General features: G+C 37.7%; 1 protein-coding gene and 1 long non-coding RNA gene across 5 annotated transcripts; one reads left to right on the top strand and one right to left on the bottom strand.

The window, feature by feature from the left end:
- Positions 1 to 49,648: 49,648 nt before the first annotated feature.
- DLC1 (DLC1 Rho GTPase activating protein) lies at positions 49,649 to 280,399 on the top strand. 4 transcript variants are annotated; one of them, XM_005433612.4, is made up of 18 exons: positions 49,649 to 50,116; positions 65,268 to 66,429; positions 108,066 to 108,215; positions 110,860 to 111,000; positions 147,459 to 147,492; positions 253,939 to 254,010; positions 256,873 to 256,954; positions 264,246 to 264,309; positions 267,174 to 268,600; positions 269,768 to 269,944; positions 271,866 to 272,025; positions 272,274 to 272,472; positions 274,816 to 275,029; positions 275,422 to 275,536; positions 276,438 to 276,659; positions 277,341 to 277,558; positions 277,735 to 277,908; positions 278,444 to 280,399. In XM_005433612.4, the coding sequence occupies exons 2-18, from the start codon at positions 65,380 to 65,382 to the stop codon at positions 278,562 to 278,564; spliced, it is 4,620 nt and encodes a 1,539-aa protein (XP_005433669.1). In that variant the 5' UTR covers positions 49,649 to 50,116; positions 65,268 to 65,379; the 3' UTR covers positions 278,565 to 280,399. The 4 variants fall into 4 exon arrangements, with proteins under 4 accessions (XP_005433669.1, XP_014142441.1, XP_055558754.1 ...); XM_014286966.3 differs by lacking the exons at positions 49,649 to 50,116; positions 65,268 to 66,429; positions 108,066 to 108,215; positions 110,860 to 111,000; positions 147,459 to 147,492 and adding an exon at positions 178,863 to 179,151; XM_055702779.1 differs by lacking the exons at positions 49,649 to 50,116; positions 65,268 to 66,429; positions 108,066 to 108,215; positions 110,860 to 111,000; positions 147,459 to 147,492 and adding an exon at positions 241,079 to 241,173.
- Positions 126,765 to 150,848, bottom strand: LOC114014260 (uncharacterized). Its single transcript, XR_003557690.2, has 7 exons — positions 150,635 to 150,848; positions 149,675 to 149,744; positions 149,325 to 149,426; positions 140,969 to 141,050; positions 139,571 to 139,696; positions 129,755 to 130,792; positions 126,765 to 127,959 (listed from the first exon to the last, which is right to left on the bottom strand). It is a non-coding gene; the product is annotated as an uncharacterized LOC114014260 (long non-coding RNA).
- Positions 280,400 to 288,358: the final 7,959 nt, after the last annotated feature.

Genomic DNA, 288,358 nt, shown 5'->3' with positions numbered 1-288,358 from the left:
TGGAATCTTCATAAAGGCATGGCTTAACTGGGAACGTATTTCCCTTCAGATATTTAATTTCTGCTCAGACTACTTTCTTCTTTTTTCCTGATCTGGAGCATTTAGTTTGCAATTTACTAGTTAGACAAAAATATTTCTTGTTGGTGTTTTGTTATTTTTCTAATCCAGTACTTAATATAAGTGGGAATGCCTCAGACTGCCACTGTGTCCTGGACAGTGTATAATAAGCATGTGGTCTGACACTTATGGGAAGTGAGCCTAGAAAGATTTGAAAGGTGATAGTTAACCTTTTAACAACAGATGGGAATAAATACTCCAGTTATTTAGTTACAACTTTTATTTCCAGGGTGACTTACTGAAAGAGTAGGAAGAAGGTCAGCAAGGAAGAAAATGCAATAAAAACTGTGTTTCCAGCTACTTGCCCACCTCTGTCGGTATGTAATGATCAAAGCTCTAGGAGACAAGAAATGCCGTTCCAGTTTAAGATGAATATATCTTGAATAACAAACCCATATTGCCATAACAGCCAACCTGGTTTTACATGGAGGAACTAATCTTTACCTACTGCTCTAGCAGGGAGACGTGTCGTTATGAGATGATTAATCAATACATGAACAGTGTCTTGTATCATAAAAGCATTAGGGCTAACCAAACTGTAAGTTTGTACTGATAAGTTATAAGCAACTTTGCATGTTACATAAAAACAAAAAGTGTGTTCAGATCAACAGCAAAATTTTGAATTCAAGTAGTAAACAAACGTGATTTTGTTACATCCTTTGGCAGCTGAGACAAAGTAATATAGTCAGTTCTGCCTTACATGCCCCAAGTCACATGTTTTGTGACTCATTTCATTTCTACAACTGACACTATTGTTCTGCAATAACACAACAGTATAAAGGGATGTCAACTGAAAGGGAAGAAACAAGTATTGCATTGTTAGAAGGAAAAAAATAATCCATTTTTAAGTCATTCATGGCTTAGACTTTCATCATATCTAAAGACTATGAAACCGTTCTTGGTAAAAGCTACTTCTCTTGTTTCTGCTGTAGATGAAAAATAAAAGACTATATTTCAACTTTGGTTGTAACTGTTCCCATTTTAACTTGATCTTCAGTTAGTGGCAGCTGCAGGTAGAGAGTTTTTAGAGGCAGCAAGGTGGGCCATGATTGCATCTGTATGATTAGCAGCTTTTGTCTTCCCATGAAAGCACCACTAATAGAATGAAAGAATAAAGTAATTATGTGAAAGAGGACTTTCTTGCTAGTAGTTATGGTACTTCAGTATGGTGCTGAAGGGGAAGAATCTTGTCTCTGCTTTGACTTCCACTAGGTGTTCTACAGTGTTGGCCAAAACCAAGAAGCTTGCAGAGGTGGTGCAGGTGCTGAGCACTTATTTTAGGCATTCCTTCAGAATTTATCAAATATGTATTTTTTCTAAAGAATTTGCCAGAACAGTAGTAATTTCTTGCTTATCTGTTATCTATCACTTTCAGAACTGCTGATTTTTGGTTGAACGTGACCGGTGGTAGTTGGCTGGCAAAGGATGGTTAGGTTGGTGTTAAAATAACAAACCTGCCTAGCCAATATCAAAAGATTAACAGGATTAGAGCATGCTGTGCATTGTTAATACTAACACATAAAAGATGTTAAGCTGTGATAGCTTTTGCAACGGTGATTGTTTTCAATAGCTGTAGATAAATGTTTTAAGAAAAGGAAGTGGTAAAAATGAGTGGTTAAAAGTAACACTACTCACACAAGCATTACAGCTGGAGCATCAGGTACTGTCTAACACTTATTCCAGTTATTGTTATCTGTCAGGTGTCAGTAGGTGTCTTGGAAATTCTCTTCGAGTCCTGACACAACCAAACACTAATTGCAGAATGCTGGCTAAGCGCTAGGTAGAATTTTTGGTTTCCATTACAAGCAGGACTAGAAGATTTAAACTCTTCTATGGAAATGCAGATAAGGAGACACAGTGGGGCTGGCATAAGGGTAAAGTCATCTTTGTTTGATTCTTAAACCTTGTCTTAACATTATAAGGGTGCATTGTAATGTCTCAGCCTAATTTCTTTTCTTTACACTGCTGGAGCCTGTCACGCTGTTTAATGCTTATTGTTATTGCCTGTACAGATGACTTTTTATCCAGCTTTCTTGAGTGGCTTTTGTTTAATAACTTTATATTAAAGTAGTTAATGTTTTGATTGCTTTCTCATAACGTACTGGTAGATACATATATTTAAAACTCCACTAGAAAATAGCACTATCCAACTGGAATTTAACAGATATCAGTAAAACAACATGCTATTTCTTATATCTTGCATGACTGACACTTGAGAAAGAAGCTGATTGGATGAAAGAAGTGCTAACATCAAAATGAAGTATAAAATTATTTTATGTTGGAATAGTCTTACTAAGACCTGAAGATCTGGGACCTATTAAATTGCATGCCAATGCGCATGTTCTTAATATTCAATGTAACTATAAATTTATATCCTTGAATCGCTACATGGAAGTCATGCAAGATATTTGGCAGGATGTGTAGAACAAGGTTTAAAACTAATAAAAAACAAATAAATACCAACAACTGAATCTTCTCAAAAATTATTGCTGAAAATGCTTTTTTGCATTTCTTCTGAACAAGCTCCTCTCCTCCAGGGCTACATTTTTACTGTAGCTATATGCTTCTAAGGATTCAGAATAGCTATCTTAAAAAATATTTACCTTAAATCTTGCTGGTAAGGAACCTAAACTTTAAGACATGTTAACAGCATGAATTAGTATTCTAATCTGTTGTGACTTTTCTAAGACTTCAGAAAAAACACTGATTCTTTCAGGCTATCTGGCAAGGTGTTTAGTCTCAAAAGAAACATTGTATGCTTGATGATCTCCTTAGTCTTAGGATCACAGATGGTACAGTCTGATTAGATTGCACGATCTTTCCTGGCAAGAACAGATAGTATACAGTGTCCTGGAATAAAGGCTAAAAAGACCTGGAAGTGTCATCACGAGGGACATATTAAACATTAGAAAATTCCTCTCCACTCCAGCATCTAATCATAGTTATTTTTCTTATTTGAAAACTGTGTGATAACTTCATATTTCCCCTTCAGCTTCAGAAACCTGTAATATGGACAGAACTGCATGTAGTGATATGTTTAAACTCTGTTTCTAACAGTTGAAAACAGAGTTGCAGAAAAACTACCAAAATCTAGGCATGAGGTGGACACATAAATACCATCTGGTAGGAACGTGTCCCTTGGGAAGAGGAACCACTGTATAGAGGTATGTGAAAATAAACTTGGAATAAGCAGCAGAGCAAGTAATGATGCAGCTGGGTGGACAAAGCCCAGATGTGCATTTGCAACACAAATTAGAGTAAATTATAATTAGAATATATAGGCCAAATACACGCAGAGAAAAACTTACTACAGTCTTTGTCATTGAATAAAAAATGTTTCTTTTTTTCCTACACATCCATTTACATTCTTTATCTTGCTTTACTTTTTATCTTGGTCTTGCAAGCTCTGAAGTTACAAGATGTCATGTTATGGAATTCACCATAGGGCACCTGAAATTTTACCTTTTGAAAAATAAATAGATGATAATTCTTTTGTCCACTGTTGTAAAATGACTGAATTCTGGGGTCAATAAATAAGGGGGGAGGGGCAAGGGAGAAAGCACCAGACCTGATATTTCTAGCCCTAAGCCTGGTTTCTCTAGTATGTGAAAGAAATCTAAACTCTGTTTCGGTATTTTTTTTTTAAATTGAAATCCTTAATTATCTATTTAACCAACAATGAGAATAATATGGATAACACGTGAGTCCTATGTGAGTATCTACTTGCAATGAGCTGTAGCTAATATGGGACCATGGCCTTAGACATGTTGTAGCCCTGATTATTTCCCCCCACAGATAAGCATGGATAAACATCAAATGAAGAAACCCTGTGCTGTTTCCTATCTGCAATGTGCTACTGCATCTTCTGCCCCATGTGCACTTTGCAGCTCTGGCACTGGAGCAAATCTGCCTGGATCTTTCATATTCCTCCCTGTGGAGGCACAGAGCCTCTCTGGCCTCTCGCCACAGCTTCCCTGGCAGTGGATTTATCTAGATAAATGGTTTGAACTTCAGGGCTTGTTAATTTCCGCTTAGTGTTGTGCTCCTGGAATCGGGAGACTTCAGGACTTTACTTAAAAACAGACAAACAAAAGAAAACCGCCTACCCAAACTCAAAACCTCAGCACAAGCAGCTCCTTTGATACTTTGTTGACAAAAGAAGTATAAGAGCAAAAAAACTGATCCCAAATGTAAGTCTAGTGCTTAAATTATTTTCTTCATGTTTTGTTTATTTTAGTGTCAAAACAAAGTAACAGGTTTTTTGATTGACTCTATTATATAAAATGCCTAGGACAATTTTAAAAACAATAAACAAAATAATAAAATTCCCATGCTTGCAAGGAAGTGGGGGTGGAAGGGAGAACAGGGAAAATAAAAACAATAAAAGAATGCTCAGTTTATGGTAATTCTTGTTTGAGATGCAAGCTTTCATAATGTAACCTCTCTTTGTGGGTGTATTCCCCCTCCCCTATTTTTTTCCTCTGGTTTTTCCTCTGAAAGACCAAGTTAATATTTCAGTTTGAAAATAAATAGATTTTTTTTGCTGACAATAGACCTAAATGTATTATAAACTTCTGACACTTCCCCCCAATATTGAAGAGGTGATAGCTTACCACATGTATTTTTCAGAATAATATGGTCTCTCACTACTTATTAAGGTAATTACCTTCTGGAATATTTGTTTGCTTTAACTTTAAAAGAAAATGTGATGAAAACCCATTGACACATTCTGTCTTGACTGGTGAGAGTGTGCTGTGTGAAGAACTTCTAAGGCTTGATTTGCAGTCTTGTAATCTATGTAGGGAATAAATTAGGTCCCAGTCTTTCATTTTCTTCTTGTAAGGGTAATTTGTAAATTCTACCTACTGCATGTTTGTTAGTTTCAAAATAGTTATACCACTCTAGCCTTGAATGCCTATATTGATTTGATGGCAATACTTAAAAAGGAAAACTCTGTATTGTAATTAGCTGTGACAAATAGCTGAACAAAATAGTATTTTACACCTTCAAAACTTCTGTACAAACTATTTCAACCATTCTTCAATCATCCCTCCCTTCTGGAGAAGGGAGTGTTATTCCGGTGTTACCACAGAAGCTGCTGGAAGTGATCTGCCCATGTGAACCAATACCATTCTGTGTCCTAAACCTCACCTTGATTTTAAGTAATTACTGGATTTTTTTGTTCTACCACACCCACTTCAAAATAGATGTGAACCCTACAACTTAAGGATACTTTTCTGTGTTCACTGGTTTCTATCAACATGATAGCTTTTTTTCCAGTCTTCATCAGGTACCTTTAAGAACACTGTCTTGGCATATTTCTAAGAAATAATGAATAGTCTGCAGATGCAATTGTCTAGTGGTTCATAACTCTCCCTAATCTATGCTTAGCTTTAAAGAAAGATAGTTACTATTTCTGAAAAGCCTCAGCCTACTCACTCCTGTTATTTTGGCTTCAGTTCTAACCCTTTGTATAGTAGGTGGGAGACTGTATAGTGAAAATGTATTTTGCGAAAATTGTAAGGCAGTTTTGAAAGTTACAGAGATGGGTCTCCTTAACATAGGCCATGTACTTAGGAGCAGTGTTCATTGGCACAGCCCCAGTATTTAGGTTGCAGTTTGTGTCTAACAAACAGGTGATGTTTGCTACTAAATCAAGTGGTAAATCTGACAGCATTTTTTGGTGAATCTTCTGTAGTTACATTAGCAGCTTAGGCAGGGGGGAAACCTGAAGTGTTCTCTGTGCTGTTGTAGTAAGGCAGTTCTGAAGTACAGCCTTGGAATCTTAGGAAAAGTTAGGTTGGAAGTGACTTCCGGAGCTATCAACTACAAGCTCCTTCTCAAAGTTTAATTTTAAAGGTAGATCAGGTTGTCTTGCAAATCTTCAGGGATGGAGAATCCATAGCTTCGCTAGACCCTTACTTCAGTGCTTAACTGCTTTCGTTATTTGGGCATTTTTTCTTTATATCCAAATCCATTTCTCTTGCTGCTACTCATGACTGTCACCTTGACCTTTTGTTCTGCTTGTCTGGGAGTCTTGCAATGTCCTCTATATCTCCTCTTTTAGATAGTCACACTGGTTCTAACCTAATCAAGCTCAGTTCCCTCAACCTCTCCTCATGCATCATGTGCCCTAGCCCCTGTCTTAGTGACCCATCACAGCACTCTCCCATTTGCCAGTACTGTGGACAAACTGTTTCTCCTGTGAGCAAGCCAAAAAGGAGCAGAGTATATTCAGATACAACCAGTTCCCGATGGAGAAGAACAAACCATTCCCTTGGTCCATTGGCAGCCCAGTAAGCACACAGCTACCACTGCAGCAGAGGCTCACGACAGATTCTTGTTCAGCTTGTTTTCCACCAGGACCCTTGGGTCCTTTTTGGATACCAAACCAGTCTGTGCCTGGCCTTTTATTTGCGCTGCAAGGGGTTGTTCTTTGCCAGGGGCCAGGTTTCTCATTTGTCTTTGAATCTTATGGCATTTCTTTCAGTCTGGTAGTCCAGTGTACCCATCTTCCTCTAAGCAGCAGTTGTACTCTCCTCCAGTGTATCAGCAACCTCCTCACACTGAATGTGATGGGAGTGCATCTTCTGCTTTCTGTCTAGCTTTATGATACAAACACTTCTAAGCCCAGCACCATCTCCAGTGAGCACCACTTGTAAACAGCTACTAACCCAAACTGCTGGCTGCTCATGCGAGTCATTTGGGCTGTTTCCAACAGACAGATAAACCCTAAAAGTTAGTTTCTTTCTGCAGAGTGTCATGCCACCAAGTTGTACTTCTGAAAAGTCTACTTTTACTAGAGTCATTATACTAACAACCCAGTTCAGTTACTCTGTGAGGCCTGGTTCTTTTTCTAGTCTATTTCTTTGCATGTTGTCTCTTAGATAAGGTCCACAGTGTATGTGTGGGCTATTATAAAAAAACCAACCAAACAAAAAAAACCAAACACTACCAGGACCACTTAAACCTTAAAACAAACAAACCGAAAAAAACCAAACAACCACACTGCCATCTGTTACAACTTTGTCAGTCTTTACATTGTCTGCTTATTGTGTAAGTTTTTGTATTTTCTTCTTATCTTACTGCTGTTTGGAAGATGGCTATAGCATATTGCAAAAAATATTGTTTTACTTAATAAAATTAGTTTTAATCCATCATTTAATTTAAAGGATGTAATATTCTGTGTTAACCTGTGGTTTCGTTCAATTGGTTCCCCCAGCCTTCAGTATAACTATGGAACAAGTGTTTTTAAGATATTTAAAAAAAAAAATATGCACTCAAAACAAAACCTGCCAGCATAATGGCTGAAGAGGTGAAAACTGAAAGCAAGTGAATTAGGTTATAATAATTTACAAATATTTGGAGAACTTCATAGAAACATTATGAAACCCAGACTTCTAAGCAAGACAAAGAAGTGCATCAGAATATGACCAAAAGAAGATAGATAAGCACAGGAAGAAAAGGGGGGTGGGGGTGGATATTGGTCTTAATTCTGGTTTCGGCTACATTCACTTTCACAGAAACTAGGAGAGAAAAATATCTCCTTCTGAAAGGTCACTGAGAAAGATTTGAGATGGAAGTCATGGGAAACAGGAAACTCGGGGAACGTTACAGTATTTTGGTATCAGTCTATGAATATCAAAGTGAAAGTATTTATAATCTGTTTAGTTATTCATGAGAAACGCAGTAAATTCTGCAGTATCAAGAGTTATGAGGAATGCTTTCCAGTTGTTTTGAAGCAAGATAGCAAAGCTGTTGTCCATTCTTTCTTCTGCGATGTGGCCAGCTGTTTGGATTTATTGAATGAGAAAATTACTCAATTTACCTGTTTCTCAGGTTGTTTTGTTTGTTGGAGTTTGTGGGTTCAATTTTTTTTTAGTTTTGGGGTCGGTTGATTGGTTGGGGTTTTTTTGCAGGGAGGTGTGCAGGTGGGTGGGGATGGCTTGTTGGTTTTGGTGGGGTATTTTTTTGAGTTTCTTTAAGTACAAGTACTCTATAACATGACATAATGGCTGAAAACCTGGACTGATTCAAATCAGTGTTAAATCCCTCAGCATCATGGGGTCACTCTTTATCCAATAATTAGAGTTCTTCATCCTCAGTTATGCTGCCCATAGGCATATGAAAACTGGAGCTTCATTTTAGGGAGGAAGATGGGCTCTCCTGTGTTTAATCTCAATCTTTCTGTGTCTCTACAAAATCTTGTCTTTCTTCCCACCGCTGTCTAATCTATCACCTCAACAGGTGACCTGGACTTCAGTCTGTATTCTGCAACATGATGTATATCTAAAAACTTTGCCATGCTACCCAGGTTTCCAGTGATAGTCCCTTAGGAAATGTAAACTGGGAAAACAATAGTCTGAGGATAATTTCTCTTTTCCTCCACAAAGGTGTTTTTACAACTGGACCAACTCTATAGCTCTTTCTGAGCAGGGGCAATCTTTGAAATGGATTTTCTACATTCATTTGAGTTAAAAGCTACATGAATGAAGCTACATATAAGATCAGACAACAAAAGAAAAAATTTTTCAACGTGCTGCTTGAAATTGAGCAGTAGATTCTGAATTTGTCCTGTAAAGTCTTAAAATCTTCAAGGATGGAGACTGTGCGATCTCCCTGGGTAATTTGCTCCAGTGTTTCATTACCCTCTTGAAGGAATTTTAAATTCTGGCTTGAACCTCCCAAACTTCTATTTTTGACTATGACAGATAATTTTTACTACATTCGGTGTCTCACCTACAAAAATTCTTAATGTCTATTTCAGCCAGCAGTGGTGAGGGAAAAACAAGAAACCTAGGTTCTGATATGTATGCAAACCAGGTCTTTTGAACTTGGGTCTCTTCTACCAAATGTTTTAATATCCAGACTTGTAAACATTATGAAATAAGTTTGTTCTTTCTAATAACATTGGAGTTCTATGTGAAATAATTACATAATAATTTGATATGTATAAATTATTTCTTCTTACATGGACCTGGCAGTTTTCAGTTGGGTTCCGGTTCATGTCCCAGTGATTAAATGACTTCAAAAAAGAAAAGAAAAAAGAAGTCAAGATAAGAGACTTAGAACTCCCCCATATTTTTTCCTTTACTACCTTATTTGCCAGTATGTACTGGGTGGAATAAGGTAGCAAGGATGCTTTCCTTGAAGTTGCTTTAGCAGCATTTGAGTGTGATGGTTGTCCTCCTTAGTACCATGAGAAGTGAAGCAGTTCTCTGGGTTGAAATGTTAAGTTATATAATCAAAAGGAACACATCTGGTATAACTAAACGTCACCTTTGCGCAAATAACGTAGGTAACTTAACTAGCCAAATTCAGACTTCTGAATAAGTGACTGAAGATATTTTCACTCGAGTATTTTATCTAAATCTTTATTGCTTAGTGGTACTTAAGATACAGCAGTGTTTCCCTTATTTCTCTACCAGGCTGAAACCTAACATGCTTCCCCTTGGGTTGGTAAGAAAGGAAAATTTCCAAGGTAATTTATGATTAAAAGGCAAAAAGCTGTCCTCTTCATTTTATTAAATGCTAAACAATACTACACCTTTTAATTAAACACAGGGAAAGCTGTTTCGAATTTCCTGTAATGACACAGGAGGCTAAACTCCTTTGTAGAAAGAAGTCTCATTAAAATGTTTTGGGTTCATTCCATTTCAGTGCCTAGTTTTCAGAAGATAAGAGATACAGTTATTTTGCTTGCAGTATAAATAGGACGCCAGCGCAGTGTTCTCAGTGCTGGCAAGAACTTGATGCTGCCATTGAAGTCCCGCATGTGATCAGAAGGGAGGAAGCGCTGCCCACGCACAAAGGGCAAGGAGGTTAGATGTAACTATTCAGTCAATGCAAAAACAGGGGATCCTCAGAAAAATGTATGAGGATTACTTCATCCACAAGCTGTAAACAAACTTAGCCTAGCAACAGGAATGCATTAAGAACTGTATTGCCAAAACCACTGTAACACTTGGGCTTAACAACTGCCTGCTTAGTAAAACCTTGGAAAGTAGTTTGATCAATGGCTTAGTAATACGCTCATGCAGCGATGCATCTCCAGAAGACCTGTAGAAAGAAAGCAGGTTCTTTTTCCTTGAACTTTCTAAGAAACTTAGACTGGTGTTAACTAATAATCACACACAATGTCAGTTATGTAGGTCAACTGGAAAATGCATAAGCTTTTGTTAGCCTTCTCTTCAGCAGCTTTTAGAACTTTTTCTCAGTGCAGCCTTATATTTCATAGATTAAGCCCATCACAGCAGCAGGAAAGGAGTATAATTAAAAAAAAAAAAGGCCAAAAAAACCCCTTTTTCAAAAGACTGCAACCCCTTAATGGAACAAATATGCATAGGGTTATTTATTAACTGTTTCAGAGTGTAATACTGTTTGATTTATTCTAGACTACTTGTAGTGTATAGATCACTCTTGTACTTTTTTCCATTATATTCTTCCCTACAATTATATGAATTTCTGAAAGTGTTTTTTTTTTATGCAAAGTTTATTTTCGGTAAACGTGTTAATCTAGCCTCTTCAGACTGTATTGGTGAGTCCAGATATTTTGTATAGCCAAACCTCTGCAATGAAAATATGTTTTCAAGTTATTTATGTTATGGTACAGGATGACGATATTTTAATAGGCTTTCTCAAAACCACTTTTAAATACAATGATCTGCAGTCTCTTTAGTTAGGTGCACTAAGGTGCCTCTGCAGAAGGCTGTCCCCAGTGCTCTTTTGACAGCCCCTGTCACAATAAAATCTGAAGTAGGCTCCTGGCAAATAATAGTGGTGTTTACTACCCTGGCAAGGTGGTGAGAGCTCTGCTATGCTCCTACTGATCAGAACTGACTCCACACAGAAGCCTATATATCGCCAGAGCAAAAAGTGATAGACACCACATTTCGTCAATATTTTATTGAAATACAGAATTAATGAGAGCTCCATGTGAGTTGTCCACGTGATCTGTACTTTAGCATGGAAAAGTAAGGAAAATTATCAGAGATCTGGTATGTTTTCTAGACACTCATATTAAGCTCTTCTATTGGGAAGGGAAAAGGATAGAAAACACTGCTGTGAGAAGATATATATCTTATTTGTGTTAAATGGCAGTGAACTATGATTCTGCTTTGATTCTCATAGCTGGAGTCTGTTTACAGCCTGTAAGATGAAATGCACTTTCCAATAACTACAGTGCTTTGTGCCTTTCACTGAAGCGTTAATTGGTTTGATGTGCAGGTATTGCTAAACTTTGGTTACAGTTCTCCAACATAATACCCGTAAATCAAATCAGTGTTCACAGAAAGATGGCATTTTATGGAATTTAATTTCCTTTATCAAATGACACTTGCCACTTACAAAATGCTACAATTTGAAGTCATTAAAGAACAGTTGTATAGAGGACTTGTATCCATTATCAACTAGTAACAGCTATGAAATAGCAGAAATGTAACTGCAGTTTTGGTATCTAACAGTAGCAAAGGGGGCTGCATGTAATTTATTGACTTAAAAGACAATACCTTTTTTGTCTGGCATCACGTTTCCACAAGGTAATCTTTAAAGTAGACGAAAATGAGTTAGACAGTAATTTAATACAAGCACTGCACAAGCCAGAAGGTGAAACAACATTTCAACTGTTAGATCAATAAAAGAGGGTTTTAAGTAAAATTAGTCTGTTAGGTCAGATTAATTAAGTTCTGAGATCTACCAGGGTGTAATTACTTCATACAAAGAGCAGAACCAAAGTCTTTGGAGAAGCCTAGTACACCTGAAGCATAGGTTTTGTTCTTACCACTAAGAAAAGAAGTCTTAAATGCTCCAATTTTTTATATCGAGAAAGGAACTAGATTAATTTAGATAAATAGCCTATATTCTTTCAGTTCTTTTAAAGTGAAGGTAAAGGCTTTTGAATGAATGAAGCAAGCATACATTTAAAATTAAATTGAAATGATAAATTAGTGTTATATTGCTTTGTAGCCTCTCATTAGGAGGATGACATTCATACTTCTGTGACACAGATAATTTCTACCAAAATAATTCTTTTGAACTTTTTTGCAAGTTGAAAAATATTGAGTACTTGTGCTTTGGATAAAATTATTTCTGATGGCAACATGCTTCACTCCTGCATGCTCAATATGCAAAACTTGTCTTCACAAGGTTTCCAGCACATGTACAGATCACCTCACTCAGTCAATATAAATACAACTTTTCCTAGATTATTTATGATACTTTTTTTTAACCTGTTTTTAAAGACTCCCAGGCAAGCTGGAAGACTGCAGAATCTCCCTCTTTACTGGTAGATCCATGTTACACATTGGAAAACTTTTCTTCCTGCAATTTAAACTCATTGTTCCTTATACTGTCTCCTATAAAGACAGGGAACATCTCTATTCTTGGTTTTGTCATAGTTAAATAACACCATTCTCTTCCCCCACTGCTCTTTCTTCACCTTTTGCCCTCTGTGTTAAGCAACTGTAAATTCTTTTCATTTCTGTTGAAATAAAATCCTCAAAACTCTACTCTAGGTAAGGTCGTTGCTTGCTTATCAGGTTATGCTCATGTTTGAACTATCTAAGATGATGTTTATTCTTTTGGATTGTCTTTAAAGCAGCTCATATTCTTGAGTGTTGTACCCCTGCTGGGACAGTTTCAAAAGAAGGTGTGGCAAACACACAGACCACCTCATGGTTTGCTGGTTAGGGCACTTGCAGGGAGCTGGGAAATGCAGGTTGCATTTGAAGGAAAGGGAGTTGAACTTTTCATCCATACTCTGGATGAACACTGGAATTTACACAGAAGAAAGGTTAGCTACCTCACAATGGGTACAAACAATCACACAAGAAAGCTATAAGAATGCCAGAATAATAGTGTCCCTTGCAGGATTTAGGGAAAGGTACATCTATTTTTCTGGCCCGCTTTCTCACCCTGAAAGCACTAGCTGGCAAAATTCTCAACTTTGCAATCAATTGAACACCTAATGAGTATGTACAGAATGTACAGAGGTATGTAGAGAACTTCATTTTTATTTATTCTGTTGATTCCTTCAGAGATTTTTCCTAATTTAGGCATTAGCTAAGGCTTGGGAGTGGTGCTTTTAGTTTGGATGTCTAAAATGTATCAGTCTTACTCTTAACTTGCTGGTTTTGCATTGTTTTTAGACCTAGACATAAATTTTTCTTTGTTTTGCTTTTTATTTGTAAATGAGACCAGAGAAGTGCTGGATAAATTAACAAAGGCTGATATGCTCACTTAGTCTGGTAATGGGGTTGTATGACCATCCTTCTTACGGCTCCACTAAAGTGGCTGGTTGAATGCTGGCACACTTCTTCACCCTTGGCCACGTTCACTGCCGTAACCTTGCCTCTTTTTCAGCAGATGTATCAATTTGCTCTCGCATTTGTTGTCTATTGTTTGAAGTGACCACACATATACTCTCTAAGGAATTTTTGCTCATAAATCTTAATAATAATGGCTATAAACATCACCGCTCTTTGTCAGGAGCTTGTAGGAAGCTCTTTTTGGTGTTATTGGGTTAACATATTACAGAGCTTCATTAGACCTCTGCTGCCACTGTACAGGGGAAATTAATGATTGCCAGTGGGGTGGATGTGCATCTGCTTTTTATGCAGCTTATCATTTAGGAATAAGAAACACTTAAATATTATATATATATTTTTAGGTAAGGATTGGCATGCTTGACTTTGAGTTTCTGTTTCTCAGATTAAATGGTTAGAATCACTAACAGACGTACCCACGCTATTTTGCCACACCCATATAGACTAATAAGTCATTTTCTCATGCTTACCTTTTGTGACTCTCCTTTTTGATGTATATAAAGTGTATATATGCACCTATACACACATACACTTTCCCTGTAAAGCATACTGCAGTTTTCAACCTATTTGTCAAAGCTTTAGCATATAGGAAATATTTGAATCTATATCACAGTATGTATGTACATGCACTTTCTGTGTCTTAACCTAATCATCCAAAAGCTTGTGACAGTAAATGCAGAGTGGCTTCCTTGTCTGCAGCAACATTCTTTGAAAGGGAAAATTCCCTGGTGAATTCATTATTACACAGAAGTCCCACCCCCAAGAAACTGCTGTAGACACATAACAGGATTACTGCTCAGGAGTTTACTAGGATGCGAATAAAATTGTTCCAGTCAGTCAGAAGCAAGCATCTTTGACTAAGGTAGGAGTATGCTCTCTTTTACACACCTCATGAGAAAATAAGGGAGCATTTCAAATTTATTTTATGTAAATAAAATTCCTTTAGATATTGTAGTATCAGTTCAATTTATATGGAAAAATAAAGTGATCTTTTAAATACTCTAATCCTGGCTCTGTAGAATTATCTTGTTAGAGTTAGTGCATTCTCATGTTTTGAGAGGGAATATAGTTCAAAAACATTTTAAAATAGTATTTTTTGTGGTTTTGTATACTTAATTACATTACTTATGATTCTGAGAGATTATATTTAGGATTTGTTTGCTTAACATTGTTTCCTTGTATCTTGTAATTTTATAGCAGCAAAGAAATTATAATTTTAGTTTCAAAATAGTCTGTTATATGTTATATCTTGGAAAAGGATACGTTTTTTGTTTCTGAATCAGTGTTTTGATAATAGTCATTCACTATACTTATAGAAAGGGTTTGATATGAATCTTCTAACTTCCTTAATTAGCTAATGTGTCAAATGTATTCATGTAATTCTAGGAAAACAAATTAGCTGGATCTAATAACCTAATGGCATTGAAGTGCTCTCAAAATGTAGACCTGCCTAATCGATGTGGTGACAAATGAAATGATCTGTGGCCTTCAAGGTTAGGAGTTAATTGAATGAATGGACGATATTTTTTTCCTTTTTTAAAACAGCTGCTCATATATTCCTAATGGAGAGCTTGGTTTTATTCTTCCTTAAAGTAATTGCACCTTCATCCTTAATTGAAATTCCCTGGTTTTATCCAGCAAGTTGCTTTTAGGCAGGGCAAGGGTCTTTGACATTTATACTTCGGAGATTTAAGTTGTCAATATGATGTATAGAGCACCTACTTGTAAATATAAGTGTCTAAAAATCATTTTAACCTGCACTTAAAGTGTTCCTCTACTCTCAGGTTCTAAAAGCATGAGTAAGTGCTGAGAAATATCTCAATTTATGAAATGTTTCAGATACCGTTTGCTCTCCACATTCCCGTAAGAGGAAATATAACATGGTTTAATTTTCTTGGAAAAGTAGGTGTTGGTTTTTTTTATTATTTGCATAACCAATTAGATACAGCATAAATTACTTCATTGAAAGCTAGGTTAAGAAGACTATGTAACAAGATATAGACTCTTACTAGAGTCCTAGTCTGAATCTTGGTAAGTTCTCATGCTAGGATTCAGACATCAGGAATGTCACAATTACTAAATATTCAAGTGATCATTCATTATTTTTGAACCCCTCTACTGACCAAAAAGCATTCTCACTTTATAATGAAGATAAGTTCCATACCTTAAAAATCCATGGAGGTATGCAAGATGCAAAAATAACATGTAGGGAAAGAGGGAGGGAGAAATCATTTCACCCTGTCGTGCCTAGCAAGGAAAGAACCTGTGTTACCACTTTTGTTTGCTCCCAAGTAAAATGTTATCCTGTCCCTACTACACAAGTTTTAGAATCAGGTGAAGAGAAAGTTTGTCAAAAGTGACATCTCCATGATGAAATCATCTTCAGCAATCCATTATATTACACCTTTAATACTAAATAAGAAACCAGAACATACTACAGACTGCAGTTGGTGCGGAGAATGGAGAGTTTTGTTTTCTTTTTTTGTTTGGGTTTGTTATTTTTTTTTTAATCCAGAGTCCAGTAAAAAGCTGCTTCAGCTATGCTGTCAGTAGGTAAAAGGAGAATTAATGACAGAAAGGTTGACACACTGTTGGTCATATTATCTTCCTAAGCACTTCAACCACTTTTTAAAGCTGCTTCTTTGATGAAACTCTTAAGATTCCTGCATGCTGGGTTTCTCAAACAAGTTCATGCTGACTGGAAAATTGCCACACAGGCAAGGCTTGGTGCATGATGAACTGATATTCTTTTCTCTACTTCTGTCTGCTGAAATCTGGTGAAAAGTGGAAAAATGTTTACAGGAATACAGATTTTACTGATAATCTCGTGTAACTGGTGTGCAGAGCCCTGAGGGCAAGCAGCAATCACAGAGTATATTGACAGTGTCGTCTTAATAACTCACCTATATCTGCTCATACCAAACTGGCTAGTAACTAAAGGCTAATAAAGCTGTTAACTTGATGGCTTTGATGAAGGCACCTTTGAATGAATGGGGGAATTCTCATGCTGGTAATTGGCCTTATAAATGCTTTCTACAGACCACCAGAAAAAATATCCCTTTATTCTGCTGAATATTTTGAGTTCAGTTTGTATTTCCAAAATTATATGGTCCTTTCCTAGGAATGAATTGTATAGAAATTCAGGTGCATAGCAGAAAGAAACCTTTTTGGAGCATCTCTTGCTCCACTTTGTTGTTTTCCATCTTATTTCTGTCCTTCATTTGATTTACCTTTAGGGAGAAAAGAATGCAATTGTAAATGTTAGAGCTGAAATTACTTAATGCAGTGATTGCCCTGGAAATCTCCAGCCACCCAGTAGCTAATGGCAAGTAGATGTGGACAAGCTGCATTTGCTGTTACTTGTTTCAGTGTGGGACTTTTTTTTTTTTTTTTTTTCCCCATGCCTGGTTGTCTCTTAAGTGTTGGAGATGAGCTACCTTTGAAATCTAATGGCTGTTCTCACATAGGAAACCACTCCATAATGCTAAAATACTAGTAGCTATGCAGAAGAGCATGGAATACTAGTACAGCATATAGCTAAAACATATTTTGGGGAATCTTCCTCTTTTGAAAGTAGTAATTTGCAATAAAATAGAAGTGAGATGTTCCTGTAGTTGAATACTGCAAGTAGAGCCATAACAGGGAAAGAGACAGCAGTGGAAAGAAAACAAATGGCGCTTGATCAAATTTCCTCTTTCATACCTACTGTCTATACAGCAGGCACCACCTTCCAATATACGATCTTTGTTCTGGAGTAAGATAATTTAACGTCAATTAGTTTAAAGTCACAATAATGAAGTATTTATCTTTTATGTAAATCTTGTGTGATAAAATCATTGATATAGTACAAATATGCTCAGCTCATAGGTATCAAGAGACTGTATGTGCTACTTGAGCTCTAGCAATTTTAACCAAAGAAAGACTGTTCTTGACTTGAGATTGAAAGACTTAATTTTCTATTATATATGGATGCGTGAAAGACTTAATTTTCTATTATATATGGATGCATATTCACCAAAAATCAAATGAGTGGGCAACTTTACAAGATTTCAGACTTGTTTTCTGAATAATCATCTGTAAGCTAATGAGCTACTTGCAACCCAAACTTGATATGGTGTGTAATAGATAGATGTATAAATCAATGTGCTTTGCCAGATGTAGAACAAATTGGGTGCTGTTCAAAGCACACATGAATATACAAACATATTTAGATATCTAGTTTGCTTTCACAATGCAGACATTAGCATAACAAAGTATGAAGCTATAAATTCAGATATCAATACATATATTTCCAGCGAAAATTCTCAGATTAACTTCTGTTATGTAGATGACAATTCTAATACATATGTTTATACAAGGTGAGACTCATTCTTTAGTTTTTGAAACATGAAGACATATTTGAAATGCAGTATGGTTCATGTACCACTGAAGATATGCTTTTGAAAGGATGGTTAGACAATGTATCATAATCTGTATTAAAGCATACAGGAGCAATGAGGTAGCTATTTATTATCCATGTAATAATGCATTTAATATACTTGTAGTTTTATGCCGCTTTATTTACTTTACATCTAGCTTCCTTGTATTAAAGTCCTGTCAAGACTTCTAACAGATTTAGCAACCAGTTTTACAGAACCAGTCTGCATAACTTATCTGCAGTGTTAATTCTACTTAGACTACCCTAATACTAAAACTGAGTTATACAACTTTATTTGACCTTATATTCACTTAGTTGAGAGCTCTATTGAAATCAGCAAATGTTACATACATATAATCATGTATAACCTGTTAGAAACTGGTATAAACTAGGGTAATATTTTATTTCATCCAGCTCTCTGATACTCTGCTTGGTCTTTGACTTCATACCAGTGAAGCAGCTTGATCTCGGGCATATACTGGGAGGTACCAAGGGCATTGTGCTAGCCCAGAAGGGTTGCTGCTCCAGAAGGGCCAAAAGTAATCTTTTTTACAGTTTCAGAGACTGGCATTGAAAGAGCAGTAGAAACCTAGGTGTAAGTAATTGAATCTTGAGTTCCTTTATTCAGAGATTTTCATTAAACAAACACAGGTGCCAGGACAACTGCTTTGTTCATAAATCTAGTGTGAGGTGGTTCTGTACCTCAACTTCACTTTCCTATTTTAATTCGAGCTTTTAAAAAGGGAAGTCTCCATGAGTACTAGTAAACATGATATAGACACTCTCCATTCCCTCTATAACAACTGTTGACAACAGAACAGCACTGAATGCTGTAAAGGATACAGCTATGTATAAGATTAAGAATTAGAAGTGTGAAGCTATTAAATATAATGCTGTAATTTGCTGGACTTCATGCAGTTGCCAGTCATGTTATTTATGCATCCTAGCAAACACACATTTAATGGACTCTAAGTTTGACAGAGCTGTAGTGCAGTATGGGCTTAGTCCTGGCACTTAATTTTGTTGACATTTCATTACTCAAGTCTTCCCTCAAAATTTTTCTGCTGACTCAGCTTGGTTCTGGACTTTGGTCAGCCTTGCAGGTGATCCTTTAGACAGGTTGCTGTCAAATGTGATGAAGGCATTTCCCACCTTTAGTTAGAAGGTACTTGGGGTAGACTGTCAGCTTTTTCTGCTTCTGTTTTCACTCTCTCTCTCTCTGGGTGGGTTCTGAGTGCTCTAGCCAGGTTAAAACTGACAAGCCAGAGAGGGACACATATCGTGATAGGTGTTTGTAGACTGGGCTACCAACTAGCACTGACCTACACTTCTGTAGTGTCTTGGGCTGAGAAAGGCATATGGCTATCAACTTTGTAAAAAAAGAAATTAATGAAAATAATAAAATAAAAAATCCAGAAGTCAAAAGCTGATTTCAGCCTTTACAAGAAGGAGGGCAGCTATGTTGTACTTGAACAAGGGATCTAGAGCATGTGCAGACATTGATTAAGATACTGTAAAGCAAAATACTTGGGAGAAACGTCTATAGTTATTTTCTTAAATGCTATCTTACTTTGCTAATCTGAGTTGTCTTTGTCAAAGATGGGAAAAGGATTGTGAGGAGAGTAAGAATGACAACTTTGGTTCTTGAAATAAATAAGGAAGAAAAATAATATAACATTAAGGTACTGGGTGCATCTTTTTTTTTCTAATTCCTTTTGATGTCAGGACACAGATATGTCACTAACAAAAAAAAAAAAAGATTTTTTTTTTCTTTCTGATGCCAAGAGTCATCAAGTAAATCTGTCAGGTGAATCTAATGTTTTCAGAAAAGCAGCTCCTGTAAGAAGCATCCAATTAGCCTACTTATGTCACTTAGTGCTCTCTGCTTTAGTGTTCTCTGACTATAGATTAGTTTCTGTGCTCTAATTCCTGCAATTAATATTCACCCACCATAAGCTTGTTTTGCTATGCATTATTTATCAAGTTTAAAAAGTGTTATAGCAAGTTTTAACTAGGAATCAGGCAAAAATGTTGTCCAAAAAGTGTTTTTAACCTAAACAGCTCACATACTGAAGAAGAAATGTGAAATGTGCTGTTAAAAATAAGGTAACTTTACAGATACTATTGTCACTCTGCTTGCTTGCTTTTTTTCACCTGTCTGTATAGCCACTTGTTTCTTTAAATGTTAAGAATGGTGCTAAGATTCTCTACACTTTAATTTAGAAAATTGGAAAAAACCCTCAAAATTATACCAGAGACTGTTTGCTACTAGGAGAGGAATCAAGTAATTAACAGTTAAAGGGGCTCTTATAGATACTTCTGTAGTTTGTTGCGCAGAATATAATTGGATCCTCTAACTGATGAATGTAAATCACTAATGCAAATCTGTTAGTAAGTCTATGCTATTATTTGCTAAATAGTTTTTAAAATTTCTTTTTGCTATAAATTTTTTTCAAGTATATTATCAAAACTATAAATACTATTTTTATGAAGGTCAATTGGATGGGATAAAGGAACAGAGCTATACAGAATCCTGTTAGGGAATACAAGGTTTTATGAGGGCATTGAATCAGGTCAGTCACTAATTTTGGAGAGAATCCATGAAAACTGTGTTCGGTGTGTTTTGGGGCTTGTTTAAACTCAAACCTTAACATAGTAATAATGTAAACATTAGGAAACAAACATGCGAGTTACGTTCTTATTAATATAATGTAACTGCTGTGGAAAGGGAGACAGACACCTTCTGAAAACAGGGTAGAAGCCTGGGCAGTCAGTTAAATGAAAGTTTAATATAAATAAATTGCTGCTTTCATAAATGTGATTTAAGTTATCTATTCATTTGAGTATTCAACTAAAAGTGAACAGGAATACCACTGGGCTTCTTGCATCAAGTATCCATTAGATATTACATTAAGAGGAAGTTAGCTGTCTGAATGTGTAAAAGCAGTTCTTTAGCAAAATAATTTGTATAAATACTTATTTGTATTTAGATGGGTGATATGGCTGTACATATGAATATGAAATACAAGTAGAGGCACAAAAAGAAGTAACCTGCAGGTATCTAGGTAGAATTCAAGATCTTATTTTAGCTATCCAAAGAAAGAGATAGTTAAACATTTGAGAAAGGAATTCACTCAGGAGGAGTTGTCAAAGCTGTGTTTAAGGTATCCTTCAAAAATAGCCTAATGATTAGAGCAAGAAAGTGACGAATTGGATATTTGTGCTATGTTCCATTCTCTGTCTCACTTCAGGCAACATATTAAATATCTACAACAGTTACGCTTTTAGTACCCCTCAGTATTTATGTGGCTTTTTGGGTTTTTTTCTCCCTAATTTACATGGTTGTTCATTCTACTGATTAACACCACTGTGAAGGCTTAACCTCAGCCTCCATATTCTTAGTGTTCAAATCTCCATCGAAATCTCAAAGGTCCTTACCAACGCAAATGATTCCATGATTCTATGAACAGGTTTGAGCTGAAGGTACTGTGGGAAGCTGGACCCACACTACCTCTAACTTTAATATATTCGCTTTGACTGAAAAATAGTTTTGTCATTCAGAATATCTGGCATTTGGGATTTGAGAAAAATATGTAATTTGGAGAAAGTGAATAAATTTTTCTGGTCATTACTCAAACTCTAAACTCGTATAGGAATATCTTAGAGCTGATGTAATGCATGAGTTGAGGGAAATTACAAATTGCTGGAGGATATTATCATAGATTTATCCACACTTGTGGTTTAGGAATACATCTAATGTTGAGTTTGTAAGGCTGGTTGGTTTCTGTGAGTCACTTTTAAGGCACTACATAATCCTATGAAAGTGAATTTGAATTTTATTGATTGATTTCTCTGCTTTCTTTAGCAAATAAGTTATTTACTGTTACATATGATGATATAATATGTAGCTCCAGAACACCTCATTTTGAAACTATACAATTAGAAAGGCAGGATTTCTATGTATGTGATAGCCAATTACCCTCCAAATAAAGTAAGACATAATGATGATAAACAGTCACATTTTAAAACCAGTCAAGGAATTAAAAGGCTCATGTTATTTCATTTACAAAGATGCAAGCATGTTTTGTGCAGAAACCCACTTTATTCTACTTCTACCATGAAACATCTGCTTTAAAGGCATGTGAACCTTCTCTGAATACAGTATTTAATGCTACAGCTGTTCAAAATCCAAAGCTTTTAAAGATTTGGATATCTAATCATGGAGCATAAATGAAAGCAAATTGGTGATGCCTGAAAATGAAAGAAAGGCTTTGTGCTTCTCCTGTGTCCTGCAGTTCATCCTGTGTATCTTTCATTTTGCAAGCATCAGCCTTTTTTTTTTTTTTAAATATATCTTTTTACTGTGGTTTTATTTGTTTTAAATTAAAACAGCAAAAAACATACTTTGTTTTTCCTGCAACACTGCCATAACTAATGTCAATGCTAGAATTAAAATGGGAGGAGGGACTCTGTGCCTGGACAGGACTCTGTAAGTGAGTCCTACTGGCTGAACGTATTTTATTTCAGAGGTATGTCTGTAATTCTTCCCATAATCTCCAAACCTGTCACAGTAGGTGACCGTGATACATACTGAGGGGGGATGGGGAGGTGGGGGTGGGGGAGATGTGTATAAGGGACACAATTCTGCTTTCTCTTGGCAGCTCCGTAAGACCTCATACAGCAGGATATTTCTGTCTCTGTTCATAATTGGTAACTTCAAAATGATGAAATTCTAAGGTTTTTTTTTTCCATGGGACATCTAAATAACCCTGTCACCCCAATGGTGAGGCAGCCTTGTTTGGTTCAGCACTAAGGAAAAAATCTTTTGCTTTCCAAAGGATTGCACCTTCATGTGCAATGTTCAACACTGTTCTGGATGCAGAAGGGTTAAGCAGCATGCCTGAGAAGATGGTAAGTGTTGCTTTCAATGCTGTTTCCAATTAGGTTTGATAAAGAATTGTATACAAGAGCAACAGTCAAGGGCAATGGGGAGCTGCTTTAGAAGAAAGAGCAGATGGTGAAGACAGATTTATGCTCCAGGTGATTGGTATAATAAGCTAGAGGAAATAATGCAGGAGAAAGCAAAATGTTTTCAACAATGTTCCATGCATATTTTTGCTGTGCTTTTTTGCGTGGGCTGCATTATTCTGTGGAACATCTGACACGTTACAGTTCTGAATGTACCTGCACACGTCCTGGGAGAGAAGCTGTGGCTGACCTGAGTCACTTAAGCATTAGCACATGTTACTTATCAAAATATGGAATGTATTTCTTACGCTATTAGTGCTTTGCTATTTATGTGGAACTTAAAGGCCAACTTGAAAATTCAAGGAATTATTTTTTTAAGCTATTTTGCATCTTCTAAGGTCCCTCCAAAAGCACAGAAGCAATTATACCAAAAGGATTTAAAATTTGCTTCCCAAAGCTGACAAGAATTATTTACGTGATTGAGAGTCTACATTTCCCTACCCTTGAATTTGAAAATCCCTACTTTCTGTTCCTGATGTGGTGAAAGGTATTCCTACCATCTACCTCTGCTATGCTAAAAGCCATCCAACACAGCAGGACTGGATAGATGCAAGGGGACAGTGGGGATCATCTAATTAGCAATGAGCTAAAGGCTGCAGATTAGATATTGTCCACATAGTTATGTCTTTTTACTATGTACTTGTGGTTGAGTTCTCATGACACGTCCTCTACATTAAGTGTTCAGCATCATCTGAGCAATCTTGTGCTTCTCTGTCCTGTTTCAGGACTAGGGGTCTGACATTGCTACACTTTGGGATATATCTTAAAAGGCAGTCAGACCTGACTGCCACCTCCAGCCTCTGCAGCCATACTGAAACCTCCACGGTTCCTCTCTCACCATCCCACATAATCTTTTGCGAAAGCCTACACACCATTTTCAATGGGGTAAAGCAACAATATGCATTTGGTGACTGTAAATATACGGTGTGAGAAGATGTATTTGACAGCTCACTACTCTCTGGCATCAGCTTTGCAAACTAAGGCACTGCTAGAGAATCAGTTTTGACAGTATGGTGGGCAATCGATCTACCATTGGAGAAGAGAATAATGATACAGAACACTTTCTCTGGGAAGGTGGTTGGTTTGTTAATGCTTTAGAGTCCTTTCCTCTGAGCTTGTGAGACAAACAGATGGGTAGGAAGTTGCCCTGCCACACTGCTGGGGTGACCAGAAGCAGCTGCAAAAATTCAGGATAACAATGTCCTTTGAACACCCGCACAGACCTCACCTCAGAATTGCAGAGCAATGTGAAATCTTTCCAAGCAATTCAGAAATACCCATCTCTCAGTGTACAGAAGGTCACAGTCTGATGGCAGACAACGTCAAAAATTTTAGTATAAACATCTCCTGAGGCAGTAGATATGCGACTTAATTTTAAGGCAGTACTGCCATCACATGGCTTATCAGTCCTCAATCCAGTTTTAGTAACCTGTGCTACTTTTAACAGAAGAAAAAGCAAGACATTCAAACTTCTGAAACGTGAACAGCACCATGAGTCCTCCTTGTTTAGAATGGCAGCAGACAGCCTTCCAGGACAACGCACTAAACAAAAATAAGAAATTTATTCACTGCTTCCCATCAGCGGGCAGATGTTTGACCACCTCCTGCACAGCAGGGCTCCAGCACGCATAATGGTTACTTTGGAAGGCAAACACCATAACCATGAATGTCCTCCTTTCCCTGAGTTATTTCTGAGCATGATGTCATATGTCACATAGCTATTTCCCAGTGTTGCAAGAGACCAACAGCAACTCATTACCTTCCATATGCTTTTTGATCTTTGATGTAGTAATTATGTACATAACTCCTAGAAGGCTGAGTTCTGACTATCTCTTATGGGTTATCATTATAGTATAGGTCAGATCGTCTTCAAGTCCTAAGAGCTCCTTGGCAAGAATTTTGAGGAAGGAAGAACAGGGACTGAATTTTGAACACTCATAGGCAAACTCAGATTAAAAGAATATTGCAAGTTCAACATGACTTTAAGACAGAAGTCTTCAAGAGTTGATGACAAGATATTTGAAAATTTAAGACACATGGAAGGCTGATCAGAGTTTAACAATCTACTGATGTTTTCTAGGTCCTACTGATGTTTTCTAGGTTTTAGGGAGGGTATCATACTGTATTCTTGAATAATTAAAAAAAACCCTTAATCCTATAACATGCTTATTACACCTTATGCACCTACACATCTGATTTTATATCCCTCAGGAAATCTGTAAAGTTACAACAGTAAAATCGGAGAGCAACAGGTGCTTTCTTTGGGCCATTTGGAGCTCAGTGCAATCAGACCTCACTGTTCTACACAAGTTTCTTAACCAGAGTTCTATTAGTAACGTAATGCAAGTTCTATACTTGGGGTGCAATTAAAACATGTCACGAAAATACTATTTAAAAAGATTCCATGCTATGCCTTTCGTGTATTATAAAACATTAATCCCCAACCCAACTTCATAAAATTGGTTTGGACTTTGCTCAAAGAAGATCTTGTTTTGAGTAGATGCAGGAAAAAGACAGTGCCAACAGTGATCTGCTTGATGATAAAGAGAAAAGGATGGTTAGGATGTACAAATTTATAGTAAAACATTACTGTGAAGCCAGTCGGTCTGAGAAAGGAGAGCAGCACTGAGTTGCTATAAAAGGAATGACAGGAAAACAGGTAAGAACAGATGAGAGTACTATATGAATCTGTTGCTTAGTTTCCAGCAGAGAACTTAGTGTGCATGGGGAGAACACGATTCTACATAAATCCCACAGTCTAGTTGCTATTCTTACCACTTACCACGTGGAATCTGCTGTGGTAGTCTTCAGAGTGCAATCTGGAAAAATAAATGAGACTTATTCACTTAGCAGAAGACCACTTACTTATAATAAAGTCTATTAAATCAAAAGATAAATAGTTACCAGCTGACACATCTGGGGAAGTGGGTAGTCATGTCCACTTTGGGCTCTATGGTACAGCCTTTGCATAGCAGGGAAGTCTTGGCCCTCAGTCAATTTTTCCTTTTCAGAGTCAGCAGAAGCTGTCTTCGTCTTTTCTTCCTTTGCCTAAATTGGTCATATCTGCCCGAACTTCAACCTGCAGTGTGTCTCGCAGCAAAATCTTAACGTGGGTGGATTGTGTGAACATTTTTAATGCTAGATTCTCATCCTTGTTAAAATCATTGCTTTTGATTTGACAATAAATTATATCCTGGTTATGACCCCATCCTTTTAGCAGTTCTTTCAAATCTGTTCTGGTGGTTCTGTTTCATTTCAAAAGCTTGTGGAATCTGACTGTTCTTAGACCGTGTGTGTACATTTATATATGCAGTTAAGGTTACAAAGTCTAGTTGCAGAGTAATCTGAAGCCTAATGTTTGCTTTTAGAGCAGGTGCCCCTCGTAGTCTAGTCTGTAGACCAACATGTAAAGAGGCAGGTAGCATCCAGTTACTATGATTCCCAAAGAGCAAAGACTACACTGCTGCATTTATACCACTTCACAGGGGTATAAAGAACTATTGGACGACCGCTGTAGGATGCACAAACATCTGTACCTACCTATTCATACACTATGAGCTTCCTCCACTTTCAGATGCAGAATAAACCTGTTAAGTGATATTAGAACTGAGAGTAATCTGGGTTGCACACACATGACTATTTCTGTCTTCATGTCAATTTAAAATAACTCAAGTATTTTTTATGTTGGGTTTGCTGTGTGATTTCATATATGCCTGCGAGATGTAGTGGCAGAGCAACTGAAGTGTTACGTAGTACATGTGGGGAATCAGTTTGAGCTTTCTGCTGATCTCAAGATAGCTTTAAATGTCAACTGCATCATTCCAACACTATTGAGTGTGACATCATAATGATGGGTTATCTAGGTTCAGGATTGTTCCTTAATATTTTATTGTGGGGTTTTAAACTATATATTGTAGGTGTCTCTCTTTCTATTCTGGATTTTCTTGAGTTCCTAATCCTCCTTAATAAATTATTGATGCCTTATCAATATCTAAATCATTTTGAATTAATCTGCTTATGTTATTCTCTCTTAGCTTTTTGTATCTAATATTTTTAGAACACAACATTATTCACGCATTTGTCACATAGCAAAGATACATGCTTAACTCTAACTTTCTCTTAACATTTCCAGTCTCGGTTGCAACTTCTGCCTTTTTGCTTTGACTTCCCTTCAATTTGCTAACAATCTTGTGACAACAATGCACTAAAATAGTTCTGCTTTCCATTATTTTGGCTGTATGACTTTGAGAAAAAAGGTTATCAAGAGTAAGCTATGTAGGAACATGCTTAAAATCCAATGATTTGGTTTGATGTATTTTTTTGTGGTTTCGACTTTTTCCATACTGACCACATGGACTCTGACCGGTCAGACTGAAGTCTGTTTGAAGCAGCTAGAAAGTGCCTGTATCTTAGTCATCCTGACTGGCCACCCAGAAATCCTCAACAAAATTCTTTAAACTTCATCTACTGTTTTTATTGTCTTGGGTCCAACAAATGGAAAGATCTGGATATTAGTCACAGATGTATGTGCTACTTCATAGTGAGTGTGGGCACTGCCCACACATTGCTTGTCTGTGAGTTTTTTGGACTTCTGTAGTCCAAATGGGGAGGGGGAGAAGGGGGATGGAGAAATACATACATATATATATAGACACACACATATATACATAAGGTATACATGTATACATATATATTTAAAGTTCACTTGTGAGTGAGCTCATCATCTAGTATTTTTTGATCATGGGTTTTGGAAAGATTTACTGAAGCAGTTATATTTAGGCATATTTAACTTTTTGTGGGCATACAGACAAATATTTGCTATAGCTCTATTTCACCTTTCACATACTATAGTATATTAAACCATAAAACCACACTGGCATAGTTAAAGGGTGGATATTTAACATTATGGTCAACTTGGAATAGATGTGTTTGGGGAGGGGGCTTCTGTGTGTGGTTTTTTGTTTTGTATGTTTTGGGATATTTTTCCCTGCAACTGTGCATGCCTGGTAGTAACTATTTTTCATCATTAAAATCTGATCGCTGATCACACAACACAACTCAGATGTTGAATTTTAATGGAAAATAGCATTCTAATGTTATGGTGGCTTTAAAGGTGGCAATGTATCACAATACTTTCTCATTCAATATAGGAGCTTAATGCAAAAAAAAAAAAAAAATTAGATATACCATTCTGTGATTACTTGGGAAAATATTGGATGTGAATGTTATTCATATTGAATTCTTAGGAAAAATCCAAAAAAATAACAAGATTCAGTACCAGTAGCCTACATGACTGGTACTCCATTGGCACTGATCAGTACCAATATTAGTTTATTTGGAGTTGCCCCAGAGGTTGCTTCAGTTAGGAAACAAGAATGGAGCAAAGTATTTCTTTGTTATATTGCTGTTGCTTTGAAATCTCTGTCTTTGGCTCCTGTTTCTTAAGTCAGGTGTCATTGATTACCAGGGTAATCCAAGAGAGACGACAAGTTTATATTTAGTAGAAAAGTCCTTTTTTAGCCAGCTATCTTTCCTGAAAAACTTCTGCTTTTACCTGAGGAGCAAACACTGTCAGCAACAGTTCGCTGGGTTTTGCTTTTGCATGAATTACAGCTTTCAATCTTGTGATAGCTTGTGTTGTTTCTTCTGCTTTCTTCTGGCACCCTCACACCCATCAAATAGTTTCCTCATTAAATTCTTGTGCCCCCTTAAAATGCAGCAGTATCTACCAGCACTGTCCAAATGTTCACTTAGGATCAGTCACAGAGTTCTGCTGTCACAGATCTTAGTCAGCAAAACTTATTTTCTTTGCCAGGAAACTCACCAAAAACTAAATTCTAACTCAGGAGGAAGAGACACAGAAACTTACTCTGTATGTTGTGCCCATTTGCTATACAAATTGTTCTTGTGTAATAAAAGATGTAGGTCGTGGAGGTAAGTTTGTGAAGGCACATGAATCTGGACGTAATTTGAATGTGCATGCCCTTTTATATTTCTTCTTATAATTAATTTGTATCCCTGAGTGACACAGGAGCATACTGCCCATAGACAATTTCAGTTAAATAGGAAAGTGCATGAAACGTTTGCAGTATATCTTCAATGTTGTTAAGCTTTTTAATAGGAAAACATTTCCTTTGAAATCATTTTATTAGGACTGACTTATTGCTACTGGCGTAGGAGGCTACAGGCTTACTTTTCTTACCTCTCTTAAGGGCTCCAGTAATACAGTGAACTATGAAGCTAGACGTGACACTGAATATTGTGCTATCACTGAACTCCGTAGTTTTTGTTTATTTCCTAAATTGGTAATAGTACCTTATTCTCGAAACTAACTTACATTCCTAACCTTGTGTTTTGAACAATACTGAAGGCTTTGTGCAAATGTTATGAAAGTACATTTTAAGATATGATGTGTGCAATCTATGTGTTAAACATAAATATTACACTTCCATTGTTGCTTTGACTAAACCCCTTTTTGAAAATTCTGTAGTTTCATTCATATTGAGTTTTACCTAGTCACATCATCTTTGCTGCGTATGTGTACTGAACTGGCAAATGCTTTCCAGAAAATTTCATAAACCTCACTGCCAATGTATGATTGATGTCACTGAATCACTCTGAACTAGAGTATCTTTTGCCATGCAGAAGAGATCCCATAAGAAGGATATTTATGAATCTTAATTCATAACTCTAAAGGAATTATTATTTTTTTCACCAATAATAGCAGGTAGTAGGTGCTAAGGAGGGGGGCGTGCTAGTGTGTGATGGTCATTCCTCCTGATGAGAAACCTCTGCACAGCTCCTGCTTATATACTTTTTTGCACCTTAACAGTGATTTCTAGAGTAAAACTGAGTGGGCTGTACTATACCAAACTATGCCTTGAGTTGTAGCTGAAAGCCTAGGCCCAAGATTACAATTCATATGATTTTTTTTTTTCTTTTTTCAAAAAAGGGGGCAAAAAAAACTAACAAAAAAGAATCCCTGGGAATCTGAATTTATTATTGGGTATAATTTAACATAGCTCAATATACTCTGGGCATCTGTTAAGTTTGTTGGGTTGTTACAGCACCGAGCCTTTAGGATGTGTGAACATTGCACAGTGTACCAATATGCGTTTTGGAGCTTGGAATAAATGAGAAATTCCAAAGCATGGCTGTATTGAATTGGTAAAAGGATTATGGTAAGGTGAGCTAGGTCTAGTATCTGTTGCCACTAATTACGGTCTGACATGTTTAGACTTTTCTTCTTTTCTCTTTCCCCAATCTAAGTTTGCAGAATAAAGTAAATGGTAGAAAATGATGACTAGAAGAAACTTATTTCAAACTCATCTGACAGGTGATTGACCCTATGCTTTACATTCTACAGCATGTTTCATAAATCCTTGGAAAGTCTGAAAAAAACCAAAGCTTCTGTCCCTGCTCAATTAATCTTGAAGATTGGAGAAGCTTCCTTACTGTTGCTGTACTGTTCCCTTATTATGCTTGATCTTTACACTGACTCAGCTTCTCCCTTTTAGCCAGACTCCAAAAGTTAGGCCACTGATGGAGAATGAAGATCTCCATCTATTCTGGACTCACATGGCCTGTGTATGCAGGTTGCACAGCAAGAAGTGGTAGCCTGTGCGGGGTCCTTTAACAACCTGCTGAAACTCTTGTGACAGGTAGCAAAGCTTAAGGCATTCTTTGAACTAGGTAAAGTACTCAAATTACAAAGTATTTCTTTAATAAACCAATTCTTTGAAGAAGCAGAGACTAAATCTTCTGAGTTGTGAATAGCGGTACCTGGAACCTACAAAAAAGAGAGATCAAGGTGGGAAAGAGACCTTTCAGGATGGAAGCTCTCCCCCAGAAAATGCCATTTTTCAAAGGAAAGTATTGGAAGTTCATTTAGTTTGTTATATCTGTCAGGGTGAATCTTCAAATCTTCCAGAAGTTTCCCATTATAAATAGGCTGAATTCCAACTTGAATTCTGCTGGAATGGGCAAATCCTACTGCAGTGTGAGTAAAACCTCATGAGCAGAGAAACTGTTGGACTTGAACACTGAGCTTGTAACAAATCAGTTGTTCTCAAGATTTTTCATCCTGCAGACCAGCTCATTTTCCTAGTTGCCTCAGACCACATATGATATATGATTGTTTCCATCTGTTTATGAGGTTAACATTCTGAACTGCGAGTAAGTGTGGAAGGAGAAATTCAGTTATGCATGTTGCTAACTGAATAGGTCTGCTTAACAGAGAAAAAGGTTTTTGTAACTTCTATTTTCTTGAGCTGTAGTCACTGTAAATCACTTACTGCAATAATTTATAACTGACATAAATCAATTACAGTATAAAATTACATTCCTCTTTCTAGATTTTAATAATATCTGTCGTGTCCTCAGAAATGGTTATGGAATTACACCTGTCTGAGGAGAGTCATCCAGGCACCGCAGTCCTTGATGACAGCTGCTAAGCTGCCTCTTAAGAGGGTTTGTCTCTTACTGAGGAATGTAGCTTAAAGACCTGAGATTCACAAACCTTAGGATTTGTGGTACTTGGAATACTTACCTCTCCAAAATGAAAAGTATTACAGATTTGTCAGTTTTCTCTGAACTTTTCCACCTAATAATATTTTTTAAAATCACATTTATTCCAATGATTTAAGGAGTTGAGCTTTTGATTATAAAATTGGAATTGGTGACAAAGGGAAATGTCAAACATTAAATATAGATTGCATTTAACAACAAGGCTGTTACTGAGACACGGCAATATTTCAAACGGTACAGCTCTAGCTTAGTTGGAGTGGACCTGATTTTGGATCACCGTACTTTCTTTTCGGAAGGAACTTGTCTGTATTTCCTTCACATGCCATTCTTCAGTACATTTTTGGAGTTGCACTCCATTAGGAACCCTGTTTCAGTAACAGGTCTCTGTGTCAGACCGGGCTATAATGATTCGCAGATCTTCCCTTTAGTCCTTTGGAATTAAGATTTTCTTCCCTTGTTCCTTGAGGTTCAGCTAGGAAGCATGGGAATATAGGAAATACACCCAAGAAGGTAGTGCTGACTAAGGGAATGGTTCTTTATTCTCAGCCTTTCAGGTTGATAAAATGCATATGTCATTTGCAAGACCAATTACTTTATAGATCGTATCAGAATTGTATCAGTTTTACAAACATATTTAGCATTTCTACTTCATCACACTGTATTCAGTTAATCTGATCACACAGACTAAATTCAGCATTTTTCTGTTTTCCTCTGTTTCTCCTTTTTCCTCTTCCTCTCTTCAAGTTTGACAGTTCTTTGGTGTAATTCACAGCTAGCACACTGATGAAGAATTTGTCTTCATGAGTTTTCTCAAACTACTTTAGTCACAAGGGTCACCGTGTATCCAGAACACCTTCACTCCAAAAGATGAAGTTTTGTGAGAAGGTTAGTAAAAACGGTGGATTCTTTCTAACTACAAGATGAAAAAAGTATTTAGAAAATCCCTTTGATCTTTGCAAATTATACCTAATGCACTCTGTGGGTTATCCTAGATATGAAGAAAAACATATATCAGCATTTCCATTCTTACTCTGAACCTCCCTTAGATTAGCATAACAACTTTGCATTACCCCTGTTAAGCGCTTTACTTTTTTGCTTTTAGGTATCTTCTAGGTCAGCGGTCCTCAAACTATGGCCCACGGGCCAGATACAGCCCCTCAGGGTCCTCAATCCGGCCCCCGGTATTTACAGAACCTCCCCGCTCTGCGCCCCCCCCCCCCCTCCCTGCTGGGGGTTGGGGGGGGAACCAAGCAGCCGCAGATGGCTGCCTGCCACTTCATCCGCGCACCGGCCCCCTGGTTAAAAAGTTTGAGGACCCCTGTTCTACGTAATTATGGCAGACAGTGCTGAATCCCTAATTACTATCTCGAATGGTAAGGAAGGAAAAGAAGTAGTGTTTCTCCTTAACACACAAAGGGAACTGAGTCACTGGGAATTTGCCATAATACCTTCTTTAAAACCATGTTGAGTATAGAAAGGGTGAAATCACTGAAAACAGGGTGCCTATCAGTCTAGCCAAGAAAAATAATTCAGCCATTGATCTTGGTTAGGCAGACAAGAGTTCATGTCTAGTATACAAACACTGGCCTTTTCTAATGCAAAATTTGATTTATTAAAGATAACAGCAACAACAACAACCAAAAAAAGCAGCATTGTGGAATTCAGTGGATATGAAAGCATTTTAAATACCTCACTTCGATATATAATTTACATGTGTATGTGACTAAACATGTGAATAGAGGAAATAACTTGCAATAAAAACTTCATGCAAAAGCGTACAATACATGCTTTTGCCATATTTATGACTTTGAACAAATAGAAGTTTTGTTGGAGAAATTTGTATGATGTTTGGAAAACATTCCAGATGTCTCCCTCGCTCTCAGAAAATCTGTTTTTAACCTCTCCTTTCTCTAGTTTGTAAACTAGTCTTAAAGATCTATTATGGGGTGAAAGGCATGGAAGTTGGGCTCCTATCAAACATTGACAATCTTGCATTATTCTTCTTTACTCAGATGACAAAAACCTGTTATCCAAAATTCTCCTTTGGCTTAACTTCGACCTCTTGGTAAAGCATATCTCATTTCTCTCACGTTTCCTTTAAACCTCAGTTTCTCATGGAGGGCAGAGCAAAAACAGTTCCTTTTGAATATGTCATCAGCTGAATCTTCAGGTCTGATTTAGACCAGTTTTAGGTAAGCAGAACTCCTTTGGAATCTTCAGATCTTAACACAGCATATACTATTTTTCCCCCCCTTCCTTTCTATTTTACCATTTTCTAGCTTCTTCTTAAAAACATACAACCTGTATCTTTTCCCCTTATGTGTTACTGCTTTTTGATCTTCCCCAAAAATACTTGCTATGTATAGTTTGTCACCATTTCTCAGCTATCTTTTAATTACCTTCTCTCAAGTCACCTGAAAAAAAAAATCCTTTTTTTTTTCCTTACTTTCATATCATAATGCATTTTCCTCTTCTATTCTCCTTACTCCTTTGTCCTTTAGATAAATCTAATTAGTAAATCAGGTAATTATAAGCTATATAAAATAAAATACAACTTTACAAGCAACGTTGAGATGCACCATGTGCCAATGTTTACTTTATTCTGAATCTGGATTATTTTATCAGTATAAACTTCTGTTCAAAAGACCAAGTTCTACAGTTATCTAATTAGCTCAGTGGAGGATGTTTCCTTACAACTTAAAATTTATGTTTATATAGAAACACTAATTGGAGTTGCTCATATAAATGATGCAGTATAGGAATAAAGCAGTTTGTTTCTGTTTATCTTAAGTTTCTATTGCCTTCAAATCTTTGACTAGTCTCACTCTCACAATGAGAAATAAATTGGATACAATATTACTTACTATGGTGTGTTTTATTTATTTTGTCCCTTGTACTTTGAAATCAGTCCCCTCTGAGGAACAATCATTGTTTCTCAAATATTGCATAAACTCAAAGCCTACTGTTGTGCTTATCGTGGTTTTGATCAAGTTAAATATACAGTCTTGAAAAAAGCTGTGAAAACAGTCTTTATCATTGTCAGTTTTGCCATTTCTAGAAGGACAAGCAGCTGGGAAGCTCTGAACAATCATGGCAGTCAGACTAAGAAAAGTAGGAAATCTGAGAGAGAGGAAAAAAATGTCTTACTAAGCTAAAATTGGAGAAAAGTACTCTATTTTAAAATACCATGCAAGAACCAAATATTGCCAATGAAAATATCAAGAATGGAAAGAGGAAGAAAGCATCAGCAAGGGATGAATGGAATATTTATTCTACAAAAAGGGACATGGAAACCCTTCAAGATGAAAGCTGCATGTGATCTTATTTTCTACTGAAAATCAGCAATGCATTTTTAGTGAAAAAATATCATAATGGTAATTATAATAAATTTAAGAAATTTCATCTTTAAAGACAGATCAACAAATCACCCTAATGTCTAATCAAGATGAGAAAGGGCTAAGCTCCCTTCTCCCATCCACCCACCCCCAACAAACCCAACAAATCTCCCCTTGAGACAGGTTGTTTCAGAAACTCCCTTACTGAAGTTTCTTGTTTTTTCCAGGCTCCTAATACATTTGAATTAGCAAGGCAGTTCAAATCAGGAGCATATCTTGAGGCAAATCTCCCATTCCTTCCTACTCATGCTTTGTGTCGTGGAGCAGGTTCAGGGGCATCCTGCTTTGGGGATGAAACTAAACTGTGTCACATGGAGCACAAATAATACATCCAGCTCAGGGCACCCAACTAGGACTAGTTCGAAGAAACAAAACCTCTGAAATCCACATAATGTAGATCTCACTTCCTCAGCTCTTTCCCTCTACAGATTTACTTACCAATGTAGACATAAGCACCGTGGTCCAAGACCAGACTTAACAGACCACAAGGTCATGTAGACACTGGTACAGCAAATGCTACGTGAAAAGCTCTGTGAATAGCTGATAGTGTTGGCTCACTGGCATTTTTGCAACAATGGAAGAAGTCTTGTCTGGACATAAAATTTTATATGAACAGAATCAAAACATGTCCCCCTAGTTTTTCACAGTACTAGCTGTTAAAGACCAGTAATAAGGAAGGATGTTTTAAAAATAAATCTGTTTGGACTAAAGGAACTTAACATTTCCATTTTAGAAAAGTGTGAATGAAATTTTGTCTTTCAGATGTTTTTTCCTGGGTTTGTGGGGTTTTTTTTTCTAACAGACTTGATATATTTTTGTTATTTGATCTTTGTTTTTCAAAAACATTGTTTGGGCCCAGCTTTTTCTTCAAACTCCATTTGTTTCAAGGTTGATTTCTCAAATAAGTGAGATGTATGCAATTGTGAGTATATCTGCCTTGTCTTTAACTTTTGAATCCATTGGCTAGTTGCTGCAAGTTTGCAAATACTAGGCTTGAAGAGAGTTGGAGACTAAAAACCACTGGGAGTGAATATTTGGTGAGAGCTTAAATCTTTTTAGGCATTGAGAATCTACGTGTAAGAGAGAATACCATAAGAAATCAGACTTACTTATCCCTGCAGTTCACAGAGCAACTTGTCATTTGTGTGAAATACTGAACTAGCTAAAACCTGTTCAGAAATGATACATTTAACCCTTAATCAACATCTTTTTCTTGAACAGTTACATATCAGTTATTTCATTTTATGTCATGGAGACATTACTTGCATTTTACTTCCCTTCTGGATTCTGGGGGCATATTAATGTGAAAAAAAAAAAAAAACCCAAACAAATCCTTCAGTTTAAATTAAAATGTTGACAAGGTTTATGTTTTGTTGGGTTTGGAATTTTTGGTGGGTTGTTGGTTTTTTTTTCCTTTGAAAATAAAGCTTTTTTAAGAAATATATAATTCAGCATAAGTTGAGATGTATGCAGTGTGGTTGCACTGGTATGTAACGTATGGCTGTGATCTCCCAACCCACTTAGTGTTCATGTTGCAGATATGTTTTAGCTCATATTTATAAAAAAGGTGAGCATATGCCCTGATCTGTTAACAAAATCTACATTAAGTGATTGCACTGTCCCCATAGAGTCGTAGCCTATTTCTGGACGGAAGCCACACCTGAAAAACCTGCTGCAGCTATTGATGGCCTCCTTGCTTTCATCACTGCAACCTTTTAATTGCCATCTGGAAACTAGAAGGAATAGATCAAAAATATTTTAACATTAGTGTCATTGCTTTGTATACTTTTGACTTAATACATGCACACCTGTGTTTTGAAATTGCTTTTAGCCGTCTATAACAGGTTGTCTCAAACTGTGCTGTAGGGAGGCAGTGGGGTCTAAAGAACAAACAGGGTTTGATGTCTGTCATTCTGAGGCTTCAGTGTTAGCAGCCAATGGAGATGAATAGGAGACAATATCTCTAGTTTAGCTGCAATTTTAATACTTGCTGAAATTAGGGGAAGGAGAGGGAGGGGGAAAAACAGGCCAGATATTTTTCTCCCAGCATCATCTAGCTCTGTGTTCCACGGATCACATGCTGCCCTTCGTACAGGAGAGCAGACAGGAGGAGGGCTTCCCCTGGAAAGTATAATGAATTCTTTGGAGGGGATGAACAATTTTCTTCTCCTTACAGAAAGAGTCAGGAGGGATTGCCTTTACCATGCGTCTGTGGTGAGTCAAGCCATCTGATTTGGTTCACAGTAACAGGGAGTCTTCTTAACGCCAGCCCAGATGCTGGAATGGCCAAACACACTCCTACCACTGAAACCTCATCCACAGCTCGTTACACAGTGTGCACATTTGCCTGGTAAAACAGACCCAGACCTTAACTGTATTCAAGTTTTCAGAAAGATCAATTAAAAAAAAAAAAAAAAAAAAAGCTTGTTCATAAAAAAATTAGTCTTTTCAGTTTTTAATAAATTAGTAAGTCAACAAATAGACACTCAACTAAAAAGTTAACAAATATTTTAATTTTTTAATTTTCAGCCTTTTCTTCTATCTCTCCAAGGGGAAATAAAAAACAGGCAAAGGATGGTCCGAAATGTTGAATCATCTTGAAGTTGTAATTGGATGTTTTGTACAAGGAGGCGGCAGTCATAAGAAAACATGACATAAGAATAGTAGTACTGTGTAGCAAGACTAGGTCAACCAAAAGTACACTTCACCCAATATTCAGTCTGTCACAGTGGCCAGGAGCAGATTCCTAGTAGCTGCAAGATTTCCCTGGTAGTTCTCTTCAGCTCTCTGGTTTCCTCAGAAGTGTTCAGTTTAGCTCAGAAACTCAAGCTAGAGCTTATATCTTAGTTTAATAACCCTTGATACATCTAACTAAAAATGGAGAAAAGGTTGTCCTAATTGTGTTGCCTTAGATAATGTGAATCACGAATTTGGACCTTCCTTAATTCATAGGAATCCAGAATAAAATTATAGGAAGATTAAAGAAGAGTAACATGTAATTTCATATACACATTTGTATGAACATTTATATAATGTTTAAGTGCCTATCTTGGCACCCTGGAGGCTTTTTATATCTGTAACATTAGTAAAGTCTTATACTGAAGTGGTTTTCTCCCACAAAATCCCATTTATCTTTATGGTTACTATTTCCTATTTTTAAAAACTGTACCTATGGAATTCCTAATAAAAATTAAAAACATGCATCTACACCACACTTAGTTTTTCAGTAATTCTTTCTCAGCAGACATCCCAGATCCTATTTCCTGTCTGAAATCTAGCCAACGTCTTGTAGCATGTCATTCTTTCTTCATCTTTTGTAAATGGTATGATCTCAACACTGAGTATGGTACTAATGGAAATTTTATACACAACTGGGAACATCTAGTCTATAAATAAAACAATTCTTGGAACCAAACCTGTGCTGATTTATATAGTTGTTGATTTGGGGTTTCTTTTTTTGGAAAACATAAGTAGTAAGTTTTTGAATACTGCAAAAATGTTCATAAAATCATATATAAAATTAATCAATAGGGAATTACATGGTATTTCTGAGATTATTCTGTGTATCATCTGGAATTTATATGTTTATCAGAGTTTCACGTTAAAGCAAATTCCAAAACAAAATTCTTCTTCTGCCTCTCTTTAAGTAAAAACTGTAAATTAAAAACTTCAAAAATCAGTATTAGAAGGGAAGGGATGGTCTGTCATCACAGTCATAGTTGAGAGCAGCTTAAAGATTAGAAAACATACACATTGTAGAGTATAAAATACTCTCCAGATTTATGCCTGAAACATTTAAGTTATTTTTGTTTGCTGCTGTTAACAGACAGTTCACTGACTAGATTCCTTCATATTCTCATCTAGGTTAAATTTTCCAAAAGCAAATCAAGTTGCAGGGGGACTTAAAACTGTTTTCTCAGGTCTGTCTAGGAAGCGATGGACCACAGGGACCAGGGCAGGGTGAGACAACAAGCCTTCACTTAGTCATTGTGCAGGGGGGGTGTGCCTCCATACAGAGTGGGGATGGGGACAGCTGGCAAAAGATTCCTTTTTGTTTTCTACTAAAACCCGGCCTGAGGCAATGCTCAACACTATATACACCTGAAGTAACACAATTACAACCTTGGTGTTAACACTAGAATTAATTTACATGTTTTTCAGCTCTGTGGATTGGCATGCATTGTGACTGTACTGATACACATGGGCGAATTTCATCCACATCCCATATACCCCGTTATTTCAAGCTTAAAGGCAGGTTCTGGTCCATGAGTTAGTGTCAATATACTCTTGTTATTAAAAGGATATTTAATTTGTTTACGAATTATGTGTAGCCGTTATATTTTCCAATTGATAATTTAGTGACTATTTCTTTATTTAGTAGAGATTTAAAAGTTGGGGCTTTTTAATTGAGATAGCGAATAACCTTATATCTAAAGGTATTATGCTGTGAAGTGATTTGCATGCTGGCTGCACATCTGCTTTAGTTGCTATAATATTACAATTTTTTTATTTTTCTGAGAAACTTCCATTATAGTTAAAATATCTTAAAAGCATTTCATATAAACATCTTCTCCTCTAGCACTAAGGGCTAGCATGTTCTATACAATTTTTTGAAAGTTTTTGAGATTGGATGGATGTGAGAGCTTTTCATTCTTACCAGTTTTCAGAGCTTATATGGCTACTGACAAAACCACTAGAAACAGACCACTATTCTTCTGTTGTGTAAAACCCTAATAACATGTATATTCATTCAGACTCCAGTTTTCTTGTATCAAACTCATATTAAATTTCAGTAATATTGATGTAACAGAGATTTTCATATTGTGGTGTTTTGTTGAGAAGCTGCTGCCTTTGATTAATGAATAATATATTTCCTAAAATCAAGGAAGTAAAAAAAAAAGATACTTTAATACCTATTTGTTAGGGAAGTGTGGCATCTTAGCTTTTTTTCAGAGCTTTTTTGCTGGCATGAAGAAGACTGTCCACATGATACTAGAAAAATTCAGTACTGATGTGAGCTTGTACTTCACACAAATGGGAATGACTCCATCTTTGTCAAACACACCTTATGTCTGTAGAGAGACAACTTTACAAATTCTAAGCTTACTACTGTAGGTACTTCATTGTTCTGAAGATCCTTTACTTTGTAGTGTTGTTTCCAATGGAAAAGGAATGCTAGCTTAAACTTTCTTACTTTATCTGGTTAGGATTTATCAGTTGCCACTCATAAATGTAGTGTTTGGTACATGCTTCAGTATCCAAATATATCTAAATATATCTAGCTGCTACAAACCTTATAAGAAATGTAATTTATATTTATTTGCATGCCGTTACCTGTACTCTGAAGTTATAAGCCTATTCTCATTTCCTACCTAAATAGTATGTCTCCAATGCCTAATCCTTTTTGTGAAAATACCCCTTTTGCTCCTTTTGTTGAAAGGTTCCTCCTAAGTAAAAATAGAAATTATAGAAGGATTTTTCTCTGCTAAAAAAATATATTTAATTTCTTTTTTTTCTTTTTCTCCTGGTCTTTGTCTGAAAAACTCAGAAATCTTCATCTTTGAGGCAGTAACTCCTAGATTTGATTCCATAATGACGGCATCAAAAGCTATAAGTATATTAAAGCTATAAATCTGGACCAAATTAAATGTATTTCTGGAATGTATGTTTATCCTTTTAGAAATCTGGACCTCTCATTGGATGTATCTATGCAGTTCCCTCTGTATTCAAAACGTACAATTTTGAGCTGAATGAATCCTGTGTTTTAATAGATTGATCATTCCAATCATCATATATGATAACTTATATTGTCATGTAAATGAACACCTATTAAATAATATATTTCTCCTGATGATTATGCAACTCCTTGAAGGCAGCTCAGCACAGCCAAGGTTAATGACATTAAATAAAATGACACCAGGAAGGAATCAGTCTGAAGTAATCCAATAATTCCCTATTGTTTGGGAAGTCTGAATTTATTTTGAGTAATTGGTGGCTTCCACAAGAAAACAGTGATTATTATATTTAAATATCCTAAGTATTTTCTCAGGAAACAGACAAACAGCCTTGCTTAGTTTGTTTTAAGATCAAACACAATACCACTATGAGTATTTTCTTGTTGACTCTGAAGATGAAACAGATTACTAATGGAATGAAATGTGATACTGTAAGAGCAAATTTTTAGGGTATTTTGCAAAAAAAAAAAAAAGAAAACAAAGGCAGGATTTCATAAACTTTATAGATTTTTTAGAAATTTTAAATTGTGTACATATCCAAATGCAAAACAAACAGGGTCTTGTCATTTTACGCTGTACAGAATGAAAACCGGCAATAGCACCACATATTCAGCCAGGGTGTGCATCTTAAAATCATGAGCTTCAGTGGACTGAGAACCAATCTGGAAAGCAGTGTAGCATTACTGAAGCCACAGATAAATTAATACAACACGTTTTGGGGGTTCCTTTAAAATGGGATATTTGGCACAACTTTAATGAGTGAAAAATACTCCCTAGACATTCAATTAAAATTTCACCAGACATATATAAGTTGTGCAATGTCCTCCTTAACAGCAGTACTGAAGTAGTAAGTATTTTAAAATTTTGCATTTTGCAAGATGGAGTCCACTGGCCATCCTCCACATAACCTAACCTAACTGGACATCCCTTGAGTTAAGCTTAAGATCACTTCTAACTGTATCTTAATTCACATGGTTCTCTCTGTCTGCTTTGGAGTGGCTGCAGCATATAAAGTCAATAGATGGTTGCAGATGGATCATTAGAACCAGGAGACTTGACACACATAACTTACACGTATTTTTGTTTGGTTTGGGTTTAATTTTCTGATTTTTAAGCTCTGATACAAAATTAATAATGGATTGTAATAACTAGTTTGTCATAGTCTCTTGCTAGTAATAATCACCAAAGTACTCGTTTAATTACTAAATGTGTGCTTAGCCATCACTGAAATATTCTATAGGAGTCTACAAATAACTTTTTTCATAGATAGGCATGCAGTATCTGAATAATCTAGAAATAGCCTTTGTTATATATTACAACTATAACTTTGTTTCTCAGTGTTTGATATTTCACTAAGTCACATATGAAGCTGGAAACAACTAGAAAAAAGTTCAGTGTTTTCAGCAATTATTCATTGGCAGTGATGAGGTTAAGGGATACAATCATGTATAAAGGTGATCTTTAAATCCCTAATTCTTTCTGGAAATAGCTGTGTGGTTTTAATACCCATATAATGCATGTAGAAAATTTCACTTAAGGTTAACACCATCAGAAAACAATACTACAAACAGCAGCAGAAGAATGTTATGCCTTTATACTGAGTAAGAAGAGCAAAAATAGCAACAGCAATTGAATATACAGTGGTTTTACCTTTGTGTTCATAATCCATTCTTTTGCAAATAGTCTGCAGGTTGATTAAGAATTTAGTTTTCTTATCCATTCCCTTTAGACATAGTCATGGTAATAATTTCACTAATGTAGATTTTGTCTCCTGGCACTGAATAGCACTGTTGAAACATACCTGTCTGAACTGGATTTGACCTAACGGTTCAGATTTTCCACTGAGCACTTCCTGTACTTGTTAAATTCTTTTGGTACTCAGTTAATTCTTTTTAAATTAATTCCTAGGAAGAAGTCCACTGCCATAGTTTCTTACTGCAAGCGCTCCCAGAAGTTGGGCAGAGGATTCTGTTTCTCTATTCACCTGCTGCAGCCTTGCATGTTACTATAATGAGAAAGAATGATAAGCTCCTGCATGTTATTGGAAGTTCTTATGTGTCCAACCAGAGAAAGGACATTTAGGAAGTGGATCAAAAGCTTTTATGTTCTTAGATTTCATTTGAAATAGGTGAAAAAAATAAATAATTAACAGTACATATAAATACAGAGACAAAACAAAATCAGCAAATCAGTAGAGGATGAGAGGAAGCTGCCTCACATTGTGCCAGGGGAGGTTTAGATTGGATACTAGGGAAAAAGTCTTAACTGAAAGGGTTCTCGAGCACTGGAACAGGCTGCCCAGGGAGGTATTTAAAGGCCCCTGGAGGTATCTAAAAGACATGTACATGTGATGCTTAGGAACACGGTTTAGTGATAGACTTGGCAGTGTTAGGCTTCCAGTTGGACTCAATGATCTTAAGGGTCTTTTCTGACCTAAATGATTCCATGATTCTAGATCTAAGAGGTCTCATGTAGGTTACGCTGAACAGAAACATCCATTGTGGGAATGTGTCATTCCCGGGTCTGAAAGCAATTATGAAGGATGAATCCAAATAGTTTGCAAAAGTCTGGAACAAATGGATCACATCCTCAACTGCTGTAAGTTGACGTATCTCCCCTGAGTTTAGCACAGCTATTTTGATCCTATCACAAGAACAATAACAGCAACAAAACGTGACTTTTCAAGTTAAATGTACTTCAATGTCCTTCCAAGAACATTCATATAAATGAGATTTCAGGAATTAATTTTCTTCATTTAGAGCTGAAGACTGTTGAAGAACCTGACTGTATATTGTCTACTAAAACTCAATATTTAATGGCACTAGCCATAATATTTACCGTATGGAAGCATGTTTACCAGTTCCTGTCAGCTCTATGGAAACAAAATGTACCACCAGCACCCACACGACCATCTTTAACTCCTGTTGTAACCACAATACCTTTATACAGTACTTGGAAAGAGAGGCCAGGTACTCACGTCTTCATCCTTTAGTTTTGCTTGAAAATTGTGGTCTTTAAAACAATAAAAGTTGCCTTCAAGGGCTTGGTTTAAAAATTAATAATTGCTTGAAAAACATCCCCAGAATAGAAGGTAGAGTCTTCACAACAGGAAACGTAGGCTATAGTTCAGCAATACACAGCTTTCTGAGTTTCTTGCCAAGTTATGACAGATACGCTGATCGATTACTAAAAGGTAGAAGCAAGGCCAAAATCTGGATAGCATATTCCAGTGAGACTGGAACCACTTATTCTTCGATTAGCTCTTGAAAGTGCAGTTTAACTTCAGTTTACATCATTGTGTAACAGTATTGACCAAATAGCTTTACAATGTCTTGCTGAACTAGTATTACTTCTCTAGAAACCTGGAGCTGTAGATTGTGACAGTTTTTATTTCCATGGGGACTGCAGTAATTGTACTCTTACAGGTTTTGTCATCTGTTTGCCAACACAAGAAAAGGTGTGCTCATCAACCAGCATGTCCACCAATGGGTACGCTTGAGAGCTAATTTGGGCAAAGTTTCATTGCCCTTAGGACATTTAATTGCATCCACCTTTGGTGTTTCTAAAATGCTTCCTCCTGCTAAAATAAAGTAGCCTGAAAGGACTTCATATGAAAATTAATGAAGAAAAGGTTTTAAAATACTAACACAAAAATTCCTACCAATATTTGAAACTTGTAAAGTAAGATGTGTTTGGAGCAATGGCTAACAATCTGTGTCGGGGAAAACATAAGCAACTCTGAAAAACAGACTTCAAATAGCCTACTATAGTACAAACAAAATCCTGCTTTTGATCGTTCAAACCTGAATTTGAAAGATCAAAAAGTACTAAACAAGAAATAGAACAAACAGTACTAAAAATAGGTTATCTGTGTAACGAATATCATCTACCCATTTTGGAAGTAATTTCATTCTTTTAATCAATGTTAGTCTTCATTTGGCATATTATTTTGGTGCTTGTGCCTGCCTCAGAAGCAGCTTCAGATTTCAGAGTTTACCTTCTGTGGAAAAAAATAGAACTTTTGAACAAAAACCCAAAATGGCCTTAATTTTATTCTTTCCCTTTGATAATCTTTGTTAACATGTCACTAAGAACAGGAAAGTATATAAGCACATGCAAGACTTAAGGTGTTTAAACAAGGATCTAAATGTTTCTGTCTAAAGTATTGAGAAGTTTAGGTTCTCTGACAATTAGAATTCAATATTCCAAATTGTAAAAATGTAATTAGCAGCAAATTCCAAACAAACAGTTTAATTAGAATTAGGTTTATTTGATTTGGGTTTTTTTAAATGATACATTATTTCTTATAGTGATACACACAAATATTTTTGATTCTCCTCGTGAGTTTGAGTCCTGAAGTGTCTGTCTAAAGGTTGATGAGGACATTTCTCAAGTAGCTTAAATTATATCCTGCTCATAAATGCTTAGTAATGAAGAGTTTTGCATATAGATGTAATCTTAACATATTCAAACAAATGTCATTTTGCTGAAATAACCACTTGTAAAGTTAGTGGAACTGGGAAATTGTAAAGAGCCTTTTTTAGACTTCCTTATGCAACACATTTATGCTGTACTTCAGTGTGCTAGGACCTAGCAAAGGATATAGGAGACATGCTCATGTCCCTGAACACAAGTAGTACATGAAATCTGAGTTTCTCTCACACCTGGCTACTGCCCCCAGCCTCTTTATTATGCCAGTCTGTGTATGCCTGATGAATGCTTCTCTTTCTCTTTCTTTCCCTTGCTCCCTCTTGTGTTTTATCCATAATGATTTCATCACATCCAAAACTTCATGAAAGGTCTTGGCATGAACAAAATAATATATTTGATACAGTAGGGAATTTGAAAGTATGAAATACTTAATGAAATCAGGTAATTCTACTGTGAAGCAAAAGCAAATGTTGAAACTTTGAAAATGGTTAAAAAAAATTGAGCTGTCTGCCTCTGTCTTACTGTACTTTCAGCTGTTTCCAGGTATACTTAAACAAAATAAATCTTTTTTTTACATCATACTTCAGCCATTAGGGGAGATCTGTCAGGTTTAACTATACTCTTTAGGGAAGAAAAAGGAAGATGTCAGGAAAAACTTTCATATTTTTCTACAAGGCATATGGCAACTTCTGCTGCTGAAGACAAATGACAGTGACTTCAGGTGTGCTTTTTTTTCCCTTCTCCTTTTAGTACACATTACTCTGTCAGCAGGATTGCTTTTTAGGCATGAAAACTGATTGGGTCAGTCCACAAACCCTGGTGATCCTATTTCACTGAAGAAGTTCGCTTTTTTATGCAATAAACCATAGCTATATTGTATGTTAATGATCTTTTATAAATCAGCTGCATGAATCAAATAAATTCTCATTAATTTATGTAGAGATATGACTGAACAAGAACGGAGTTATGGAGAAGACCTACCTCCATGTGTAGTTCTAGGTCTAGAAAGAGCAATCACATCCTCAGACAAAAAAAAATAATATGGCTGAAAATATCTGTATCAGTATTATACTAATATCTGTGTACAACTACAACAGAAATTGCTTGGCTACTTCAAATTTTTCTTAGTTTTTTAATTGTTTTGGTAGCTCGTTTTATGTAGGATCATGTAAATAGATTATTTGTTTCTCTTCCCATAATATGTCATGGAGTGTACGATACTAATAAGAAAAAAAATATTTTATATTTTGGGATAAATAACATCACATAAATTATACTTTTCTCTACATTATTCTCATTTTATAATTATTTTAGAAATAAAATATAGTTATAATAGTAATAGAATATGATGATTTTTCATCTAACATGACCTAAAAAGCAATTAGAGTTGTCTGAAAACCTGATTTATGGCCTAGCTTTGAGCCATATGGTTTTCTGAGCTACAGAAGTACCAACAAAAAAGACCATCTTTGTGTTTGATTTACTCTCAGAAACAGCAAGGAGCTAAATTCTAACATTTTAGTATAGCCAGTCTGAATGCAGTTGAAGTTTACCACTGCATACAAAGTACAGCAGTGTTATTAACTTCTCTCATTATTGAACTACCTTATTTCTTGTTACTCCTCCATTCTTCTATTTTCTTTTCTCAGCTCTATTGATTGTCCAAGACCTAACACTATTATTAAGATTTTCAGACTTAGATGTTATGATTACATTTATTTGTTCTTCTCTTTTTTCACCATAAAATACTGATATATGCTTTTTATTATTATTATTGTTATCATTATAGAGTTTTATCAAAGCAGCTTAGGACAGGTATTCAAATTCTGGTTATTCTTCTTTCTGTAGGTGTAGTAGCAGGAAAAGATATATAGGAGAGAGTCTGTCCCCAGCTTTATTAGAGAGGAAATGGACATTGTCTACAATGTCCTTCTTTCCTCTTTTTTAGCTATTCATCAAGCGTTAGAATATTTGAAAGCAAGCTGTCTTTGTGAACCTCTTTCACAAAGCAGACCATGTCCTAATACCTTTGTAACTTTTAAATATGTCCTCACTTATACATTTTTAAAATCTTATTCCTGTGACCAGTTTCTGGGGAGAAAAAAAAAATAAAAGAAACAAAGCCAAATAACAGAAAAAAACCACAACTATTTTATTGAAATCAAAGCTTCCCAACGGAATGTTAAGTGAAGTTTAACTGAAGAAAAATAATCGGATAAAAAACATTTTTATTAAAATTTTTTCTTGAAATGCCTGATTTTGGGGGGGAACAAGGTGTTTTAAACAGGGCTTTTTACCAATTTTTGGTAGTATCTAACCCAATATGCTCAGTAAATTTTAACTGTAAAGAAACTAAAGGCTTTTTGTTTTATTTTGATTCCCATAAAAATAGATTTCAAAATTGTGAAATTTATGCAATTGCATAATTGCAAATAAAACATGTCCCTTTGCAGCATGTAATTTATTAACTGAATTCCAAACGAGAAATCTTTCAGGAAAATAGTATAAATCACACTTTACAGTAGAGTAAAAGTTATGCATTCAGATCTTGGGCTAGCCAAATACAGTTAAAAATCATTCTGAAAAGTTATTTACCTCTGGGGCTGCACTTCTGACTGTTCAGAGTTTACCACACATATGCCATTTCCTTTTACGGGCTTCAAAGACCTCTGTCTTTGAAGATGCAGGGGTTAGGCTAGTAAGTCATTCCACTTAAGGTTGTCTACATCCACTATCCATGTACATGAAAACTACTGGGAAAAATTTCAAAGCCACTTCCATTTGGGCCTGCATAATTTTGCAACTAACTTTTAAAGTTAATACTGTAATTTTAAGGCTGAAAAATGCATGTATAAAATTACATGTATGACAATGAAGACCACATTCGGCAAATTTAGCAGACTTTAGCACAAAATTCCACATGCTGAGGAGCTAAAGCTTGACAAATTAGCTCCAGATATGGCCATATTAGTGGGAGCTGGAGACAGCCATGCAGAGATGGCTTTCCTTTGACTAAGAAATGCCCTCGAGAAGACTCACTTGAGCTAATAAAGGCATTATATAAACAGTTAAAAGGCAGTTGTTGGAGGCTGGTAGAAAGCTCATGTATCAGCAGTTAGTAATTATGAAAGTTTCCTATCTCCTTTCAGAATAAATACTCTGTCCCAGTTGTGGCAGGCCTGCTAAATGGAGACTTTCTGGTCTTTAAATGTCCAGGCACCATTTTGTATAGCATGTGTATGTGCTGTCTTAACTCCGCAGTCTGTAGCTCCCTCCAAAGGCCAGCCAAGGGCCAAAGATTCCAATCAAAAACCTGATCAGAAATGGTGAAATCGTTTACTCAGAGTAGTAATTCATAAAGAGGGTTTCCACTGGCTGAAGGGGTTATCAGGAGATAAAAGATGTATGGCTGACCCACCCGGGAAGACAGTTAAACTTAGAAACACTTCTTTTTTTCTTTAAACTTCATCCTGTAGTTTGGAAATCATACATGGTCATTACCATTATGATTCACATTGAATTAAATGAAATAAAAATTAAGTGATTTCACCTAAAAATGAGACAGTGACCAAAAATGTTTCTTACATGCATTTATTAGTAGAATTTGCTATATGAATAGCTGATATTTATTATTAGTAGATACACTAATTAAAGCCATACTAGTCATTTCCATTAGCTTACCCTCAAACTTTTACAGAGCTGTCCGTCTGGTTTTAATCAAAACCAAATGGTAGTCCAAGTTCTCAGGCTGGAACAGCTAAGAGGAAGTCATTCAGAGGAGGCAGAAGAAAGCAGAAAAGATAAACAGATGATATTCACTAAATTTGTATAAAGCAAAGGATGTAGATGCTGTGGGTTACTCTGGAGATGTGATTCAGGCACCCTGTCAAACTGGAACGAAGTAGTTACAAGTGTTTTATGTCAGCAAAATACTAATGTGATCAAGATGGAGTCTGTCCTTTTGCTTTTACAGACCTGGATTTGTGTGACTCTGGAGGATTCTCAGAAGAGGTAAAGCAACACATACCGCTGCCTGCAATATGACTGTGTTTAAACTGTAGCGTTCATTTTCTCAGATCAGGCTTATTCTCTTGAGTAGGAATACAATTGTAGTGTACACGTGTAAACGATGTCTGTCTAACTGTGTATATTATTTGCGCGTCAGAGTAGCACTAGACCCTTTGTCAATGCAATGTGTTCATCGAGTTTAGACCATGTTGCTCTCTGCCTGTTTCTCACTACCTGGTGCCAAAGACCAGGTGCTGGGAGGTGTTCTCCTGTTGTTCTGGGTAGCTGTTATCTCTGCAGGGACATTAAAGATGCATAAAGGATTTCTTCAAAGGAAAAAAAAACACAGGAGGGAGGGGCTTGAGAATAGTTTTACATTATGTAACTTTAGCAGAGATCTTCCCGTTTGACAGAACTAGCTGAGCACTGCATTAAGCTTAACGTCTTCAAACGCTCGGTCCTGTTGTCTTTTTTTCCTTTCCCCCTACCTCTGCACGCTCCCTTTCCCTCTCCCTGGCGCAGGCAGGCAGGCTCGCTGTCTCTCTCTCTCCCGCTCCCTCTCTCTCAAAGGCAGGAAATACTTTTCAGGCAATCTGGGCCTGGTTGTTGAGGCCCCTTTCACAAAACATCAGTCTGAATTTAGTAGACAGAAGTCACTGGGAAAAGCTTGACAGGCTCGTGCTTGGTTAAGGCTCCCTCCAGCTGCAGAGGGTGTTTTTGTTAGAACCACACATTGAGCGAAACTACTTAGAATAGAGCAATGATCTCAGTAGCGAAATCTGAACTTTTATGCTAGCAGGAGCTAACTGGGACTGAGCTCGATTGTTTGTTTGTTTGCTCTTTCATTTTGGGGTTGTTTTTTTTGTTGTTGTTGGGTTTTTGGTGGTTGGTTGTTTGGGTTTTTTTTTCTTTTATTGACCAAAGATTTTGGGGAGGTCATGTCCAAACTCCAGATTCTCCTCATCTAGGTAAGGCTGCCTTGGAATCTTTCTGTACTTGAAACTACCAAAAAATACATTAAAAAAAAAAAGAAAAGAAAAAGAAAGGAAAGAAAAGAAAAGGAAAAATCAGAAAAGAAACAAGCAGTATCCAGCACTGGAGCTTTCTGCGTTCAGGATCTCGGCACTGAAACTGGAGGTAAAAAAACAATAATCATTATAAATATGTATTTAGTTGTAGGCTGTGCCCATTCTGTTTATCAAAATGCACCAGATCTATAGACAAATCTTGTGTGTTTTTCTTCATCTTTTAAAAATATGCTTGATAAGCTGACTGTTTATTTGCATTCATATATAAATAGAGCTGCGTGATCTTGCTTGCATAATTTTTAATGGACATTAAATAGGAAAACTAGACGTGTGACTGATTTCTTTTTTCACCTCATTTGCCAACAAGGAGGGCATTTAGGGCTATGCTTTGCCTCTCCCCCCACCTTCCCTTCCCTCCCTCCCAGCAGTAATGATAGTGAGGAGTGTTTTAGGTAGATCTATCAGCAATACTTCTTCTGGGCTTGGTCTCTAGCCTTTTCTCAGTCCTAGATGATATTTGTGGTATAACTGGCAATACTCTCTTAAATGTGTGCATTCTGCATCTGAAATTCCAAGGTTTATTTCTTGGCATTAGCTAGATTAGGTTATTTTTTGTAAACTATGATTCGATATGCAGTTTGGGGTGTGCTGGTCTAGCATTTAGAAGAGGGAAAACAAGATTCAGTAAATGTCAGCTGACTATAATTTTCAGTGAAGATGTATGAATTTACTCAGTCTTTTTCTTCACTTAGTAAATGATCATTTAAAATAACAAGAATCTGCTGTTAAGGAGTTTAGGGGGAAATTTGGGATATTGTCTTTATGTGTGAATGGAGCTGCTGCTATTTTATGTAAAGGTGTGATTTAATTATTAAATTGTTATGGGCATCAGAAGCGTTTTTCATGGCAATCTATATAGTATCCTTCATCTTTCTGAAAATCTAAAAGGACAGTTGTTGCTTAGGAGTAATATAAGAGACTCTTTTTTTACTTACGTGTATCATGAAGATTTCCTAGTTATTGGCCAGATTAGTAATTAAACAGGAATCAACGGTTTACATAGTTCAGGAAGTTTTTAACTGTGTTTTTACTGAATATTTTTGCAAAATGATTGTTGAGTAATGAAATGGCTTTTGTGGCATGAAAGGACATGAAAGGACACTTTTACTGTCATTTGAATGGAAGAAAGTTTTTCATGCTGGTCAGAAGCAGCTCTGGGTTGTGAAAAGCATGGGTCTGAAGGGGACAGGGGAGAGCTGGTAAGCAGCAAATTGTTCCTCGGTATATTCTAGGGTGAATTTTAAAATCACCATCATTCATTTCCTTATGGACAAGCCTTCTCCAGTTTGGTGCCCTGAGTTGGGAGAGCTGTGGCTGGTAGGTGGTGGGACTGAGAAGTTGAGAGGAATCTGAATGTCTGAGTCTCTGTGTCACTCCTGTGAAATTTGTGCTGGAACTTTGACATCTCAAGCGATTTAGCATTAGTGGCTTTTACTGCACTGTATTCCCATACGTGCTCCTGCAAATATGTGTGTACATACTAAGTATTAGCAAGTACTCTAGTTAAATAGAAGAGAAAATACCAAATAATAAAAGTAATTATTCCATATCAAGGGGTCATCTCCTGCAGCAGTGTCTTCCGGGTTTTAAGGGATATAACGACCTCATCTGACCTCACTTGCAGATGAGAATAATTGACAGCTGAGAAAGTTGAACTATAGGGTAGGCAACAGAATAGAACCTAGAAAATATTTTCTCATTTAATTCAAAAGTTTCTTATAGACTATTAAAAAATATAATACAGCTGCCCATTTTTTGATTTAGAGGGTTTATTTTAAAGTCCTGAAGACAAATCACTCTCCAACTCTTTCTTCTACTTAGTCTAATTTCTCTGTTATGCTAACCTGGTTTTGTTTTTTAAGATATTGTTATTCAAGAAAATGAAATTAGATAAATTTTACTGTCTAAAAAATCTCTGAGAAATCTTTTCTAGAGATATATATAGCAATAATGAACACGGAAAATGAGCAGCTAAAGTCTTTGGCCTAGCTTTGGCCATTCAGAAATGTTACTGCTCTTAATATGAAACAAGATGACTCCTTTGAACAATTAAGCACATGAATTTATATCTGCAGACTTGAGAAAAATTAAGGCAAGTAGTTTTATTCATGTAATAGAAATTACTCAAATAGTTTTCCCTCAGCGTAAATTTATGTGCCTACAAAGTTATTCTCTTTTGAATCTTGTACCTGTTGACCTCCATGTTAAATTCCCTAATCAGAGCACTTGAACAGAGTAAGTTTGTATATTTGGGCCTAATTCATGAAGATCTCTGTAACACAAAGCAAAATTAATTTTCTCCTAAAAGAAAGTTAAAGACAAAGATAACTGCTTGAGTAGGCAGTTTTTGAATAGGCAAGGTTTATAGAAGTTCTTTGAAATTGAGCTTAAAATCAATTTTTAAATTATTTTTTAGGTGGTGAAATAGTAGAAGGATGCCTGTTTTGTTTTTTTCAGAAGTCTCAGAAGTTATTTTTTTTTTATTGTCAGAAGTGTTAAGCTGCATTTTATATTAAATTTTTCCATTGTTTTTAACATTAATTTTGTCGCTGAAACTTATCTTCTTTGATATAAAGCTTCCCTGAAGAAGGCAGTAGCAGGAGGAGGGAGGGAACTTAGGAACAGCTTTCTCTTTTCTCAGGAAGGAGATATATTATAGAGTATTCTCCTTTTTTCTTTTAGTCATCTGGTTCCATTTTCTCTTGTTTGTTTGTCTGGAGAAAACAATTAGAAGATGATTTTTATGTTGGCGTTCTGTTCCTTTTACAAAGGAAAAAGACAAAATGGAGTAACAAAGGGGTAAGAGCAATTGAAACAGCATATCCAGAAGGGCTAGATGTTAATTTACTTCCTGGTAGGAAAGAGTCTCTGGAGGGCTCTGGTCTAGCCCCTCACTCAAAGTGGGCCCAACCAGAGCAGGTTGCTCAGGACCTTGTCTGCTTTGGTTTTAAATATCTCCAAAGATTGTGAACGGTGTGAATACTTAGTAAGAATGTTAAACTTGGCTGTGCACACAGGTGTATTTTTTATATATATGTATGTGTACATGTATATGTGTGTGTATATATATATAAAGGTTATACCCCTAAACAAATTTATTTAGAATTTTCACATGCAAATCCTATGTGTAGTAGGATTGTGAATATTATTGTTATGGAAATAATTACTGATACTGAATTTGAATATGGGATGCTGGCGGTGGCCTGTATTTCACCACTGATATTTGTTGATGCTTTTAGAAACTACTTATTTTAGGAACAGTCTGTTGGCAGAGAATTTCAAATTCACTGTTACCATAATTGCTTGTTTCTCTTGAATGAGGAAAAGTGCTTATGTTGAAATTAGAAATGCCTGGAGTTTTATCTCTGGCGTATTGTACATCAGCCACCAAACACAAATAGAGTGGTGTGCCTTAGGCTGTATGTATCTACATTAAAACTAATTAAACTCATACAGTGTACTCTTTACCTTTAGCCTTCACTTCACTCTAGGCTCTTCTTTTTCTTGCTCTGATCTATATTTCCTGCTAGCTTTCTTATTATACCTTGTATCAAAATTCAGTAGGTTTAAATGAAATGCCCTTAAACTTTAGGGAAGTTTGTAAACAATTTCTGTTACCTCTGAATATAGTCGTTCTCCCACCCTCTAGCTCACTCTTTATCAGCTCTAGGCTTTCCAGGGTGGGTCGTTCTTATCTGTGAGAGTTTTGCACTAGATCTTAACTATGACAAACACCTTTTAAGACTAGAATAAATAAATGGTCCAACTTGAACATCATTGTAGTTGTAGAAAGCTTGCCTCTTGATGCAAAATTAAACTTTGGATAAGGGGGAGCCAGTGGTGAGATTCAAAAACAAAATTTCATTAGACTGAGAGGTGAGGAAAATCTAGAGTAGTATGGAAGATCATTGTAAGGTGTTGCTCTAAGTGAGCTAAGAGAAAATGGAAGAGGCAAGGTGAATCAGTGAGATATTCATCTAGCCAAAGCAGTTTGATTTATATTATTCCAGCTGTATAACTGCAGTTTATTAAAGAGCATTCAACAACCTTAATTTTGTATTATTAGCATCTTTGCTAAGACCACTACAAAATATGAACTTGTTTTCTTCCATGAATTTTCTCCTGCAAGATACAGACATGTAATAGGCAACAGAGACTTACTTTGGGTTCACTGGTTCAGTCTGGAACATTTAACCCTCCACTTCTGAACAGTCCTGAGAGGCTCAACACACTGGAAGTTGTACTTTTAGATTCCTTGTGTCCTTTTTTTGTCCACAGCTAAATGACAGATAACCATTTTCATTTGCTTGAATTGTTTATCTTTGGATAATGCTGTTTTATCAGAGAGATGTGACGGTTCTCAATAATAATGCACTGAAATAAGAATTTTTTGCCAAAAGGGTGGTCTCAGAGTTGTACCTTCCACAGCAGAAGCTAAACTTGGATGATTCCATGTGCAGAGACAAACCTAAATTTTAGTTCCATTAAATAAATACCTATGGTATTTAAATAAATGTCAGTGCCTTCCTGGCAACTTCCAAACCTTGAGACACTGTCAGCTTAATTGGATATATAGCTAAAGATTTTTAACAAGCTTTTGCATGTAGCTGGTAAAGGAAATAGACCTAGATTAGTTTTCAAATCAAGTGTGTGAGCTCGAGTCATTCATTTTATTTTTTCTGTACTCATGTACTTAGAAACAGTAATTTCCAGTGCTGGGTTGTCTTTCCAGGCAGGTTACAGATGCTTAATAGGAAAGTATAATCATAAAATCAGGAGACCAGTTGATGAGTTTGGAATTGAGGTATCTCTGGAAAATACTGTGGAGAAGTTCTATCAACTATAATAGTCGTATTCACATTATGACTATTATAGAGACAGAGAGAAAGGGGACAAAGAGGTGAGGTAGAAACACACTGTACACAAGTCCTTTGAAAGATAAGCTTCCTGAATTCTGAAATAAGAATATTATAATGACAAATGGTCAATTACAAGGTTTTATTCTGATGCAGACTTTTCTTCCCCCCAGTTTCACCAACCTGGGAAATAAATTTAATTTTTACATTCCCTTATTTGAAGGTAGTGGACTTAATCAGGTCCCCCAGTGGGTTTAGAAACTATTCAGTGTCCATTAGAGGTTATTTTTCTCTGTAGTTTCAAAGAAACACCTGGTACAACAGCAATTTTGATCAATTTTTGCTTTTCACATCTTCAGTTACATTCCAGGAATACTTTCTCAGTTTGTTCCCAGTACTTTTTTACAGGTGCATCAAAATGGGATTCCAAATGATAATGTTAATGGTTCATTCCCACCAAAAAGCACAGCCATCTCAATAGTCATTCTCTCTAGACTCTTGGTGATATTTTTTCTTTATTGATGGGACAAAATAATTTTCAGCCCTTTATGTAAAATGCATAATAATATCAAAAATATTTTTTAGTCCTGTCTACACCAGGAATTAAAACATGCCTCCTACAATTCAATAAACAGACTGGTTGCCAAAAGTCATTGTCCATAGTGCCTCAGATTTCGTAGCTCATGGCCGTAATGAGCACCAGCAACATTTTCTTTAAATGGAAACACTATACTAGAACCTTAAATCTAAAAGGCATCAGGAATACAATGTGGTTATTTTATATTGTTTTTAAAAGGACCTCCTGTGGTGAGAAAATTAGCTTTTCACTAGAGTTGGCTAGAAAATGGAATTTCTTGTGTCCTAAAAAAAAATGAGGTCTGAGAAAAAACTGTCTTAATTCAGGACCAAAAATAATAGCTAGGATTTTCTGGGTTGCTATGTCCTGTGGGATGGACTTTTCTCATTTCATGTCTTCTTTTCAAGACACTTCCAGTTAAGTGAGGGGAGTAAAGGGTGTATAAGGAATCTGCCATGTGTCTTATTTATTTCTGTTCTTTGGGGATGGAAAGAAGAAATTATTTTGGGGGAGGATTGGGAGGGCAATGAAATTACCATATAGAGCAACTCCAAGTTGGAAAAGGAAAAAAAAAATCAATTAAAGAAATAAAGCCATATGCAAAGAGTTGAAAGCTTTACACTTTAGATTGTTTTCATTCCAAAGAAATAAGCAATTTTATATTATGTAGAAATCAATATGGTATAATGTTTTTCAGACTACTAAATTTTGAAGACCAGCAGACTCACAGATTGCTATATATATCATGGCTCTGATACTAAAAAAAAAAATCTATGCTAGGAACATTTTTAAGCTTAAACCCTCTTCTCTTTCTAGTGGGTAGCTCTAAATTCAATAGCTATTGTCATTCTGGAATGATGCTGTGGTGAAAGTGATGGATTACCATAACAGCTAATAAGAATTTAATGTTGATCATTAATATATGAAAAAGCCATTAATAAAATTACAGTAAATTAGTAAATTATACTATAAATACCTGAAAAAAATCTTATTTCTCTGTTCTGTTGACTATTCATCAATGCAAAATAGTAAAAAAGATGAAGTTAGGCATTTTAAATTGGTTTTAAAATTCGTTTGGATTTGATGTAAATCAAATGGGTGCAGATAATACAGATCTTTTAAGTAAGCCTGTATAACTGGATCTGTTTGGCTCCTGTCATTTCGCCTTTCTCGTCCTTGAGGAAGAGGCTCAGCTGATCTAAGGCTCAACATTGGAAATGAACCAAATACAAATGTAACCAAGCTAAAACCTGCTTTTGACTACAAGTAAAAGCCCTTCTTTGTATTATGATGAGCACTAGTAAAGCAGCTACTTTCTGAGGAATAGGGCGTAAAGTTACTCCATGCTGGTTTATGTTTTCTAACAATAAATTAAGGCAAATTGACAAAGTTTGGGCTCGTACCTTAGGAACCAATTATATTTTCACGAAACAAGCAAGACTTCGGATGTCTGAACGAACAACTTTCCAACTTAACTTTATAGTTTGAAGTATTTAATGTATTGAGATCTTACAATACTGCCAGACAGTATCACAATTTTTGTAACATGTTAAATGTCTTTTAAAGACATGAAATTAACAGCCTTACCAGTATTAAGTGTTTTTACTGACAGTAACCTATAATGACCATATCTGACATATGTCAGAATCTGTAAAGGAGAAAAGAAGTTAGCTTGCTTAAGGGATAATGAAACTGATCCCCAAAGCAAAGAGGAAATTGTTATCAAGTCACAAGAATGACTTCAGGTACTTCACTTGACAATTTTTTTTGTGTTTTTTCTTTTATCAGAAGTCATGAACTTTTTTGCACTGTATACCTTATATATACTATGCATTGTAACTTCTATTTCTTTAAATGCATAAGCCAAAAAAAAAAAAAAAAAGAAAAAAGGAAAAAAGAAAATCTTATTTCTGTTTTTATTTCTGTTTTGTATTTCTACTTTGGTCTTCTGTGCAAGTTCATGTATTATGAGGCACAATGAATAAATGTTCTCCTTCCTCATGATACTATTGATTATTATATGGCTCTAAATCCTCTCTTTCCCAGGCAGGAAATCTTAGGCTCTTTCACGGCTCCTGAGACAGAAGCTATACTATACTTTTCATTTTCTTTACTGTTTTTTGCTATACCTTTTCCTGTGCTATTTCTCTTTCTGAGATGAAATGACCATAACTGCATACAGTTTTCAGTTAATTGCATAATGAGAACTTAGAAAACATTATTATGCCACTGTATGCTCAGTCTCTCTTTTGCCTACTGTGCTACATACTTCATGATTTTCAATGAGTTTGAAATTCAGTTCGATTACCAGCCACAGTGAATCTTAGTTTGGGGTTGGTTTTTTCCTGATTGGTAGCTGATGTCATAGAGGCTTTCATTATGCATTTATAGTTAGAATTATTTTTTTTATTACTGTATGCTGTTACATTTATTAACAGGGAATTTCATATGCAATTCTGTCTCCTAGCTCTCTTAGGTCCCTCTGTATCATTAACAAACTTTGTCATTACACTGTTTTTCTCTTTCTGAATAACCTAAAAAGTGCAGGTTCTAATAGTTGCCTTTGCAAATCTATTAATAATCTCCTTCTTTATTTTAAAATAAATATACATATATTTTCTCACTTTTGGGTTTTTGTTTGTTGGTTTGGGGGCTTTTGTTAAATTTTCATTCTTCATTAGATATTCTGCATACAGAGATCAGACTTGCAAGTATGTAGTTCAGGACCAAGTGGTCTTCATTTGATTTGACATTAAAACCAGCTTTTGGCGCATCCCACTATTGGTCACAGCACCTCAAAGCTGAGTGTGCAGAGCAATTCCGTTTCTCCAGCCTTCTTATTGTGTGGAGATACCACCAGTGAGGCCTAGTAAGGACATGGGGATTTGTGGGCCAAAACCCTCTCTGCTTCTTCTTCCTTTTCATGATCAGAGAGAAAAAGATTGGGAAAAGAGTCTCTCTTTTACCCTAAAAAGGCCATACTTCCCACACTTATTCCAAGACCTGGTCACGAGCCCTTCTGGCCATGTGTATCTCCCTCCTCAAGTAAAACCCATCTCTGACTCCAAAGACATTCGCCATTAGCTTGGAAGGACATCCCTTTTGCATCTGCCCAGATTTTCCCCCTCTGCTTCCAGGCATCATAACTGTCCTCTTTTGTACCCCAAGTTACCTTGCAAGTTCAGTAATTTCTCATTTGACTATTATTCAATTCTACCAGATGATGCCTGATAACTTTATTTTCTTGCCCTGAAACCTCTTCTAATTGAGATTTCAATATAAGTCAGTTCCTCAAACTTATCTAAGCATTGTTATCTGTTGCCTTTTTTTTTTGTTTGGTCTACAGCTTGCCAGCAGTTGGTGGTGCATTGAAACAGTCTTTTTTTAAAATCCTATATTATAGGGTATGTACTGGTAGGAATGTTTGTATGTTGCCCTTAGTTCATATCTCTGTAATAAATACTGATACCAAAGCCACACTGTCCAATGCAGTGCATCCTTCTGGTGTGTATTGAAGGCACAATGCAGTAGCATTCCAATGCTACTGTTTGAGAGCATTTTGTAAGGTTTTTTTAATATTGGCCATTATTTTAAAGTATTTTGCCAGAAAATGAGGACAAAGAATAATTCCAGAAAGCACTTTTAATTATGGTTCGTGTGGTAGAATGTCACACCCTCATGTTGCATAGCCATATTTCAATTAAAAAAAAAAAATCTGTAAAATAAAATGGCTATATTTTTTCCATAGCTGCTATTTGTTCTCCTTTATTTAAAAAACTTTTGGGATTGGCACTTGTGTTATGGTATCACCAAAAACTTAGCCTATGGCTTTCAGTAATCCTAAATAATGTAATGTATCATTCAGTTCTTACCCACCTAAGACTGTATTATACATTCAGAAACTCTCCCTTTCTGTCTGGCCTTGTATGACCAGAGTATTAAGCCTCTGAAAATTTTCCATTCAGATAGTTATAGCTGAGTCAAACTGTTAGCAAAATTTGTTTTAATTATCTCATACGTGACAGCCACTTCTATTAAGAGACAAGCTATGATCCTAGATGTTGTGTATCCAGCATTGCTGCTAGTATTACTTTCTCAGAATAAACATCCATCAATAAACAAAGTGTAAGGGAAGAGAGGGGTTAGGGGTTTTATTTTTTTTCATTCACTTCACTTTTAATACTTCCTGTCTTGAAAAGCCTGCAGAATGAAGCAGAAGACAAAAAACTTAGGTGAGCAGTGTCTAGTAAGCTGTACTGTCTCTACAGTTATGTGGATTGCATTGATTTGAGTCCTTTAAAAATATTTTTTGAAACAGAACCATGTATACAATATACCTGAGTCAGTTTTAATAATTTTTTTTGTCTTAGTTTAGGCAGGACTTCCTTAGTTTCTCTTGAAAAATGAGATTATTTAGTATGCACTGTATACTTTCACAGAATCCCCAACTCTTTTGTTGAAGCCAAGGGGACTTGGGCTATGGATTTCAGTCAATCATTAGATAGTTACCACCTTTTGGTGCTACACAAAGATTGTACTTCTATTTCTGTGCACTAATTCATGACTGAAAACAAACAGTAAGAGTTGTCCTCAAAGGAAAGAACTATCACGTGAAAAGACAATATTGGGCTGTGTTTGTGTTTATCTGTACAAAAATCAGCAACAGCTATATTTCTGGACTGTGTTCACATTTATAACATAAGTGCATCATACGTATGCACATGCAAACCTTACCATTAAGCTTTATATGAAAGATTTCAACTGTTCTAAGATTTCATTCTGAAGAGACACTTGAGGTAAAAGTACTGTGTTTTTTCTGATTTTTAGAATAAAGTTCTAAATATTTTAAAAGCAGTGCTACTTCAAACACGTTTTAATATTTGATCCTACATTAATAGCTTTTATACATAAAATAAATTAGCAAAAATGCATCTGGTATTCACTAGATTAATACCCTACAAGAAATATTATATTTCTATCTTAGGACACCAGGGTTTAGCATGTTCTATGCCTATGTACTACAAAGGCTGTTGATATAGAAACTGCAGACAAGGTGAGCTTCCACTTCAGTAAGATGCAAAGGGTGGTATATGTCCAGGAAATAAGAGAAGGAAGGATTGTAAATTCTAAAACAGGAGATGTTTTGAAATAACTAGCTGAGTGAAGACCTAGAGGCTTATGTTTTATCTCAAATTATTTGTAAACAACATTCTCTCTCAGCTTGGTATGACATTACTGAAAGGGCTGAATGTAAGCCAGACCAGGAAGATGTGAGATGATTTTATAGGAAACAGACCCTGTTCACTTAGACTTCCTTAAACAAAGTTTGCTGACTGGGGTCACAGACCAATGAAGATAAAATAATGATAACAAAATAAATATTTCTGCTTGATCTCCACTGCTTATATATGCCTAGGCCTATGTAAAAATATGTAATGAAACAGTCTTTCATTTCTGTGTAAGTTCCTAAGCTAACACTTTGCCTTATTTTTTCACAGAAAATATTTGCATCCCATGTAAAGCATTAGCAAAAACAGAATCTTGCTGGCAGGATGATAGGGGCTGCCCTCTCTGCAACTCTTCTGTCACATTTAGTAAACTCTCCCATGTTCCTTGTAACTTTCTCCCTTTCAAAGCTTTTTTATTTATTGCAATATGGAGGTGATGGGTAGTGTGATGAATTGTCGGTATGGCAGATCTGATGGAAACAGTATGGGTTGTCACAGCTGCATCAGTGGCTGTCTTCGCCTTGGCCAGCCAGGGATTCCACCAAGGCGTCCTCCTGCATAGCAGTGTCGTATTTGTACCTGGTTTTGTCATAGCACTTCCATCCTAATGGCATAGGCTTCACTGCCCCACCTTGTGTGGCACTACATTTCTCTCCTTACCTCTTACTTCCACTCTGGGAAAACCAGAGTGGGGTCTGCTCTGAAGGAAGCAGATGGAGGACGAGAGCACCCTGGTTGTGTGACTCTGCTTTTCCACTCTTGTAACAGAGGTTTTTGTGTCCTGACCTGTGCCGCAGAAGGGGAGCTGGGTCTCTGACAGGTCTGGGTAGTCACAGATACAGACATTTGACTAATTTTCCTTCCTCCTCTTTCTGTTCTTAGTCTAGCTCCAATTCCTATGTCTTCCTGCTGCAGCTTGCACAACTTTTGCAGGGTGTCAGTCATAGGTATCGGGGCAGATACTTCTTGTAGGCTTCTACATTTCCTTAAGGAGGGAAGCAAGAGAATGTAAAATGTGTTTCCTGCTGGAAACCGTTTAATTTGAGCTTCACAGAAAAAAATCACAGGAAACCTTAAAGGAAAATGTTAGACAACCAAATTATAGGAGAGCCTACCAGTTCATCTTACACATCACTTCACTCTGTGCTTTATCATAGTATTGCTTAGGTTGGAAAAGACCTTTAAGATCATCCATTAATGTCCAACCATTAACCTAGCACTGCCAAGTCTACCTCTAAACCATGTCCCTAAGTGGCACATCTACACACCTTTTAAATACCTCCAGGGATGGTGACCATTAATATTGCAATATTCAAATCAGAATATTGACCCAAAAAATAGGTCAACGTTGCCAATATTCCTTAACTGACACCTAGGATCAAGAAATTTTCTCCAGAAGTCTTTAACATTTGTGTTTTGTTTCAAACCTCTATTCTTCATAAAGTTAATAGCACTAAGCAGTAGTGAACTTTAGTGCTATTGAAACGTAAAAGCAAATTATGAATTATGGGAGGAGCTGAGTGGACTGTATCATACTGACAGATGCCTTGATCAGAAGAAAAGGTCTTTTCATTCTACAAAACATTTCAACAGACTGCTAAGACTTCATTTGCCTGTCTTAAAAATCTTGAAAATCCATACATATTAAGGTTTCTAGTTGTGGGATGTTAATGGTGGAAAGGGAGAAAGGGGGATACTTTATCCCCTGGTGAAGAGTACAAATTGACTTGAGAGGGGTATTTCTCAGAGAACAGAACATGCTGCTTGTCAAGAAAAAATGTGGGCAGCAGTAGTAGAAAAGCAGTGATCCAGGCAGGAACGCTTCCTTCTGCAAAGTGGGAATGCACTGTGCTCTCTGGCAGAGAAAGAAGCCAGTTATCAACCTCATTCAGAGGTTTAGTGTTGAATCCTCCAAAGCACAGCTTATGCGCCTGTATGTGAGTGCCGAGGAAATAGTTTATCCTGAATACACGGTAGAAGAGTTGGCCCATAAGTGTCAAGCAATTATAGCAGGAAAAGATTTTTGAAGCTGAATTGTTGCAGATAATGCAGACATTGAGGAGTGGAGAGGAAGTGGAAGAAAAGTAAGCTTCCACCAAACTATGGGCTTCTTCATGTGCCATGGGAACAAGGAGATTTCAGGTATTGGTAGCTGAAGCTGCCTGGAGAGGGGGCATATGTAAAGTACATTTTTCATACTCAGTGCTAAAGTAAGCTTATATTTTAAAGAACAATGAAAGTACCCTTGTCATGTATTTATCTTGCATTTTAAGTAAAGTATGTGATATTCTCCTGGTCAATCATTTTTTTTTCCTGCAGTCCGAGGCAGCCAAAACTAGTGATAGTGCAAGTAAAACAGAAGGGTTCCTAAAGTAAAATTTATTTGTTTTTCATCCCCCGTGAAATATAACTCTCCACATCCAAAAAATGAAAAACAGTAAGGGATCTGTTCTCCCATTTCTGCACACGTGTAACTCCATTTAGCAGCAGCAAGATTAACACACACCCATTAACTCTTTGAATGCCTGTTTTCTGTACACTAAGAGCAACCTAAATCTTAGGTAGGTGGTTGCATTTGTGTCATTAGGAAATCTAATTTTTTCAGCTTTTTACACTTAATATTATTTGGGGGGAGGGGTTATTTTGTTCAGAAATTCTCCTACATGGCTGCAGCAACCATGCTTAATTTTCTGTAAGGTAGGTGGAGCTACTGTTCTAGTAGGGGAGGAGAGAGGGAAGATGCAAATGAGTTGCACCCAGATGCACCTCCAAGCAGTGTTAATGGAAAGCAGTACAAATCGTTGAGCCCCTTTTCAGTAAACCTGCCCCTTTTCTGAGGCCAAAACAAAACACAGTGTTGTTGTAAAACTAAAACAAGTGCTTCTGAAGAGCTTTAAGGTCCATCAGAAAAGGGCACAGTCGAAATTAAAAATATTATCATTATTGATTTACACTCTGTGGTAATTTTGGACCTTGCACATTTAGAAATAGTGGGAGAATATAAATATGAAATTAAGCCAGCATAAGAATGTAAATGCACTGCAAATTTATCCAATAATTTGACTTTACATTTGAATATTTAGGCTTGCTCTCATATCCGACCAGGAAAGAAAAGTTGTATTAACTTCTTACTACCAAATTTTTCCTCTGAAAGTAGATAATTTTTTTTGGCCTGGCTCTGTGTGTTATTTTCCATTTTCCTCAGCCTCCCACACGCTAATGACTTGTGCATGGAATTCTCTTACCCTGTGAATATATTTTCTTTTTAAGCACAGTCTCCACAGAGGTGGAAAATGTGAATGTGAAATTAAGCTTACCATCCTCAAAGGTTAAAGATCTAGTAGCGTGCACAACTCTATCCCGAAAGTCAGTTTTTCAGGACATAATTTACAGGTGTTCAGTTGCACAGGCATAATTCTGCATTTGTTTCAAGATGAATACTTTTATACCTTCAGGCATGTGATTTGTCAAGGCAGCTTTGTTGCCTGGTGGGCAATCAGAATTTACCTTAGTGTACTGAAATGACCCAGAACAAACTCAGTACTTAATCTTCTTTATTGCTGAAATCAATAAACAAATCCATGTTAAGTGCTGACAGTTCTTATGTAGGGAGTGTATGAAATCAATAAGCAGATCCATGCTAAGCACTGACACTTCTCACGTAGAGAGCGAAAAGTAGAAGTGTCTGCTCCTTGAACTTTGAATACTCTACAGGCAGGAAGTTTTGTTTCTTTATTTGACAACAAAATTTTTAATTTTCTTTTATAATACATTAATCAATATGAGGTATTTTCTTTGTGCTAATTTGCACAAGCAATGTTACAAGATTAATATGTCTCAAATGTCATCATCCAGAAGGCCTGATACAGCAGCCAGTGAAAAATACCCACCTAGATAATCAAGCAGGGACAGTGGGCAGATTTCCCCTGCAGCTTCATGTACTACTTGTAATTACAACTTGTCCTGAAGAGAGTGAAACAATAACAATAAAAATGAGAGCCACTGAATGGCCAAAGGTACTCATAAGACAAGTAGTTTATAACATTGGTAAATTCAGAATAACCCTCCAGTTCTGCTCTACCTCTTTGGGAAACAGCCAGAATTCTTTAGTCCATGAGCATCACTGAATGGGTAAGAAATACAATATGACTTTCTTTGGAAATCAACTACAAGGTATAATGTCATTTACACCGATGTAAATTAATATCTTATAACAGACAGCAAAGAGAGGCTTGTTGTCAAATTTTGGCTCTGGAGCTACTTGCCTGTCCATTTGTCTGTTTATACTTTTTTTGTTTACTTGATATTGGAGAGTAATCAGAAAAAAAGTTATACTGAATTATGAGTGCTGCCAATTTTTTATGAAAAGTATTAAAACTTTAAACAAAACAGTCTTCTAAATTCCTGTCCTTCTGGTCCCGCAGTCTTATCTTGCTTTTACACTTTTGTTTAAACCGCTCCTTCCCTTTTTTTTTTTCTCCTTTTTTTTTCCCCCTTTGGAGTTAATTCAATGACCCAGTCTTTTTTTATTTCTTGCAGATGTTAAAATGATGAAACCATCTGTCCCTCTGGAGCAGTGCACAGCAGCCATGATATCTCCTCTGGTCCTCCATGGAAGGTACATTGCAGCCTGCTACTGAACTGTTATGACATGTCTCTAGCAATCAGAAAGAAAAGCTGGGAAGAGCATGTGACCCAGTGGATGGGATTGGCTTTGGAGTCTGTGGAGTATAACACAGCATGTCGTCACGGACTTGTAGCTGATAACTTGCAGACAAGTATGGAAAAAGATGAGGGTTTGAGTGTGGACCGGAAAGAAAAATGTGCTTCATTTCCAGAGTGCTGTTATAGTGGAGAGCTGATTGACTTCCCTGCAAAGCAGTTGGGAAATGTTTCAAAGGAGGTGGATGAAAACGATAACCATGAGGATGAGGAGCATTTTCTGGAGGCCAGCACAGAAACTCTAGTCCATGTGTCTGATGACGATGATGATTATTCAGCACTCAACCTGGATAGCATTAATTACCATGTCACTGCTGTGGGAAGGGAACCAGAAGATGAAGAAAAGAGTTTAAATGGAGCAGGCTCCTTAACACAGATGGTACCTATAACAGAGGATAACAAGGCAGCTGAAGCATCTGGAATAATTGGAGATACAAGTAAGGAACCTGGTTGTGACACAGTTCCTAAGGAGGAGATGGAAGATGTTTGTGGTAGTATTGGCCAAAGCCTGGAGCTTTGTAATTATGAAGGTTTAAATGAAGTAGTAGGTGTAGAGAAAGAAAATCGATCTAATTCTCCAAATGCGAAAGAAATTATTATGCCTGGGAAGCAGCTGCTTCATACTGCTGTAATTGCACAACAGCGCCGGAAATCTGATGCTTTTAAAGACGGGCTTGGAAAGTCTGAGTGTAATGTGGTAGAGAGTGGGATTTCTTCTGAATCATGCACCAGCAGTGATAGACAACTATGCTCAGCAGTGGAATCCAGCAACTGCCTTGTGCAATCTTCTCCTTGCTCTCACATCCCGGCAGTGGAAAATGGTCTGGAAGAGAGTGGTTTCACAGAACCTCAAGTGGCCCCTGAAAACAAATGCCTTTCAAATGTCAGTTCAGCAGAAGACATTCAGTGTTTACATATAAGGAATCATTCGACCACACAAGAACATTCAGACAGTCAAGTGAAACTGCGCAAAAGAAAGGTAGGATGCTCATAAAATGCAGAGATTTTTTCTAATGTTTTCCCGCAATTTCTTATGAAGGTGATTCGATGACTAATTGATTGGAGATAAAATGTGTTTTTCACCCTTTCATTAATTTGTCAGATTTTTCTTCAAATAATTTCAAGAAAAAATGTGTCTATACAACAACAGAGTTGCAGGAGCTCTTTTTAAGGTCTGAAAATGGCTGAGCTGTGAATTTAGAAGATAGCTTATATTCGCTTTATATATTTATATATTTTATATATGTTGTTCAAGGTTAAATGAATAAGTACCTTCTATGAGTTTGGGTTTTTTGTTTATTTGTTTTTCTGTTGCTACCAGGTATCATTAACCTGTTTCCTTTTAGGAAACAAATTGTGTCCAGTGGTTTGGAAGCCTTATTGAAAAAAAGAGAACAGGGAAAAAGTGCAGCAAAACTTTAAAAAGGAAAAAAGAAGTGGAAACATTGCAGTAGTACTTTGATTTTCAGCTCAGCCCCATGAGCTTATGTTCTTGCAAAAAGAAGTATTGCTGAGTTTGAAACAATGTTTTGTAATTTTGAAGCAACCAGAGAGTTTCACTGTCTACACAGGATAAGGAAGACTATCATTACAAAACTTTAATGGACACTTTCCCTGGCAATAAAACTCCCATTGGCTTTAATGGAAGGAGATGTGCTGAATGTGGCACTACAGAATTCATCCTAAAGCATGCTTTCCCAGCTATGCTGCTTATTCTTGCTAATAACCAATTTGTAATTGTTTACTTTTCTCTGCCTTTTTCCATTTTACATCATCCAGCTTCTTTTGTCATGTTTTTTATAAATGTTTCCTGTTAATTTTGAGGGTGATGTCTGTGTGCTGTAGTGTCTCAGTGGCCGTTTCACTAAAGCTCAAATTCATATATCTAAAGTACTAGTGCCCACACAGCATCCTGGGCTGCTGGCTATTGCTTCCTTGTGCAGACCCTTTGGTAATACTAACACTCCATTGATATGGTTAGAAGCTGTAAAAAAGTTTTGCAAAAGGTTTCAGAAGACCTCAAATCCAGCCTTCCTTTGGTAGTTTTTGCAATACAGTTAATGTGGTAACAGTTTAATTGATCTTGCAGCACATATGGCTCTGAGTTACAATTAAGAAACAAAAACCTGACTAGTAGTACCAAAAATGCTAAATTTACCCCTCTGCAGAAAACCGTTCAAGTTTTAAAAAATCAAATTAATCAAATTAACATCATATTTGAGAACTAATTGACTATTATACCTGCATTCTCAGCTGCCCTGCTTTAGCACCTTATTTTTTTTTTCTAAGCATAGTTGCTGATATTGATGTATACATTTCACACAGTTAGCAAGATGTACCATGCTATATTTTCTAATAGCTTCAGTCCTGCTAGTTTTCATGTATCCTTGTATCTTGTTTTGAGGTCATGTACTCATTCCAGTGCAACTAATGGTGAGAAAAACTAAGAAAGGACGTGAGCATAGAAAGGAGCAAAACAAAGAGTTGCTTCAAGGAAGGTTGGGAGTTATGTGGCTGTAGCAACTATGAAGCTGTGTGCACTGTAAAAGGGGATGGAGTCTCTAAATCTGAAGGAGTGACCTCGTACCACTTTGGTTAAAGTCTTTACCAACAACTGTAAAACATTTGGCAAAATGGAAAAGATATGATCTTCTGTTGCTTGTGCTATTATTCATCTGTAAGTTTTCAGGACATTTCTACAAACAATGTTCCTGTGTGCAGTATTTTATCACTTAATATCATGCGCTATTTTACAAAAGCCTGTCTGTGCCTGTAATAACCTATAATGAAAAATGTACGTATGTTTACAAACTTTCCTTGAAAGCCACTTTTGTAATTTTAACAAAACATTAGAAAAACAACAGTCTTGAAACTGAATCCATCCATAAAAGCCAAGTATTTGCTTTGCAGTGACAGGAAGACTTAAGGGATTGGGAATGGTGTATAAAACCTTTTCTCTCAAGGTCAGCAGTTCAAACAGTGCAGTTAAGGCCTAAAACACACCACTGTCTGATTAATGCTCAGTGTCAATTATAGCTACACATAAACATGTGCCCATAAAGGTCAGAATATGAGAAAAGGTACATGGAGATGAATTACTAAAGGTATTTGGGCACCCAGACCTCGAGGTGGCACGCTGGGGGAATCATAAAAAGGTGCTGAACTTCCATGACAACTAAGTTCTCAGGACCTTTGAGCAGATATCATTCTGCTCTTGCTGCTACTAAATTCTTCTGAAAACATGTTCCTCATTAACATATTTTAAACTGCTTTTAATTGTGGCATAGAGCATGACCTCACCTCTTATCTTTAGATCAGCTGTCTTCAAATTGAAGCTGAGGTGAGGCAGTGTGGATCTGTTGTGCTGGCTCTCCAGATGAATTCGGGTTCGAGGGCTTAAGGGCTTAAGTTTAGCATCTTTGACCAGCACTAGCTCTGTTTCAGTAAATTACTTCAGTCATGATGGATGTACTGACACGGAAGTTGCTTTTTGCAAATAGGTCCAGCTGTTACAGCATTCTTTGCTCCCTCAAGTCGCCAGGGTTCAGATGGGTTGATACATAGCACCCTCTTTTCCTTTGCTTTCCCAGAAAGGCTTCCTAAGGGTTAGAAACAGGAAGCGCCTGAATTTAATTGTGAGAAGTTAATGAACTGAAGTCTAATTGAAGGATCCCACAGTACTGTTGTGTTGACTGATAATCAATTCAGTTGATCCACAACATGAAGTTGATGGTTATTAATAGTTCAGAGTAGCAGAAGCATAAACGGATTAATTATATGTGGCTACACCAACTAGACCATCCTGACTGCTTTCCTGGGTTAAATAAATTTTAGATTTTAAAATAGTCACTTCACTTGAGAATTGTACATTCTGAATTTCCAAAGATTGGAATGAGCTTTGGAAGGAATGAGCAAGCTGCAATGCTTGGGGTATTCCAACAGCTTGTGCGTATGTTCACATATATGATGCAATAGAGCTTTTAGGGAACAATATACAAAACCAGATAAGTATCAATTAAGAGAATACCAACAAAAGGAGAATATTTAATCATTATACACTGATTTTAAAATGGGAAAAAATAGCCATTACTTTGTAAAGGATCCTGCAAATTTTTGCATGTGCTCTGTTTTATGCTTTCTCCAAGCTGCTCATCTCATCAAACTTAAGGATAGCCAGAAAAAAACCTGCTGGGAGATATTAAGTAGGTGTACAAATGCACCAGAACTCCAACACATTAATTGCCATTCTTTTCAATCACAAAAAAACCTACTTCATTCAACATCAGCATAAAAAGGTGGTTTGAGGCATATAGTTTCACAATTCTCACCACTTCCTGAAGACAATCACAGCTATTGAGTTGCAACTTATATTAATCTGAGTTTTGTAAACGCAATTTTCAAAATAAGGCTAGGATAGCTCTTTTACATGCTGAATCAGTAAAGGAGTAGAAAGTCATAACTGTGAAGTCTGACTCCATGAAATTTAAAATAAAAATGGAACAGCAATGCACTCCACTTACAAAAGAAATTTTAACTGTCCCCCTCTATTTCATTGTTCTCGCCCCCCCCCCCCCCCCCCATCTTAGATTTTATGCCTAGAGGTTGTTCCATATATACAGTGAGAAAACAGGTACAGAACCAGCTGTGACTGTTCATTTCTCTCTCCTGTAGGATAATGTTATATCCTCTATTATTTTTAATAGAATGCAAAGTGACTCATGAGTCCGGGGAAGAAAACAACAAAACACTGTATATAACAGCAAGTAGCATTGGTCTCAGTTCATAGGGGATTGTAATATCCCTGCATTTAATGGAAGGAGGAGAAGGAGTAATAAAAATCATTCTGCATGCAAAAAGACAGAATTACTATTAATCTGCTTTTTAATAAGGCTCAGGAAGTTGTAGTAAATATTTAAAAACAAAATTCAGTCCACAAACTAGCTTAGCAAGATAGTACCAGAAGAAAGGGGAGGGGGTGAAATCTGTGAAAAGATAAACAGATTTTTCCCTGAATATACAAAAACATATAAATGCATTCTGATTTGATCCAGAGTAATTGCAGGAAATATTCCTCACGTGTATTTGGGCTGCTTTGATGTAATGGAGTTTAATAGTTGAATGCCAGAAGAAAAAGAATTTAATGAACAGAAACAAATGAAAAATTACATGTAAAAATTGTTAGTTACCTGTCCAATTGTTTTCTCAATCTGGATAATGTATATACATTGTCTTTATCCTTGCAGTTAAGCACAGGTTACAGAAAATCTGTCATTCATTACAATAATGAAGTAATTTTCTATCTCCTATGTTTTATAATCCAGACTGTAATGATATAAGCAAATAAAAATTTTCTCATGCATCTCAAAGCAATGTTCCTTTGCAATGTTTAATATTGTCATTATTTTCATTAACCTGTGGAAGAAACAGGTTCTAGAACTGCTCAATCACTGGAGAGAGGCTATTGTCACTAATTTTTTTAGAAGTCTGTGGAAAGAGTTTGGAGTAAATATTTCAAAAATAAGCCCTCTTGAACTTGGAAAACAAGTTCAAAACAGTTCGGACAAACTCTGGATCAACATTTGAAGTTCTGGTTGGTTATCTAAATTAAGTATTAATTCTGAAAATGTTGGGGTTCTCTTCTGATGTAAAACTTCTAGTTTCCTACAGAGAATTTTTATTAGAATTATTAATAAATTCTGTAAGGTTAGATATAATAAAGTACTACACACAGTGTGATGAAATAAGAAATTGATACATAATGACTGGTTTCAGCAAATGGAATTGATGTATTGTGATCTGAAGTTTGTTAGGTCAGCTGTATCCCAAGAAAAGGTAGTTTAGAATACTGTTTCAAGAAGGGCTAATCAAGGTATCAGACTAATGGGAATCTATGTGGTGAATTTGTATCAGTTTCTTTTCACAGGTAATCTCAGACTGCATTTCAGTCTCATTAAAACATTTTGCTTATGTGTTCCTGAAAAATGAATGAAGTAAACAAATGCTTTAGTGCACTAATTCCTCATCTCTCTTTTATGAGGCTTTGCTTTTAATATTTACTACTTGCAGTTCTTCATGGTGGCCTGCTTAGAAGCTTTCCAGTTTCAAAAATTTGATGTTATTTCAAAGTCATTCCTACAAGACTAAGTATAATAGTCAGGGCTATTTCCTATTGCTCACTATTATTGCTACTATTTTAATCCAGATTTCTAGATTCTAGATTAAATGCTGTGTGGTTTGCAAAGGATACTTAAAGACACAGCTGATGTCAGCATGACAGCAGCAGCCAGTGTCAATGAGATGCAAATTAATTTAAGAAAAAGACTGTCAGAAGGATGGCAGTAAATGTAGAAAGAAACCTGGGTAGAAGGTTACCTGTGGTGACACAGGTCTTTGTAGCAGCACTTTTCCCCTACACAAAAGCTGTGAGTTTTTAAAGCATGGTTTTGCATTTTCTGTACTGTTGCAATAAAGTTTGTTTCATCATTTCATCAATTATAATTACACAAATGTGAGAAAACAAAAAAAATTCTTAGCTGAATTCAAGTCTTTCCATCCAGATTTGCTACTTGAGTATTATGTTTTCCCATGAGATGTGAAGGCTGACTCTCTTCCATTACAGTGTTACAAATTCTGTTTTACAAGGCTAAAATTATGCTCTTTATGGCAAGCTAGAAAGTTAGATTCTTCCAGGAGCTTCTGCTTGTATTACCCTGTAAATTGCTCCGCAGGAAACCTATGGAGCCTTGTCAGCTGGCATAGTCCTCCCAGTAAGGTACCTGGGAGAGATAAAACGGAAGCTTCCCAAAAAATCACAAGAGCTACCTAGTTTACTGAAATGGCTTCTTTACAGTCTTTTCCCTGCCATCTCTACTATTCACGTTGTATAATCCTTTTCAACTTAGCAGTCATCAGCATTAGATTATTTTAAAAGTAATATGAGCTTGTTATGAACAGTAACATCCACCCTTTTAGATCTTTTTTCTTATTTTACTTGTTAAAATAACAGAGACTGAGTTTCCAGACCTGTCACAAATTGTCTTTCTGAAGTCTTAAACTCCTTTTACCTCAATTCTTTGTTGAATGGGGATAATTTAATGATTAATTCTTTTTATATACCAATTTTTAATTTAGCTTTTAAAACTCTTAAATTGTGGTGGTGGTGGTGTTTGTTGGTATTTTTTAATAGAAGCTGGTTTAGTATGGGATCCAGTCTGAACTATTACTACATAAGTAGTAACATGTCGGCATATGAAGGCTTGTCAGTGATGCACACTTGTTACTGTCACATTGCAACAATAACTCAGATCAGCATAGGAAAGACAAGCACAGAAGATAAAAGTATGGATAAAAACAGCACGAGTGTACAGGAAAACTTAATTAAAAATGGAAATGTGCCTTTTGCTGTATCCTGATTTTGTTATAAGGAATTGAATTTACTTTTTTTCTGAGATTCAGTCTGCAAATGTGTGTCAGCCAGAGGAAGATGACAGCTCTAAAAGTTGATGATTTTCAAAATAATTTATCTTTAATTGCACCTTTGCAAAGTATGATGTATAAACACCTTCATTTCCCAGTTTATGTTTTCCCATCGAGTATTTTTTAAAGAGAATAGTCTTGTGAATATTCTAGCAGAGCAATCAAAAAAACAGGGAAAAAATTCTACATTCTCAGATTTTATAATTCTGAAAATGTAGACAACAATGAATGTTGTTTGTATGGTTGTAGGAGACCAAGGCCTCACTGTTTCTCTATAGTCATGGGAGACCAAGGCTTCATTGCTTAAATCTAGATATTAAAAAAAGCATTAATGGATGTTAGTGGAACTCCTGTGTTCTTAAAGTATGTTTAAATGCCTTGCTTAACTTGGGTGTTATCAAAATTTGTAACCTTAGGGACTACAGAAGCTAGCTACTATAGATGCACTATTACAGCAAAATTACTTTCAGTTCATATGGTTCTCTATACTATATTTCATGTACAGCGCAGGCCTGCACTTATGCTAGAATAGTTTAATTTTCATATACAGAGATGAATAATATAATCTTGGCATCTAGGGAATGTTTTTCCTTAGTTTTGTGAAGGACAATGGAAAATGCAAATATTGGAAATTTGATAATCTCTTTTTAAAGGTTATCATTCATGTAGCAGAAAACTATTTTATCATGTGTGGAATTTGGATTTGCTTTGGCTCCATTTCTGCATCTCTTGCCATTTTCAGATTTTCTAAAGGTATTTCAAAGTTTTTCAAACTTTCTAAAGATTTTAGGAGAGAGTATAGATCTGTTTCTCCAAATTCATAATGTGAATATTAATATCACCAAAAAATGATGAGAGATCCTAAACCACAACAGCTTTTTGAATAGTTAGTTGCTACATCTGAGACCTATAGTCTGTAGTATTAGTACAGTGGGTAACTATTACAGAGATCCACAGTTACTTCACCAGAAAGAATTTGCTGCATTTGCACATTGCTATTAAATGGTCATAATTTTGAAGGCATTGGGAAGAATCTGGCAAGAGCTGCAAGTAAAGCAAAACAAATAGTATGATTTCTTTAAAAAGCTGAAACCTTCTTGGCTGTCATGAATACTTGTTTCTCTTTCCTGCATTGAAAGCTTGCTCCCTAAATTTGCCATTTAGTAATGAAGATGTAGTTCAAAATACAAATGGGCAGTTGGGTCCAAGTTTTTGAAATTATGGATATTATCTATGGTAAGTAGTAGAAAGTGGTGGTCAGAAAGCACTCCTATTATTGTGGTTACATGACCATGAATTTTCTCTGTTGCTCTCACAAAAATATGCATCATAAATATTATCTCCATCTGGGAAGCTGAAGAATGCTTTCCCACAGACTTCCTTTGTGTTTGGACTGAAGTATGATGTATTTCAAACAATCTGAAAAGTATTTAAAACAAGCTTAGAACAGGATGGGATGATTGCCAGGCCATTACAGTATAACTTTTATGCAAATTTTCCTTTGACACATTTTTGTGACAGTGTTCAGCAATAAATTTTAAAGGCGGCCGGTGTTGTCTAGACTGCAAAGCAAGAGACTGTTGCACATCAAGTTATGCATTAGTTGGAACTGAGCTACCTAAAATGGTCATGAAAGTATTTGTATTTATACGCAGTTCATAGTTATGCGCTATCATTTCACCATAGCAATATTACATGTGTCCAGGAACCAATGTAGAGAGCTTTAGTTTCATGCAGTTTATACTCAAAAATTTATAATTTTGTCTAGATTTGCAATAATTGGCTGGAAGAAAACTTAAAACATTTTTTGTTTATTTTTAAAATTAATATTTTAAAAGTTCTGACTAGTAAAGGCCAATTATTTGCTATTTGTAGTCCATAAATTCTCAGTTGTAGGTCATATTAAGTGGACCAATGACCACTTCCTAAAATGAGACCAGATTTGTGATTAACACTACATTTTTGGGGGAAGCTGTCTTGGAAAAAATGAAGGGGCACAGTATGCAAAAGCCAAATTTAACAGTTTAGCAAATGGGAAGTGGAATTAAAACACTGGGAAAACTTTCTGGATCATACGGCATCACTATCCACTGGTTAAAGAAAAATTTTTGAAAAGGATTTTCCTTCCTAGGACTGCTCCTTTGGCACTTTCATGAACATAAAGTTCACTCTGAGTTAACAATCAAGTGGAAACAGAGAGATCTGAGAGGCACACAGAGATACAGCTTCCATCAAAAAACTAAATACAGAAGTAACCTTGTCAGTCAGTATTAGAGCATCCCTGCCTATATTAAAGAGCCTTTGAAGCCATAGCTATGGCAGAGCAGCTTTTTCAGCACAACCCTCTACTGCAGACATCACCTGTGCTAAAAGCAAAAGCTTTCCATTAGTAGGGCTCTGTCTGAGGAGGAGACACCGAAGAGCAGCCCACCCTGGCCAGCTGTGCAGCTGAGGTTTTATAGCAGTGATGTCTTTGCCACTGCTGTCAAGGAGTATTTGGCCATAGCAGTGTGGTGATGGGTTAAGTCCACAGGTATCTGACCAATTCCCATGCAGTAGTTCAAAGCAAACAAGCAAAGAGACCCCCCCATGGGCTGAACTACAGCAGGGTGGGAGCCATCTGCAAAGTGTTTTGCACACAGATATTTTTGTTTGTGGTGCTTTGGTTTGGCCTTTTCTCTTGCTTCCTGTTGTAGTAGTCCATGTGATTGAAACACCTAAAAATGTGTTGCTCTTGCCGATGTTCTTTTACTGTTCTCTCTTAACAGCAACATAGGAGGTTTGTAAAGACAAGGGAGTCTATGCCACAGACAGGGTGTATTGAATATGGCTTTACAAAATGAAACAATACTTTTTCTGCTGCCAAAAACTATTCCAAGCTCCAGAGGATATGGCCTAAAATGGTTACTAATTCAAATTTAGAAGGATATTTTTCCTGGTATGAAAAAAATCCAGGCAGCTATTCAGCCTCTCTCTATATGTATGTGTGTCTGTGCTCACTGAGGCATATGTGTAGCAAACATAAACCAGATCCTTGCTCTTCTTCATAACTCTGTCAGAGCTGACATCTAATGCTTTTACAACACTGGAACATAAGGAACTTGGCTTATGGACACAGCATTAATGAAAAATTGTCTCACTGTAACATGAGGATGTCTTTCAATAATGTGTCATATTACAGCAATAACTTCCGTATCTAACATTTCACATGCTTTTTACAGTCTCACCTTACATAAGAGTTAGAATAGCAAATGCAATATGCAAAATATTGATCTTAAATGAAAGTTTATTTATCTTTTCCTGTAAGATGCCTCCTTCCCAAACATTTTTGCACACAGTAGATTCAATTAAACAAAGGTTTCTATTTGGATATCCTGAGTGTCTTACTCATTTGCATAGTTTTGCTTTACATAAAACGTACCATCTAATATACCCCTTCAAAAAACAAATCTTTAAGGAGCTGATCTTGTTCTTATATAGCATGTTTTAATCTCTTGGGTGGTATCCTCAACCTTCTTAAAAAAGATGATTTGCATGCTCTAATAATCGTTGATATGTGATTCATGGCTGTTTGATATGAAGGCATGAAATACATGAAAAAAATCAGCAGTGCTAAAGCTTGTGGCTTGTGCTGCATGTAATTTTAGCTTCAAAATATTTTAAAAGCTGACAACTTTACTGCACTGAAAATGAAAAAGCATGGCAAGAAAAGCAAGCAAAAATTTGGGAATGTAAACTAAACTACTTTCCTACATCCAGGCTTTCTGAAACACTACACTTTCCTTCTGATAAATGTCAAGCTGTATTTATCTCATACAAGTTTCGCAGCAACTGTAGGTGTACGCTACACCTCACTACACCTGCTGAATTTATTCCAGCATGGTAAACTCACCTGTTTACAAATATTCTCTACTGCTTGATAGATGATGACATGATGATGTAGCAGATGAGCACCACCCTGCTTAGCCTTTACACTTACACAGGAAGTAAAATAGAGTGAATAAGAGAAGAAATAGGACAAAAAAAGACAGGGGTATTGAGAGACTGTCTTATAGGTGGGATAAGAATGGAAAATAAGTAGGTGAAAATGAATTGATTTTCCATATAAAGTCATCATTCAACTCTTAATTGTACAAAGCTTTCTCAGCTCATGAAAACAACTCCCAGATGATCGTTTTGTCTGTTTCCAGGCTTTCCTCAATACTGCTAGTAACAGAGACAAAGATAATTTGGGGAGAAGTTCTTCCCTATCTGTCCCTTGGTTAATATTTTTGTGGGTAAGTATTCTGCAAGACTTGTAATTTAGCACATTTCACAAATATTTTATTAAGCTTTTAGAAAGGTCCCATTGTAGTTCTTACTGTAGGGGTTTTTTTACAGTATATGTTTTAAATCAAACTATTGTGGTTTTGCAGACTGAAGCCTGTGAATAGTTATGACTGTGGGGAAATCAGCTTTAATCAAATTCAGAAGAAATACATATATTCCTGAATTTTGCTCTCTTGGGAATAGTAACAGAAGCCTTACCTTAGAATGTCAATTAGGTTTTTTTCTAGGTCATCCACACTCTGTCAGATAAAAAAAAAATAAAAATCCTTCTCCATCCTACCCATACTCTTCTAATTTCATGTGCGAAGTTCAGTGTGGCAGTACTACATTTTTTTAGCCTGTTGGAGGTTATGCATATACAAGGAAAAGATCACTCAGTGACATGAGAATACTATGTATTTTTCTCCTTGCAAGCATCAGCATTTCACAGAGTTTGATTTCAGCCTCAAGACAGCAGCCAAGCAGAGCTGTGCAGTCGCCTGAGCAGGTTAGGATGGGAATATGAAGTTGTTGGAAAAGACGGTGAGCAACTTCCACAACTCTGACTCCACTTTGGTATGAGGGGGAGAGCTATGGCAAACACCCTGAAGAGCTAGTTTTGTAGTAGTGAAAATAGTTACTAGTCTCCTTGCCCAGCCGTCATTTGTGCAGTTGTGTGAAATCTCTACTTAAATCCATCTATAAGACTCTCAAAAGCCTAACTCTTCATGTATTTTTCACAGCTTCCTTAGCAGTATAGTCTGCAGTGGCTTGGTCACTGATTCTGGGCTCCGTCTCTCAGTCCTTTCCATTACGCTTAGTTCATGGAGGACAAGCTCTCTTGTGTCAACAACGTTGCCTCATGATGCATAATAATGACAGTTTAAATGTCAGCACTGTTAGTCACTGATGATTGTTTTAGAGTTTAAATAGAAAATTCTTAGTTTCTAGCCACTGTGTTCAGAAGGAACATTAACCAGCAGCACAGTATAATTGTGGAGCTTTGATCTTTGCTTTGAAACATCTTTTAAAGTGTAAAGAAAACTCTTCTATGCTGAGAATGACATTAAAGGCTATTTCTGGAGTTAGACCAGGATTCTGAAGGTGAAAGGACACTTATCCAGCTCTCTCAACAAGTCCCTGGGAAAGTTAAAAATAAGTCTTGCTGAAAAAAATATTTGGCACTTGTTATTTGAGAAAATTTCTTTATTCCAGGAACTGCCTCATGTAGCAGAAATTTATTTACCATCTGTGTAGTCTTGAAAAATTTTCCATCTTACCAGATACACAACTGAAATAGCAACAGATTTTCCATCCCTATGCTTTCCACCGACCTCTGTTTTAAGAGTTCTGTTGTAAAAACTTATGAATTTTTTGTGTTCTTCAAAGAGGGGGGAGCACAATTGAAGCCCATCTGTCAAACTTCAAAGTTCTGGCTGTGACCTTACTGCTGCTAAAGCATGTCACTTTGGGGAGGGAAGGGAAGACTTCACAGACCTAGCAGCTGAAAATATATGCTTGTTGTAATTATTGTTATGGTACTGACTTTAATCAAAAAATAGTCACTTGAGAAATTAATTTGGGTTTTTTTGAGTACAGATGCTCTTCCTTAATTTCACAGCTCTGCAACACCAAGGGGGAGAAAAAGATTAACCAAAAAAAAAAAAAAGCACTGAATCTTGAAGTACCTCTTCCTTTAAAATACGAAGCAACCTGTCTGTAACTCTGAATATCACTTTTGGGTATTCATATCAATACACAGGCCAGAAACCAATACAAGCAATTCCTGGGAGACAGAAAAAGAGGAGTTCAGGAACAGATGTCAGGGTATACAGGCTTCTGTGGATACATTTTACTTTTGTTTTTATGCACACTATGGATCCTCAAGTACCATGGGGCCTGATTCTTATTTGATGTTTTGATGTCTTTTGATCCCATCTTTCAAAATACTATTTGCGTGAGTAATAAGCTTGCTGTAAAAGGCAGGTATCAAAAGCTTCCTCTTTGAAATCCAGCAGTCTGATTTGCTGAAAGAATAAAAAAACCTTGTCTGCCATTATTATTATAATTGCATTTTTTCTGCCCCATCTATTTTTACCTGTCTCAGTATTCACTATGTTTGACTGAAGGGGCTTATCCGGTATAGGCCTATCACAGGTGCTTTTGCTTTTGTAATTCTGTGTCCTTAAACTGGTAAAATTGTAGGAGTTGTGACATTGTTTTAACTGCAAGTATTACTGAACCCTTTAACCTGTATTTTGATCTGTATTTTAGACTGTGTTCTGTCTATTTTTGGACTTTTATGTAACTTTTCTATTTGACTGCATATGGTAAGGTAAGCTATTTTACATCTGAGCAAAATAACGTTAATTGTGAAAATGAACAGAGTAAATTATAAACCATTCTATTTTCTTTCTCGTTGCTGTTAAATCATTTAGAATCCCCAAATGAGGAAATCAGAATTTATATTCTCAATATGCAGCTGCATGTTATTCAGCAACAAACATTTTTAAAAGTGAGTTGCAGTTCCCAGAGAAGCAGAAGATTTTTAGTTAGGTTTGTGCTAGTGGGTTAAAGCACATATGCACTGTAGTGTTTTAGTTTGGGCCAGGAGCATGCTTTTGAAGTGAGCTGATTGATGTGATATAAAGCATAAGTGACATTGTGAATGGTGTGAGATAGTGAGATATTCACTGTGGATTGGCTGATTTTGATAGCTGCATGGCTGATTTGATATATTCTAATGCACAGGGAAAATTTTTCATATATTAGGAAGATAAAAAGGATCAGAAAGGGTAGCATATTCATATCTGCCCAGTGCAAGAGGTGTTACCTGAAACACTGGTTATCAGAGGCATTCACAGCATTGTACTCTCTCATCACTTGCAACATGTAGACATCCAACTCTGTCCTCTATCCCAACCAAACTGGCTGAAAGATACATAATTGTTATTGCTGGGCAATACTAACTACCCACAAATCTTCTGAAGACAGATTTTTAAAAGAGATCAGTACATTACATTTTCCTTTTAGATGAATTTGATAAATATTCCCTCGTGGAAGGATATGGGTTTCTGACTTGAGGTTAAAATTCAGCCCCTAAACAAGCTGGGCAGTCTCTTGAGATCTTGACAGGTTTTGTTTCAGCTGTCTGAAATATATCAGATCCAATGTAAAATTAGTGAAGAATACTTTTGCCCCTGTACTTGTGCTTTCTAGTTCTCTCACTAATTCCCAGTAGTCTTGTGGTAATGTGTTCATTCTTTTGGCCAGCCATTCAGCTGTCCATGAATACATTTTCCTGACATGCATTTCCCAGTGTTTTGCAAGGCAGTGTCCTATTCCACTTCAACATAAAACTTTTTTGAAAACAAATCTATATACCACTGAGGATCTAGACAGGGAACATCATGCAAGTATAATCAAACTCAGTCTGAGTAAGTGATGAGCAAGGAAACAACAACTATTATGCAGCATAAGAAATAAAAGTGTTTTTAATGTGTGTTAGAAATAGAGGCTGTATCTTAGCACAGTAGGGATATTTTGTCTCTGACACAATTAACTTTCTTTTGTTATTCTTAATGACTGTCTGTAGTAGAAGGAAACTCTTTGGTTCCTTTATGTAGGCTCTTGATATTAGGACCTACAGTAAAGCTAATTGTATCCCTCACCATTGCCATTTGTATTAATTTCAGTCTTTGGTAAGGGCATAATTGTGAGCCTCAAAGGTAAGATTTGTCTGTACAAGGGGAATAGAAAGTGCATGAGCAGATTAAAACAGAAATAGCTGATTAGCTCCCTCTTGGAACACATTTGTCACCAAATATGGCTTGTGGGATTATTGAACACACGTGTTAAGGGAGCTGAAAATAAGGATGGTTTTACTCCTGGTGTTACCCCAGATCTTTCAAAACAAAAGAGAACTTGAGGAACTAGAAATCTCTCTCCTGGTCATACCAAGGCAGTTTTGAGGGGTGGGGTGTTTAATCAGAAATGCAAAAATGTTTGTCTATAGTTCATTTTAAGATTCTTTCTTTGTTTATTGTGAAGCCTAACATTAGTGCTCAGATTCAATTTGAAATGTAATTCTGTAAACAAGGAAAAAACTGTTGTGTATAGGACTGTACAATAATTACAGTTTATAGTGAGTATATTGGATTTGGGCCATCTGTCTAATTTGTACGCTCTTTCTTATTTAACACCAGCTGAGATTTACACCCAGCCCACAATCCCAGCAGGCACAGAAAATGTGGACTGTGACTTAACCCCGTAATGCACGAGGAGGCTCTGTGTCCAGATGAATCTATGGGATCTACTTGATTACATTGTTGGTCATTCTTTGGCTGAGTGGTTCTCATTACTTCATGACAAATAGATTTGTCTTCTTTACCATTACCAAAGCATAAAATATTCTACCTTTCTCTGGGGGTCCCCATGTTCTATGCATATGTATTATGTGGCTGCAGTTTTAATCATTTTTGGCAGTGTGTTGAACAGTTGCTTTGAGATTGTATCCCTTCATGTGTTCTGTAGGGAAATAAGATAAACATTCATTTGTTCTAGTCCAGTCTGTCCTTTAGAAATTCTGTCCATCTGTGTATTAGTTGTGTTTTAAAAGGCAGTATGACAATTTCTAGAAATAATCATTTATAGAAGTTTTTTTTTGTTACCAGGAGTATATAATATTTATCGCATAATCTCCAGTAAACAAAAGAAATCTCCCTACCTTTTTGGGTTGTTGTTCAGAGAATCTACCAAAAACTTAGCAGACTGGGAGAAGAGTTACTGATAACAACATCAGTGGAAGCATGAATAAATCAAACCAGAGAAGTCATCTCATTTACTATCAATCAAAGGCACAGCTTGTTTTAGGACTTGGGAGTTCCTTGAATTCCAGTGCTTCATTAAATCTTGAGGGTATGGCATACAGGCAAAGTGAGCATTTTATTATTATGAGTATTTTCAATAGCCAGTAGAATCATATGAAGTATATAACGTATATAAGGAATATCCCAGTTGAAATAATGTAACATTGTGTAACAGAAACTGGGAGAAAAACAGCAGAAAAAAGGTTTGGCTGTGTTCTGGGGATTTTTGTGAGCTTAAGCCTATTGACTGACCTTTGGTAGCCAGAAATTTTGAAATACCAGTGAAATCTGTTAATAAATTGCCATTTAATTATGCTTTTTAAATTAAAGGTTTCCTGTGGGATAAAATAGTAGATCAGATTGGGACATATCATATTTTAGGAGTGCTCTCATTACTTCTAGTTCTGTCAGATTTTTAAAGGGTTGTCTTGGTAGTTGTTGGAGCCTTCCACATTTCCTTGTTTTCACTGAGTGTCAGAAAAGATGCTAAGTAGCAATGGAGATATTTCCAGTGGGTTGTATCTAATGTCAAAGGAACCGCCTCACCTGGGACAGTCTCGAGGGCAGGTAACAGCCATACAAAGGCCGGGTGTATTGGTGAGGAAGATAGAAAAATGACAAATCTGGAACCGTGCCGATTTATCACCTACTGCTGTATCCTCACTATCCATATCCATGTAAGTCATACAGAAGAATCTTATTCTTTGTCACTTGGTGGATTCAGTGAACATGACAATTGTTCTATAATATTTTTGTAACCAGTAAAAGGGTTTCATGACTATGAGAAAATACGCTGATAGGACAGAGAAAAAAAAATTAAAGAAGAAGCAGGTCTCTCAGTGTTAACATTTTACTTAAATGAACTGCTTCATGTGAACCAGAGCTCTTACAATTAGGCAGTCTTTGCTAAATTACGCTGCAGTGGAATTTACTACTGGGAAAGATAACGCTTGTTCCTTGAAAGAAAAACTCAAAAGATTTGATAATTAGCTCTTAGAGGAGTCCACTGGTTATTTTACATCTGTGGAAAAAACAGTAGAGACCTTATTTATTGACCTAGCTATCTGATAAATCAGGAAGAGATCAGTGTCATGGAATCTTTTTGAACAGACCACCTCCTGACACTGGGAAAGATCCAGATGAGGTCAAAACCCTCAGCTTCCTGTCTCAGAGAGGAAAAGAAGAAAAAAAAGCCCTGATAAACATAAAGCTACACAGAGCTGCTTTGGAAATCTCTAGAGATGAAGGGAGCAGGGGAAGAACATTACCAAAAAAGATATCCTCTTGTTAAATGTAGCAAGACAGTACGTGCATTCAGTAAATATCAAGAAAACTCTGCTTTACATGTTTTCCAGTTTGATTACACTGTCAGAATTGAGTCTGAAACATAAGGTTCAGCAATGAAGCATCCCGCAACAGACACAATCATAGAGAACACAGTCATTACTCCACTAACTAAAGTGTTAAATACACTTCCAAATGTTACCACACCAGGGATGGCTCAAAGAAGCAGGGTTAAAACCAGGGGGGAACGTAGCCCAGTGGCTACCACTGTTACTTAGGTCAAGTCCTCTTTAGCCTTGGGAAAAACACTTATCCTGCTATCATTTTCACATCCTTAAAATGGAATTAATATTTTCTCTTTTCACATGTAATGGAAAGATGCACTGAAATGCATACACTCTATGCAAGTGCTTAAGATACATAGGTGGAAGTTCCTCAGGACCCTTAGAAACTATATATCAGACCTATAATATTGCTCCTGCTTGTTACGCTCCCTTCCACTCCGTATAAAAACTCAGTTTGTTCCCAGTGAAGACAAGTCTCCAATTATTACAGTACCCTTGCTTTAAAATGAGATTTAGATGAAACTAAACAGCCCCATGCAAAATAACTTGTAGATGTGCTCTTACTCATTTGTACGTGCTTTGTCTCTCTGAGGTCTCTACTCTAAGGAAATTATATGACACTTTTTTGCAGTGCCCTTTTCTGTCATTCTTCTCTGTAAGCAAGTGTTCCTTTCAGCTCTCTATTCACCTCTCTTCAGAAATAGCATGAAAGTTTAGCTGTCTTTGAGGGTATATAAGTATCAATATTGATATGGAGAAATAGTGTGAAATGGGGACAATGGACATCGATTGTGATTGTATATGTCTGCTCAGGAATGTGGGTATGGTGACTGGTCATGGGTGTGGTGTCTGGTCACGTAGTCACACAGCTTTGAGGAGACACCTACCCTTCTTCCTCTAACAAAGGGACTATTTATAAAAAGGAGAAGAGGATGAGAGACATTTCAATGTTATCTAGAGGGAGGGAGTGCTAAGTCTTCTTGCTGGAGAAGTTCAGATGGTCACAAGGACATGAATCACCTACAAACCTGCAAGACCACCACATTCCAGGCAAAGGACTGATGAGCTAATTAACATACGAAGCAAGAGTAATCCCGTTTAGGTAACGAATATGTATAGGTGTTAATTGAATATTAATTTGTTTTATTGTATAAATGTGAGATGGTTCGTCACTTTGGACATGCACGCTTGTGGAGGAGTGATCCCCCATGCATCTGCGCGCAATAAACATACCTACTTTATAACTTTCCAGTTATAGAGTCTAATTCCGTACGTCAATATGACTATTGGACTAATTGCATATTTAGAGATATTTTTCTTAAACATAAACATCTGCTGAGCAACTGAGCCCTGGACAAGATAAACTCTCAGAATGAAAAGGCTTCCCTTGGGCATGGTTTCCCTGAATGACACACATAGCAGAAGGATGAAAATCAGTTTGGTGAAATCCTAATTTTGTTGCTAGCAAACTCTCAGCTACTTCAAAGGGCCTGAGATTTCACCTGCAGTCATCTAGTTATCTAGGCCTGATAATAAGCTCTATTATCTCATTTTTTAAAATCTGAGAAGAGCCAAATGGTAATTTTCTCATGTTAATAAACACATTGACTTAGTGAAACAGACATATTGCCATTTATGTGTCATGTTGGTGTGAGTCAGAGGAAGCAGGATTTAACTCAAGTAACGATGGAACGGCAGTTTATAAATATTTCGTGGGAAATTCTAGAAGGATGATGCATTTATCTTTCTTTCACATGTAGAAGGACATTTGATGTAGTAACAAGGACATGTAGATGATAGTAACATTTATTTTAATATCAAATTTCTATACAGTAAGAAATACAGATTCTAAATGTCCTGTTCTTCAAATTGAGCAATCACCAGTTCAGCACCACTCACTACAAGGTGTCTTGAATGCACTCTAAGTCTGTTGTGTTCTTGGTGCTCTTCTTCCTTGAGGAGGCCAGCTGGTAGTGACTATAAATTCACTACAGCTTGCCCTGGCACTTGCTGTAGACTGAGTCAGGTTCTTTCCCCAGACACATATTTCTGTCATTCTGCTATGCATTTCTGAGACTGTAGTTTCACTCTTTTGGCCTCATCAGTGAATCAGTAGCCAGAGTTTTCATGCAATGTTTATTTCTTCCCCTGAGCTGATTTTGTCATGGTGTGTCTTGCATTAAGCCAATAAAAGTTGGCATACACCACAGATTAAAATCAAGCCGAATAACCTGATATTAAATACACATATATATAGAACAGTATAGGGTTGGTAATTCTTCAGTTCTACTGGGATAATGTAGTCATATCTCATGAGATAATGCTTGATTAAATTGGGAAAAAAAATACTGGAGTACACTTAAATGCTCTCAAGCTAGTTATCTCAAGTTCTCTAATAGAAACATTTTGATTGTATGAGGACATAGGCTAATCTGTGCCAGCTGCTCTGTAGTTAACTATTCCAAAAGTCTCATTCTCTCTTCTCAAGCAAGTTTTTTTTCTCTGCAGACATATTTCATGCAAAAGCTATGCCGACTTTTTAAAGATGTTTTATGTTTTTGTCACAAGATGTGGTGACAGTGTTTATTTCTTTTAGTATCAGTAAAGCCTACATTTAAAAGGTTGTGTTTTTTTAACTGTAGCAAAACATCTTGTTATTTCAATCTTTATGAACGGTAAATAACCATATAGCAGTATGGTTATTATAGGAATATAAGAACATTTTAAGACAGTAATGTTACTGCTTCAGCATACAGAAAACGAACTACTAATTTTAAAGAAGTTAGTAAAGTTTCAGTTAATATGTATCCATTCCTTTAATTCCTCACCACATTAGTCATTAACTGCAGATGATGGCTATTGTTTATCTTATGGACATATGTAGAAATAAAAGATATAGAAACAGTGTTGCCCTACTGTCTTATACAGCTTTTAAAAATACAACCGGTAGACATTCTTTTCCCAAAGATTATATACTCCAAAATGTACAATGCTATTTTTGTTTAGTCTATTTAATGTGCATTTGCAAGGGCAAATAAGGTGGGCTTTAGTTCTGTAGTTGCATTTCCAAACTAACAGGGCATACTGCTCAAACTCTATTTACATGAAAGCAAGGCAATGCTTTTAAATATGGGGTATGTGGTATACATACAAATATTTTTTTAAAAGGATTTGTTCAAGAAATATCCCATTACTGAAAGTGACAGTGTTGCAATGGGAGAGTCTTCTAAGATTCACATTTCTGAAGTGTGAATAATAATAAACCCTGAAAAGCAAAGGATGAAGTTCAAAATGAAGAGTGGCATTTCAGCTTGTTATCAACAAAACCTTATTTTATGACAAAGGAAAATAAGGAAAAAAATATATAAATGCTTCCATTTGGGGCAGATTTTGAAACAAACATTTCTACTCCATTCTGTGGTGGTTTTATATCTTGTGCTTGAGGACATGCTATTGTTACTGCATCATAGCTTCATGATTCATTAAACTTCTTTTCTGTATATGTAAGAGACACTTAGTGACATACCATAGGCTGCCTATTGGATAACTGCAAAGGGGAATGAGTCACCTGGAAAAGAAGCAAGCCCAGCTAAAATAAAAGCCTGCAAACTTCATTTTTATTTTGCTTTAAACAAGAGTTTGATAATTAGTCATTTGCTTGTGCATCTTAGAGACTGAAAAACATCGAATGACCAGACATTTCCATACAAATATAAATGCAAAAGATTATCCAGGACTTAAGATTTGTGGATTTATATGATCATAACATTTTGCTTGAAAAATTTAGCATATAAAACATACTTTACTGCAATCCAGATGAGTTGGAATATGCAGATACGTAGATGGAAAACACTAATACATACAGTCTGCTTCCTACCCCACTGTAATTCTTTATTATTCATTGGTAATTCTATTTATCAACACTCTGTGAATCTTGACGTTTTCCCTTTTGTTTCAGTTCTACAAATAGTTGTTATATAGAGCTGATCCTGATACTGTCCACATTGTTAGTAGCTAGATTCCATTAATCTGAATTTAGTTCACCAAATCGTACTCAGAGACTAGTCTCAATTATTTCAGTAACATCGATTGTGAAGTAAATAATTTTATTCTGTTAACTTGAAGGGCTGAACCACTGAAAGTGCAGCTCAAACAGAAGCTGAGGATTTGAAAAATCAGATCAGGTTAATTGCTGGGCATTCAAATCTAACTTCACAGTTACAGGAAAAAATTGATCATTGTTATGTTCTGCAATTTCTTACACTTTAATCTTACAAGATCAATTAGAGTATCATAATCTTGTCTCGAAAAATTAAGGGTCCAGAAGGCATAATCCTTAATATCACTTATTGGTAAACCCAAGGATTAGAATAGCTTCACCACTTTCACTTTGTACCAGTCTCTAAAAGCATTGAATTTCTATAGCACCATCATCGGTATTAAATGGCAACCACATACTCCCACTAATGTGCTCTAACAGATCCAAAAATACAACATTATGAATTCTCGGATCTTATATTTGGATTTCAAAAACCTGGCAGGAGCCTTCCCATGATACTCATTAACAGTAAAGAAAATATTTCTACATCTTTTAATTGTATTATTTCTAACATCTATTATAATTTTTCCCATCCTTTTGTAGTTATAGATTACTATGTATCTTTTGCATTATTTGAAATGTAAGTAATACGGAAGCAGTCTATAAGTCTCTCACTAAATATCCTCATCACTGGCCTAACTTTACCATACTCCTTCCCGCTGCTTTACTCACTGATTTTCCACTCAGTCTTTACTCAGCTGAGTCTTAAATCAGACACTCACTTTCAGACCATGAGAGCTATGACTCATTCAGTAGGTCAATCTTGCACATTGGACCTGGCAACAATTTTACTTGTATGCCCACATTGCCCATGTTTATATCCCTGAAAAGTCGAATTGACTGATCTGTGGACAGTACTGACCAACCTGTCTTTCTCACAGACCCCATGGTTCTCTGAGTCCTGCAATTGCCTTCACAGACTGGCAGCTTTTCTCAAAACATCCCAAAAGTTTCTTTCTCCTTGGGTCTTGAGACTGCAAGGCCACCTTTGATCTTGGGTTCAGTATCATTAGACATCTATTGTTGTTACCCAAATTATGATCTGAATGTGACTTACTCATCTCATTTTTTTAGTTGCTTCTGTTGCTGCACTACAACTTCTTTAAACCTCCTCTATTCCCTTGCATTAACATGCAATTGAACAGGAAGACACCATATATTACCATGAGACATTACTCAGATACTTTCTCCAGGGTCTCCCACTAGCCTTCATCCCATAGTATTGATCATGGATTACATGTTATCCTACTTGCAAAATCTTGTCTCTGAGGACTGTTCAAGTGCAATTCAAGCATTTCCTATTATCCAGAGACTAAAATACCCCTTGTCCTCTCTGACCTGGGAATCCTGGGATGTTTGGGTTATTCTTGTTTTCTTTTTTTACAGAAATTCTCCATCAGAGTAGGGCAACATCATTAAAAAGAAAGATCTACCTAGTTTAGGCAATTGTTTCTGGTTATTTCACAAACTGTTTCATCTGCAGCCACAGATGTGTCATAGTGGACATTGACTTCTTTACTGTGACTTAGTGGTTATAACCGCGTGCTTGATACATCTTGGTTACTGAAGTTTTTGCAGCTTTAATAGTCTTTGTTATTTCCTTGTGTCTATGTTTATGCTTATTTTTTGGATCAAAGATGCAAAGCCAGACTTAACATGCCCCACAGTTGCTTTTCTATTCCCTTGCTTCATCAATATACGCTCACTGGTCATTGTGTTTCTGATTTTGCTACTGTTTTTTTTTTCTCTTAGCTCAACCATTAGTGAACCACAAACGTCAGACTTGTATTTTCAATGACACAAAACAGATTAATACACCATATAACTCAGTGAGTCAAGGAAACAAAGTCAAAAAAGGCTTAGAAACAAGATTTTCCTCCAGCACTCTTGAAAACCATGCGCTCTAAATTTTGAGAGATAATGATATTTTTCAAGAGAAACATTTATTTTACAGAAACTAACTAATATTACAAGATGAGGAACTGGATGGAAACTTCATTGTGCAATTCTCACTCCTTACATCTGTAATCTTTTCCTTAAAAAGGAGAACAGTCATGGAATTCACTTGAGGGTAGGAGGGTTGAATTAGAGAGCCATGATTTGTGATCATTGCCTCTTAATCCTAGAGCTTCTTGAAATTTATGTTACTCCTAGCCCAAATGGCCCTTCAGCAAGATCATGTGGATCATTAATGATCCATTTGGTGATCCAAGACCAACAGAATTACCAGAAGTGGTTTATGTCAGGTAGGCCTATTTTAATAGAGATTGGTTAAGATTTTTCCACTGGCCTGAAGCAGGATGAATTAGGGAATGGACAAGCTAGCATTTCTGAAAATGATTGAATAAATTATGTAATTGGCTTTATTTATTTCTTTTGAACCTAAACTGCTGATATGGCTTTCATGCCCTTAAGAAATGGCAATCACACCGTGCTGAGTTTCCCAGATACAATTAAATCCAGATGAATAAACTTTCCTTGCAACATATCCAAGCTAAAAACCTTATTGGACACCTTCTCCAAATGGTAATGTACAGAGTTTTTTAAATATCCCTCACTATTTATTGTTCATATGTGAACTTTTTTACACTTCATTGGTCACAGGAGACTTTAGGCTACTTGTGAAGAATAATAGAAACCCCAAAATACTGAATTTCATATCCTTTTTTTTTTTTTTTTTCCTGTCCTGAATGCTACTTTCTCCAAGGCCTTTTGTACCCTATCTTTTTGGCATGCATGAGTTTTATTCCATCTGCTTTTTTACAATGCAGCTTGTTCATTGTTAGAAACATCCTGCTTGAGTGTTTATAGTTGCCTGCTTGTCCAGTTAAAATCCACCAGAAGTGCAGTGCCAATATCATAGCAAAGTGCTGATTGACAATACTGTTTTTTTGTTCATGCTGGAGCAACATTCAGTTTCTTATTCTTTCTTTTCATATCTTTCTCTTTTCTTACTCATAATGACTTTTCTTTACCTGTGGGTTTTTTTCAACTCTCATTCTATGGCTAGAATTTATTTTTACATTTTCTTTCAAAATTAGTGTTTTCAAAACACAACCTTACTACAAATGTAACACGTTTCCAAATGTTTTATTTATCTTAAATTTATTTTGCAGCATGTTCTGAGGTTTTGTAATATTTCTAGCTATAAATACTGGAATTCTCTAGTTACTGAAATTTTGACTTCCAGCAAGAAATAGAAATTCAGATGGGAGAAAAGATTGAAAAGAATTAAAAACGTATTACAACTAAGTTATTAAAATATTTTCAAATTGTTTTGTAAGAATGAAATCACATTCACCCCCAATAACTGTTTTGTGGGATGGAATGGAATCCAGATTTGTTGAACATTAGTTAAAATAAGTTATTTAATCCTGGCTCTGACATGTTTGTCTCTCTTATTCTATCTACTTTTTGACATAACTCTTGAACTCAAACCTTCTATTTGGTAAAGCCAGACTTGGAAATAACATTAACTTCTGCATCCATTTCTGTCCCCCACCCCCCCACTCCCCACCATTTACATACATAAAATATATATATTTACATATTTGCACATTATGTTTGTCTATACATGTATCTTTTGAATTGCTGTGGTCACATTTGCAATGTAGATATGTTGAGTGTTAGCTAAAACTAGGAGTTGCAACCAACCTCGCCTCCCATTAAAATTGCCAAGCTTCTGACTGTAGGTTGCTGAGGCCTTTGTGGACAGGCACACTAACACAGACTGACCGACTGAACTCAAGTTGAGCAGCATGTCCTTTCTGAGAGACAGGCACTTCTCCCCTTCTGTTCCTAGAGGTGACAGCTGTGAAGGAAAACTGTCAATTTCAGCTCCCTGAAATGGAGGGGAGATGTGCAGGCACGTAGAGGTGCTGGAGGCTAAGCTGGGAGGCAGGAGCTCACCTCCCAGCTGGGACCAGAACAGATCACAGTGCTTTTCCTTCCTCCCAGTCCTGACTGTCAGAGCTGAGTGTTAATGCCGTTACCTGCTGCAGCCTAGCAAAAACTCTCAGAAACAAAAAGGAAAAGGAAAATGCTGTGGCTACAGTCCAGTATCAGTTGGACTGAAATCCAGCTAGTGCATCATTGCTAGTTAGCTTCTCCCTGGAAATAGGGCGTCAGGCTGCCATTTACTACTTATTTACTCATTACTGTCTCGATTAGGAGTGTAAACACAGCCTCTCGATTAGGAGTGCAAACACAGCCTGTGTTTTTTAGATAAATGTATTAAGAATTGAGGTATGATACACAATAATCTGTTGCATCAATATTTTTAATGTGTTTTGTTTTCTTTAATATTTTTTTCTCGCTTTGGTATATCCATGAGAAGTTTTCAGACATTATAGTAAGAAAGAATTAGTTTTCTGAGCATCTTATTTCTTCAGTATCTGAAACTTTTACAATTCCTTCATTGTGAAAAAAAATCTGGAAGTAGAAAAATAAGCAGTGGGGAAGAATAAAATCTAAATCTGTTTTTCCGTCTAATACCTGTGCTTACAATTTGGAATAATATATTTTTGCTATTGCTGATAGAGGAAGTGAAAATCCTCAGACAGTCCTGGCATAGGTCAAACAATAATAATCATGGCTGAGTTATGAAATGATGTGTAAGAAAATTATATAGTGATATACTGTTATATAGATGGAAGGCTATTGGTGCTGAATTTTCACTTTACTTGCGAAGAATTATAGATGCCTTTAAAAAGAATATATTGTACTATGCAGTTTTGAAGCTATTTGTCTTACTTCCTAAAGAGGATGAGTTATCATATAATTCAGTGTAATTTGTTTGCCGGTTGGCATGGCTCCAGGGTATGGCTAACAAGCATACCCCACATAAGGCTGTATATGAAACCAGCAATACCTATCCAACAGCAGCATCAACACTAAGCGGAATAAGTAAAGAGGTAAAACATTGAGCAAAATGCTTAGCTGCATTCAGTAGTAGTAACAATACTTTCTACCTAATCTGACTATACTAGATTTTTTAGATAGTAGTTTCCACCCAGCAATGCAAACATTAAGTAATGGGTTGGAAATGACCTCAGGAGGTCTCTCCTGAAGTAGAGCCAGGTCTGAGACCAGATCAGGTTGCTCAGGGCTTTATCCAGCTAGATCTTGAAAACGCCCAAGGATGGAGCCTATAGAACTTCTCTGGGTGACCTGCTCCACTGCTGGGCTGTCATGGGGGAAAAAAAATTTCCTGTTTCAAATTATTTGCCTCTTTTCTTAACCTTGGGAAAAGTTTCGGCCCTGTGCTCACCATTTCTGGGTGCTGAGGCCTAGCACCGGCCTGCAGCCACGGTGGGCAGGGAGCAGGGCGGCAGGAGAGGGCTGTGGCGGCCACTGCGGGTGATCACTGCCTGCCAGCCACACAGCCTGCAAGGAAAGACTGGCCCTACGCCAACCGTTCCTCGCAACCACCCACCTCTACCCACCTGTTGTTACCTTGCTGACTGACAGCCGCTTACTGCCTGCAGGCCTCTGTCAGCACTAGTGGTTTCCACCTCACAGATGCTGGGAGGGGAAATGGCTTCAGCTGACATTTATTTGCTGTCACAACAGGAAAATGTCCTGAGCACACAGTGCTTTTCCATTCCTAGTGATGCGCTTTTTACATCAGTTTTAGCCAGTGGTGAAGGTAGAGGGTTTTACAAGTCGCTTTTCAGGAAGAAAGGCCGGGAGAGACTCAAGAAAAGATGTGAGAATGGCCAGAGATGGAAGAAACCAGTCCCTGCCATTGTGGTGTGGAGGAGAAGGAATGAGCCTGAGCAAGAGACTGGGGAGGGAACATAATACCATCTCCAAGGAAAAGAAAATTCTGTCATGCAGACCAAAAACTGGCAAAAGTAAGAATTAATGAGTTCAAGCTAGAGAAAGATTCTGATACCGCATTAGGATTAGGGGTAGCAGTGGAATAAAACCTTTGCTTGGGGCAGTTTTGGAGGTTTGTAAGAGGAGCTGGAGAACCATCTGTCAAGTACAACAGTCCTGTTATTGAGAGGGAGACAGGTGACGTGACATTTCAAGATCTCTTCCAGTTGTATTTTTTATGATTCTATGATTTTCTATTGTTAGCTTATAAATAGTGTATATAACTGTGCAATATTTAATATTGGGTAATATTTAAAGCAGTTAGTGTTGATGGTTTCAGATGAAAATAGTCACTAGACTTGAGAAGCTGAACTTACTGTTGAAAAAGCAGTGAATGTTAAAAACAATATACAGATTGTATTCATTTAAATGTTTATGGAAATTCACTTTAGTAGCAGTTATGTGGTGCAACTGGGACAGCTTCTAAGGATTTAGAATTGAAATGATAAAAGAAAATGAGTATTTAAAGTGAATGACAAAAATCTAAGCAGCAAAATTTTTTAGGGCATAATCAATTCAAGGATTTAAAAAGGTAGTTCCAGAAGAATGAGGCTTTCAGAGTAACTGTCTTTTGGCTGTGTGTTACATGAGCTATGTCCTTTGATGTGAATGGGTAGTCAACCCTAAAGGCTAGTTTACAGGCCAGTGTGCGTCTGAGCAAGCCCTCAATGCTGTGCACTGTGCACAGATCAATCCCATTAAGTAACATTTAATAGCTACAATAATTCCAGTGTACATAAACATATTTCAAAGGCATACATGAAATAGCTGAATATATTATAAAGAAAAGCAGAATTCCTTGTCTGAACCACAGACTTTTAGAAAATTCCAGTCAACCACTTACCACATGGTCAGACACTTAGCTTTGATGAATTTCAGACAATATACAGAAGACAGCAGCTATTAAGGGGTGTCTGAGGTAAACAAGGGGTTTTTGGTAGTTTTTACCCAATTTGGGCCATTATCAGCTCTGCAGAAGGCATCTCGTAATTGGTGCAGGATTTCAGAGAAGCTGACATGACTGCAGCATCTTGGATATCTAATCCAGGAAATATCTTGGTTGTAAAACATGATGTGTGCTGTATAAAGTGTGATCTAGCTTCCTCTGATTCTGTATTTTCTCAGAACCTCTGGTTACCATTTACTACTACTGCTAAGAATTCCAAGAGAGAGAGAGAAAGCGTGCTCTATGAAGACTTTTCATGCTGTCTAGAATCTTTCTTCATGTGGCTGAAAAGGAGTAACAGTTCCCTTAACATTTCTACTCCCCACATATTAGATCCCAGACCCAGTTTGGGGGGCTTGATTTGTCTGTAACTAGGCTTCCATATACTTAAGCCAAGAAGTCTGCTAAGAACATCTACTTTTGAACCCTTATGTTAAAACACTTTTGCTGAGACAAGTTCTGAAAATTCAAGAGTGCTGGGTCTTAACCCAAACCTGAACTCTAACTCTGGTTCAGTCTTATTCACAAATACAAATTTTATCCTCATTCAAGATCAGGATTTTTACCTCAGTCACCAATAACAGTTCTCATAAATATCAATGTGTTGGGGATTGTGATACAAAACTAGCCTTAGTTTAAATCTTACTGTGCAGAAGTAATTTAATAAGAAAGTAATTGTCACCAGGACAATCCAGTTTTCACATGGGAAAGAATGAGTTCTTTTCCAAGAAAACAAGGCACTTAAACTCCTTCCACTGCATATAAAAAATTAGCAATGGATTTTCTCATGCTATCATGTTCTCCTACAAACTTGTGACATAAAAATATCTCTGGCATTTCATCAGCTGCATAGACTGGCAAAACTAAAGAGGGATACATGGGTGAATTGAGGGGCAGGAGACAGCAGTTGACTGCTCTTTTTTCACAATACGCCTCTCTTTCAGACCTTCATCAACTAAGTTACAAGTGTGCAGATTCCCTTAAGTTCTTTGTAGTGGTGTCCTGAAGAAAAACATTTGAGAAACCCCCAGACCCTACAATGTCTGTAAAATCAGCATAATCTAGCCTATAAAAACAAGGTTGCAATTATGTGGTCACTTTGCACCAACATAAATTCAGGCTCTTGAAAAAAAAGAAAAAAATAGTAAAAAAGAAAAATCATTACAGCTTTTTGTCGTGCCTTTGTTTGGCCTTCCTTGGTCAACACCGATTCTTGCACAGCTGCATGGAGAACCAGACTAGGGAACTGAGCCTGCTCAGCCCTATGCCTTTCCCAGAGACCGTGTTCAACTGCATCCCCACTAGCTTACTATTGGAAGCTAGTGCTGGTACAAAAGAAGGTGAGGGGTGGCCTGGGAAAGTAGATAAGGGAACAGAAACTTGTAACAGAACTGTGAATTTTGGGAAAACTAAAGTAACCATGAAATCATTACATGTATCAGATCATGATTTAGATATCTATTTTTTAAAACTAAATTTGGAGTACAACTATAAACAGAACAAAGTTACTAAAGAATGGAGTTCTGATCACACTTGAAGTACTAAACTATTATTAATATCATATAAGGTGAATGATATTAACCTTATCATTAGGGTTAATGATAAAGTCATCAAGTCAATGATTTGACTATTGTAAGGTTTAGTAGTGGATTTGCTATACAGTAGTGAATATCCATTGCAGTTTGTCTTGGTATCGAAAAGGATCTTTGCAAGAAAGAAATGAGCAGTCTACACAGTCCATGGAGAGGCATAGCAAAAAGCTCAGCTCATTGCTAGAGGGAAAATCAAGTGCACTTATATAGCTAATGATCAGTCTCCATATAGTAAATATAGAGGAGCTATGCAGGATACCTGGATTTACAGCAAAGCACCAGACTTGCGGCGGTGTAGTGGGCAAAATTGGGAGGCAAGTAGATCTTTGAGCTTTGGGACTTTCAAATAATGTTTGACCATAACTTTTTCTGATCATCCTTAGTTGTAGGAAGAGACACTGGTCTCCCTAGTCAAGCTTTTGTTCTGGAACATGCATGTGATATAAATACCATCACTGTTATAGTGATTGGGGGTGGGGGGTGGGGTATGTTGATTAGGCCCTGCAGTAAAAAGGTCATTCAGTTTTACAAATGTTTTTCTCTATATAGTGACAACTACATCAATTATGACATAAAAGTCACATGCAAACATAAGTAGCATGCTGAGAATCAGTTCCAGTATTTTTGTTGCAGAGAACATTCTGCCTCTGAAAGAAACAGCACTATTTTTTTTTTTAAGTTCACTGTTTCTAAACAAATTCAGTCTTATTAGAGAAGAATTTAAATTCTCAGCTTCCCTCCTGTATTTGTCACGAAACATCTGCACAAGAAACACATGACATTGTTATAACTTCTGGAAGTTGGCAACAGCCTTCATCATCCATTGCTACATCTGCCACAACAGTAAGCAGAAGAAAAACTTTAAATAATTTTCTCAGGTCACTTGCATGACTTTAAAACTCTTCAGTTAGTGCATTTTTTCCTGATTAAATGAACCAGAAGTAACACAAAATATTTAGAAGAGATTCCCAAATAGCTTTTTATGAAAGGATGATCTATGCAGGGACAGAAAATTAACAGTTTAAGAAAATTTTGCATGTTATGAAACTTCTGTGAAATTTGCTCTTCTACATCTAACTTCACTTTTGCATTTCTGTAGTTTTCTGTACCACAAAAGTGTCCTGTTTGAATTAGCATCAATATTTCCCAGTCTCCTAGCCATTGTCTTACATTTTTAGTATTTTTTTCACCCTAGTGGTGAAGGAACAAAACTTATTTGTTCCTTCATTATTCTACAAGCCTTATTATCTGATCTGCAGTGCTGCACTTCAGTGCTGCTAAATAGCACAAAAAAATAAAATTGTCTTCCATTTTGCCCATCTTGACAATAGGACTGTAACTGCGTCTTGTCATGTCATACATAGAGCAACCCACTCCACATCACATCGCCTTGCGTCTTTCAACCTGCATTCTTAATTTAACTCTTAAATTGATAGATTAGTATTTTAACCATCTAAGAAAGTAATTTCTATTTCTCACCTGGAAGAAGTTGGAGAGTGGTTTATGGGGTTTGATTCTCAAGTGGTGCTGTCATACTTTCCTCACTGCACAAATGAAGTAGGTCCATTCTGCAGTAGAGCAGATTAACTGGTGACTCTTTCAAAGTAGGTCTTATGCACTTGGCTTCACACTTTTTGTGCCTTGATCCTGGGTGTTCTTTCAGACATGGGGTTGCTTGGACTCCCTGAGATTCAGTGTGGTTGGTATGTACCTGTGTCATACAGCTTTCAGTACAAGAACCTGAGCTCTTCTCTCCACATTGCATCCTCCACCTCATTCTTTTCATCATCAGCTCTGAAGTTCCATATTTTCTTGCCTTTTTACAGAGGTCTCCATAGTCTAGTCATGCTTCAGGATACAGAGGAAGAAAATACTCTTGTTAAATGCACCCTATCTTGGCTTTCCTTGATTCCCTTTCTCTTCTAACAGCCTCCTCCAGACATGAGAGGGATTGGAAACTGTGTTTAGCAGAGAGGCCTAGTGAATCTCTCATGTAAACTGCTAACTTGAGCAATATTACCAAAACTCAGAAAGATAACTGCAGATTCTTCTGTTTCTAGATAGATATCTAAATAATGACAAGTTTCTTAGATGCTGTAAGCTCTGGGATGATTTCAGTGAGTTACAGACTGTTACAGAACGTTCCTACATTTTGTCATCCAATATATAAAAATTCTCAGGCAACTTTTGGTAATGAGCCAACCCAATCTATTTTTCTTTTAATCAGTATCTCCATTTAAACTTGTTATATTTATTTCTGCATTTAGAAAATACCAAATATTAAACTTATTCTCAATGTACAAGTGCTTTTTACTGCACAAATCAGAGTGCATGTGTGTGTGACTTGTAAATACATAGAAGTATAAATACCCACAGGACTCAAAAGAGTAATATAAAACTAAACTAAAAGGCAGAGGCAGTTAAATATTTAATTTAAAAAAAAAACAACAAAAAAAACCAAAAAAAAAACCAAAAAAAAAACCAACCACCAGATGAAAACTTGGATGTCTTCAAGCTAAGCCCCCATGGCAAGATTTACAAGGCTAAGTAACCAGCTATACCTGCTCTTCTCACATAAGGATTTGTTATAATCTTTGTATAACAGCACATTTGTTTTATAATGCCTCCTAGCTTTTACACAAACATTTTGTTTGCAAAGAAAAGTGAATATAGGAAATTTTCTGCAACCTGTTACATTAACTGGACTTGAAACCATCAGTGGAGACTCTCTCCCCATGCACACAAATAATAAGCAAATTGATTAAGGTATTATTAGCGGGGGGGGTGGGGTGTTGTTGTTGCATTTTTTTATAGGCTTTTTTCATTTTTTTACATTGCAATCATATTAATGAACAGATACCTTATCTACAAGGATTGAGCTGACAGTGCAACCTGTATTAACACTCTTCATTTACTAGGGTAGCATAATAATCATGTAAGACAAGCACTTCTGTTTGTTTCCTGGGAGAAGTTAGAGTGTACAATGGTTTGTGGATTTTAATTGTCATGTCTGTCTTAGACTTGATTCAAAGTCCACTGCTATCATGGGAAGAATCCCATTAATTTCAGGAGACTGCTCAGTGCTGCTATTGCAGTATCTTCAGGTATCATGGGGTAGAATGTCACTAATAGACTTCATACAGGTAGTAGCCATCACCTGGTTTCTAAGTTCTCATTGGTAAACTGGAAGACAAATCTCCCACCATCCTTTTTATACTGTCCTCAGCGCAATGTAAAATTGAAAGTATTGGATTAGCTTCCCACTTGTAAATTCCTTACTTCCAAGTTTGAAATGCATTAGATGACCTCTAAATTAAATGACAGATAAAAGGGTTGGGTTTTTCTCCCATGATGACAGTTATGGATGAAAGCAAGTTGCCCGGAGAGGCTGTGCATTCTCTGTCCTTGGGGATTTCTACAACCTGAGTGAAGCAAGCCCTGAACAGCTTGGTCTGATCTCACAGCTGGCTCTACTTGAGCAGAAAGTTGGTCTAGAGACCTCTGAAGTTCTACCCAACCAATGTATTATAAGCCTTATTTTGTTTTGTTTCATTTTGTCTATGTACCTATTCTTTGTCTCTTTTAAACCATAAGACTGACAAAAGTGAAGAAATTGAGGTGAGAAGATCACAGGTGGAGAGAATGATTTGAGCAAAATGTCCTAAATGTTACACTATATCATTTCTGTCCACTTTAAAAAGCATGTTGCAAGAAGTGTTAAAAACTATCACAGAATCACAAAACGATTGAGGTTGGAAGACACCTTTTGAGATTGGCTACTCTAAGCAGAGTCAGAACAGTTTGCCTAGGACTGCATCCAGTCAGATTTTTAATATCTCCATGATGGAAACTCCATAAAATCTCTGGGCAACCTATTCCACTGCTCAGTTGCCCTTTTTTTTGGTTTGTTTGTTTGTTTGGGTTTTTTTCTTAGGTCGTCTTGTGTCTTGGTTGTTCCCATTTGTCTCTTGTGTTGTCTCTGGGTACCGCTAAGTGCCTGGCTCTATCTTCATATTCACTCATTAAATAGATCCCTCCTGAGCCTTGCCCAACCTAAACAGTTCCAGCTTTTTCAGCCTCTCCTCACATGAAAGATGCTCCAATCCTTTAATCATCTTCACTGGACTTGATCTGGTATGTCCATGTCTCTCTTGACCTGGGGAGTCCAGGACTGGAAACAGCACTGAACCCAGATGTCTCTCACCATGGTTGAATAGAGGGGAAGGATCCACCCCTTTGTCCTGCTGGCAACATTCTTCCTAGTGCAGCCCAGATACTTTTGGTCTTTTTTTGCCATGAGGTTGCATTGCTGGCTCATAATTATCCTCAACTTTGTGTTTCCAGGAGTGTGTCATGTCTTCAAGAGGAACAAATCACAAGTAAGTTATGAAGTATGCTAACAGGCCAAATATATGAAATCTTCTGTGTCTGTCATATGTTCAGTTATATTTCCCTAAGTCTGAATTTGCTTTTAAGAATGGGGTGTCTTAAGTGTTTATGCAGGAATCCAGACACCTGTAACTCTTATTCTTAAGCACTTCCAAACTGGATGAACAGACAGTTGCAGTCCGAATAACTTGTCATAGTTCAAATATCGATTTACAAATTATCAGTTGTACCGCCCAGATAAGTTAATTTCTAATATTATGGAAATTTAAGTCTTCAGTAAGACTAATTGTTTTACAGATAACAAAATTGTGATATAACATTTTTAATATTATAAAATCCAATGGATAATAATAGATAAACTCAGAGACTCAGTGATTTGTGACCATTTTACTCACATTTTCTCACATGTTGTTCCTTTCAGGTGATACAATTTGGAGTTTAGACTTTCCACAGTCTCAAATAAATTATTCTTAATTCATTTGATTTCAGTAGATATGAGCACCCCTGTGAGTGATCATTGGCATAATTTTTTCTGTCTTAATTTACTTCAAATATTTAGTCTGATAAATCAAAAAGCCTTTAAAATTAGGCTTAAATGAAATTACAGAGACCAGAACAGATATCCTAAAAGGAAAACCCTCCCTCTGATTTAACTGCAAAACTAAAACAAAACAAAACAACTCCCTTTCCACCAATCTATAAAATAGGGATATGAAATATAAGTACACAAATAGGCTCACTTATTTGTGTATTTGTAAAACACATGCCGATAGACACATATCCAAGCTAAATTTCATGTCACTAATGCTTATTTTCATTGCTGATGATTAAAAGTCACTGTTTTGCCATGATTTACTCTGATTTATAGCATAACAGGAAAGCAGTAAGAAGTTCACTGAAGTATTTTCTTGTTGATTTTACACAAAATTACTAGATCTGAAGTAGTTTTGCAATAATATAAAACATGCAGCATTATTTGTCTATCACTTACATTTACTTAATCAAAGTTCTATTTAATCTCAGTGTTTTTTCAGTCTATTAGTGCTCAGATTACTGTCATAGTATTCTCCAGAAAGCAGAAGTTTTTCTCCTCATATCAAATAGAAATAGGGTTCAGTAAACATAAACACTTGCATTTTGCTTACTTTGCTAAGCTATAGCTATAAAAGTGTAGTCGTGAGAGGTGACTTTTAGAAGTCGTATGATATTTATAATGTACAAAATATGAAGTTAAAGGAAGAAACTGGAAATTAATTCAATATTTTTATGCTGGAAAATGCATGATTAATGATTTTATGTTTAACTATATTTTTTTGCCACCGAGCAAAGACAGATTATGTTCATGTTCTACTCCATGCCTCTATGGAATGTGATTTTGGCAAATATTCATAGTCATAATCCTGACATGATGCTAAATTAGGAATGATTACTGAGAGCTGGGTGCCATCACAAAGGCTACTGTTTTGTAACTTTGTTTTTAACTTACTACTTTGTAACTCCTAAGGTAGAGATCTGGATTTCACCCATAATCTGTAGTTTATGAAATTGTATTGATATTTACATGTGTATACATATATATTTATACACGTACATATATATGTATACATATATAATTATATTATACATTGGATAAGATATATCACTTAGAGTTGTTAATTTTATGCTTGTTTTGCTTCTGTTGGTTACCTGAATTAGTGCCTCCAATTATTTTTTGCGTTAGTATTGCAGGAGTACTGGTATAATGTTAACACAGTAATGACAGTCTGAGAAGTCTGGCTTCTATTAATATCTACTTATGGTAACATGACATTAGCTAGAAAGCAACCCTGATTGACTTAGTTTCTTCTTACCGCCGAGCTCTTGTGTTTCAAGAGTAACCACTTCATGAGTAACTATTGCCTGCTGTCCCTGCTGAGTAGCCATGTAGTAATGATTCTTCAGAATGTATTGCCCCGAGTTTTTTGAGTGATTTTCCTTCTCATTAATAATCAATTGCTAAATTTCGTTATCAAAATAACATCTCTTCTAGATAGTTTATTTGGCTGACATGAAAAATGGAAAACTATAATCAAAACTGCCTGAACTAAAATAGGGCACAGCCTACAGGCTGAATATGTGTTTAGGCAAAAACAGCTGTAGGAAGGAAGTTACTAAAGAGGAATGCTTTTGTTTGTATTACATTAGCTTTGAACATGAAAGGTGGCAAGTCTCTACAGTGGAAATAAGATTAAGTTGAGGAGGCCGTATCTGTGAATAGCATGAGTTTGAAAGATCCTGTGAAAAATTAGAAAAATGGAGAAGCTTCGCCTCACTTCTAGTCCTGAAATCTTCCAATTACTGGAACTTATGAGCTTGGGTATATTTAGATTTTATGCTCTCTGTCATTTTCCAACACATTTTCCTCTTTTCCCCAGAGGGTGCAGCACTATCCCTGCAAGCACTGTGTTCCACAGAAGCAGCCATATTTTTTGTCTGGAAATATAAAAAGCATGTGTTTTGTTAAAAGAGTATGTTATTCAGAGGCTGATTTTCTGATGTAATTGTATTTATTACATTTCTTTTAAGGACATGCTAGTGAGACTCGTAATTACTACACTATATAGTAGTCAAGTGCCTCTGAAGACTTCACTTTTGCAAACATAACTTATTTGTGGGTTTAACAGGAATTAAAAAGTTCACTTAAACCTGTACTATTGAATACTTTATATTTGGAAAAATTAAGTCAGCTATCTAAAGTTCTGGTAAGAAAAATTAGGGAAAAAAAGCTACTTTCCCAAAAACTTGCATGAATGTGTAGGGATAGCTACATGCATGAACATGTGTCCTCACCTGTGCACGTGCAAGCTTATGCTATCTGTTCCATTTTCAGTCTATTCTAAATAATAGTCAAAAATATGATGCATAATAGTAATCTTACTGTGATTTTTTCCTGGTATCTAGGCCTTGTGTCTTATGTCAAAAAGGAAGAGAGCACTTTAGTTTTTTCATTGTGTTTAAATGTTCTTTGCCTGCAATGCCTCCAATATAGTGAAGAACAGGACTCTAAGATGATGCTGTAGAGTGTAAAATTTATGGAAAGATAGATTTCTTAGGTATTTTTCAATGTTTTTTGACTGTACACTGCAATGTAGAAGAATGAAAATTGCACATCAGATTTATACACCTGCTAGTAAAAATCAACAGATTAATTACAAAATAGCACATTTTGCATTCATCTTTGTTTTCAGCTCAGATGAAAATTTTCACAGTATAAAATCAGTGGTTTAATAACTTTATATTTTTTCAAAAGGGTACTTTTTAGCAAGGAGAGACAAGAATGAGTAATTTAATGCCATCTGAAATACATAGCATTAATACAAGATTTTTAAGTCAGTCCAGCTGGCTGCAGATCAAGAATACCAGAAAAAACTTAGCCAACTCTTTCCATAAAAGATCTCTTTCTTTTGTGGGTAATCAAGCTCACCTTGTCAGCTGACCAAAAGACTTACCTTTAGAAACCAAAGCCTCCAAAGAAATTAGGAGCATCTTGACACAAGACAGTCAGGGAGTGAGGCTGGTGGTGCCCTGATGGCCCTATAGGGGGCTGTTTGGGGTGGGACATTCTCTTCTCTCCTTAAGCACAAGGGACCCTGCTGACACTAATCGCAGTCTGCTCTCACCCAGAAACTAGCAGATGCTTTGAAAAGGAGCACTTACAGGAAAAGTGGGAGTGAATCAATCCTCCTGAAGGTACTAAAAGCAGAAAGTTGCTTTTGTACTAACTGCTTCTGTACAAAATTTTTGCTGTAAAACTAAAATAGGCTTTACTCTTAACAGTACAAACTTCTTTCCAAAAGGTACTCTTTGCTTCAGTTCTACTCAGCTGAAAGAGGTATGTGGGGAAAGGGATTACAATAGGAAAAGCAGCTACAGGAGGAGGAGAAAAACACAAATAAATACAGGGTTTAAGAGAGAAAGGAAGTGAACGGTGTCTGCTTCAATAGTTTTGCCATACCCTGATAAGAAAAAATGGATGTACTAAATCCAGGCTTAACTTGTGTTGTACTCCTTAACTGGTTTCTTTTGTTTGAGTTGGTTAAAATCATTGCAATGAAGTGATAATACAGGTGTATAAAACTTTTGCCACCTTAAAAAAAAAAAAGGGGGGGGGAGTACATTTAAGAAATACTCTGATCTCTGATTAATGCTGCCACTACATGTTTGTTCTTTATCCATCAAATGTTCAAAATAAAAAATATAACATTATGCACAAAGAATGTTATTTTCAGAAATTGCCAGGTGTTCTCCATGCAGAGTGCTATAGGGACATCATGTTAATAAACAAACTCTGTTTGTAAATGCAAGCACAAAGCAGCTTGTAGTAAAAAGATAAACAGTTGAAGACATAGGAGTACCCAGGGGGGAAAAAACAGTGCTATTCTTTTCAATAAGCTCCAAAGTTACGAAAGTGTCTAAAAGAGTGGGTGAATTTCATTTGCAACCATGTTATCAGAAGTGTTTTCATTTTATTAGCATTGTTTATTGATGATAACAAGAGGGCTTGTGAACTGCTTGTAAAAACATTTGGATTTCTCGTAATATGACCTTTACTTTGGGGTTTTAATACTTAATTTAAGAGTAATTCAAGCATCCTTCATTCTAGGAACAGTTACAGTGCTTTCTGTGCTAAATATGACTGTATTCATATTTAACTAGCTCCTTTATCACACCAATGAGGATGCAAACTAAAAGAAATATTGTTTCCTCCAGTATATGACCTAAGTATTTCCTCTTTGTGTGGAGACATGTTAAAAATAAAATTTCCATACAAATAACATCTCAAGTTGACCTAGTGTATATATTTATGATACCTTCCTGAATTGCCCAATGCAAATGCCTTAAGGCAGAAATTAAGGTTGTAAGGGTGTCTTTGACCAGGCACCTTCTAATGCCTGTTTTTACTTCATAATCATACAGGTAAGATTTCTGTATAATTCTATGAATGTTATCTATATTTTTGCATTCTAATTTGGAAGGTAACCAGCTATCAGTGGGGAAAATTGTGAAAGATTGGATGCAAAGGAAATACTGTGTTTTCAAAAGAAAACAAATTAATTGCTAATATCTTGCTGGCTTTAGTTCATATCACAATTCAGTAATAAAATCTCAGAATATACACACAAGGGAGATACAAAAAAGACAAATAGGCTATAAAGCTCCTGGAATTTTATTAGATAATATCAAGGGTAAAATTGTCTAAAAATAAATTAATCTTGAAATAATTTTTATTTAATGTGTTTTACTGAATTTTCAACTCAAGATTAGCCTTTTTTATTTGTATATATTAAACTTTTGGTATAGTGTTTAGGCTTTCATGTATACAATTTAATAGTGCCCTGGCCAAAGAGAAGGTGATTATTGTGTTATTCAGTAAATTGTAAAAATAGAAACTACAGTTAAAATGTTAAAACTTCTCATAACAAGGTTGATGTCAACAGCAGTCAGAGCCACAAACCATTGCTAAGACTTCTGAACAGGACAGCTGAACTCCATACTGATAATATTATTGTTTTCTGAAAGTGGTGTTTGCCTGCAAAGCCAGCGTGCTGTGTCAAGCCTGAATATAACTTTGAGCAATATTTTGCCACCTCATCATTTCAGCAGATTCTTCTCCAGCATCCTCAGTCTGCTACATACAGAGCAAGTTTATGCTTTTTTGGCAGGATAAGTCAAACAATTTGCTTGGGTAAAACTCCAGATATTTTTTTTTTTTTTTAAAGTAAAATGCCTGTTATCTCTCTAGTCTGAAATAAACCCCACAAAAAAAAAAAATCCTAAAAAAAATCAGCCAGTCACTACCACTCATTGTGGTGTGGGAGTTAACTTTTGGGGTTTAAGTGTAAATTTTAGGTTGATTAGCCTTTCCAGTGGTATATTTCCAAGCAAAACCAATAGAAATAAATAGACAGGGGACTGTCTAAGAGGCTAGTTTTGGTAGCAGCACTGGCTCCACTCTGGATGGGTAAACTGGCTATAATCTCACCCACCATGGCAAATGTATCCCTATGCCAAAAGGAGGTAATGTCTCCTTTATTAGCACACCCCTATTTGCTCCGCTGGGCTTTCTGCACCCATGCCGATTAGATGAAACAACTGATATTTTCAAACTTCAGACATCAATTTAACATCAGTTAAAATGAAGATACATGGAGTTTCAGTGAATCATCCGGGACATTGTGTTTTCAGTTTGAAAGAAAGTGAAATTTAACTAATTTCACTGATTGCTATGTTGTTTTGAGGTAATAGTCTCTCAGGGTCATTCAAAACTCAGTTCAGGTTCATCAGGAGGTCCTGAAAATTCTTCAGCTTTTTCAGTAAACCAATCCAGAACATCATGTTGTAATAAAATTTAAATACAGCTTTCCTGGGTTGGGTCTTTGCTATGAATGTTGCTCATAACTCTGCTACAGACTGACAGATTTGTATTCCTGCTTTTCTAAGATTTAGTTAACTAGCCTTCATCACCTCTGTCTTCACATAAAGACCATGTAGGCCATGTTTTATATGACTATATTATCTGTACAATTCCTTTAATTCTAGCAGGAATCATTTAATTCGTGTTTTGCAACACCTTTGAAGCAGTCAATCACTAATGAAATCCTAACTGCAGAAATTGCTGTTTAGCCTGAAAAACAGTTTAATGACTATCAAAAAAGGCTGATTTTGGCATTTATATTACCCACTTTTTGGACACAATGAAGTAATTATAACATCTGCATTTCTATTTCTTGAGAAGGATTTACAAAAATATTATTTCTCAGTTAATGGAACTTCCTATTTTCTAACTTTCTATTGTGAAAACCTGTACAGGAACCAGGGAAGGTTTTTCATATTCCTGAACTTTGAGGCAGACTAGTTGGTTAACTTCTGTGTTAACTCTCTATATAATGGGGAAAGAGAGGGAGGAACTCCTTGAGAGCATTATTTAGTCCATCCAACTGAAGATCTTGCTTTGAGTTGCTCTTTGGAGGATCATCTCTGTCTCAATTTGTTACAAATGCAGTACAGGGAAATAAGCTGAATAAACTAGGTGTTTGACTGTGGTGTGAATAGCCCTCAACCTTTCCTCTTTCCAGTCAGAGGATCTACAATGCTGTGTCTACTACAATGTTAACGTATTTCATGTATATCAAGAATTTCCAACCAGAACAGAAATCTCTGTCAAGCACTGACAAAACATAGTTATGCTGATAAGTTCCACAAGGGAAAGTAGTTGTAGTTATCCTCAGCTGGCAAATGGCTTCTTTGAAATTCCTTCTCTCCCATTTCAATCATACATTAACCTTCATCATTTGTATTTTTCAATAAAATTAATTAATTTGGTGTGAATATGTGAAGGAGTGTTTAGAATCAGTAGCTCTTTAAAGAGTATGTGTATCAAGGAAATTGTAATGATGCATTTGCACCAAACAATTGTGCTTTTCTAAAAATTTAATCGCTATAGTTGATGTATATTGAATATTAATACGGAGTTTTCCCAGCAGTAAGTCAATGCTCAGTGAATTAATTACATAAAGGGTATTTTAAAAAAAAAAAAAAAAAAGAATTTTTCTGATTATTATTCAATGTACTTTTATGCCAAATTAATAAACAAAGCTTTCTTAATTTAAGCTTATTCTTTCCAAGTAATGTCATTTCAGATTTAACAATTATATGTTCTGTTCCTTAGGAAGTAACGGAAGATCGGGATCAATCACGACTGGATTCAATGGTGCTGTTAATTATGAAACTGGACCAGCTTGACCAGGATATTGAAAATGCTCTCAGTGCAGGCTCCTCCCCATCCAGCACCCCGACATACAAACGGAGGCATATACCTGTAAGCTAGTTTGCTAATCTTTCTTATTTTTCTAAGAAAAATCTGGGTTTATTTCAATTTTTATTTTTCTTTTCATTCATTCCTCACATTTATTGGCTCCTTGGTTTCAGAACTAAAGCTCTTTTTGTAAAGATTTTTGTCTTGTATTTTTGTTTGAAGGCAGTAATATTAGCATCCAGTATTTCCTTTTGGCATCATTTCATAAATGAGAGTTTCAGAGCTCCCAGGTGAAAGAAAGGGAGATCAACAAGATTCAATAAATGTCTGGCACTCTAATTATTGCTTACTATACATGAAGATTCAGCACAGAGTCAGGATCACACCAGTCTCAGAGCGTATGTGTATGTGTCATTTGATATTAAATAGCTAGAACTGAAAGTAAGTCTGAGCTACACATCTTGCTTTTCTGCTAGTGGGAGGGTCCATGAAATTTTTGGCATAGACACACTTATGAAATCCTCTGTCATTCAAAATAAGTTTCTGGGCAAAACTGTGCACTTTAATTGCTTAAATTTATTTAATTCTTTTCTTAATTTAAATGTGACGATTCCTTGCTGAGAGTAGTCTGAATGGAGACTGGACAGCTCACAAACATGATTGATGTGTTCTTTTTTTCTGAAAAATGTTTACACATGTAACTATGAAGAACAAGAACATGAAATGGCTGACCCGAGGTGTTCTCATGCAGGCTTCCTGTTAATTTCACCCACGTGTGCTGCAGCTGGTTTTCAATTTAAGAAACCTGAGAAATACAGCTCTAAGATCACTAGGCTAACATTCAGATATTCAGATCTTTTTTTTTTTTTTTTTTTTTTTTTTTTGTTAGTGGCATTTTCTTTTAAGTAATGAAGGGTTATTCCTATTGAAGCCAGATTTCATTATTGCTATATAGACAAGTGAGTGGTCTGTAGGTGAGAAAAGCTGTATTTAAGTTTCAGTTTGGTCAGCTGAAGATTATATAAATATATAATTTTTAAAGGACATAACATAATTACACTTTTAATAGTTAAACATTTTTCTCCTGGGCATCGATGTTCTCACAGTATGTCCTTAAGGGTTGATGCCACAGGAAAGCTGAAATATGATATTAACGTCTGCTCTCTGTATCTCACCAACCCATGTCAGCATTTTAACTAGTTTCTTACAGCAGTAAAGAGGGTTGAGGCAATCTGTATAAGTAAGCCTGCATGATAATCAGAGGTGGTACCTGTTTCCATGCTGCAAAGCAGCCCTCCAGAAAGACAGCTTGCATCAAACATGTTATATATGCTACATATGCAGACTAATTTTCTACGAATTTTTGAGCCTTTCAGTATTACAAATCAGATGATCAAAAGATTTGGTTTTCAGGATGTTTATGCATTGTGTTCAGTCTCATATCGATTTTATAGTAACAAAGCATTTGAATGTGATGCAAAAACATGGGTAACAGGGGAGGGAGCAGGGTTCTGGACCGTGGCAGCATAGCTCTGCTAAGCAGAAGCTTCTAAAGAGTACCCAAGCTGACTTCTGCAGAGGCATTTCCATGGCTCTGCTGCATTTCCTGTTGTTTCACTTGCAGAGTACTCACTGGCAGGAAGTATCTGACTCAAATTCATGATCCTACCTAGAGTGCAGCTTTCTCCCTAATTTCTAACCCTTTTCAGAAAACGGCACGTTTGCGTACTTGCTTAGAGGCACCTGTCTAATTGGCAGCTTCAGTTTGGCAGACCAGAGGCTTAACTGGAATTATGAATCAAAGGGTTGCCACTTCTTTCCAGTTCAGGAGCAGAACCCCTGAGATGTGTCTGCTCCGTATTTTGCCTATTCTAGGAACTTTCTGTTAGGAAACTGAGGCTTTGTCAGCACAGATTTGGCTGGGGTTAATAGTTCAGCCTTTTTTTTGTGTATTGTGTAGCTGTATTCATGCAGGCTGCACCTTGGCTAATAATCCTGACAGTATACGGCTGGTTCTACACATAGCCAGCTCTTTGCCAGACATGTGTCACAATTTATCTGCAAGCAGTATAATCCCCTGCCCTCAGTCTATGCAGTAAATCAAGCAAGCCCTGTATTTTTTATTTCCTCAACAATAAAACATACTATATTTCTGCTTTTTATTCTCAAAAAAGGAATGTAATCAGTGTCATTAAAAGTAAGGGCATTTTAACCAGAAATAGCATTTGGCTGATAAGTGTCTGCTGATTCCAAAAAAGCTAGGGAGCTGTACCTCTGAATTGTATAAACTCCTGGATGGTGATGTCATTTCAGCTGTGTAATGGTTTACAGATGTTCACTGAGCTTGCAATGCTGCCAGAGACAGAAGGTGGGAGCACACAGGAAATACTGAACATCAGAGAAGAATGTCAGACTTCTGCAGCCCCAAACTGATTTTTCTTACCTTGCATTCTAACATTTAGGGGAATTATAGCTTTGATGTTAATGGTGATTTATAATTTCAGAACAGCAGCTAATGCAAACCACCACACTGAAGAGGACAGCAAGTGTATGTGTAGGTAATGGAAAAGAACAAGGGGAATTACTCTTCCACAGAGAATTAAGCATATACATTTGAGTGAGCCTGTCTAAACACTTCCATTATTTAGAAGAACTGGACTTTTATTTCATATTCACATTTACTAAAGAGACTTGCATTTGTTTACAGGATGTTGAATCTGGCTCTGAAAGTGGAGTGGATGTTGCTTCAGTAAGTCACTCACAAACAAACTTATCTCCTAACATCCATGCTCCTGACCTAGCATCTCCCTGTTTGGTAGCCAGCTCTGGAGCTAAACCAAAGGCTGGGGTGAGTACAAAGACTGTATTTTCTTAACTTCACTTATGATATTGGGTTGGAAGCGAAATAAAGATGTTTTATACTATTCATTACATGGATTGTACCACAGTATATGTGTGACTGAAAAAAAGGACTTATGCTCTTTGTCTCAAGGTGCCATTTGAGTGGCAAACAATCCTAGAAGCTCCATGTTTAGAAACACACTATTACCAGCTGATGATTTTAATAAACTGAGGTTTTATGTGAGAAAATAAATTAAAAGAGATAGCCCATTTTACTTAGGAATAAGGTTTTATGAAGTGGTGTCACTTGGAGCATTTCCTAAATCTTGTGGAGGATGCAGCAGAGAAAAAGATGGTTGAATCACATAGCCTGATTTATGATTCCCAAATTCAGCCACCCTAGTCCTCCTGAGGGGCTTAACTGTTGTGTACTGCAAGCAGAGGTATTACCCCTGCCAAAGGGAGAATGTCATTCTAAGGCCAAATGTGGCAAGTGGTTTCACATGCTGAGGATCAGAGGGAAGCCTCCCCTTTCCTTTAGTTGCCAGTACACGCTGTGGTGAGGAAGGGCAGCTCTGAGAGCTCAGATATGGCAAGGAACCTCCTTCTGTATCCATTCATAGATACATATAGCTATGAGGAGCATGGTCCTTTCATTTGCCATTTCCATCTACTGGAGAATCCTTCTTCATAATGCTTCAGCCCTCAACATGTGCTGAAAAGCTTGGATGTCCTAGAAACTCCTGACATACTTTCTATTCCCTCTTGCACTTGCTGTTTCCACACCCTCAAGAGGCACAGAAATTTAGACTCTTCTAAACTTTGCCTAGGCTGAAAAGTCTTAACATAACTCCTGCTCCATCTGTCCACAAATTCAGCTGCTGCTGGTAACCAGACTAGCAGAAAATCTGGGATAAAATATTAAAACATAAAGTGTGGTTAACATAAGTATTTATGTTTATGACAAGTTTATAAAAAGTAAAATAGAGGCCAGTTGTCATTTAATGCACCACAATAATAGCAAGTTAACTAATGACTTTGATTAAGACAGTAACAAAAGTTCTAGTAAATATTTACATTTAGGATTGTTCATTTGTACAAAAATAAATTCACTTGTAATTTATCATCAGTGCATAACTTTAGCAAATAGAGAGCTCTGCACTCTGTCATTGCACACAATGTAGCACAACTTCTCAAATAAGTACATACGTTATGCTAGAAGGTGATATCCCATTTTGCCAGATCCTGAGAAGAGCACAGACACTCTCAAAGGTATTAAACATCCTTTTAAAATTTAGGGGTTTCTACTAATACTTGAGGAACTCTTAACAACTGGCTTTGCAGAAATGTGGTTCGCTTGCTTTGGAGTTAGATACTGTGTGTTAATTCACCTTTTATAAGTGTTTATTTGACGTTTTGCTCAGATGGATATATCAGGCTGAACATATCTGTGAATATTTTTTATTACATACTTTTTAATGTATATTGGAGATTTTTTTTTTACTTTGTAGAGTAACTGTGAATATTAATAAAATGTTTGCTGATGTGTGGGTTGTAGGGGTACAATACAGAACCCCCTTGTTTTAAAGTTTTCGAGAAGTGAAGCTAAATTTTCTCCAAATTCAACTCTCCTAAAGTTTTGCAGGCTGCAACTCACCACACTCTATAGTGGGATTTGGTGATGGGCTTTTTTAGCAACTATGTTCAGACAAAGACCATATTTTCATTTTTATCACAGTTAGGTTTGATAAAGGAGAAAGAAGTGGACCATTTTTGCTTGAATGTAGATCTGCATATTAGGAAAAACAAGATCCTGTCAGATATTTTTTTATTCCTTTTGGCTTTGGGCTTTCAGATTGACTGTGTACCCTTCTGATCACAAACAGACTGCTAATGTGTGCTGTAGTTTCAACTATTCAAAACTTCAGCCTGTTTGCCTACCTGCAGTCAAACTTTATTTGAAAGCATAAGTTTTCTTGAAACACACTAGGAGAAAATATCCCTTCAGTCTTACCCTTGTATATCTTTACCCTTGGTTTTTCATCTGCTGCTAGGTGCTTGACTGCAAATCCATATTAGTAGAAAAGAAGTTCCTGTGCTCTTCTTGTCACATTTAGTGTTCAGCTCTACCCAGAATGAATTTTTATAAATGGTATATTGAATGGCATGTCCTTGAAACACTGCCCAGAACAAGTGCAGTGTTTTATCTTCAAGGGACACTCTACTCATAGTTGTGTTTTGGGGTTTTTTTGTTGGTTTTGGGGGTTTTGTTTTTGTTTTGTCAGACTAGCTGATGTAGGAATAAATTTATTCTGCACTGGAAATTCAGCAAGCTACTTTTTAATGATAATGGATTGTTTCAAGGTTTGTGCTTCCTTTTTGGTGTTTGCAACTGCAGATCTTCAAGGATTCCAGATGCTTAGTCTCCAAGGACAACTTTTTTTTGTGTGTTTATTAATAATATGTAAACAGGAGTACAATGGCAATTCGCTACATTATAGAATGTTATGTGATATTTTTAAACAAACTACAGCAAACTGTTGACTGCATTAGAATCAGACTGTACAATTAAAACATGACATTGTGTGCAGTTTGGGAGGATAGGAATAATAAGGCAGAGATATCGGTTAAAATCTAGTCCATGATAAAGAACTTGTAAAATAGATTAACTACATAAGATCTTATCTTAGAGATAGGAAATTTGTGTACAGACAAACTGTCCATTCATGTTAATAGAGCTTTGTATGAATTTAAACCAAAAAAGGTTCTAACAATGTCACAAAGTGCTGGAACATCCATAAGCAGAATTTGGTTTGATAATCCCAGTTTGATAATTCACTCATAGGCTTACAGAAAATCAGGACATTTTAAATTTCCATGGGCAGATTTTATGAAATGTTAAACAAGATTTCTGGTAGCAGAGGTATTCAGATTTGTATTTAAAATTCAGTATCATTTATGATTTTGTTTGCAAATTAATGATAGATACTCTTTTAAAGAAAATTGGGTTGCAGATGTATTTACATACACAAGTTATTTAACACTTTACAAAAGTTCACTTATGGATAGCCAAATCCATTCTTGTCAGTATGAACGCCTGTGTAAAGTACACACACATACGAGCATACACATACATGTGCATACATACAGAGTACTCCTTACAGAACAGAGGCATACGGAAGAATAGGATTGTCCCCAGAGCACTGTAGAAAGGTGTTTCTGTAGAAAGGTTTCTCTATGATTCTGCCGGGTGCAACGTGAAAGCTTTTGATAGGCAGATGTACATGGTGTTTTGGGCTTATGAGAAGTACACAGTTGAATATCGTTCATCCTAAATTTAGGATGCCACTGTTACATTTCATGGTCGGGATGAAATAGCATAATGTGATGATTAGAGTGTTTAGTCCACAGTATAATGACTACCTCAAAATGTACGTTCGGCAAGGTGCACAAATGGACAGCGCTTGTGAAATCAGGATTCACATGAACAGGTACATTTCCTTCATAATTCAGGATTGGGTAGTAAGAAATATTTTTGGTATCTTTATATTGCTTATGTTTAGAAATTAAAGAATGTTCATGCTTCTATAAATAGCACATCTCTATGTTCTGGGGTTTTATTCACTAGTCTCCAAAACAGACAAGGATTTTTTACTATTAACACTTGAGGATATACACTTGGCAAGCATTAATCACATGAGAGTTGAAATCAACTTAAAAATATATTAAATCAACAGGCTTTTGCCCCAGTGGTCATGAGAAAGACTGGAAAATGGGATTGTCTGGTCTGGATTTGGAGAGCAAGGAATGTAAATATCCTGCGTGTCGTTACCTTCAACAAACTAATGCCACACATCTGGATACTTATAACCTTGTTCAACAATAAAGACCAGAAATAATTTCTTTTAAATTTTTACTTTATTATAAAAACAACATGGGGCTACAGAATTTAAAATGTTTCTTAATAACAAAAGGTAAGTTACAACAGCCTTCTCCAGCACCCAATTAAAAGCTAACTAGTTAAGGAAAGTGGAAAGCTTGAATCAATTATCATTTTCTTTTCTTTTTTTCCTAAATATAAAAACTTGGCTAAAGTACAATAGCAACTAAAGCCTAAAAATTGTGGCCAAATTTTTGTCCTTGAACATCTGCTCTGTAAAGCCTATCTATTTTCTGTTCAGGTGAAAAAAAATCAGCCATGATTATTTTCTAATGTTTTTCTTGGCAGTCCTATCACTCTTGCTTCAGCAGTGTCCAACTTAGAAAGCTGGACATCTTTAACCATGCTGTGCAAAGGTGATCAGAAATCTATTATCACCAGAAGAGCTGGTATCTAGGAGAAGATTGTTTTTCAAATTAACTGTAATGACTCATTTAAAATGCATTCATTTCTCAAAGTGATTTTAGGCACCAGTTATGCCTGCAAGTGCAAAATGACCTAGTCTGGCTATGCACTAGAATGGGATTCAGGTGCAGCTACCAATTTCAGTGAAGCCCTAGTGAGCTCAGGAGTCCACCTTCACAAGCATTGTTACTCAACTGGGACAAAAGGTTGCATTACTTAGAGGACAGTTTTGCAAACTTTTAATTTTTAGGTACTAAAATAATTTAGCCTTTCATATATGCTTTTGATTCATACTATGTTTTAAAATTCAGCTGTTTAGAGAAAGTCAAATCATTCTGTGAAGAATAACCTATAGATTTGTAGATTAAGAAATAGAGTTCAAGTTTCTTGCTACTTTACTATACTGTTTTTTAACTTATGAAAGAAGCTAAAATTTATGGTAAGAACAAGGAACTCTTGATTTCAGAATTACTTATTCATAAAGTATATCAGCAACTTTTGACATGTTTAAATTTCCTACTACATTATGTTTTATAGTAAATTCAATGAACTATGAGGTGTGCAAACACACACAGAGTATGTCAAAGAATTTGTGCAAATTTTCCACAGTGGGTCATGCCACTTGAAAGGTTGGTCACTAATACCTTTATTTTATGTTTACATATTTATTAAAGTCCTCATCATTTTTCTAAATTTTGCTGCTATTATGATGTTCCTTGAATTCTTATTTTACTCATTCAGGGAAAACTGGAAGTTATTCTGATAAACATTAGGGAGAAAGACTCTTACTATGAAACAAATAGAAGATCAGAGAAGACTTCTCAGGACCTGACCATGTAGATTAAGCTAGAATTGCCTTTCATATCTATGTTTTAAAAAAGGGGGTTTTGAAAACAGAGTAAGACAATTAATTATGAAAGTAAATTTTAACACAGTCACATTTTCATTTGAATTCTAACAGCCTGTTATTTCACCCTACAAGAATATTTTTTCAACACATAAATTGCCATGAAGCTACATTTGCCTGTCATGTAGTAAATAACAGCAGGATTATGCTGTGTTTCTTTTATGAATTCACAAAATTTTTCTTTGACTTCAGCTTATTCCCCAAAGGAATCTGTATTCTCTTTGAAGTATAACTTCCTATGTTAATCACAAGTGTATTTTTTTTTCTCAAATGAAAGAATCAGCAAACTGCAAATGGCAAAGGTGCTTTTTGTTCTGTGAAGTCTTTTAAGCACCATAAATCTTAAAGGTGAACGCTTTTTTGCAATGAAAGTAAGCTCCTCATAGAACTTGAACCAAAACTGCTGAATCCAGTTACGACAACTTCAAGAGTACTGCTGTGGTCAGGGACAGTCTCTCTCAATCTCTCTCTCTCTCTCTCTCTCAACCCCCCTCTCTCTCCCTCTCTGTCCCTCAGTATTGATTCCTGAGTGATCAAAGTGTATGGAAATTCACAGTGCAATGAAAGGTGTGCCATTTTATACAGCTGCAGTATAGTCCAGGAAATACATGTATTATTTGGGCTGTCCGCTTTTGTTTCCAGCTTCGATCCCAACACAGTATTAGGAATCTAAATAAACGCCCAGGTTGTGAAGTGCTCAGCATAAAGACTTGTAAAGCTTTCCAAGATGTCAAGTTGTGCATTTACATTTTTGTCTCTTCTTGCAACTTGTTTATAGCAGCTATGCTTATATACAGGTGGTTTTTTTCTCATGTTTTCCTCCTTTCTGTAGAGTTGCTGACACTATTCTTCGACACTGTATGAGTCTGGTTACATACGATAACTGTTTTCATAAAAGGAAGCAAAAGTTTGTGTCTGGTTACATACGATAACTGTTTTTATAAAAGGAAGCAAAAGTTTGTGACTATTTCAGCAGTAACATTGCTAATTGTACTCTTTCTAACGTTAAGTACATCTTTTCACTACGTACTGCCATCTGGTGCCTCGCGGTTGTAAATGAAGGGCATTGGATGGGGGACATCGGGTATTTGCACCATGTCAGGCAGTCGTGCCAATTAGAACATTTCATAATTGAACACACAGACTTGTCGTCTTTACCAAAAAAAAACCCCACAAAACAAACACACAAAAAAACACACACAAAAAAGGAAAAATCTTTGTCTTGTACAGATGTATTCTAAATATTTGTAAGATATGATAGACTGAAGGTTGACATTTTTCTGTGGGAATGAAGTTTTAGTGGAAATTATAAAGGATAGGCTATTTTTAGAGATGTTAAAAAAATTCCAATTAGCCCTAAAAAGAATTGATTTTATAATAATGGAGGAAAAATGCGGCTCTTAATGGATTTAAGATGTTTGGAAGCTTTTTAGATTAATCCTTTGAACTGTAAGTTTTATATTAGGAATTCCTCATTTTATATCCACACATGCAATAATTTATTTGTACATTAAGTTCTGGTATTCATAAAAATCATATCCTCTTTTCAGCCAGCTACATAATTACTGACACAACATAACATCTCAACTGCATGTGTACTACCATAGGAGGCATGTGGGTTTGAGAGCAGTAAGTCTCTTATACTGGAGTGTTATGGTTCCCCTTGGCATGTTGCTTATTGCTTAAAGTGGACCCGACTGGGAGGAAAAAATACTGAACATTGCACAGCCTCCCTGGAAGACAGTCTCTGTTTTGAAAAATCCAGAGTGGTTTTCATTTTTTCTCATTTTATACAAGCCTCTTGTGTCTGAGAATAGGAAAAAAAATCTCTGTAAGAAAAATTCACAGTAAGTTAATAATCATACCTAAGGTTGCCAATATTCAAGTAGTTCAGTAGAAAATTGTGAGCAAGGGTGTATTTTTGTTTAAAGTTATCATGCTTAAATATGTTACAGTCTAATGTGTTATGGTTCTGTCCACCTACACTCTTATGGTCTAAGAGGTCAAAATTTTTCAGAACAGCCTAGACCTCTAAACATATCTTGCATCTTTTCTGTATGAGCAAAAAAAGCTGAGGAAATTATCATTTTTAGTCACAAAAAGGAATGTTATTGTGGTAGGAAATGTGAAAGTTGCTCTCTGACATCCTGTTTGCATTTAGGCCTGGGCAAGACAATTCCAAAACTCTCAGAAAGGAGGGCAACCCATGTTTTGCACTACTATTTCTTCACTGCAGGTCAAACTTCAAATCAAATCTGTTGTGTTCTTGTACATCAGCATTGTGCTTATTAGTACTGCCATACATCTGAGAAATGAAACCTGAAATCTGTGACTGGAGGAATTTTATTCTGTTGCTCTCAGCACCAATACCTTTCAATGTAGCTTAAATTTAAATACTCAGGGCTTAATAGCAGGAAATCATTTTTAAATGATCATGAGCAGATGCAGAGAAAGAGAGCTTTCCAGGTTCTCTAAGAACCATACAAACTCATACAATTTAAAATTTCAGCTTCCATTTAGTTTGCGTTTTTTAAACCTCATTCTTCAATCAGTTAAATGCATTTTCTCACAGGAATAATTCTGTTTAAATCAACACGACTGTGCATGTCAGAAGTGTTACATGCATGAGTAGGTGGATATGCTTTTTGCAGAATTATGGCCTTGTGTCATAGTTAAAAGGTTTAATGGTCAGAATGATTTACCACAAGGACACAGAATATTTCTCCCAATGCCATGCTTCTGGTATCTTAAAAAATATATACAGAAAAATCATAAGTGACCTTTCCCAAGCATCAGAAAGGTTCCTTCATGACCACTATGACTGTATTCAAGGAGTTGACTCATGCTGCATTGATTAATGAGTATTGGTCATGTAGACATTCACCACAGGGCAGCCTGAGTTTGCATTCAGGCTGATGATATAAATGAGTCATACATCCTACAGGTCCAAACAGATGTGTGATGCCTAGAAGAATTGCTAGTGCCCCATCATACAAAAGTCAAGAGAGTCAGTTCTATGCATCAATTGTCAATGTACCAGTAAGATAACATTGTGACTTCAGCACTGTCAGGTACTGTGGTCTGAAAAACGTGTGAAGCTACTGCATAAAGATGATAATAGGCTGAATTTCAGCAAAGAAGGTGTCTCAAATAGAGGCATATCCTAAGAGCTGAAATGTGAAATGCAGGAGTTTAGGCTGATATTCTAAATTACTGTGAAACTATGGCGGGGGAAAGACATTTTCTATTTAGCTTATGAATAAAGAAGTTCTGGAAAACCATACAAGTAATAAAAAATCAATTATTCAGAACATTTCTTCTGGAATTCAGTACTTTTTCAAAATTAATGACTATGATAGCCAAAGTACGCCACCTCACCAACTTAGAATTCTCCCTCTGATTTATGGTTATACATCCTAGGATAGTCTAGGCAGGAGCTGAGGCTTGTTCTAGGAATGAGCTAGACATTAGCAAAAACTTTAAGGGAAAATCGTGAAGTTTGAATATTACTTTTAAGTAAATTTACCATTATTTTTAATAAGAAATATACCTTTTGATGCAAAATTGAATAAATAATAAGACAAAAGTATTTGTGAGTATAGCTCCTTATTCTGAATTACATAGTTCAGTCCTTGCTATTTGAAAATTGGTATTAGTGAAGATTCATGTGATAGATTACTGACTTGGGTTTTGGGGGAATGACTGTTCTATGTAATATCTAACAAAATGATTCTACACATAAATAAATCAGTTTAATTATTAGTGTATTTTTCAGTCAGTATTGAAAAATGGCACATTCTGACTTTGATAATCAGATGATTTGACTGAAAAAAAAAAAAGTATAAGCAAACATTTATAAGGCACCTATTGACTACCCTGTTGTTCCCAAAATATTGTTTATATTGTGAAAGAAAAGAAATATGCAGACATCAATTTGCAAGTGGAAAAGAAATCAGTTTGTCTACTATACATGGATAAATTATATAACCAGTTCAGTTATTTGTGCCCCTTTCAATCAAATAGTTGCCTCTCATGATGACACCCTTACTGCCAGGTGCCTTATCTTCCTCCAGTGGCTGGTGGATATCCATATACTATCTCATGTGCTAGCACATTCCAGGTGAAAGTTATAATTAAATAACTTCTTCTAAAAGCTATTTGTAACTATTAGGTTAAAGGGTTAGCTTAAATATTATGGTGATGGAAACAGTGGGTGGACACTGACATTCCCTTAGTTTAAGATAAAGAGCCTAAAGAAGTTTCAAAACATAGCGAACAGCAAAATTTAGAAGAGCTTGCATTGCCACTGTGTTGAGTGTTCCGTATTATTAACCATAGGCTGATTTTGCAGACTAGCAGTGTGTTGAGGACAGAGATGGAGCCATGTAAATTTCAATGTATTTACACTTAAAGAAATGTTAAAGCTTATAAAAAAATATTGTTCTTCATAAGTAAATCTTTCTTTTATATGAAATCACTAGGACAAGGCTCAGTTTCTCTAGCCATTCAGAAATGGTAGGTTTGATAGAATAACAGAATATCAATGTCTTCCTTTACTTAAACAACTCCTGAAGTTATGAGTTGGTTGAGTTTGCTGGGCTTTGCTTTGCATGGCAATATGTTCTAAATGTGAGACACCACCTGAAATGTTCCTATTCATTCTCCAGTTTTATTGCCCGATAAGTTTAGTGATAGTCTCTCTTCTGTGCTCTTCCATATAGACTGAGTTGAATCCTTACCAAGTTTCCCCTTTTTTTCTTGAAGTAACTTAAATATGTTTAACCGGATGTCAGTATGAAATTTTCACTTTTTCAGCACCTGCCAAGAAAAGCTTACATGACATTTATGTCATTGTGGGGATTTTTTAAAAATACTTTGTAAATTTTCTCTTTCAATTTGTAATCCATATAGTGCATCTCTACATTGAAGAATTTGAATCCCATAATCCAGCTCTGAATTATAGTCGCACGCATGAGCAAAGATGAGCAAAACTTTTAAATCACTGTCAGAAGCCTGTGAGTGGAAAATTGCTTCAAAAGATGTAAACTCATTTTAAAGCCAATGGAGTAAATAATTTATTCCCCCTGAAGAAAAACAAAGTCCACTAAGTAGTTTTATTAATACATTTTTGTTGTATTGTTTAAATTGCTCTAATGCAGAGGTGTATGCATCTGAATTGAGTTGCGTTAGTTTTGGTATGAGCCAACACTTGCAAAAGAGATCACTGCAGGAGATGGTGATTGGTATAGGTGAGGTACATAGAAAGTAATCACTACTTACAAACAAAGGACAACCTTTTTTAAAGGTTAAATCTGTGGAACTTACTGATATTTTTGAAGGTAAAAGTAAATTGATCTCAAAAAGTGTTTAGACTTCTTTTGGGAAAAAGTTTATAACCCATCAAAGCAGCAGATAGACTCTTCCATCTGTTATCATTACGGTCTTACTGTCAGTCACATGATGAAATCCTAAAGCAGGAGTTGCATTTGACTCAAGAGCCACAGTTTGCTGGCCTTTTCTGTTGGGCCTGTTGTTTGCAGTACATTAATGCCCTAGAGTTGCCAGTGGGACTGCCATGTTTTTATACACATCCTCTAATCTACTGCAGGTCTTGGGGAGGGGAAAATAGTCTACATTGATCCAATACATCACAGACATGCTCTGAACCATAGACAACTGGACATGGAAACCCTTACACGGGCTATTTCTCTTCTGTGGAAGCTTATTTTCTTGCATAGAGTATTATCTCAATATAACTTGACCTAGTGACGCATGCCTTTTCTGTTTCATGTCTGACAGAGCATTTCAGAGCAACCAATAAATGCCAAAAATTACTGGGAAACTTGAAAAGACGGAATCTGAATTCTCCTGTTAAAATTGTACTGAGATACATTGCAACAGTAATTACATCTGTACATCTCACCATTTTTAGAATTCTGTCTCTTTGAAAGGAAATAATTAGAAGATATGTTAGGGGATAAATTTCACCGTATACAGAAGATTAGCTTCAGGATTTTTAATGAAGTCCTCAATATAGTGTTGAAGAGCATCTTGTTGTGCTGAAATTAACAGAATATATTCTGCTTAAAAGCCTTTAATAAACAACATTGAAATAGAAATATTCATAGATTTGTGGATGTTTCCATCCTGTTCACTAATAACTTAATGAGACATCTTGAAATCTCCAGAAGATAGGAAAGAGGATTTCAGAAAGGGTAAGTAGGTCGCCTTGCTGGATAGTATAAAGGAGTGGAAAGGCAGAGGGCTGCTTGGAGACTTGCTGCAGAAAGCTAGGTTGCAGATTTTCTGGGAACTGGGACGAAGGGTCTTTAAAGCTGTGAAAAAACTTGAACTTTTTATCAGTAGACCAATAGGTGACAAAAGGCTGCAACTTTATTCAGTCCAAAAGTGCTGCACAAGATTTTCAGCTAGGATAAATTGTTGTTAGATGCTGAATTGTTGGTTAACTTGTAATTTGCCAAAAGCAACTTCAGTTTTGGGTTTGGATAACTCCATGTTATCCAAAGATGATATCTTTGATATCCAAAGATTTGATATGATATCCAAAGATGAAGAAATCCATTGTTTCTTTATCAGACTTTGAGTCTGATATTACATCTTGCTAGGAATCAGACCACTGGGAGAGAAGCAGTCAAACTAAATAGCACAGAATGACAATTGTGTTGTGACTAAGTGTCACAAGACCCTTACCTTCTCCCTTAGCAATTCAAGAGAAGGAAAAGGTCAGAGTGGTTTGAAGATGGAGAAAATAGTGTCATCCCAGGAGTTTATATGTAACAAAATGCTGGTTTAGGGGTGTGGTTCTGTCCCAGGCAATACTGCTTGCTTTCTCCTCTGCGTGACATTCATACAAGAAGGGGATTCAGATCACACAGCTGTCCCATGCTTACTATTGTCATGCAGAGCAGGTGAGATGCACTATGGTTGCAAGTATAGTGATCACATCTGAGCTGCTTAAAAACTATCAAGAAAACTACTGCTTTGAGCAACCCCTGTGCTAATCTCCAAAGTCATAACTATTAGTGACTATTTAAACTGATATTAAAAATGTTGTCCTGACAGAACTGGACCTGTTCAGTTTATTATAAAGTAGCATTACTTACTGTAAAATTGTTTTCAACTAATCTCCTAATATTAATAACCAAAAGTTTGGTGCTTGATGGGACTTCGGCCCATGTTGAGATGTTACGGAATTTGAATGCCTTTTGGAAGAACTGTATATATAAAAACAGGAAAGAGCAGAATGATTTTAAAATTATGCTTTAATTTAGCTTCATTATGCTCCTGAATCTTTAAAGTGGTGGTCTTTTCTGTTTCTTCTTCTTTTTTACTTTTTGATAGGTTTTTTTGTTGTTGTTTCTTCTTTCTTTTTTTGCTTTCTCCTTTTCTCTTTTTTTTTTATTTTCTCCTCTTTTTCTTTGATTTTCTTTTACTTTTCCACCTTTCTGACTTTTATTCCTGATTTGCATCTTGCATTAAAGTCAGGAAAGTTATTAACACCAAATCTGTATCCACCCTGCTCCAAATCTGTATCCACTTTGTCTTCCCCATGGTCCATCCATGCCTGTCTTTCACCAAATCAGTCCAGGCAAGATCACTGGCATGGTTTTGCCTGTCCCTAGAAGCATTTGAATTAGTTCACTTCTTACATGCAGCTGGATAACATGTCTACCTGCGGCTTGACCAAGGTAGAAGAAATACGAGCATTTATAGCAAACATAGGTATTAGATGTTTTCCAGGCCATGTGCTGAAGACCAATGCCTTTGGGGGACAAGTACATCACTAATAATCGTTGTTTATGTTGTCAGTCTTGTTAGTACTGAATTCAGCTTCCACGAATCCATGTCTCCACTTGCATCTGTGGTTATTTTAAGTGTGTTATCAGATATGTGATTTGGGGGGGGATTTGTGATATCTGAAATAATATGCATTTAGATGAAGAGGGAATATGTAAAACCTCAAGATAGAAAAGCTGTATTAAGGGGAAAGAAACAATGTAATATGTAAATATGCCTTTTGGTGAGAATTTCCTGTGCTTTATTTAAGAAAGAATTTCAGGCTTGAGTCCAAGACAAATAAGAGAACACAGAATGAGGGGACGAAGACAGAATTTGAGTTAGAAGAGTAGTGACAACAGTTTAACCTCTCTACCAGTAGATGGAGAGCACAGGAAAGCAGAAGCATGCACATGAAGGAGGAAAAAACCCTTGCATCAGCTTCTTGTAGGGGGTGAGAGATGAAAGAAGAGAAATGCAGGGGTGGGGGGGAACATTGCAAAGTAGGAAGTTGGAAAAACTGGTTTCTGAATTTAAAGAGGAAATTACAACACCTATATTATCAGCCTGTTGGTAGTGAATAAATATCTAGATTATCTTCTTTCGTGACTTGTACACAGTACTCTCTACTCCTGGAACGTGGTTTGAAAATGTGGCATGAATAGTTTGCATTACTGGAACGGAAGAAATCCATGTCTGCCTTTTCAAGCACTTTCCAGACACAGACATGCTGTGAGTGACATCATGCAAAACCATTTCTTCTTGTTCTTTACATATGCCTCTCTTGTAAGGAATTCTCTTGCTCCTGCGCTCTCTTTCTCCCTGTCTTTTGCCCTCTCTTTTTCTAGCCCTCTGATATGTCTCACTCAGTGCTTTTTCTCTTTTTTTCTTCCCTTTCCTTTCCGTCTTCAAAACCAGGGTGGGAGCAGGGAGCAAGGGATCTGGTTAGCTCTGTGTTTAATAGTTGAAAGAGCTTGGTTTGGGGTTTTTTAATGCACAAAAATTCCTCTCAGTGAGACATGCCACACATTCTGATCTCTCCCCTTCAGGCAGTTACACACTATTAAATATGGGGTTGGAAATGACACGTGTCTGGAAATACAGAAATGAAACAGCCTTCCACTTTCTGCACTGCATTATACAATGAAGGTGTTGTAAATTGTTAATTGAATGGCATGGGCTTCTAGTTTGTTGGGCTTTCTATAAATAGAAACTGTACATTCCAGTGTGCTGCCCCTTTTTATTTCCTTCAGATTAACTACTGTACTTTGAACCTTTCTGTGTTGTAACATAGAGATTAGCAAAGTTTTTAGCTTGTCTCTTTATTCCCTGAAACATATCTTGCACTCTGAAATTTTCTTCTATTTGCCTTCTCTTACTGAACCATCTTTAAGGCATTTTTGCACTATCCTTATTTTAAAAAAGAAGTAAAATCCAAGCAACCTATAATGGTACTTAAGGCATTCCCTATATTCTACAACCCAATAAATAGTGAAATATGATTATTGTATATTAAATAATATTGCACACATTACGTAAAGATTAATAGTTAACTTACTGCCATGCAGAATACAGAAAGGCAAACAGGGTACTGCTCAAGATGGAAAGTGATCCTTTGGTCTTCCAAAGTAACTCTGAAATTTTGGGTTAACACTCTGAGAGACAATGTTGTCTGTGCGTGAATGGCACTAGACTGGGAAGTTTATTCTTCCATAGCAGTCTGTCAGGTGAACAAAAACCCCATATGAGAGGCGGCCAGTGAGGAAATATAAGCCATTGAGAGTGAAGACTTCAGTGTGAAAACTGATTAGAGTTTCATTTCAGAGAAAGGAGAGGAGCAGATGATGGAATTAATGTCTCAACAGTCCATGATGCTGCAGAATCCTTGCACTCTCTTTACAAATTTGTATACTCTCAGTCCAGCATATTTCATGTTGCAGTAGAATAGCCTTAGGAGTGTTCAACACAGTTTACGAGTATTGGTGAATAAGTGTAAGATTAGATAAATGTGGGATTAACTATACTGTTTCTTTAAAATGTGATTAATTTTGAAGCACCTTAAATGATTGGATTGGTCAAGATACATCTCCTTGAAAGCCTGAAGGAACTTTAAGATATTTAAAATTCAGCCTTTGCTGCAATTGTCAGGTTTATCTAGGAAAAAGTGTAATTAAGTATAGACCTTTCAGCTGAACAGAAACAATGAGATTTTTTCACAATAAATTCACATGGTTGATATGTTGAATGAGCAAAAAGTCCAGCAATTCAGACCTCATTGGAGAATTAGTGAGGTGATAGGCATAGGGCAGATAGTAAAAATAAAACAGAGTAATATAGCTAATTTTATATCCAGCTTCCAAACTGTTAAAGCTGAACTATGTTGGCTCGTTGTGGAACTTTGCTACAAGTCACGTGCAATTTTTCTAATTCTTCTTTTGCTGCTTTGCCAATACAAAAGCAGTTCAAGAAAGATCCAATTTTGCTGTTGCCAATGCTGAGTGATGTTTCGACATGCTTAGGGATTTCAGGGTGTTTTGAGACCTCTGTATTCTTAGGAGAGGAAAAAAAGTCTTTAACAGGCTTCCCACATTGTTTAGTGCATCCTGCGGATAATCTCTTGGAAATACAAAAATTGTAAGAAGGGGAAAACAGAGCACATAGGATTTATGTTAAGTAAAGATAGAGATATAAGATTTATTTTAAAAAATTCAGAGTATCTGGGTACCTAGAAGCCATTCTACACTTCAAGAAGACATCTAATTGTCCAAAATTGTTTTCTTAATGGAGCCACTAATCAATAATTTCTGAAAATTACTAGAAGGACAATTAAAAAAAAATTAGATGTTTAAAGGCAGAAGTAGACAGCTGCTGAGCTGAACAAATACAAAGGACCTACCTGCCACCAGATGCTGTGAATTGCATCTTATGTGACCTCCAGGACTAAGATGGTGTCCAGGAAAGGAAGCCCTGTTGCTGTATCTACTTGTATTAGCCCTGTAGCTGAACAGTTTTTACTAAGTTTTACACTTCTGAATTACTTTTGAAAATGTCTTGGTGATAACCTGCCTATGTACTCAATAATCTGACTGTAGACACTGAAAACCTTAACCTGAGTGCTCTTCTACAGCTCCTTACTAGAATGATAAATTCTCCAGGAATTACCCCAGCTAAGGAAGCAGGAAGGCAGAAGAACAAAATTCTTCCTATGATTATTTTGTTACTTGGTCCTGACTGCTCAGAAGAAGGGTAGGGAGAGAAGGAAGGGAGAATGGATGTTTAAATACATACTACAAGTAGGAACTACCTTCTTACAGGTAAAGATCAGGGGAGAAGCACCAGGACAATTTAGCTGAATCTGATTAGGTTTACATCTCAAAATATGCTGAAAGATGTCACAGGTCTCATTAAATATTTGAATGAGATCTTTTCTCATTTGGAGTTGCCTTTTTCCAAGAAATATTGACAAGCCTAATATTTTATTTTATGTCTTCTGTACTCTTTTTATTTACATATCTACCTATGATTACCTATCACTGAAGATCTTTATTTCATTAAGTATTCCATTACAGCACTGAGGCCACCACAATGGCAGAAAAAACTTTGCCAAGAAAAAGGACACCAGGGAGTTATGTGTTCTCCTCCTTGTACTTTTAAGGAGGAAGAACATAATTTCTGCCAAAGGCCTAAGTTCTTCCTTGAAAGCAAAATTCACAGCAAAATTTTCAGCAGTCTAATTGACTTTACAATTACCGTTACTAATTTACAAAAGTCCTCTTTTGTAGGCAACTTGGGCATGTGGGAGTCAATGAGGTTAGCCTTACAAGTACTTTTGAAACTGGGCTGCTCCTCTTTTCCTCTTCCTTTTCATGTTCCAAAGGTATTTGCACTTTTCTGAAGTAGTTCTTCTCTTCAGCCATCTGAAAAAAATACAAAGAGTTTTCTCAGTTATGGGCTGTTTATACACACATAGAATGCAGGTAGTTTTTCACACCAAAGTGCTACAACAGAGAATCTCTGATAATTTTTCCCTACCCCACATCATATTTATACAGATATTTTCTTTTTTTACATCTCGGGGGTTTTTGGTGGGGTTTTGGGTTTGTTTTTGTTTGTTTTTGTTGTTGTTGGGTTGTTGGTTTTTTTTTGGGGGGGGGGGGGGTGCGTCCTTCGACACACCTATTGGAAAACGTTTAGCTGATAGATGAGATTATTTGCCAAAGGAATTTTAAGGACTGAGAACATTTGAAGAGTGAGACCTTGAATCACTGAAGCAAAACCTATCTGTCTTGTAACTTTATTCAGAATTTCACAATCCTTGCTAAACTGCAAGATAAGGGCCAAAGGCAACAAACCAGCAGGAGCCAACTCAGAATGTGCCAAAGTTCATAGAACGGTTGCTTCAGGCTGAAGTTTGTTGACCCTTAATCACTTGGGGTCATCAGTGGTCCTGCTGCAGGGCCCTGCAGAACGTGAGTCCGATCAGATCTCCTGCTGCTGCTGTCCAGGCTACAAGTAGGGTGGAGTGAAAGCTGGGATACAGGAATTTCAAGGCAGCATTTCATGGGTGTCTGCCTGTCAGTGTGCTCTTTTGGACTGCTATCCTTGTGTAACACATGTGTTCTCTAATTCTAAACTTCCTTAATCTCTTGCAAATGGTGTAGGTGGAGTTAATCATAGCACAGGCAAAAGATTCCTTCCAGTTAGCATACCTTTTATGCTTTCAGTACCGTGTTTTATCATTGATTGAAATTAGTGTAAGTACACTGTACTTACACTTAGTGTACTTACACAGTTTAAGTTTTAAATCATTTTTTTGTCACAGTGATAGCATTGTCAAGAAATGTTCTTTTCCTGTTAAGTCTCCTTTGACTATTACTATTACCTTTAATGACCACATTGCAATGAGTATGCTAAACTGCTGTGAAGTAATAGTGTGAAAGATTGTAGGGAAATAAACGGCATTTCAGACCCTAACCTTGCAAAAAAAATCAGCATGTGAGCATGCATGAACAAAAACATGCTTCTGTCTGGTGGTCTGTGACTTGTATAAAGTAGTAGCTACTAAGGAATATTAATTTAACAATGATGCCATTCATGGAATAATAAAATCCTTAATGAATATTTTTATGGGCTCTATCATACATTTGGGCAGCTCACAAATTTTTACAAATGTAATCTTTATGACAATGATAGAACTTTAGAAAATGTCTCATCCCTACAAGCTAGAGGCATTTGAGTATAGTCCATTCAGCACACAAAATGCATAAAAATGTTTTGAAAATTCTTTCACTGTCTTCAAAAGTTTCAGAATGGTCATTGTTTCTTGTAATCTTCTTATATATGAGAGAGGCAAAAGGCAAAGGAGGTGTGAGGGCATAATGGCCTCTGGAGCAGCTGTGTGCTGCAGGAGCTGAGTGTTTGGTAATCTTCAGAACTTGATTATCCTCTTTGACAGGAAGCTGGAAGTGGGGAAAAGGAAAGGATAATGACAGTTCATGATTCGCTACAAACGAAAAGACAAAACAGTTCATGAAGAAAATCTGGTCATTGCTATCACTTAGTGATATCAAAAAGGGAAATTAACCTACCTTTGAAAAGAATCTGTAAGCACCACTGTACTTCTAAAAGACAAAATATTCTAGATCAAAAATATTCTAGATTCTGTATATGTTTAGGGTTATGAGATCGTAGATGCTTCAGAAAACTACTCACAGGATAACATTCACAACTGCAGGTAAAGCTGGAATATGGGAAACTGTATTCCTTCATGCTTTTCCTCAAAAAGACTCTTCCCACATACATCAGCAAAGTTATCTCTCTGACTGTTCAAGTGCTTTCTGTAATGTATTCTTTTGCTGGGTATCTGAAAAAGTTCAGTATCAGTCAGGATCTCAGTGTTCCCAGACTACTTAAAACATTATTTATATGACAGAAATGATAATTTTCTTCTAGTCCCACATCAGTCTGCATGAAGATTCTTGCCTTATACTGGGTTACATTCCTTCTGATGTATGGGTAATTCTTCTGCCCTGTTTGTACAGGATCTTGCACAATGAGGTTGTGGTCCAAGTCTGTGGCTTTTGAGTTCTTCAGTAATACAAATAATGTTGTCACCACTTAAAAATAGGTTTGTGAAGTGTAAGCATGTCTGATCTTGATGAGAATGAAAGCAAAAATACAAGCAGGCCACCAATATCACCATTATACTTATTTTTTAAATTGTTACAAGTATGCTGTTTAATTTCAGTAACAGTCCTACTTTAAGAAGTTTTCAGCCTAAAGACCAAGGTAAAACAGTTGACACTAGGAGACAGACAAAAAAAGTTATGGAATTATTAGTGATTAAAACATTTTTTAAAACATTTTTTCATTAACTTCTCTTCAAATAACAATGAGCTAGGGACAGCATTTGACATGGGAAGGGACACATAAGTCTTCGAGGAGATAATAGTTCAGAGAAATCTGAATGGTTGACTGTACTCGGTAAACTGTGTTTGAGAATTCGTTCTATAGCGATAGAGAAAGACATGAATAAGCCAGTGGACAAGGGATCTATGAGCCTGTTTGTCATCCAGGAAAGACGGCACACTGGGAGAAACAAATCAGTGGGGTCAGAATCTCTGTCAGAGTAAAGAACAGAAGCTGGGGGTGTAAGAATAGTGATGAAGATACTGATTTGGACTGTGTTAGGTAAAATATGAAGATGATGACTGGCAATTTCCATCTGATATAGGTGGATGTTGACTATCCCTGCAAATGAAGATGGAAACAACTTCAGACAGTAAATATAATGAGTAATTTGTATTTTGAAGTATGGAAATTACATAGTAAAGGTATCATTTTAGGAACACACACAATACATAACTATAATAAGAAAGTGTAAGTGAAGAATCAAGTAGGAATTTTAAATACAAGACTATTTTTATTGATACAAAATGGACTGAGGAATTTAAATAAATAAAAAGCCTGCATGTATTTTTGTCTAGTTTGATTTTTCTTTTTAAAAGTTCTCTCTCCTAGCTATTAAAGAGTGGCTTTTTATCATTAATCTATGTGAATAAATTATACTGTTATCTTCTTCAAAAACCACACGTCATTTTCATCTACTAGCAAATAATTTTTAAGATTTACTGGAAAAACCTGTCATGTTTTTGCATTCCCTGTTGTCTTGTGGTCTGACAGTATTATAAGCCAATTCTACCCAAAGAACACTATCAGTATCACCTTCCGAAATGAGAAATGGACTCAGTTCTTCCAACCAGTAAATCACCATCCTGTGTGAATTCAAGTGGAAAATGCAACTTCTTCCATAAAATGCATGGGAAATTCTTTCCTAATTCCCGTTGAGTTCTGTGTGGTTATCTGAAGTTCCCACAGAAGCCATACAAGCTACTAAATCTCTCCTTATTGTTTTCACTGAAGTTCTAGTAGTTCAACTCCTCAAACTAGTAATTACTCTGTTACTATGTTTTTATCTCATGGGCTGTGTATGTGCATGTAAGAAGTTCCCACTGTTGCAAGCGTCTGTGTAGGTCAGCTACAAAGTTCAGCAGTGGGAGCTCTGGTTTTTACCAAGCATTGCTATTTCCACCGCTGTGTCAAACAGACCTGCGCTGACTGTCAGATTCTGAATACTCTGGAACTGACTCTCACTCAGCTGGGCAAGTGTTTTCTCAAATAGTGCAGTTGTCCTTCCATTAAAAGGCGGTACATGAGGAAAATTATACCAGTTCCACTTGTGACTCTCCCAAGTCTTGGCCCAATCAGCTGTTCATTAAAACTGTACTGATCCCACTGTGTTAAAGAGCTGTGTTCTTCACCTGCAGGATGAATTCATCCAAATGAGAGAGACTAGCAAAGTATTGAATTCTAGTATTCCCATTTATTATTTTCCGCCTATTTTATTTTGGACTGAAGGAATTTTAAAAGATTTTAGTAATTTCATTTATAAGTAATAGGTAAGTTCTTCATCACAAAGTCTACATATCACATACGTAACAATTCCATGTAATAAGATCTTAAATTACTTTGAGAAAATTATTTTTAAGCATTACCGTACTGAGTCAAATAGCAAATAAATTGGTTATCATAAGCTGCATCATGTTAGAAGGCATTTTAAACAGAGATTCAAGATTTTTTTTTAACATGGCTCCTCTAATGAAACACTATAGGACAAATCAAAAGCCTTATCCCCTTCCAATTTACTCTTATTACTCAGGGAGGAGTAGAAGATAATTGTTTGCTGACACCTTTCTATAGATGGCAGCAGGGCATGGGCTTTGTCTTACCATTGGATTTCTGAATTAGATGATAGAAGGCTTTCTAAGCATGAGGCAGATCAACAGCTCACCTCCTTCCCCCATGAGATACAACATGACACAGGCAAGATATGATCCTTACTTGAATGGGTACATTCAGTCAGTTCCCGGGTATCAACTCTTTCAAACTTTATTTCCATAACAGTTTGTAAAATACTGGGCAAGTAAAGCCACTAATGAAGGTGAAGTTGAATTAACCAAAGCAACATCAATTGCCTTAGCACTTGAAGTTAGAAAAGATCAGGGGAAAAGATAGTCTTTAGTGATTGGGGACGAAATTCAATGCTTGCCAAAGTCAAGGAAGGCTTCCCATTGACTTCTCTCAAGTTTAATTACTGAGATTCCTGCACTAAAGCTGTAACATTGTTATGTGATTTACAAGGAACTATGCTGAGTGATTACTCTGGGAAAAGTTCATTTATCTACAGGTAATACAAATTAAATAAATAATCATAAATGGAATTGGGGTTAATTTTATCATTTCATGAGAAGTGAATACTTCCATAGCATATTTTCCATTTCTGCTAAGTAGTTAGGAATCAGCCCAAAGGATAATGAGTGGTTTGATAACTGTATGTAGGAGTGTGGAAAAGATATCTAAGAATGGATAGCTTTTAAGTCTTGCCAGCAAAGGTGTAAGAAGATTCATTTTCTATAGAACGCAATTAAATTTCAACCTTGCAATAACATCCACTTTCATAGCAAAAGGGTAGTTAATTTTTATATGGCTTACTAGAAAAGGTCACAGATTGGATTAATTTTCAGTTTTTAAAACAAATTATGTAAATGCTTTAGCAAGAAGGTTGGATCCATCCTTCCCGCCTGCCTTTGGAAAGGTGTGACATGGTTGCAGAGGTGTCTCTTGTTCGGATAGTTCCGATGCAAAATCATTTCTTTCCTAGATTATGGGCAGATCAAGACTTGTTCTGAATTGGTGTCCCTGCAACTTTCTTGCTTTAGTTTTTCAGCAAAATAAGAACTAAAATAAAACCCCACACTTTATTTGATTACCTCTAGACATCAGAACAGAATGATTATCTGTGGCTTGACAAGGGTTTTCGGAGTACAAAAGACCAGCTATGCTTTTTTCTGAAACATCACAAATGGAAATAGGATACAGAGCAGAGAGGACCACTGACGTTATGGAGACCCTCTTCTCTGGTGTTTAGCATATACTCTCAGTATTAAATCAGTCTTCAAGAGAACTTTGCAGACACAACTGACAAAAACGTTGATTTTTTTCCCTTTATCATAATGTCCAAACAAAATATGGCTTTTTTTCTATCTGGCTTATTTAAGTTAATTTACTAAATTAAACCACTGCTCAATACTTATGACCTACAGCCTGAATCTCTCCTGAACATTTTGTCTCCTTTATAATTTTAGGCTGTCTTACAAGAAAGAGAAAAAAAACCAAGGCCAAAAAAGAAAACCTAGGAGAAAAGATAATTACATTATTGAAATTCTTTAACTCCCAGAATACTTTAAGTATGTTAAACAACTTGTATAAGAAATACAAATAATAGCAAGTAATAATTTTCAGTACTTTGTAATTAGTGATAGTCTTAACAGAACATAACTTCTATCAGAACACTGAGATTTTCAACAGCAGCCAGAAATCTGTAGCTGCTGCAGCTTTCACACAGTTTCATATGAAAAAAACAGAGCTCTTGCAGATAGAGGCTATCTGCAAGTGCACTTTATAGTAATGAAGTACTAAAGCAGTATCTTGTGTCATATTTCCCTTAGCCTCACCTTCCTAATAACTTATTTGTGGAATTTTCAGCATAAGAGAAAAAAATTCAGGAAACTTGCTGCAGTGTATTTTTTTTTATGCCAGGTTTGTTCTTATGCATACACAAAAAAGTTTCTGTTTTCTCTAGAACTAGTTAAGTGGATGCTTCTAGTGCTAGTATTTCAGGACTGCATTGGGTTATGGCGAGTCAGTAATATCCAGGTTTCATAAGACATATACCAATCAGGAGAGCGAGTGCCAAAATATGTGGTATTCTGTGTGGTGTTTACTAAGCTGAAAGTTTGGATTATTTTGTCCTGTTCAAATGTAGCTTTGAAGCTATGTGGACTTGTAAATGCTGTCACATTCTCACAAACATAGATTGAGTTTGCTCAGACCACTTGGAAATCCATGAACATTTCTTATTATTACTTATGGCAACACCATCTCCTTCTGCTGCCATTATTTGTTTTATTGATGTCTGTAGAAAGTACTTCAAGACAATCTGCCATATATCTGCAGCATCTGTAAGGGTATGCTTTAAGCCAGCATCTTTTTCCTGCTTGGGTTTCAACTTTCAATGTATGCCTTTGATGCTTTCACAAGAAATTCTTACACTTTGCAGTTCCATAAACCAAGTTTAGTACACATAACAGGAGCTATTTCAGCTGCCACAAGTTCCCTGTGTGTCAGCAACCCAAGCCTTTGTCATTTTGGGGACTCCCTGAAATCTCATTGATTCCAGTTTTCACAGAATTTCATCTTTTCCTCAGACTGAGTGCAGAGCTGCTCTTCTGTGTTCAGCAATGTTTGGCATTACCTTCTCAACCAATTTGTACTGCATCTAAAAGATGCATCCAGGTGCCATGAGGAACTCAGAGCAAATTAGTTCTGTCTTCATTCTAAAAACTCTAAGAGAGAAGATGGTTTTGAACTAGATACCTTAGCTGAAAGTGTCAGTTTTAAGGGTTTGGCAGTTCTGAATGATGTCAGTCCAGCCATTTTTCAACTCACTGCTTTTCCAGCTCATACTTCCTCAGCTTCCAGATGAGACTGCTTTGTGAGACAGCATGTGAAATCTTACAAAGGTATGTTATAGTCACTGTTTTCTTCTGGTCCATGTAGCCAGCAATTATATCTGGGAAGGCAAATCAGGTTGATCCCTAGCCTACTGGGTCCTCACTTCTGGCTGCTCCCTTGTTTCTAAATCATGCTAAGCCCAACTGTCAGGGAGTAGGATTTGCCTATGAAAAGTAAATCAGAATGGTCTAGATTTTGACTAGACTAGAAGTACAAAATAATGGAGAAATGAGCATAAAAAAGGCAGACTGATAAATCTTGATCTAATTTATCTGCAGGTTGGCTTATTTCTTTCTCTCACTCTTTGATACTAACTACTAAAGGTTTTTATGTTTCAGCAGCTGCAAGGTGCTAAGTACCTTCCACTGCTCTCACCGCATTTATGCTTATATCAAAACAGGCAAATATAAAATAGAATTTTCATTCTATAATTCTGTCTTTAGAGACATAGCAAGTTTTTGCAACTTGCTTCATACACAGACTACTCCTTCCCCTTTGAGTTCAGTACACAAATATTGAGTTTGAAAGGTCTAAAGTGTATGGGTGGTCAAGAGTACAGCATTCTTCTATTCTTTTCAATGAAAAACAGGCACTATGTAGAAGGACTGGTACAATGTTGTTTTCTTTGTTGGTTGGGTATTTTATTTTCATTAAGCCATATTTCTGCTTACTTCACTGCCAAGACACAAGAAAGAAATTGCTTTTTTAAAAAAGCCATCTAGCCTTCCTGTGGCAGCTCTGTAATTTAAATTTACATACAAAACTAGGGACTAATGTGGGTGGATTTCAAATTTTATGTTTATCCTACTCATATGATGCCTTTCACAAATTGTTTTTCATATGAAATACAGCTACTTTGCCAGAAATCTACTCTGACAGTCTGCAGGCTATCTGCTTTCAAAAAAACACCTATTCTTTTCATGTGGTGAAACAGGATTTGTGGCTTTTTAGAGTTCTTTGCACCATCATTAATGGTCAGGAATACTTTTAAATGCTTGTGAAATACTGGTTCTAGGAGAGTTGAGTGTGAACGTAAGATTCAGTCAAAAGTGGGTTTTTTTTTTCAGAAAATGTTTCATACTTGTAATAGTCTCTTTTAACTAAAACATGGAATAATTCAAACTCTCCTCAGGGGACTGGTATTGGTATGACTTTTGTGTGCTTTTGCCCTTTGGAAAGTTTTGAAAGTTTAGAAATTGTGAACTACATTTTTGTAATATGCCACACAAAGTTTGGGAAAGTTGGAACAATTCAGAAAGAAACTTTACTATTAGGGCATGATCCTGGGGAAACAGAGAGAATGCCCAGAACTTGACAGAATTTGACCTGCTTACTACTCTCAGGATCTGCAGTGTATCTGCCTGCAAGTCTGAGTGAGATTTTCGTGGGAATAGCGTGGGAACACAGACATTGATGAGATACTTCTTGCTTAGTGCCTGAAGAAACCAAAAATAAAATTCAGAACTAGCTAACTAAATAAAGTGATCCTGAAAGAAGACCAATTTTAGAACTTCTGAAAAAAGAAGGAGCTTAAAAGGGCTGTCTTCATAGTAAATATAGCAATTAGTAAATGATTTTATATAAATCCTGGCTTTTAATACTAGACTTTATTATATTTATGCATACCCATATATGCACACACAGAACTGTGTCTTTAACAAAGAAATGGACGCAGCATAGTCAAAATTATGAGAGAGAGAGATCAATTTGAGCCTTTGCTTACTGGAGTAATTAACAAAGTTCCTACTGAATTTAGCAGAATTCTGTTTTGTATCAGTAATGATATTTTTAAAATGAATTAGAAATGTATCATCTATAGAAAATAATGTTTGGAACTCATCTGAGGTAAATTAATGTCAGTATTGAATATCTGCAATTTTTAAGTGTCCCATGAAAAGAGTTTACAAAATAAAGGTTTTTCAGAGAGAGCATATCTTTCACCCACTATAGTTAACCATTGTTTGAACAGATAATTATTATACCTGTTAATTAAGATAAAATATGCAGTGTCATTTTTATGATGTAAGAACCTGTTTCTAATTTAACACCTACTGATTCCAACAATCCAAATCTTAGAAAGAAATGATCTAAAATACAGAACTTCTTACTGGAAAATATTTTTATATCAGAATGCAAACTCCCAAAATAAATAGCATGCTAGATGATTTACAGTAAAAAAACCTTAGTAATTGTAAGAAAAAAAGTGTGTATATGTTCAAAAGTTAAGATTAATTGGTTTAATTTGTTTTAATCTTGTAATATACTAAACTTTTATACATATTATGTAGAAAAGCCTATCATAAAACAATCAGAATACTGTGCAGAATACTTTTTTCTAGGCACTTGAAGGCCCCCAGGCATCCCATTTAATGGCAAAGCATTATTGTTTACATTTTAAAGATAAGAAAAATTAGGTGTTTGTAATATTTGTAACTGGAACAAAGATTGTCCAGCTAGTATTCTTGTTCTAATACCAGATCATTACTATCTCCAGTGGTCTTACTCTAAGAAAAGTAAAACCTAGTCTGTCATCTTAACCATGCAATAAGCTCATCCTGACTTTAACCTGCAGCATATATGGCTGAACTTTAAGGTGGTGAATGGAACCCAGAATCCCTTGCAGTCAGCTGCAAAACAGGCCTCCTTCTTCCCAGGCTTTTAAAATATGTTGGCAGCATGAGCAAAACTACACAGATGTATGAGTACTTCTATTGGTTTCTGGATTTTTATGACATCAAAGATACTAGCTTGACAGATAGTATCTGGGAATGAAATGGGATTAACTGCACAAAGATTGAAGATTTGTAGCATGTGTGTTGTCTGTGCTGATGTCTGTCCATGTAAGTACGTACTATGAAATGTCAGCTCAGATATTACCAAGTTAAGCAAGGTGTTGCAAGATCCTAAAGAAATGTAGTAGGAATTGGTCATATCACAAACCTGGAGTAACACTCTTACTGGTAATACTTTCAGCTGGAGAAACTGTATGGCAAATGTAAGATGTATTTCTCCGGTTTACTAATTGTACCAGAGGAACCAAGGTTTTGGTTATATGAGCAAAGGAAATTTGATACTCAGTGTGACCAGAACTTAGATATTAAAGTAAAAATGCTTACAGTTGGGTGGGGGTCTCAAACAACAAAGGGATATTTTAACATAAAGAGTATTTTAGCATAAAACAGTTGTGCAGATGAATGTTCCATTTTCCGAAGAGGTTTTTTGGGGACTTGGGGTATTTTTTAGAACATTCATTGTGTTTGGATTAAAAAAAAGTCTACTTTGCATCATTTCCTTAGGCCCTTCTAAGAAACAAAGCTCACGTTTCTTTTCCCAGTGATAAAGAAACTTCTCATTTTTGCTTGCTGAATATTTTTATCTATTTATTGTGTCTTTCGGAAAAAAAGGGAGTTGATTTCATATAACCAATATCTTTCCAATATTTTTTTTAAATCACCTTGGAGGAAACAGATGTTCTTGAATGAACTAAAATACAAGTTTTCTTACTTTTTCATTCAAAAGATGTCTTCTTGTCTTACTGCCTCTGTCACCCACAGCCTTGACAAGTGCTTAAAGGTCAGCACACTACTTATGCAGAGAGCACTCGAACTCATTTCATTTCAGCTGTCTTTCTATTGGGTGATCTTACTAACTTAGTAAGGTCACAGTAATGGTGTTTGATTTTTAAGTTCACGCTCACTATGGACCTATGTTGGAGCATGAACAGATATTCCAAAAATATGGTCAAATAAGCAAAGGAAATCCAGTTAGCATACTTTAGTGTTTATTCCTCTCCTTTCTACCTCTTCCTGCTACCCAAGGCAAAGCCACTGTCTTTGTGTGTGCTTCTACTCCTTGCCATTTGCTTTCTCCTTTTAAAAGCAAATAATGCGGTTTAAGTTGATCTATATTCCTCTATGTTTTAGTAAACCAAGAAGAAATGAAATTATCACATTCAGCTACTGACTTGGTAATAATTTAATGAAATGCATTAATTTGGCACTTACTCTATTATGTTCACCCATGCTACCTTCCAGAGTTAGATACACTTTTTTCCACAATGAAACACCCCACTGACTTTTCCAAACCTGTCACTGGTTCTGTCTGGCATGCTACCTGCCTCCATCTCTCCACCTCATGATTAGCATCACTATTATGTGACTCTTCATCTTTCTGAGCAACAAACTATGATGTTCTGCAGAAAGTAGAGGTTTCATCATCACGGAAGATGTGTAGTTTTTTAATAATTTATTCTTCTATGCCTGGAATAAAGCTCAAAATCAAGAGCCTCCCTAAGGATCTGCTTTTGATCTTTTCCCACGTGGTCCAACAAATGTAATATCAGTGACCGAATACACGAGACTGTGAGCACAAAGATTTGAGCCAAAACATACATACCGTATTTTAAAAACTAGTTTCTCAGGGTTTGCTTTTTTATATTGAAAGAGAGAGAGACAGCGAGAACTCAACTATTGTAGCAGCTTGCTGCTGCTAACGATGGGAGGAGTAGCCAGCTGGGATTACCTACAGAGATTCAAAAGAACAAACACACAGAATCAGTGTTAGTAGGTGTCAATAATTGCTGCTTTCCCAGCAGGTGTCAATAAATTGCTGCAATGCTCTACACCTGATTTTCTTTTCAGAACATAAAGCTGAACACAGCGAGGTCTTTGTTGACCAGCTTAAACACCAATCTTTTGCATACAATGATATTCAAGAAATTCAAATATGATTTTATTGTTGGTAATCTCAGTGAGATCTGAATCCAGGAGATGAACATTAGTGGAATTCAAAAATGTAGGCAGCAATCAACCATTGGATTTGGGCTGACCTCACAGAAAGATCATTAGAATCAGATTGCTCAATTCCATATCTGATGATTTGTATTGCTAACATTTTTCTCAGTTAGCTCATGAACATCCAGCTTCTCTATTACAATAGACTCTGGTACTTGCAGCGATGGATGAGCTTCCTGATTTTCACATCTGTACCCTTCAAAATTAGTAAGTGACTTGCTTTTTTTAAGATGAAGAGTAAAGGGGTCCTCTGTTTTCTTTGAGGTGACTAGGGAAAGACAGGAATGGTATAATTTTTTTTTTTGTTATATTTTCCCCTTTTACTCTGCAAGTAGGTGCTCAAAGGTAGTTGGTAACTTTGAATCATGTAACAAATTTTACTTTCTGTCATCACGTGATTGAAAGACTTTTTTATTTACATGAAATATGGACTTATTCTAAGGTTGCAAGTTCTATATGCAAGGAGATGAGAAAAGACTGAAATCACCTGGGATTCCTGTCAGCCATGTAGAAGCATTCCCAAGATTTAAGGGCTTTAAGGCAAAATCACATTTGTAGACGTTACATGATGCCGAAACAAATGGGAAACATGAGTCTGTAATTATCTTTTACTGCTGCCTTATAGAGCTGGGTGCCCTCTGGTTCCGAAGTAGTTCAGCTTTGCCAGTGTTTTAGCATTTATTGATGTGTTTATTATTGTAAAAGGTTTTTATAAGATAAACATTAGCTAAACAAATGACTTCTGAGCTTGGGAAAAAGCTCTCTGTGTGTAAATGAACCCTAATAGAACCTCTGGTGATTGATGAAAAGCATAAGCACTCTTGGGGCTGCTCCAGTTCTAGAGGTAGTGTGTCAGATCTCAGCTTTGGTGTTAACATTCAAGTTATGTTTTCTTTTGGGAAGAGATACATATGTTTGGTGGAACTGGAGGAAGCACAGGTTTTGTTGTTACCAAAAGCTATACAAATGTTCCTTAACATTAAACTAAAATTTAACTGACCTCTCTTTTCAAGCACTGTATGTCCACCCCAGTAATTAAAGAGCAGTTCAAGTGGAAGCAGAGTTCCTTATCTGCTGAACTCCTGGGAAGTAACAAAAATAAGTTTATTTTACACATTTGTTTTCATTCCAAGTCCTAATATGCAAATAAGATGAGGTCTAACAATTGCTAGTTTTAAAAACTCATAATTACATTTAACAAAATATGTGATGGTATCTCTTGGTATGTAGGAACTTGTAGCAGCTGCTCTGAAGACTTTAGCATCCCTAAAGAGAAAGGACTTAATTCTATATTATGGCCAAATTCTACTTAATGGACAAGCTGAAGACAGGCTGTTGTCTTATCTGTCATATAAACCAGCTGTATGTGGTCCCGACAGATTTCAGAGCATTGGGAGCTTACCCTGATCTATGGGAAGTCTCTAATAACACCAAACAGGGCACAAGACAGTTATTCTGCATCTTTGTTTTGCACTTCCAATCCAACAAAAGTCACTCTCTGCCAGCTGAATGACGAAGACGCAGGAAGTTACCAGACCACCCCAAGTGCAGGCTCTTGGCAAGTGCCTCATGGAAGGAGAACTGCCAGCCATCCAGCACTAACGAGAAGGCGTCTCTGTGCATGACCTCAGTGGCATAAAGAGGTTCAAGCAAACAGAAATATCTAGTCAGAAAACAGAGTAGTTGGGGAGAAGCATACAACTGTTTGGAACATATGCAGGCAAGCGTACAGCTTTGTACTTCCACTAAGACTAAATTCATAAACTTAGCCAAAGACCTCTCAATGTGACATTAATTTCCTTTTAAAATTGAGTTAATTGATGTAGCTTTGTTGTTGGGTGGATTTTAATTGCCTTCTGCTCTACTTTAAGTAATTGCAATCTTTAGTAAAATGAAAGACCACAAAGAAGAAAGACCTTGCTAAATTCCCCTTCTGTAGATGGTCTGTCCTGAAAGTCGGTGGGTTGTTGGGGGTTTTTTTTCTTCTTTCCTTACCCAGATTTTTAAAATAATGAAATCATAAAAATCATGGAGAACTGAAAACCTACTTTAAAACTTACAAGTTTAATAAAATAATGTTTTGTAAATAATTCTGAATTATAAACTATTCATTCTCTGTTTTTCTTCTGTATTATTGCTCTGATTTCAGTTCAGTGCTAATACCAAAAGATTACTTTAAATTAATTATTATTTCTAAAAAGGTTTTCTATATGTTTACTCTCTTAATCTGACCCATTAACAGAAAATACTTTGATTTCAAAAAATCAAAACTTTCCAGTAGAGAGATATTAATTTAAAGTTTTGTTGCAATGAAGATACAATGGAGGACATTTCTGGTTCTGCACTGCAGTATTTTCCTAATTTCAAACTATGAATGATCCCGGATTTTTTTCTTCTGTAAAATAGCCCAGTTATTTTTAACTACTACTTATCCAAATTAGGAAAACCAGAGCATACCTTCAAAATAAAATAAAATGTATATTTAAGGACTCCAGATGATACAGGACGTACACTGTTGGATCAGAAATTAAATAATGCTTAAAATTTGTTTTCTGTCTAAGCATTGTCGACCTCAGTTTTCAGGTACAAGATCGCTCTTGTTTACTGGTGTAGATTTCTCTATCATTCAGTTCATTAGTCCTTCCTTGCTAATTGTATATTGTGTTGCTATTACCTCCTTTCTTGTCAGAAGCTCAGTAGATCACTTTTCTTTAGAGGTTTTTAGATTTTTGTGTGTTTTGATCATTTGAGTAGAAAGGAGACAACAGAGATATATTATGGTATACATAGCTATTTCTGGCCTTAAAATCAATTATCCCATTTAAAAACTAAATATAACGTTCATTTTTATGTTTGAAAGATTTGTAGGTTGGTGTCTATTTTGCTTCTAATGCAATATAAAGTGTTTTAGAATAGGAACGTGGATTTGGTCTTGAATCATTTCAGTGAAAAACACAGTTATTACTAACATTGTTTTGCATAAAGGAAGCATCCACTAAGCTGAGAATTTAGAACGTGATTTTTGATTGCAGGAATAAAAGGTGATTACCATTAAAATGCTTCCAAAAATAAGTGGGGAATTTGTAACAACTTGAGCTCAGCAATTGCAAGTCACCTGCTCACAATTATTATGAAGGCTGTTTTTTCCCTTTCTAGTCAAGTTCCAGTATGCTAATGCTTGAACTGGAGTTTTCCCTTTACCCTATCTTCACAGGCAAAATTGTAAATAAATGCTTGCAAATCAAGATGTATCAGATCATTAGCAAAGAAATTTCCCAGCACATCTATTCAAATGCATACTTGAAAAAAGCCTGAATAGCTGACAGCCGTCTGTGGTGGAAGGGCTTTATAGAATATCCATCATGGCTGGATGGCAGTATTGATATGTGATTCACATAATGCAAAATGCACTTTTTCTTCTGCAATCAAAAAAAAAAAAAAAAAAGCAGAACTAGTATTCTGGGAAAAAAATGTGGATTTAATGGCTTTAAATTAAAGATGCTCTGTCTTGTTTGGAAAACTGAAATGTAGAGTGACTCCAATTGGTTCATGAGATACTGCAAAAATAAATAATGTCACTAGACCTTTATTTCAGAAATTGTATGCTACATGCTCCCCTACAGTAATTTGCCACTTTATACAAACCTTTGACATCTAGTGTAGTTCTTTGCAAACAAATCAGTCGTTACAGAGCTGTTAGTGTCATGTGAGTGCAAGGAAACAAAAAGATAGCTAATTTTATTCATAATGGCTTTGGTTTGGAATCTGCAGGTTTGGAATCAGTATTAAAAAAAAAACATATAGCATTGCACTACAGTTAAAGGAGAGCCACGCTGTGTTCAAGTCAAACTCTGCGTGCCTCAGCTTTTTACAATGGCAGTCTTGCAGCTCAGCGCACCCTCACTGCTGCTTCCAAATGCACTCTGTCCTTTTGGCAGATGGTGCCTCCCCTTTTCATCACTAAAACACTGCACACATCCATGGATTATACTGCTTGTAATCTGAAAAGCTCTAGTCCTAATGTTTTAGCCCAGCTCAGAGGTGAAATAGGTGAATTTTGACTGTAATGGAAGGAAAGTAATTTGGGGAGATTCTTTCTTTCCTCTTTTCACAGCAAAAAACTGCACATGTCCAAAACAAATGGTTGCTTTTGGAAATCATGGGCTTTTTTGTTTGTTTGTTTGTTTGTTTACACATTTAGTTCTCTTTCCTGTTAAAATATTCTTAAAAGCTCAGGAAAAAATAGTTATTTTCACTTTGGCCAAACAAAACTTTTAATTTCTACCAAAAAAATATTTTAAGTTCTGATTTATCAGAATTTTCCACCATCTTCTTTCTTGCTAGAAGACAACTTTTCTGTCTAATTTCTAATGAAATTCTAAAGCAGTGGTTATTTAACCCAGTATTACTGGTAAACCTTTCTGTCCAAGCAAGGCAAATGCAACTTTGAAGAAAAGTGTCCAATATAGCATTTTACATGCATTTTAATGTCATATTTGCAGACAGAATATATACAGAAAATTAGTTGCAGTACTGTAAGCATGCATACAAAAATTTTTAATATGACATTTCCAGTAAGATTTTCATAGGTTAAAAATCGAATTCTCTAATTTAAAATAAAATCCTGAGTATATTTCAGTAATGGTCTGATACAGATTTCCTGATTTCCTCTTTTTTTTTTTTCTTTTTTCCCTCCCCCTTGTTTTTCTTGGTGCTCCTAAGAGCACATACCATTAAAAATATAGAGAGGAGCCTGACTTTGGGGGGTGTTTGTTGAAATCTCTGAAGGGGTGTAAAAAGGGCATGTGCCTGCTTTTTTTAAAACACGTGACCTGATCATGTGGAAATTCTTAGTCTAGTTCTTTAGTTTTGTAAGAGGAATGAGAAATAATGCAAAGTTACAGTGAACCCATCTGGCCAAGCAGGAAAATCCGGTTTAATTGCTCCATTGCCAGAAATGTTAAATCACTTCCTGGGAATGCGGTTCATTTGGAACATATGGAACTCATTGGAAGGTCTCCAGTGAATTCAAAACTGTACTGAAGATGAGAGCATTTCTCATAAGTAACAATCATGTTTTCCCACCGGGCAGCATGTAAGCAGTATGTGTAGCTATATTGACAAAAAACTAAACCAATAGTAGGACTGTCTGAGATCTTGTTGAACAAGATTCACTCGTGGTTTACTTAATTTTAAATTTTTAAGATATTCTAGCTGTGTTATTTTAGGATTCTTTTTCTCAGCCCTTAAGCAGCAATAGAACATCCTGACAGATTTTTTAGCTCATTTTACATCTTGATTCAGCACACTTACACGCTGTTTAGAAAACAGACATATTTAAAAGTATCATCCAAGATGTCTTTGTTAGAGTGGATTCAAAATTTATAAGTATGCCCCAGTACCATGTTCTGAGTAAAGCATTCCTGTATTTGCAATCTTTACAATGAGGAGAGTATTGATATTCTTTGAAAAAAAAAAGTTTCCCTTTCTGTTCTAAACAAAAGATTTTGCTTTCATTAACTTGATGATACTATAAGGGCGTTTTTAAAAGGTAATTTCTTTATTCTTTTTTTACTTGGATTCACATCAATTTGAGAAAACATTTGGTTCTTGGAAAATACTAATTTTTTTTTTCTTTTGCAATTAATCAATAAGACCAGATCAGAAAAAAATAATTCTTTCAATTTTAAAAACACATGGAAGAAATGGAACCATGTTTTCCTGAAAAAGTAGGCTAATTCTGATATCAAGAAGAAAAGTGAGGCAATAAAAAAAAATGTCTGTATTTACATAATGCACTATGGGGAACCTGGAGCTGTGAAAATGGTGGTTAACAGGTAGTCACCACCATATCAGGCCCTTTTCCTAATTATTCTAGGAAAACTTACATACTCTCTCTCTTTACAAATTTCTCACTTTACAAATTTCCCTCTCAGACAGACAATAATAGTGAATCTGGGGGATTCTTTCTTATTTTATTATTTTTCTTAGCCAGTGTAGCCACTTAGGTCTGGGAAAGAGAAGGAAATTATATATGGATTTTCAAAATTCTATCAATTATTTTTTAAAAGAAATCTATACGTGATATACTTTTTCTTTCTTTGCAACTGATACCTTGATTCATTCTGCGATTTTGTTGTTTCTTTGGCATGTTAACTTTCTTGTCTATGGAAGTTAATGTTTTTGTAGCATTGCTGGAGAAAAATGGTTCTTTTGAACAAATATTTGTAAAAAGCAAGGAAAAAGGCTTTTCAAGCAAGACGCTGTTGTTTTGAATAATACTAGTCTGATGGTACAATGTTTTGAATGTCATACTCAAGCAACAGATATTTAACTAGTCAGAGTATAGGTGAAACAAAGAATCACAAAATAATTCTTATGGCTATTATCGATCTGTAAGGTATTTATTAATGTATATTATCTAAGACATGTTCTATTTAAAATTTTGTAGAAAATATTATCCAGGAAATGCTATACAATAGTATTTTATATAGCAGGACAAATCATATGCTGAAATTAAATTTTCAAAGTCTATTTCAGGAACTCAATAGAATGTCTGAAACTGGTTGGTTTGTTTTCTGTCCATCACTCCCCTTTCCTTTTCTGTGAAATGTGCAGCAGGAAAATCTGCTGAACAAAGGCTAGACAGACATAAGTGAAAGGGATGTAATATTTATACCTTAACTCACACGGCAGTTCTGCACACATTGCATACCCAATCCAATTTCTCATCCAGCCTGTCTTGCCTTTATCATATCTGCACGTTCTTTAATTCTATTTATATGTGCGTCATATGAATTTCATTTTACTATTCATTCACTCTATAACCTACTTATTTTAGGAAAAATTCACTCAGAAAGTTCTTCTGCTTTAGTCTGAAAGAAAAGCATAAAATGAAAGATTTTACATCTGTTAAAAAATAAAAAATTAAAAAAATCCAAGTCCAAAAACAATTACAGCAAGTATGAAAACATTTCCTTTACTTGCCTCTGAAAAACTGTATAAAAATTAAGAAAGTTGTATGTTACAGAATAACATACATTTGAGCCCAGATCCTAACTATATGGAGTCAATGGTACAACTCTATTTGAGTTCTACAGAAGATTTGGCATTTTAGTCTCATCTTCAGCCACACAGGTTTTGTTTTCACTCCTTCAGAATTTAGTAATTTCCCTGTGGAATTTTGTGGGCATGTACTCTAGGATGATTATTTCAAAATGCGATCATTGGAATGTCTTATTAACTCCATCTCCTCCCTTCTTTGCTAGTCTTTTTTTTTTTTTTTCTTTTAACAGTAATTAGCATCATAATAAATTACAAGACATTCAAATGAGAACTGTATTTTTTTCTCTCCGGAGCGCTTAACACAGTGAGACCTTGGTTCTTTCCAGGCTTTCCGGACACTCATAAAATCTGCCTTAAGATTTTATAATGTTTCACTAATATTCTTATTTTTTTAATAGTGATATTACTGAATTTTTTTCTTTCAGGCTATGCCAGTTATTTCAGAGAAGGAGAAGGCTGGTAAGTAAATATTTACTTGTTTTCTCATTTCCTTGTATTTGTTTTGTGGAATAGGGTGTTACTTAACTAAGTGATAAAAGACACTTTTCAACTGTGGCGTTAGGAATGTGTAGGATTACAGACCTGACGAATGTCCATGTAAAGGTTATTTTTTGTTTTTGTTTTGTTATTGTTTTCTGAACAGGACATTTTCTCTTTCTGAAAAGCGGTCCAGCTTTCTGTGTCATGCTAATAAACATGTTTGAAACTACCCCACGAAGTACCTGGTTGAATTGCAGCTGGCCCTTACACTTCAGTCGTCTTCTAGATACTAACTTGTTACTTGATGTAAAAATCTATTTGATCTATTTGATGTCTTGATTAACAAACACGAATTCCAATGGGTTTGTTCAAGTCAGTGGAATTTGATGACTTTACTGTATGTCTTTAAGTATGACAGGAAATTTTGGTTATCTGGAGTATTTCACTGGAGATGATAATTTTTATTTTGGCTAAATACTTCCAGAATATTTTAAGGTTGTTTTTCTAGTCTTTTCTGTTTACGTATGCTTTCTGAACACTATATGTACTTTGGTGTTGGTATGTGAAATCTATTATGATTGTCTGTTAGACACTCAAATGTGTGTAATTGTAGTAAAAATTGTAGTAAACATTAGGGAATGCTGCTTTTAGCACTATAGATTTATAGAATCTCTGTTGGCTTCTTTGTCATTTATTTCAACTGACAGTTTGTTACTGTACTTCCAATACAGCTTCAAAAATACCTTGAAATATCAAAATGCCACCTGGTATTCCAATATATGACTGATTTTTGTTGGTGATGTTTTCTTGTGTTATCCTGGTGCAGTTGATTTCTTTTCTTTTGCTCATTAAGGGAGAGGAATAGGTCAAAAAAACATTTTTGAGAAAAAAGCCACAATGCTAATCAGTACTGTAAAAGCAATGGAGTTGTCTGGTCAGGATGTTGCTATTTTACCTGTTGAAGTTCATAAATAATTCCCAAACTGTAACACATATTTAATAAGCATTTTCTTTATTGATATCACCTGTGGTATTATTTGGTATTTCTTTTTCATGTTTATGTTTGGCCACATCCTTTAAATTATGTCCACATATGCAAACTGCTTATAACTGGCCCTACTATTTGGACCTAACTGCAAATACTCTGTCAAGCAGCCATGCAACATTATAGGGTTTTGTACATATTTAGCAATTATGTACTGTACAAGATCAAAAAGTACCCCAAAGTCATTAAAAAATCTTCAGGGCATAGAGGTGTAATGACCCCAGTTTTATACCAGAGGAATAGACGTGCAACAAATGGTGGCTACAGCTAACAACTTGTAAAATCAGAAATAAAACTCAAAGCTTTATGCTTTCTTCTTCAGTGTCAAAACCGCCAATTATGTCAGTGCTGATGATGGTATGAAATAAACGTGGTTTTGATGTATGCTTTATAACCTGTATATATGCATACGAATCTGTCCCTCTCTTCCTGCTCAGACTTCAGTGTTATGTTCTTTGTAGACAGCATTATATTTAATACTAAAAATATTAGGTGGCATTTCATGCTATCTGGAGTCAGTTTGCTGACACTTCCATGTACGTGAGCACAAGCTAGACTGAATGGAAATGTGGTTGCCTTTTAACCAGTTTTGGCTTTTGTTTAACTCTTTACAGCTCAGAAGCTCAAGCGGTTATACTGGTTTTTTGGAAATAGTGAGCATGTATTAGGGAGATGATTATTTAAATCAGGCCTATCGACTGAAGTCAGTTGGTTCTAGAGGTAATTAGAATTTCCCTTATTTTTCCTAAAGAAGAATTCTGCTTACCCTTCACCAGATAAATGACATTGCATAAGACTCATGAATGACAAAGCCATAAGTAAGGTGTGAAAGCCTTCAAAAACTGAATATACCTTATTTGCATGTCTGCTGTAAGAGAACAAAACAAATATTATTTTTGATATTTATTTGGAAATAACCAACAACCTAACTCTTTCCAGTTTATATTATTACAAACAGACTAAAATATTTTACAAAATATCACAGAACAAAAAGAATCTGTTTATTTTACTACTGACTATGCTAATAACACATTAGGTAAAGAGCTTGGGTAGCACTGCATTAAAATTTAAATTATATTGAAAATGTACTGAAAATGCCTAGTCAATTTTTCTCACTTTGAGTAATAAGTAATAATTCCTTGTAGCACCCTCTTTCCTACTTATAACTCTTCGGTTTCATCTGGGACTGGAATGAGAAATACAAGAAAGTAGAAAGGCTGTTATTTCAGTGTTTCTGTTTCAGAAATTCTATATACATAAGTAAAAACTTGTTTTTACAAGACTTTCTATTCTGTAGACTCCAGATGTTTTGATACTTTCAAATGCTTTTCCTATAGGCAACAAAACAGATCTTTAAATGGACCAAGCTGCTTAAGCACCTTAGAAGTTCACACATTACTGATTATGTTTATAGCAGCTGTTAATCCTTGAAATTAAATATTTTCTCAATTTTATATATTTTCCAACATGCAGTAAATTTTGACTACTTCAAATACAAACTTTCAGATGGAATACTTAAAAAACCAAAACCCAACATACACACTATTTTTCCATTTATAGCCAAACTTAATCTGAAAACATTGCTACTTTTGCTAATTAATAACAAGGGTTGCATAACTAGTTTTGGTTGGGTTTTTTTTACAGTGGAAAGTGAAGTAAAACCTGCAATTGCAGAGTCCCTTTGGCAAAAATCTATAAATGATCAGTAGTATATTGAGCAGAACATCAGCTGTGGCTAACTGTGTACACTATTGCTTCAAGCTGTGTGAATTAGGGCATTGCAAATGATGTACTATGGCATCAGATATTTCTGAGAAATAAATTTTTAGGAAGTCTCAATATTGTTGACATTTCTGGCAATGGTGAAAAAAAGGAGATATTTCAAAAGAACTTTGCTAAGGTGGAAATTAAGATCAAACTACATGCACAGTCAGGAAAAAAGAAAGATGACTCAAGGCTGGGACTACTGGCACCTAAATCAGGAATGCAGGCCAGCAACCAGCTTCAAAAGACTTGTTTTTCAGATGCATCTGTCTGTCTTTTGAGTAATTTATGTATTTCCGTGCCTATACTTACCTTGCTGACTGTTGTGATTTTTATTCTCAAATTCTGTCCACAAACTATGAAGAAATTTGAGGGATGGAGAGTTCATCTCACCTGTCAATAATGGCGGTGTCTGTGTCAGAGTTAGCGGTGTTGGCTTCATTTATAGTCTAAAAATAATCAGCATATGAACCTTTGGTTCACCTGGTTATATATCAGCATTCGGTTTATTGATGTAAATCACACATGAGACTTCATGAATGGTATTGGTTAACTCTCAACTAACTGTGAGGTTTCTGAAGCAGTGTTGCCAAAACAAAAGTGAAATGACTGTAAGTCAACATTAGAAGTATTGCCTAAGTCTCTTTGTGGACCTACTTCACGATTTCCCAATTTATCCTCAAATATTTGTAGGGAATAGTGAACTCTGTGACTTAGACACATTGCAACAACAGAGCCAGCTTGAGAGATAGAGTGGATACCCACATCTGGTCAGGGAGTAGCACAGCTTATTTCTCTTGAGGTGATGAAACTAGGTGCTATCACATAAACAGGGCAGAAGGTTTAGTCTAGCCCTAAATAAATATTAAAAAAATATTCACACCATTGACCCATAATGTTCAGCATTATAACAAATTTTTCCTGTGCATAAAACAACTGCTCTGTGGTGTTTTGGTTGAACACACCTTGCTGCTCTAAAAACAAAATAAGGGTTTTTAAGTCATTGAGTTCTACATTTTAGTTATTAAGTACAAACTTGGATCAATTAAAAAATATAGAATGCATGATGATACAAAAAAGCAAGGGACGCTACCCCTCTGTAGCGGTAAAAACTCCCTAGCAGAATAGCAAGTGAACATGCTTTTAAGAGCTTTCATGATTTTACCAAAATATTCCCTCTTGCTTTAAAGACATACTATGAAAAAAAGTGCACAACTTCTTCAGTACTCTCCCTAACTAGTAGGTTAGAAAGGTCTACTCCCGGACAAATAAAAGTGTCAGTCTTTGACATGGAGTAGAACAGATTTGATAGCCCATTTCTCATCTCTCTTTTGGTGATCAGCAGCAAACAAGGATAAAGTATTAAGGACAAAGACAGCAGTGTCATTGGATCTCTGGCCAACGTAAAGTGTTTGAAAGCTCCCCAGTGTTAGTATTGCAATATGGGCCCAGCAGTGAACAAATCTATTTCCACCTCCCAGCGCACCCCCAGCATCATCTCTAGATCTCTGGTAAGGATACTATTTCATATAGTACAGGCTCGATGTCCTTTGGTGTTAATTTCCTGGTTGCATTTGATTCACAAGGAAGACAAATACACAGTGATTAAAGGGACCTTAACGGCAGGGTACTTCCTCTCACAGACCTTTGATTGTCAGTGTCAGGCAGCAGAGGACACTTGGTGCTTGGCCCCATGGTGAGACAAGCTGTAGAAGAGGAGGTGATGGAGTGATGACAAGGTGGGTCGGGCCCATCTGTCAGAACTCACAGTGGGAGGACCTTGAAAATCCAGTAGTGACAAGTTCACTGTCATTAAACAAGGCACATAAAAGACCAACTGCTTGGCCCAGTAGGTAGAGCTCTTTTAGTTTCATTTAACTGCAGCTCTAATCAAAAGGAAAAAAAAAAAGTCTTCACTAGATTTTACAAATATATTCTAGATCCAGATAAATCAATTCTTTCTACGAGCGCTGTCCACTGGATGCTCTGTTTTAATAAAGTAATTAAAGGTTCATACATACATAGCTTATTTTGAACCTAAAGCAAACATTAACAAATTTAATCTGACTGGCTACAGGATATTAGTTTCCACATAAACTGGAAAGAAATACAAGTTAATTAGCAGCAGTTTTCTGGTTGCTTTACAATATCTCTAGCCAGTGTTCTAGAATAAATTGGGCAAAATTAAATATTAATTGTTCATTTTTGTAAGTATTATAACTTGTTTTGGCAGAACAGTCTTAGTGGTTTTGTGAGACTTTAGTATGAAGTATCAGTTCCTAGCTAGGTAATCTTGATGTTGCAAAAGTTATGAAATTTGATTTAGGGGAGTGTTTTGTTTCTAAATAAAAATGTCAGGTGAGCACTCGCACTTCAATCTGTCATGCTAAAAAGCAGTTACAGAGACTCTGCCAGAATATGCATGGATGTCTACTGAACACTATTAGAAACTAATAGATATATTTTTATTCCACTGTCATTTATTTCATTTACTAGAAAAAAAGGTTTATGATGCCAATAGATACCAAAAGCTGACATTTCATGCTAAGATTCCTGATGATGTTTAGGGTTTGATTTTTCTTTATTTTTTCTAAATGCAGTAAAATAGCTGATATCATGATTTTAGGTATTTGATTTTTAGTGGCTTATTAACCACACACTACTGTAGTTGTTTCTGAATAAATTACTTTGCTTTTAAAAGTCATACCATATTCACTAGTATACATGTGTATATAAATACATAAATTTTGAAATGCATGTAGCACTATGCAAAGCCAAAGTCTCATTAATCTTAAGGTACCATGGCCATTTTCTTTAGGTTTTGGAAGTAACAGTAGATCCTTGGGACTACAGCTTTCCTCTGAAAGTCCACTTAAAACCATGCCAAATGCACTGGACACAGGATGGCCCCTAAAACTCCTCATGATTTTCTCTTTTATATTCCCTTCTTGATTCTTAAAAAGCGAAGGGTAGAGCTGGGTATTGTGAATGTGCTGTGAGAGGGATCCAGCAGTCAAGAAGACTGTAGACCATTGAAGCAGGACACAAACATACAGGTCCCATGCCTGAACAGGAAAACAGGTGTTTTCTGGAAAGCTAAAACAAATTTCATTCAGTCCCTGCATAATGACAAAGTACATCTAAATAAATATTTATTTAATAAATATTAAATATTTAGCCAGCTTCTGTTTTCTTATTTCACCTGCATTGGTATGGGCCATCACTATGGACCTGCTTATATACTTCTTTGGAAGAACTTTTTCAATCAAAATATGCTGTTGTTATCTTCAAAGGCTTTTTTTTTTCATTTCTTTAATATAGTCTCATCTATTTTGATCTTTAGTATACTTAGAAAGAAAAGCTAAACTGAATTATTTTAGGCCAATAACAAGGATAGGCTGTTACTTTGCATTGCTCCATAACTTGTACTTTAATGCTTTTGTACCTATGACACTTTCCTAGATTCTGTGATGATTGTGTTAATTGTGGAAACATCTTTAAATGTTTCCTGGACAGATATTTAAATGTCAGTATTCACTTTAGTGAAAACAAGTAGTCGCTCAGTGCTTTATATTCCTGTGGTTAGCAACTGAATTTTCCTTTGCTGTTTTGCTGTCTTTTCTGAAGTTCTGTACTAGAATTGGCTTAATTCTAAACAAGATGTTTCCCTGATAGGAATAAATATGTATAGAGTGCCACCTGAGTAATTACTGCTGCTGGCCATCATGCTAAGTCTTTCAGCTGCCCCATTTCTGTCCAATCCAATGTGGTTTTAAGGCAACATATAATTTCCCTGTTAAGGCAAGTTATTTATATCCCAGAGGCTATGTGATTAGGGGGAAAAAAAAAAAAAAGGCAGCATTAGCATTGACGTCTTAAACATATTTTGACACTAATAATATAAGTTTCATCACAGATTGATAAATTGTAAGAATATCTCTTACAACAGACTTCATCACCTATTAGTGAAATACAGTTAAACAAAAGATAACTCTCTTGAAAGGGACCTTTGGAAGTCCTTTCTCCAATCTCCTGCTCAAGCAGGGCCAGACCTGAAGCCAAAGTTGCTCAGGACTTTATGCAGTCCAGTCTTAAAAACCTTCAAATGAAGTTTGTGCAATCTCTGTAGGCTCCCTGCTCCCCAGCTGTATTGTCTCCACGGAGGAGACTGTTTTCCTTATACCCAGTCTGATGCCTTCTGGTTTCAGTTTATGCCTGTTGTCTTTTGTTGTTCTCACATGCACTATGTGAAAAGCCTAATTCAATCTTCTCATTGCCCTCCCATGAGGTCCTGGGGAGCTACTGGTAGGACTCCAAAAGCCATCTCTTCTGGCTGAACAAGTCCTGCAGTTTCAGTTCACAGGCCAAGTGTTCCAGACCCTCAGCAGCTTGGTGGCCCTCCCCTGGAATTGTTCCCTTTTATCAATATCTTTCTTCTATTGGGAGGATCCTGAAACTGGACTCAGTATTGCAGATGTGGTCTACCAAGCACTGAATAGAGGGGGATAATCCCTTCCCTCAATCTACAGGCTATGCTTTTATTGATAAATCCCAGGATGCTGCCAGCTCTCTTTGCTGCCAGGGCACACTGCTGGCTCATGCTCAGCTCGCTGTCTGCCAAGACCCTGGGGCCTTTTCCATAGAGCTGCTCTCCAGTCAGTTTTTATCATTTATTTATCCACTCTTCTCAACTGTAAAATCCTAACTTCCAAACAAAAACATTGTGGGAAACAGTGTTTCATGATTGAGCTCTTTGTTGTCAAAGCAGAAAATACAGCAGAAGGGTTACAAATTTGTTACTTTCAGCAAATTCAGTTTAGTATTACATTACAACTAATTCTAATGTGCTTACATTTTAGAACACCACCATAGAGACTGTAAACTGTTACTCAGTATGTTCTGGTTAGTATCATATATTTAATCTTAATCAAGTTGCTTTTCAGTATTCAGTTATCAGTTACGTAGTGGTTTGGTAGCTTTTATAAGACCCAGCCCAAATTGTGGTCCCTTATTGTATGTATTGGATACCAGAAATATTCTAAAGGAGGTAGTCCCTGACCAAAATAGCTTTTAAATTAAAGCAAACATAAACGAGTTTTTCTTTCCTTTTTTTGGATGTAATAAGCATAACAGAGAATAGTGATAAACAATTAATCAAGTTATTTCTAGCCTAACTTTGTTCAGACTGAATTCATGGTAAAGACCTTTGTTGATTCAGATGAAATATAAACTAGTTCACTTGGTCCTAATTAAAAATGACATGTAATCCTTAGGCCATGGTTTCCAAAGTAGTAATGTGACAGTTTTAACCCCAGCCATGAAACTAAGCACCACGCGGCCGCTTGCTCACTCCCTCCCTCTGCCCCAGTGGGATAGGGGAGAGAATTGGAAGGGCAGAAGTGAGAAAACTCATAGGCTGAGATTAAGACAGTTTAACAGGTAAAGCAAAAACCAAATGAGCAAACAAAGCAAAACAGGGAATTCATTCATGGCTTCCCATCAGCAGGCAGGTGTTCAGCCATCCCCAGGAAAGCAGGGCTCCATCATGCATAGCAGTTACTTGAGAAGACAGACACCATCACTCCAAATGCCTCCCCTTCCTTCTCCTTCCCCCAGCTTTATATGCTAAGCATGACATTCTAAGGTATGGAATATCCCTTTGGTCAGTTGGGGTCAGCTGTCCTGGCTTTGCTCCCTCCCAACTTTTTGTGCACCTGCTCACTGGCAGAGCACAGGAAACCTGAAAAGTCCTTGATTTAGAGTAAGAACTACTTAGCAACAACTAAAACATCAGTGTGTCATCAACATTATTCTCATACCAAATCCAAAACACAGCACTGTACCAGCTACTGAGAAGAAAATTTACTTAATCTCAGCCAAAACCAGGACACAAGAATAACAGAGAATGATGATAACCAATTAATCTAGTTATTTCTAGACTAATTTTGTTTGGACTGAGTTAATGGTAAAGACTTATGTTGCTTCAGATGAAAAGGATTATATTTCATTTGGTCCTCATTGATATTGACATGTAACCATTAGGCTATGGTTTCCAAAGTAGTGATGTGACTCTTGATTTGGAAAACAGGACATGGGCTTTCTTTTTCAGTGTCCAGAAACAGTCAGCTTCTGAAAAGTTGAGATGCCCAGAGCCAAATTTTAAATTTAACTTTTGGCTACATTTTCATAGTTATTTTGGTATCTGAAGGTGAAAAAGACACTCTTTGTTGTATTTTTTCCCTGTAAATGTTACCTTTGAGTAGTAAAGTCTGCACATGGCACAGAATTATGAAGGTACTTAATCATTTCTCAAAAATTTAATAAGCTCTTCTTTACTTCTTTGGGTTCCTAGACAACATTCAAAGCATCTGTAAGATCGCATTATGCTCCTCTATATTTGAAAATAGGACTTGGACTGCTAAGTTGTTTCAGAGTTTTTGAAAATGAACCAAAGAGCTGAATAATTTTAAATCGTCTTTAATATGAAGAGCTTAGAGCACTTAAGGAAGTGCAGTGGGATAATTTTTCTCTTTTTGCATCTGTTAAAACAGAAGGATAAGAAATGGTTTCCATCCCAGACAGCCAGCACAGGGTTTTGTTGTTTCTATGTTTTAGGTACTCATATACACAATTTAAACTCCTATCATTGGAATAAAAAGGTCCTTTTCAAGCTCCTTAGGGAAAAGAGAGAGTTCTTTGATGTTTTATAAAGAAACCATGTTTATTTCCATTTCTCTAAGGACATGCTGAAAATCAGATGAGAAACACCCAATAGCACACTTTGGATTAGGCACACCTGGAGGCAAAAGTTTCTTCGTGATATGGAACCTTCTGTGGCAGCACGGTGATAGGGCTGTATATAACTGCAGTGTCACAGGTTGCTCAGAATCGTTTTTTTTCCCTTGTTAGAGCTGTTGATTTCTGCTCTGAATACCTTCTCGTATAGCAAGTAATGATTGAGAGAATTTCTGTATCTCCTTGTAGTATGTTTAGCCTAATCAACTAGATTTTTTTATTGTCTGTAATAACAAGGGTTCTAACCATATCTGATAAAAGGTGGTTCTCATTACCTTGAAGATTTTAAAATACCTTGTGGTATCTAGTAGTCAAGTTTAGCCAGTGTCTCAAATCTCCTCTGCAAATACTCTTGTAAAATTAGATTGCTTTTGCACTTGTCAGGAAGTGGCAATCAAATCAAATGCTGATTCTTTAGGATATGGTAGATGTCATTTATCTTTAATATGCACCAGTGTGTAATTCTTATATGCAAAGTCAGTCGGTTGTCTCATGCAATTGCTTTATTACCATCTTCAACCTACTTTTTTGTTGATTTTGGCTATTAGTGAATTTCCCCTTCATGACGTTTGAGGAAAGAATCAGATAACTGCATGAAATTGTTGCTTAATTCATAAGTTTTACAAATAAAGAACTGAACACCATGTTTATAGACACAATTGCCAAATGGTCTATAAACTATGAATCTGCAAGGAGTTATTCCTGCAGGTAATCCAGTCACATGAGTTTGAACTAAGCATGGAAGTAGAAGCTTGTTAAATCCAAGTCTAAAATTATTTCATTGAAATCTTCTCTGAGTGAATAGCCTCTTTAGTTCAATTGGTAGGTATTAATTTAAAGCCCAATCTACGGTGGATTCAATTGCACCTGCTGCTGTACTTTGGCCTAAAATAAGATGAGATATTTGCTAACCAATTTTAGAGTGCTAGCCAGATACATCATATCTCAGTAGACACTAACAAGCAGAATTGAAAGGCAAAGAGGAAAGTAACCAGCAATTTTAATACATATCAAAATAAAGTTTGAAATTAGAGCCATCAAAATATCTGTTAAAAGGTAAGGGAAAAAAAAATAATAAACCACTGCCTCCTCCAGACAGTTTACCTAATTTACAATGCCATCCTGGAATAAATGTTTCTTCGTGTTGCAAGGAAGAAAAAGACATTGAGACTTTTGTTAAGGATTTATCTACTAGTTGTCTTATATTGAGCACTGTTTACAGAAGAAAGCCCTACACTAGAAAGATTTTGCTCTTGTAGTTACTATGGGAGGTTCTCAAAGCAGCAGTGAAACTCCAGAACATTTGGAGAGTTCCAAGGACTTATTTTAGTGGTAAGCTCATGCTAACTCTTTGACTGGAATAATATTTCTTGTGTCAGCACAGGTGTGTCTTCAGCAGGGCTCTATTTCACATTCATAATTGATATAACTTTAAAGTGTATATCAGGTTAATCAATTTTGAGAGGTTGATTTCATCATTATCAGGGCATTTGTGGCTGGAAAATTATTGGAAAGTTGAAAGAGACTCATGGGAATAATCTCTAGTTTTCCTAAAATTTCTTTCACCCTTTTAGAGGAAGATCGCAGACTAGTACATTTTATACAGATCACCCTTACAACTTAAGTCTGACTCTGTTTTGAAGGATGGATTCAGATAGCATCTGTAGGAAAAATGCCTTTTAGCAGCCATTCAATTATCTATTGCAGGATAAGACAATAAAAAAGGATCAAGTAGAAGACAGTGTTTCTGTTGCACAAGTTAAAGTAGGATTCACTCCAAAGCAGTACTGGATTTTGCAGTCAGGGATTTTATACCTGCCATGCTTTTCAACAGTAAAAGTCTTTGCACCTCATCTCTTTTTTTTTTTTTTTTTTTTAATCTCCCAGTACAGTAGCTGTCAGTGTTTAATCACTCTATATTGATAACCACTTGATGTTTATGTGCAATTTCTTGTCTGTTCCAGTAAAAAAATGAGAGGACAATCAAATAAAGGTGGCAGATTCAAAACAAAGGGGGAGGCATTTTTCCACACAGTCTAGAACTGAACTATGGGACTCCTTGCCTCAGTATATTGCAGATACTAAAGTTTTACACAGGTTTAGAAAAAGTCTAGACAAACTAATGAGAGGAATTGATTAGTATAATGCTCTCTTCAATGAACTTAATGACACCACTGATTTTTGTAAGATTTATCCAAATCATAACCCTCTATGTACCAATTCAGAACTTGCCCAAGATGTCAAATTAGTATTGCAATGTCTAGTGGATAAGTCATAATCCAAATATTGAATTAGGTTTTGATTTGTCAGACATGTTATCTTGTAGTAAAAATGTATTGAATATTCGGCCTGATATGTAAGCTGAATATATTTTTGTCATAAGTGTTTCTTACGTTTTGTAAGAAGCATGTATTTCCTCCAGGGAACAGTACCAATTATTTATCATCAAATTAAGAGTACTATATAACATATAGCAAAAAACCTCTACATGGTAGGAAACTTGTTAGCAATAATTAGAGGGTTCTTAAAATTTACAGAAATCTATCAAGGATGAGAATACAGTAAGTCAAGGCAATTCTTCAGCTGAATAAACAGGAAAGAAAAAAATTCTAAGCGTATCATAAGGATATAAAAACACAAATTTAACCAGGGACCACACTAGAAACTGTAGAGATATAGATATAGATATATTTTACAGTTACAGTGAAAACTTGGCATCATTTTGTTTTTAATGAGGAACTGGATATTGAAAAACTAACCAAGAAAGGTTCCAATCTAAGAAGTTGCTACATATATTAACTTTTGCAGTACATTTCAAAGGCATTTCCGGAGAGACAATGTATGCCACATTAGACAAACTAAGAAGAATAAGAAACAGACATCTTTTCATAAAGCAAATCTAGATAAAAATCTTCAGCAAAGTAAATTGCATTTAGTTATATTAAAAGACTGAGAGATAAGAAATGATCCATACTTTTTTTTTCCCCCAGAATAATCATTATAGCTTAAGTAAGTTAAGCTAACTCTACTGATCCATAGAAAGAATTCCACATCTGGAAAATCTTTGCTACATCTGTGTTGGGGTTTTGAGCTTTTTGGTGCTTTGTTCACCAGTTCCCATGACTCTAACTTAAACCTCTCTCTTATTTTCTTAAGTGCATTCCAGTTCAACTGAAGATGGTGTGATCATTTCATTTCCTGAGATCCGTTAGTTAAGCTTCCTAACCTGTTTTCCTTAAACAGAAAAAAAAAAACCCAACCCTGAAATATAAAGCAACATAAAAAAAAAAGACAAAGTGTCTTTGTAGTATTCTGCAGTATGGACAATCATTTGTTTGAATGATTGTCCATAGACTTCAGTCTACGGACCAAAGTAAGATGGAGAATTGTAATTGTCAAAGATAACAGGCAAGTAAATGCATTATTGCAGACTTCCAGCTGTGTTTAGCAAGTAGCAGCAAGGACAGTGCTACTAGATGAGACACATTCCAGCACTGAAACTCTCGGTTTGCCATGCACCATGCAGTAGCAGCACTGCTTAAAATCTGAATTGTGCTGGCCAGGCCAGTACAGTGCAGACAACCAGAAAAGAGTTGGCTCCTGTATTTCTGCTGATAAGAAGCAGCAGATTTCATTGATTCAGTCAGGTGAACTCAAAGGCATAATACTTGCCTGACTTTGCAACAATTAGACACTTATCCATCCATAGAATAGTCTTTTAAGAAACAAGAAAAGTGCTGTATTCTGAGCAATTCTGGTTTATGCTGTCAATAGCTCAAATTTTGGTGTACACTTTTATCATAGAATTAGGATATCTTCTTTCATCACAGCCTGTAGCAAGGCATGTTCTGGTCATTGTGCTAAACAACCTGATTTATTAAATATTGGTGTTTACTACCGAATCTTTCGAATTATTGGAGCAAATAACAGTTAAATCATAGAAGGAATTTAGGTGCATTGTAGCTTAATTCATGAAGTGCTAATGGCCTTCATATTTCATCAATTAAAAGATTAAGTTCTTTGAGCAAGAAAAAGCTAATTCATATTACCAGACACACAAAAAAATCCATACATTATCTGTAACTGCAGGATAAAATACATTTCAGAGGAGCAGTTATCACCAAACCAAAATTTACAAGATGCCAAATTTTAAATTAAGGATTATTCTTAAAGAGCACCCACATAGATTAAGGTAGGAAAACCAGAGGCATAATTCTGCTCTCCAGTGACACTGGAAAATATGCATGCCATTATGATTTAACTATCATCATAACTGTAATATCTGCTTATAGTTAACGGATTTTGAAGGTGCAATACAATTTTTTTTCTTTCTTTCATTGCCTGCTCTGGATCTCTTGAATGAAACACAGTGCCTAACTTGCAAACCAAAGTCAGTAAATTGCTTCACATCTAAGCCTCAGAGGACACACACTACTCTGTAGCTTAGACTGCAGTGCTGCATTTTGAGCAGTATAAACGCATAAAGGAATGTACCAAACCTTATAGGTCACCGATTCATTTCTAAGAAGATTCAGTTAAGTTTCCTATGCACCCTTCTAATTTATACTGGACATTTTTGAACTTTCTGGATTTAATGAGTTTCATTAAAAATAGGGACTTCATTCCCAGTTTCAAGAGTTTTTATGGAGGTTGAGCTGGATTACACTCCATCGTGCCCTTCAACTCTGCTTCCCCCCAAGTCCTTCTGCCTTCAGTGCCCTACCCCAAACATCTCCTGAGTGTGTTTACCGGGCTTTCTCAAGGAAGACCAGTATCGCTCCAAGCCTCCAGGTCCAGAGCTGACAACAATTACTTTGCCAGACCTCTGCCCATGAAGTCACACCTTCATTCTAAGCAACAGTTTACTTATTCTAAGGCACCTAAAGCTTTTAAGTAAACCACCCAGTCTTGCATAGTATGTGGGGTATTTTTTAATAATGTTCTTTTTTGCTTGCTTACACAGAAAACACAAAAATAACAAATCCAGCATTCTTTTTCTTCATTGATTTCCTCACTTTTGTGGTATTTACTTCTGGCTTAAGTTCAGTCATCTTAACATAGGATCTTACTGTAGGTCATGTTATATCACTTGAATGTGGGAGTCTTTCCAGCTCATTTTCCAGAGCATTTTCCTATTCATTAGCACAATAACAGAAAGTGATGGCTCAGTCTATGATAAACTGTGAAACTAAGTTCATCTCTACGATCTTTTGCTAAGGCTTTCTTGACACCTATTCAATTAATTTTCTTCATAGTTCGAGTTTCAGCCTTCCTCTTGGGTAAGTTTCCATTCATTCAAGCCTTTTCCTCAGGAATAGGAAAGAAAAGTAGTTCCCCTAATGCTATTTGTCATGAACTCTCTACCACAAGAGCTGACCAAAAAGCAAAGTTAGGCCTCTGAACCAGAACCTGGAACAAAACTTCCTTATTCAGTAGTGCCTACAAGGACTCACAACCCATGTGCATGTTCCCCTGTTAGCATATACAGCAGCCCATGCTGTACAATGTTTCTTGTAAACATATGTCTTAACTCAATATGATTGTATCCCTTGTCTTCCTTTCCCGTATGCTTTTAAGGCAGTTTTTCATTGTTCTTTTAAAGGGTTCATTCAACATGTAATTAGATGAGCATGATTAATTATCTCATATTTCATAAGGGAGAGCTACCCAATTGCAGAACAAAGCAGACCTTTAATGGGAATTGAACACTTTCACCATGTTCTTACTGTGGCTATACTTCATTTTTCATTTCTTGGCATTACAGTAGTCAGCTGTAGTATGCTCAGCCAACTGTACAAAATCTACGTACCTGAAATATTGAGAGAGATGTGAATCCCTAAAAGTTGTAGTAATTGTTTAGCTGTGGATCTTGATGTGGATTTGTGTTCAAATGCATGCTGTCAATTTTTAAATGGGATTTATAGCCTGGCTTGCAATTCAGGCAATAATTCCTGGTTTTCATTATGCACAAATCTGCTATCCTTGCAAAATATATATCCTTCTTCATGTACTCTGTGGGCTAGCTTGTGATTCACCTTTGCACAGGTAGGCTGAAGGTTGTGATTGCCTTAGAGATTTGTGTTGAAAGTGAGTCACAGTGTTGTTTCCCCAACTGTTTAAGTTCAGGGATTCAGCATTTTCTGTAAACCAGATCACCGAAATGATTCACATTAAGTCTATCTGGTTTTTAACCTATGTTGTTTTAGTGAGCTGGCTTTCAGCAAGCTGTGCAAACAGTTGCCCCAGTACCAAATGAGATAACAGTTTAGTGTAATAAGGGAGACACAGACAAAAAAAAAGTATGAAGGAAGAAATATTTCCTGTAGCACCCTTCTGCTGCTAGTGTCTTAGGAAATAAATGCCTGAAAGAGGCTGCACAAGGTGTAGATAGTCATAGAGAATTTTGCATAGAAAATGTATTTAAATACTAAGAAGATGCAATTCTAACTGACCTAGAATTAGGACTTAAAGCAGTCACAGAGCCATTCAGAAGCTACTACAACAGTTTTTGGTTGTAATGATGGAGTTCCTTCAGAGATTTAAGACTCTTACAGACATCTGTTTGCAGAATAAACATATCCCCTTTTGCCCCTGTGTTTGCTGTGCTGGTGTGATCATGAGGTACATACATGAGCTGCATAACCATCCTCATCCGGACTCCCCGGTACAAGACATGTGACTTACATCAGTTCTGCTGCCTTTTGGGACTCTCCCACCAGTACAGTGTCCATTGCATTAGTCCTCTAATCTGTCCCTGCTGAATTGAATTTTCTGTGGAACCTTTAGCATTTCAAAACAATCACACATTCACAATGCAAACCATTTCTTTACATAGACTGTTGATATATTACCACGCTTTAGTCCTTCCCTTTTTCGCTAAGGGCTACTGTTCCTAACAGAGGTCCCTACCATTAACATCTTTTTTTTCCTGCCAGGAGTATAAAGATCATGTAACCCCCGTGCAGAGAGAGCTCTGCTGGGAACTGTGAAAGCAGTGTGTGTTTACAGTAACACTAGACACCAGTTCAGAACACATCAGCATTTTTTGCCCAACAGGAATCCAGCACATTGGTTCTCAGGCAAATAGGAGCAGAATAGACCTAAGGTCGCCATGTGCTTGATGCTAACGCACAAGTTCAGTTCTTTGTTTCAAGCTTCAGCATCACACTTATCTAGCCTTTTCTGAGCTTCCTTGTTTGGTAGATGTTGGCAGTTGGTCTCCTACTATTTTTCCAAGACAGCTTCTTTAATGGTGTGATTTTCATTGACAAAATAAACACAGTAATTGCAAATGTTTTCACGACCTTCTCTGTGTCCACAAATTCATTCTTGTCTTTACACACCACACACCAATGTGAAAGTCAAAAAGAGAAAAAGTCCCTTTTTCCATAAAATGCTGCAAAAAATATAACCTTCTCCAGAATATGAAGTTTTGCAACAAGTATGAAGTTAGATGTGACAAGCAAGCAGGGCATTTATGGAAGAACTTTAAGAAATTACAATATTCAAAAAACTGGAGATAACCTAGACTTCCTTAGTAAAACAGAAAATATTTCATTTGGGATATATTTACATTTACTTTGTATTGCCTCTCAGAGAGGAAAAATATAACTACTGAAGATCAAAATATACTGGGGTGGTGATGAGATATGTTTAAAATTTCATAGGCAGGTATGAGAACTATGTATAGACCATGTTTTGGTTGGTGAACAGTAGTACTTCGCTGAAAACATAGCAAGGACATGTGCATAGATATATAAGATGTGTATAAAGATCTTAATTTGAAAAGAGACTGAAAATACTTTTTCTGCAGTCTTCTCACCTCCAAGGCCTTTTAAAAAGGGCCTGATTCCTCTAGACGAAGACTAATAAAAGATTTTTAATATTGCAAGCCCACAATCCAGGATCAAATTAATGTATCTTTGATCTAAATTAATTTTCAATATCCATCAAGGACATACCTGAGAGCTTTTTTGAAAGTTTACTTAAAATCATAGAATTGTAGAATGGTTTGGTTTGGAAGGGACCTTAAATATCATCTAGTTCCAACCCCCCTGCCATGGGCACGGACACCTTCCCCCAGACCAGGCTGCTCAAAGCCCCATCCAGCCTGGCCTTGGGCACTGCCAGGAATGGGGCATCCACAGCTGCTCTGGGCAACCAGTTCCAGTGCCTCACCACCTGCACATCATCTTAGCTGCCAGAAGTTCTTGCATAGTAATTTGGTTGTCCATATATTGAAATCCTACAGTTCTTACACAGGGGAGGAGGTTTTCAACATCAAATAACTAGGTTATTCAGAATGAAATGAGGTTAATTAGTAACTGAATCTAATCCTATCAACTGAAACTCAGAGCTGTCATGACTTTTTAGGGACAGAGCCTTTCAAAGCTTGTTTAATATTGAAGGACTTACATTAAAACGTGGTTTTTAATTGCCCTTTTGGGTTTTCTTATGGATTTGCATATACAGTATAGATTTATGTTTTGACCTTCTGAAATATATTTCTGTTTTATTTCTGACTTTTGTGACCAGCTAGTCCAGCTCAAATTTATTATCGGTACACTGACAGCTGCTCATTCCACTATCAACACCAAATTTCATACAGTCTTTTAAGAAGAGTACACCAAGATTAAGAGAGTATACCTGTTTGTCTACAAGAGTACAACGTTTTTGCCTATAACTTATGGTGAAAGTTTTCACTGAACTTAAAGAAGTATTTTGTTTTATTAAGCATTTCTAGTACTTGACTAAAGTGTAGTAAGTTTGGATTGAGAAAAATTACCAACATTCTTGTAAAAAAGCCATCCTTTCATATCCCCTTCGAAGAACTTCAATGTTTCTCTTTAATTTGCTTCCTTATGCAAAAAGTGTTAAAGAGCACCACTGACACGAAAAAAATCTCTTGCTTTTCTTTCAAATGTCACCTGTAGACACACTTGTTCTCAGCAAACAGGGCTGAGCTGATTTAACCCATGAAAAAGCATCCAGTGGGTGTCTGTTGTTTCAGTTAACCTTTCAGTTAAAAGGCTGAAGTCTTGATATGACAAATTTTATGTCTGAGTACCAGGTCCTTTTTCACAGGGAAGGGGTAGCAGGTTATCGAGGGGTTGTGAAACTTTCTGAGCAAAGAAAACCTACTTTCAGGGTTGGCTCTTTCTAAAAAGGGCATGAATTATGATACTGTTACATACTTCCTCTAGTGTTATATTGTGCTCATTTGTCATATTAAGTTTTGCTATTTCAATTTTGATTTTTCTAACTGCTATGTTTAAATATATACTGTTGAGGACTTGCACCATAGCTGATACATGCATCCTTCTGTTTTACATTAGCACAATTTTTTTTCCATTAGTTTTGTATTCACAAATTTTATTTTGTCTTTACACATGTTCCACAGATTAATTAGTCCTAGTTTGGAGGAAAAACATACACAAACTCAACACTTTTTTCCATGTCAGGTCAGTTTTTTGAATCTTTGTACCACCTTAAATGTTTCCCTTCTTTTCTTGATGTGCTCATGCTTTAAATACTTGTAGACTGTTATTATTACTCTCCCCTTGCATTATTAGCTGTCGTTTGGCCAAGCAGAATATGTTTTAATCTTTCCTCATAAATCAAACTCTCCAGCCCCTTAATCATCTCTTTTGTTGTTATCTGAATTCAAAACTTCTTTCAAAACTTGTTGATGCCTTCGTGGTACTGCAGAGGCTAAACCTGCATGCTGCATTTGAGAAAGGATTCTTTTCTGCCAAACAGAGTATATCTTGTTGTTCTTTATGGAAATACTAAGAATGCAAATAACAGTTGATATAGGTGAGCAAAATATTTCATATTGTGAGTAAAACATGAGGAATAGAAAAGAAGAAATGCCATACATTTTACCACACTTCTCAGTCAAACATTTGAGATGTATATCCTTTCACCGTTACTGCAATACTTTATTTTTAATAAATATACATTTAAAATATTACTTTAACTTATCAATCTCAGATGTGAGCTTTGACTTCTTGTTTGTTTGCTTCCTCAACTTCTTTGGGGAGTGTTTTATTTCCTTCTTCCAATTACCATATTTTCCTAGGAATTTCTACGTCATCTACTTATAAATGTGAAATAATTTCTCCATTATTTCCCAAATTCTTTCTTTCCCTCACCCCTTCTGTTATGAATTACTTAAAGAAACAGTTGTACTTACTTGCTACCAGTGTACATAAAGATCTGTAAGTAGTTTTTCCATGTACGTGTTGCTGCTGCTATTTTAGATAATCACATTTTTTCAAGGCCTAATTTTGCCAGTTCCAGAGCCATTAATACCTTGCAATGAATTTAAGTGCAAGACTCATATTTCCTATTTTCTTTTAAGAAACTTATAAATTCAGTATTGTAATTATGTGTCCTGGTTTCAGCTGGGATAGAGTTAATTTTATTCTTAATAGTTAGTACAGTGCTGTGTTTTAGCTATGATGTGAGAACAATGTTGATAGCACACTATGTTTTTAGTTGTTTCTGGGTAATGTTTATACTGAATCAGGGACTTTTCATTTTCTTGGGTCCTTCCAGCCAGAGTGCTGGAGGGGCACAAGAAATTGGGAGGGAACATGGCCAGGACAGGTGACCCAAGCTAGCCAAAGAGGTGTTCCATGCCGTATGACATCATGCTGAGTATATAAACTGGGGGAAGAAGAAGGAAGGTGGGGACATCTGGCATTATGGCATGTCTTCCCAAGTAACCGCTATGTGTGTTGGAGCCCTGCTTCCTTGGGGATGGCCAAACACCTGCCTGCCCATGGGAATTGGTGAATTAATTCTTTCTTTGCTTGTGTGCGCAGCTTTTGCTTTACCTTTTAAATTGTTCTTATCTCAACCCTTGAATTTTACATTCCTTTCCAATCCTCCTTCCCATTCCTCTGGGTGGGAGGGAGTGGGCAAGTGGCTCCGTGGTGCTTGGTTGCCAGCTGGGGCTAAACCACAACAGTTCTCCTATGTAGCCCACCTCATCGTCTAGATATATTTTTAACAGCAAATGACTACCGTAGTTTCAGACTGAAGAAAACCAGAGAAGATAATCTCAGTTTCAGACCCAGTTCATACGGGAATACCACCATATATTGCTTACTTTTCAAAATAATTACTTGACAGTTAAACAGTATTAGGTCAGATACCAAGATATAGCAAAACACATGTCAGGGTGTCAGCCCTACAAACCCAAGGTTCACACCTTCACCTTGCTTTTGAGTCTGTGAAGTGCAGTTTGCTAAACATATAATAATGAAAAGCCCTCCTAAAATAATCTGGGGGAATTTGCCAGGCAGTAGCTAGCCTCAGGACCCCAAAGTTAGGCTAAATACTGCTGTACCCTATCAGCCTCCTGGCCCCAAAACCAGCTAGTCCAAGTTGAATATTCTTCCCCAGCCAGCCCCCAATACCAGTGCTGTAACTTTGACTCTAAGTCAAAATTTTCCATGCACTGTAGTAATGCTCCAGAGGGCAGATATGCCATGTCTAAAATCAGATGCCAGCAGGAACAGCAAAGTGCATGCAGAAGCAATTTTGGCTGGTTAGCTGTGAAGTAAATTAAGTAAAGATATGAAGAAATCCAATTCCTAGAACAGCAAACCAGAGTGTCTCATTAAAACCTCATTTAATAGTGTTGCTAACTTAATGCAGTAAATATGAAACATTAAATTCTAATAATAACTTTAGCTGAAGTTTTAGATTTCCTTTCTAAGTGTTTAAGGTATGCTCTGTACATTCATTATTCACAAAGACTTTATTATGGATAACAAGATATATCTTTCAGTTGTTATGGTGACTGCTTTAATCTTCAGGACAATTATGTTTGACACTCCATATAAAGCTTTAACTTGCATCTGTGATACATTAAGCTTACAAAAGGTGAAGTGAAACATTAGATTCTTTATCTCTTAAAGATTAAGCATTAGAACTTGTAATCAGCAGTTGCTGCAAGACTTCAGTTGAAATAATGAACACCAGAAGAAAGACATCCTCCAAAACAGCATGCAACACTTAATGGAGTATCACAGGTTTTCTTTTTTATTATAAAAAAAGTAACATAATTGTAGCCAATATCCTGAAAAAAATTCTGTTCAGTGCAAAGATGACAATTATTTAAAATTATGTTCATTCCATTCCAACATTTATTCCATTCCATCAGAGCAGGACATAAGGAAAGTTCTCACTAGCGATGTAATAGCTGAATTTTAATTGCCAAATGGAGACACGCATTTAAAACTACAGTAGATTACAGATACACTTGCTTTTCTCTCTTGCATCTTTCCTTCTTTTCCTGTCTCTGCTTCGCAAAACTGTGTATACCAGTCTCCCTCCCAACTCCAGCAGAACGTTTTCATTCTGTAAGATATTAGATGAGGGACTAATCAATCTTCCACCTTTTTGTGAGATGAAGTAGTGGGGTCACTAAAAGCCCAGGTGAGATGGGTTCTCTCATTCATTCAACCTGTTACAGGGCTGGTAGCAGCTTAGAGCTGTGTTTGCAAAGACTTCCCAGGCTGTACATATCTCAGGTGAGAAAATACCTTCTGAGCTGTTGATCACTAACCTCCAGTGCTGCAGAATTGCTATGAAATAGAGTTTCTCAGGGGCTTGCCAATGGCTACAACAAAGGGACTTTTGGAAGGATGAAAAAAGGAATGTCTACAAAAGATCAAATTTCTGTACCAAATCATCATCAAGTATTTAAGAAAAACTTGCTAGAACTTTTAAAGATCAGGAAACTGACATTTCATTCATTTTCCCCAAAGGACTGGATTTTAAATGATTATGTAAATAAAGCACCTCAAAGAAGTTGTGTCACAGAGAACTCCAGGACAAATGGTTAAAGCATGGCAGACATCAGAAACTGAAATCTGGAGTCTGGGGAAGTTAGGCAGTATTAAAAATAAATCCCCAGTCTAACTATGCAAATAAACATTTGCACAAAAAAGGAGCAAGAAGTTACCGTGCACAAACTTTCCAGCAGTGCTTTAATTAGTGAAATCTTGAAATCTACTGATGATCTGTTCCAATACCTACCTAAAAGTTTAGATTCAGTTTGGATCCTACTTCCTACATTGTTGCTTCCTATGAAAATTCCAGTATTTCTCCTGTTTTCTCTGCCACTGAGGCCACAAACCAGCAGTTCAGGGAGGGTTACATCATGCTTGTCTTCACCATGACAAAAAAACTCTGTACAGATTGTGTTTCACAGTGCTGCAATGGCAGCAGCATGGGTGAGAAGGGAGGAGGCCAACTCAGCCTCTTTACATCACTTAGTAAAACACACATTACATAGGGCAGTTCTAATTAATACAACTTACATGAGCCCCCTAAATCACACTAAATCTTCTGAGGAATGAGCTTTTTCCATCTTACCCTGCAAGCACTGGGACTTTTTCCTCGGTTTAAAATTTCTAGCTGTTCTTTGATCTCTCTGTTCAGAATGATCTCAGTCTGTACTCTGAATTATCTCCCCGCTCACCCTCTGACTTAGATGAGTCCAGCTCGTATAACACTCCCCCCACTCCCATTCTTCTCACTTCTCTGTACACAGACACCAGCCAGCCACTGCGAGATTATTTTAAACTCAGTGAGACACGTTTTACAATAAAATCGGGTTTATTCACAATCAGTGATCATGTTGGTCATTGCAGGCAAGCTCAAAGATTTTGTTGCTTTAATATCTTATTAATATTGTGCCATTTTGTATAAGGGATGTCTAAAGAGGAGGACCTTTAATCCAAGGAACTCTCCATCTTAGTATGACTGAGTAAACATGAACAGGAGAGAGGGAAAGAGAGTGGGAGAGAGAAAAAAACAGAAGACAAAGAAGGAAAATTGCTAACTGTGAACAAATATTATATAGAGAGAATTTTGATAGGAACTAAAAACAGGGAGTTGTTTGTTTGGGAAGTGATGGGCTGTTTGGAGGGGGTTTTTTTGTTTGTTGTTTGGGGTTTTTTTTGTGTGTGTGTGGGACCTGCAATTTTCTATTATTGTAATTTTGTGTACAACCACATTTGCATTTCCACTGGAAAGAAAGAAGTACCTTAGGCCATGTATTTTATTCTATGAAATTATATTAATCCTGCCATAATCCCAGTGATGGGACCATTCAAGATGACAAAAAGATATCTAGGTATGGGCCATTTGCATGTCAGGTCACTGTGAAGGAAGAAGAAATGACTCTGTTTAATGCTGTTTGCTGTGGTAAGGCATAACAGATGGCTAATGCTGAAAACTGATCTCAGTTCACAGCCTACTGCCGTCAACTATTCTGTATGAAAGAGATATTAACTGAGAAAGTTCACCAGCTCAAGTTAGGTATTTGGAAGTGCTTGGACACCCCTATATATTAATACTTCCATAAACCTCTAAACAGGTGACTCGCATGTTGTTAAACAGAATGAAGCTTTAACACTTCTCATTTGAATTTTCAGTTATGGCACCAGTGTTCATTAATATCCCATTTTTTCTCATTAACATACAGTATTTCAGAAAACAGTTGGCAGTAGGGGGAAGACTGGATTTTCTAATAATGTAGGGATATTTTATAACCAGTTACATTAGAAAACAAGTTAATACAGAACAATGTACAACTGAAACTGGGAGCATATCTTCTTTCATGTTATTCAGTTATTTGTTATTATTTTATATTTATGGCTGTGATTAGAAATGTTTTCTGCTTTCCTGTGTTGGTTTATTTATTATTTTTGGAGCACACAGTGATAGTGAGACAGCAGCTCAGAAACAGCCAGATAAGCTTACACTTTGAAGTGCACAGAACTCCAATTAAGCTATGGGGCTATTTGCAAGGCCAGGTTATAATCACATCATGAAGTCTGCTAAATATTGTTAGTGTTTATTTGGAATCATGCTTAATTTGAAACTCATAAATGTATAATAGAAGGCCAGGCTACTCAGTTTACATAAACCCATCAGCATGTATTTATCACACAACAAAAGGCAATTAAGGTAGATGCCTTCACAAGATCATCTCAGTGTTTCACCAGAAGTAGTCTTCAATGGTTACACATTAAAAAGTCTGTGAAAGCAACAACAGTTGCAGTCTGCATCATGGACTACTGCTAGGAAAGTGGATTTTGTGCATTTTCTTTACGACTACTTAAACATGCTGCTTATTCAAAAATACATGTCTGGGCCACAGCATGAGGGTATAAGGCCTGCATAACTTACAAAAGCAGTATGCACGAGGCAACGACTGTCACCTGGAGAGGGCAGGGCTGTCCTTGGGGCTTCCCTACACCCCTGCTACCACCATTGGGAAACAGTGCGGGGACAGCAGGCAGCGCGGTCTTCCCACCCCTGGAGGAAGCTCAGGGAATGTTGTCTGTTACATGGTCTACTATCTCTTCTCCAGAATGCACCCATTTAGGTCCCAGGCTGTTCAAAGGTTAACTACAGGGTGTTGACATGCATCTCACAGGGCACTTGGAACAAAATGTGGTGGGACACATAGTAACATATGGTTGAGTTGTGCACTCACATCATCAGCACCATTGCAGCAACCACCACCCAAACATTTGTTACTATCTTTTGTGCAGTTCCCACTGAGATCAGGATGCAGAGCAGCTCCACTCTGTTTTGATCAGTGTAGCAATGCTCCCACTGGCACAAAATGCTTGCAAGCCCTTGTCTATCCCAGCAGGGAGGAGTGAAAGGAGCAACATCGAGAAGAGCAGCCAGGCATAGGAATCAGAGGTCAGATGATGGAAAAGGATATAGCTGGGCCAGGGATGGGGAGGAAATGGTAGAAAGCATGATGGAGCCGTCTTTAGAAGGTAGAAGATTAAAACAGCAGCAAGGAATAACTTGTAAGGGATCTTGGAAAGGAATAAAAGAAATGGAGAGGCTGAAGAGGAGAGAACATTATACACAAATCGGCAGACAAATCCAGTCTGTGGGCTGGGGAGACTCCCAACCTGTTCAACACCTTTTTCCATCAATGACTAATCTTCATTTTTACTTCATTTTATCTATATCATGCAGTGACACTTGACACAAAAAAGAAACCTAATGCTCTCCCTCAGTCCCATGTAAGTAGGAGGCCAAAACATGGGAGGAGAGAATAGACTTCCTCACTATAACCCTTATCCTGCCTGCCTTCCAAGCCTTGGAGATCTGGGTTTCTTTAACGTGCTGATTTTCACTTCTAGTGCAAGAAAAGATATAAATAATGTTCTGAAATTTTTATTCCTAATATGGAAGAAAAAAGAAAAAACTTGTCATGGAAAGATTTTTTTTATTAAAGTATCTCTTTGGAAATACCACAGTGTTACATACCCATCCCCCTTCCTTCCTTCAATAAATAAATAAATAATGAAAAAGTATATTTCAGAAGAGATTTTTTTTTAAAACCAAATCAAAACTAATGAAGACGTGGCTTTGTCATAACAAACATTTTGCTAAGATTTGTCAAGCTTCTATTGAAACTTTTCTGTTTCAACAAAGTACATTTTATTTGCCTGTCTCTCTGTAGAAATTTCTCTAAATCCTTATAGTCTGCTGTGATTCGTGGATGCTTCTTGTCTAAAGATCTGATATGTATCAGATTTCTCAGATACTGCAGATGTTGCAGTACCAGATTGTCTTTTGGAAAGCAACACATGTCAAAGCCAAATTCAAAGGGCTCCTTTCCCAGTCTGGTCTCCTAGATAGCATTTGGAGACATCTGCTGAGAGATGAAACAATGACACATGCTATGTGCCCAGCAGGCATTTTTAATTAGACCTAAAATTTTGATTTTGAATCATTCTTTTGTTTTGTGGTACTTTTGGAGAGTTATGGCATTACTTTTTTGTTTCTGTAACAAGGGGAAGGCGGTTGCATGCATCAGATCAGTCAAGCTGCATAGACCACCCAGTGAAGATGGTCTGAATTTGCCATACTATTTGTTGCATGCAGCCCATATGGAAGTCACAGCACAACTCAGACTGGCAGCATGTTTGAAAAATTATGTGTCTCTGAATGGCTATGCATATTTTGGATGCATACATCCTTCCAGACTCAAGGGGCCAGAATCACACAGATGAACCAGAGATAAACATAAGAATTTGCACATTCGTAAACATTCAGAAGGGAAGTTGATGCACTGTGAGCAAGCCTGAAGAGAGTGAGGCTTGCATAACTGTTTACTTCCTAGGAGCTGGATGTTGCCAGAACTAAAAATGAGATCACCATTCCCGTCCATCCTAATACCTGATGCATTCTGTCTGCTCTTTGCCTTAAAGAGGAAAAAGAATCTTTAATGTTATTTTTGCAGACCAAGGTATGGACAGAACCACTAAAGGACAGAAAACAGATATATTTGGCAAGGTTAGATCCTTCAGCTTGAACTGCTGAGGAGTGGTAAGGTGGTTAGGAATTAGCCTCTGCCTTCTGCCCTCAGCTGGTTTAAGAACAGTATGTTTAGGAAAAATGAGTGGCACTTTACAAGTAAATCCAGCCTTGAGAGAAAGACTGGAGAGGCACCACTTTACTGATATTAACAAGACCTTTTTAAAAATATTTCTGAAAAGAGGAGTGGGAGAACTCAGTGGCTGCAGCCCAGAGGCAGGCTAGGCCTGGCTAACCAGAAGGACACTGTCCTGTGAGCAGCAGTGGCGGGGCCGATCTTGGCTGGCAGGAGAGCAGGGCTCAGCCCAGCTCCAAGCTGGCTGAACAGGCAGGTGGGGATACGGTCTCTATAAATATTTGCCTGTGGAATTCCACAAAGACTTCCCTGGGCATGCATGCTGCTCCGCACATGTTCACAGTCATCTCTTTCCTGAGGGGGTACTGTCACCTTTCCCCCCCAAACACTGTCTGCTGCATTCCCCTCTTGTCAGCAATAGACCCCCTCCTTCAGATTCCTATCATACTATTTTTAGTCCAGCACACGTCTTTGCTGGCCCATCCATGTTTATCTTTTGAATATAAGAATTTCTTTGGGCTTTTTTTCATCTCAGCCATTGAACAGAAAATACTGAAAAAAGTAAAATAATTCTGGAGGATAGCTGCAGTAGTGACTGCACTATGATTGTGATCACCGTGAATATTACTCAAGTACAAAACCTGTGCCTGCTGGTGGTCTTCCTTAAGTTTCCAGATACAGTGAAGCCAAGAATAGAGCTGCATCATAAATTTTACCTAGATGCTGGTTCTGGGGTTAGGACTTTGCTTATTTTTGCCTGCATTTTGCTGTAGTACCTGTATACAGCTAATTGAATTGTAGATGTAACATATGGAAGGGTGCCCAGGCCATTTCCCAGCTAAAGGAAGGTATTTGTTTTCAGGAGATTTTCCAGGACATTTTCGAATAGAGCAGCCAAACATTTTGCCATTTTCTTTGAAAACATTTTCTTTGCCAGTCCATAAATCTCACCATTAAAACTTTTTACCTTTAATACCATTCCCAGTGCTCTGATTTAACTGTTTGATTTAACACCTTTCTCCATAAATTAATCTAATATACATTCATGTTGACCGACATCAGAGATTCACTAGCCGAGGTCTGTACACATGTACTTGGCACTAGTGGCATCCTCTCCCAGTTGAGACTGTGAGCATGAATTTACCAGAGAAATAGAGAAAGCTTTTCCATGCAATCTGGAGGTAACCGTAGGCACGTGATTCAGGTAGCTGTCTCCACTCAAACAGCTAAACTTGCAAGGCGAGAGGGAGTACGTCTGAGCTGAAAGGGCAAATATCTCTCTCTACGTGGGCAGGTATCATTTGGGCAGTAACACTTCTTCAAACACAGCGTCATGTCTGGGAATGCAGGAGGAGCTTGCCTGAGGTGCAGTGTAGGGCTCTCAACATGAGTATCAGACAATGGCACAGCAGCCATGGCAAGTCGCAGATTTCCCCTGAGTGCGTGGGTGTTGCCCAGCATAGAACTAAGAGCAACTGCCACCATCACCCTGGTGGCACCAGCTGATAGTATCCCAGAGCATCGGGTTTTGTGGATGTCTTTTCAGCATCTTTTGGGTATTGAGAGGTCCAGACCGAAACAGAGTGCATTGTTCTACAAGGGTTGTTATTTAAATAACACAAGCACAGAGACTGAAGTACAGCTCTGCTCTGATGCCTCCTTTTTAACATTATTTTTAAATCATTTTATACTTTCATATTGCATGGCAAACATTTTATGACCACAGTGAATGTTGTTCATCTCAAATTTCCTCTTTGTGTATATTTGCTTTTTAACTATCTTACCCATTAGATCTCTCAATCCACACTTTTCTATAATTGATGTCCTTTTATTTCCTATCCAGATTTCTAGCCTACTGATACCTAGCTGTTTTCTTGTCCATGGTCCATTAAGAATGTTCTGACATTTAATTAAATTCTTTACAAAATCTACTTAGATTATCCATTTCTGTGTTGTAACATCAGACAAGCAGACTCTCTTAGCCATCTTCCCCTGCTTTGTTACCGTTTATCTTTACTCCTTCTTTGCCCTTTGTTGGGTCATGCTGACATTTTCCAGCCCATTTTGTTGAACTGGTTGCGCTGACTGTTTTAAGTATTTTGGGTTGTGACATGTCTACCTATGTAACAGAACCCACAACAGTTCTCATAGAATTAAACCCTGATCAGCAGCCTATATATTGCCCTTTTTTTAAAAGTTGATTTAGCTGCTAAAATGAATAATAGTGGGTGCATTTTTATTGACATTTTAGCCTCGACCAGGTGTACGCTTTTGAAAAAGATTTTCAAAAAAAAGGATCTCCCAACAGCACCCTTTGGTTTGTATCTCCAAGCAGTCTTAGAGCATGTGAACTGGTTTGGTTTCATATGAAACTAAGCCAGAAGATGCGTCCTGGTAGAGCACCAGTGATCTCAACCCTTGGTGAGGATTCATTCAGTTCATGAGACCCAGGTAGACCTAGTTCAAAGTAACCCCACCTCAAGATATGTTAGAACCTTGGTACCATTTATTTTGCTCTTTCTGGGCCACGTTGTTGGTAACATAGGCATAGCCACTGGTAGTTAAAAATCTGCTGAGACTGCCTTCTCCCTCATTGCCTTCTGTTTTCCTCTGACAGTGCTACTCAGCTGAAATACAGAGGTATACACATTCAGCTCCAGATATTGCTTACTACATCCTCATTTAAAAATGAACAAGTATTCTTCTGAGCTGGTCACCAATAGAAACAATAGCAGATGTCACCTGAACAGGCCGCACATGTTTCAAAGTAGATAGATTACACTCTGGTCATCATGTCAGCATTTGCCTATGTAAGCATTGTCACTTGTTCTACAAGGAAGTTTTGCTAGAATAATAACAAAAAAAAACAACCACACATTTCAAGAGTAGTTGAATTTTTCTAGAGCGTTGGATGCTTCTTTCTCCATCCAGCCTCAAAAAGTAGGAGGGGTGTAATGAAGAAAGGAACTGCAGACTGTAGAGATCCCTTGCTGCTGTTGATTTTGTTCAAAGATGTACACAGGACATTAATGTTTGCAGATGCTCTATAAAGATAAAAGACAAAAGCCTGGGAGGAAAAAAAATATGATCTGCTTTAAATAGATGGTGAGCCAATTCTTCCCTCAGTTACACTATTGCAAATCGTGTAAATTTCTTTTCATTGTTGGAATGAGATCATGATTTGTCTTAAAGGAAATGAGGACTAGTGAAAGGGAACTGAGAAGGCATTGGAAAAAAGTTACATAAGAATAAGTACAATAAGAAAGTGTGAAATAAATTATCTAGTCTAATTAAATGAAAAACTCTTTTGTTCTTAGGAAGAAATTCAAAGGGAGTGGGACTCCACAGGCTGAAATTTGTGATTCTGTAATTTGATCTGTGCACACCAACCTTGTGAGAAGTTAATCAATCAATTTTAATGATAACATAATACTTCTCAAGAAAACAACAGCATCTGACTTTAACAGCTGTAGTTGCTGTGAAAATCAAGGACTCCACCTAGAATTAAAATGAAGACAAATTTATTCAACAGTTCTTGCTTTCCCCAATAACAAAGGGGATTACGTTTTTAGGCTGGGATGTCTCACCTCTTCACATATTGGCATACATAACATTAGGAAAGGAGTCTTAGCTACCCCTTTATTCCTCCCTGTCTCCCTCAGGGAAGCCACAGGACAAAGTAATCAATTAAAAAGGTCAAAATAAGCAAGGTCAAATGGCTTCATTTACTGTGACTATTAATCTCAGTTACATACATAAACTTTTTACATATGGAACCTTCTCTTTCTACTCAGCAAAGATGCAGGGGCCTAGTTCCCTCTCCTTTTTTCTTGTCTCCCCTTTTCCTCTCACTTTTATATTTCCATCCCTTCATTACTGTGTTGGCATAAAGTACTACTACATACAGGAAACTCAGAATCAGGCCCTATTCTGTGCCACAGATGGGGTAATATGCAAGAAAAATATGGTAATGAAATAAGGTACCTGAACTGCAGATACTTAAAATTACTTTATCTCTTTTCTGTTTCTTACCTTTTTCATGTCAAACCATGAAAGATTACCTGAAATATCAGTTAAGCAGGGAAATATTATCCTAATAAATGAGCATGCAAGTATGTGCCTGGTAAGTTATTTGATTAAACAGGAAGCTAGAATCCTATAGATATCCACAAATAAAGCCCCAAATCTAAATGACTGTATCGTTAGCTCATTTGTAAACTGTTCCAGATGTAAGATTTTGGCAGCTTTCCAGTAGGCTGGCTGCAGTCTGAGCTTTTCTGCATCCGCAGTGAGAACTGCAATGCCTGACTCTTCAAGGAAAAGCTCCACAAGGCTGATGACAAATTATATAAAGTAACAACCTGCCTGCCTGGCAAAGAGGAACTCGGACAGATCCCCAGGCAAAGAATGCCCTTTTTCCCGGGGCCAAGCTGCAGCCATTTGACTCTGGATGTGTGATCGATCTGCATTATGCATCACCCAGTGAAAGCCCCTCTGAGAAGATCATTTAGTGATCATATCAGGGACTCCACTGCTAGAGCCTTGGACGTTATCTGGAAAAACACGAGAGACAGACGACTGGCAGGTGAGAAGGACATTACATAAGTATATTTTAAGATTTGTAAGGGACCATAATCAATAACGGTAATTAGTGGCATCATTTGCATAATGTATTGATGTCGCCTTTAAGTATCTCTCCAGCCTTTTGTTTCTGTGTCACGTTACTTCGGTGCTTTGCCTACGGTGGACTGTATGTGCTCCTTCAATTAGACGAGATAAACATCCGTTAAAAAAAAAAAACAACAGTGAATTTTTGTCTGATAATGACAGTGCAAACTCCTCAGACTAAAGTGCGCTGAAGCATTTTATTTTGCTGTTAGGTCAGACTGTGCTTTACTGCTGTGATGTGCTTCACTGAGTTGTGTTACAGAGTGCTTTGCAGCCAAGGAGTGTGTCAGTTGGAATATCTGGGCTGTGCACTGAGCAATTACTGGTATTTCCTCTGGCAAGGATTTCAGTGCTGTGAGCTCCAAGTGAGTGTCAGGTATGCCAGAGCTAGGTTTCTGAGATATAAATTACCATCCAACTATATGGTTACAGTTCACATTTTTATTTTGACTTGCAAATACTCAAAAACTCGAGGCAAACCATAACAGAGGGCTAGAGCAGAAGATAATTTAACTTGCTTTATTTTGCTCTTCTGTTATTGTCTGCCTGTTAGATTGAATGCTTCTCATCCACCCTGCTGGGGTTGTTACTTTTATTATTGCAACATTTAGAGGTTTCAGAAAAGGCAGCAGAAATGTACAATGGGTGTGACATGCCAGAGGGATCCTTTGGTTTGTTTGTATACTTACAGTGGGGATGGTTTATCCCGCGGGCGGGGGGGAGGGGGAGAGGAGAGAGGAGAAATGTGAATAATGATAAGATCAAGGATGAGATGATGGAGAAGCAGACGATATGGCTCACTAATGTAAACTGAACTTTTACATCATTCTCCTGCACTTATATTTTGGAGAAGAGCAGCTAAGTGCATAACAGACATTTGTGAATTCCAAATTCTGATTTGTGAATTCCAAAACTGATTACATCAGGTAATCAGGCAGGGAGTGACCATGGCATATAAAGAAACACAGGGGCAAAAACCTGCTTTAAATTAGAGCAATTCATAAAAAAACTTGTTCTGTGTCAATGGCTAGATAAATCTTGTGCCTGTTCCCATAGACTACAAAGGACAGTGAGTTTCCTGGGCAAAGGACCTCAGCATTACAACTGTTTTACAGTAAAGCCTCATGGTCACAGGAGATGGGGACATTACATTTACTTTAGTGCTCAGCAGTTAGTCACAAACATGGCAGTGTTGTGAAAGTGCTGGACATTAACCTCTCTTCCATGGCAAACTGAACTGGGCGCATAGTCCATTTCATCTCTCAAAGGTGTGTTAGAAAATTGGACTGTTTTGGTGGCTTTGAGACTGCAGGGCATGGAACATCAGTCACAATGCAGGTCCTGATGTTCAGGATGCTGTTGAAACTCTACTGGAAGGAGCACTGAGAGGAAAGAAATTCTGAGTGAAAAGGCACAGACGTTACACAAATCTATAAAAGGCAAGCTGGTGGGACCAAGTCAGCTTTTGTTTAATCTGTGTGTTGCCTGGTCAGCTGGACACTTGTTTACCCTGGCATTCATTTCCATTCCACCTGCTAGAGTTGTTTATGTGAATGCTTTGAAGTAAGCTTTTTAATTTATAGTTAAGTTCAGAATGGCATTTGTATCAACAGACTACAAGCACCTCTGGCCTATGTCCACATAAGAAAACTACTACCAACCATTTTCTATAAAATTGGTTTCCTCTCATCAGTTCACATAGGAAAGCATATAATGACATGTAATTTATACTTTCTGTATGTGACCTACATATGAAAATACACAGGTTTTATCAGGATATCAAAAGGCCTTGATAAACATATATATTTAACCTTGCATATGATTGTCAAATATTTGAGGGATGGATAACTGCTAATTATATTTCTTGAGACTGTCACATTCCTAGAAACGCAGAGTGAACATGAACCCTTTAGCCTCTTTAGCTGCACTGATAAGGGTCGGCATGTTTTTATTGTACTTGGCAGATGGTTGTGAACATGAACGTCACAGTTTTTATCAATACAAGGCTTAGATGTTAGAGGACCCTTAAAAGCAGTGACAGTTCAATTTTCCAGGTTGTGCTGGTGATGTAGGCTTGTCAGTCCACTAGTATATTTGGGCTGCTGTCAGTCAGAAAGTCAGAAAACCATCAAGCTAACCCCCCAGTAAGCAGTGCAGTATGTAAGTGGAGTAGTTAGCAGGGTATATTCTTGAAAATACTTCATGAATAACAGATTCAGGAAAAGAAACAAAACAGCAACAAGTTGTGTTGCTCTTCTGTTTGTTCTCTGGAATATCAGCAGTTTAAACTGCTGACTACCTAAAAATGGTAAAGAAGGGTCATGACACTGAAATCCACTTAGATCAGCAATTTGTGTTATCAGGACACACCTTTGAAAAAGAACACAGTATTTGCAAAAGAAAAAAGAAAATGTGAAATATGCATTCTTCATGGCATATTCAAGAAAAAGTAATCCAAAAAATGTTTTACCTTTAAAAAAAAACTGCACAGAAATAGCAAATTGTGCAATATAATCTGATATAATCATCAAACAGGCAGTACTATCTACCTTCTAGCTAGGGAAAACATCACAGAAAATGTTTTCTATTAGATCATGTAGTCTTAATGACAAAAAAGAAAGGTAGCATTAGTTTTGGGCAAAAAGTAACAAAAAAATTTAAAATGCCATTAAAATTGCATGAAACTAAAAGATAATAGCTAAAGATGCTTTGATTTTGGGCGGGCACAGTAAAGGGAGGCAAACAAATACAAACTGTCCTCTCAGGTCACCTCTGCGTGCCACCCTACCCTGGCCATGATGGAGTACCGCAGAGCGGCATCCTCACACTGCTGTTGGACACTAACACCAGGGCTGAGTTACTGTGTGTGCCATCTCATCATGTGGCAGAATCACCTGTGTTTCAGCCAGCTGGGGCCAAGCACACTTGTATAAATATGGTATATTATTATTGTATAGATATGGTGTCTTGTACAAATGGGGTACATATTTATAAAATACCTGTTCTGAGCAGCAGTGAGTTGCAACTCGGTGTAATCACATCATGATCAAACTGCCTTTGGCGGCACACGGCTCATGGTTTTCCACTCAGTGTCTTTTCTCCTCTTTCTTAATTTACGCAGACAAAGAAAATCTAGATGCATGTTTGCAGTCGTATCTGGTGATCTTAATATGGGGAAAATTAATCACTAAATAAATCACTAAACACAATGGAAGTATTTTCAATTGCTGGGACATCAAAAATGCCCAGAAGAGATGGGATACAATTTGGAGCAATGGAATGAACAGCAAAGAGTAAGAGGACAGAATAAGACTCAAGTTGCCAGATTCCCTAAATAGGCAATTTGAAAATTTTAACTTTTCCTGTTATTGCATTCACAAGAAACAGAAACATTTCCTTGGGAATTGCCAGTTTATTCCCCATACTGATGTCAAGGCTTAGCTGGGAAGGAAAGCACACTCTGGCTTCTTCAGCGACAGGCCTCCCAATAAAGACCAGGGGTTTTTGCACAAGAGGGGCGGCAGCAGTGAGCTTCTCCAGAGCATGCAAGAGTCGTTCTCAGCTCTGAAATGTACATATCCTCAAAACACTGTAGACAGATTTCTCCTAGTGCCTCCACTGTATTGCTGGGTGAATTATCTGCATGATAGACTCTAGATGACACGATGTAGCATTTATCTGCATCGTACTAAGAACCATTATGCCCATCATACCAAATGACTAAAAGGTCCTGCATTTTTCATTTTCACCAGCATTTTTTAGAAAACATGGTCAGACACTGAGTACAACCAAATACTCATATGCCCCAATCTCTTTTTTGGGCTTTTTGGTTTGTTTTGGGTTTTTTTTTTTTTTTGTTTTGGGTTTTTTTATGATAGAAAAGCTAAATAGTCTTCTGAAATATCTAGTATTTTAGAAAAAAAAAAGAATGTGTAGGTAGTCTAGGTTTGTTGAATTATGTCTAGTTTGCTGCAGTGGCTTAGTCATTGAAAGTCTGTGGGAAAACATTACTTATTTGGTATTTTAAAAATAAACCTTCAACTTTTCTATTTGAAATTATATTATTGATTGACCTACTTACCATTTATAATTTTCAATTTTCAATTTTTTCTTAATTCAGTTCACTAAAACTTTACAATATTTCATTTACCCCAGAATTAAGTTAATTTTGTGACTTTTGGCCCACTAAAAATAAAGTGGGCTTTTGTCACCCTTGTTTTTCTTGGTTTTGTTTTCTGTTAATTGCCAAAGAAATGAAAAATAACTCAGTTGAAAAGATCTGTTACAGACCACTTCTCATTATGCCTACTTTGCTAGTGTTTGAATCTAGAAAGGTTATATATGTCCTTGTCAGTTATCACTAAAGATGTAGCCACAGAGAGAACTATTTTCCATTTAGATTCCTTTTAAAGGACTATCAGTCAGCTTTCATCTATTTTCCATGTTTTTAATAAAATCTGAATTAATTTTGAATCTACTTTTGAAAAGTTTCTCTGCAGGCCCCTTTGAGTAGACCTTTTATTTTTTTAATTTATGATGATTAGCAAGAATTATATCATTATTTAAGTTTTTCTTACTACTGGCCATATCAACCTTTGCATAACTTGTCTAGGATCACTGGGAGTATCTGCAACACACTATCTGCTCTTGCTGAAGGCTGATTTGTCCTCCATTATCAGCATCCCTCTATTTCCATTTGGTTTATAGTTGCTGTTTTCTCTCATACTTCCCTCTTAATTATGATGCCTTAAAACATGCCTTTTTATGGACTGCAAAATCTGTGAGTATAGGATTTACTCATTCTTAAACAATTTCCAGCTATTGCTTACACTTCCAGGCATATACATATATAGCTATCTATAGGAAGTAAAGGAAGTAAAGAAAGGAATTTTCATCCTTGGGAAATTTTAAAGGCCCAGTTTAAGGTAAAGTGTTTTGCATTACATTTTACCTGTCTCTAAAATTAATACTTATGCAGAAGAAAAATTACTGATTAAAGTGTTTGCTTTGTTCTGAGATTGGAGAAAGATGTATAGTGTAGGTAGGTGAAATAAGATTTTAGAAAATGGATATGTCGCAGAACCTAAGACACAGATTCAGATATATCACTGTTTGGCTATATCAGCATTTTTAGAAAATTACTGACTCCTAATCTGGAGACAACGTCCTATAGATTTGGTGGTTTATTCAGGCTATTTTATAAATATTAAAAATAACCACTTCCCATGAGGTAGAGAATGATCAGGTATTGATTTGATATGTACTCGTAAATAGACTCTAATTTATGGAAAAGAAACAGGAAAAGAGTAAACAACAATTGTCTGATAACAAAAGACGTTATTTGTTTGATAAAGTGCAAAACACCATAATAAAATATTTCCGGTGGATAGTCAAATATCGTTATCATGTTAGAGATTCCTCCCTTTGAGAGTAGTCAAGAGCTTTGTTGTCATCCATGTAATTATTGAACAAGCTTGTAGTGTAAGCAGGTTTTGGAGAAAATGCTAGTTTCATTCATGTGATTTATAATTCTTCACATCTTTCAAATTTAGATATCAAATGCAATCAGAAATAATACATTTCATGCACAGCATATGCTTGTTATTTTTTTTAAATATCGTCACCCTAAATTTCCGATAAGATATATAGAGTATTATGTCTTATTTAGCACTGATGTTTTGATCATGGAATGACTGTAACTCATTTAAGGAAAAGTGCTTCAGTCAAAATCCTCATTCAAAAGGGCATTTGGAATTAAATGCATCCTTAGGTTCTCATTCCATGTTCTATTTTTTAATTTCTCGTTCTCTATATGAAAACGTAGAGAAGTGCCAGAAGGGTCATAGCTGCCTGTAGCATGATTCTGGTGTTGTTTATTTTCAGCTGCCGGAATGTCTTGTTTCCAGCACTCCTCATGCTCCTAATTTGAAGTCTGTTACCAGTAAAGGTTGGAGCACTCACATAGGGAAAAGAAAGTGTGCATACTGTGTCACCTTGGCTATTTGTAGTGGATATTTTCATACAGCAGAGCTAAATTGCACTGTTGGGGGACTGGACAGTTGGAAAGTTTTATTTGTGACTTTCACATTTTCCTCCATTAGTGAAATCTAAAACATTTATTTCATGGAGCTCCACCATCATTTCTGTAATCAAGCTACAACAATGGCACTATTTTGTCCAAGTTTACAATAAGAAGTACACAGTACACTAAGCATATTATAGAAGTGGTTGCTACAAAATCCTCATGCATTCAAGTTACAACAGCTGGAGGGGATTATGGAAATACACCCTTTTTTCAGCATTCTGGTTTTCTACAGTCATCATAGCCAATTCTAGGACTGCAGCAATCAGCCAGCAGCACCATGTCCTGTCCTGTGCCTGGGATTTTGGGGATATGTATAAGAGGAATTCGGGACCAGAACACTTCAGCAATTAGGAATTTTTAGAATTAACTTTCCTGCTTTCTTGGGGACTCCAAACTGATTCTTCATAAGCATGGGCCAAGGAGGGAGGGAGCACACCCAGAGCCCAGAAAACATATCTGAGAGGAACTAAGCAGTCATGTTGCTCTGCAGAGAATGAGCACCCACGCATGAAAAATGTCACCACTGGACATGAGGGGAAGGAAAGAAACAATACACCTGGCAACAACCTGTTAGGAAACCAGCTTCATCATTTATACTTTTCAGCATGCAAGGGTTGTATGTGGTACACATTGTCAGACAGGGATTAAAAATGAGTGAGAAAGATGAAAATTATGGTCTGCTCTCTCCGGGCCCAGTTTCATAATTCATCTTTGTGGATATTGTTAAACTACAAGATAAGCAGTATCATGTCTCTGCTAGAAGTCTCTCCTTATGACAGACAACCAGGAGGCCTCATCTTCTCCTGCTCTTTGAACATTCACATGCACTTCCAAAAAATGGGGGCTCCTGATTCCCAGACTTGGCTCCCTGGACTCTATATTCTTTCGACACCAAGCAGACATTTCGCACATCTGAAAGACCGTTATGTATTTGAAACATTCCTAAAAACTGCTGAAAGTGCTGAAATGCTTTGCATCTGATTGTTTGGAAGGAGCCTCTCTCACAAAATATTTCAACTGCTACAGTTCTGCTAACATCTGGACATCTTCCTTACGTCAGAGGTTGATGATGAGATCCAGATGCTATGACTTACTGATGTTTTCATTAACTTCTTAGCAGTTTTGTCTTTGTTTTGTTTACCAACTGCAACTTCTTAACTTCAACTCACATATGTGAGTGTTACTGGGGAGAGTGGGAAGAAGAGCTGGAAAGGAGGGGGGCAGCTGGAGAAATAATTAGTGTTTGGCCAAGATCCAAAATAACTGATTTCTCTTATTACAATGTGCTGTTCCAGGATATTCAGCCTTTGGGAAGGTCAGCCCCTGATGATAGGAAACATTTTGCCAAGCTGCTATTTTCAGTAAAAATGAGCTATATTATTTACTAATTATGTTCTAATTTAAGAGTAAACATGTTTAGCTATGAAGACAACAGGAAATAAGGATGTAAGATAATATTAATTGATATTATAAATCCTGAACTTTGTATTTACAATCATGCCTAAACCTAACTGTCATATAGAGAATATTTATTACTCTGAGGGAATGCCACTATTGGAGCAGACACAGGAGGGAGCCCAGTTATGTTGCAGGCTACATATTAGGAACTAGCTGAATACTTAAGGAAGATGTTGGCAATAAAAGGAGGGGGGGGATAAAAAAAAATTTAAAAACCAACAAAACCAGAACCAAGCATCTGTATAGTATCTCTGTGGCAATAAATGTTTTATATGTTTGCTAATTTTATATGATAGCATTCCACTTACAAGAATTTCAACCATTTCCAAAGGCTAGTTCCTTCAGCTTTTTCCCACTGAAAATAGAACTAGTGCTGGCAAAACAGCTTCCATTGCAATGCACATCCCATTAAGAAGCTCAAGTGGATTTTCAAAAATGACTAAACTTGCATTTCATGTAGCTATGCAGTTAAATATGAGGAGAAGTGTGAAAGAAAGAAAGGCCTCAGAGCCCGCTGATTGATTGATACTGTTATTTACTAAACATTACAGCATCCTTAGCACTGTAAGAAACTGAGATCAAGAAAGTCCTGTTTTGAAAAGATTATAATCTGCAAAACAATCACTGACAGTGCTCACTGGAGGAGATACAGAAACCATATAAATATATTTATTATGTACCCCAAAAAATGCAGCGATCACTCAGACCAGCACAGGCAGAGAATTTATCAGCTTCCTCCTGCCCTGCCACATTTACCAGCTTGCAGGGACCCAAATGGGGCTGGGGATCTGTGGATGAGTAGGGGAGAGAAAAAATGGGCCAGATTTTCTCAGTGCAGAAAGTATCTCACTGTACTAGAGGTTGCTCATTAGTATCAGGACTTCCAGACTGTGAGGTCAATTAGCTGTATAGTTTATTTTTGGAGTTATGGATGTGTTTGTCTATAAAAATAATAGGATAGGAATGTTTAGGCAGATTCTACTTCTAAGGGGTAAATAAAAGAAGTGAATTAGCAAAATAAGAAATGGGCAGGAGCTAGCCAGTCAGTTACTTGAACAGCAGAAAAAAATACGTGTGTAGCACAAATGGGTAGTAATATCTGAGAAGGAATTTTCCACGTGATAAATTAAAATTTATGACCAGATGTGCAAAGAGGTTGCAAGGTAGGATTTTGTGACTTCATCCTACTACTTCACTCCCCGTCTCTCATTAATTTTATTTTTAATTAATCATAATAATTTAATAATAATCATCATGTTCTCTCATGTCAATAGAATAGAGCTCATCCATGACTGTAGTGTTTGGATTATACTCTAATGTAAATTAGAGTGGTTTGTTTTACAATTTCTGGCAAATAGGGATGAGAATTTTGCACATTTCTCTGAGGGAACTTGCCCAATAGAAAGGCAAAGACTGAAAAGGCGTAAGGACAAAGGAAAATCTGCATTTTGCTTTTCTCTTGTACTTTAACTTTTCATGTCTCTATTTTGTACCAGTACAACTTCATTTGGCAGGGAGGTAAGAAAGAACCCAACACAAGACTGCTAAGCTTTAGGTTGTCTTTTTCTCTCTGTTGATGCTCCAAAAGGCTTTTAGTCTCTATCAGTATTCTGAGAAGCTCATGTTCAAATTTCACAGCAACCTTTCAGAGTTTCTGCCATGTTACTCTTGTTACTTGATGAAGCTCTGTTTTGGCAACCGTCCTGCAGTAGCACAGTATCTGCCACCTGAGCTGAAGTAACAACTGGCCTGCCTTGGTGAGCCTCGGACGAGAAGGGTTTGGCACGTGCCTTTGCCTGTCACTGCCAGTCATGGCAGAAAATCTAAAGGCACAAAACTGGCTCTAGTTAGTAAGCCTAAGGAAAATGGAAATTTGTGTTGTCTGGTACATACTTTATGTAACATTAAATGCACAAAATATTCTTGTTTGCTTTTACATGGTTCATTAATCTGTTATTCTTCAAAGTTAAAAAACGTAAAAGAAATTTTCACTTCAAAAGGCTAGGCAGTAGACAGTTTTCTTTCAGCCATGGTTTTTGTATAACGTGTCTTCTTATCTGCACTTCTCTTTGCAATGTCATTTGCACATCTTTGCAGTCAGTGTTCAGAGCTGAGGGGACAGAGACTCCGCTGTGAGCTGTTCCCAGAAAGCTGGTACAAAAGAAGCCTGGCCTTGATCTTTTTTGTTCTCTCCACATCTGTCACTTGTCAAACATCTCTATTTTGCCCTCAGACAGGTATGTAGCTTCCTGGTGTGTTGTGTTTGCCTTGAAATACTAGCACTCACCATGCCTACTTCTGTCCATCTTGAACACTTTAATTTAAAGATGGCAAATTAAAGCTTCAAGCATGTGAGATCCATCTGCCATGATGTTTCTGCTGACCAGTAGTTCAGCAAATATTTCTGGTTTTTGTTGAATCCTGCTCAGAGATGAACTTCAGGGACCACGGCCATACACAGCCATGTACTAAAGTTTTTCAGTGCAAATGAAAACAGCTTTCCTGAGCAGCTTGGTAAAGAGAGGTTTGCTTTACTCTCAGTCAGGTTGTTAAAAAGTAACCAGTAATTGAGGGGCCACCCACAAATTTTGAGTGATCTTGCTGGAATACAGGAGTTCAAATTAAAATGAAAGTCTGTTGGGTTGCAAAATGCAAAGAAACCATGGATAGACATTTTGAGTTACATAAGTAAAACCAAACACTGATTTTGTCTCCCTGTCTCGCACTGCTTTTACCCGATGATGCAGTGACGGAGATGCATGTAACCGACCTGAAGAAGAAAAACTCTCACCTTGTTTCTGTCATAAGGTGCTGCCTAAAAATCTCTCTTTGTGCAGAATCAGGAGAAACCGGATTGTGATCAGACATTTATGTTGATGAATTTGTTTGTTTTTCTGCTGTAAGAATTTGCTGAATGGACATATTCACAATTCCAGCTCTTTAATACTAAAGTGCTGACCATATTCTTCTGCACACCACATATTTTAGAAACCTAAGAACCTAATGAGACTTACACTGTTGATAAAATTCTGACATACAATCTTGTAGCCAGAATTAAGAGCTTTTTTCACAGTTGTAGCAACAACAAAAAAAGGAAGATGTTTCCATGTGACTTCTTCAATCTAGTATACATTAGCACATACACTGCATATATTTATAGATCTATGTAGGATTCTTGCTATGTTGATTGGCTTTGGGGATTTCTGTAACAGGGTGAAGTGAATGAGATAAGAAGCAGTCTTAAGCAAAAATAACCCTGTAGACAGAATTTTTAAGGTTCTCTACTGATAATTTTTCCTTACCTTTAGATCTAATTTTGGCGTCAGTCCAGAGTCCCCTGAGAGGTCTTTGTTGGTGGATTGTGAATTCATCTTTTTGCATCTCAGAGCATGTGGAATAGCCATGGTTCCTTTTCTAAGGTGAAAAAGACTATTACGATCAACAGGTCTAACCTTCTACATTATAAATGCTATAAAATGTCACATAGTAATTTGCACATTATTTGAAAAAGCTATATATTGTATTTGAATTTAAAGAGTTCAGATACCTGTTTTCTGAATTTTCATGCTTTAGTAATTAAGCTTCTATAATTTCATTTGATTCTTTTGTTCATGGGAAGATAAAATTATCTGCTGTCTGTTAGGACCCTCAAACAAACACTCAGATCCTTCAAGCAGTAGGAAAAAGGACTGCACAAATATTTGTCACTGGCATCACAAGCATTAGAGAAACATGGACTTTTTGGCTTATTTCCCAGCCATGGCAGCTTTTAAGAGAACTTCAAGCCACTTTTCAGTTTGAGTCTGTTCTTTGAAAGGACTTCATAAAACCTGTTCGATTTCTTATGGGCATACGTTGTCATCTATTGGCTTTGTTTGGCCTGCAATGTGACATAGTACAATATTACATATGTTCACTTTGTGTTATTTCAAAAGAAACCCCCTTCTGTACCTGTTCGAAATGTAGAAGTGCAGTGAAGCATATGCATGGTCATGTTCCATGGTATTTTAACCTTACTGAAGTTGATCAGTGTATGCATATGATATAATCCTCTGAAGATTTTTTCTTCAGCTGGACAGATATGCAGAACAGTTAAAAGAATAGATCAGTGAAAATTAAAAAAAAATAGACATTTGATTAGAAATTAAACATCTCTGTTGATTGAATAGTAGATATTGCTAACATGAACTTAGCTTAGGAAGTTTTGTAAATCTTTATAATAGGCTATTAGATGTGAAGCAATAAAGTTAGATGATCTCAAATGAAAATACTTTTTCATTGCAAAGAATTTAAATAGCTTATATCTTATAGGAGGAAAGATTTTTTCTGATGTGAAAGCAACAATAACTTTACTAAGGAAAGAATGTAGTCCAACCGAAGAATATTAACAAGTTGAAGACAAGGGGGTTTTATGCAATTTCAAAGATCAATAAAAAGAGTCCATATTTCTCATCTTTCCAGCTACCATGAGAAGTAGAAATAATTCAGCAAGCCTACATGGAAAAGCTTGTAACTTGTACCCTTGCACTTAACTGTCATTGCAGCATTTACGGGTGACCATAAAACCTAATTCCTTTCCCAGTATCCCACTATCTGAATTCCTGCATTGTTCTATCATCCCATCAGATCTATGTGTTTAAGAACAGAAATAATGACAATCTCTATTTTTTTCTCAGACTGCAAAAAGCAAAAATGATTGCAAAGAAACTTGTTTTACTTCTTCCATGAGTTCATATTCATCTTCCATATTTTAATTAGTAGTATTTATAATACTTCTTTTGCTCATAAGGCATCTTATATCGTAGTGTCACTGGGGTTAGCATCCTCAGACAGTCCATTTGAAAGTTGAAACCAGTAGTTTCTGATCCCTGAGCCCACCACTGCTTTTAATAAGATCTACTGAAGCTGTTAAGAATTAAAGGTCATTACAGCTTTGTGTATATTTGGGCTATTTGGCAAAATTAGCTTGCCATGGTGGCCTGATGGGTAATGATGAGCACATCTGGTTCCATTTCTTTGGAGCTACCACAGCAAGATGTAATTTCAAACACGAGGTTTCAGTATCCACCACCTGGGGAAATCTCCACAGGGATTTAACTCTTCTCTGCCCCCTTTATTTAAGATCATTCACTCCAGTTCTTCCTTTGTCTTCAGTGCATTATACCACTTCATTCCTATAATCTCAGTTTTCTTCCAGGGGCTAGTTCACAATATTAGGTACAAAATTGTTCAAGACAAGGATAGACAACAACCATGTATTCATTCAATGCCTGGAACAGGTGCTGAGCATCCTCTAACTAATACATCTCTCCATACAGTGACAGATGAAGTTTTGCTAGAGGACGAAGGGTTCATAGCAATGAGAAAAACTAACTTATTTTTTTTCTGAAAGGGAGAAATCTTTTATACTGCATAATGTGTTACATAAAAGAGATCAGAATTAGAGCAGCAGGAAAATTTACCTTAAAAAAATATAAGTATTTAAACTAATTAACTAAATAAAAATGTTTTAAACTGCTGTTCTTACATATTTTATAAGACTGTATTAAAGACAGCACAGTTAAAACATCAACTCCAGTACCACGATAGGCATAGCAAATAAACCCCCGCAGATGACTACAAGTATATTTTGATAACACAGTTTCTTAGTGCTTAAAAAAACATGTAATCACTTTTATTATTAAAATGGTGTAAAATTTAAAATATTACTAAGTCTACTTATATGTGTACATCTTACGCTTCTCTATTGTTTTGTTATTTGTTTTGCTGGTCACATTTCATTGAATCAAAAGGGCTTGTGTGGAAATAAGGGGCAACAGAGATGTTTGGCTATATATAGGATTACACCAGAATTTCCATTGATATTTTCCTGTATTCTCAAAGCAGATAAGGTTAGCATGCACACCTGCTTGTTTTACTATTAATGCTTACTAGAAAGCATAAGAAATAAAGTAAAATATTATTCAGAAATATAGGAGGGAAATATAAAAAACAGGAATAGTTTCACGGGACCAAAACTAATTTATACCAGCTCTTGAAAAACAGACTGCATTTTATACCCAAGAAGTGGTGGCTTTTTTGTTTGTTTGTTTCAACGATTTCCATGTTTCTTCTAAATCAACATGAATTCTGGAGAACAGGAACACTTTCTCCTGCACATTAAGCAACAGGACTAAAATCTCCACATGGATTTGTTCTGTCTTCTTCCCATTTCTGTGAATGCTGGCATATAATTAAATTAAAGGCAAGATAAAAACAGGGAATTAGGCACACTTGGTCGTGATGCAGAAAGCGAGAAGGGTCATCATTGCTCTTACAGGAAATCCCATAAAACTCTCTTATCCATAAAAAGCCATCTGACTTCTCCTGGGATGTGGCAAAACCATGGTGCTTTTAGCAGAAAGGTGCCCCAGCACAGCTTTTTGAAGAAAGCCAGAATAACAGACAACTAATAACTCTTAGAAAAAGAGGAAACGGAAATAAAATTCCTGTACCGAGACTGAATCTCATCTGCCTGACTGAGACATACTCTCCCATTTACCTAAAAATTTTCAACAAATTTCTCATGAAGCTTTTGCAACCTCTCCGGAATACTGCAGTCTCAGATGAATTTTTTTCTGTCATCCTGAAAACATGGTTTATAACCAGTAAAAATAAAGCAGTATGCTGGAACTGACTTATAACCACTTATAAAGATTTTTTCCCCTTTTCTCTTTCTTTGATGTTAAGTTTATTTATTAGATGTATTTGTTCTACTGAAAGGCCTGATGGATTGTATAAAATTACTTGTTTTATGGGTACAGGGTAATTAGTGCTTGAAATTGGTGAATCAGGGTAAGCAGGAAATAAGTTTAAAGCAGCTTTTTGATTAGCAAGATACCAATTTCAATCACATTTGAATTTTCTTCAGCATTAAGTACTAGTGTCACTCACAGCTTAACTGAGGTTGGGAACACCCAGTCGTCCAATATAGTGTATTGGATATTGCAGAGAAGTTCTACTCCAAAATACTCTTTCCTTTTCTCACAGACTTATTCTGGGGCAGGCTATACACCATACTATGGCTGAACTGGATGCCTCATCAAAGAAAGCATCATTAATTGTAAAGAAATTGCACCAAATATTCATTAGCAAAGTGATAATAACACTAGAAAAGGATCACAATACATGAGCAAGTTTTCCTTGTCTCTTGTTCAGAATTGACAAAAAAAGTCCTTTCATGTTTGAAGCCTCATGTGTACTTCTGCTGCCATTGGAGTACTCTAAATATGTGCACAGAAACAAGAATTTCAACTTTGAAATGCAGGTGTCCAAGGAAAGGCAAAGAAGAAAAATCTGCACATCCAGCAGTTTTGACCTTCTAAAGCTAACATAAGACTGCCCTTTCCAGAAAAGTGTTAATCGCAAACACCATGTTGTTCACGTAGGACAGCAGGATCTCCTTTCTTAATGTTTTCCCTGCAACATGCATATGCAGTAACATCAGCCCATAAAAATTTCCCTGACTCAATCAGCTCCTGGTGAAGGTGTGCAGGGTATCAGTACAGCCACCGCTCCAGAGAGCTCACCATCTCAGACTGTGGTAGTAGTGGAAATTTTCTTAATGCTTATCTATAATGTCATCCTTTAGTTACTGGCAGTTACACAAATTAATTCAGAAACATTTTCGCTCAAGGTGAAGCTGAACACTCTACCATAGTGGTGGTGGTGGCTGGAGACATGCTGCTAACCACAGCATTTTGGGCAGAGTGGCTCCTTTTAAGAAGAGCATATAACTGCTGAACCTCCCCAGCCAGCCATGGATGCACTCAGCTGGCAGTGACTATGCTTCAGCCTTACCTTACTCCAGTCCCTGTGGGACCAGGCAAATGGCAAATGCTTTGTAAGCAAGCAGGCGACTGTAAAGGTGAGGTTTCTGTTCTTTTCCCCATGAACTCAGCATGCACAGATGGGTTTACCAGGTAATTTCTTAGATGCAAGTTGAGTGCACCTACACACCACTGGGCATGAGAAATTAAAGGTGGGAAATAGTCTTGCGTTAAAAAATAGAGCCGGGCTCAAAATCAAGTTTTATATTCAAAATGTAACTCCATTATGCGGCAATGCAATAAACTTCCAGGAGAAACAGGATCTGGTTTCTGAGTGATATAACCCCTTTAGCAGTTGTACCTTAATTTGAACTGGAGGCATATTTTAAATATTACTGTACTGTTAAATAGAGTGTAGTAAATTGAAATGTCACTAAAGGTAAAAAAATAATAAACTGTGCTGAGACATACTTATCAAGCAGACAGGTTTGTAAATTAAGAGTAAAAAGAAATTAGAGAAGCTCAAAATGGCATGCGCAAGAGCAATACACTTGAGCAAAAATGATGCAGCATTGACATTCACTGGAGGAGAATGAAAGGAGCTCACTCTTTAACTTATTATTCTCTGTAAAGCTTTATGAAACAGCAATAAAATTGAGAAACGAAATAATCCAGTCATTTCAGCAACAGCTAGTAAACAAGACAAACAGCAGTGTAGATGAATCTTGATTTACCTGTCTTTGGCACAACTGTTCACAGATTCTTAGCAGCTGCTGCAGTAAATAGCACTCCCCAGCGAATGACCTTTAAAGCTCTGCAAGCCTCTTTAAAATTCTGAACTTTAAAATTAGCAGGATTTAGGCACTCCGTCTTCAAAAAGCATTTTGTATGTATGTCAGGACTGTCATGAATGTGAGACACTGTGTGTGGTCAGTATAGGGCTCGTTAAATCATGTAAGTACCTGAGCTAACTACATGCAATGTACTATGCTGGTAAGTGTAGTAGGAGTAATAGGACCCCCTTGACTTATGCAAATAAGACATCACTAGTTTATTCAGCCATCTGTTCTGATTTGTTTAAGTATTTCTCAGTATGCCAGAAAATACATTTGCTTTGGTAGATAAGGTTTTTTTCTGTAAAAATTATTCTGAAGAATTCTGCCTCATTCTGAAGAATAACTTATTTCTTCTTTCACCCGAGTTCATCCCTTACAGATAAGCAAATATCAGCTCATCTGACAATAACCTCTGTCCTCACCTTTCACACTCTTTAAATATCATCAAGCAGTCATACCAACTGTTTACAAAGATATCCCACTTATGGCTGCAAGTGACATGAGTGCTTTATAGCTCTGTATTTACAAGATATCAAAGTGCTTTCTTAGAGAGTAGTGCAATTTCCCTCCTGCTCTGGGCACATGAAATCAGTGAACCTAATAAACTAGAAAAGCCTCATTAATGGAAGCAACTGTCCTTTGTGAGTGAGCAGCAGAAGCCAGCAGATCAAAGGTGCCCCACTTCCTTCAGTAATGTCTGCACATCTGTTTTCATTATATCGAATGTGTAGTTAAGCTTGCAGATTGACAACAACAAAGCTTTTTGCCATTACTGTTTTTCTAATATATGCTGACTTCAGTTTTCAACCCATCTTTTTCTAAAAATATTGAAGCATTTTAACATGAAGTTATCAGTCTGATTCATATAAGCTGTGTCTAAGTTTAACTAAGGTAGGGAGAGATGGGATGCTCCTCATCTGGCTGTACTAGATGTAAATAAAAAGATTAGACAGCACTGGGCTGAAGTCAACTTTCCTTCAAAATAACACCAAAGGCTGCTATTTTTTTGCAACTATATCCAGCTGCAAACAAGCCCAGGACTGGATCTGCTATCAGAACAGTAGATGTGCTCTCACTTTTGGAAAAGAGACAGAAATCGTAAAGAATGTTACAACCTTTGTGTAGTTTAAGAAAACCTAAATACAATCATCATTTCATAAGATCTTATTAAGCTGGGACCAAATTTGTAGAGCTAAGTATTACTTGGCAAAAATCTCATTGATTTCCTGGTTTCGGCATCTGAGAGAACCAGTTTAAATGCTGAAATGTTTTCAAAACATTATGTTCCTTGACAGTAATCTCTAAGAAATGTGCTTTTTTCCTACTTTTTATCAAATAGGAGAAACTTTACACTACCAAATTAAAGCACTGCCTACCCAAGACCATTCTTACCCTTTTCTCTATATTTTTCCACAGAAGATTTTGCAGTAGATCATTTTTACGGAATATTACCCATATTCCATAAGTACAGACTGTCATGTGGTAGTAGACTGGTAATTAGAGAATACACTAGAAGTTACTTTGTGGACAAATGTCTTAGTACTGAAAGTGGCCATATACATATGACTGAGCAGCCCATCAAAACTGTAAGGCACTAATTTGATTGTGATGATATGTGTAATTATAATGAACAGTGACAAAAAATAAGAGAAAGGCTAATCCAGTAATGTACTTAGCATAATGTTGTCAGAGAGGACAGTAACAGGAGTCCTTTAAATTGTTCCCTCTCCTTGCATCTGGCATACAGAACTGAGGAAGTTGATCAAATAAAATGAATAATGTCATGTATTTTTGCATAGTACTCCATGTGTGATTAAAGACAGTGCTCAATGCCTGATGTTGGTATGACCCACATCCATTTGAGTCCAGTTGACTCCTTCCTTCTGCTTTAGCAGGCTGGTGAAACAGTACTTACACTGTGATGAAATACTGCAAATCCCTGAGTGAAGTCCACTCCAGGAATTCGTGACCAAGCTTTGCAGTGTATTTATTTCTGAGTGATTACAGTAGTCACAAAAAAAGACTCCTATTTACTTTTGAGAATGCAGGAGAAAGCTGAACAATTTGAGAAAAATAAATCTCTCATGTAAAACATGTCAAGAAACCCTTCTCTCAGGAAGGAAAACAGATAATTTTAATTCTAGTGTTTCTATTTGAAATGTAACATATTTCTTCAGCTAAAGAGTACAAGCAGTGACTTTAAATAGGTCTCCTTGTTTCCTCTTGTCCATATCACTCCCCAAAGTGCTCTCCACCCTATCCTTGTTTGAGTGATATCCTTATTCTTATTTATGAAGGTTAGGTCATCCAATTCACTTACAGAGTCAACAAGATGAGTTAACCAGGGCTTTAGACCAATAGCAAATGTTTTATAACATATGCTTTACGTACCAAGTAGAAATAGCATAAATATTTAGAAAAAAGTTCAAGGAAAATGGATGCATGGAGAATGTGTATTTGTTTGTTTAATTAGCTTTCCTTTGTTCACATGCTTACTTGTTACTTGTTTAAAAGAGAAAACTATACGGTTTTGATTAATGCTAACTTTAGATAGCAGAGAGAATGTGTATATATAAAGCTGAATTTTCCTCCCAAAGATGGAAACAACAGCCAAAGACCACCCTAACAGAAAACTACCTCTTACAAGATTTATTCTTCACGATTTTAACCAAGTATTGAAGGTAACAAGCATGTAAACTTAGATTTTGCAAGTAGTGATTCTAACTGCACTTCATTTTACATGCTTGTCTCTTAACGAGTCCAGAAGTGTCTGGGCTGTGTGAATCTGAACATAGAATTTAGGGTAGTGTCTTACAAGCACAAAGCTCACCTTAGAAATCAATTTGAGTATACCCTACCTGTATAAGGCTGCTCACAAATGGTGCATTTAAATTTGTCAGCAGAATTAAGGCAGAACCTGAGAGTAGAGGAGGTAGTAAACTGGTTATCTATGTGTTGAAAGTACACATTTAACAATCTGTATCACCCAATAAAATGAGTCTGTTTTTTCCAGCTATATCATGACTATTACTTTAAGTTCATAATATTTCTTTAATGCACTTTTTTTTCAGTACTGATCTTTCTTATTTAAATCTAAATGATGGTGCTAATGGATATTTTGTCCATAAAGCAGACTAACAAATAGCAAGATATTATTTTCATGAGGCTTTTGATGTCATTGGTTTTCACTCAGTTTAGGCTACTAATCTCCATGACTGATTATCAGTCTGACTTGGACAGCAACATAATCATACACAAGAAAGAAAATGTGAAGTCTGGTTGACCTTTGGCAACTTGTGACACCTCTGTTAGATGCAGCCTCTAATCTATAAGTGCTAGCTTATGTCTCTTGCAATTCCAAATAAAAAGAGGTCTTCATGTTCATGGTAGAGTAAGACTTATCGAATGCCAGTGTCATTGAGCTGACTGGTAAAGTTCCAATGTCCACACTGCTGAGCCACGTGCAAAAAGAGGTATGCGTGTTTCTGGAGTAGCATTGCAGTATTGCTATAAAGTACCTTGCATTCCAGTAGTGGTACTTAGGTCACAGCTTGGGCACTTCTGTCTTAGAGATTTCCTTTGTTCTTATGATGTTAAGAGAACTGAAAAACAAGAACATAACCTGAGGAGGATCCTAAGTCATGTACTTACAAATTTAGTGACTCTGTGAATGTTTTGAGAAGGCATCATGAAAAAGTGTCAATTTTCCAGTGTATTACTTGTGGTCCTCTCTCCCCTTGATCTAGTGAAGCCTAAAGTATCTATCCTTTAAAATCAACCCCTAAAAGTTTTTGTGGACATAAGCCAAGTACTGAGGATATGTGGTGGTTATGGAAAATAAGGTTTTAATTATATTTTATTTAATTCTCTTTCAGATATAAAGGCACTTACTCTCCATTCTATCACATTGATTTCCAGTCTTAATATTTGCATTAAATAGATGTGAACTGCCAGAACTTTTAAAGCATCTTTTTTACCAGTTACTTTTCTCAATTAGAGAAAAGTATTACCAGTATCTTTGACAGAGTGAATATGTGTAACTGACAAATCATTTGTGAGTTTGCCTCTTTGTTTTTATTTGTAAAATGAGCATGACCAAATAATGACTTTATGAAATATAACTGTTTCTTGACAGAAGTATTCACCAAGTTTGTCTTATATATTGAGAAAAAGTTATATTTTTGTTTTCCTACCAAAACAGTGATCAACCACCACGCTGGTATTCCTAACAGAGCATTTGGTAGTTGGATGTGGCTGCTCCAGTCTCCCAGTCCTCACTCAGCCTTCTCTGGGAAAAATTATTCCAAGATAGTTTAGTTCAGTATATCTATCGGTGTGATTTAGCTGCAACCCATTCTCAGCATCCATATGCCAGCCTATATACCACCTGACAACACTGATTTTAGACACAAAAAATTTCTATCCTTTAATGAAACATTTCATTTGAAACCCTGTTGCACTGAAGGAAGTGGGAATTTTGCCAGGGCTTCATCCTATCTACTTTCTGAGACTACCCATGAAAATGTACTATGTCACACGACATTCCCAGCACAGTGTTGGGTAGGGTATATCCTGCAGAAAGACATCTCTTGTAAACAAGATTTAGCAATCTTGGAGGGAATTTCCTGCTGTTGGTCAGATTGTTTTGAACACCATTGACCTTGCTGCAGATTTCTATTCTAAGAGCAGCTATTCATCTGTGTCCCATCCAGTTGCTTTGATGACAGTAACTGCTGGGGAGGTGGATAAGGAAATCTAGAGACACTCGTTCCAGTTGTGAGGCCTGCTGATAACCAGCCTCGACTATGCTCTGGCTAGTCTCTACCAATTTAAACACTGTTTGGAAGGAAATAGCTCCACTGAGGAAGGAAGCAAGGGAATGCGGAAAACAAAGCAAAAAAATTCCAAGTATAGCATTAACCTAGACCACATCATGTTGCCATCATACTACCAATATTGCATAAGGCAATTGTCAATAAATTGTATTGCCAATAAAACACAAGGGCAGCACATCTCAGATTGCATCAAAAATATATTTCTAAAATGCACTGGCATTTGAGGTATTCTCAGATGCTCTTCAGATTGCCAGTCCTCATTAAGCAGATGAATCTGCACCATTTGTTCCTACTTTGCAAAGAATGTTGCATTCCTCAACAAGAAAAAATATTCCACACGCCTAAGATTGTAATGATTGATTCATGGACAGTTTTTTCTGAACACAAGCAGGAGATCTATGCACAAAAGCCAAACCATAGGGAGCAAAACAGACTGATTTATTTAGTTAGCTTCATGTCTTCTAACTCAAAAACTCTTCTGGCTTTTTAATCTCTCCTCTATAAAAATATATTTATGTAAGAATTATGTTTTAGTGGACTTAATTTCTGGAAAGTAATTTTTCTTTGGTCTCTTTGGATGGTCTGACTTCACAATCCCCAAGATGTTTGTAACATAAAGTAGTTTTCACATGTCAAATAATTCATAGCACTTACAGGCTGAAGCCTCTCCAGAAAAGGACCTAATCAGATCCTAATGGAAATCCTAAATGGGAATTTAAGGTAAAACACAGACAATCAAAAAATGTGTCTTGATCATACTGCATGAAGGGCATCTTCTTAGTGGGGCTGATTTCTCCAGACAGTCTCAACATTTCATAGGAAATCTTTCAATTTTCTCTGTTTTACTACATAATAAAGAACAGACTATGACAATATAATAAAGAACAGATGTAGTCAGAAATAGTCTGAAATTATTAGAAATGTTTAAAAATTTGAAAAGTCTGCATAATGAGGATCAAATGTTTATTAAACATTCAATATTGTAATTTGATATTGAAACTATCAAGTGCATTACATTATTTTCAATACTTTAGATTCTTATGTAAAAAATAAAACAAGATTTTTATATAATGACTCAGTAAACGCTTTCAAAAAGCTCTAAAAGAACAGAATGGATGCTCAAGGTATCACTTTGCATAGATATTTAGAACTGGAATCTGAATCATACAAGCTAAACTTTAATTTAGTACATTTTCTTTCATTATGCTTAACAGGTCATTGAATGTAAATGTTTCTGTAGTTTCTTAGTGGAGGTTCTTGATTTCAACAGAAGCATATTTCTCATTGTCTTCAAATGGTTGTGGGTTTTGGTGGTAAAATTTGCAATGTCTTTCAGAAACCCTCCACCAACAGTTATGCAATGGCATCCCAGCTTTGATTTCACATCATGTGAGGTCTGGTTCAGAGGCCTACTAAAATCATTGAGCACCTTTCCACTGGCCCACAATCTTAAGCTAGTGGCAAAGCTATGTCCTAAGTCTACGCATCTATGCAGCTTTGGCTGAAACAGAACAAGAATTTCTCACAGAACCATGTATGGTCCCAACTGATGCTCATATCTGAAGTGAAAAGTAAACAATACAAGCCAAACAACTTAGACATATCTTGAAAATGATACGATACAGCATTCAAAAGGTAGGAAAAGAGAAATTACCTTTGATATTCTTCCTGAAAAGGATAAGGATAAAATACTATCTGAAAGATGAAGGAGAATGTTCCTTTATTCGAAAGCAAGTATGTTGAATTTATAATCTGGAATTCTTGTTCTTCTCTCACATATAAGATTAAAGAGGGTGATGCAGTGATAAAGGGCAGCACAAAAACAAACAGCCTATTCCATTGTTCTCTTAATATTTCAGCTGAGAGTCAAAGATTCAGGCTGTATAATGTTCTCCAGTTTTGATTAGCAGTAAGAACCAAGTTTAAATCTGTATCATGGATGATTCAGCTGTTAAACAAATTCAAGACAAAATGAGTCTGAAGAACTTTTGGACAGAATACAGATTTTCATCTTGAGTCTGCAGAATACCCAGTGATTAACATGACCAAGCTGTCTATGCCCATGGACCACCTGTTTTAAAAAGAATGAATAACTTCTGACTAAACAAGTTAGTTGAAGCTAGGCCTAATATAAAAATTATTGGGCAAGATTTTGATCTGCATTTTATAGAAGGTCTGACTACATAGTCTGGTGGGTTCCTTTATAATCCCTCACTAGTAATTCTATTTTTTTTTTTCACAGATGACTGCACTGTCCTATTGTAGATACAAGAGGTGATTAGTATATGATTTTCTGAAACTAGTGTTTAGAAAATCTAATTATTTTCCAGCATTGTTCATACGTTTCTCTGAACACAAGCTGAGCCTGGTACAGCATATACTGATCATGTTTTTAGCTGTCATTCTATTGTTTTCTGTAGCTTAGGTTGAGGTTATCTTAATCAGAAAAAGCAACAGTACGCTCCTTGGGTGCAATTGCATGAAGCAGGTCCCCTTCCCACCACACTCTTATATTGATCACATCTGATCCTCTCTGCATCATCATGGCATTTATGAAACAGGGAATTTTATTTTTCACAAACCATTACACTAAGAATAAATGGCTTTCTAGACTTCTTTTTTTTAAGGGACCTTCTTTATGACCCCCAAGTTCAGGCTGCTAAACATTTAACCTGTTAGAATGCTGCATGAGTCGGACAGAAAGAACCAAAAGACACGCTCTGCACTTTCTTCTGTGGCATTTCCACTCTGACATAAAGCTCTCTGTTAGGCTTACACAGCAATCAGCTATCACCTTTCCTTGTGGTTCTGCATTTCATCACTCAGTTTCCCTCTGGTCTTGCTGATGCTCCCCAGCACACTTGCTTGCAGTCACTTGCATGTCGGTCAGCAGCTGCCTTCTCACACGTCCCAGCCCCACTGACCATTTTGTGAAGTACTAGCAGATAGTGCTGTCTTTTTTTTTTTAGCCTTTCTGCATTTTAGAAAGAATATATAATCACCTAATAATATAATAAATGAGACACTCAAACATGCACGTGGCAATCATATTGAATTGCACATAGATTTTATACCATATCTAAAGAATGCAAGATGCCTTTCCTGTACCAACATTATGGGGAGAAAAAGGCGAAAAATATGAAACCTCAAAAAACTATTTACAATAGTACTGAGAGACATTGTTTTTCATTTTGGAGGTGCCTAAAAATTACTAAGGCAAACTGTACATCTGTACATTGACTGAATTTTATTATTTTAATACAAATAGAAGGAATAGGAGGTCACAAGTTTCAGTCAAACATTTCTTTAATCCTGGTAACACTGCCAAGTTACCAAATGCCCCTTCTCAGGCCTACCTACTCTTCCCAATTTCCTTTTCAAGACTTTTCCCTATCACAACTATGGCTGTCTTGCTTAAATATTTTCCTCAGTGCTGCAGAATTTCAGGTCTCAAGAAAAGAACTATTTTCTTAACATCTCCTTTATATTCTGCCATCATGCTATTATTGTCATTTGAATCGTACTTCATAATCCCAGAAAGAATTAGTATATTTACCCCAAAGTTTACTAAAAAATTCCATCAGGTTGTCAAATGTGTGCTCAAATGTAATCCAGCACACTTAGTCTCTCACAGAGCATTTTACCCTATTTATTTATTATTTCTATTGCTTTTGTTTTGTTTAATATAACCAGATTCTGACTTATACTTTCTTTAATAAATACCAACTGTTTCAGCCTACTAGTCAGAATGACCAGTCTTGCCTAATGTTTCCTCAGTCTTCTCTTTCTAAAAACTGGTCAGGGTATCCATATACCTTCCCATAGACTAGGAATTGCTAATTCCACTGAACAAACTGTTATGATGAGGCCAGAACCAGCAGCTGAACACCGCACACTGGTGAACATATGTTTTTGCAAAGGAAAGTCACCATCTGGCTGAAATGCAGCCAAGATCCTTCCTGCCCCATCTGCAGGTGAGAGGAGACACCAGTGGAAGCAGCTGGTATGAAATCAGAATACTTAATCTTGCAGGATGTTGACCTAAAATGAAGAGGCACATGTTTATGTATTACATAACACTGGCTTTCCCCTTACTAGCAGACATTTATTTTATTAGACCTACAATAGTTGGTATAAATGCCATAATGGTAGGCATCCTTCTAAGATCTGTTTTATTCTGTGCTACATTTGAGTATGGTTTTTTTTTTTGACAAACCTAGTAGATTACAAAATTACTGGTTGTTGAGATAACAATGATGCAGTTTAATGACCACTTCTAAAGAAACTAAGGAGTCAGGAACAGATATGCAAATATATTTACAATATAATATATTATGATATGCAAATATATGCAGATATACAAAAATACTAATCAAGATGTTTATGGAAGCAAAAAGGGAGGAGAAATACATAATCTTTTGAATTGCATCCTAATGCCCAATTGCAGAAGACATGACAGTTTTTGCAATAGAAAGAGAACAGATGCCAGACATTCCCAGCTTAGGGAAGGACAGAAGAGGAAGGAGGATCTTACACCTCTGTGTCCATCAAGGAACCTTTAATAATGGAATGAGGAAAGATATATTTCTGAAACAGTCTAAAATCTAAGACAGTGGTGGAAGTATATATAGATTACCTTACCAGCTATCAGATATGCTGAAGTGGTTAAAGATTTGAATTGATAAATAATCCAGAGTGGTTTTAATGTCAGCGTTGCAAACTCACATGCTTTCCTGGCCAGTGTTAGCCAGAGGGGCAGGAAAGTAAAGAAATGGCCTATAACACCCCAGTCTTGACATGCTGTGCTTCTTCAGATTCCATTGACTTAGAAAATTAGTAACGGTGATAAAACAACAGCTTCATCCTTCCTGTCCCTGCCTTTGTGCTGCTGTAAGTGACCATGTTGTCAGGTGCTGAGCTGGGGCAGGAAACGGATTTAGCTGAAAACTGGTAAGGGTTTTTGGAGGCAGGGTTGATTTGTTTTGGGGTTTTGTTTGTTTGCTGTCAGGTTAGTTTTCAGCCACAGTGATTCCGAGCCATTGTGTGGCCTTGTGAACTTTTGTGGCAGAACAAAGGCGGAAACGGGAGTTCATATATGGGGATGGAAAGCAGAGGAAGGAGGCAACATTTTGGTCCTAGCTCTCATTTATATCAGCTTTAAATGACCATGAAACTACATCCACCTTCACACAGGTAAAAAAAAAAATAAAATGTTCAGGATGTGAGCACTGCTAAGATGCCACAACATATGGTGAGAAGTGCAAATGAAGTATCCGCTCCTATCCCAGGCCTCACAACTACCAAAGGATGCAGCAGCATTTGTAACAATGAAGGATCGGGATCTCCTCTACCCCATGTCATCCTCTTCATTCTTCATGTTACACTACAAGATGATCCGCAGTTACAGTGTCTTGCAGCTAAAACATTCCAAACAGATGTTGCTAGTTCTATTGCAAAGATCTTCACAATGGATTTCACGGTATAATGCAATATAATATAATGCCTGACCTACTGTCAGGCAGGTATGAACCCTGTCATCTGAGCTCAGGATTTTTTATATATAATCTATGGGTTAAAATGTTCTTAATCAAATAAACAAACCAAGTAACTTTTTTCCCTTTGAGACTCTTTATAAGCCATTTTTAAGATAATTTGCCAGGCGAAAAGGATGATGTAAGTAGATACAAAATAAGATACTGATTATTGCAATCCCCACCCTGCAGAAGTGGCCATTATCAGTTGTGTGCTATGCAAGCATGCTGTGCTTGCAATAGAGAAAATATTGCCAAAGTTCTGCCAATGTGCATCAAATAGTACAAGACTCTTCAATTTTCATAAACATGCACACACAAATAGACTTGATATGCCAAGACAGGAGGCCTGGAGTATTTGAGCCACAGCAGCAGCGCCACGCAACAATAGTGCAGTTTGTATTGCTGGCAGTACTGACATACCACTGGCCAGAACTTCAAAAGTGTCCAAAAGACCAAAGAAACGGCTGCAAACAGAGAGCAACTTTAAATGCTCATAGAGTACTTTGAAGTGATTATTAACAATGCATCCCATAGCCTGAGGCATGCACAAAGTATGTCTGCACACCAAGCTGCTCAATGGAACAGGATTTGTTTATCAGCCCCTCCACCGAGACCACAGAGGCTCCCTCTGAAACAATTTATTCTTCTCTGCTCCTGCAGCTGAGTGTGCCACAGGCATTTTCTGTGGAACAGATTCAGCTAATAAATGGTCGGTTCACTGGAAGCACTAGTAAATCCTATCTGGAGAAAGCTGTGAGCTATCTTCCATGCCAGGGAGAAAAAGGCCCAAAGGCAACCTCATGTGTCTGTGTTCCCCTCCTGGCAATGCTGGTTTGAGTTTTGGTGGTCAAATGCAACTTCCGTACAACTGCTGGCACCCTGGGTGCTGTAGGCGGGCACAGGAGAGCCAGGAGAGATCATCTCTACTGTCCTGAAGGGAATAGTAAGGGGCTTCCACTAACGGCTGTTAAGGCTGGTGCAAACCATTTCCCTTCTGCAGGCTTCTGTCTTCCTGCTAAACTTCAACCGTTTTACTGCTGTCATGCAAGCCCAAATCATGCCTCCACCATTGGTCTGTATGGTCTGTCTGCCTTTTCCTGGGACCCGGACAAAAGGCTTTCTGCAGCATGAATGGCTGCTTTGTTTCCCTGCTCTGAAGAGATCTTAGGCAAACATAGTCAAGCTCCAAGTTTGGGCGGGAAAAAACACATTCTGGCCAGGTTTGTAGCCTTCAAAACCATAGCTGAATTCTTTGAAGTTAGGATAGAATTTTTGCCCAAATCTTCTGTTCTCTGTGAAGAAATGACTTCAGCTGTGTGGCTAGGAAGTATTAGTCAGGCATGAAATAAGAAAATTACTATGAAGAGGATGACTTAGGATCTCACTCAAAGTGAATATATCCCACTTTAAAGCTCAGTGAAGAAAAGAATGAATCTAAGAAAAAAGATTTATTCCAGAGGCTGAAGTATAAAAGACCCATTAATAACAATCTCTGGTTTGGTATGCTTTTTGTTTATGTATTCATAACCCTATTGCCCTATGGACAAATACTGTATCAAGATATTTTTGGCTAAAAGATACAACCAAGCCCCAGAACCACACTGCAGATTTCAAGAAAAGGGGGATCAGTTGCATTTAAGTTGCAGCGTCCCTTTATTTAGCCAGATAAAAACAGAAACAAGTTTTTACTAGCAAATTCTAACTTCAGCTGTTGCCCATCTGTTTCCATGTATTTCCAAGAGAAGTGAACAACAAAATTTTAAGCTCTTTTAAGTTTAATTACACAAATATACTATTTTAATCTGTGCTGCTACACTAAGTTCTGAACTACCTGAAAAGATTAGCTAAAACAAAATGTCAGTGTTTGGTTTTGCTCACTGGTTACTAGCTAACATCTTTAGGAGTATAAATTGGTTTCAGATGCGAATGTCAGCAGCATGCTCTGGCTAGAAATGAAGCTCTGACTCAGAGGGGTAGAAAAGATATGATAATCACAATTTCTCAAATTAACTTCTTCAAAGTAGGGGAGTGACAGCAAGGTGGAATTCACCCCGTATCCATTGCAGTATTTTGTTCTACCCCCAAATATCTGCTGTCTTCCTACACAGTGGCATACACCATTGTGAAGCCTTTCTCCCCACACTGCTCCTCTCATGCCTGGCCTAAAATCATCCCACACCACGTTTTTCAGGTTTCCCACAACCTTGCAGACTAGTATGATTTTTAACCATCAAAGCAAAGCAGCAGGAGGATGGATTTTGAATGAAACAAAATAACAGTTTGGGGAGAAATGTCTGGTTTATGCTAAAACAGAAAGACTTTCTTCACTTTGAATCAGGAAATGGTTTGTTTCTGCTGTAGACATTTCTAACCATGCTAGTAAAAGCTTCATTTTAGGCATCAATCACAAGAATGACACAGAAGAGAGGGCAGCACTGGCGTTACTCCTGAGTGCTTTTAGTTGGTAGCCTAGCAGTTATGGTATTTATCCAAGATAATTAAGACACATGTATAGCTTATTGTACTTTACCACATGGCTAACAGCGACTCAGGGCAGCGTTGCTCACAGCTCTGCGCTGCTGCCCAACTGCACTTTGTTGAACTCCTAACCTGCTGAGTAGAGCACAGATCAGTGACAGTATTTCAGTGCCAAGAAGGTCCTTGTGTATTTTGTGAAAGGATCATCTTCACATAAGTCATGCAGTCCCCAGTGGGAAAACCTAAACTACTAGTGTTGAGCCCCAGAGCTATGGATCCTAGCCCCTTTGGGCGGCAGAGAGAGAACAAGCGAGTAAACTGAGACATGTTCAGGCCACATTTGTTTCATTCGTGGAGACGGGTGCAGACGGGGACTGCTGGGCTTCATTCCCATGACGCACCTCAGTTCAAAATTGACCAAATATCTCCCCTGAGATGTGGAGGACTAAATCACAGCTGGCTATTCTTTTCCTCAAATCAGTAATGTCAGAGGGGCTATGACAGGTTTACAGGGAATCTGCAGCAGCTGCAGCCACTGGATTTTATTTGGCTGTTTGGGACTATATGTAAGAAGCACGTACTTCCTCCAGCCTCTCGTTACCTTTTTGTTTTCTCTTCTATGCCCAGAGCAGTGTGCTATAGTATGGATATCATACCTGGCATGCTAATATTAATACCATTCTAAGCAATAAAATATCATGTGGGACTAACATGGCTTTCCTATTTTATGCCAAGGCTGACTGTTTTTCCTTGGAAATGAGTATCAGTCAAGTAGCAACATTTAGGTTTGATTTGTAGTTTGAAAACAGGCAAATCTAGTATCTAGCTCTAAGCCGAGTTTGATCATCTAGTCACCCGTTTATTCTCCCAACCTGTTTAAAGCAAGTCTCAACCTAAATTTAGCTCCTCATAAAGCCTCTGTTCCTTTGAGTGGCACTGCTTTTATTCTTGGCTTAATTGTGGCTCTAACTCTACTAAATGATTAACCAGCACAGAGTTTATCATTATGAACAGTGTGTGGATCCCTTCAAAGAACTTCATTCTCTGGACAAACCCTCAAGGGCCAAGTCACCAAAAGATGTTTTTGTCTTTCCTTCCCCACCCTTTGCCTTTTTTGCCAGTTCTAAGCAACCATAAAATATCTGCTACACACTTCTGTGATGCAGGGAGAATAATAATCAGCCCTGGGCCAAGTCACGTACAGAAGCAATGGAAGAGTATTTTAACTGAGCAGGAATGTTATTTATCTCTAAACTACTTACATTTAACTGCACTCTAAAAAAATCCTCTTCTTTAGACCAAAACAAACCTCCAAACACAGATGTTCACTAAGTATCCAAACATGAATAAAAGATATTCAGATAAATTTGGGGGAAAACGCTGAGAATATAAATCCCAAAATCCTTGCACAGATTTTATTCAGTCAGAACTTGCTCTTAATTGATGGAGGCTAAGCAATGAGTAAAGGTTTCTGAATTTAACCATCTCCTAACATAACTGCATTTTTTTAACATTAGGCTTTGTAATCTTATATCTTCATACAGCACTGCACCAGCAAACTCAAAAACTGTAAATGATCTCCTAAAAGCAGTGAAATGGAAGCCAAGAGCTTTTGACTTACTTGAAATTTGCTGTTGCAAGGGATAAATTTGCCAGATCCTAGTATGTGGGTCACTTGTTTTGCCAGACCATCCAGTGTACAAACAGATTTGTAGCTCTTATCCTGAGGAGGGCAGAGAATAAGTATTTTGACCATTTTCAGCTTTTTGTGTTTTATGGGAAAGTGTGTAATAATGAAAAACTGGAATATGGAATGTATTATATTTAGAATTTGCTCTGTCTTAATGTCCATCCCATCAGATCCTATCCTAACAGTTTGGCATGTGCATTACAACATCTACCTACTGCTAGAACGGGCACTACTTGTCTGAAGAGTATGGATCGGCAAACTGAATTACCACCTAAGCCGATCAAAATAGCATAAAAGACTATTTGGAGGGCATTTGGAACAAACATGCATAGCCACTGCCCCTGCTTTTCCTCCCCTGTCAACAAATACAGAAATTCAAATACCAAAGCTCTCAATAATTCCCACAACTGATAAGAAAAACAAAATAAACCTGTTTTTAATTACTGTTCTCTCTACACATCACAGTAGCACATAGTCCAATCTTCACAAAAGAAATCCTTAGGATCATTTATCAAGAATATAATTTCTTACTCATGTGATACGGAAGCATATCACATAATTATATGGTCTGGAAAGTGTATTCTGTGAGTCTAAATCAAATAATGACTAGGCTAAAATTCTCCATGGCCCAATTACAATAGGTAATTTTGCTTTTTATGTCCCATTCTCTGTAACTAATTAATTCTGAAGTTGAGCATTAAGAGTGCACTGTATTAAACTCTTCCTAGTCAGGCCTTAAAAAGCAAGAAAGGAAAAGTTACTGAAGAATCTGTTTACTGTGATCAAAGAGTAATATATGTTGTGCAAAAAAAATGGATGAAATTCTGTTTAGTTAAGCGTATTCTTGTAGCACGTTTTCTTTTTTATGCTTCGTTTGAGTGAAATTTACCTTTATTGCCTATCATGCACAGGACAGCTGTTCAGATTAATAGTTTTTAGGCTGTGTTATTCAGATATGCAGGAGTTTTGTTTTTAACTGCAATGTTTCTGTGCTTTGGCTTTGCAATGTGCAACATGTGATCTTTGTTAAAACCCTGCTGTGGAATGCTGACATACACACAGGATTATTTTCCCTGCCAGGAGTTCATATAGATTTATATGAAGTTTTAAAAAATGCAGACTCAACTTTTATTTTCCATTCAGAAAGAAACACAGCTGTCATGTTGGTGACAAATAGCTTTTAATTTTAAACTTTCGGATGAAAGGAATAGGGATCTTTCCTGACCATACTGTGGCAGGATAGAACTGACTACATCCTATGAGTTGAGAACCACATGTAGTATCTGTAGGTAACTGAACATAATTTTACCAACTGCTTCAGAAAAGAGCTATTCCTAAATTCAGCTTTCCTGAAAACAGATCACAGAGTCTTCCTCCTCCTGCAGTGGGGATTAACTGCTGTTCTGAATGTATCTGACATTTCCATCTATGAGCACAAAGCAAAAAGATACCTTTTCCCAGAAAGATGGAGGTACAGTAGGGAAGAAAAAAGATTTATGCAACAGTTGGAAGTAAGACATAGCTGCCTTAGAAGCTAGTAACAATCAAGTGCTTTCTTCACAAAAAAAAAACAACCTCCAGGCTGGGATACTGTCAGTAGGAATATTTCACTGGATAAATATTTAAGGGAAGGGATCACTTTCTCAAACCATGGATTGATTGCAGGGCCAGTCAACAAGCCTTGCAGAAAATGGTCTCTGTGGCAGCATATACCCAGCCTGAACTAAATGACATGATTTCTGTAGCAATCCCCTCAAATCTTGCCCTTGCTGTAGGGTTTTCACCTGTAAAGTGCCGAATTTCCTTCTCTCTTTCTTCTTTTAACCCCCTACCTGTTTAATTGGCTCAGACAATGCAGAGGCAAGACAGCCACAGCAAGCCACCAGGGCATGGAAGTAAAACCCATGTGTGAGCCAGCTGTGGGACACTGGGCTTCCCAACATCTGCTACCCGCATTCCTAGGTTAGACGGCCAGATCATCTCCTGAGGTCCCCCAGCAGGCTGTGCCTTGCAGAAAGGAGTGCTGCTGCTGGGCTTCCTCTAGCTGGGAGGCGGGATGAGATAGTTCTACTCTTCCCACCACAGGAAAACGCTGTCTTTGTAGCTTGTGTTGTTTTCCTTTTTGTGGTGTAAACCCCACTTTGATGTGGTTTTAGGGAACCACACTGGGAGTGTCCCTGGCTGGGTGGCTCTTGGGGGCCCACAGCAAGAAGCGGCAGCTGGGCATCAGCCCCATGACTCTGCACGGAAGACGCCCTTGCTGAGGTCCTCTCCCCCCAGCAAATCTCTTGGTTTTGCTATAAGGAAAAATTGTTTTATCTGCCCACCTGCCTGTCCACCCTCACCTTCAGTCTCTCTTGCCAGTGAAGGAAAAAAAGAGAATTTCTGGCACAGAATGTCGATCATTATATAAATAAATGTGTTTTCTGTTACGATGCTGGCGCTTCGCCAGTTCACAACAACTGAGATCTACTACTCAAGACAGATATAAATGTTTACACAGTCTATTCCTAGTCTGAGAATTTAAAATATAAAATTAGTTTGAATATGTTAAAAATTGGGCCTGAGAGAGGTGTTGCAGGGCGTTTGTCCTGTGTTGGCTGGAAGAGATTGCCCTATAAATGTTGTAAATACTAGTTTTGCTATGTGGTGTGTAGATTTTTCCTGCTCGATAGACAGCTGTAATGCCATTAATGAAAATCAAATTTAATTCCATTGCCACCACACTCATATTAGGGTGACCATCCAAGCACAAGACTTGGTGAAGTGAAAACAGTTTTCTTCCGTCTTTGTAGAAATGGTCTTTGCCCCCACCCCAAAATCCATGTTCCAAATCAAAGCTAAAAAATGGATTTCCATAATATAAGTATGTCTTAATATAATAATAATTAATAATATGTCATAATATAGTAATCTTCCTACCTCAAAATAAAAGTACACTAGTCAAATTATCTACCAGTAGTCAATTAAACTATCCCACTCTTCCATGAGTCTAATAAATGAGTTAAGAATTTGAATGATTGAATGTGGTAAACAAAGCATATCTAATAGTACTTTTAAAGCTTTCCAATTGCCAAAAATGCCATTTGCCAGAAATTTTATTTTACTTGTAAAGTATTCTATCCATAATGGAATAGGAGCTTCAAATCATTGTACACTTCATGTAATAAATATTTTTATTAGTTCTAAGAACCGAGTAGAATATCTGTAATGAGAAGAAAATATTGCTCTGAACTTGCTGCATCTCTGGCTGTATATTTCTAGGTAAAAAGTGAAAGGAAAGGAGTTTGAGCTTTGCCCTATCTAAACTTATCTGTAAAATATACTCAGATGTAGTTTGAATGACAGAGACAAATAGTGTGTTTAACCTTAGGAGGTGCTTAGGTTTTCCCTAATCTCGACCTGCCACATAGCTGAAAGTGGAAGCCTTTGAAATGTTTTTACAAAAATATTTACTTTTTATTAAAATTAGGAATGGAGAAGATTAACAAGGCTTTTCCTCTCCCTTTCTTTTTAACCTGGCAAACAATTTAGTCATGAACCTCTGCAGGTCGGCATGTTCTGTTGTGTTTATCTGATAGTGACAGAACAAACTTCAAATATCTCAAGGGCTCCGTTTAATCTGTTGAGCATAGAACAGCCATTTTTCTAAAGATGTCTAATTAATAGACCACTCATTCAACAATTAGCTCTGCATCATGTTAGTTTCTGTGGGAGTTTTTTCATGACAATTATGCATTAAAAAAACAGAGGGGAAGTGCACAAAATGAGTCAAAGCTGCAGAATGTGGACATCCTGGAATCATGTGCTGCTTAAAGTCTGCACGTTAGGTACATTGTCCATCTGCTTTTCTTGCTGATTTACTGACTAGCCTGGTGAGCTTTTGATGTTGAATATTGGGATACAGATATTAGGAAAAGAATCCAGCACCCAATCCAGCAGTCTTAACTATACAAAACTCTGGTACCAGCCTCATTGTTCATGATACTCAGCGTAGATTTGCTACCAAGTCCAGCAAGGACTGGAAGACTGAAACCCTCGAGACTGAAAAGGGCAGTGCAGTCATTGTGCAACTGGATGAAAGAGTAAGCGTTTCAGCATTAGGGCACAAGTAAGGACTGTTAAGACTGCTTCTTTACATGAGAAAAATATACAGCTTATTGATTCTTTGTTGTGAGCATTCTTTTGGCAGGAGTTCAGCTCCTACATAGTATACTCAACTATTAACAAAATCTAAAAGTCCCAGAACTAAAAAAGAAAAAGAAGACTGAGAAAGGAAGGAAAACATTTATTTTTTTTTCTTTGAAAGAACCAAAATCTATTGAAAGCAAAATAAACCAGAAATTTGGCATCAGTCTCAGTTCATCTTCATAAGCAATAAACATACCACAAATTAATGACACATTGAATATTTTAAGCTATTTCAGTTCTTTTTCATAGCCCCGTTGACATTTCCATAAGCCTCCTGGCAGCAGAGTCAACTTTTCTGCACTCCAGTTTGCCCCAGTTTAAGAGGAAATTTTCCTGTTTCTAATAATCTGCAATCTCCTATAACCCTCATTACAGCAATCTCCCAGCTAGCACAAGCTGCTGATGACAGTGCACAATGAATGACACCTCCATGCTGCTCCTAGATGCAAAAGTCATGTTGTGTCCTAGCCAAAACAAGAAATATTAAAATGACCAATTGAGAAACAGTTAAGGAAAGGGAGGGTTTGATACTGAGTAGGTGACTGAACTTTGAAGGTGTGGAAGAAATCTTGGCATTTCTAAACAACCCCACTTGGTTCATTTTATTTAATGTTCTTTTCTTTCTGCTTTAACTCCTATTGATAAATGATGATATAATTCTCTGTGAAACAAGGAAAAAAACCATTATGTGGCTTCCTTTCTCACAGAAAAACTTGATTTTCTGTTCAGTGATGAACACGCAGGTGGCTTGTGAAATGATTCGTTTGGAACCACTATTAAGTTGGCCCACATTTCTTCTAGAGCCCTTGACCTGAGGACTCCCTGCTCCAGCAATTTGAGAGGAATGCATTTTCTAATGCTGTTTTGCTAGCGTTCATTTTGTTGATGCGGCTGTTGAATTATGGAAGACAACTTGCACTGCAAGTCAGCTGTGGAAATGCTTGTCTTCAACACGTTAACTTATTCCCACAGTCTTGACAAAAGCCCAAGCCAGCTGCTAATCTGTATTAAATAAAGAAAAGACAGGTGGTTGGGATTTATGTTCGATTTATTTATTAGTTTATTATGTGGCTTGTAAGTCTGAGATGAAATTTAAAAAGGTTTTGTCTCAATTACATGGATTTTAACGTTAAATACATTCCTTTCAACCAGTAATAGCAATCATTAAATGTTTTCAAGCTTTTTCTACATGCTGCTTATATAAAATATACTCAAGTGAAACTAGTCAGTCTGCAAATACAGAAATGAGTATGAATTCTCCAGTATGTCATAGCAGCAACAGCAGCATTAAGATTTAATCAACCTGTCATTTGGACAGAAGGCTGTGGTTGCCAATGGAAATATTATAAGTATACTTTTTCAACACAATTTTCTAAGGAAATGTGGCTTATGGGAGAGCATTGGCCCTTCATCCATTCATCTGTACCCATTCCTCCAACTGTAACCAAATTTCATTTATGGGACAGATATTTCTGAGATATTAAAGGAGGCTCTTGAGCCCTTAGAAAAACGGTTTCTAGATGGAGGAGGCTCAAGACTAGTACCCACAAATGAAAACACCATTGCATGAGCAGAGCAGCAACCTGTCCTGTTGACTTAGTGTCTGGCCCATCAGCACACAGAAGGCTCAGAAGGGGCCAGAATTGTGCTGTCTGTCCCCTAGATAGTTATAAGGAGATCTAGGAGAGAACTAAGGTAAATAGAAGAGGAGAGGAAGCAGAGATGTCACGTGAATGTGGCAGCAGACATGAAATACATAGTTCTCTGAAAATGCCTATTACTGTTTGCTAACAATTAATGTAGTCCAGCTGCATTTGTTAAAGCAAGGACAAGTCTTCCTTGTGCCATTATGGAGGTACCTCACCTACTTGGTGTCAAGTTTGACCTTATAGGATTAATTAAGAAAAGAAAATAGCCCTTTGAAAATTAAGGTGCTGAAACTGGTCCTGCTTTATATGCCATCCCTTCCTTCTCTCTTTCTGTGTCATAGCCTATGTGCATACAATTATTCACAGGTCTCTCCCTAGAGTGTTAGAAGGGCTAAACCAGAAATTTGTCTAAATAAGCACTCTGGGTTGAATAAGGAATCCTGGATCTCCTCCTTGGCCAGCTTGGGTGCAGCATGGGTGAAAATGCACATTCATTCAGGGATATCCTTAGATTTAGGGTCAGCACTTGGATGAAAGGCTTCCTGACAGTACCTGAACTAATCTGAAAGGAAGGTTTGCCATGTAGTAATGAGCCAATGGCAAAGCAAGGCCTTGGAGGATCTTTACTGTTAGGAAAACAAGGTTTTAAGCAAGACACAATGACAAAATCTTGACACAGTCATTAGGACGGTTATGACTTCAACCGGTACGTTATTAAACTCACAGCTTATATTAATTTTGTATATCAATTTTTTCTGTATTCAAGACAATATTTCACTCATACTCTCAGATATACCTCCTCTCTTTATGTTAGAGTTCCTCCTTGTTGTGGCTCCCAGTGAAAACAATAGCCCATTTTGGCAGATTGTTTACAAACATTAAGAAATTTTTCCTGTTCCAAAGAGTTAACACTGGATAAGACAATGGGGAAAAGAAACAATGTGATGGCCTTACTCCCTCAAAGTCATTCGTTATTCCTGGGATTAGATGGAAACAGAAGTCAAGCCTTCTGGTGCTCTGTACACTGTTCTCTTTCACTCCCTCACTGCTTCTCCCTCACCCTTCCATTTTCTATCTTTTTTTCAGTCTCCTGTCTAGATTTTTTTCTCTTCCTTGCTTTTCCTTCCCCTTATGCTGTGTCTACCAAGTAAGGAAGGAAAATATCTTTGACAACCCTCTAAACAGGACTTCTTTTCAGAGATTTTTCAGCTCTCCTTGGGTGCTGCATTACTACACAGCTTGCACTACAGTACTAAAGTTTCAGCATATCTGGAGACAGCCATCTATGCTGACATGTTATATATTTAAATATTATTTTAGCTAGAATAATCCCTAGAGTCCCAGGGACTCCATATACTTCCTAGTATATTGAACTCAAGCCTTCTTCACTATGAGGGTGGTGAGGCACAGGAACTGGTTGCCCAGAGCAGCTGTGGGTGCCCCATCCCTGGCAGTGCCCAAGGCCAGGCTGGATGGGGCTTTGAGCAGCCTGGTCTAGTGGAAGGTGTCCCTGCCCATGGCAGGGGGGTTGGAACTGGATGATCTTTAAAACTCCTTTCCAACCCAAACCATTCTATGATTCTAACCGATTATAACGCTTCAGGTCTTTCATGGTGCAGTTCTCTGCTTTTTGTATGCCAGTGCATCAGATAGGTAGTAGTCTTAGGGATCAGATGTCTTTAACACTTTGGTTGAAAAGTTTCTTAGGAAATAACAAGGCCAATACTGCATCTGAGGAAACCATGTAGAAGCTGTGGGTTGTTTGTCTAGAAATCTAAAGCAAAGTTGGACTTTTATTTTTAAAGGAGCAGCATTGTATTATTTTGGATAAGTAGGGGATTTCTTTCTGCACTTCTGCTATCAGTTTGTTCTGGTTTTTAATTAATTCTGTTTTGCAACATTAGATAATAGGTGACATTCATGTAGAGCTCCAGATTCTCTATTGGCTTTGATACGTGGAGAGCTCCATCAGCATATTGGTCTAGTTCCCAGTGTGGCAAATTGAGTGGGAGGATACACCAGTAGGAAGGTACAGAGGTTACTTGAGCAGTTTTCTTCAGGCATTGGGCAGAGCTTATTTGGCAACCCCTCTTACTGCACAAGAAGAAAGTTGGAAAAACTTGTCAACTGCGTGCCAATAAACAAAGAAAAGGTTAGTGGCTGCTCCTGTTCATGGCTGGCTGCGGAGGAACAGGGAGCTCAGCATTTTCAAAGCACCCTGCAAACAAAACTACCTGCTGGTAATAGCTAGATCTGAACTGTGGACATATTATTTGTACGTACATACTGCTACCCATTCCTACATACCCCAACAAAAATGTTTTCACTGGGGTTTACGTTACCTGTACACTAACTTTGCTGGTGTTACTGCACCATACTTTGCACCATTATCCCTCTGTAGAGATTGGCAGCCATTTTATTTAAAGGTCAGAAAACCAACACAATTTCATAGACATTTTGATTTTTCTTTGTTGTGGAGTGAAAATAAATTCCTCAGTTAAAATTATCTTTCTGCTTTTTGTATATTAAGAAATTATGAAAAAAAAACCCCACCAACGTGCCTTGCCCTGCAAGCCATTATTCACATCAGTTATGTTTGCAGAATGTGGTCCTACTATTGTTGAGAAAATACTGCTAATTAAAAAAAAAAAAAGAAGACGACTGTTTCTTTCAAAAAAAACAAAAGTTTATTTGTATTTTTAAAGTAACATTTATTGCAGTTTTCACAAGAAAGATTAAAGTTTTACCTAAGGCAAGCAGTGGTTTTACTTTCTTATTGCACATCTTTTGGGAAAAGAAAAACTTTAGGTCATGAAAAATTCCAATAGTCTTGTATTAAAAGCGTTAAAACCTGAATTAAAGAACATAATTCAGATGGAGTTCTGGCAACTGTGCCAAAGATGACATTGTTGGCTGCTGACTGCATCCAGATTTTTAGAGCAGGTGTGTTGACTCACTCTCTGAGAAGCATGAGGAGAAATGCTGGCCTCGCTCCAACCCCATAAAGTGGGGCTAACTCCATCGCTACTTTGGGACTAACCACCGCTGTCAGACAGAGAAATCTGCATGGAAATGCAAAGTATTGCTTTCACATGATATTCCAGAGAGATTAGAAATGCTCTGTCCGAAGGCAAGAGTATGACTTGCAGCCATACGTTTACATCCCAAGTTTCATCCCTACACTGCTAAGGCAGCTTGTGTGTTGGGAGGTTTATTGTGATTGCAAAAGCAGCAACCCCTCAGATGGCTATTTTTCCTGAGAAAGTTGCTGAATGCCTGGCCTGCAACTCCTAACTGGGTTTGGAAAACACATGTCCTTTCCAACACATTTTGAACATTGTTGCAATTTTTATTGGAGGCTGTCAATGCTTGCTTTAGTATTTAATACAGCCTCTGTTAGGTGGTGTATCATAAACATCACAGTATTTGTCATGGTGCCGGTAGCTTCCTGGTTACCTTTCTTCCTCCAAGTGACGTGTATGATAGGAAATTTATAGGAGTTTATTTTAAATGAATTCACTGTATTAAGGATGACATAGTAAGGATTTGACTTTACAAGTTATGTCTGTTTAATAAATGTATACCTTTTCAGAAGGCTGAGAAGTGGATTTGTACAATGCAAGAGAGAGTTCAGAGAACATATTTTCTTCCTGTCCTCTTCCCCCTTTCTTTAAATCTCTCACAGAAAGTTTGGAAGAATGCATAGGCCTTGCAGAGATACCTCCAAGTGAACAGTGAGCAAGGAAAAGATGACACCTTTATGGAAAGCTCTTTTCCTACAGCTCCCACATGATTAAATCCAATGGCTATTAGTGTCGCTGCCTTAATTATTTTAAAAAGTAACAGTCGTATCTATCAGAAGTGCTAGTGTTTGGGATATGCGGTGTCATTGCAGTTAAAACCTCAAGAGTTCAATGAGGATATGCAGTTGTACAGAGAAATATGGTGGAAAGCAGAGAGCCACTCTGGAGTAGTTGAAGTTCATGGAATATCTTTCTGCCCATTTGGAAAATACAGTCAGGAAGTAATGAAACCCTATGTCATAATGTTGTTTACATTTCTCTATAGGCAACAAATGCATTTATTTGTGGAGTCTGTTGGCAAGTGGCAGAATAAAACCGGGAAATCAATCAGCAGGTCTCTCATGTTGACTGATAGCAGTAGCTGGCATTTTTGTTGCTAGTATCAAAATGTTTGAGGGAGGCTGGGTCTGCTCTGTAGTTTCAATGCGTGTATGGATCACCTCTGTGGAAGTCAGGAGAACAATGGCAGCCTGAAAACTGAATTTGTTTTAAGTAGGAGAAGCTGTTCTAACAACCTCATGGCAGCGACTGATTTGTGTTGGGGTTTCTGGAGAGGCTTCCACAGCCATCTCAGAACTGTCAGGTGAGAAAACAGGACTTCATGCGGAGCTTGCAAGCTTTCACCTTTCATAGACCCTTCATCTTGATTATAAAAAATAAAAGCATCTGGAAACATGTCACTGTAATCTCCAGTCATTCATTTTGAGATTTTTTAACTTCATAGTGGAAGCTGTCCTTTGAAATATATTTTTCACGGCTGAATACCTCTGATTATTTTATTCAAGGGATCTATTTGTTTAAGCAATGCTTTCCTACAACATTTTGTACTTCTTGTGAAGCCAAGTAAAAAAAAAATAATATTTATTTAACAGGCTGATTCTACATTAGGTTCACCTAAAATGCTGGTTCTGACTCTTCTCTCCTTTGCTCTCTTTTGCTTCCACAACTCATTTTCTAAACTCGACAGGGATTTTTGAAATGGGAAATCAAGATGTGAAGGAAGATGCTTTGTGTGGTTACTGTATGGCAACCCACATTCCAGCTCACAGCTAATTACAGGCAATGCTGACATCTGAGAGCTGGGAACAAACTGGGATGCTAAATCTGCTTATTTGTACAGTAAAATCTTTTCCACAAAGTATTACTTTACTTCACGGAGCCAAGGGCAATCTGCAACATCAATGTTAGAAGAAATTTAATGTTGTGTTAATATGGGATAGTAAAAAACAATGTATTTTTATTAACTTAGCATAGAGATAGACCATGGACCAAACCATTAATCATAAGCATTCCTCAATTGACCTCCTGAAGGGCCAGACTCCTCCAGCTAGGCTTATTAATCCCCATGGGAATAATAATATCCCATTTCAACAGTGAGAACCAAACACTTGTCCTGGTTTTAGCTGATGGATGGCCTATTTTTATTTTTTATTTCTTTAAGAGAAATAACATCCCTTTCCTTTTTTGAGATCAGACAGCATGGTAACAGGCAGAGTCTGAGAATCTCTGCTGGATGGGTTCGTTGGTGATGTACTGATACTCCCTCTCATAAATACCAAGTTTTCTTTCTCTGGGCAGTTTCTTTTCATTATGCTATTTCCAACATATGGAAAGCTCATTGCTTAATATAATAGGGCCAATACTTCCCTCTCCTGTACAATGTATCCAAAAGTGACCTAAACATGGTGAAATAATAACCCCACATTTAATAATATTGTAAGAGTATCAGCCAGCTGCAGCAGATTTTCCAGAGGGTATATTGACAGCTTGCATATGTGTTTGCAAATATACTGTTTTCAGCCTCTCTAAATTATATGTGTTCATGGCTAAAGCTCGTCAGAGAAAATACTCATGGCCTACTTATTTTTGCCAATGTACAAAAGGAGGGAGTTCTTGGCTTTTCTGGAATAATTTGGATGTAAAACTAGGAGAATCAGACTCTTCTTCCTGTAGAGCACTTACTGATATATCAGCAAGGAATGGGCTGGCACAACTTTTCAGTAAGTCATTTTCAGTTCACTTTCTCCAGCACCTGTCTGTTTCATAAGATAAGAGAACAGAGCTGTGGAAAAAGGATACGTGCTGAAGAATTTCCCACCTCAGATTTTCATTAAAACAGTTTCCTTGTTTACATTTCTGGGATCTTTATTCCAGAGAAATAATTTTTTTGTCCATTTGTCTGTTCCTGCTAAAGTTTTTGTTTGCTCTTACAAAAATGGTAAAACTGAGTATAAGCTACAGAATAATATTAAGGTCAAGCTTTTCTATTAGCAAGCATATTGAGTTCTTTCTTGCTGAGGTGAGTAAAACAATATGAGCTAGATCCTCTCCCAAGCCAGCGGGACATAATAGGTACTGTAACTAAATCCCCTACTTCTGGACTTTATCAGGATAAATTACATTTATTAGTAAACCCATGTGCATTTTGCTGTAGCTCTTAGAAGCCCACATCACTGTGATTCAGCAACAAAAATGGCTACAGGAGATTTCTTCTCCTTCTGTGGCCTGTTACCATTCAGTTCCTAACTTGTGGCCATCTCTTGGTCTGTGACAAGGGTTTGATGACCTTTCCCTGCACTTAAAAAAGTTCTCCCTTTTAATGTAAATGGTATTTGGGGGTTGAGTGGAATAGACATTTCAGAGGTTAAATCCAGCACATTGCCCTGAAAGCAGAATAAATGCATGTATTTTATTCACTCTGCCTTTTCCCACTTATTTATGTATATGCCCTATGCTGCAACATCCAGTTGGAGAACAGATGTATTTGCATCAATTTTCATGCATCAGCTCCCACACGAACCCAGCTGTGCACCAGCCCCAATAGAGCACCCTTAAAATTGTTCTCTCCTTACACAGGAGGCAACATTTTTTAAAATTATTTAGCTAGGTGCCATGAAATGACCTCATGGAAACTGCACGGCTTCAAATATAAGCCTGAGCACATACACAGAAGGGAGAAAGGCATTCCTCCTACTATCCAAGTTTTGGGAGGGTAGAAAGTGAAGGCTATAGGTACAAATCCAAGGTCCAGGACCTGTAAATCAATCTGCTGTGCAATATCTCTTCCTCTTTTCTACACAAGTCTTCTGGCTGAAGTAGTACCCAGAGCTCTCAGCCAGTTGCATGGGTCAAGGACCCCATGCAATCCTACAGGCTTCCTCAAGGGCTCTGGGGGAATTGCAGGCTGTCAACAAAATCTGCTTGGAAAACAAAGTAGAGTATGAATAAGCCACTTTCCCTCTGACAAAGGAGAAGTCCAGAAACAGAGAAAAATTTTCCAGCAATTGGGCTGCAAGAAGACTTGATGGAGAGAGCAAACATGGCTGGAGGGCACCCGAGTTTGGAGCAAATTAAAAGCCAGGATCTGAAGTCCATGGTAGATCATGGAGGTGAAGGAGGCAGCACTTATTGTTCCCTACATACTTCGAAGGTAAAGAGTGAAAGGACTAGGAAAGGAACTCTGGTTTGTCTGAACTTACACTAGAGTTTGTTTCATGGGTGTTTACAGTAAAAATAACAATGACAGGAGAAAGCATACAGCCCTTATAAACCTCCCAACTGGCCTTTTCTTCTGGGTGCTTCCTACATCTGCTCAGTGCAGGTGTCTGTCCCAAGAAAGTGTTGCACAGGCAATGTGCATGACTGCTCTCACAGATGACACTCACACAGTCTCCACAGGCAATGCAAGTGTGATAGAAAGCTTTTTCCTCTGCTTGGACTGCAGGAAATTATTCCAGCATGCTTCCTCGTGTCCTTTAAACCATCTTTACCCTTTCTTGCACCCTACAGTTTCTGCAGTATTAGCTCTGATTGCTATTGTTTTTTGGTACGGCACTAATCCACTACTTTCATTTGTTACCCCTTGGTGCTTGATGCTTTTAGCACAAGTTCAAATCTGAGAAAATTTAATTATTTGCATTTTCACTAAAGTTTATGAAATTTCTTCTCTCGTTTATTCATATGAGACTGGCCCTGCCAAATATTGTAACATTAAAGGAAGTAAAAGTGGTTATAGTTGGAAATCTTACAGAAAAGTCAAGTCATACACTGACTCCTTGAACAAAATAACAGCTGCAAAAAGCAAATGACACAGGCTTTAAAATGTTACCATTGCAAAATCATGAGGAAATTGTAATTTAATTATATTTAATAATCTTCTATTAGAAGAAGAAATCTACTACACAGCATTTCAAATGTAATTGCCTCAGTAATTTTTTGTTGTGAAAGTGTTAAAACATCAATTATGCATTCATACACCTGTGCTGAAGAACTGATTTATCTATGCTTAATCATTCAAGAAAATGGACTACACTGTGTGTGCAAAGGAGATAAAATCAGTCAAAACACATGAAATTGTTTTGCTGTCCCACTCTTGCGAAATGGAACAATTCCCATTTTCCTAATATTTGATACTTCTGAAGTTGTAACTAAAAAATCTACTTTTGCAGCCTGCACTCTTCCCAGTTGACAAGGGTGATTAGTACACAACAGGAAGGTTTCTGATGCTTTAAAGACTTCTTCAGCCAGACCTCAAATGAAGTCCTTTCTGTTCTATTGTTTTCCTGAGAAATCTTATGATCAAGGTAAATTTGAATTCTCTATGTCTCAGATAATCCTTATTTTATTTCCAGACAAGCCCTTGGCACTGGAGTATGCATATAGGTATAAACCAAAGATGCAACTCAGAGAGGTCATGTGAAAGCAGCTGCGACAGAGCTTCATCCTGAATATGTAAACAGCAGCAAATACAGAAGGTGAAAAACTGGGTGAAGGGAAAAGAGAAAAAAGAAAAGGAAAAATAAAGGAAATTTTCTTTTGACTTCAAGCTGAACTGAGACAGTTCTAGAAAATATGAGAAAGTTTTTTTCTATCTCATTTCCCTTACCACTACCATTACCCTCATTAGATAACTAGTCTGGTTTTATAGTCTGAGAAAACTGAGCTCTAGGAATCTGAGCTCTGGATATTTAAACTAAATTGACCTACAAACCATTTGGAGATTTACCATCACTGAATGCCAGAAAATATGAAAGTGATCTATCTTAGAGTACTTTGTGTTCCTGACAGGGAGTTCTGGGGACTCACTGTCTTATTGTGTAATACTGGACACTAGTAACAAAACATGTTAGCAGAGAATGCAAGCTGCAGCTCACTGTTGTATTAAAATGACCAAGAAACACCTATCTTTGGATACTTAAAATTACTTTGGTAAAATGGTACAGAATGGTAGAGCTACACTGGCAAGATTATGTCTTGCATCAAGGATGTCAAATAACATAACCACAAAGGTTATTCCTAGACAAGGAGGCTATGAATGTTAGTGATAAGGTAAAAGTAAGCTACATGGGATGTATACCTGAATATATACCATGCACAAAATACAAGCCCATGCATCAAACACAATCTGTATTTTCTCCTCCTTCTCCTAAACAACACAGAACTTAATTTCTTTCATGGCATCCTTGAGATAACCATTATCTTTAATGGCATGCTCAAGACACTAACTTGCATTAGGACCAATGTGCAGCCACCTGGGTGAGTTCTCCTCTCTGAGATAAAGAAGATACTTTCTTTTCTGGGTCCTGGTAACCCTGGAAGTAGTCAGCTGCATGCTGAGGACAGAAACTTCCAGTAATTTTGGGTCTTGTGTTGGGACTAGTTGAGCTTTTTCCTCTTCTTACAATGGTGCAAAAGCAAGGCACAAGCCAGCTATAGCTATGTCCTGGGAAGTTATGGGATGCTGTGAGTGGTGCCTAAGGGTAAAGCCCAGGAAAGGGGAAAAGACTTGCAGTGTTTGTTCATGAGTTTCTTAGCCAGCTCAGAATGTAGCTGTGGAAAATGCCCATATGCTTTCATGTGCTCCAGTCTCTCTAACTGTAAAATTAGAGTTTATCCATTAAAATTACTTTGAGACTAAATACATTGCTTGCAGCATGCTTTGCAAACCTTAGTTGGAAGTATCACAGTAATGCAAGGGTTTCTTCATACAGTATTATAGGCTACCTAGTCCAGTAATGGCATAGGTAGATACAGCCTTTTTCAGCATCTTTTGCCTTTAAGTTCCTAATGTACAATCAAACACAGAGCTACTTCATTTCCTGAACTCAAACTATAGCTATAAACCAAAAAAAAAGCTATTTGGTTTTTGGTTTTCTTTTTCCTATGAAAGCTGTAAAATACTAAGGTAGGCTAGAGCAGTTGGGCCATTAATGATCTCTAAGAAATTACTGTCAGTAATTAAAAATGAATGCTTTTCTGTATCATATAATCTAGTAATCAGAAAATGCTAGGAAAAACAATGGTGATGTGAAATCAGTCACCATAATGTGTTTTGACAAGTTTCCTCATTAAGAAAATAATTACCCAAACCACTAAATATGTAGGAAAAATGTATCTTGCAAGTCTGGCAAATGATAAGCATGTTCCTTCTAATTTTCATCAATTTTTTTCTATGAAATGGAAGAATCTTCTGAAACATATCTGTAATTGCAGCTAACCCTCCAAAGGGAGGTATCCAAGGCTGTTACTTCTGGTGCCAAAACGAAACAGATAGTTGGCAGTCAAAGCATACCCGCCCATAAAGTACATTTTGGTCACAAGTAGGCAATTCCATTTTGACTCCAAGGCTCACATCCCATCCTTACCTCATCACAGATGGATGCTTCATCACTCACAGCTGTCTGAAACACCCAGATAACTCAGGCACAACAGGGAGTGAGGAGATTGCATTGTTTGCTGATCAGTATGAACTTGCTTTTTTATATATCTGTTTCCCACCTTCACAAATCACTGTCCTGATTTCCAGTTTTATTCAGGATTATCCTCTTTTAAATCTCTAGTGGGAGATCACTCCTAACTTTCACTATGGAATCAGTCTCCAGGCAAGGGATGCAGGTCCACACAGTTTAGGATTCATTTTTGCCACTCTTTAACCTCTTCCTTCTTCTTCCCATCTGTTTTTATCTGTAGAAGTGATTCCTCACATTATTCTTCACTTCTTGGCATCAAAAAAATCAAAGTTGTTATAATAAACTTGGTTAATCCCGTCCTTGAATTGTCCAAGGGATCAGGAATGAATGAAATAGAGGTCAGTGTTAGCTAATAAAATAGATTTCAATATTAACTTGGAGCTGCTCCTCTTCCAACTGCAGATGCTATCAGTCATCCATATCGACCTTTAGCATGTTTCAGAAGATCTTTTACATGCACAGATGTGATGTTTCACCAGGTCTGCCTCTTCATTTTTTCTTTTGGCAGCACTTGTCTCAGTCATAAATGCACAGAGCAGCCCTATCACATGAAGTGTCTCTCCGATCTCCAATTCTGAGCAACTACATATGCTGGTAAGGAAGAGCTGAAAAACCCACAACCCCACAACCAAAATAAAACAAAGTAACAATTGGAAGGCAATAAAAACTGGTAATGAACAAACAAACAAACCGGCCAAAAAACTAGGATCAAACCCTGATCAGGGAAAAAAATGCCAACAACTGTGCCAAGGCTCTACATAAGAAAACAAAAAGACTTCCATCCACCAGCTTGCCATCAAATGGAGCTCCATCCTGGAAGAGTTTAGAAACAAAATAATTGGGCTGCTGCAAAAAAAGCTATTTCTAATAAGATGAGATGTTCATGCCCGAGTGTGAAACAAACACCTTCCACCCAAGGCAAGGATTGCTCATGAGTAGAGCATATACAAGACCTCAGGAAACACACAGCATGTTCCTTTGATATGGATGGCCTCTGACAGTCCCATGGATATCCTACTTGTTGTTGCTATGAGGGTTATAAGAGTACACACACATTTTTTACGTGTTTTCCTGCTGGTTCAACAGGGGGAAAGAAGAAGGTTGTAATCTCAACTTGTCACTTGCCTGACTTGCATTTTAGACATTTTTCATAATTGGCTGTATTTAAGTGTTGATACGTGACAAATTTGCAGAAGTTAGAGATGGAGAAGGCCTACAACACTGTCATTTTTATTCTTCAGCAGTGCAGGACCATCTCTCTGGCTCATTTCCTAGTCACTTATCAGGTATCTTGTCCAAAAAGTGTTCCTTCCGCTTTCTTTGTGAATTTATTCCACACTTGAGTGGCTACCATTGTCAGGAAGTCAAAGTGAACTCAAATTGAACCTAACAACACCTTTTCTTAGGGCTCAAAATAGTTCATTTGTTTTGTTTTTCTTTAATTTCCATGCATCTCTGACTTGCTGATATATCCCAACAGCAGAACGCTCCAAATTTACTTCTGAGAAGACTTTTCCTGGCCCATCAAAAGCAGAAGATACAGGAAATTGTACGAGAAATGTCCATGTAGCTGTCACCATTATTTCCAGGCTGGAAAATGAGAAGAAAAATTCAGAAAATTGAGTTGTTTCTATGAAGAGATTCTTATCAGTGTCATGCATGGAAATTATACTCTTAAGTAGTTTTGTATGTGAATTTTGCAGTTAAATGTTACAAAGGGTTACTTTGACATTTTTATGGCCTGTTCTAATTAACTGAAGCAAAATCTGCTCTTCTGAGTGATTCATTTATCCTATCAACCTTTCTATTTTTGTAAGATTAAATCAGGAAGTTCGCATTAAGCTTCCTTTCCTGGAATTCCAGTTGAACATTATTACCCTTTGTTTAGACTGTATCACTTACTCAGCTGATAAGAGTAGACTGTATTCCACTGGAGATACAAAGATTCAGCAATTTAGACCCCTTAAGGAGCATTCTGTATTTTCCAGTAAATGACTATACCTCTACATGCTTCAGGAAGCTACTAAAAATGACTAGATTTTTTAAATCTGCAGATACAAAACTGTACTATTAGAATGATGTGTCTTAGCAAAGGATACATTTATTTTTTTTTGCCTTGACAGTAGGACACATGTTATAGCTTTGCATCATATAGTTCTCATTGCAATCCCACAGCTTGATTGTGATCTTCAGGACACTAAAAAAGAACCCAGGTAAAAGATTAGATACTGATTCTAAGAGAATAAAAGTTTGGAGTAAGGCACACATTCTAAACTCTGAAGTAATTTGTCATGTTTAAAATTTTGAAGTTGTCACTTGAAATCTTAAAATCAAGGTGCATTCCTAAGAGAGGTATTGCAAAATGCCAGAGATACGCAGGAATCTTAAGTGAGATTTGGAGTTTAGGTTGTTGCAATGATCCTTAAAATCTATCAATGAACAGTGATGTAAAAATACATACTTTTTAATTCTGGACAGTTTTCTGAAATTACGACTATGTACCACAAATTTGTTTATACAGGGACACATTTTCTGCCTGCATTTGTTGAATACATTTGTTTTACTCTCTAGTATCCTGGATCCTGGTCATATATGTGAAAACTGCCCAGATTCACAATGTATTTAACTTCTTAGATAATCAAATGAATTTGATTTACTTTCCCATGGAGCTGTTTTTTGGGGGTTTGGGTTGTTCGACAGGTTGTTGTTTTGGCGGGGGGGTGGGGGGGTGGCCTAGGACAAAGTCTGGCTTTGCAAAGAAAAACACATTTGTTCTTAAGCTAAAACCTGAATTTGTTATATTTGCACCAGAAGCAGGTAACACTCCAGTTATGCTTCTAACATAGTCCAGCTGAATCCCAAATTATTATTTCCTGGGGTTTCCTTTGGTGACTGGATCCAGTTTGTCTTTCAGCATGGATTAGGGTAATATCTCTGCTTCTCTCTGCAGCCAAAGGTATCTGACATTATATTTACCTATACTCATAAGTGAGGGCACTAACCGATAACCTTATATAGGGGGCAGGTTTTCCACACCATCTGAAGTATACAGGAGCTGAACGCAATAAGTATTCCTAAACTGACACAAACACCTCAAAAAAATGATAGCTATATAATTCTCTACATATTTATACAATACAGGTGGACAGAAAATAGATCTTTATATCTTTTTAATGTATTTTTATGTTCTAACATATTCGTAAAATATAAAGTGAAATTAAATCGGCAGGAAGAATACTTTTTGTCTTCCCCAAATCTATCAATATCTAGTTTCCTTGCATATTAGGCAAAATCTCCATTAAAAAAAAGTAAATATAAAAACTTAGCTAAGGTGGTTGTTTGCAGGGGAGTCATATTCATATTAACTTAGAGGGGGCTAAACCTAAAAGGGTTTTTATTTCATAAAATAACTTAGTGTCTAACCCTAATTATTGCAAACAAAGATCAAAAGAAGGGCTTATCAAAAGTGGAGACAGTTTATTTCCATCTTGGAACAAAAGACAAAAGACACAGTGTCTTGTCCTTTCCTTTGAGGTTTCTCTGTCTGCTCCTTTCCACTCCCTTTCCTGGTAGGCAGCAATGTCTTGATGGCTGATCTGTTGACTAAAACACAATAATCAATTCTGGGGAATGTCAGCTACTTATTTTTATAACAGGAACAATGGAAATAGCATCACATTGTTAAAAGAGGTAAAAGTGATTAAAATACCCTCTTGAGTTTCCCTTTCTAGCTCACATCGTCACAATGCACTGGAATTGATCCAGAACAAACTATGACTGTAGAGACACACATTTTTACAGGAATCGGAGTACTTTGATTCATCTTTAGCCTATGAAGGAATGCTTGTCTTTTAAAACTGCTGCTATATGAACCAAGAATAACTAAATAGCCTTTTAATGCATACATTTCTTTTTTCAGATTACTATTTCAAATCTAAACCAAATAAAGGTATTCATTTCTCAACCAGTCTTAGAGAGCATATCTGTTTCTTTACAGGACATGCATACACAGTCTACATCAAACTACTACAAAGAAATCTGACTAAAAGCCTTTATTTGCTTTTGCTTTTTTTTTTTTTTTTTGCAGAGCCACATTCACAAGTTTGTGGCATTGCACAGAGTTTGCATAGTAGCATGTTCTGAAAATGACACTGAGTAATTAAGTATAGAATGAAAAAGGACATCACAGGTAACATCTTTAAAAGATATATTAAACTCATACATCGAGAAAGCTGCAGAACTTATTTGCCTAGCTTTAAAAAGTACCATAAAGTTCTCCAGAATTTTAGGCAAGCACAGAAAAATTTGTTCCCTGCACAACAGAGAAACGCTATTGAGCACACCAGTGCAAGTATCACTAGTGTGTTTTTATTTCCTTATTTAAAAAAAAAAAAAAATCTCTGTGTTGATTTTGAGGATATCATATCCAGTATAAGCTTCTTGATATAAAGATGGCTAAGACAAAGATCATTCAAATAGGTGAAAACTATTTCACTGTTACAAAGATCAGATAAACAGTGCTTGGCGCACTCCTTTGAGACAAGTCACTCATTCAGTGCCAAGCATTATTAGAAATTCATTTTAGCTGACACATGGACTTTTCATGCAGACAGATCATTATGAAAAGCCTTGCTGTTCTGAGAATCTGTACTTTGATTTCTGGCATTATCAGCCAGATCAGAATAGTAGGTACAAGTGGCCAGAGGATAAAGCATCAGCTTTTCATTCTTGAGAAGTATTCTTGATGGAATAAGAGTTTCAAATGAAGTGTGGTTGAGATCACAAAAATGGTCTGTGAAAGAGCCTGAAAATCCATCACCTAAAAACTAAGGCCATGATGCACTCAAATTTCAATATACACTTCACACCAAGTGGAGTTGCATACATGATTTTGTAGGAACAAGGTTTAAATTCCATTTTACCCTGAAATAAATAAAGCCCTTTCTAATCAAGAAAGGAGATCATGCAAGATGACAAATATTATATCAAGATAAGCAGACCAATCCATTGGAATTGTCTGAACTTTCCATTATGCTCTGCACTATGTTATAGAGTAGCTATAAAACAGTAGGTAGCTCTCAATTTTTTTTACATTATACTTTGTGTGCTCTGATGATTTCCACCCTAACGTAACTAATCGCTATATAAAGCAATTCTAGCAGAAATTCAGCAGGATAATTTGAGACCATTCTCTTTCCTGTTTCATTTACTATGTTTATTCATATCCGAGGGTTCTGGGCACAGAGTATCACCTGGCTCCACGGAAACATTACATTAATTGATAGATTTTCATTAGCTGTACAATTGCAGATGTGGTTTGCTCACAGTTCACTCAGTCTAGCAGTGATCTCATCTCTCAGTCTTGCTATATTTTTCCTTTTTAGACCTAGATTCCCAGTTTCTCCTAGAAACTAGATATATCTTTATTTTGGTTTGTTTGCTTTTCTCTTTTTACTTGTTGGGTAACACTGTTCAACAGCTCTGGATCTGATGTTCCACCTGCTCTCCACTTGCATTGGCCAGAGGAGGAGGAGATGAGGAAAAGAACTGAGCAGAAAACTTGTACCCCTTGCAATCTCTATTGGTAGCAGTTAGCTATGTAGAGGCAAAAGAAGCAGAAAAGAGAAACAGAAGGAAAGAAAATGAAAGAAAAGAGGTGAAGAAACTGTCAGCAGGTGACAGAAATACCTAGCATAGGTGCTACAGACATGAAGATGAGAAATTCTTAATCCAGACACAAAGCTTTTTACATGACCTAGGGGGGGAAAAAGTAATGCAGGAAACTGTTCTGCCTTTTAGAAACAGATGGAGCACCCAAGAATCCTAGGTTAGCTAAAAGTTTGTCTTGGTGGGCAATAGCTTGCTATCTCAGAACCAAAGCTAAGGATTAATTGTCCCTGTTCTCATTCTATACGCTATCCAGGGAGTTTTCTGCATGGCCCAAATCACGATGAAGTCAGCTAACTTTCTGAAATGCAACAGAAATAGCACAGGAGCTAAGCTATCAAACTCTTCAGATATCTTTCTAACATAAAGGTGAACACCAACTTTTAGGTTTGGTTCAGTTTTTGCATGTTGGCAATCACATAAAATTCTTGTCTTTGATATTAAAACAGAGTTTCTAAACTGTATGTTTAAAACGTATTAACTTCAAGACAGTCTATGATTTTGGGGTATCCAGCTCATAATTTTTTGACACACGGGATTCTTACACCCTAGGCCAAATCGGATGTGGCTTTTACTTCCAAATGTTTTCCAAATAATTCAATTCACTTCATCAACTAAGAAATTCCATATTCTGACCTGTTAGAATCTAAGTTTTCAGGAGGTTTCAGGATGTCCTTTTGTTAGGGCTTTTTCTTAGTGCTGTCACTGATTTACATTAAGGTGCTGAGAGGCAAGCATGTGGTTTCTTAGAGCTTAGGTAATTAAGTTTGTAAGGTCAATATGACATGCATGACAGATTCTAAAGAGCTACTGGTAAATCAGATAGAAAGTTCTGCATACACACCTTTCATGTCATTGTTTATACATCCTGGCTAAAAATCAGATGCCAGGAAAACTGTTAATCTTGAGATTTAATAGACCTTCTATATCTGGAAAAAATAAAGATTCCTCAGCGAAGAAAATTGTGACTATTTCTGTACTCTAATGCTGCTCATGAGAAATATAATTCTACTGAGTGATGTAAAGGCTCTTGTTTCAAAGGAGAGAAAGTTCTAGTTTGAGCATGAAAGGTGCAAGACATCCTATCAACGTTAATCACTTGCCCCACTGATCCTAGCACAGGTATGTTCCTGGCTGCCTTGAACTCTCTGAAGTTGTGATCAAACAAAAAGCAGGTTAGGTGAATCAGACTTTTTTCTCCTATGTTACTTTTTCTCAAAACAGACCCTTCTCATTGTAGAGGTACAAAACCAGAAATGATCCATACCCTTGTTAGCACCACATCCTATAAATAATGTTGTGCAAACTGGGGCCCATGAAGAAATAATTAGGTTCCCTATCCAATTATTGTCTTGTACCACACATCATATATATTAATGAATCTTCAGTAAAACCATCAGAAACAAAAGACCCAAAGAATGCAACTGCAAAAGGCTTTTAAGAACATTAGAGCTGTATCTGTTCCAGATATGTAATTTGTCAGATCCCCACAGGGCATATCACAGTACCAGGGCAGCTGGACAGTTGGTGGTGGTAGAAGAAGAAAGGGGTTTTTCAGGATGCATTTGTTGCTATACTGAAGGTGGTGTATAAAAATGTGAATAACTTGCTATAGAATGACTAAGCCTGTTATCTGGAAGGTAAATTTGCATTACACTAGAATAAATTGTGTTTACCTGAATTACACAGATAGCTCCTTAGCTCTTGCAAATTTCTGTGCAACCTGAGGCTTCAAAAATGACCATCTACCACAGCAGAGAATCTGTTTTATAGCATTTTTTATCTAAAATAATAGGAAGTGAGTGAAGGGTTTGCTACATTGCTTTAGTGACAGAACTGTTGTAAAGCTCAATATTAACAGCCAGGCAACTCAAGTTTGTCAGCTGTACTGGACAAAGAGATTTAGATAGAAGCATCCTCCAATGCTGCTACCTGTCTTTGCATTTTGAAGTCTAATGAAAAAAAAAGGCATTTCAGAATATGAGAGGACCCTGGTTTTGGGGAGGGGTGGTGGTGGTGATGTTTGCTTTAGTAAAAATAATGCACTTTCATATATTCTCAGTAATAAGGAATGGTAAGAATCTCTCTTTAAAAAAAATCAGTTTAGATATTAAAAAACTGCTCTGGGCTACGGTTAGACATGAGAGATTCACTCTTTCAAGAACAAACTCATTCACCATGTCTCTGTAAAATGATATGAAGGCAAAAGTAAAACCTCAGAAACAAGCAGAGTAAAAAAGGTAGCCCTTCATAATGTGACAGTGTTGAAATATGAAAGCAAACTAACCACTTTCCATGTTTCTTTTTCTTGTGGTCATGTAACAAAATATGTGTCTTTGTTTTTAAAACATGCAAGCTCCTATTAACTTGTCAGTCACTTCTATGTATTGTATCATGTTCACAAATAATATACGGTACTCTTACTCTCTGTAACATGCTGGGATAGAAAGAGAAATGTAGCATAGAGGAGGAAGCATTTTTCAGCTAAATTGGCCATCCATTCAGAATTCATAATTCTAAATTTTAGAGTGACGAATGAACACCCCAACAATTCTGTTACTCCTCCTAATCCCCGTCAGGTCTCGAATCTGTTGACGAAGGCCAAACAGCCACTTCTTTCTGTCTGACCCTCTCCCCTTGCTATTGCTGGCTCTCATTCAAGTCAGGATCACATTTATCTGGGTAATATACACCTAATAAATCTTCTCCAACTCTGTTCTTGCTGGCAAGACAGCTAGCTTCCCCCTCCACTTCTCTCATCTTTCCTCAGACATTATTAGGGGTGTTGACACTCCAGCAAGTTACTTAAAGTGGGCTTAAGTAAGTGTCTGCATGTATACATCTCCCGGTAAAACACAAGGTAATTGCTGTTGTAAGCTGTTTTTCAGTTACAATAAGCAAAGAACACAGGCATGGACAATGAAAGAAGTAGTCAAACTGGCAGTCTTCAAGAGCATTTTTATTAGGCACAGTATCAGCATAATAATCTCATGCAGTGCTTTCCACAGTACATCTCAAGGGCTTCGCAAAAGAGGCACGTATTATTCTCCCTATTTTATCTAGGGAAAAAAGAAGTATGAGAAAGGGAATGGAAAGACCAAGGCTGCCCAGTAAGTTAAAACAGGACAAGACTGCAGATAGGTATTTTGAGTCTCAGCTTAGCATGCTGTCAAGAACAAGACCAAGAAGGATTATTAATCTCTCCTGATTTACACCAGGCCTGACTTTGTTCACTGAATTTATTAACATATGTTTTCCTTCTTCGCTGTCTCTGTAGCTTCACTTTACGTTAACAATAGCTACTCTCCACACTGTAGCATCAAGCTAGTATGTCCCCTGATGAATGCTGAGGTGAAATTAGCCATCACAGTGTATGTGTTCCAGTTCCCATAGTTATTGTGCTTTATTGAGTCATAGGTTTAAAATTATTTCCTGAGTCCTGGAGATTCCCCAAGGCTAAAACAGCAGCAGTCTTTCACATAATGGGTCAACTGGTCCAGGTGGATGCATGTGCCTATTTCCTCCAGAGGAAACAGGTTTAATGAATATAGAGTTCATTTAACTAAAAAGCCTTGGATCAAACAAGATGGAAGATGGAAGTAAGAAAAAAATTGTTCTGGAAAGGAAATTTTTTATTGTTCATCATTCCTTTACTTACAATAATAATTTATTTTTTTTTAAAAAAGAGAGAGAGAGAAAACTTGGTTTCTCTCCCTTCTACTCCTTTTAACCCCAGCTGGGCACTGCATGGCTGACATGGTCTGTCCCAGGGTATCATGCTGAAAAGTCTAGCATCTCATGTGTATTATAACAACACAGGTGCTTCATAAACCAATTTATAACCACTGTTTTGACACGTTTAAGGCACCGGTCTTTCAGTTTTCATCTACTTTAGTGGGCAACTTGCATCTTAAATCTTGTTTTAATGAAGGTTACTGTTGTCTGTGACCTTTTTTCTTCATTAGACTGGAGGTCATGCATGAACACAGAGTGAGGTTTAAAAAAACCCCAACGCATCTTACCATTGAAATGCCTTGGAAACTTATGGGTTTAGAGGTGGAAGGTAAAATATATTTGCTTAAAAAAGAAGAGGGAAGAGCTGGTTGATTTAGTAATAATATAGCTTCTGTCACAAGAAGACAGAGTGAAAACAAGAGCACTCGTTGGAAAAAGCCCTCTTTTTTCCCAAGCAACACAAACCTGATATATATATCCTGCCTCCATTATGCACCATCATCAAGTTGCTCATCTTTTGATCATTCTGTAATACATATTTTGAGTAAAAGCATCCTTTGTGCTGTCTTCCTCTCCCACTCCATTGCACAGCATGACCTGTAAGCGCAGATGAAGAGAAGCAGGGGTGCAAATCCAGGCACAGCTGCTGCCATTCAAATGACCACAAAGAGAGGAGAGGGGCCAGGGATGACCCCGGGTGCCACAGAGCTCTGCTGCCACACTGCCACCAGGGCAGCTACCACAGCTAAACCTAGGGATGGTGCCTTGGCTGAGCCAAACCTTTGTTACAGCTTTCTCTAATGGAGAGTGTTAAAGTCAGGCCTCTGTGACCTGTGCATCCATTAGGTCTCGCTGACACAACCACTTCTACCACATACATGCAAAGGTTTTAGTCCTGATAATGTCAGATTCAGATTTGTTGTTGTGAAGCAGTGATCGATTATGGATGCCGTCTTTATCAGCAAAAGAAAGTTATTCTGAATTTTCTAAGTATAAGGAAGCAGGATTTTTTTCTATGTGCCGCAAGCAATATATTTACTCTGGATCATCTCTGAGCCTTCATCAAAGGTTAGAAATTCTAATTACCCTCTGTTAGTATTTCTTCTAAATAAGGTTTAGTTTACCCAAACCTGCTTTCCCTACCTTCTTAAAAGATAAATTCAGTTGGTTACTTTTCCAAAGGTGAATCACTTTTTAAAATGTAAAAATGCAGCTTTTAATTGAAGGGAAGGCTGATCCATTAACAGGAGAAAATTCTGCAGCCTTCAAAAAATAAATCACTAGTGACAGCTTCTTAAACACAATATGGAAAAGATACCCTCCATCTCCACCAGTTTCTATAAACCTGTGGTATTCCATGTAAGATAAGTAGTTTACCCTGTGTTTAAAACAGAATGAAAATATTTATTTCCTCTCCACCTGCTCCTGTTTATCTGTATTTATATTTTACCAAACTGTATCTTTGTCAATCAATTTTTATTTCTTATACGTTTGTGCATCCATATAATAGAGCCTTCCTCAAGTACAGTGTGAACCTGGTAATTTCATTTTCAGCCTGAACTGTTGAACTCATGGTGTTTGAAGGCATGCAAAAGCAGACAAAACCATATTGCTCACTGATCCCTTCTTTCAAAACAGTTATATGCACCACAAAGAATAAGGCAAGGTTAATTTTCTTTATTGTTTACTGTTTAAAAAAAGGGGGGGGGGAAACCCTAAATGTCGCCTGGGATCAAATATAAGTAAGAATCTTCTCTACGTGATGAGCTGGTAATATTTTTAATACTGTTTATTTCTAAAGGAAGATTTCTACAACAGCGCGCCCATCAATTACAAACAGTAGAGCAGTACCTATGTTTATGCTATGTAATGAATTTACTATGTATTTTGTTTAAAAGTCCTTTGGAAAGATGCTTTCTTCTATTTCGTGGTTCTCTAGTAGGTGAAACACTAGCTTTCCTTCTCTGAAAGCAAGGTGTTTTTAGTACCACTGATCTCTGAGAAGTGATAATGCAAATATTCTTTTTCAAGAGGCCTGAACAATTACAGACTCCTTTAAGTAATTACTTTCAGTAACGTCAAATGCTAGAAAATGCAGCCTTAATTATTTCACTGACAATGGTTGGAACATGAAGGTCCTCTGGACTGTGGAAATGCTACACACAAATACTCAGTTGACAAGGAATCCAAACCTAGAGCCAGAGGCCTGGAAACTTGGGCTGAAACAGCTCTATCATCTATCATGCTGCTGCTAAGAGGATATTAATACTAGCGTTTAGAATTGCAACCATGTGTCTGACAATCCTGTGTTTGTACCAGCAGGTCAGTTGACTAATTACAAATTGGGAGTTCTCTGTGTACTGCACTATTTAGAAGCAAAAGGATGACAAGGGTACAGTTAACCATTAAGGCATCTGGGCCTGGGAGGGAGAACAGAAGACAATCAAGTCCTTCTTATTAGATGCCATCCTCCGAATCGAATCACTTCCTTATGCACTTACAACAGAAGGAGAATTCACCTTTTAAAGTGAATAATTGTGCCTGTCGGGCAATCCTTTACAATCACTTTACCATCCAGCAAGAGCTCATTGATTGCGTTAAGGATAACAGTACTCCACAGAAACAATCCTCTTAGCCAGGCTACTTCTAAAATCCTGTGTCTCTCTCAGGCAGCTGCCTGATCTTTGCATAGCCAGAGATATAAAGAAATAAAAATATTAAAGGCCAAAGCTCTACTGATTTTTTTAAAGCCCGATGAGTGAGGGCGGCTGTAGCCTGCTGAACACCCATGCCTCAGGTGGAATGCTCCTCTGAGCACGTTTTACAATGAATGCGAGACTGGCTCCTTGCTTTTCAGCTCCAAAAATACGCCTGCTTAAGCAGCCCTATAGAATTCCAAGTTAAAATGTGAGCCAGAGAGACTGCCTGTCTTCAAGGGTTGATAACAAACTAGAATCAAAGCCTTTCTCTTTCAGATTACCAGCAAGAATCTAATCCAGGTCAGTGATAATCCTCCAGCATCTATTTAGCGATGATCCCAGCAGACAGACCTCTCCATCACAAAAGTCACTGGTTCTGACATGGCTGAGGGAATCCACAAAGACTGAATGAGGATGGAGATTCCTCCTTTGCTGTGGGAGCTGATTAGCTTTGCAAGCAGAACAGGATGGCTGAACTAAAGCACATACATAGTGTTTTATCAGCATCAGCATCATCATTCATGCTATTTTACAAAGTGGTAGACTTGAGAATGCTAACCCTTGATTTAACTATTGAGAGCTTCTCATCTTCTGTGTCTGGGCCACATTTGTTGAGTACTCACTGATCTCATCACTCAACCCTTTCAGAATCCTCAAACAAAACTCTCTGACTTCAAATTCTTGTTTTCCGTCTATCACACAGCCCTCTCACTTTTACTTCTGCATGTCTCCTCCTCTCATTCTTAGCTTTTTTTCAGTTCCCTTTCACACTGCCAGGTCCTCCAAACCCTTCTCATTTTTTCTGTAGAGTAAAAATCCACTCTGCTCTTCTTCAAAAGCTTCCTGTGGGTCCTATACAAAAGCTTCCTATATCGAGATGCAGGCTTGATTAGGGAAGCAGCCTAGGCAGTCCACGTTTACAAGAATAAACCCTGCTTTTCACTGAGAGTATTAACTTGACACACGGTGGTCTTCTGGTTCCTGCATTGTCACTGTGATGGAAATGCCTTAGTACCAGCATGCTTTCCCACGTGTTCTGGATACAATTTTGTCTCTTCCTCCCCACCCCCCCACCCCCACCCCCCTTCCTTTTGAGGACGCTTATTGGAGATTTTTCTATTTTCTGGAATTCAGACACTGAAAATCACATACAATGTGCAACCAGCATTTTCCATCTCTTGTCATGATTATTCCATCACTCCCTATTCTCCAAACTGTATAAAACTATAGACAATACAGACAGAAAGCCAATTAGGCTGGGATTATTACCTTCTCTGTTCAACAGCTGGGGCATAGCATATATCTGTCTTCCTTGTGTCGAGTTAAGAATTCACATTTTACGGGCCTGACCAACCTTGTAAACATATATCCTGGTGCCTTACAAGAAGCATTCAAAAGTGCAGGTAAATGTGGCTATGCCAAAAAGAGCCGGTACAAGTTTAGATATGAAGAGGTAATCGATTAAGCAGGCAACATGTAAAGTCAAGCCTGAAGATATAGTGCCGTTCCATCCTTTTCTGGGCTATTAAAGTTAATTAATGACCTGGAGCTGCGTAGACGTTTCCAGAAACAACACTGTAATAGCCAACTGGCCACAGTTTGCAGCCTAGAGAAGGGGGAGATGTTTATTCTTCAGCAAATTGCCTGCTCAGGCACTACACTGTATATACCCTATATCTGACAGAAATGACAACTGAATCTTAGAATAACACCAGTAAGTATAAAATACGATGTTGGCTTGGAAGAAAATGAACCAATCATGGTCTTTGATGGGACCCAGATATTTTCAGAATTTCACAGTACTTTTTCCATGCTGACAGTTTGGCAGCTGCTCAAAAGTGGCTATTTTGTGCCATTTTGAAGCCCTGAACATGAGCAACAGCCAAGAAATAAGCATCTGAACAATCTCTGCAAAATATACAGGGGAGTAAATGGTGTAGGGAGGGACTCCCAGGCACAGAGTTATGAAGCCAAGGCTTTGCTTTGCTGTCTGCAAGCCATGCCTGCCTATGGCCCTGCTGTGGTCCCCATAGGGAAAACACTTGTTGGTTTCCATCCAGGTCCAGGCTGAGACTTTCACGGTGTGGAGGCATTTTCAGCGTTTCAGAGCACTCTTGGCCAGCATCCACTGGCCACCCTGCACAGCTTGCTGAGACTGAAGGCTCAGCATCCCCCACGCCTGGGGCTGCACAGGCCTGCCCAGCCCTCACCAACGTGTAACACCAAGTGCTGCTGTCCCCGTTGGCACTCTTTGCACGTTTCCTGCAAAAAAGTATTTAGAGCTTTGCTGAAAGCTTTTTACAGACATCACTATCGCCCACACGCGCACTGCCATAGCCGACAGCCATTCAAAATCCCACAGGAGCAAAGGGGGCAGGAGCCGTTAGGTCGTCCTCGACCACATTGCCTTTGGTTTGTGGAGGTGTGCAGCGGGGAGGGGGTCACTTTCCGCCTGTACTTATGGGTCGTGACCAGGTGGGCGCTTGCCCGGGCTGCGCCTGCCTGCGCGTAACTTTCCGTGCGCGGGCGGCGGGGCGGGGGACGCGGGGCGGGGCGGGCCGGGCCGGGCGGCGGGGGCGGGGGCGCCGGAGGGGGCCGGGCGGCCGCGCCGCGCCTCCGCGCCGGGTGTCAGTTGCAGCCGCCGCCGCGCAGGCAGGCAGGCAGGCGGGCGGGCGGGCAGGACGCAGGCGGCGCGGCAGGCGGGACACCATGATCCTCACACGTAAGCTCGGGGCTCACCCGCCCTGCCCGTTGCGGGGGGGCGGTTGCGCGCCCGGAGGCGCACGCTCCGCGCATCGCAGACAGCGCTGCCGGGAGGTGCTGCGGGGGCAGCGCGGCGGGCTGGGTGTTGGGGGTCCCTCTTTTGTTACCCCGCACCGGCCGAAAAGACAGCGCTGGCCGGAGCGCAGGCGGCTTCCCGCGGGTGGCGGCTGCCCTGGCCCGCGGTGCGGTGCGGTGCATCCGCAGCCAGGGTCTTCGTCCCGCCGGCCCGTCCGCGTTTGCGGGGCTGAAGCGCGCCCGTCGGGGCGGCAGCAGCCCCAGGTGGGACGGGCGCGCTGCGGGAGCCCGGAGTGACTTTCATCGCTGAGGAGCGCGGTCTGTTGCGGCAGCGGTCGGGGAGCGCGCGCCGAGGGGGTTACACCGCAGGGCCTGGGGCAGGAGCCGCGGAGGTGCCGCGGGCGCGGAACGGCGCGCAGGGTGCGGCCGCTGGCAGTGGAGGGCACCGAGGCTCATCTCTTCTCATTCTTTTTTGGTGTTTCTTTTACACACACACCTTTCTTTTTTCTTTCGTTTCTTTTCTTTTCTTTTCTCTCTTTTTTTTTTTTTTTTTTTTTTTTTTTCCGGGAGTCCTTGCGGAACGGGAACCGCCGAGTTTCTTTTGAAGTTCTTCGCAATTAGCCCGATGGCCTCCAGGAGCCCGGTGGCTCCCCCCGTGCGGCGGTGGCCAGCCCTGGTGTCATCCCCGGAGGCTTTGATCCCGGTGGAGGAGCAGCACCTCCCGCCAGCCGGCATCACCCCCCTCCGCCACCTTCTCGAGGCAAACAGAAAGGCGATGCTGTTTCCAGTCGGGCAGTTTTACGTGCCCTATCACACCCTCCTCTTTTTTGCAAACCACCACCAATGACTGACTTCCACCATAACCGAGAAGCTGTTGAGCGATGCGTTGCCATTAGCCTAATGAGCTCTATTCCCAGTCAAGGGCACTTAGTGATTCCCCAGTCTTTTTTTCTTCTAGTTTTTTATACCCCTGTTCTCTTCGGGAAAATCAGAGTATTGAAGAAACAACTACATTTAAACAATGTATTCGACCAGGTCAGAAGGTTCTGCCTGATGTGTCATAGTACTTAACACGTGTGAATTGGAAGACTGGGGAATGTGATTTTATCGTAGGCATGAGTTACAAATGCTTTTATGTTTTTACAGGAGTAAGTGTGATCTGTTTGAATTGCCATGCCCTGATCAAGAAATGCCCAGCAGCAAATCAGTAACAGTGCTCTGAGTCCGGTTATGTTTTGAGGTTGTTTGTAGTGAACTTGAGGATAATAGGCAAGCAGATTTCAAACGAGCCTCTGAGTACGAGTCTATCAACAGTTCAGTGCCAGACTGATTAAGCATCCGTCTCGCAACCACACTGTTGCAGGCTGACAGGACACGGAGTTAGTGTTAGGTGCCTCTGTTGATTCCACAGCTGTAGCCTGCTATCTTGTCTTCCAGGTGTCCTTACTGATGTCCTGTAGGCATCCTGATCTTCATCTCCGTAGAACCAACAAAAAAAGAGAAAGGCTGAATGGCCAGGAAGTGGGATGGATGTTACTCTAGCAAATGGTTGTGGGTTACTACTTCAGTTTGCCTGTGGGATCCTGATTAGGACTGAGATTCTTTGATTGTGGAATGTAGTATATGCAAAAAGAAGATGTAGTTACTGTTTTGTGAAGATTCCTTTAATCTGTGAGTTCATAGAAATCAAAGCATTTGGAGCTAACTTTTGTAATCTCTAGGACTTCCTGATCTCTTTATCTTTTTTTAAAATAACTTGGTTTGTTAATAGATTTATTATTTTTTTTTACCAAAAGGAAGTGCGGAGGCATTGTTTTAAACACGTGGAGCTATTGTTAAGTTTCATTTCTAAGTGGTAGTTAAAAGCAACAATGTATCTTCTCATGTTTTTATTTGAGTTTTGAATCTCAGTTGCATGGATCCAGTCTATGACTTTTAATTCTTGAGTCAGGGTCTTTCCAGCCAGTTCTGCAGCTGCCCTTGCCAGGCCAGAGAGGAAGACTGATGCTTGTCCTGGAAGCTTACAAGTACCTTGTGTATTTTGCCTCTGGCAGGGGCAGGAAGAAGGTACAGGAGTTGTCCTCATACATTAATCTAAAATGTTTATATTAGGATTCCTAGAATAAGGGGATGAGAGGTGACTTGGTTTTACTTTTCTTCTAATTAATTTCATTCTAGGCAAGAGTTTGTTTGAGGCATATGGATTTATGACTTCTGCAAATATCTAGAGATTAATTTTGCACGATAAAAGTTTTTTTCTGGTCAGAGTACCACATATGTTTGGACTTCTTGAGAGCTCCTCTTCTTATTTACCTCTGATTGGAGTTGTGCTGTTGGCTTCAGCATAAACACAACTGCACCCTTGACTGGTTAAAAGGAGATGGAGGAGGAGAACTCATGTGCTTAACAGGATGGTCCTGTACTGTAAACAAGTGCTTTTCATGCTTAACTATCCATCCTAGCAACAGGAAGAAGGAAATGAGGCTATGCAAAAGGACCCTGACACATTTCAGACAATGCCAGACCCACCCCAGCATTCATACAGTATAGCCAGAAGACTTCGGGAAATAAAAATAACTTCAGATGTTTCCCCTTCCTTCTAGTGCATATTATAGAAATATAGCAATGAAATTATCTGCAGTTCACAGAAAACTTGCTGGTTTGATCTCTACTAGGTAAAGAGATAATGTCTCTATATAATTTACCTATCTTAATTGGGTTTTATATTGTTCTGCTTACGGTCTGATCCTTGGTGTGTTCAGGGTGAATGAATTACAAAACACTACATCCACTTTGGTGATGGAGTGAGTGAGTGTAGATATCCAGTAATTTTGATAATTTCAACAATTCCAGGCCTATTTCTTGCCTGTACCTATGCTATCTAATTCTGACTGGTGCAGGGTATCAAGACTGTTTTGCATGGGTTTTTATTTCCAAAGTTTTTTTCCAAGTTTTTTCTTTTTTTTGTCTTTTTATTTTCACTTCTATTTTCCCCCTTCTCCTTTTTCAAGGAAAAAACAAAGCCTGTCTTCCAGCAATGGTGAGCAGGTCTCATGGAAAGGGGCACAGGATTGGGCTGTGATTGGAGCTTTCTGGCTCTTTTCACTGGACACTTACTGTGCCACACTTGCTGGCACTGAGTACTACCCTATCCCCCACAGCGTAGCTTTGAAATCAGTAGGTCTGTTAGTACAGTATGACATTGACATAGCTGGTAGAAGTAAAATAAAGTCAAGAATGACTTAAGCGGCCAGCTTTAATTCACTGTGTTTCATTAGCAAATATTGTCTAGCATTGTTTCCCTTGGGAATGACTGCTAGATGGGACTGGATCAAGAAAAAGAAATTACCTGGTCTCTCTTCTAATGAAGACAGAATATGATGGCCCACTTATTTCTGGTGGGGACATCTTTAAAAAAGTCTAAAATGGTGCAGAATTCCTTTGACTTAGTTTTAAATATATTCATTTCGTATTTGTCTAAATCCCTCTATTCAAACACTCATCTCGGTCTGTGCTAAGAATGCTTCCCGAGGAGAAGCATGAAAGTGTTTGCTGAAGCCAGTGGTGGACACAGTGTGACCTTCCCAGACCTATTCTTGTCATTTAGTGAAGATTCAGATTAAGAAAAAATGTATGCCTCTGCCTTCTTGCATTTTGGGGATGTTCTTTCTGTGACCCTGTGGACCCCCAAAACTGGAAGCTCTGCTGGCCACCCTTCCCTCTGCTCTCCGTATGTGTCTCTGAGGACAGATTTCCTCAGCGTGTTATAAGATACAAGATACAAGAAACTTTCCAGTGTAAAGCTTCATGATCTGTTTTAATGTCCCTTCTTCTTTCCATACATTGTTTCCCTGCTTTGCTCTGCAGTGCTACCATGACTCTGCTGTATCTAGACTCTTCTCTCAAGGTGTGACTATTAGATCAAGTACTGAGAAAAGCATTTTCAAGTGTGCAGTATCGCCGACAGAATACTGTAACTGTCAGTAATAATCTGGAAATAGAAAGTTCACAGTAGTATTTGCTTTGGGAAAATCCAGGTCTGCATCTTTAATTCTGATTTAGGGAAAGGCATTCAGCTGGGACACTACCAGCTTTATGCTGGGCTATTCCCCTGCCACTGGTATTTTGTCTCTAGTGGTGTATTATCCCTACAGTGTGCAATTTTGGGGGCTGGGTCATCAGTGAGGTAAGCAGTAAATGGTTATGATGCAAAGGTAGTCTTTCTTCTGTACAGTTCTTCCTGTGTGGGTGGGTGGTTTTGAGGTTGAGGCTTAACAAGCTAGAAGAAGTTAACTGTCTGCATAAGATATGCTTTCTTCTGTATGAACCATTGAGACATCTCAGAACAGCTCTGATACCTTTGTTATTTCCTAGATCTAAACATGTAACCAAGGCTTCAGGCATTTTGAGGAAGTATCTATCATACTGGACCTACTCACTTTATATTCTGCAAGTTTACTAGCTTGCAGGCAGGTTGCAATGGGAGGATATTAATGCTGGGCTTGGGAGTAGCAATGGTTAATGTTTGTCCTTCAGTATGTTCTCAAAGGTCATTCCAACCAAGTCATTTCTGAGAGAAGAGAAGGTTAAAGTCATCTTCTGTTTCCCAGTCTTTGGAGGAGGATTCGTTTCTCACTCTGGAATCTGTCAACATGACCTCCTTCAGAGGATTTGACTAACTGCTTTCTCTGCCCCAAATAATCCTCCTCCAAGACCACCCTGTGTTAATCAGGCCAGATAAATAACCCACGTGCCCAATTATTTCTTAAGTTTTTTTAAAGTCACTTGACATCTTGTCCTCTTCATCTGTGAACCTTCTTAAAAACGAATGGGAGAAGACCATCTTTAATCTAAAAAGAATTGTTCTTTGGCAGGAAAACTGCTACATGAAGCTTTAGTTTTCTGTTTAAACAAAGTTGGTTTTTAACTTAGATTTGTTTGGTTTTTAAATTTCTTTCCTAATCTTCCTGTATATGCTCAAAATGCAAAAAAACATTTAGAAGTAAATTATGATCCTGGTTTACATTGTAGACCAGGAGTTGTGGTAGTTCTTTTGTGTGTTAGAACATGCTTTCTCAAAGTCTTCAGCAAATAGGCAAGTAATACAGCTAACTTTAGGCAGCTAGAAGCATATTTAATTGTGTGAAAATAAGCAGTAATTGCGGTCTGTTACAGTGTGTGTAGGAAAGGTGCTTGACAGAGACATGGGCAATACCCTTTATTCTAGTACCCCTGTATTAAATCCTGAAATGGTGCTGATTTCATGCTTTTCAGAGCACAAGCGTTGCTCCAGGTCCTCCTGAGAGAGGGAAGGACCTCTTTCCAGCCAGGGCATGCTCTGGGAGTGTTATTTGTGCCCTCTCTGTCCTCCTGCCATCAGGCAGTGTGCTTTTTTGTTGCTTTGATGAGAACCTGGACTGCGCCTCATGCTTGGGATGGGGCTTACAGTAGTAAGTAGACTTAGAGAAGGCAGAAGTCTCATGTAGAATTTTTTTTTAAAACAAAAATAACGAAGAGAACTGTGAAACTGATCCCCTTTATTCCTGAAAAAGAGTATTGTTGGGTTTTAGAGACCCATGGATCCATGTTGGGAAGAACTTAATTCCTCTGAAATTCCTGGAGACTCCCATTGATCAGCAAGTTTTGGCTCAACCCCTAAACATTTTAACTATTTTCAACAAATGCCATTTCTCTTGTTAAAGGTTTGAGCTGAAAAACTTTTTAAGTGATTTTGATATGCCAGAGACTATGAAAAGGAGATTCAAGTTGATTAGATTTTGGTTCACAAAAGCAGTATTGTGTTTCTGTGCTAGCCAAGAGGATTGGTGAGCAATTAAAAGTACTGTATTTTGTAACCTGGTACAGTTGGTAGGGAGGGAAATTACATACAGCCAATGTACACCTATGCAGATACTTTGGAAATGAGTCACGTATATTTTACCTATTTATCTTTCATCATTAAGGGAATAAACAAACTTAAAACCCATCAGTGGAAGTAAGCCATTTGCTGTTTCCAAAAGCTCTGCTGACAAAAAAACAGTGTTCAAGCTTCCTGATTATTTTTTTTTGAGAGAGAGAAAATAGCAATATATGATCTTAAACATCTGTTTCCTTACTTCTTCTTCATCTGTTCCCACACAAATTCCAAACATACTCTGTTTCTTCTCCCACTGTCCTGTGGTTTATACATAACATCAGCAGCATAGTTACTGCCTTGCTGCAAGGCTCCCTAACTTGAAAAAAACAGTACCATGTTTAACCCAAAACAAGCAGGGACACAAGGAGGGTGTTTCTTCAGTCGTCATCATATAGTTGAGAAATGTTTCACCACCTCTTTCTAGGTTTTTAATGGCTAGAAGGCAGTATATATATTTGGTGTCATATAGGTTTTCTTTCAAGAACTTGTGTTGTTTTCCCCCCCTCCAGAAGGTTTTTGGTAAGAAATATTTTCTTAAAAGTGTGCATGCATCCATATCAGCTTGAATTGAGTATTGAGGCTGGCAGCATTAAGTGGAGATCACAGCATGTATCATTTGACTATGGAAGGTAAATTGAAACAAAGTGAAATGCAAGAGTGTATCAAAAAAGGCAGCTGGTATTGCAAAACGGAAGTTGCACTTGAAAGGAGAAAAAGGAACCCTTTGGGGAAGATTGTTAGCTTTCACTTCAAAACCTGCAAGCTTGTCATGGGTTCAAAAGCCATGCTTGTTGTTCTCTCAGACCCACTGGTTCTTCCAGAAGTGAATCCTTCATGGGCTCAATGTGTCAGGCTAATATTTTAGCATGGTTTTATAAGATTAGATTGTTATCTTAGAATAAGAAGAGATTCCAAACCTGTTAGAAATTTGGCAAGAGCTTTTAATGGGATTTTCAGAATTCCCAAGCTTTTAGTGGCTGAGCGTTTATTGACAAAATTACCAAGTTTGAGGGCAGCATCCTTATAAAATGCTATCCTTCATTAATTGCATTTTTGCTTTCTTTAGTCCTTGCTACGTGCTGCTTTCTTGAAGGGTGTGGAGCACTATGTTAACGATACTGCCTAAGAAATATTTAACTACATAGGTTTGAGATAAAACAGACTTACGAAAAAGAATTTAATTATATTTAAGTTACAGTCACGTATCTTCAAAGTGAAAACCATCTGAGGCCATGGACACGTATCAGGCTAACGCTTAGGAAGTCGTACTGTCCCAGCTTTAAAGGGCTGCATGCATATGACATTACACAGGACTGATTTATCATTTTCAGTGTCTGGCCTGCTCATTTGTAGACAGCTGTCATAGTGCGGATTTTTCCCGGTTTGTCTCAGATTTCACATCCGTGTTCATGTATCTATAGACTGAGTCGTTGGGTAGTGTGATCAAGTCTAGTTTTGGGAGCGCAGTTCACATGCCAGGGATGTAATTCCAACACTTGGAAAAACGATTGCTTGTACTTGGGCAGTGGAATTCTATCTGGAGAAGAATATTTCCCATATATACCGCAGCTGGTCTTAAAAAATATGATTCTTAAAAAATATGAGCTTAATAGCTCAGGACAGTGTTTTAGAGTTGAACACAAATTTTGCAAAGAACCAGAAATTTCAGAGGGACATGATACATAGCAACAGGTAATGTCTGATACAGACAGAAAAAGAGGATGAGCTTCTGAGCATGCAAACCCTACTGTAGTCATTAAAGTCGAGCGTCAGTCCTGGATGGGAAAGAATCCTCTTTGTGCTCCATCTGTGCCTTAGAAAATGGGGAGTTTATGAGGTTTTATGCATTAGAGTAAGGAGCAAGCCGGTTCATCTCTAGCATTTATGGTGAGAAATCATATTCTCTGGACTGCATGGGAAAGACTTTCCTGCAAGCTAATCCAGGAAGATGATTCTTTATTAAATTTTTACATTTTTTTTTCTTTTCTGAAAAAGTCAAATGTGATTTTCAACTCGAGTGATCCGGTAAAAAATTAAGACCAAAAAGAACCCTAAACAAACCAGTTGTTAGGTATGGCATTGAAGTGAACCTTCAGCAATTAATTCCATTTTTGCTGAAATTTTATTTTAACAGCATTGATTTGACCAGTCATGCTGCATATTTTTACAGTCTGCTCAGAGCCAAAAGGTGAGATGTGTAGAACTGACGTGTGGAGGTGCTAATATGGCTATAAAGGTGCTTGAGTTGAGGCAAGAGGAAACCATCTGCTTGGAAGAACTGTTCATACAGTGTTTAACACTTAGGTGAGAATGGAGTGAGTGCATGACTGTAGAAAGATAATCTGCCTTGCACCTTGTCCTTAAGACCCTGAAAGAGCTGGTGGTTAAGTTGTGTCTTACTTCACAAAAGCAAAAAGAAAGCAAGAATGAAAGCAAATGATCTTGCCGCTCCTAGCTAGCTAGACTGCTATGGTTTTTGGTTTTGGGTTTTTTTTCTGAAAGGACATTATTGGAGCATCACACTGTGTGGTTTTTCTTTTCTGTAGGAAGGAAGGTATCATCCAACAAAAGACTATAGACAACTTACGAGTCCTTCCTTCTGCAGCGTCAGTATCAAAGTGTGAATTGAGATATTTTTGGTATGAAGTTTTAAACTTGCAGGGCCAGGAACCAAGATTAACCAAGGTTGAACAAAAAGGAAGTTAGAAGTTTCCATTTTCACTTACCAGTTTGGGGAAGCATTGGGTCCTCCTAACCCCCCCCAGGAAGTGAGTAAATAAGGACTAATGGTTCCCAACCGCACACAAAAGGCACTCCTAGCCTTGATTTGAGCATGGAGGCCTGCCTTGTGAAATGGACTAACAAATAAAGCTGTTTCCAATAAAAATTTCCTGTTTCCTCTTTAACACATTTGCCGGCTGTTTGCTTACTCAACACCAAGAATAAAGACTTCATTGTACTCCTTCTTGGTGGTTTTTTTTTTTTGTTGTGGTTGTTTTGGGTTGTTTTGGGGTTTGGTTTGTTTTGTTCTACTTTCTAAGAGATTTTCTTCTGTATCAGGACATTTAGAAATAATAACATGATTTCTTTCTTGCCAGTGGTTCTTTCTTTTGTACAAGAACCTCCTGCTGCTGGGGGAGGGCACAGGATGCACATCTGAAACGCTGCACATACATTTCTTGCCTGGAATGTATACTGAATTGTAGTTTATTGTAAAGGTTTTAACTGGCAAGGATGTTTGATTCAGAAAGGAAGTGGCACCACAGGGATGGAGTGGGGAGGAGGGGGTGAGAACAGTCCCTTGCCCTCAGCAACTTGTATCAGCTCATCTGCCAGGTCTTTATTGTGAAGATGCTCATGGTGGGAAATTGCTTTGCCTATCATGGTAAATTAATTGGGGCTGAAGTAGGGCTTCCCTAAAATGTGTTGGTAAGCAGTGCAGAGTTCCTCTGCAAGCTCACTTTCCTCCCTGTCACTCTCAGCTGGCCCTAGCCAAGCAGATGCTGTGCTCAGTAGAGTTCGAAAATCTGGTAATGATCTGTAACGTAGGTCCCCTGGGAGATGGAATTAAGGTTTCTGGGTACCCTGTCCCTTGTAAAACGTTTTAGAAGTAGTGGAAAAAACTGATTTTGGAAGCTCTGTTCTACTCTCTTTTGTCCCTTGTTGTCCTGTTTGCCATTGATCCAGATGACGAGACCTTACATGTATTTCCATGTCCACCTGGGTATGAAAGTGTGGCAGCTAACAAACCAAGAGTCCCATAACTGATGCTGCTGAGCTGGAAGAAAGGCTGGTATTTGGATAGTGTGGGAATGGGCTTTCTCCTCTAGCATAGTTTAAATGATTTGGCCAGAACTTCAGGTTTAACGAATGTATTTTATTCTCAGAGAGATTCCAGTTATGTTGTGGTAATGGACGTTTTACCTGTACAAGCTTTCATCTGTTTAAGTTTGTATCTCTTATGTTAGGAACCTTATACTTGGCCTTCTGTGCAGCCTATTCAGTGCATCCTGGGCTGGATTCTCCCTCTGGCTATATTTTGATCTGCCTGAATTTCACATGCATACACAGTTTTGTTCATGGTGTGGCTTCTCAGTAGCCAGCAGGGCTGAGATAGGGAAGCTGGGATGGAAATGACCTTTCCATTCATCTTGTCACAGCGCATCGGCACACTCTAGTAGCAACCCTGGGTTTGGCCAACTGGAGTTAGCAAAAGGAGCTGTTTTTAGGTCCTCCCTCCACTCTGTCACCCCTACCCCAGCCACATCCCGCCCTGGCCCATGATTTTGTGTGGATGGAGGTAACACAGAGAGCACCCTGGCTGCCGGGGACTACCTGGCCCCTTCTTCAAGAACAGCTCTCCAAACCCCTTTGCCCTTCCAAGACTTGCAGCAGGAGCCAGAGGCTGGGGCCCTGGCTTTCCCAAAATGTTGGAGATGGAAATGGGGCAAATACTGCTTTTAAACCCTTGCTGCTGTCCTGTACCAGCCCCAAGCATTTGCCTAGGCTAATCGGTGAACAGGTGCACTGGTGTTTTATCATTCTTTGTGTTTCTTGTGGCCAACTAGGAATAACTCAGGTGTTTCATTGCCTAGGTAGACTTCTTGGGGGATTCTCAAAGGTATTTTGAAAGCAAATATGCTCTGAAAATCCCAAAGGCACCTGACACCTGGGTGCTCTCAAAATATGACTTCCACATAACTTGCATATATATTTGCAGAAAAGATATGCAAAGCTTCTACAGAGAAGCTTAAAAAAAAAAAGGTCTGATAAATGCATATTGGCAATTTTCTAGCTCTAGAAATATTTCCCAGGTCGTACACCTGGGGTGCTCAGCAGAGGAGGACCTGTGAACAAATATTTAAACACATTGAAGAGCCACTGTAGCAGTAAGGAATTTGACACTTTTTTTCCAGTTGCACTACAGGTATCTACGTGCATTTTTATGTAAATACTGGTTATTGGGCATAATTTTTTTTTCCAGTTTTACATCAAGTACAAGTCTCGTTCTATCCAGAGACTTCTGCAGGGTGTGACCTATAAGATAGCGCATTTTATTTTAAGTACTCTTAAAAGTTAATTGCAGGGTTTTTTTTGCTTTAGTATTTTCATTGCTTCTGAGATAGTAAAGTCCTGTTGTTTGTTCTTGCTTTAGCAGTACAAGTTTTAAATGTATTTTAGATTTTTTTTTCTTTTTTCCTTCTTTATTAGCTTTCCCATCTGCTTCCTTAGGATACTGCAATTAAAATGCTACTTTAAGCAAAACTTTACAATTGCTTGCAATTAGAATTGAAGAATGCTTTTTCTTAATGAGTAGCTAAGTCAATATGTCTGTACGTGCTTGTTCTCATGTGGTCCCATAACCTAAAGGTGAAGCAAACACAAGTTACACAAATGCCTGCTTGTCCTGACTTCAGTGAGAGTGGATTTTTAGCTGTTTATTTATCTGGAATGTTGTGCTTTGGCTCACCTTAACCCCTTGGTTTGGGTACCTATCTTAGCAAAGTAGTCTGGCAAAGCACAAATATTTTAACCCTGTTGTAGCATTTTGGAAAATTAGAGAGGGATCGCTGTCATTTTGGAAACTCTTGAGAGGTGCCTGTCATTTAACCTGATTTTAATTGTGTACCTGTATCTCACTAGGAACATTTCATAACGTGCCAAAATCTGTTATGTTTGGCTCTTCGCTGCCCTATATGCAGTAGCTTGTATTCTGAGCAGTTCTGCACAAGTCCTTTCGCAGATGGTTTCTGCAGCAGGTAGCTATAGTATCCTCTCCAAGTAGGTGGCAAAATTGTCTGCTGAGTCGTACATAATGAAGCTTTTCTTTCTGGTCCATCAAGAACAGTGAATATAATCAGTCAGATGAAGTCGTTAAGAGTTTCTGATTGCTCATTGTCTGTCTGATCAGTTCTAAGCATGGAGTTAATTCCCAGTAGCACTTTCTTGAATTTTTAGAAGAACAAAGTCAACCCAGTCTGTTTACTGAACGCTTGGAAAATACCCTAAATACCTTTTATATTTTCCTATTTTGAGCTAGTAAGACAACATATTCTTTATTTCTGCTTGTATTAGGTAACAAATGAATTTATGTACAATTTATTCACAGACTAATATAACACATGTTATATTCAGAATGTTTGCTTTTGGTGTCATGTATGTGTATGTGAATAATTTCATTTTGCAGCATGTTGTTTTGGGCAGTCTGAGGGAAAGTTAGCTGTATTTCCTGTAATATACCAAGTAACTCATAAATGCAGTGAAGACCTCCAGTGAAACTTGCTTCTTCAGGGGTAGTAAATATGCTCTTGAGTGAGCTGCAATACAGTGTCGGTTGTTCTTGGGCTTGAGTCTATCAGTACTATCTACAGGATGTTAAAAGTGCGCAACAGTATTACAGGCTTTACTAGGAATTTCTGTCAAGACAAAATAGTTGTGCCAAAAGATTTGTTGAACATGCTGCTCATGTTGATTGCGATGCTGGTTTCTCTAGTGTTAACAAAACCTGTATGGAATAATCCATAACTCCTCCAGTTTTTATCTATGCCTGTTTCTCTAACTATTAAAATGATGAGCTGTTGATAAATCATGGGTGAATGCTAGTGACATTCCAGAATAAGGCATGTTTGATCACAAGAAGAAAAGGAAACTGGGATAAGCAAACCTGTGTCTCAGTTCAAAGTTGCTGAATATCTTCGTGCTTATTTTGTAACAAGAATTGTAGAAGTGGAGAGGAAGTTTTTGCTTTGCAAATCACTAATTGGAGGGTGTCTTGTTTCTGTCCTTTTCCAGAAATTGAGGCCAAGGAAGCTTGTGACTGGCTGCGGGCTGCTGGATTCCCGCAGTATGCACAGCTTTATGAAGGTAGGCACCTGAGCTTGCAAATCAATCATCCCCTGGCAATTTTTGGACAGTAAGATGTAATATTCACCAATAAATGAGGTTCAGGGGCACAACTGAAGCGCCAGCACATAAGATGACTTTCAGGAACTGGGCTACCCACCACATACATAGATGTACCAAACCCACTGAGACTCCAAAGCGCTCTTGGAGTTTTGAACTTGTTGCAGGTCTCTGTTTCAGTCTGAATTTTCCAGATGTCCTCATAGCACAAATGTTACGTTAGCATGATGGCACATTCCTTGTAGTTAACGCACAAATGAACCGTATTTTCATGAAAGTAGTCATCCACTGCTATGAGTCTTAGAGAAACACAGCAGCTGTGGCCAGCTCCACTGGCCAGCTCTGCTAATGGAGCAGAGGTAGGAAATTTTGCATATGCATGGATGCGTCTGTACACCTCGTGATTCCGATGTCCTGTGTGTTTTTTCAGAACAGTTTGTTTTGTTGTTAGACACAGGTTCACTATGTAGGGAAAGAATATAACAAGCTGTTGTGCAGATGTGCAGCAGCTCCTCAAAGAGACTGCTGCCTCCTGCACTCACGCATCCTTCTGTGGGATGGATTCTCTTTGTGTGTCCACTTTTACAAAAATTTTGGTCAGTTACAACTGTTTTCTTCATTTACTATCTAACCTACTACAAACTAGCTGTTTTGGCATACAGTTCTTACAGTTTGCTTTGAAGTGCGACATGTATATTATTGCTCAGAATTTCCCACCACCATTTAAAATTACTTGCACTGTAGTGAAATTATGTACTCTTATCTGCCTCTTCTTTTTTATTAAACAAACTCCAGCTGCTGCTTGTAAGAATGAGCATAGAAAGTCCATTATCTACAGTGAATAACTGTTGGAAATTACAGCAAATGCTGGGCTGACCTTCTTGAAAAATGATCTTGTTGAGCTTTGATTTGCAGCTGCATTGGCAATATGAGATGATAATAGCACTTTGAAAAGCAGCACTTGGCAAAACTTTTTTTTGCCTGTTAAGAAATTAAATTTCCTTTTATTATTTCTTTTCATTTTTTTCTTTTTTGGGTGGTTTTTTTTTAATGTGTGTGCGAATGGAGATGCCAAGATTCATGCAGAGCTGGGACGGTACTTCCAGTCTTTGTTAAAACTGGGTACAAGACTCAGCTGAGTATGTGGTCTTGTGGGTTTCATGTTATTCTGAGCTGTAAATCCCCTAAAAAATTACTTACATTCAGAAAATGTGTCCTACTTATGGTTACCATTGCCCTGCCTAGGGACTCTAAATATAAAGTTTGTAACGTAGGACCATGTCCTGCCTGACATCAGAAGGACCGCAGAGGTGAGAGCAAGAGGCAAGAGCAAGGCCAGCCATACCCATTGAAAAGACAGCTGCCTTTATATGAAAACAATATACCACTGTCCTTTGCAAGTCCCCCTGGCAGTAGGAACAACAACAAAAACAGCAGCAGCATAAATTAAGCATTAAAAAAAAATACGGACTTGTGCAGATTATCAACTTCTTCCAAGTCACCTCTCTCACTTAAGTTCTCCCATATGTTTTCTTGTGGGCATCCTAAGGTACTAACTTTCTCAGTTGAAAAACTTGTATCAGCATTGGTGTAAAATACCAGTTGAATGTGCTCATCCTCTTTACTTGCACCTTGGACTTAAAATAATGAAGGGGAAACCTATGAATGAAATTAGTGTAGTGCAAGAGTTCTGAGAAGTCACCTATGTGGAGTGGTCCCACATAGTACACTTTTAAAATGCAGATTGATCAGTGAGCTCCTTTGCTAAAGTCAGTTGCTTTGCTAGAAGTCAGTTCCTTTGCTAAAATTGCAGTTTTCTGTAGAAAAGACAGAATTTCTTACATTTTGCAGAATATGTCGTAATTTCCCGAGGCAACATCAGGACAAACAGTTCATTTGAGAGGTTATCTATTGGTATCGAATATTAACTACCTTTCCACAAATTAACACCAGTCCTTTTCATCATTTCAGCTCATTCTTTCTCAGTCTCTGGAAATTAAAAGATTTACAGACAATCCCTTGGACCGGGAGAGTTGTATGTAACTGCAGCAGTATATGCGTAGTTTGTCCTTGTATTGCTGTGTGCCCTGAACACCCAGTGGCTTTGGTGGGAGTTCTGGCTGTGCAAGGAATGCCAGATCAGGACCTGTATGACAGTCAGGAATCTGTGGAGGACAGTAAATAATATATATATGTGATTGCTGCTTCAGAGCTGTAGTAAATTTTCAGCTGTCTGCCAACATTGTTTCCTCCCCCTCACTCTCCCAGTTGTTTACCTAAACAATCTCCTAAGGAAAGGAGGCAGTAAGGGCTCCACACAGCTTGGCTTGCTTTCATTTCAGTCAATATCTCATGAATGTTGGGTCAACCTTTTAAATAGCTTGATTAACAGCCAAGGAGCTTCAGTTTTTCATTCTTTCCCAGAGATTTGGGGCTTTCTGACCTTTTTTCTTCAATGTGAGATATTAGTGCTTTGATGGAGATTGTATATTTATTTTAAATAAAGCTAGCCAGAGTCAGTTTACACTTCTGATGTTGAATAGGGAGCTCACATTTGCCTCTTTCCCTCTCATGTTGTTTTATCTGTGCTTTACACTTTTTTCCTCCATTTTGTATATGAACTTTCATTATCAAAGCTGCATGTCAAAAATTTGTACATGAAAAGGAAGCACCTCTGGCATTTGAGGTGATAGCGTGTGTTTACCCGAGAAATGCCAGTCACTAGCATCTTGGTGAGCTCAACTGGAGGCAGCTGGTTGTTCTGAAATAACTCACCACTGGGAATAAGAGTCATTTTTATTCCATCTGTCTCTTTTCATGCAGATCTCCTTTTTCCAATTGACATCGCTCTAGTCAAGCGAGAGCACGACTTTCTGGACAGAGATGCTATTGAAGCGTTATGCAGGTAGGTGAAAAAAAATCACATTGCATTTTGAAACAAAACCCTTCCTGTGTAATGGAAAGCATAACCTGGGGAAATCGTAACCTCAATTGAATTAGTATATAACATAAATCATACCTTTGTAACCGTTTGCTTGAGGTTTTTGGGGTTTTTTTATCCACTATTAGTATATGGTTTAATATAGAATATTATATGGTTTAACAATAGAATAATATATTGGGCTAAGTAATTTTGGGGGATCTTATTTAAAACAAATTTGGGAGGAAAGTGGCAGGAGTCTTTGTGACAGGTATTTCATAGGCATGTTTTTTATCATTATTCTTAATTAGCTTTCGTTACTTCTTTCCAAATCAGTTACACATGTGAAAGCAGAACTGTGCTGACTACAGCCATCTGCACATATAACTGTAGCATCAATTTCCACACAGGAGTTGGGGTTTGGGAGCAGTATTAGCTGCTGCATTCTGTTACTGTCCTTTCTTACATTGGTGAGCAGCTTTGTCTACAAACAAAAGAAGCTATGTATGCAAACAATCATGCTTACCTCAGTGCATCACCCTGTGTGCGCTGTGATCACCAAGGTGAATGTGGGTATGGCTGAAAGGGGTAATGTGAGTGACGCTAAGAGTTTATCACCACTGCAAAAATCAGCCTGCCCTCAGCCACGTGCTCCCATTACTTATCTTGGTTGTTTATGGGCTCCTTCCACAAACCGGTTCAACTCACTCACCCCGCAAAGAGTCTGGATACTCCTGTGCTGGTTTAGTAAATTACACCAGCCCATGGAAAGGCATAATGAAGTTCAGAGGGGGTACAGAGGATGGAGCAGGACCCCACAGCCAGCTGCACGGGCAGGAGAAGGGATGGGTAGAGAAAAAGAGGGAGCAAGTCATACTGGTGTGTGGCAGCGTGTTTTTACAGAACTACAGCCTCAGCATTACCAATTTCATCATAAAAGCAATTGTAGTGGCCCCATCTGACACTTACCCATCCATCAGTTGCCTACTCTAGCGTGAGTCCACAATCTTAAATGGCAAAAAAAAAAAAAAGTCTTTTCATGTCTCCTATTACCTAGAAATAAGTGCAGTTTTCTGCCTCTGTCCATCAGTATGGCTTCTTTCCAAATTGTCTGCAAAATGAATGCTTTTGGATATTGCATGCACAATGTCTGCTACTCTAAACGTCAGTAATTGTAATGAATTACAAAACCTTTTTAAGAAAGGCTTTAAGTTTATAGTGCTTTCATACCATCACTGCCATACTTGGAAGGGAAAGAGAGGGACTGGAATTTAAAGTTCTTCAGAAATATTTACAAGATTCTCAAACTAAGAAAACAGATTTGTTGTCCAGTCATGAGGAGGGGAAAAATCTCATTAATGTTAAGTTCACACTCAGGATGTGCCCTTCTCAAGTGTAGGGCACCTATTCCATCGATACTAAAATGTGATGCATCGGTCTGCTTATTTTTGTGCTCTGGAACTTGTGAAGTCATTGAACAGAAAGTACAGCAATGTGAATAAATGCTGGTTCCCAGAAGCATGGTCTTCCCTTGCCAGGAAAACAAAATACAGTCAAGCCAGCATATTTTGGACCTAGTGCTTGCCTGCAAGAATACTGGTGTTATTTATTTATATGGGGGGAAAAATGTATCAGATTGTTTCTCACTGGTGAAAGTAAGAATATGCCCTCCATATCTCTTCGAGATGTGCTGCTAGTGTGATCAATAAAAACAGTTGCACTTTTTCTGAATACAGAGGACAGCAAAAAGATCTCTATCCTAAGAATGGAAGCTTATATTGTAAGACTTCTAATAAAGGGGAGCAAACCAAAATTATATGAGTATATAGATATTTTGTGAAACTAGGAAGTCTGCTAATTGTAAAATAACTTCTTCACTTTTATCTTCAAATTGTTTTCTGTTTAATATGTGTAAGAATCCACCAGTCTTACTGTAGCTTGAGAGAAAGATGTTAAAGACTGAACTGTGTCATGCTGAAGCCTGTGACTTGTATATCAGGGTTATCTTTTACAAGATAACTTTAAAACTGAAGCTAAAGTTTCTCCAGAAGCATTCAGATCCCACCTCAAAATAAAACTGAAGTAATTCAGTTAATCTTCTCAGATGTCTGAATTTGACCCTTTAATGTTTGTGTTAGACAAAAGCAGTATATTATCACAACATTTCTACCTTTAGATTTTTTTCCTATATCTCATTGTTTAATTCTGTAAAACTTATTAAAAAACTTTGGAGAAGGCATATGGTTTGGAATGCTACATTTCTGCCTGAAGCCTGGGTTTATTTTGACTCATGCCATGGTCAGTGTGTAAACAGTAAAGGGGTTTACTCAGTGAAAGACTTAGAGCTGTTTCACAACCATAAGTCTATCACTGTTTCTTAACGGAAAATCAGAATAGTTTTTGAGTTATTTGCATTTTCAGCACAGAGCTAAATGAACACTATATGCAGAGCACGGTAACAAAATAGTAAGTCTCCTGGGCTGGGAACCTGCTTTTCTGCATAACAACTGTTTTATGCCAGCAGTTCTAATTACCTTGTTCTAATTACTGCATGTGAAGAAATTGTTGTAAAAAGGACTGTAGAAATCACAGTGACAGGGATTTTTGCAAGTTTGAAGCATTTTAAATGATAGTTTACATCTGAAGAGTATTGTAAATTATCATTTAATAATCTTACTAATGTAAGCAGGAAAAGTAATGGAACTGTAAAACCAGCTTATTAGTCAATGTTTTGCCAGATTCCTTTCTAAACGGAAGAGGTATCAATAGTCACTCCATTAAGGTTTTCCTGGAAAAATAAGTGAAAAGTGGGTTGAGACTTGAATTACAGAGATAGCATATGGCATTTGGTAACACTAAAGATAGAGGGTTAAGAAATGTCATTTAGTGATCTTATACATTTTTAGCCTTGCATTTCATGATGAGTGATGGCTAATTTTCTAGAATGCTTCATGTAGTGACTGCAAAGCGCTGCTGGCCTTGGTTTTATAAGACTTTATGTAGTTTAACGACTGGTTATTTATCTCCAGAGGATAGCAGCATCATGCGCTGGTGAAACTAAGTACTGAAACATGCTTGTCCTAAAGGTTGTTGCTAAGTACCAAATAAATAGCAAGCCATGATGGAAATCTCATTTAGTCTCCTTACGGATAACTAGAAAACTGCCACACTATATACGCAAGAGGTTTATTAAATCTTTTACCATCAGGACTTCTCATCCAATAAATTGATTGCAATGGATTCACATGAGCAGCATTCACTGCTCGTATCATTTGGTTTGTAGAGAGCTGGACTCCTTTGCAGGTCAGAACGTGCAGATAAACCCCAAGAGCCAGCACAGAGGCTGTCGACTTCAATGAGACAAGAAAGCCCTTGTATCGTCAATTAATTACACGTGTAATGGAGTTGGAATTTGCTCTATGAGAAGGGATTTAAGAATTTAAATCCATCAAGAAAACACCTCAAAATTTAAGCTAGATCATACAGTTACTCAGATTGAAAATTGTCATTTAAAATGCATAAATCTAATATTCTGCATTGCTACCACTTTTCTTGGGTGCATGGAGTGAGAATTTTCTCCTGTTAATGTCAGCAGAATGAATTATGTGAGGTTATAGCCAATGGAAAACTGACTGGTATTTAAATTAACACGGACTTCACATTATATGCACATATTTTAATTTATAAATTAGGTGAAATTAGCTGTTCACACTGCAATTTTTGATAGTGAGTATCTTGTTCAGGCTGCCTTTCTTAAAAGAAGTTCAGGCTAAACTGGTTTGTCCATTTCTGAGGAGAAGAATGGGAAAAATGCACCGTTTGCTCATTTCGGAGGGAAGCTCTAATGCCTCGTGTTTTGAGTGCAACAGGTTCGGGCTTCCAGTGTAATTGCCACTCAGGGTTGATACGGGCTAGTCTCAACTCAGGGGCTGGGACTGGGAGGCAGGTCCTGTTGCACTGGTCACCCTCAGGCAGAAGAGTTTTGCAGAGCTGTGGTGAAGGAGGATGAGAGCTTGGGCAGGAGTACGTGAGGGGCAAGTGACATCTTGGAGCTACAACACTCCGCCGGAGTAAGATACCATCTGGATGTGAAGATGCATAATGAGAGGGCTGACGCAAAGGCATTTATCGAAATGGTAACTGAGATAGGCAGACGGTGAAGGCATCTGTAACTGCTATCTGCAGCAATCCTGCCCTGTCCCTCCATCTCCCATCTTGTCCTCACGAAGGTGTCGCTGAGACAGGTTTGGGCAGAGTAAGATGGAGCTAAAGAATGAGGCAGACCTGCTGACTGCCAGTAGGGAAATGATGAATTGAATTTATAGCTGTGAATGAAACTACCAAAGGGGAAAGTCCAGAGCCAGAAGAGAAAATTGCGGTTCACGAACAAGCATATCGATTTGATGAGAAGATCTGTAGAAAATGAATGTGTACTTCTATGCTGATAAAGTATTGCAAAGCCTATGTGAAGATTAATGATAGTTGTATAGGTAACTCTCATCCTGGCAAAGCCTAAACTTTGTAAACTTAGCTTTTCAGTCTCAGTAATGGGTTTGGAAGGCAGTTTTGCATATTGTACTGTTTTCAGTGTCCTATAGCTCCAAGAACTGAGCACTGCTGAACTCGAGCAGAAGTTAAAGCAGGATGTGTGATGTATATAATGAAAGTTGCAGACCTGAGGCAATTACTGCAGAGCATTTAGGTTTTAAAAGGGAAACTGGTTTTGTGATGAAATCATGTCAAATGTGTAACAGAGCCTTTACTTGCCTCACTGCTATTGCATTTAACTTTGCTCATTGGGGGTTACCTTATCTTGCCTTCATACTCATTTTTGTGAGGTGTGTGGCAGGGGATTTTTTTTCTTCTTAAACACTCTGTGGAAACAGAGGTCTTTGCTCTACCCTTTTCCACCTATTTCAGGGTTTTAATTTGAGTAGGAGAAAAGTCTGGAGATGTAATCTTGGTGAAATCGGAGATCATCTTTATTAGTGGTCAGACAGGCTGGAGCTAGATAAAGTGTGATACAGGGATTTGGTGATAACTTCTCTCTGCCTAAGTCAAAGGTTGCAACACTGTGAAATTTGTAAATTATTACACAATATAGAACTGAAACCAGTTTCATATTCCGTGATCTTGAGGTCCAGGGGTTTGAGAGGAGAATGTTTTTATAGCAGAGAGAGGGAGGTGGCTTTCAGCTGCTGTGTGGCCTCTTAAAAACCAAAATACCAGTTTTGTTGTGTAGCGCTTAGATGGGACATCCAACCTTCACCCACACTGTAAATGCAGTTCCTCTGAACTTCACTGGACTTCTGCATGTACCCATCAGCTGCAGCCAGCAGAACTGTGACTTCTGCCTTTTAAAGTCAAGGCAAAAATGAAAATAAAGAGATCTGGATAACTTTCCTAACCTGCAACTGCCCTACTATTTGACCCATGGCAATTCTTCCTGTTTCTCTTCTTTTCTGCTGTGTTGTGGCTGGGTCTAATTATAGATCAAACTGCCTTTTTTTTTTTTTTTTTTTTTACTTTATGACTGCAGCAAAAGCACCAGTAGGAGCTTTTCGATTTTCTTTGATGGCCTCAGGTTCAAGCCCTGTGTAAATAGCATCTGCAACTAATCCTGTGCATAAAAGGCAAGGGGAAAGAGAAGAAACTAGTAATTCTTCCTGTGCACACATTTTCTAGATTCAAGTTACAAGTTTCATGAATCTGAAAAAACTCATCTGAAGAAACAGGACAAATCAGCTTTTTTTTTATTTTTTTAGGTTTTGGGGTGGTTTTTTTTTTACTTTTTTAGTTTTTCAGAGCTGCTGATACAGGCTCTACAGGCTCTTTACACTTTGCTCAGAAAAGTTATGTGACAATTATGCAACTTTCTTCAGAATCAATTAGGCTTTTTAAAGCTCAGTTCTGCTCCTGTGGAATCTGGGCTGCAGTCCGGCTGAAGGAAAGGGGCGGCTCGACTCCTCTGCCTGCCCCTTCACACACTACACTTCACGCAGCTCGGGGAACTGACCCGTGGTAAATTCAACCCAACAAAGTATTGAAAGTTTGGTTTTCAGCTTGGCTAGTCTCTTCATCCAGCCCATGGTACAGCCTTATGAGTGGAAGTATTAACACAAGGGACTAAATTGTCACTTCCATGAAGCTGCTGCTTCAGCTTTTCTGCCTTCTGTGTGGTGCTCAGCCTGTTCCTGCCCTTTGCCTTGCCGTAGCACCAGCATTTCTCTAACCATGCTTTACCATAGCTGAACCATGTCCCTGGAGCAGCTGCTGGGGAGGTGAGGGCTGGGAGAGGGGCAGGAGACCACAGAAGCCTGTACTTAGCTGTGCCTGAACTGCCGTGGAGCTGTGTGTTCAACAGTGCCAAGTCTTGCTCTGCTTTAAGCTGTTGTGCTCAGCCCTGCACACTGAGCTTCTAGGGGAGAGGGAAGGGAGATTTTATTGTTCAGGGATACCTACCAGATCATCAGGTCATCGGGGAATAGAGGGATGCTTGTATGCATTCATACTGTACTTCAAGGTATGCATCCAGACTGCTATCACATTTCATAAGGAGACTAGTTAGCTATTGTTGCTGCAGCAATTTTTTTTTAATTATCATTATTATTTTAGTCCTTCAAAACAGTATTTTTATGTATAAAAGAAATTTTCTTTAGGAAGGAGAAATCAGGTCTGTGTTTTGGTTTTTTGTGATTTGGTTTTGGTTTTTTTTTTTTAAACTGGTGATTTGTCTTGTCCCAGGACTGTATTGAAAATAATAATTGTTCACAAACAAAATAGACACTTAATAAGTGGAAAATAAGCTTTCCTCTTGGAGGTTTTAGCTTACAAAGTACAATTTTAAAGCAGCATGCTTTTTTCACACAGCATGTGTACGCAGGGACAAATAAGAAGCCTTTTCCGTTATTTTCAGTCTGTTGAGATCGAATGTTTCAGGGTTCAGATGCCTACTATTTAAAAAAATGTAATTATTACAATTCATTGAATATAATGCACTTCTCAACTTAGGCTAAGTTTCTGTTTACTTCTCTTTACTTTGATTCAGATAATTGTGACAAATAGTCATCCATCCCTCCCTTGGTCTGAAGTTAGAATACAGCCAAATGTAATGAGTTAATGGTTAAGTATAATTAGGGCTCTAATTGAAACTCTGCTTGTGGCTCTTTGTATGCAAAGCAGTTTGGAGACAGCCTTCACAAAAGCTTTTGAGCAGGAGTAGCCTGTGTCAAAACACTGGAGTGTTCTCTTAATATGGTTTCCTTTGCTTTTGCAGGCGCTTAAATAATTTAAACAAATGTGCAGTGATGAAGCTAGAAATTAGTCCCCACAGGAAAAGGGTAAGTTCCTTTAATACCTTCTGTTACAGCATTGTATATTAATAAAATTGGGAAAAAAACCCAACCATCTAGCAGATTGTTTAGCTGCAGTCTAGGATAACACCTGAGTAGAACCTGGCAAGGACACACAGTCAAAACTCTGCTTACATTTCATTTTGTGTTCTCACCGAGTGAAAACTGGGCATGGCTGTGTATAAAGGGTATTCGTCTAGCGAACTCTTCCCTGGGATGCTGCTCCCAGTCTAAAAGGAACTGAGCTTCTCTGCCTGCCAGCAAGGTTGTCAGTGTTATAGTGTATTTATTACCTGCACTCGGGCAGGAATGTAGAGTAGGCTTGATGGAGGAGATGCTGACCAGTCACCATGAACTGAATGTTAGAGCATCATCTTTGGCGTCATCTTCACAGTTTTGGTTCTTTGCCATCATGTTAGAATTGTATTATTTTATCATGATGTAGATAGGATCAGTTAGGCTGTACTTGGCCTGCAAAGAAACGAGCTAACCCTTTGTAGGATTGGGCACACTGTTTCTTTGGGTTTTAATTACATAACTCAAAATTAAAGCAATATATTTACAGAGTACATCAGCTGCCTCTTTAGAAAGTGTGCTTGTTTCCAGGGAGCTCAGCAGGGATTAGAAGTGTTTCCTGAATCTTCAGGATCCCTGTGGAGCATGGTGAGAAATGAGAGCACTTAGTGTAATTTCAGTAAGGTGGAAGAGACAGAAAGCTGAGTTGCTGGGGTTTGCTAGTAAAGTTCTGCTCAAAAGCTGTCTTAAAACTATGTGTGTGTCCTAGGAGGGATCAGTAGTTGATACTGTCCCCTGGGATATGACAACTGCAGATAAAGATGACTGAGCTAAGGCAATACAATGCTGCCCTACCCTTAACAAGAATGCATACAAATGCTCTGAGGTTGTTTACCAGGAATTAATCCCCTCTTTCCCTATCTGTTTGTGGTATGTTGGAAACAGCATCCAAGCTCCAGAAGATAACACTCTGAGGCAGCATATGTAGGAACTCATTAAAAGTAGGGGTAGACAGCTGGATTGCCATTTATGACCACCAGAAGATTTCTCCTCCTTGTTCCTGAACCTTGTTAACACTGGAATGATCAGTATTGCTGTTAGAGGTCAGACCAGACATGACTTCAGGTCCAAACCCCAGATCTCCAGAGTCTGGACGTTACCTTTTGTTTCAGTCCTTCCTGATTTTCATTCACCACCCATGTTCTGGCAGATGGGCTTGGATCCTGTTGACTCCATTAAAATCAATACTTAGCCTTTAAAGCTTTTTAACACTAGGGAAAAATTGTGCTGACAGAAACATATGTTTCCTTATGCTTGCATTGACCTCTTTGCAAATTAAGATCACTTTACTGCTACTTTTTTTCCAGTCAAACCACAGTCACCACTGAACCATCATTATTATCCATTGGCAGTTTCAGGTGACTCTCTTCCTCCTGAAAACTTTAAATAAGCAAGCCAGTCCTCTTAGGTTTTGTCTGAGTCATGGACAGAAGTAGTTTGTAGTAGCTGGAAAACAAAGAAAGTTATGCTTTCTCTGTGTCTTGTGTGTATTTTGTTATAAAAAACAAATATGGTGTTTCACTTATTTTTCTGATGAAATGTGCTATAAAAAACCAAAAACATAGCAACCTAGGAGAGGATGAGGAGCTAAAGTATGCATAAATAAAATACTTGAGATATAAATAATTTACTTATTTTTCAGAGAATGAATGTTTGTGTTGCCGGCACACAAATAGTTACAGTTTGGGGCATGCACATGTTTGTTTTTAAATTACAGCAATCTAAACAAATGAAGTGAAACTCAGGGAGCTGGGTGGCAATTAGTGTTTCCTACTCTGAACACCAAAGGTTATTTTGTGGTTTCATGGTGTCTTATTAAAATATCTTCATTGGTTTTATTCTTCCAACATGAAATTTTCCAGATATTTGGAAGACCAAGTATGTCAGTCCCCGGATCATTCCCTTTCAGTATTTAGATGAAAAGATAGTAGGCGTAAGTGATGTATGTGTAATTGTGCCCTCAGGCATTACTCATACAGCAAACATTAGTGGAGACGTTATTTACAATTTACAATTTACTTACGTGCTATACTGTCAGTGAGCTCTTGCTGCTCGCTATCTATGAGTGTTAAAGTTTGCCTGAAGCGAGACTGAAGTAGAAACTTCACAGGACATTCTTAAAATGTTAGCTGCTAGGCTGTGGGAGGAAGAGTGGACCAGGTAAAAGCCTCGAGGCATCACACTCTTGCAGTGCAAGAGCTTCTTTTGCTGTCTCATTAATCACAGTGAGGAGACCGTTTGGACTTCCCGAATGGGTAAGGAATTAAGCCACTACAATTCAGAACATATGAGAAACATCTTGTAATTGCAAAGAGGAGTATAAACACACAGCCACTATCAACAGAGTGTAACTTTGGAGAGAGTCCAGAGGACCCCAACCCCTGACTGACTCTAGTTTAAAATTTTATGCATGCCAGGAATTTCCATTGATCTGAGGGCTGTCCACTGTGACCAATTAATTAAAAGTCTATGGATACTAGAGTTTGTAGAAAACAACAACTTAAAGGAGATTGTATTGTTTGTTTCTTTTTACAAAGTGTGTATCTTTTGTATTTAAAAATTGTTAAAATATATTGCCTGTCCCATGTTATCTTTTACTGTGATTGGCTTTATGGCCTAATCTTCCTCTCCCTCAAGTAAAAGACTGTTTTCACTTTAAATTCAGTCAGAACAAGGTCATGCTTAAAGCAGTTTAGTGGGCATTGTATTTAAATGCAACTGCCTTTGCTGTTTGGGCAGTTTGCAAGCAGCTCTTTCAGGATTCTTCTTCTTTGCAGAGTGAAGATTCGGATGAAGATGAACCTTGTGCAATAAGTGGCAAATGGACTTTTCAGAGGGACAGCAAGAGGTGGTCAAGGCTCGAAGAGTTTGATGTGTTTCCTCCAAAACCGGACTTGAATACCCCCTCCCCAGAAGCTCCTCACCTTACCAATGCGGCAAGCCGTGAGAGTGTGCTAACAGATCTCAGTGAACGCCAGGAGGTGGCTTCTATTCTGAGCATCAGCAGCACCAGCAGCCACCAACCAACCCTGCAGAGTGAGGCATCTACCACCAGGACAAACTCGGTCGTGAGCGTTTGTTCGTCAAGCAATTTCGCAGCAAATGATGACTCGTTCAGCAGCCTGCCCTCGCCCAGGGAGCTGAGTAGCTTCAGCTTCAACACAAAAGCCAATGAGAAGAACGCCAAGTCCAAAACAAAGAGCCTGCTCAAGAGAATGGAGAGCCTGAAAATCAAGAGCTCTCACCATGGCAAGAGCAAAGCTCCTTCAAAGCTTGGCCTTATTATTAGTGGGCCCATCTTGCAGGAGGGCATGGATGAAGATAAACTGAAACAACTTAACTGCGTGGAGATTTCAGCCCTCAACGGCAATCACATCAGCCTCCCCATGGTACGAAAGAGGAGTGTCTCCAATTCCACCCAGACCAGCAGCAGCAGTAGTCAGTCTGAGACGAGCAGTGCCGTCAGCACACCCAGTCCCGTCACGCGAACACGCAGCCTCAGTGCGTACAACAAAAGGGTGGGCATGTACCTGGAAGGCTTCGACCCCTTCAACCAGTCAACTTTCAACGATGTGATGGAGCAGAACTTCAAGAACCGGGGAAGCTTTGCAGAAGACACTGTGTTTTTTATCCCTGAAGATCACAAGCCTGGCACTTTTCCCAAAGCACTCTCCAACGGCAACTTCTCCCCAACAGAAAGCAGCGCCTCTGTGAACTGGAGGACAGGGAGTTTCCATGGGCATGGCCATCTCACCCTCCGAAGGGAAAACAGCGGTGACAGCTCCAAAGAGCTGGGCATGGGGAAAAGGCGCAACTCCTCCAGCTCAGTGAGCAGCCGCCTGAGTATTTATGACAACGTGCCAGGCTCAATCCTGTATTCCAGTACGAGCGACCTCGCTGACCTTGAAAATGAAGACATATTCCCAGAACTAGACGATATCCTGTACCATGTCAAAGGGATGCAGAGAATAGTAAACCAGTGGTCAGAGAAGTTCTCGGACGAAGGGGACTCTGATTCAGCACTCGACTCCATCTCCCCCTGTCCTTCCTCTCCAAAGCAGATCCACCTTGATGTAGATAATGATCGAACGACACCAAGTGACCTTGACAGTACAGGGAATTCACTGAATGAAACAGAAGAGCCCACAGGGATGCAGGACAGGAGGGACTCTGGGGTGGGCGCATCACTGACACGGTCCAGCAGGTGAGATCATGAGTGCTGGGACTTGGGGTGGCCCTGGTGGGGTCCCCCTCCAGCCCAAGTGGCTTGACAGTAGCTGCACCACACTCGGTTAAGGTGCAGTAGAAGTTGTGGCCATTCAAGCACACACGTGCTGTTCCCATCACTTTCCAAAACAGTTCTAGGCAAGGGAAATATTTGTGCAAGACTTTTAGAGAAATGATTCCCACACTTCGTAGCTGCATGTTTGCATGCTCAGCCTGAGCTGTCGTTGAAAAGCAGTCCGCTCAGCAAGTCAGCGTTAGGAGCAATGTTAAGGCAATTTTGGGGGATGATAATTCTTCAAACTGAAATGGTATGGGGGAGGGAGAGCGGCATCAAGTAGGATTATTCACTTTTTAAGTTGGTGAGGAGAACCAGTGTAACTTATGGTCTGGTTTCTGTCAGTGGGTAGTAAAAGCCTTGACTTTTACACTGTTCCAAAAAATTGCACTTTTCGGTAGCAGGCTATTTCATAATGGCATGCTAGGGCATTAAATCTGCAGGGAAAATGAGGTTTGTTTACTTTCTCTTGATTGCTGTAGCACAGTGGGGGACGGAGGGAGTTCCAGTGTCCTCCCAGTGTCTGCTGGGAGTTTTACCATGGGATGGATGGCTGTATTTTGTATTGTGAGTAGAGCAAGAGGTTGAATTCTTTCTAGCTTTTGTTTCCAGTTTTCCTTTAAAACTGGAGCAGATCATTTAGGGCCTGGTTTCTGCTGTCACTTAGTCACCTACAGCTGCTTGTATAAACTTAATGGGACTTTTAGAAGCGCTTAGTTCCCATTTCCCATCTTAAGAGTTTGGGCTGTTTATCCTCAATAGAGTTTTTTGATTCCCACTGCCTTAGTATTGAAGGGGATTCTGGAAAAGGGTGTTGGAGCCCTCAGAGGATATCTGATAGGGCAAGACTGTGTAGTTAATGCTGAGCTGTGGGTCAGCTCAGTGTGCACTTCCCCATCTGAAGCACCCACATATGCTGCATTGTGCCAGGTGAGGCAGAGACAGTGCTGGGTGATGCCTGTGAAATCTCGGAAGACAGCAGCTGCCGAGAGCAGGGAGCTCAGCAGTACATTTGTGGTAACTCCTGCACGTGTCTTGCAGAGACATTTCAGTGACCAGTTCTTGCTCTGTCCCCCATCTTCTCTGCAGGCACAGGCTGAGGTGGCATAGCTTTCAGAGCTCCCACCGTCCCAGCCTCAGCTCAGCATCACTGCAGATCAACTGCCAGTCCGTGGCACAGATGAACCTGCTGCAGAAGTACTCTCTCCTGAAGCTGACGGCTCTCCTGGAGAAGTACACACCTTCCAACAAGCACGGTTTCAGCTGGTAAGGACACAGTGCCATGTGTAGACAGGCCAGCTGTACAAGCATGACAGTTGCGCTTGTCCTAAGCAACTTTTGGAAAGATGCAATGAATCAGTCCATCCCTCTTTTTCCATATTTGCACTTCTTCCTTCCTCTAGCCTGTGCTGACAGTGATTTGTGGTGTCCTAAGACAGCGCTAAAATCACTAACCCTTTACATAAGTGTAATCTTATTGGGCTTGATAAGTATGTTTACAGCGGGTATGTGAGGGAGAAAAGCAATGAAGTACAGGCCAGCTTTCTGAGCAGGAAAATGTCCACTATCCATTGCAAAAGGAGGACTAGTTGGTTATTGAGGCAGTTACTGAGAAGTGGCACAAACCTCAGTAGATCTTAACAGGCTTGCTTCTCTTCAGTTATTCTGGAGTATTGGCATATAGTTTCTCTATATAATTATGTACTTAAATAATGTAAATTTCCTTTAGTTCTGGTGTCTCTTTAGCCAAAATCTATCTCCCCTCTTTAATGCACTGTAAATCCAGTTAGCTTGCAAAAAGATGGAGGGCGGGGGAAGAAAGCTTGGGAGAGCCATGGAGTTTTATGTAGGCAGCAATTTCTGCTGTGGCCAGGTGTTTGTAATCCAATTGAATGCTTTTTGTCAGAAGAATGAAATAGAAAGCTCTTTTATTATTGTGTCTGCAGTGCAGCCCGTGTAACCTTCAGGATGCAAAAGACGCAGTAAAATTTTTCTTCTCCCTACCACAGGCCAGCCTCCTCCCTTCCCCAGGAGTCATAGAGAGTATTTAGCTTCAGCATCAAAGTACCTCCTGTTCAAAAGCTGTTATTATGTCAGCCTTTCTAAATACAGAAGTTGTTTGTTCTGAAAGACAGAAATAAGTATTGACCAGTTATCCCTGCATGCTTCAGATTCTCGGTGGAGATCGCAATGTGTTTTTTCACATTCCATTGGCATGTTTTCTGACAAAGCAAGTATTATTCATACATATATCAATAATGCACTAAACTATACAGCAATACAAATTGGTTCTGTTATACTATGTAACAGATTAGTCAGCTGTAAATTTAATGCACTGTTTGTATAGCTGTACTGTACATTAAAATATTAAATAGGTCTCCCTGTTTTCTAGTGCTACTGTGTCCTATTAGTGGTTGCAGTAGACATTAGCTTTTCTCCCTGTTTAGGAAAATGATCTCAATATTTTCACATTTTAATGGCTTCTTTTTTCCCTTTATGAAATCAATACTCTTGGGGACCTGGGGGTAAATCATTCTTTTGTATTTAGTAACTTTTCCCTCAGAGTCATAAGCAGATGGAAAGGCCTCTCATTGAAACTGGAGTGGGAGGTGGGGGTAACAACAGTCACTGGCTGACAAGGAGGGGGGTCCCTCAAAGGGGTTGTTTATAGAACTGAAGTTTTTAGCTGACAAACTCAAATGTATTACATCAGTTTCCTGCTGTTATGCACACTGGTGGGTGGTGGACCCAGTTTGAGGACTTTGCAGAACAAGTAGTAAACATACAAAAGCTCATTGTTCAAATGCCCATCTTTCCCGAAACCTAAAGAAGTAGTGCTATAAGGGGTCACTGACCGCAGGATTTATTTTGACTCTTTTGCAATTCAATCTGGCCCCTGCAGTTTTACCCTGTAGCTTTTGTCCTGCTAATATTGATGGAGTAGCACCACATTAATACTTACAGGCGGCATGCTGCCCCAAATGTCAAGCCTTTCTCTTACAGAAACTGTTTTCTGTCCTCTCCCCCTTCCCAGCCCTGAGTGGATTTGCTAATTTATACTGTCTCTACTTTTCATACTGCTGAAGTGCTTCACTTATTTTCACTGACTTTCTGAATTACTGAAAATACAGAGATAAATGGTCAGCAGAGGTTTAATTTAATTTTGTCATTCCCTTTGCTTAAATAGGGCAGTACCAAAATTTATGAAAAGGATAAAGGTGCCAGATTATAAAGACCGAAACGTATTTGGAGTACCGCTGCAAGTCAATGTCCAGCGCACAGGGCAGCCTCTTCCACAGAGCATTCAGCAAGCCATGCGATACCTCCGCAACCACTGCCTGGATCAGGTGTGTTTTGCTGTACGCTCATCCCATGTGCCGTACACTCATCCCACCCAAAGCCCAGCCTCCCATTAACTGTAATTGTTACTGTGTCAGACTGAAAAAAATGGACTCAAAACAGGACAAAATAGATAATTAATGCAGGGAAAGCTTTCCATGAAGTTAAACCCATACGTAAGAAGCTAAAGAGCATACTTACATTTCAGATTTGCTGGACTCACTGTAAATGTATTTGCCTTTCCATATATATTTAGGTTGGACTGTTTAGGAAATCTGGAGTCAAATCAAGAATTCAGGCTTTGCGTCAAATGAATGAGAATTCAACAGACAGTGTCAACTACGAAGGCCAGTCTGCCTATGATGTAGCAGACATGTTAAAGCAATTCTTCCGTGATCTCCCTGAGCCTCTCATGACCAACAAACTCTCTGAGACCTTCTTACAAATATACCAATGTAAGTAGTAAGATTTCTACAGCAGATGGCAAATGGTCATTTGTCTAGCAAGGGTGGAACTTTCTAATACTTCTCCTCTGGGCTCTACACATGTTGCATAAGTTGGTCTTTGCCTTTCTCCAGCACCCACTTTAGTTCAGGCTGCCTCATAAGGAATGGATTTTTTATGTTCTAGTTATATAGCAATTTATAGTACAAGTTCTTTTCATTTCACCTTTTTCTGTAGTTTGGGAGCAAATACAAATCCTCCATCTCTTGCTGTAAAGTTTCCTTTCTTCTTTGAGCATAGTTGGTATTACAGTGTGAAAATAAGCCACATGTAATGTGGCTAGGTAGAGGAGCTGTGCAAACACTACACAAACAGAGTTTGGGACTTTTGAGGGGATTGTCAAGGCTGCCAAAAAAAGTTTTATTTTCTTGTACATCATATTCTTCTATCCTTCACCACAACTTTTGAAAAAAACCTTTAAGTTGAAAGCTTTTCTGTCACTGACTTAGAGCTACTGTACTGATAGGTACCCTAAACAGTAAGTGCTTACAATAAGTCGCATCAATGCACATGAAGAGAAATAATTAATCCTTCTGAGATGGCAGATTCAATTCCAACAAGGGAGACATTCTCTTTTGTGAGCTAGATAAATTGAGTTCTGTATATATGGTAATTTTGTGCTGGATCTTTCCAAACAGCACATCTTTCAGAAGTTTTCTTCAACGTTGTTTCATTGAAAATGCTCTTACTTTATAAAATGGCCAAAGATGAATTAATGTTTGGTGACCAGAACTCCAATGCTTTTTGAAATATTCATGGGGGTCCAAACTGATTTATGTACTATCAGCACCTTACTGATCCTGTGGTTTCTCTCCTTAACACCACGCCAGCTCTCTCCCCACTTGTATTCTTCCCATGGTAGAACAGCTACAACAGTACTTACTGCAGAAATATGTTTTGAGTCTTTGCTGTATTTTGTGCCTTCCTTATGATGGTAGTTTCCAGAAAGGTTACAGGAACTTCCCTCAGAGCTCTGTAGGTGGAGGTGACAGTTTAAAATAAAAACATACATAATGTTATTTCAGTGCATGCATTTTTTTGTGTGTTTGGATTCCCGAGAAGGTTTATGGAGAAAATTATTCAGACTTTCCACTTCCGTGCATATTAAACAGCAACTCTTTGTGGGTTTAGTGCCGGAAAAAGTTTGACAGAGCATTGCAGAAGTATCTGTTCCTTTCCTTTCGCAGGCGGTAGGTCTGAGGAATCCCCAGAGGTGGTCGGGAAGTATTATCTCTGTGTAAAGCAAAGAGCCTTAAAGTAGCTGTAAATTTTGCTTCCCTGCAAAGGACAAAATTTCCCTTTGCTTTGGTGTTACGCACCAGGATGTGCACTGGAATTGTCCACCCATGGCTTAAGTGTGCTTTGAGCTGATTGAGGGAAGAGTGTGGAAAACAGTGGATTTTTGCTTAAAACTACTTTCTAGACTGGCCTGCTAGCCTTATGAAGTTGCTGAAGCCCGAAGCAAATACCAATTAAATATCTGGTTAGCACCACATGTGTTATGAGATGTCAGTGAGGGTGGTGTGGTGCTAATGACGATATAAATGCTCCAGGACTCAGACTCTGGTGTTGTCTTCAGAGATGGCTTATTGGAAATCCCTTTATAAGAAGCAGATCTGGTCTGGCTTATTTCATTTTTTGTTCCCTTCAAGTTTGGAGGAAAAGGCCTTATATAAAGACACACATCAAATTTTTTTAATGGCTGTTTGTTGTTAGTAACCAAGGAGCTGTTTAATGGTATGGGGCTTCACAGCGTTGACTTTCTTTTTCCACTGCATGACTTTGAATGATCTGCTCAATAAAGCAACCCTCTGTGTTTGGTAAAGCACTTTCTGGGTATTTTATGACATCATTGTTGAAAAGGTTTGCTAGCCAATTTATTTAATTAATTCACCTATTCTAAAATGCATTCGTGTTTTGAATTTCTTTGAAAGCCAAAGAATTTCTAAATTGGCTGGACTGTGTTTGCTTGTTCACTGCCTGACTCCAGGCTTCTGTCATTTTAGTGCATCTGCGGGAGCATGTAGCTGTTGAAATTAAATCTAAAATTAACTCTGGCCTAGGCGCAACTTCTTCTTGCTTGCATGTCTTGTGAGGCAGGAAATAGCTGAGGGTAGTTAAACTAGTGGGTTAAAAAAAAATCCCTTCATGTTTCCTATGAGTGGTATGCATCCTGAAGGAAATCACTTCAAACTCAAGTCAAATATTTGAAGCTGGAGTTTGCTTTGGGATGTATTCATGCTGTGTGTGTGGAAAATCAATGGGCTGATGAGAGAATTACTAATATTATGCAGATGTGCCGAAGGATCAGCGTCTCCAGGCTATCAAGGCTGCCATTATGCTTTTACCCGATGAGAACAGGGAGGTCCTCCAGATTCTTCTCTATTTCCTGAGTGATGTCACAGCTGCAGTGAAGGAAAACCAGATGACACCAACAAACCTGGCTGTCTGCTTAGCACCTTCCCTCTTCCACTTAAACACTCTCAAAAGAGAGAATTCTTCTCCAAGGTACGTCTCTGGGGAGCAGGGCTCGTTGCTGCTGGTCCTGAACCACAGCTATTGGCGATGTGCAACAGGCACGGTCTAGCATTGACCCTACCAACTGTGACACCTCAGAGGGCACAGGGTGTAGGACAGTTACGGGATCCTACCTTTTGTTAGAGATTTCTTAAAATATAAGCAAGTTCTTAAGAAGGGAAAAAAGGAGGAGGGATTCCAAAGAAAAAGTTTAGAGAAAGCAGTGAGAGAAGTTGGTAACACCATGCCAAGATTTGGTCCCAGGCAGCACTGCTGTAAATCACCAGCATATTTGGGAATCCTACTGTTTTCTTACCAGGCATCTCTCTTGCTCTGCGTTAAATAACTGGATGTGTGTGTGTGTGCTCTTTTCCCCTGTGAAGGGTGATGCAAAGAAAACCAAGCCTGGGAAAACCCGATCAGAAAGACCTAAATGAAAATCTGGCTGCAACCCAAGGGCTAGCTCATATGATCGCTGAATGCAAGAAGCTTTTTCAGGTAAAACACCTGTTTGCAAAACTGAGTGGATTATTGGCTGATGTGGCTTAGATCTGCTGTATAATGGAAAGCTAGGAATGTCTCTTTATTTTAATAAAGTTTAATACATGATAAGTAGCTTTTTAAAAAACTTTGCATCGCGATCTGGGTGCGTACCTGAATTAGAATTGGTGCCAGAAGAAAAGGGAGATGTTTTGTTAGCACTGGTGCTCAAAAGCCATGAGGCAATTGTGGGGTTTGGGACATTTTTGTTATATCCAAGCTGCATTTGAAATGTTTTCAAGCTTTTATGGTGCGGCCATGAGGGTCTGTGAACTTCAGGTCTAATTGCAAAGCAAAAAGCTATTTCTAGGAATTTCAGAGATTGTTTTATACTTAAATTCCCAAGAGTTAGCAAGACTAGGCCACAGAAGTGTCCTGGAACGTGACACTGTCAAACCATAGGTTGAAGGATCTGTAGGAAGTATGCTTCCTCTAGGGCCTGGGATAGAGGAACAGACAATTCTTGAGTCCTGGTTTTCCTCACTGTCATCAAATCTTTTCAGAACCCTCAACTGAAGACATGCCTGTCTCTTTTCTTGCGGCTGACAACTGATCCCTCCTTCCTTTAGTCTGCAGGATAAACTGTGCTGTGGGAATGGATCTGAGTTGTGTAGCAAAGAGGAATACTCCACAGAAAAAAATAAGATACCCCCTAAATGAGAGACTAATCTGAGTGAAATGAAAGTCACAAACTTAATTTTGGCATTTCTTCATATTATGTGCTTGACCTGACATATACGCATCCCATCACTTACAAAACTAGTGTACCCATCTTTCTGTGGTTATCAAGCTGCTAGACTAACTCTGTGATGTGGGGAGAGAGCTGTAAGAGGATGATTTCACCCTTGTTACCCCTCAGATACCCGAAGAAATGAGCAGGGGCCGGAACTCATACACGGAGCAGGACCTGCGTCCCCTCAGCCTGGAGGAGCTCCGGGGCGGCAGCAGCACCACCGAGCCCTCTGACTACCACTGCTACCTCCAGGACTGCGTGGACGACTTGCTCAAAGAAATGAAGGAGAAGTTTAAAGGCTGGGTCAGCTGCTCCACCTCAGAGCAAGCAGAGCTGGCGTACAAGAAGGTATGCACCCTGTCACTCATGCCGCAGCTCTGGGGTTTAGCTCATCTTCTCTAATATAAGCAGGCTTTTGACATATGGTATTACAGAAGGTTCAATGCACCCCTTTATTTTGCAGATACATTTAAGAAAAAAAAAACCTTAATCTTTTGATGTAGGTTCACACTGTCTAAAAACAACATATCTTTCAGCAGTACTCGGCTAACGTGCACTGATTTGTGTTCTGTTTATCCAACCCAGGAATGTTCGCTGTATTGTGTTTACATGTTTTCTCTTACATGTGCAAAGTCTTGACAGGCTGAGCAAAGCCTCCAAGCCCTGTCACTCTGCAGGCAGTTGGAAAGACATTTCTCCGCTCTCTAAGTTCCACAGCTCAGAGCTAGCACAGGGAGAAGTGTTTGGTTTTTTAAAATAAACTTGGAAAATTAGGATATTTTTCTGTAGCATCATGATTTAATAGTGTCCCATCTGGAGAAGGTAAGTGTAACTGAAAAATAATTTGGAAGTCAGCATGCAGATGCCTTTGGCTGTTAGGAAAACAAACCTAGCTTACAACAAGCTTAGTACAGTATATACATATATGTGTGTGTATTTAATTTGCTGTATTTCGCCAACACTAAAACAGAAAGGAAAAGAAAGTGTAAGGAAAAGTATAACTGAGGACTCTGTCCTGATTTTCCCCAGGTATGTGAAGGTCCCCCTCTCCGGTTATGGAAAACTACCATTGAAATCCCAGCTACGCCAGAGGATGTTTTGAATCGTTTACTTAAAGAGCAGCATCTCTGGGATGAAGATCTTATAGATTCAAAAGTAATCGAACCTTTGGATAGCCAGACAGATATATACCAGTATGTCCAGAACAGCATGGCACCTCACCCAGCCAGGGACTTCGTAGTCTTAAGGTAAGACTTTTATATGCAGTAATGTTTATATCCCACACATATAGCAACTTGCCTACAATTTCTGTGTAATATAAGTTGTGTAGGTAGATATCTATCTGTGCGTAATTTGAAGTCTTGTTAAATGTTTGAATTACCGTTTGTCAAAGATAAGACTTTTTTTTCTTCTTTTTTCGTAGAACATGGAGGACAAACTTCCCCAAAGGAGCTTGTGTGCTTCTAGCAACCTCAGTGGACCATGACCGTGCTCCAGTGGCAGGTGTCAGGGTCAATGTGCTTCTGTCTAGGTATCTGATTGAGCCCTGCGGGTCAGGAAAATCTAAACTTACCTACATGTGCAGAATTGATTTAAGGTATGAATTTCCACTTTGTCCTTTTGCAGTGGTAACTGTTCTTGTATAGTTTCTGTGTAGTCAGCGCAAAATTTAGATGGTTCAACAGGCTTTATCTTGGCCAGTAGTACATACTTCTCAAAGGCTTGCAGGCAGGCCCTGAGATGTCACAGAAAATTGGCTTCAGTGCATAGCTAACAGTAGGTGTGGTTTGTTGCACTAGAAGCCTCCAGTATGGGCTCCACCATACCTATTGGTATATAATCCCGCCTTTTCCTCTGACAGATGTATTTGGATGCAAGAACATGTTATTTATTATAAATGTAGTGAAGAGGGCCAAATTCTCACAAAACTTGTCTTAACTTCCTCACTGCCACAAACTTGGGTTTTGAGCAAGTCTATGTATTATATTAGTAAGGCTGAGCTGAGCAATAAGCAGTAATAAGATTTCCTAGTCAGGCATTTAACCAGCTAGATAGGTATTTGATTATGACTAAGAAAATGCATGCAAAGTTACTGGTACCTACTTCATGATTACTTTTTCTCCATGCATCAGGGGTCACATGCCAGAATGGTACACCAAGTCTTTTGGACACTTGTGTGCATCTGAAGTTGTTAAGATACGAGACTCTTTCAGTCATCAGAGTCTCGAGAGCAAGGAAGTAAAATCCAGGTGACTACTGAAGAGGAACAGCCGTGTGCTCCACACTTCAGCAACGTAGACTTACCCAAAACAGAGGCTTGTCCGATGCAGACCAGACTAGTGTACCATCTGCAAGTCACGTCATGAAGGGATGACAGCATAAGGACTTGATATTGAGCATTACTATAGGACTGTGGCCATAACATACACTTTAAAGCTGCTTCCTGTCTGTGTAAGGTCTATAGTGTAGGCCTCGACTGGAATACATAGGAGGACTGTGCAAAAAAAAAAAAAAAAAAAAAAAGGAAGAAAAAGAGAAAAGTACTATTAGATGGTTTGAATTGCTTCTGAGAAGCAAAATTCTTTAAATGCAAAATATATTATGAAATATGGTGAAAGCTCATCATTCCCATGTGAAATACTTAGCTTTATGTACATACTCATTTTATTTGTTAGTGTGTTGAGGGACTGGTGTATCCACTGGAATAGTTGGTACTCTTCAATGTGTTCTCACTGAGATAAGCAGAGAAAGGTTTGCACAGAGATTAAAGTGTGAATGTGTGTTAATGGTTGAAAGGATAGCAGAAGTCGAACTTGAAATGTGTCTGGTACACTGATAGGCAACCAGAATGGATTTTAGTATGCTAGATACAGTTCAACCTAGAATGGGACTCCCCTGTGGACCAGGAGTAGCCATCCTTCCCATGTGCCATTTCTGCATCTTCTCAGCTCTAACCTTGTTAAAAACTCCAAGCAGATGTTACAAGAGGCTTGCTCCGATTACTGTCCACTCCTTATCCAGATGATCTTTCAGGAGTGATTAGCAATTCTATAGCAATCTTAAGTAAATATACTTTTGAGCAGCATAGCAGCTTAGAAATAAAACGTCTATGCAATAGCAAAGAGAGCCAGTAACGTCAATTGTTAATTTGCCAAAAAAAATCTGTTGCTTTTACTCCTACCTGCATTAACTGTAAGTGTTTTAATGAACTTTTATATATTTTACTGTATTCTAACCATTCAAGAAGAAAAAGTCAACACTGGAGTTGCAGTGCTGGGAGGTGGCAGGACTCCTGCAGCAGCAGGTGGGGTGAGGCAGCTAGGAAGAGCTGCACAAGCTCTCTCCCTTTCTCTCTCTCCTTTTCCCGTTTCCCTAAAAGCTGCACGTTAACACGAACAGAACCTGGATGTGAGCAATTTGGAGAGTTGTATTTGGGGGCAGAGAGAAGGGTGGGGTTTTGTCGGGTTTAAACCCTTTGGGGTATTCCCCCCTCCTTGAGAATCAATGTGTATGAACTGTAGGAGGTCTTGAGGTCCTCTGGAAAGGTCTTTCTGTAGGTTTTACTGTAAAGGTAAAGATTGCTTTCGAGGTGCAGTATTAAGTGATAAATGTATTTTGTGGCTAGGGTATGAATGAGTTGCAAGATGGAATTTTGACTGAGACTTTGTTACCATTGTCAGTATTATTTTAAGCTTTTTGATGAAGATTTTTTTATTACGGCAAATAATGTAGTAGTACTTCCAGTAACAGTGTTCCTCATGTGTAGGAAAACCTTGTATATTCTTCTACATCAAACACTTTTGAATTTGTAAAATTGTATGTTGTACATACCATTCTATTGTAAACATGTATACTTGCCCACAGTGTACTGTCAAACATAGATAAAGCATGATAAAGATTATTTAAAATATACCTGTATTTATACCTCAGATATTCTTTTTGGGTTTTTGTACCTCAAGTATTTTTTCTATTGTAAATGTGCTTTACATGACTACGATCTACATGAGAGAAAGGAAAGTGTTTAACTTGCTATAGATGTCTGTACAGAATATACTCAATAAGTGCACTATTAAATGTTTAAAATTGGAGCAGCATAATGGTTTTTGTTTTGTTCTGTATTCTTCCTTCTGCTCTTGTGCCCAGAGGAGGAGGCATGTTTCTTACATACTGCTACCAACTGGATAGCCATCCCTGCCCTCTCCCAGGCTATTTTTAGCATTAAGACAGGTACCAAAGCAATTTCAAAATTTTTGGAAGACAAGCCTTCATGGTGGCAGACAGCTGGACAGAAATACTCTCAGACAACAGCTTTATACATTTAAAACTAAGAAGAAACCTCTCTTTTGATGCTGTCTTGCAGAACAGTACTCTTGAATTTAACAGGGAGCCAAACAAATTCCTACTTGATAGGCAGCTGTATGCAATGCTGAAAAATAAGTCACCATTTTGCTATTTTCTACAGAGAAAACGAGGGCATGATGGGCTGTGGAGTCATAGGTTTGCTGTAAAAAATGCAAGTGTGAAAGTAATTGGAGAAAGTTAAAGCACACACAGCAGCGAAACGAAGCCAAAGAGAAGGCCAGGAGGATATACAAACAACTGACTAAGGTGAAAAATGAAGCCAAAGACAGCTGTTAATTCAAGCAACTTTTAAAAGTTTTTAAAGTCTAGCCAACAGAAATATAATTTAGGCATCTGGAAAAGGATTTTGATTTGCGAGTCTTGTCCGAGAGAGTAGCTGGAGGGAGGCCTGCTGCCTTTCAGTTACCAACATCATCGTACTCTTTCTCTGCCTGAGCATCTCAAGGTCCTGATCACTATTGCTTCCCACTATGTTCCCCAGGGAGCAGCGAGGGATACTGCTTCACAGTCTGGCAAAAGCAAACCTCGTGCTGTCGTGGTACTAGTTCTTGCACACCAAAGGGTCTTGTAAGAAAACCTTTCTACTAAAACTCATGGTTTACTGTCATTCCTCAAGTAATGCACTCCACAATCAGATATTTATGAAGCTGTAAATAATCAATGGCCTTCATCTTAAAGGCCAGAAGGCAATGTCACTAACACACAGAGTCTGGGAAAGTGAGACTGCAACGATGCAAAAAGGTACCTCTGCAGTCTGGTACAAGACCTTGAAAAGAGCAGGACCTAGTATATATCCACAGTAGCCTGTACCAGGAGAAATTTGGTATGAAAACAGTATCCATGAGTTGAACTACATAATAAAATGTAGATATTTCCATTTAAGACATGAAAATTAAATGTTATACACAGATCTTCTGCTAAGTGCTGGAAGCAGTGTCCTACAGTCATAAGAAATGAAATCAAGATACTGTTTTAGTAGAGCAATGCATTAAATTTACAAAGACAAAATGCCAGTTCCTTTGCCTATGTTATACCATAAGTTTTCAATACAGCCATTGCCTGCATCCATTTTACAAGGAAATACTAAACATTTCTGAAAAATTACTTTCAGCTATTTCTCATCTGAACCTGGAGCTATTTCATTTCTTTAGGAAGGAAAGGTATCAATGTCTAAAATGATGACTAGCATAGCACTATAGGTGAAGGTGAAGTACTGTCCGTATTACAGATGCTAATACGCAAGGTTTGCATCCATGCTTCTTTTGCATTGAGCGCTATCCCAGACACTTGAGGTTTGCTCACTTTCCCCTCCCCTCTGCACCATCCTACTGTATTTTCCTGTATTGCCCGAGATGCCCAGAATGCTAGCAAGAAGTGAACTTCCAAGCTGAGACCAGGGACAGTAAAGAGAGCAGTGAAGGATGGGAAAGAATTCAAAGAAGAAAAAATTCCATCAAAAGAGATTAAGGGTCTGAAGGGGTACATTTATACAGAAAGATTCAATACACATAATCTGACCACTAGACAAGAGGGATGTAATAAATGTCTAACTAGTACTGGAAGGTCATAAAACCACTGAAGAGTTCAAACTAGCTGACTGGGTGTACAGGTTGTGATAAAAAAATCATTAATGGAAAATCTGAGGCAGAAGGAAAGGAAAAGGCATTTTCCACACAGCAAGAGATTTTGAGGCTCTGGGCTGATGGCTCCCTGAGAAGCAGCAAGAGCATAAGTCATTTAACACTGCACAGCCTCAAAGCCTGGAATCACTTCTGCACTAGCTTCCATAAAGCACCATGAAGACCTAAAAAAGGTTCTCTCTTCATTATTTGACACGATTACAGGACTTACAGGCCACCAGTTTTCACCTGTATCAGGTAGCGTTGCCTTGCTGAGTAAGAAACAATATGGTGTCAAAAATAGTTACAATTAAGTCACTCAGATTATTTTGGAAGTTGCTAATGAGCAAGTCTTACTCTAGGAATTACATTGGAGGTTGTGGGGTGCAGTCTGCTTATATTTTATAGAAATGGATATTCTTCTAAATGAGAAGATGCAGTGCCTCCCCACTATGGGCCAAGAGCAGGGGGAGGTTACCATACAACTGGGAGAGTCTTTTGCTTTTCCAACATCTATTAAAACCCAGAAAGATCTATAACTGATAAGCATGATTTCCCTATCATAGTGGGAATCAGGTTCATCATTCCATAGGCTCAATTTTTTTTGTTACTAGGAGAGGAAAAAGCCCTACAGTGTGCTGTCTATGCTTCTCCAGGTACCAGTCTTCTGCTAGTCACTTCATTAGCTCAGGTAATAAAAGGGTGACGTGGTGGGTCTGAACATCACAGTTGCTCCTGACTCACACAGACATTTCTTAAAGCTTTATAACATTAAAAATAGAAAAATCCCTTAGGAACAGCATTCTCAGTGAATGAAAGGGTATTACTATTCCAAAAATCAAATATTAAAAAGGTGGAGTGTTAAAAGTGTCAGTGCAGTTATGTATGTATTCCAGGGAGTGAAATTTTCCATGATATGATGAGATAAACTTGTTATAAGCATAAAGACAGGATGGTATAGCTGAGTGGCTCTGATTTGAGGGTGCTTGTGCCTCATTTATTAAAGTTGGGAGACTTTTAGCAAATGAAATGGGAATTTCGAGAGAGGGTGGCCTCAATTAAATCACTTGAGTGTCACTTTAGAGAACTGTCATTTTTTAAAATAAGCCAGCTAGTAGCAAAAATAGATCATGTTCCTAACACAGCCCAGACTGCAAAGTGTGGGTAACAGAGGAAGGGTTCTTCTGAAAGGAAGAAGAGGACCCAGCTGGCCAAACACTTCTGACATGTTTAGTGACATAACGGCCTGAAATACCAGTTCAAAACAAACAAGTCATCTGGTAAGAATTCTCCTTTGTTTCAAAAACAGTTAAAAGAAAATGAATTTCAGTCAAGGCATTGTTGTGAGCTAGTTAAACGTGTAATCTTCAGCTAGGCTATAATTCAAGTTTACAGGAACACTGGTGGTATGGTTAGCAAAGTTCCCATAGGCCACTTTTACCCCTGCTTCTGGGGAAAATTGCACAATAGAGGGTATTTTTAATAATCCATTTAAACATTTGAAAAGGAACGCAAAAATACCAAAATATTTGTTTTAACTCAGCCATTTAGTCTCCAACAATCTGTAATCTTAATTTCTCTAAACACCTGCCAGCACCACAGCAGCACAACAGAACATCTGAAGAGCACACATTGGGTTTTGCACTGACCTACAGGAATGCATTTTTTTGTTGTTGTTGTTGATACATAAAAAGGGTTTAGGGAATTTTGCAGTCTTTGCCCTTAACATTTCTACACTGTACAGTCCTTTACTACCACTGCCCACAGGATAAAAATTCTTATTTAAGCCTTTTGTCACCTAGATCATTTATCAATTAGGGCTTCTAAGACTTACAACAAGTAATAAAGCATTCAGTAACAGTAATACCAGTAATAATCCAAATTGATTTTGAATAGCCCACCTCAGGGACATGCCTACAAAGGTAGAACTGTATTAAAATCAGTACTCTCATAAAAGGAAGAAGATGGTAAAACTTGGCTACCCATGAACAATTTCATTCACCAGCAGATCACAACGAAAGTTGCACTGGGATGCACAGAAAAGCACCTCTGAAAGCCTTGCTAGACTTTCTTAAAAAGAAAGGGAGGTCTGTTGCAGTAATGTATTTGGAAAACAGCATCTGCCCTCCCTCTACATAGACCCTATTATCTGAGACTGGGAGAAGCACGTATAGAATACTGAAACTGCAAAATTCTGGTGCTGCCTCCTGTAAACCCTCAGCAAAGGTGAGGTGTCCACCTCCCAGTGAGGGGAAAAGCAGCCAAAATCAGAGGATGCTCAGTCTTACATGGTGACAACTAACAGTGATTCTCTTCCCCCAGGGGCATCCTGTCTCTATGCCAAGCTCCTCATTAAATAAATGGTACGTGCAGCATAGAAACACATAGTCCTAATAACACAGGGCAAGTACTCAACTGAAGTGGGAACAGACCACATTTAGAAAGGGTCATAACCACCTGTGAATTCCAGGACTGTAACAGTGCACTGAGCAGCGCTAACACCACACAGCACTTGGTCTGCAAGCTCCCTGACTTGACTTTGGAGGTCGCCAAAAACACATTAAATTGTGTTTGGAGGTCTTTTAAGAATGACCTTGAACAAGTAGAAAAGTAGAAATTTCCTAGCTGACACCTGAACCATAGTCTAAAAAAAAAACACTACCACCATTCACATTTGCTTTCTTCCCCTTTCCAGTCTACAAGAAGAATAAATGCTGGTGTATAAAAATAGCATATAACCTCCTAGGAAAAGCACTCGCTTTGTGGCATAAGTTGCAAACAAGGTCAGGCAGAATAGTTATCGAACTAGGTTCAATTCATCAGCCTTGCTGGACTGAGGAAGGAGGAAAGGCTACGCCCCAAGCATCCTACCGGATAAGGCAAGATCAACGAGGGAATGAATGACCCATCAAGAGCAGTGATGGAGTTCAGAGGCCCCACCGCTGAGGAGCAGAGGCTTTAGCAAGCCAGTCATGGCTAACAGACTGTTAGGCATGTATCTGATAAAAACCTGAGCAACTGGCAGACCTTGGAGAGTTTTAAGTGTCTCAAGTTTTAAGCTTGGATAGAACCACATCCCCAGCTTACTGCTAGAAACAGCCCAGAAGCACCAAATCAAAATGGCACCAAGTTTTCTGAGGAAAGAAGAAGAGGGAAAAAGAAAAAATTAAAAAAAAAAAAAAGAAGCTGATTTCTGGCACCTTCAGCTCTGTTACAGAAGTAATTGTTTTCAGTATATCATCAACATTTGGAATTCACTACAAGTCTTCAGAGGTGGGGGGTTTGTGCAGAGCTTGGAGACAAATATATTTACAGAAGTTCCTGTTATTTTTCTCATGCTTCAGTTTCTGCACTAACTACTTGGGCTTATATCTGTATATATTTTTCTGAAGAGTCTGCAGGAAGTTTCTTGTGCCGTTTTCTGAACAATCTTGCAATAGTCACTGTCAGAGAGCGCACTCATTTAAACTGATCAGCAGCACAGTCTGGGACACAGCATGATACTGTGCTCCTGTTTATAATGCACCGTGCAGAAGGGCAAGCCCAACATGCTCATCATTTTTAATTCCTTGAAAACTGCTACACATTTTTTATTGTTCAAACACTCTATCTTACTGATTTAGAGACTTTCTATGAGGATTTATAGAACTTTAAAAAAAAAAAAAAAAAAAAAAAAAAAGCTTCTTTCCTGTGCTGCCTCTTCCTCTCTTGTTAAATGGCTAAAACAGTTTCCAGGGCCAGCTGCTCTGTGCAGTGGTTTGCTGGTTCCTGATGAAAAAGCTGCTGCCAAATTTTATAAAGAATGTTCGCTGGGGCACAGAGGGGAGGGAAGTATTCTTCATGGCCTCTGTTTTCTTCCCATATTGTTTAACAAACAAGCAAACTGCCCTGCAGTCGCTCTGTCGCTCTGACCCCTGTTTAGGCATATCCCTTTCAGGCAGCCACACAAATGAACTAGGAAGGAAGTGCTGTCACGGCCCTTAGAAAAGATAGAGGGAAATAAAGGCAAACATTGTGTGTCTAAACAAACAAGCTCTGCCCTTGTCCTCTGCCTAATTCTTACAGGAACCAGCCCCAGAAGTAGCAGTTGGGCCAAGAGTATTTCCCAGGCTGTGCGGGACTCAGTTGCCACCCGCTCCACTCCCACCGCCCCTCCAGGTTTCTCACCAGCCTCGGAGATGAATGAATGATCCAAAAACCTTTGGCATAAATGGGAACCCAGCCCAGGGTCTTTGAATGGCTTAAGCCTGTCCCTTAGACTGGTTTCCCATGTTGACCTCATGCCCTCTGTACCTTGGTTTCCCTCTTTAGACTTCCCCAGAACTTCGAGGGGAAAAAGATATGGGTTTTGTGCTTCAGTAATCATAAATTGAAAGTGCAAGTTTTGCAGGAAACTGAGACAAAAATACCTAGAGGCCAAGCTGAGAACAAGTTTTCCTGTGAGCTGCTTCTTGCCTATACACAACTCCAAAGGATTTCTAAATCAAATTACTTTTGCTAGAGAAGAGATGAAACAGATGTGCTATTAACTCCATTTTGTGATTGGGGAGCTAGAGCATAAAGGATTTTGGAACTAGAGATGCAACTGGTCTATTTGAAAAGCAACCTCAATGTTGCATGCTAATCACAGGAACAAGTTTTGACATATCACAGCTGATAAACCTCATTTAAAGGATGCTTAGGTAAACTGGGGGAAAAAAAGAAGATACAGTAATTTAAAAGATTATCGGGATGATTTTTAATGTATTTCCACATTTCTCTGGTAATGTCCATTCATGGTAGTCCTGGCTTGCTGAAACCACAGATGGATATTTACCTTAAGGCAGTTATTGAATCTGAAGTCAGCCCTGGCTGAGGCACAGCATTGCCAGAGGACCGTGACCCAGCACAAGCACCGCATCACCCACATGCCCCTTGGGCTGCTGCAGGTGCCCTCTGCTCTCCAGGGCTCTGCTCAGCACAGCAAACCCTGGGGTCGCTTCTGCCCAGCCATCAGCTGTAGCCTGACCTAAAGACAAGAAATCCAATTCCAAACAAGATGCTGGGCTGATTGTAAGAGCAGTCTACACTCATCCTCTGTGGCTAGCGCAGATTGCTAGACTTTGTTTAAAATTTACCAGAGGAGCGCACAGGAGAGCAACCCAAACATTTGTGAAGGATATGTCAAGAGCGTTGCTTTGCCCTTGCTCATAGCTCTTTGTCAATAGCGCCGCACAAAGCAGACAGAAAACAGAGCTGGATCTGGTCGTCATCATGCACGGACTGTGATATGGGTGTATTTGTGCCTGAGGAACTACCTATCACTGTGATGAATGGCATTGCATTTAGCTATCTCCTTAAAGAGATAAGATGCTGTAAGTTTTTGTTATGGGTTGTGCCCAGATTTGCACCATTAAACAAAAAATTGGATTAATATTCTTAAACAAATCAGATTTGTGTTTTATACCCATTATCATGCATGCTCCAGGGTGTCATAAACTGGGATAAAAAATATACACATAGTCTGCATTTGTTTCAAGCCATGAGACAGAGAATAGCCCACAAGACACCCTTTGTAAGGAAACGTTTCCTAGGGCGCTGCTCCCTAGATCTCAGCACTCTGAAAATACTGTTTTCTTTCTTTACCTTGATTATTAATCAAGCGTACTGTGTGTGATTTAAAGATGCATGCTTCTTTCCACAAAAGCACAAACAATCCCCAAAATGCTTCCCAATCACAGGTACATTGTTCTGGTTGCTCTCAGAAAACATGGCAGGAGCAGGCAACCAAGGCTACGCAGCAACAGCTTCTGAAATCATTTGCTGCTGTTGCAGCCCTCCTGTTTTCTGTATTGCCACTTTCTGTTCTGCAAACCACCTGTCAGCACCTGCAAACCCTCTTTTTCAAGCAGTTCTCCACTGCTGGTGTGTTCTGCCTGGTTGCGATGGTTGCTCTGTCCCACCAGAGCCAGCCCTGCAGCCGGGTCAGGCTCAGCTTTTGCCATCTCATTTCCTCCTCCCTCTGCCCACCCTGATCTGATGCACAACCTGTCACAGACGTACGCACAGCTCAGGCTAGGTGGCCTA

Source organism: Falco cherrug, chromosome 1 (genome assembly GCF_023634085.1).
Source record: "Falco cherrug isolate bFalChe1 chromosome 1, bFalChe1.pri, whole genome shotgun sequence".
NCBI lineage: Eukaryota > Metazoa > Chordata > Aves > Falconiformes > Falconidae > Falco > Falco cherrug.
The sequence above is the reverse complement of the archived record's forward strand: the minus strand, read 5'-3'. Positions and strand labels throughout refer to the sequence as shown.

Coding starts and splice junctions, on each gene's coding strand:
- DLC1 (XM_005433612.4), top strand. CDS start 65,380: ATGTCTCTAGCAATCAGAAAGAAAAGCTGGGAAGAGCATGTGACCCAG. Junction 264,310..267,173: donor TTAGTCCCCACAGGAAAAGG/GTAAGTTCCTTT, acceptor TCTTCTTTGCAG/AGTGAAGATTCGGATGAAGA. Junction 268,601..269,767: donor TCACTGACACGGTCCAGCAG/GTGAGATCATGA, acceptor TCTTCTCTGCAG/GCACAGGCTGAGGTGGCATA.